Below are 250,783 nucleotides of genomic sequence, written 5' to 3' on the forward strand. Positions count from 1 at the left end.
TGGTGACTGCCAGCTCTGCCGGCACAGGTGCCTAAAGAATTAACAGGCCACGTACATAAAACCCAGCATTTAGAGCTATATACACTTTGAAGCAAAGTATCTGGATCTCAGTTCCTCCCGCACTCATCTGTTAAGAAGTGAGCGAAGGTAACAGTGTTTGCGACCACAGGACCATGTCTACACTAAACTTTCCTCTCGCTAAAGTTTTCCACCATTGTTACCAACTGAGCTCTAGTGTAGACAAGGTGCTGGGGGCAATTTAACCATTGTGTCATGTAAAGCTGCTCAGAGCAGGTCTAGACCAGCCGGGTGGTTAGAATACCAGTGGCTGCTAACACTAGGTCTACGTTAGTGCTCCCACTGCGACTGCTATTGGCACGAGACATTAGGGAAAGAAGGCTCGTGTAGACAAGCCCTAGATGACACACAGCAGTGTGAGGAATGCAGCTCCCTGTATAGATTTCGGAGATGCTATTAGCTGCTAAAGAACAAACATATCATGTGATGGGGGCCAGGAAATGAAGACCTGTATTACACCTTTGAGCATTCTTTTCCAGTAAATCCTTGCTTCTGAGAAGTGAAAGAGATGCCAGCTTCCATTAAACAAGAGTTATTCACCATTTCCCCCACACCGATTCCCTTTACTGGAGAAAAATCTCCCTTGACGTTTGATTAACAAGCAAATATGAAGGCCACTTACATGTTCTGTCATTCATTTTCTGCCAGTTATTATTACTCCGCAGCTTTTCTGTTTTGGGGTAAGTTGCATAACATTTTTTGTTAACTGTAGCAACATAACTTTAATATGGGACGTGACCCTGGACTCACCATTTGTGTTGAAGCCACAATGAATGTCCCTCTCTAATTCGGTTTCTTTCAGAGCACATCCTCAGAACAAAAAGGTCGCATATTGGATTCTGGAGTTATAGATGGTCACAGACCCAGAGTTTAATTTGTGTCAGGACTGAGCTCCAGCAGCTCTGGGCCTGGCAGTTCCTAGCCCCGGCACGTCTGGGCTTGGCAGTTCAGAGCCCCGGCACGTCTGGGCTTGGCAGTTCCTAGCTCCGGCACGTCTGGGCTTGGCAGTTCCTAGCTCCGGCACGTCTGGGCCTGGCAGTTCCTAGCCCATGCACGTCTGGGCTTGGCAGTTCAGAGCCCCGGCACGTCTGGGCCTGGCAGTTCCTAGCCCCGGCACGTCTGGGCCTGGCAGTTCCTAGCCCCGGCACGTCTGGGCTTGGCAGTTCCTAGCCCATGCACATCTGGGCTTGGCAGTTCAGAGCCCCGGCATGTCTGGGCTTGGCAGTTCCTAGCTCTGGGACATCTGGGCTTGGCAGTTCAGAGCCCCGGCATGTCTGGGCTTGGCAGGTCCTAGCCCTGGGACATCTGGGCTTGGCAGTTCAGAGCCCCGGCACGTCTGGGCTTGCCACGTCTGTTATGAAAGCATTGCATGGACCCAAGCCACAGAAGTTCAGATCGGGGTGCAAGTTTCCCCAGAGTTTGGATCTGAGGTTTTGGTTCGGGTTTGTCCCTTCTGAAAGATCAGGGATCAGGGAAAAGGAAAAAATTGAAAGGGTGGGATACTTTTCTGAATTTTGATGATAACCCACTGGTTTACTCACACGCAGTGCCAAAGCAAGTTGCAACTCACAATAAATTGTCCAGATCCTCATAATATGGGCACCCCTTTGCTTTTTGGTATGTTTTAATCAGCAGCAAAATAGTTGACTTATCATTCAGCTTCGCTTCAGAATCAACGTCCTACTCAGAGGAATACTATCAGTTCATGCCTTTCAGAGCTACTCTTTCAGGCTGTCTGCAGACTCAGGAAGCCATAACCGCTTTGTTTGGCACTCTTTGTAAGAGGTAGAGACTAGCTTTCTAAAATGCAAACAGATTCTGGAGCACAAGCTGAAGCATCAAGGGAATAGCACTGGTTTGCCGAGTCAGTGTGAGCTGGCCCAATTCAACCCACAGTTAACATAGCTGACATTACATGGCAGCAGTCATTCAAAGTATCACCCAAATCCTGCCAGCCCCTGCTGACTGTCCTACGTGCAACTTTCCCCCCACCTCAGCTCTAAGACTGGCACTACTGTAGCCTATCTCAGAGGCTGTATTTTTGCCACCTACGCCTTCCTCATCCTTCTCACCACTCCAGTCTCTTTTCTCCCTCACAACCTCAGCTCCAGATTCCCCTCCACCTGCTCTCACCTGCTGACTCTCCTTCCTGTTAGATAAAGGTAAGGCTGTTCAGCACCATTGGGCTTGATAGCATGTTCTTTTCATACTTTCCACACCAAGGGGTCCATTCTCCTGAAGTCATCCCCCCCATCGATGGAAGTGAAATCAATGGGGCTACACGGCAGTGGTGAAATAGCTCCTTCATTTTCCCTTTGCTGGTTTTTTTCTTACAGTGTGTTTTAGTTGTTTTGTGTGGATAAAAAAATAAGGAAAAGGATTATTACAAACAAAATGAATGAGTTGAATCTGGCCCAGTGACTTCAGTCCTTTTAACACCTCCGTGGCGTTTCTTTTAAAACACTAACCTCTGGTATGATTAACTTTTGCTTTGGAAGGAAGGTTTGGAAGTCACCGGAGAGGCGACGGATAGTCTTGATTTTATATCAGGCATTTCTTTCAAAAGAGAAAAGTTAACCTGACATTAATCCTTTCCTTAACCCATGTTATAGTGTGAGCTCCTGCCAAGAGAGGCAGACATCTGTTTCAAAACACATTTCAGAAATGTTAGGATAAACAACTTTTTGAAAGAACTTGGATTTTGGCCACTTTATCTTAAGGTTCTGTTTACACAAAGTTAATACATACGATTAATAGATGTTTTAGGCACGTTACAGACATGACAATATGTATTATAGATTGTTATAAGCATATCAGTAGAAGGTGTAGTAAATGGCTATATTGCATTGTAATAAGCAACCTATCGACCTGTTGGGCTCTATAACGATTAATCATTTATTAATACACCTATTCATCATTTATTAATTTAAAGTGAGAGCTGGATTTAATTTGGAAATATGTACTCTCACGTGTCTGCGGAGCTAAGTTATACCTTGGCATGCTCATATATAACACTCCCAGGGACAAATCCAAAGGCAAAGTCCATGTATAGACAGACATGCAGTGACCCATGCTTTATCTCAATAGCTTGGATGATGCCTCCATCATAAGTTCATTAAAAAGCTTTTTATTGTTTTATTTTTCACCAATCTGGATAAAGCGATTAAGTATCATTTACCAAAACTGAAACATACCTTCTTGCAAACCTGCTTACCTAGAGACTACACAGAAATAGATATGATGGTACATTCATACCCACATCAGGAGTCAGTATATGTGCAGAGGAGAAAGATCAAAGAAATATAAGAAAATCATCCTTGATGTTAATTGATTGCCTGTTGCACTCTGAAGTAGGACTGGGAAGATGTCCAGTGCATTAAAAAGGAAAGCAATGACTATGTCACTTTCTACATTATTTTGTAAAATACATGCAGAGCAAATGAAGGCATTAGAATATTCTTGATCGATATGCTGGGGCTGTTTAAGAAAAAAACCCCTCCCTTTATTAAACATATTTATTCCTCAAAAAAATCATTGTTAGTAACTATAATATTTGAGGCCACCTATCACCTTGGCTCTTACATTCTTTTGAGTGAGAGAGAGAATGAATCACACAGAAAGCAAGTACCAGGGGCTGGGGGGATTTGTGCCTGGAAATTCTTCCTTACATCCTGGAATAGCTCTGAAAAAAGAGGATAAATGTGCTTCAGAAAGAAAAATATAAATTACTCAATGTTTTATTAGTAGATTAAAAGGAAATGGTTGAGTGCTACTGAAAATAAAAAGTATGTTGAACTTTTCCTGTAACTTTAATTTGCAATCAGTGGGTAAGGCCAGGACTCCCAGACGTGAATATTTGAAAGATGTTGTTCATATAGAATATTTTGCTAACTGATCCCTTCTGCAGCTGTGATCGACAGAGAGAGTCAGCCAATCATCTCCTTCCCCACATTTGCTATACTCCCAACCTGCTCCAAATTCACTTTGTTCTGTTTACACAGAACAGCATTTACTCCATTATACCGATTGCATACAATGAATTTAGAAAAACAACAAGGAGTCTGGTGGCACCTTAAAGACAAACAGATTTATTTGGGCATAAGCTTTCGTAGGTAAAAACCTCACTTCTTCGGATGCATAGAGTGAAAGTTACAGGTGCAGGCATTATAGACTGACCCATGGAGAGCAGGGAGTTACTTCGCAAGTGGAGAACCAGTGTTGACAGGGTCAATTCAATCAGGGTGGATGTAGTCCACTCCCAATAATAGATGAGGAGGTGTCAATTCCAGGAGAGGAAAAGCTGCTTCTGTAATAATAATGCCTGCATCTGTAACTTTCACTCTATGCATCTGAAGAAGTGAGGTTTTTACCCACAAAAGCTTATGCCCAAATAAATCTGTTAGTCTTTAAGGTGCCACCGGACTCCTTGTTGTTTTTGTAGATGCAGACTAACACGGCTACCCCCTGATAAATGAATTTAGAAGTTGTTACTTTTGGTTCCTGGTGATACGTACGTATGTACATACATGTGAGTGAATTTGCCCACTGCACGCACATTTCCACATGGCTAGGGCCATGGTATATTGTTAATAGCTTGTATGAGACTCATGGCCACGCGGAAGGATTTGAAGTGTCTAAGAGCAGAGTATTTTTCAGAGAATCTTACTAAATAATAATAGAGACAGAATGGGTCAGGTAATATCTTTTATTGGACCAACTTTATTTAGTTGGGAATTGGTCCTGCTTTGAGCAGGGGGTTGGACTAGATGACCTCTTGAGGTCCCTTCCAACCCTGAGATTCTATGATTCTATGATTCTAACTTCTCTTGGGGGAAGGGACAAGCTTTTGAACTTCATAGAGCTTTTCTTCAGATCCGCAGAAGATATCCAGAGTGCTCTGTGCAGCTTGAAAGATTGTCTCCTTCACCAACAAAAGTTGGGCCAATGAAAGATATTACCTCACCCACCTTGCCTCTCTCCTATCCTGGGATCAACACGGCTACACCAGCACTGCAATTAAATAATAACAAACACGAAGGGCTAAAATTAGCATTCCGAGTGTCTGAAAGTCTGCCAAAGAACAGAAGCTTTATTTAATTAAATGAACTGGATTTCTTAAATTAGCTCGAGAAAACAATTTGCTGGAACAAAACTAAAAACACCGGTTCTTTTTAACTTAGACCCAGGGGATTCACTCCACTGGACCAGATGCTTTCCGGGCATCATGCCCTTGCATGTCTAACCACCAAAAGGACATTATTCAAAATGGAAACACTGCGAAGAGACAAACACACATTTGGAATAGAGGTAATTCTCTACTCTGTGTAGCATAAATATTGACCTAATGCCTTGGCATGAGGAGTTTAAGAGCCCCCGCATTAAGGATGATGTACTTTGTCATCAGGATTGAGGATTTCCAGAACATGCTGTTGCAAAGGAAGTTAAGCTAATAAACCCAGATCTGTTTACTATCAAGCACTTAGGTCTATAGTCCCACCTTGAGAAGGCGATTAATACACGTAACTCCCATCCATGCAAATAGGAGTCGTTCCCAGCCTTGGCAAGATTTCAAAAAGTAAATAGTGAGTTTGGATACCTCAGTATTGGAGGGCCCAACTTGAGACATTTGAAAGGGCCCTGAATACCCACCCTCTGAAAATCAGGCCCCTGTGGATGTCTCAAGATGATCCCCAAAACCCAGGGCTCTCACTAGTCACTAATGACTAGGGCCCTGCGAAATTCACAGTTCATTTTGGTCAATTTCACAGTCATCGGATTTTTTAAAATAATAAATTTCATGATTTTAGATATTTAAATCTGAAATGTCACGGTGTTGTAACTGTAGGGGTCCTGACCCAAAACGGGTTTGGGGGGGGTCTCAAGGTTATTGAGAGGGGGGACTCGGTATTGCCTCCTTTACTTCTGCACTGCTGCTGATGGTGGCACTGCCTTCGGAGCTGGGTGGCCAAAGAGCAGCGGCTGCTGGCTTGGAGCCCAGCTCTGAAGGCAGCACCACTGCCAGCAGCAGCGCAGAAACAAGGATGGCAGGGTGCCACTCTCCAGCTTCCCAGCTCTGAAGACATCACAGAAGCCAGGGTTGCAATACCATGACCCCCCTACAATAATATTGCAACCCCCCACAAACCCGTTTTGGGTCAGGACCCCAGTTTGAGAAACACTGGCCTCCCCTGTGAAATCTGTATAGTATAGGGTAAAAGTTCAAAAAAGACCAGATTTCATGGTCCATGACGTGTTTTTCACGGCTGTGAATTTGGTAGGGTCCTACTAATGACTTTTGAAAACCTTGACCATGATGCCCAGCACATCACGATAAAGATATGATCCTTAGTAATGAAGACAATTGATCTGGGAGAGGGAAAATGCGCGGGGGGGGGGGGAGGGGGAAGATCTTTGAAAATTTCCTTTTTTGAAGCACAACATAGTAAATAGTGCAGTGGCCATTGTTCAAAAGTCAGCCTTTGCCAAGTATTACAATACAGTGATAGAAGAGGAATTTTAGTGGAACCCCTCTATATGGAATCACAAGAAATATACATTTCAAGTATTTATACCTGACTGTTTCCGAAGGGTGTCGACACGCTCAGCATTCTGAACAGGGATAGAGCAAAACCCAAGGTGTAAGCGAGCGAGCCCTTTGGAACCATAAAACACAGGGTCTGATTCCCCAGTGTGTTGTGGCAACACAAAGCTGACCTGAAGCCGGCTTAGCAGGCCGCTGGGTTTCCCCCAGCACAGCGGGGTGCTCTGGGAGTTGGCTGTGGGAACGTGGGCATGGCCAGGGTGCCTCTGTGCCCCATGAGGGCTGTTGGAAGGGCCAGTTGGGGCTCTCGGCAGGAAATATAAATTGGAGCGGCTTCAGGCCATCCTAATTAGTGCCAGGGACTGGGCTGGCATCCAGGCAGCCTCAGGAATGCAGGAGTGTAAAAAGGTGATGTAAAGCTCCAGTTGCACCGAGTGCTCCTTGGCACGAGCTCAGGACCAGCGCCACGGTCTCAAAATAATGGGGCTTTTGGGTGGTAATTCCACTCGTGGCCTGCTCTGCAGTCCTTGCTCTGGCAAAACTCCCAGCTCTGGATCTTTCACAAACACAAAGAGATGATGCACAAATGCAGCTTGTCACCATAGCTCGGCCACACAGTTAAATAAACAGTGATGCAATCTCCTCTGGTAGCATCCCAATACTTTTCAGTGCATTAATGCTTATGGTCTAGAATGATGCTGCCTTCCTGCTACACTCAGACGACTCCCACTGAAGTTTGGTTGGGACGTGTAACCTTGTGAATGCAAGATTGATTGCATAGCCCAGGGGATAGGGCAGTAGACTGGGATTCAGGAGACCTGGATGCTAGTCCCTCTGACCTGCTGTGTGACCTTGGGGAAGTCAGTTCAGATCTCTGTGCCTTTTTAACTTCTCATTTCTTGTCTATTTCAATTGTAAGCCATTTGCAACATGGATTGTGTATGGGCCTTGATCTCAGATGAGGCCTCTAGACACCATTATAATACAAATAACAATAGCCTGGGCCTATCTTTGATGCTTTTAAAAATTAAATTTATTTAGATAAGTAACAGTGGCTCCAGTATCATTAATTCTAAAAGTTAAAAGACAAAATGAAGATCTTTTACTGACTGTACCACAGAGAAAGTTTAGGGAATAAACAAATAATTTTTAAAAAATTCATCATTAAACTATCAAATGTTGTTCTCTACTTCAAAAAAAAATTAGATTCTGAAATATTTAGTCACTTCTCACAATTTGCAAAGATGAATATTGCTTTTATTTCAGAGCAAACACTGATTATAAATCAGAACAGAGCCACCAAATTATCTAACTTAAGAACATTTAAAAAAAAGACATTGTTAAACAGGATCAAGACAGACTTTCCTTCACAAAAGCATTAGGTATTATTTTTTTCAGCTCATAGGGTAGCATCTTCTCACACAATCCCTACAAAAAGCTTACTGGTACACAGGTGCATTGTGGGTATCCTGTGAAGTATCAGGTATCAGATTTGATAGGCCAAATGCAGGATAACAAGCTGCCTGATTCCATGCCCGTCTGAGCTTGTCTGGCATCTGCTACCCTTCAGTGCTCTATTTGCTTTTCAAATGCAGATAATACAAATGTTTGCAAAACACGGAAAGCTCATCTTCACTGCTAGCAGATCAGGAATAGGATAAATGCTTTCCTTGGATAATATAGATTCACATGTTAGCACAGAGGGGCACCATTTAGTTCAAATGATGGCTATTAATGCCATGAAAAAAAATTTTGGGGTGGGAGGGAATCTATACTAGTACTAAAATAAAATCTTATTAGCATTAATCACTTCTTAAAGCAAAGAAGTAGGATTTTTCCTCATTTTATACTGTTTTATCAGATAATACTTGTGAATTAGTTTCTCCTTGTAGAGAGAATTCTGGAATACAATAATGAAATGAAATGCTTCTGTCCTAATAGAGTTCAGAAGGGAATTAACGAAATTTTAGCCAAATTCTGCTATAAGCAGCCACATTTAGATTCATGCCTAGTGCCCCTTTGTGCATTTGGAAATCTCTTCCCTAATACTTTTAACAGTGACGCCCTCTCCCAACGCTTGATCCTAGAAATTGCTGAGCAACATCAACTCCCAAGGGAGCTTCAGAAGTTCAGGATCTCTGAAGATTAGGCCACATATTTAGGTGCCAACTGTGGATTTAAAAGCCTGACTTTAGGCATCTAGGTTTGGAAATTTTTGCCATTAAAACTGACACGTCCAAGACTAAATTCTTCACAGCCCTGCCCCTTGAGCTGCCATTTATATCTGGGCAGAGGTATACTACTAACCAGTATATGCTACTAATGTCAGCATTTTGCACTGACTTTGCAGAGGTGCAAATGACTGCACAAAGGTGCAAGGCAGACGTGAAAGCCGAAAGAAAAGGAAAAACTACCCACACTATATAAATATAACTTTTGCTTTTTTTTTTTCAGTAATGTCCAGTTATTTGCTATAATGCCTTTGTGATACTACAGTGTACTGCACATACAGTCTCCTACATGCCGGTCTCCTACATGAAGATCAGCTTCAGAGAACTGACAAAACCTTGTTTCAACCGGATATTCCCTTTACCAGAGTCAGTCAAATAAAGGAAAACAATGTAAACCAAGAAGAGGTACAGTGTTTAGAGCAATGTATGTTTTCTTTCAGACATCAGCACTAACAATACTCAGAAATATGCATCAAGCTACAATGTACAGTTCTCTGAAAGAAATACAGCTTCACCAAAGTTCCTAACTCCACAGCTATCACGCTACATTTACTAGGAGTCTGATCATGTATACGCATGGGCATCTTCGGCTCTCCCTGCAGTCAAAGGGGAGTGGAGGGTACTCAGACCCCACAGGATCAGGTCCTTAGTAAGGAAACAAACAGAAGGAGGAAAATAAGCTACACAGCCTGCACAAGGGTTTAGTTGGTAGCTTATGATGGATATTTCCCTTGCTAATGCTGCTCTCTCTCTCCCGGTCCAGTGAATGACTTTCTTAAAACTAAAGTAACATTTAATGCTGTGCACACACATTTAAAAGACAGAAGTAAAACTATATTTTAGAACTCATGGATAATAAATAGATACTAGAAATCAAGTTCTTGCTAGAAGTATACTAGCAATGGGTGTGTGAATCTTCCAAAAAATAAAGCCCGATTTTATTTCTATATATCTGTATTCACTTAACTATGGACCTTGAGCTATGATTTAAAGGTGTAACACCATCTTGGTATACAAATGATTCTGTCGCTTGATGTGTCCCCAGATTCCATAATGATGTCACAACTTTGTGATATATTGGAAGATGACAGCCAGGTCATTTCTACTAGAACAATGAGCCATGAATGGTAAAACTCTCCCTAAAATAGGGGCAAGGTCTTCTATGACACATCTTCTTGTGACTTAAGGGCTTGATACACCTCCCATTTCAATCAGTAGGGGTCTTCCCATTGACTTGAATGGCAGCTGGATTGAACCCTAAGAGTTTAGACCAAGATTTTACAAAAGTGATTCTGAGAGCCTCAGTGTTTGGGTGCAAAACTTGAGACATTGTAAAGGGACCTGACTTTCAGACAATGCTGAAATCAGGTCCCTTTAAGGGGTCTCCAAAGTGGGGCAGCCAAAATCACTAGTTGGCCTTTGGGAAAAATTTGGACTTAACTTTTATAAATTGGTTTAAAAAGCTGTCTTTTGAGGATGCTGTAACCATGTTTGTTTGTCTGTTTGGTAAATCCAGGAATTACTTCTAGCAGTATCTACAGATCCAGTGTAAATTACTGTATATTGGAAAAATATCTATATTCATTATATACCGCCCAGATGGGAAAATCTAAGAATGGTTCACAAGAAAATAACCTTTGTATGGTAACTATGAAAGAAAACATAGGCACTTCTGCTTCAAGAGTTACCAGTCTTTGATAATAGCTCCCTTAATCCAAGCCATAAATCCATGATAGCACAGGTCATCCGTTGCGTAGGAAATATAGTTCTCAAATGCATGTGTGTACATGAATCTGGCTTCATAAAATTGCCCCAGTTGACAATGGAAAGCAGGTGACAACCACTACAGAGACCTTCCATAACCCAAGTTCATGCTTTCCAAACATTGTGACAGAAGAAAGCTGCATCTTCCAGGAAGATCTTCCATCAAGTGATGCTGCTTGCTTTTCAGAAGTAGATTATCCATCAACCAAACAGCAAAGTGTCAAGTGCAATTTTCCCCCAGGAAATATTTACTCTCTCACTCTTTCCACTTTTTAAATTATTATTTAATAGCAACTTACTTTCTTCACAATGTACTAAAGCTACTAACCTAGTGGGAATTTTATTTCTGGACCAGTTTAATGTGGTAGTTGTTGAGAAAAACCTGTGCTAAAAGGCACTGTAATTAACTGATTTCCTCACTCTTGTAGCATTCTTGTATATGCAGCAATATAGTGTCTCAATAATAGACTATAATTAACACACATTTGGAAAAGAGCTCAATTTTTCTCAGTAGCAGCTGCTTCGATAAGGATCAAAGCGAGTCGCCAGCAGGCCATCATCTTTCTGCTTGCCTATAGGGGTCTGGCTACTGAAATAAGCTCCTTTAGTTCAGTGCCCCCTTCGTGTACAACTGACTGAACAAACGGATGGGGTTAGAACATGGATGTCAGACTTGTTGATAGGAGTTAAGAGAGCCAAACTTTCTGGAAGCCTGAGTGAATGAAACAAAAGTGAAGTTTTCACAGTGGTCAAGTTTGACTTTTTTAGCCAGCTTTGGGACGACTCCCCTCAGGGAACGGAGACCCATCCTTTGTTCCTCGTACCACACATTTCCCATGCCGCTAATCTCCTTCCGTGCAGTCAGATAGAAAGGAGACTTTGCTTCCATCTGGGTTGGGGGCCGGTGGATGTACATGTACTTATAAAGGAGGCAGTAGGGACACAGCTTGTGTCCTTTGGAGTGCTCGTGGTATATCTGGCCATAACACACTTTGTTAGAGCTCACCCTGTGTTCTCGTTTCACGCTGTCCGTTCGGGCAAAAAAGGGCCTGTTTTGCGAATCTTTGAGTAATTCAATGTCTCCATACATTAAGTCTGCATGCTCCTGCAAAGTCCTCATGTTGAGGTACTGGCTGTTATATTTCACCACAGTGGATAGCAAGGCTACCGGACTCTCATCACCCAAGCATCCTGTTCTCCACATCTCTTCTTCGTCAGACAGGGAAAAATAGACGATGTTGCGAGAGCGGGCGCCAGACATCCCAGCCTTGCTGAGCACCCGGAGTTTCTCCTTCAGCTTTTTGGTGGAGGATGTGAAGGTGCTGCTGGTGATGGAAAATCCCACACCAGCATTCTTCAGAATCCGGTCCAGGCCTCGGCGGATAGCATGCAAAGACGTGGCTAGGAAGTCCGAACCATCCGTTTTCTTCACCGTAATGTAGAAGTCCTCAAGGAGTTCATTCAGCTTCGAGGCTGGAATCTGGAACAAGAGAAATGCAAATGTAAGTGTTACTACATGCATGGGATAAAATTCTTTACTAGTGACAAGCCTGCACTGACAAGTTTGGATCTAGATCCAAATTTTCCCAAACCCCAGTGATGTTCACATCTAGGGCTTAGGCCTGTCCCATGACAGACATTGACCAGCAGCAGAGCGGGTGCAAGGATGTTTTGCGCCTTAGGTGAAACTTCCACCTTGCGGCCCCCATCCCCGAGCTCTGTGGCAGCTCTCCGCCTCCCCCTCCACCCTAAGGCACCCCCCCGAGGCAGCTCCCCACCCCCCTCCGTCCTGAGGCTCCCTGTGCAGCAGCTCCCCCCTCCGGCCTGAGGCACCCCCCCCCGCGGCAGCTCTCCCCTCCGCCCTGAGGCGCCTCCCCTCCTCCCCCCGCGGCAGCTCCCCCCCGTCCCAGGGAGCCGTGCGGCAGCTCCCCATCCCAGTTCACCTCTGCTCCACCTCCTCCCCGAGCACACCGTCGCTGCTCCGCTTCTCCCGCGTCCCAGGCTTGCAGCGCCAATCAGCTGTTTGGCGCCATAAGCCTGGGAAGGAGAGAAGCAGAGCGGGGCGGCGTGCTCAGGGGAGGAGGCAGCACAGAGGTGAACTGGGGCGGGGAGTTCCCCGGTGTGCCGACCCCACCTTACTTGCTGCAGGCGGCCCTCCCTGCGACCCCCTGCCCCAGCTCCCTCCGCCTAAATGCCGCCGACGACTGGGGAGGCCGAAGATCCGGCCGCCGCGGTCGCTGCCGAAGGACCCGGAGAAATGGCGCCCCCCAAATGCTAGTGCCCTAGGTGACCGCCTAGGTCCTAATGGGCTGCACTGGCCCTGACCAGCAGTGAACTTCGGTTTCAAATTTCTCCAAAGTATAGCACTTTTCAGATCCACGGTGGTGGTTCAGGTCCATTTCTATTCTATAGCTGTCATAGGTCAGCCTGCTTGTGGATAGTGAAAATGCTACTAAGTGGGAAGACCCAAGTTCCAGATCTTTTCACGCTCTACACAGAGGAAAGGTGCAAGATGCAACATGCTCCCATCTTCCCAACAAGAATGTAGTAACCTTGCAGTTTTGGAAGAAGGGTGCATATTTGCGTAACTACAAGGCGAATGCAATGTTTATGGCTGCTGTACTGACAGGAATGGGGAATGTAGCTGTATGGAGAAGAAAAGGCAGCCCGGAATAAAAGAGTTGAGGTCCTTAGCACGCCCCTGCTAGGACACTGCTTTGCAGAGATGAGGACCCCACTGGTATTAGGGGACCAGAATTAATGTAAGGCGAGAGAGCTGACATGTTCTGATGCTTAGGGTGGGGCCCCTTCCTCTACAACACCAGAACCCCAACCCCCACCTTTTAAGAAACAGAGCGTGACATCCTAGCCCCACTGAAGTCAATGGGAATTTTACCATTGACTTCACTTGGATCAGGATTTCACCTAGTATGAATATAGTCTGATGCTTGGAGTACAGTGCATACCTTATATTCTGTACTTTTCCCTGTTAAACTCTAGCCAGGGAAACTTTCCATTCCTCCTTTTCACTGAGATATACTTACAGCCTCTATAAATCTCATAATTAAAGGAAAGCATTAAGCTGGTTATAATGAGATGCTTGCGATAGCAGGAGGGATGGATGACAATATCGCCTTTGATTCCTAGAGCCTGAGAATTAAGAAGCATTCAGGGACCCTTTGTCTGTAATCACAAGCACTTATCTGGGCCATTTATATGTCATACTTGTCCTGCAATCAGACTTTGTTAACCTGCCTGCATAGGTTTATTTCAGCACTCTCATTTCTGCTTCTGGATTACAAATACATCTGTAAATTAAGCAAACAGATGCAAGTTCAAGGGGCAACAGCCTTCTTAAAATGGACACCTTCGAAACTGAAAACAAAAATACTTCCTGACATTACAGGTTGTAGTGGGACACGCAGTCCTTGGCATTCTAATGTTGTATCACATCCTTGGAACTCGACTGACATTCCTCAGATGCCCCGCATGCACTGTCATTAATCTCAACAGCACGAGAAACCCTTCCCTTAACCAGCAGGCTGCTGATACACACAGCTTCTAGGATTTTCATTGCATCAGTTGTCAGGATGTCACAACTCTGCACCCTTGTGTGCTGAGTGCTGGTATCTAACGTCCCTGTTATGGCTTTGGTCAAAGAGTTGATTTTTATCACTGTTGCAGGGTTTTTTTTTTTTTTTCTGTATTACTTCAGACAAGAAATTCTTAGGCTCCACTCTAGCAGAGTACATACTTAACTTGAAACATCTCAGTAGAACTACAGACTTAAAGTTAAGCGCATGCTTAAGTGCTTGCTGGACTGGGGCCTTAGTGCCTGACCCCTAGAGAGAAATAAGGCCCCTTAGATAAAAAGCGTATTCTTTGGGCAAGGACATGAATATCCTGCCATCTCTGGGCTGCCAGCGCAGGGGGCGTGGCTGGGCAAAATGGGGTGTGGCCAGAACTCCCCTGTACCTAGCTTGTCCCTGGCTGCTGGGACAACCCCATGGGGAAAGAAGACTACAGACTTATTCTGGGGACTGGGCTGGTCCCTGGCTAACACTGGGATCATGGGAGCATAAAGAAGGTTTAAATCCTCACCTTTACCCATTCGTGGGTCAGCTTGACTTGACCAGAGGAGGGTCTCAATGATTTAACAGTGCTTACCTTAGTGATGTCCATGTAGTCTTTAAGTCCTTTTGTCATGCACCAGTATCTCCACACGTTCAGAGCGTACAGTGTAGCCTTTGTAGTGTTTGGGCTCACGGCGCTGATACACAGGTACTTCAGGTCATCGTCGAAATTAAAGACAGGAAATTTGTTGAGTTTAGTCGAGTATGCTAGAAAACAAACAAAGATAGGGATAAAAACAATGTAACCTTGCTGGACTCTTTAGTTACTCAGGTTTAGAGCAACTTGGAATTGTTTACATGGGCCCGAGTAGAAATATTGAGAAATGAAGTCACTGAAACGGTGAAGTCCCATGAAGCTATTAAAGCACTTTTATTGGAACTCTAGAATGTGGAATAGTATTTCCAGTACGGGATCAATACGGGGTCATCTTGAGGTTGCCCCAGAGTTAATTTTTTTTGTGCTAAATACAGTAAATGATACAGATGGAGCAATGCAGAACCTTTTACTGCGGGGGGAGGGGAGGACTGGTGCAATGAGGGGAAAAAACAGTGGGAAAAAACATCAAGGGTTTGCCTTAATGAACTATCTAAGCTGTTAAAAAGAAACGCTCCATTGCATATTGGTCCTGATTCTGCACTGCCCGGCGCCTTGGGCAGTCAGGCATACCTGTGCAAACTGGGTGTGAAACGCTACTCAGTCGGAATTCCCCACTCTCTCCCACCAAGGGGCTTTCTACCCGCTTTGCACTCAGTGCAGGATCGGGCCCAGAGACGTAGTGGAGCCAACAGAGGCAGCTGTCAGAGATGGCGTGAGCTGATGTGAGGCCAGGATTATAGTGCTCGTTTCTTAAACTCTCCTCAGCAGCACAGGCGGGAACTGAATGGAGTGGATTGATGAAGGACCCTATTGTGGATATTTAGGCCCTTACTCTCTCTTATGAAAGAGTAATACATTTTTATGATACCAGTATACTTTTATTACATCCACTATATTTAAGTGTACTTTTTATGGGCCTGAAGACAGTTTATGTGGCAGCCCAGGCCATGTAAGCCCCAACAGGCTGCTTAAGTCATCTGTGCACCCACTTGTCTTCTCTGCAGGATTGCCCGCCGGGGTGGCAGATGAAGGGGAGGGGAGCCATATCCCAGCAATGTGAGAACTCGTGGAAAGGGGCTCCCCTCAGAAGCAGCCCTATGTACCTCCCCAGGTCCCCTGCCCCCAACACTGCAGCCACAGAGGGTGCAGAAGTTACTGCAGCTTCTGGGTTATTTGTTAGTCTATTTGCCACAGGACTCTTTGTTGCTTTTTGCAGCTCTAGGGTTCTGGTAATCACTGCAGATCACCAGCAGGTAGGAGGAGAGAGGAAGAGGAGGTTCCCAGCCTCTTTAAATGACAATGAGATTGTCATATGGTGGGGAGGGGGTGTCACGAAGGAGCTTTCCCCTCCAGTTCTCATGGGGCAGCCTGAGGGTCCTTATCTCTGCTTCCACAATGCCCTATGCATTTTCTCCCCACCTATAAGTCAGCCAGGAAGGCTCCTGGCCCTAAAGCAGGGGTTTCTCAAACTGGGGGTCGGGACTCCTCAGGGGGTCGCGAGCTGTCAGCCTCCACCCAAACCCTGCTTTGAATCCAGGATTTATAATGGCGTTAAATATATTAAAAAGTGTTTTTAATTTATAAGGGGGGGGGTCGCACTCAGAGGCTTGCTGTGTGAAAGGGGTCACCAGTACAAAAGTTTGAAAACCACTGCCCTAAAGGGATGCTGGATGCTCAGTGCCTCCCCGCCATCATTTCCCAGTGCCTGATGACTGTAGAAGGCAACTGCGCTGTGACTCCGCTCCTGGGAATGGTGTGTAGTTGGGCTGGGGGCTTTATGCAGGGAGGTACAAGTGTCATCCCCTCTCCAAACCACAGGCTCCATCTAAGCATCTGGCTTGGATGCTGTTGGGACCAGGACTAGACTTTATAACACTCTTCATGCACTTCGAAAGCCCCTCCACTCCCGTTCAAGTCAATGGTAAGCCCCAGCCGTTAGGCAATGCAAAATATGCAGTGTCTGCAGCCACTTCGGGAATGTCTGCACTGCAATGAAAGACCCGTGCCAGCGAGTCTCAGTGCCTGGGTCAATTGACTCATACTTAGAGGGCTAAAAAGAGCTGTGTTGCTTGGGCTGCAGCCCGGGCTCTGAGACCCTCCTCACACCAGGCCTCCAGCCTGAGCCCGGATGTCTACACTGCTATTTTTAGCCCTGGCACCCACGTTAATTGACGAATATGGGCTCTGAGACTCTCCGCCACAGGTCTTGTATTGCCATGTAGACGTACCCTTACAAAGATCTTAAAAACTGACAAACCAGCCTCAAACCCTTTATACAATCAATGAGCGTTTGGAGGGTTTTTATGGGTAAGACTACAATGACTTTTACTCTTGCACAACATATGACGGAACCACCTGGGAACAAATAACTGTGTTTACGGACTACACACAGCACGCAAGGCCTACCTACATATACATGCTGTTTCTTGGCTTGGTTTCTAGCAGCTTCTAGAACACTGAGAGCCTGGTAAGTACCCCTAGAGAGCTTACAAACTATTTAAAGGGATACTACCCTCTTTCTATATACTACAACTATTAAATAAACATACAAAGGACTTCTAAAGACAGCTGACTATTCTCCTTTCAATCGGAAAGGCAATTGTCAGGCAGCGTAGGATTCACTAGCAGCAAAAATGTTCACGGCAAACAATTCAGAAGGCTTGACGTTCCCATGTTCCGCTGTTTGCAACCCCATTTTCACAAGGTTTGGCTGCCTAGTTACTGTCTCACTATTGCATGTGACCTTGCTGCAGAAGAACATTTGGCACCAGCCAGGAGCATTGGCCCCCCTGGGTTACGATATCACAAGCTGAGGTGGGCTGGTCCTGGTATGTAACTGGATAGGAGATAGCTAAAGAAAATCCAGGCTACTGCAGGAAATGTTATGGGTAGCTAGCACTCTTCTCTTTGAAAGTCTGCCTGCAGTACTGAACTAAACCATGGCCACTGCCCATTGAGGAGATATCTGCTCGCCTTGTAAATCTTCTGCATTCACACACCGAGGCCTTCCTAATGCTGCACAAGCATTGCCAGAACTGCTACAATTGGCTCATCTCAAAGCAAGGCTTGATACTGTCCACACTGGTTCATTTCTAACTGGGGCAGATCTGGGACTTGATGCCCTGGCATGTTGGCGCTGCTCTGCACTGCTCCCCATAGTCAGGAGATCCAGCTCCTAGAGCCTTCCCTCCCAGTGCAAGGCAATCCCTGAGTAGTGTCTAGAACCACAGTGGTAGCTCCTATGCCATCCCAGCTGCTGGTGTGAGACCATGCCTGGGGCATCTCTCACGCCCATTGCACTATCAATGCAAATTAGAACAGCTGTCAGAGCAGCCCCAGCCCCCTGTGTGGCCCCTCTCCTCAGCTGCATTGATCACGTCTCTGGTCAAGCGCGGAAGGGAACTGCAGGCATCACAGCTGCACTCTTCCAGTGGGTACTCTTGGAGGAGTCCCCCATTGTGTTAGCTCACCTTCCAGTGACTACAGTAGGCAAAGGTCCCTCGGTACTTTGTGCCCCCTGCTTCTGGTAACCCACAGGCAAGCCCTTTCCCTGTATTTGATGCCTTCTACTTGCCTGAAGCAATTGCTGAGCACACCTAATCAACAGTGTCCACTTCGTGCCAAATTTATGTACAAGCCACCTGCCCCACTCTGCTTTCCCAGAGTGCCTGTTGTGAAGACATCTTCCGGCTGGACTTGATGACCCTTCGAGGTGCCTGCCAGCCCTACATTGCTAGGATTCTGTCACACTGCCAGCTGGCCCAAGGGCTATCACTGGGAGCAGCAATCACTCAGTCCTTTTGAAAACCAGGCCACTTCTGGTTATGAGCCTCAATATGGAATTTAGGGGGAAGAGTTTCAAAAGCGCCCAAGGGGTTTAGGAGCACCGCTGTCAGTGGGACTTGTGCTCCTAATAGCCATAGATGCTTTTTAAAAAAATCCACATAGGAGCCTAATTTTAGACACACAGATTTGAAAATTGTGGACTACATTTTTGAGACACAGCATCACCAGTGCAGCTTCCTTGAGCCCCAGCAGAAGGCAGACGTCTCTGAGGTTCAGGATATAATCTGACAGGTGGTTAAGCACTGGTGGTGCCCAAACTTTTCCAAAGTTCCAGGGCGTTCAAGACATCGAGGTTTGGTTCAGGCTCGTCTCTAATATTTGATTACTATTTATTTGTTTTGCGGTAGCAACTAAGAGCCCCAGTCAGCCCCCACTGTGCTAGGCACTGAACAAGCTGTTTTGCGATACTTCGGATGAAACACTCAACACTTGTAAGATGTTGCTCATATCAAATAAAATCCTCATAACTCTTATTCTACACACAACTCCCCGCTCTCCCCCACCTTTTTCTTTCGATTGAAGAGACCATATAACTCAGCTTACGTTGTTACTAAAGCTTGAGAACCAAACTAGCTGATTCACAAATTGATAGTCACCATGATCACCAAGGGTAGCTCAGGTATACACGGAAGAAGAGATTATTTTTAACAAAACAAAGCTGAAGTAATAAGATGGTAACGAGGAAGGCAGGTTGCCATCTGGATCAGTGTGTCAGATAAGTACGGGAACAGGAGCCACCAAATATGCAATTATCTGGGCAACAGATCATTTTTGTTGTAAATATATTCTATATTTGCATTCTAATCTCCTGCGTTCCAGGAGAAAGCAGTTTAATCCACTAATTCTAGCAATCCGTACGATCTAACACAGCAAGGCAGCATTGGAAAGGACTAGCACCTTGATCCAACACCACACTCAAACACACACTTCATTTTAAGTATGTGAGCGTTCCCATCCCTGGTCATCATGAGCATATCCAAAGCCCATTAAAGTTAATGAAAAGATTTCCATTGATTTCCATGGCTTTGGATGAAGCCCCAAGACCACTTAAGCATGTTTTTAACTTTAAGTACATGCTTAAATCCCAACAAAGTCATTACAATTAAGCATGTGCTTAAGTGCTTTTTAGAACCGGGCCTAAATCAGAGATGCCCAAGGCTGCCAGGAGACAGTGTCATTTGCATTTTTCGTCTGTGTAGTGTGTGCCAAATCCTCCTCGCTTTTATCATCCCCAAATCCCATTAACTTCAGGGTATTTATGCACTTGCAAAAATATATCATGCCTAGTCATCAGTCTGCAGCAGAGTCAAGTTCTAACTGTTTAAAATTATGTATGGAGACATTGTAGCGCACATGAAGGATAGCTTCATGCATGGATAGGAGTCACTGACAATACCTAGATACGACTCATTGGGTGGATGTCAGCTCTAAGTTAGACTTTTCGGGTTACATTTTCAAGTTGCTTAGGTGCTTGCCTAAGTTCCCTTTTCAAAAGCCCTGTGGAGCCTGAGTAGCAATGGTACAGGCAAGTGACAGGCTCATTGGAAAATGTTCCCTTTTTGGTTTTGTTTGACTCTCTCTCTAGGGCGCTCCCGCAATGTCAATATTTTTAAAGCACGTTGCAAAATCATAGCGAAAATTTACCCAGTGCAAAATCTGCTCACTAGCCTTCTACAATTAAGATGATGATAAAAAAAAAACAACAACTAGTGATATTATTTCCTCCCTAGCAAAAATATGTACATGCTCCAAGTCATAGAATATCAGTGTTGGAAGGGACCTGAGGAGGACATCTAGTCCAACCCTCTGCTCAAAGCAGGACCAATCCCCAGATAGATTTTTGCCCCAGATCCCTAAATGGCCCCTGAAGGATTGAACTCAAAACCCTGGGTTTAGCAGGCCAATGCTCAAACCACTGAGCTATCCCTCCCCCCATGAGTCTGTCCAACAAGCGCTGTAGTGTGTTTACCGTATACCAGAACTTTAAGTTTCCCTATGGATCCGATAGCTCTATACGTTCTGCACTACCCTTGAGGCAGGGGTTATATCTTTTGTGTTTAAGGTGAGCAAGGACGTGGAAATTTGCAAGGCAGGTTAATGAGACACCATCAAGTTTGAGAGGCTGAAAATGTGATTTATTTTAATATCTCAGCATCATTCCTACTTCCAAAAGATGTCGTTTTCCTCCAAAAGGAGGCCTGCAAGATACTGTGAGCCACTCACTGATCAGCATGCACATTGCTCCCTGACATAAAAGGGAGCTCTGTGCACAGAGCAAGAGTGGTTGTTGATCCTGTAATCTGAAATTAGTGTCCAGGGCAACCCTATCAAAACAAACAAGGACACACTTTCCATTATTCTCTCTTGGAGAACAGACATATGCAGCTCCCCGAACACAACCCAGTATTGAGAGATGCTTCTAAAAGTGCTCTTAGACAAGAGCTCAATGCTTACTACATTCCAGAATCTCCTTCCAAATGCTAATGAGTAACACAGAATCTTCCTCAATACCATATGTCTTACGAATTGTTTTGTATGGAAAAGAAAGTGAGAAGTCTATGCCAAAACAAGTGTGCTTAATGAACAAGCACACGTAGGTGAGTTACAAAGCCTCATCTACAATTCTAACCTCGAGCTAACACCATTTCAGTCTTTGCTCTTCTCACGAAGGGACTTTGGGGTGGTTTCTCCATAGGTTTTGGAGGGATAGCGACGGTCAGTTTCTGCCTCACATTTCCACTCCGACCTGCAGATTTTCCATTAGGTGCCTACCAGAATTTGGATCTACAAATAGAGAGTGTTTACATAAAAAAGGAGGTAACTTCATAGCTCTCTCTCATTCTTTTTTCAAAGTATTCTCCCAAACTGCTGCAAGATGACCCTCACTGCCAAAACCTAGCGTTATAACACAGGATTTAAAGCTGGCTTATTCTAAAGAGATACCTCACATGTCTTTCCAGGGACCGCCGCCAAGTTCCACTTGTTTTTAGAATAAATTATAAACTAATTTCAAATCCTAGTTCACTAATGTGTGAGCGCTTGTCTCTTAAAACACATCTGAATAGGCATTGTGCCATAATATCCCTGAGCTACTTCTACATCAATTAACATGTCATTGGTAAACAATGTCTGGATTATGAAATTTCAATAAAAGCATGACAGGGTTATGGGTTAGTTGCACAGCTGAGAGATACAACAAAGCTTACAAGATCAGTTTGAGGAATAAATATTGGCAAGAAACATTTAAGGCTCAGTCCCGATCAGCATTTACACAGCTGCATGGCATGTCTAAGTCCCAGAAGGCCATGTACAATGGCTGCAGATCATGCTGACCTGTCCCAGGGATGGTCAGCCAAGTGCATAATGGGGGAGGAGGGAACCTGCACCCATTCCACCGTTTGCAGAAGCAGAGATGTTCTGAGTATGGAGATCTGATATAAATTGCCCCAGTCCCTCTTTCTGCCTACTGCTGGAGTCACTGCAGAGGCTTTAAAGCTAATCAGCATTAAAACTAACTAACTTCTAATCAGTTCTTCAATGCACCCCAAGATCACCAGACATTCAGAAGAGATTTCATGGGCTTGGACAAAGGAGCACCACAATGACCCCACAAATGGTTACTGCTCAGCAACATGGTTCCCCATTCTCCCCAGTCAAACCCGGAACATGCTGCCTTCGCTTATCATTGGTTGTTTTATATCTTTTTGTCATGCCCCTATTGTAAGCACTTGAGATTGTCTGATCATCTCTTCCTTCAACACTGTTGTCATCATACAAGCAGCTGCTTTGGGGGCTTCTCTTGCAGCTTTTTAATTTGGGATATTTTGCTTTATTGGCATCGTTAAAATAATAGAGTTTGTGGCTCAGATTTGTCTTACATTTTAAAACCGTATTGTAGGACAGTGAAAGTTCAGGCTTGGGAAGAGACCGTCATGCCAGATTTACAGCCTTGGGGCTGGTCTACACTTGAGGGGGGGGGAGATATCGATCCAAGATACGTAACTTCAGCTACGTGAATAGTGTAGCTGAAGTCGAAGTATCTTGGATCGAATTACCTGGGGTCTAGACGGCGCGGGATTGACGGCCGCGGCTCCCCCGTCGACTGCGCTACTGCCGCTTGCTCTGGTGGAGTTCCGGAGTCGAAGGTGAGCTCGTTCGGGTATCGATATATCGCGTCTTAACAAGACACGATATATCGATCCCGGATAAATCGATTGCTACCCGCTGATACAGCGGGTAGTGAAGACGTACCCTTGGATCTGAGTCTACATCTGTTGTAGGCAGAGGTGAAAGTAAGCCAGTCTGGTCCGGACTGGACCGGCTTCCACAGCGGTGATTTAAAGGGCCCGGTGCTCCAGTCGCTGCGGGGAGCCCTGGGCCCTTTAAAGCGCCACCCGAGCTCCGGCAGCCGGGCTCAGGCGGGGATTTAAAGGGCCCGGTGCTCCTGCCGCTGCGGGGATCCCTGGGCCCTTTAAAGTGCCGCCGGAGCTCCGGCAGCTGGGCTTCCATGGTGATTTAAAGGGCCCGGAGCTCGGCGGCAGCTGGAGCCCTGGGCCCTTTAATTCGCCCCTGAGCCCCGGAGCTGGTAGCTCCGGGGTGATTTAAAGGCCCTGGGGCTCCCAGCCACAGCCGGAGCCCCAGGGCCTTTAAATATTGAAAGGCCACGCCTCTTCCGGTTGAGGCCACGCCTCCGCTCAGGACTCCGGTGTACCGGTAAGTTCTTTAAGTTACTTTCACCCCTGGTTGTAGGTTTAATTTCTGTTGACTACCTAAAGAACTTTTAAAATTGCTCATACACATACACGCACATGCACAGATTAGCCATTAGGAAGGCATGTCACCACGCTGGCTAGTTGGACAAAACACAGACACCGCCTTGGCCTTGGCAAACCCCATTTCAATTGAAAACGTTGCTCTCTTGTGAGAGGAACAGTCCTGGTTATGGGATTTCTAAAAGCAAAATGGGACACTTAGAGCCAAAATATACCCCATCTTCACGGAATCTAACCTCAGGCCCAGATTCAGGAAAGCATCCTTATTCAGGAAGGGCACTTGAAGCGTGGGTTTCAATCCCACTGAAGTCACAGTGACTAAAGCACAAGTTTAAGCACTTTCCTGAATAAGGATGGGCTTAAGCATGTGCCTAATGCTTTCCTGAACCAGAGCCTCTGTGAAGTCAATGAAGTTATACCGGGCAGGGCAAGAACTAGTCTTTGGTGTGCTTGTTTGCATGCCACTTCTCAGAATGTTTTACAGGCTCACAAGAATTTCACAGCTGTGTTGATATCCATACCTGAAAGGCTTGTGAGTGCATTGGGTTCTTTTCCATAATGTGCTTCAAATTTTTAAGTACATTGTTTTCATGTGATTAAAGAAAGTAGCCACCTTTGCAGAAAACAGTTTATTACATAAATGAGAATTGGTCACCATACCCAAGTACAGACAAAATACTGTGAATAAAGCATGCACTTATCACAGACATCAATGACGTTATCGGTTGCTTAATTTTGAAATGATCTTCTTAGTTCTAGAAGTTTAAGGCTGTACCAAAACAAATATTTAAAAACAAAGTCACACTACAATAGTAGCAAACATTGTACATACTGTGAAATCAATCTGTTGTTCAGCAAAACTAGACTTTTAAAAGGTACTCATGGGGAGAAATAAACAATGAGCTGAAATGCTAAAACATCAGAATCATTTAGCAATCTGAAGATCAGTCAATGGCAAGACAAAAGTTAGTGATTCTAATTAATAAGCAACTTAACTCGTTCTTTTGAAATACTTAAAATGATCTGAGAGGTGAGAAAAGGCAGGAACACAGCCACCGTATTAAATTCTTGTTTTCACTTTCTTCTCCTCACTTATTCAGTGTTTCCCTGTTTCTTTTGCAAAGTGTGTAACAGCAGCACTTTTCCAGGAGAGCTCTGAAATGAATTACTGGGAAGCAGATGTATGCCATAAAGTGTTTATTCCATCCCAGTTCAAATCGGAGGGTCAGACGTATGAGAACAAAAGGTGACCTCTGTCTTTGTAGAGAGGTAAATAGACCTTATAGAAAAATGGACTATTTTAATCACACCTAATGTACATAAGGGCCAGACCCTCAGCTGGTGCAAACAGCAGTAACTTCATTGATTTCAGTGGCTGACACCAGCCAAAGATCTGACACGTCATGCAGTTCTACTGTGATAAGTTACTTTGTAAAAATGGCATTGTGGGGTTCCACACTTATTGCTCCTTGCTGACTCCAAATCAAATGTGCAAAGATAACAAGTGGCAATCTTAGCCTAGGATCTAAGTCCCAAGATGGGTTCTTTATGGCTCACCCACCACCAATAACAAAGATCAAGTGACCAAGATTATGTCCTCAGTTACCACTGTTCAGCCTCATTTTCCTCATGTTCCCCACTCTGTTACACTGGTGCAATCTTATTTCCTCCACTGAGGGCATAATTTGAAGGCAATGGGGCTGAATGGATGGCTCTGCAAATGGATCTTAGTTAACAGTTTTGTTGATGATGCACAAATCAGAAAAGAATCCAAATAGCTTTCCCAGAGATGAACTGGTTCTGAAGTATTAAAACACACCGAAATCTTACATTTTCCCCACTCAAACAAGCAAATGAGACTCAGAATACACAGATTTGCTGAGGAAGAGGATGCTATTTTTACACAGAACCACATTTTCATACTAAAAATAGATTACTTCTTCATACGGAGATCTATGTTTTAAAATAACTGGTTACGTTTAGGGCTGGGATTTTCACAGGAGCCTAAGAGAGTTAGGCACCCGGATGTCAGTGGAATTTGGATACATAACTCCCTTAGGCTCTTTTCAGAATCCCAGCCTAGAACATTAAAATATTTTCTAAAAATACCTGTTCCTGTAACGTGGCTAAACTGATATAAGGTTTCCCCGGACACATCAGTGATTGTAAAAGAGACGACCCCAAGGGTGCATAATTGACAACTGTGTAAGTGAGTAGTATTAGCACAACCAGATTAGTAGCTTTCACAGAGCTGGGGACTCCATAAGCGGTGGTAGGAGATGAACATGTACCAACAGAGCCTTTTACACTCGGAGGGCAGCAGTCCATTCCCGATTCCCAGGTTTATGCCGTAGAGTTATGATCACCTTTCCAGATTGCAGTGCACTAACTGAATAACATCAATCACTACGGTAATCTAGTTTGGCAAAAACATATCCAGCTTCCGCAATGAGTGACAGAGGCATGGAAGCCATGAAAAACCAGCTTTTGTACTGTAGGGACCCAGTGTAATTTTTGGCAAACTGGGCATTGGATAGAAAAATGTCGAATAACTGTTGTGCTGCTATTTACCTCCGAAGCAGTGACTCTGATTCGCGAGAGACTCAAGAGCAGGACACCGCAGTGACTAGCGTAGGAGCACAGGAAGCAGCACAGATGAAGGGCATGGTCCTCTGCTGCTTCACACTTCGGGTAGCCATTTAACACCTATACCAAGTGGGTGTAAATGCTCCCAAATTGGAATTTTGCACTCATGCCAGTGGTGGCATTTTACATGCGTTTTGTTCAGGTGTCAATGGCTACCAGACCATGGAGAATCAACTTGCAGTTGGTCAAAGCTGACTTTAAAAGTAGCAAATATTAAATGGAGTCATCTCAGCAACAAAGGACCCAAACTGAAGCCAATGGAGCTACGCCAATTTACAGCAATTGGTAATCAGGCCCCAAATCTCTGGAGATGATGAAAGGGTTATGGCATTAGCCTAGGACATGGGATACACAGATTCAATTCCCTGCTCCGCCACAGACTTCCTCTGTGATCTTGGGAAAGTCACTTAGCCTCTCTGAGCCTCAGTTCCCCATCTGTAAAATGGGGATAATAGCACCACCCTACCTCCCAGGGGTGTTATACGGAATAATTTATTAAAAAGCTTGGGAAGTGCTTTGCGGTCTATTGCTGAAAAGCACTATGTAGGAGGTTGGGACACACCAAAGAGTCATAACTAGACTTTATACATTTAAATGTGGATAAGTTTTTCAGAAGTGACTAGTGATTTTGCTTGCCTTGATTTTTGGGAGACATAGGGGCATGCTTTTCAGTAAGTGCTGAGCACCCACCTTCAGAAACTCAGGTCTTTTAAGAGGTCACAAGTTGGACACCCAAAAAGCGATGCACCAACTAGTCACTTTGGAAAATCTTGGCTTAACAGTCTTTTTGGAGGAAGGTTGCAATTCCAAGTGCTTTTAAGATTTTTTTAGGTCAAATTCATTCCTGGGGTATAGACTTGACTTTAATACAGTTAGGCAAGGGATGAATGTTAATCACAGATATTTTTCAAGTACTGTAATATTGCTTTTCTGGCAACTTGGTATTTTGGTTTGAAAAGTCTTCCCAAGTTTTTCAGTAGATCATCCCTCTCCACCCTAAACCCTTCCAGTAAACTCCTGTTATTTGGTTTTCCACTTAAAAAAGGAATCTACAGATTTCACCCTATTAAAACTCACATCAAAATCAAGATGAATTCATCTACTTTGTTTTTACGTTCATATTTTCAGCTTCTTCAGTGAGAGTACAAAAGTAACTTTTTGAAAATGAAATGTCAGAATTATGATACAAAGGCTCTGGCATGAAGATACCCGAAAAGAGTGAGGCCAAAAATATTGGGCTTGACTCTGATCTCACACTAGTTTTGCAGCAGCGTAATTCCATTGATTTCAGTAGAGCTGAAAAATGGAATGGCGCTCCATTGACTTAGGTGGAGTTTCTCTTCATTTACACAGGGTGCAAGGGAGATCAGAATCAGGACCACTAGGAAAGCTAACATAGAAAAGCATCATTACTGTATCACTTCAGTTTAAGGTCAATGAAGTTTTTAAGACTGTTCCATTACTAATTTAAAAGGTTTTCCTAATTATTTGATTTGATACTAAAATCACCATTTCAGATATCAAACTCTTCTCCTGTTATTCTGCAACACATGCAGACCAAACAAACAAACAAAAAAATGCCGTCCAGCAACATGTCCCTTCTTACCAATCACTCTGTGTTTTCACATGTATCTGATTTAGTAAATAGTACATTTTGATTAACTTTATCAAGGTTTTTTTTAAAGTAAAATTAATAAACAAGAAAAATCCATGACATTTTCCAGTCACTTTTAGATATATTTTTTTTAAAGATGGAGATGATTTTTTTTAACCTGGTGTGTAGTCACTTGTGTGGAACAGGATATTGTAAATTTGGCACCTCCTGTCAACCACAACATATTGTTTCCTTCTACAGAAGGCACTAAATACTGGCTCACAACATTAAACAAACAGCAGAGCACACAGTTTATCATGTCATACATAAAACTGTTAACTGGCACAGCCTCTTAGTACAGATTTTTCCGTTAACTACAATAAGTGGTTATAGCAGCAATACATAAGAATATAAGAACGGCCCTACTGGGTCAGATCAATGGTCCATCTAGCCCAGTATCCTGACTTCTGACAGTGGCCAATGCCAGGTGCCCCAGAGAGAATGAACAAAACAGGTAATCATCAAGTGATCCATCCCCTGTTGCCCATTCCCAGCTTCCAGCAAACAGAGGCTAGGGACACTTCAGAGCATGGTTTTGCATCCCGGCCCATCCTGGCTAATAGCCATTGATTGACATGGTTAACATTTCTACAAATATCACAAATGTACATATGTAAGAGCACCTACAAGACATGCAAAATCTCAACATCACTGAATCACACAATGCATAGAAATCATCATTTTTTTTGGCAAGACAGTAATTTTTTTAACAAACACTGTTTATAAAACAAAAGAAAAATAACAAAATCTACTTTTAAAAAAATGTTCTGTTAAAAAGTTGAGTTTTAACTATAATGAGGGCTCAGTTAGAAAAAGTCAGTAAGATAAAGTTGGTTTTAGAGTAAGATTTAATACTGAAAATGGATTGATCTCTCAGGAAAATTGTTAGGTGAAAATTTTGTTATAGTGAAACAACATATGTCCCTGAAACTCATGCTAAACCTGCTGTTTTGCAAAAAAGGAAGAAAACACAAATCATTAACAGATTAAAGGGATTAAACATAGTAGGTAAAATAAATTAAAAGATTTATTTTTGCGGCTGTTTTCCTAGCACTGCTCATCATGAGACCAACGGTTGCTATAGCAAAACACTTTTCAAAGGTCAAAGTTAAAGTGAGTAGATAATTAAAACAAATGGAAAATATTTTTTAATTCCCGTGTAAAACAAAACAGGACATTAAAAGGCTGGTCAAAGACCAAGAATATGTTTGCATTCTTTAGAAAGAAGACAAAGAGCTCTTTGTGTTTGCAAAACTCTCTCTCTCTCTTTCTCTGTGCCATTAGATTATCTTCATCAACCTTTTACTTACATTCTTCTTGGTAATCCAATCTCTTTCTCTTCTACCTTGCCATGACCTGGTAGATTGCGACAGCTCAAGAACGCTACATTGCACGGGTATTGTTCACCAAGACAAGAAATAATATAGATACAAAGATACTGATCCGGCAAAGCAGTTATGCAGGGACTTAGCTTTAAACATATGAGTCGTCTCAGTGAAGTCAGTATCTATTCACATGCTTAAAGTACGTGCTTAGCAGCCTTGCTGGATCAGGGCATAAGGCACGTGCTTAAGTCCCTCTGCTTATGATAAATTGTTGAATTGGGTCCTATCAAAAAGCCAAATTCTGCTCTAGTCTATAGTGGTGCAATGCCACTGAAGTTATCCCAGTAGGGTTGCATGACAGTAACCGAGAGCAGAATTTAGACCCAAAACAGAAACATTATTTTCTCACATACTAAAGATCTGAATCTCCGTAGGACATTCCAAATTCTGCGTTAGTCTCTGTTGCTGTTTTTATTATCAAATGTAGGGATTCTCAGATTTCAGCAGTGTAGATGGTGGAGACTGAATAAATGACCTGAAATATCAAGAAAAAATGCTGTATTTATGTAATTTTTAAACCTATAGTAAAGGACAATGTGGATTGTATTTCTAAAAGCTATAATGACCCTTTGTTCTATGTATGAGATTCACCCTCATTTCAATGTGAGTTCTGTGCAGCGTCCTAGGGGACAAAGAGAATAGGTCCTTATCTTTGGAAGCGTAGGGCCCAAATCACACACGTGTCCAAGGGAGGGCAGCCAGTTCCACACCTGAGCTCTCAAACTAGCATGTCAGAAACCCAAAGACTAAATTTGGGCATGTCAGTGCCCATTAAAAACCAGAAAGGAGAGCTGGTAGCCAGGCTTGACAATTGTGTACTTTATATTTCAGCGGAGTGTACAGAGCACCCAATGTGCATGAGTGGCAGTGGAAAGTAGCTATGGGACTGACAGTTAAGTAACAAACTGAAAGGAAAAGTTTATGCTGCGTGAGTTTGTCCCTGCCTGATATACAGTGTGTTTAACGTAGCTGGAAGAAAAGAAGAAACAGGCGGTGGAAAATAACATACTGAAGAGGATGGCAGGCAAGCAGAAAGTAGACAGGATGTACATGGAAGAGATTGGGGGAAGATGAACTTGGGGCTCTCAATAGGGTGACCAGATAGCAAGTGTGAAAAATTGGGACAGGAGTTGGGGGCATTAGGCGCCTATGTAAGAAAAAGCCCCAAATATCGGGACTGTCCCTATAAAATCGGGACATCTGATCACCCTAGCTCTCAATGACAGATAGGCTGGACACCGCATGTTTGAGGTGGACTGGAGAAGAATTGGAGAAGAACAACCAGCAAAGAAAGCATGGGAGGAAGAGGACAGCAAGACAGGATATGACAGAAAGACTCTGGTCAAGAGAAGTTTGAAGAGAAAAGGACTGGAACTCCAAGATGTATGAACACATGCCATCGACCAGGAGAAGTGCCGAAGAACTATGGACACCTCCATCCTGTGGCAGTCTTATGCTCCCTACCTAATGAAATCCCTCCTTTCTATTCTGCAGAGAATAGCTGGGGTTTGGCTAAAATTTACACATTTAGGACCAAGTTCTGCCCTCACTTAAACCGCATGCATCCCTCAGAGTTTAGTCAATCAAGCCTCTAAAACTCCTTCTCTACTACATGGAAGTTGTGAGTATGGATCAATGGGCAGGAAGCATATTTATTTAGAATGCATTTTCTTTCCTTCCTTCATCTCGTGTTACGAAACTGGCAAGAATCACTATGGTATGATTTTATAATCTATTAAGATCTCATTTTTCAGCTAAAACATTCCCTAAAACAAGCCTGATTCTTCCTGAGCAAAGGAGGAGGAATAAGGCCCAAAATATATATTATATAGGTCACAGGAAGAGCAGATATTCAGAAAACAATTCTGAAATAAAATTAATGAACAATGAGTAAGATTTTTTTTCTGTATATGCTCTAATACTTTCTGTATCTATATAAATGTACAGTATATATATTATGTATAGAGACGTAGTACGAGTCACACACACACACACACACACACACATATATGAGTTACATTTAGGATCCAATCTTGCAAGTACTTCATGCATAGAATTCCCATTTAAGTCGGGGCTTGTAAGATTTGGACTTATGACTGGCACACAGGAAAAAAATTAACTCATTAGAAAATTACTACCACAATCATAACTCATTGCCTGCTCTGCCTCTTCTTTGCTATGAGCATATTTGTCTTCCTGAATGAAGTTATTCAAAATCAGATAGAAGCCCAGTATATGTCCTTATTTCCTTTTCTTCTAAACTTTGCTTTTTTTCCTCAAGCCTTAAATCCTGGGAAATTATTTTTTAACTGGTCTGTTCTCAAGCCTGATGTTCCTTAGGTGAGAAGTAAAAACATTAAATACTTTTAACAACAGATGGGGAATCCAATCAGCAGCAATGCAGAGCAAACCGGGGATTACCCCAGAGTGAAAGTTGCATAGTCATTTCACAGTCTAATTTGACCAGTAAGATTCTAGAAGCCAGATACATTACAGTATCCTGTAACCAAACACTAAGATGAGGAAAACTAGTACAACCTGTTAACTTATTAAATAAAAAACATCTAAACCCCTTCTATCTCCTTTACAAAGCTTTCTGTTGTAACACAAGGCTGGACGGTTGCTGTGAGAGCAGGACACACAATAAAATCTGAAATCATTGCAAAATTGTTACTGGGTTGCAGTTTCTGTTTCGGGTTGTGCGATGCAAAGTTAGCCCCAATTTCAAACAAACTTAGGCTGATTTATGGTTTCCTGTTGAAACCGAGTGAAAGTTTTGATGTGAAATTGGGGAAAAAAATCAGTTGTTTTGATTTAGTTTCACTTTGGGTTTTCTCAAGACTGCTAGTCAAAGCATAACTCAAGAGGCAAAAAAGGATGTCAGTGGTTGTGGGTCAAAGTGCAATGCTGGTTAAGTGTAAGTGCTTATGTTGTCCTGTACATGTTGGCCTACAGAAGGTAAAGAACGTTTCTTCCACCAGCAGCTTCAGCTCAGGTGGTAATGACATATCATTTGGAATCAAACCTCTTGAGCTCTATTCCTGCTAACAAACATGAAAGGAGGTTGTGGAATCTCCATCACTGGAAGTTTTTAAGAACCGGTTAGTCAAACACTTGTCAGGAACGAGCTACTTATTCCACAGTCCTGCCTTGAATGCAGGGGACTGGACTAGATGACCTCTCGAGATCCCTCCCAGTCCTACACTTCTATGATTCTATGAAGTCTGCGGCAGTCACAGTGCAAGTTCCTCATACTGCCCTCTAAAATTCCTCGTCTCTGATCTGGAGGGACCACCTATAGAAAGAAGAGGATAGCTTAGTCTCCACAGCCCATTCAACACTTGGCCTTTACTGAGATTACCATCAAGTATTCTGGCTGCTATAAACAACCGTGATGTTTTTAGTGATATGGACACATTAATCAATCATCTCCATTAGGCATTACATCGAGACCACCAAGTCATCTCATAGATGGTAACTAGCCAAATAACTATGAGATGGAATGAACTCTAGTCACTGTCAACATGGACCTGATTTAAACCAGTGACCTACAAGGGAAAGGCTCCCTTTCTGATGACCCAGCACCCTTCAAATCTTCTAGTCTCCGGTGAAGAATTTCTATTAGTTAAAATAGCACTAAATATCACTTTTTTGAGCACTTACATCACAGAAGATATAAACTCACCTCTAGAATTCATTAGGGTTTTAGATGTTGTGGGGGTTTTTTTGCACTCTTTCTGATATAGCTGCATAAGCAGAGCACAAAACTTTAAAAAAAAAATCTAGGTCCTATAAAAGCCATGGTTATTGCCTGAGGTGTTTTAAATTTCTTGATGAAGGAGAGGTGGATTTCAATAAAAATACCCAAATCCAATAAATTCTCTGGGTTGGATTCTCCACAGGGTTAAGATGGCCTAAGTCCATGAAAGTCAATGGAGCTACACAGCAATTTACACAAGCTGAGACGACTGCCCTGAGGATGTGCAGGACATTTTCAACAAGATTATAGCTATTATAAAGCAGGTCAAATTCCAGGCTTGGGAAGTGTCAGACCGTCTTTTTATAACAAGTAGACTATTAAAAAATAGCAAGGATAATATCTCTGAAACTGAATTAAAAGGTCTATTTTCTTTCCGCATCAAATAATCAGAATTTCTGTGCCAAATAAAAACTTACGTTTTGTTAATTTTTCACCTCAGTTGGCAACTCAATTACTAAAATGAGATTTATAGACAGTAGAAAATAACAATGGGGAAAAAAAACACATAACCATTAATGCAATGGATATAAACTGGGATTTTCAAAGGGGTGTAACAGTTTTAGGCACCAAAATCCCATTGAATTTCTTCCGCTCTACTCTGCTTTGGTTAGGCCTCAGCTGGAATATTGTGTCCAGTTCTGGGCACCGCATTTCAAGAAAGATGTGGAGAAATTGGAAAGGGTCCAGAGAAGAGCAACAAGAATGATTAAAGGTCTTGAGAACATGACCTATGAAGGAAGGCTGAAAGAATTGGGTTTGTTTAGTTTGGAAAAGAGAAGACTGAGAGGGGACATGATAGCAGTTTTCAGGTATCTAAAAGGGTGTCATAAGGAGGAGGGAGAAAACTTGTTCACCTTAGCCTCTAAGGATAGAACAAGAAGCAATGGGCTTAAACTGAAGCAAGGGAGGTCTAGGTTGGACATTAGGAAAAAGTTCCTAACTGTCAGGGTGGTTAAACACTGGAATAAATTGCCTAGGGAGGTTGTGGAATCTCCATCTCTGGAGATATTTAAGAGTAGGTTAGATAAATGTCTATCAGGGATGGACTAGACAGTATTTGGTCCTGCCATGCGGGCAGGGGACTGGACTCGATGACCTCTCGAGGTCCCTTCCAGTCCTAGAATCTATGAATCTATGAACCTATAAACCTAACTCCCTTAGGCTACTGACAATCCCAACTATAATGGATGTAGTGTCCATTCATTACTGAAGATCCAAATTAAACTTCAAAACAGATGACTGTTAAAGATACTTCACCCTGCTCTGTAATGAACTAACCTGCTAATCCCTTTTCCAGTGTAGGTCCATTATCAATACAAAGAGAACTCATTTAGCACCACATACATCATTTGCACAATCAAACTAATAGAATTTTGTATCTCTTACCTCCTAATATTAATCGATCCAGTGAGAGTACAGAAGATGGGAAAAGAAATTCCTCACACCAATAGGGAAACTATATTGTATGAAAAATGTTACTTCCATGTTACAAGCCAATTTTGTACTAAACTGATGTTTCCTCACCAGGAGGAACTAGGACTCCACATATCACTGTCGGTTTGACCATTTCCCCAACATGACAGCTTATTATCAAGAATAACGAACTAGCTATCTCCTTCCTGAGACTGCAAGCCACGAATGCATAACTAGCTACCTGTATTTACCCTGGCAATTTTCTTTAAATCTCCCAGGATTACACCCCCACTGGTGCAGCTGTGCGGGTGCCTGGAATGGTCGGACCACTGGTGTAGTGCCTTTACCAATGCTTCACGTAACCCTGTTCTGATCCCATTGAGATGACAGGGTGATAAAAGTACTGGCATGGCAGTTTGTCTATGCTAGCACTCCTATCGTTTCTATCATGAGCGGCGCTGCGCTGGTGATACTGCACTGCTGAGAGATGTTACGAAAAATAGCATAGAGAAAGCTACAGTTCGCATCAGAATGACCGGCTGTGTTCTGACGATCAGGAGAAAAGCTACTACTTATACACAGACACATATGAAACACTAGAACTAAGGCTCTGTTGCGGAGTTTATAATGGCCGCCATATTGACCTCTGCAGTCACTTTACTATCACAGACTGATTTCCCACTAGCTTCCACTGGGGTAACTATCAGCCAGGGCCGGCTCTGGCTTTCTGACCGCCCCAAGCAAAAACAAAAAAACAAAAAAACAAACCTGCAGCGCGGCCGGAGCCAGGGTGCAGAGGGACTCCCTGCCCTGCAGATGTGCCCTGGCTAGCAGGGGGAGGGGAGGAGAGCGGAGGAAGAGAGAGAAGAGGGGCGGCCAGGGCTTCAGCGGGGCGCTGCCACGCAGCCCCTCCCGCCGTGCCCCCTGCCGGGAGGGCTCTGCACCACTCTGGTCGGCTGGGAGGGAAGGACGTGGGCTGCCCTGCTGGGCTTGCTGCAGGGCGCTCCTGTCCTCTGCGCCGCCGCCCCCTACAGGGCGGCCGGAGCGGAACAACAACAACAAAAAAGCGGCCGTGCTGCCCTAGGATTGGGCAGAATGCCGCCTCCTACAAGCTGCCGCCTCAAGCACCAGCTTGCTCGGCTGGTGCCTGGAGCCGGCCCTGCTATCAGCTACGGTGGAAGTACACCATCATAAAACTGCTGGAACAGTTTGGAACAGTTTGGAGAAGCCAGCGCCCAGTGTCCATGGTAACACATTGTTTCATAACGCTTGGGATTCCTAGAACAAGGAGGAGTTATATCGTAGCCTCGTGTGTCTATTTTGCAGCCTCCTGCCTGCATGGTAGCAGAACCACAGTGGTTTAATTGTTTTGGAGGGCTTCCCGGGCTCCTCCTGATGGGTGTATTTCAACTAAAGGTTTTTAATCAAAAGGGTTCAGAATCAGAACTTTAAAAAATAATTCTAAGGTACAGTTTGAGTTTACTGTCCATGAATAAATCCATGTTTTGGGATTTTTTTCTCTATGTACTATTCCCCCTTAATGGGAGAATAGATTCCAGTACATACCTGAAAGCACAAGAAGAAAATTCATTGTCCCTGGGTGGGTTAGGATACCAATCTAGCCTGAGTCAGAACAGAATGGCCTTTTTATGTGACAACAGAAGTAGCATCTCATGTCCAAAATGCATATCCACTGAGGCAAGGTGGGGATAGAGAGCTGGGGGTTCCCCTGGGAGGGGAGACCCAGACACTGGGTTACTGCTGGGGGCAGAACCCTGACCAAAGGAGCACCAGTGTCCGGGAGGGACAGGGGGCCCGAAGTGGGCAAGACACCAGCAGAAGGCGGCGTTCTGTATGCTGAAGAGCTAATTCCCAAGACGACCAGCAGGAGGCGCCGTGCCAGTGAGTCCTCGCGTTGCTACAGGTGGGGAAGAGAGAAAGAAAGAACCATACATAACAGATGTTAGTCATGTCATTTAATGCACGCTTGGAAGGTGCTCAGATACCATGGCAATGAGGGACATATAAGAATCTGAATAGAATAAGGATAGTACATGATGCTATGGGGATTTTAATTTACATTAGGGACATTTTGGTCCCTTGTCCAGCCCAGAATCCAGGCGGTATGAAAGCATGAAGCCACCTCCTACTAGGCAATGCTGTTTTGTGCTGCACATCAGCTATACCCACAGAGTAATAAAACATGGTTTTCCTTCTAATCAAACACTCGAGCAAAGTGTGTGTATTAATGTAACCTGTAAAACACCTCATATGCAGAAACAAAGCTGTAAGTACATTATAGATTAAATACCAATGGTCTGTAGCTTCAGAGAAATGCACATTAATATGAAATAGTTCCACAATGTTGGTATCCTTCAAGAAACAGACGCATGTGACAAGTACAGATGTTCTGCACTGTTATATTGTCCAACGTAACATTGCTTGTACACTTATTGTAGAATTATTACACAATAACTGAAAAGGGTTTTTTTATGCACATTGCAATGTAACTACAGTTAACCTGTAGGCTTTTTATGCTAACTGCATGTATTTAAAAGCATAGTTATGTGGAAGTTTGTGTAACCAGGTCAGATTCACATACTTGAACTAGTTGTGCACGCCTTTTCTGACACAAATAATTAACTGTAAGGTTCACAAAACTCCAGAGTTCACCCATCTCAAGTATGGAGTATCATATAGTGAAACAAGTGCGTTGTGCAAACACACAATAACACCAGAGATACACACCGGTGATTATTAAAACAAGGCATAAGCATTCAGTTCTAGTATCCAGAGGCGCACATATCTGAATGTCCAATCATTCAAATAGACTCATATGCATGTATTTGAAGGATCACTTTCAGATGAACTCACCTGTGTCTGTTTTAATGGGTGATCATAACACACTTCCAGGTTTGTTTATTGGCTTTTTAAACAGACTGTTTGCCTTACATTTACTATACTTGTTAGTGTCATGCTTTTTAATGTGTCATGCAAGCCTACTTTGCACAACAAAAACAGTGGGTCAGAAATCTCTCTCCTGCTCAGGGTTTGAGTAGCTGTATTAAGACTTAAAAAAAAATAGAGGGCCAAATTTTGTACTCAGTTATGCCCAAGTTACCCCACTCAAGCCAGTGGGTTTGTTAGGTGTAAATGAGGGCTGTCACATTGATGCAAACCATCCTAAACACTTTTAAACTGTGCTACATTTCTTAACTTGGTTTAAAATGCACAGAGCCCATGCCAGTGTTTATATTAGGATAGAAGTCAGTCAATAGCACAGACAAAGCCTCTCAATGCATTTTTACAAGTTACCCAACTCCTTCATCATTTCACATGGCTCAGGTAGTTGGCTATGAGTAATACCTTATTTCACGACTAGCCCCTTTGGTTTCAGTGGGACCGATCATGGAGGAAGGGTGACAGAATCTAGCCCTTGGTTTCTGTAGAAATAAAGGGTTAAAAGGCTTGTGGCAACCAGGGCCGGCGCCAGGCACCAGCCCACCTAGCTTGTGCTTGGGACGGCACCTGGATGGGGGCGGCGCGGTGCTCCGGCTCCAGCCGCCGGGGAGAGCAGAGCCGCAGTGGGCTCGCTGCCCTCTCCTGGCACTCTGGCCACCAGGGAGAGCGGAGCCACGGCCGGGCTCTCCACCCTCCTCCCGGTGCTCTGGCTGCCAGCGGAGCCCCGGCCGGCTCTCCGCCCTCCTCCCGGCGCTCTGGCCGCTGGGGAGAGCGGAGCCCCGGACGGCTCTCCACCCTCCTCCCAGCACTCTGGCTGCCGGGGAGAGCGGAGCCCCGGCCGGGCTCACCACCCTCCTCCCGGCGCTCCGGCCGGTCGGGGAGAGCGGCCCGTGGCTGGGCTCGGCCCCTCCCCTGCCAGAGCCGGCCCTGGTGGCAACTTACAGAACTATGTCCTGGCTGCACTGTCGTGGCTTTACTAACAGGAAAGCGTCACACTGCGGAGACAATAACATTCCCCCTTACAGCTATTTCAACAGGCAAATATGGCACGGGAAGAGTCATTACACTCATTTTCTCAAAGTTAAAAAAGAGATCAGTACTTGAACTCACTTCTCAAAGCTCCATTTTGACAGGTTACATTAAAACGTACAGCAGGCATATTCATAAAGAAGTATATAGCACCTCCTTTATGGGCCAGATTCTGATACCATTACTCAGACTGAATAGTACCTTCCTCCCACTGCCCTTTGACGTCAATGGATCTACTGTTGGAGGATGGTGCTACTCAGTAGGGTTGCCGCCTGGCCTGGCCAGTTTTTCTGCTGCCTTGCTGGTTCCTGGTCAGCGGATGTGGCACGCCAGGTTTTATTTGCTGCCAGCCATGTGCTTTGCAGCTGAGGGACAACACGCTGAAGTCCAGCCAATGCCCTGGTCTTGCTCTGTGTGTGTGTGTGACAAGCCAGGAGCTCCTGGGGTGGGATGGGTGTAGGGGCAAGCTGCTAGGGGGAGGACGGTCAGGCTGGCAGTGGGGGCACAGCCAGTGGCAACCCTCCTATACAGATATCAGATTCTGGCCCGATGTGTTCAAAGCTACCTCAACAAAGAGTCTATCTAGAGAGCTCTGTATTGTGCTGCCCATCCCTAGCAAAGCTCTCAGCGTTCTGCCACTGGCATGGCAAGTTCAGTATTGTAACCCTGAGTTACTCATTAGGGTTGTCATAACGTACAAAAGAAAAGGCTAAATACACAAACATGTATTTAAAAATAAAATAAATGCAATAACCACGCCCTCCCTCCCAATCTCCAAAATACACACTGATTCCTAAGCCTGGGAACTAGCAGAGTTGCCATCTTTCACGGTTATATCAAGATTAACACCCTGCCTATGACGCGATCCCAAACTCAAACCTGTAAATGCCGAACAGACAAACGCTGGGAACGGGAGCTGGCAGGAAGGGTATGGGAAATATGGATTGAGAAGCAAAAAGCAATGGAATTGCTCTTGCTCCCCAAGTGCATTCAGCAATCTTAGTGCCTTTTCTTCCTTAATGATCTACTCTGATTATACTAAAAGGCTCTGGTAAGGTTAAGTGGAGGACTACACTTCAGCTGGGAGGTAGAATTCCCAGCCTGGGTAGACAGACATGCGCTAGCTCTGCAGAAGTTAGCATGCTAAAAATAGCTGGTGGCTGCAGCAATATGAGCAGCGGCTCTGGCAACCCACCCGAGTACAATTTCACCTGACCCTTTGGGGACGTACTTGGTTGGGTAGAGCAAGCCGCTGCCCAGTCTGCTGCAGCTGCTGTGTAGACACATACCCTAAAACACAACACTCACATGCACAAAGCAACATTTCAAGCGTTTGGTGGAGAAATGTGTTTCTAGTTAGGCTGTATGGGGCCAATCAGGGATACAAAGGTTGATCAGAACATATGACAAGGCAGAAATCACACCACAAACCAATTCCCCTGAGCTAACAATTCCAGGTCCTACCTAAATGGGTTCCCAAGAGAGGGAGGCATTACTATCGCTCATGGTGGTGTTGCCACTAGGTTCAATAGGTCCCCCGTATCTCCTGCTCAGCCTCGGGAGGAACCGGATGCCCTAAAGACACCGCAGTTCCGTTCTGTGGGAGCAGAGAGGCCAAGCAGGGGGATTCTACAGCACCTTGTACATCACCACCACAAGTCTCTCCAAGAAAGCATGTTAGGACAGGGCATGTGGGGGAGTCACAGGAATGGCATTTGGATACCCAAACTGTGTGGGATATTGGCACATTTATTTGCAGGCACCATCTAGAAGCCCTGGAAGGCCCATCACCATCACTACTGTCCCTTATTTTTCCTCCTCCTTTACTAAGGTTATGTCTACACTGCAATTGGAGGTCTGACTGCAGCTCAGGTTGCGTACCCAAGCTAACTCAGCACAGGCTGTGCAAGCACATCAGTGGCTCTGGGTACATACTCACGTTGCTAGCCCGTGCCCCCGCACCTGCACTGCTATTTCTAGGTGTGCTAGCTAGGTTAAGCTAGCATGGGTACGCCAATCTGTTCTCCAATCACACCTCCAACTGCAGTGTAGACACACCCGAACGGGTCAAATATCCTGATCCACTGAACTCAGTGGCACACCTGACGCTAATATCCATGGGCGCAAGTTTTGGCCTCAAATGCAATGTTCCAAATCAAGACCAATGCCTGTTGTAGAGCCAGTAAGAACTTGCAGTATGAACTATCAGCTACCCTCACCTGACTCCAGCCAAACCAACGTCTACCCCAAAGTCCTAAACAGTGGGGAAGAAAGGGTACGGTATCTATTAGTAACTCAGGGGCCGGAAAGATGGGTAGAGTAGTAGCTCTTGGTGATTTTACCCTCTTGTGCAAAACTCTGGCTTAGCAAGCACACAAGAAATCAAAGCCCTGCAGTACCACAGGTGCACTGATATGTAAGTATCACTGGGAGTTCAAAAGCAGATTGTGCCACACGCAAGTTGCTTTACAGTTGATATGTGTTACAAGGTCAGGTGGGAGAGAGATTCGTTGGGGTGAAATTCATGCTTGTGCAGAGGGCCACCACAAGGCCGACGTGCTATTAACGTTCCACTGAAGACCTCAAAATAAGGCTGAAGTGATGCATAGAACCTTACGCTAATCCTCTGCATAGGAGAAAATTTCATCCTCGTATCAGTTAAAGTATATTCAAACACAGTGTTGGGTTGGTCAGTTTCTACTTCTTTTTGCTACCCTTATTCTCATCCTCCCTTTATTCTCCACTGGTTTAAATGTCACTCACTACAGAGTTGCAGATCTAAAGAACGTCAATAAAGAAACAGCTTGCTCACCTCTAGCCTGATCAAGCACCCATTGAAGTCAATGGATGGACTGCCATTAAATTCCATGGCCATCAAATCAAGACACTAGTAGTTTTGTCTAAAGTCTCATCTTTGCAGTGCTAGGGTACCTTAGCAAAGCATTTTCATATGTAATGCAGCGTAAACTCAGTTCAATTACCACCAAAATGATCATACTCAATTTTAAAGGTTAGGGATTATAATGTAATGGTTCCAACTGAAATGTTTAATTTGTTAGTGTCTTCCCTGTGCTTAATGAACAATTATACTGCAAAGTAAATCAGCTGGAAAGATAACAGTCATTATTTAGTCTTTAAGAGCCAAATTCTGCTTTCATATTCACTAGGCTGACCAGACAGCAAGTCTGAAAAATCGGGACAGAGGGTGGGGGGTAATAGGTGCCTATATACAACAAATCCCCAAAAATCAGGACTGTCCCAATAAAATCGGGACATATTGTCACCCTAATATTCACACATATTGTCTTTAATGGGAATTGTGTGTTAGCTGAATTTAGCTCATTGTGTTTTCTAGTATTTTAAGAATTTAGTTCCCCCCCACATATTAAATATAAAAATGATTTAAATTGTCCATTATGCCTCCTATGGATTTTGAATGACAATTGAAGACACAGTTGATTTATCCGTAGTCTATTTTTATGGCTTGGGAAAAGATTTCTGATTTTTCAGCACTGTTGCATTCCCTGGACAATTGAAAGAGTAGCTGAAATTCTAATTTAGTAGAAGCTCACGCTGCATTTCCATGGATGACATAAAACAAAATACTAATGACCAATGCTTAGTTTGAAACAGTAAAGATTATTTGTATAACAGTCTTTTTGCCATTACACCTTTGCATATTGTTCAAAACAATATTTCATAGTCTAAAGACCGGCGACATTTTTGATCACAGAAAATCAACAACAAAAAATAGTTAAAAATAGTCTTCAGTGGACTTTGTGTAGGAATATTATATATTTTTCCGGCTGGCATAAATGAGTCTCAGGGACCACAACGATAAGAAAACAAAAACTGCTCTAAATGATTTCACAAGCTTACACTGATACATCTCTTATTTCCTGGTCTGGCTGAACAAGAACAAGCTTTCAGGTAGCCCGTGATAAGTTTGTCTCCCTCTACCTTGGAGATCATGTTGTTAAAATAAGAAGCTTTACAAAACGATTTAAAACAGATTTGAGATGTAAGCCTCCATGGGGATTTACACTCATTGTTTGCATGCCTGTTAAAAACTGTATTTCCAGTCTCTCTTGTGTTGCCTGAGAACCATTTTGCCCTTGTAAAATCTGCAATTATATTATAACCCATAAGTAGCTTTCATTTTTGTATTAAACACTATAAATACTATGTTAGTAATACTAAACTATTTCTATCGACTTATTTGTAAAAAGAAAAATATATTATATATTTATATTTTTTATAAAGTGAATTAACACTGGGAAGGTGTGGGGAATAGTGTACAATCACAGTTGATGTGTATTATTGGGCATAAATTCAGAGCTTAACAAAAAACTGTTCAATTGAAATCCACCTTTCAGGCCGTGTCGGAGGAAGAGTCATAAGACGCCGACACTATGAAGTTGCCAGAACTGGAGTGGCTTGCCATAGACTGGGCAGCTTGTTGACTTAAATTGTTACAGATTAGCACCAGCTGGTTACTCTGTGCTTCGGACAGGGTGCTGCAGCTCTGGTAGACGCTGAAGTTGGTCTTTCTGCCAGGGATGTTGCCCTTCTCGCACATCGTCTTTACCATCTTTGCAAGCTTGTTTTTCCCCAGGGCTTGACAGTTGTACCAATGAAGTGCAGCCAGGTTGACAACCGGCTTGATGGACAGGTAGAAAGGAGCATCTTCGTATCGCATGGCAGGGGGCCGTCTTTGAGCGTACTCCTTGTAGTCTTGCACTGGGCAGGTCTGTGGAGCATGCTGGGTGGCATAGACTCTGGAATCAGTCCCTCCTCTCTTGGTTTTGGCATTCATATCCCCAGTCTCTTGCCCCATCCACTCCAAGTATTCCAAGCCTGTTTCTGTCACCCTGAGCCTGATATCCCCCCATTTGAGGGTGGACCCATGAAAACCTGTACAGTGTCCAAACGCCTTAGTATTATTTAGCCAGACAAGGTTCAGCAGCCCCTCGGGATTATATCGACTCAACAAGCCTCTTTTGCGTAGGATAAGCTCATCAGCAAAGGTCAGCTTCATGGATTTGTGTGGCTTGTTTCCTTTACCTTTACACCTCAGCTCTATCTGCTTTTGCTTCAAAGCTTCTTGAGATCTCTTGAACTCCTTATCCCTTGTAATACTGTATCCATACCTGTGTTCTTTGAGATAGCGCTCCAGCCCGCACTGATAGTTGGCCAAGCTGTTTGGCTCATATTCTGAGCCATCCTTCTGTCTGGCATCCACAAAGAAGGACGCTAGGTATGCATCGAGCTCTTTGCAAGGGATGACATAGATTTCCCGGGTTTCTGAGGGATATTTGGAGATGAGAAACTCTCTGAAGTTACGGAGAGCCGTCTGAGTGCTGCGAATGGTTTTCTCGTTCTGCTCCCTGCTGAGTTCCGCTGCTCTCTCATCCTGGTCTGACAGAGGAAAAAGAATAGACAAGGGAACAATGAGTTTGTGCGACGTGTTTTCCCCCAAAATAATTTCCTTAAGAAAGGAAAAAAAATCAATTTCACAAAGATCATTGGAAAACATTATTACATACCTGTCTCATGTTTGAAAAGCCAACTTCAGTTTCACAAATGATGTTACTAGAGTATGGCAAAAAAACAATCAAAATGAGCTCCTCCTGTCACTGGCGCACACTTGGGCGCATGGAGATTTGTGGAAAAGTCTGGGACTAGAGGCAAGTCTGCATTTTCGAACAAATGTGAGATAGAAAACTTGTAGATTGATTCCACTGCTGTGCGCAGGGGCCCAATTCGAGTAGCTAAACCCATTCTGAATTGCTTCATTTGTGAAACCAGAGGTTGTACTGGTTCCAATTAAAAAACAAAACAAAAACTAAAGCATCATATTTATTCCATTAAAAAGTATCTTTAATGAGATGCATTTTCAAGGACTAAATAAATATAGACAGAAATGTACAGAACAGTATTATAACACAACACACCCAAACACAAAGGGTTTGCAAATAATCATACTACAGTGCAATGCATAGTTTACAAGCAGGGCCGGCCCTAGATCAAATGGCACCCCAGGCGAGGACCATCTTTGGCACCTCCCCACCCCCCATTTGTTAAACTTTTGAATACCTTATTTTTTATTGCATTTGTAGCCCATTTCGCGACTTTGATGCACAATTTGCATGCATGATTTATCCCGGTCATATAAGACGATAAATTTGCACACTAGGATATGTAAATCTGTATTTATTCATGCACCGTACCCTGAGCCCAGCACCCCAGGCAGTCGCCTGGGTCACCTGCCCCTAAATCCGCCCCAGTTTACAAGTGTACAGATATGAAAGATATAAAATATTTCATCTTTAGGGGACAGAGAAGAAAAACATCAGTAGCTACCAAGACAGCACTCCACAAATTCACTTAGACTTAAGATCACCTACACAATCAGGTTTCTTCTTGAGAGTGGAACCATTTCTCCTTGAGGAACTGACCTTTCTTTCATGCTGGAAACCTTGGCAGAAGATCAAAATCTGGAAACAATTTTATGCTGGTCTACAAGGATATTTTTATAGGCCTTTGTGATCAGTGACAAATCAAACCACAGTTGTTAATCAGAGTTCAAGCCATCCCTAAAGATAACTTTTGTTGAGTTACTGATTTTCTTGCTGATCATGGCATTAAAAGCATAAAAAGGAAAATGGTCCTTACATTTAAATTACATGTGATATTGAAAGACTATTTTCTTTACATGTGCAAAACACCCATCTATACAAGATTGTAATTTAGAAGCACAAAAGGTGGAATGGTCTCTTCAGGTATATGACAATGCTTAATGGCATTAGAAAATGATCAACAACAAACACAAAGAGGCAATATTTCAGTGACAAGCACAAAGAATTAGCTATGCTCTGTTGTAGTTAAAGGAACTCAGTTCTGACGTTTTTCCAATTAACAAGCAGAAATGATTCAGGCCTTTTTTATATGTCATTAAAAAAAAACACTACATACAATTTCATTGTGTTTTGCCCTTTGCAGGTCACCTTTAAAAGTGTCCTTATTTATAACCACAGATAGGTCCCGGCATTTGCATTTCAGTGAGAACACAGTAACACCTAGCGACCAGCTGGATTTATCCAACTTACATATTACTTACAAATGTTGTACAAGGCAATGTGCACTACCCACTCTTCCTGTTTAAATCAGACCAAAATAACATCAGGCCAGTTAACTCACCCATGTTTGGTGGGTGATGCTCACAAATTCACTTTCGTCTGCTAGTCCTCAAACACTGGCATCATCCACATTTTAAAGCGTTTTGGAGGATAAGTCAGATTTTTCAGTTGGTCTGAAGCTACATATCGTCTGGACCTCAATTCTGGGCTCTAGGAGAAGCTGGAACTGGCCATTTCCCCAGATTAGATGAGTCCATTCTCTCATGAAAAACAATCCCAGCACCTCCAGTCCCCCCTCCTGTTAGGCCTGTGAATGGTTCTCACTCTCAGCCCTGCCTGCAGAAGGGAAAGAAGCCCAGGTGCCCTGACGGCACTGTGACATCCCATAACAATGATATTCAGGGTTGCTCTCCAGTCACCCCAGGTCCCCTGCTCATTGCAGTGAATTGCAGGAGGAAGAGGAAATCTGTGAAATTTAAAGAGGAGACAGGACCAAAGGCCAAACAATGTACTGGATGCCTGTCCTCTTTGATTGCTATTTATCACTTTCGTTTTCTTCCTGAAAAGTTGACAGGTATGTAATTTGGATGTCAGATGTTTAAGTCTGACAAGGTGTCATATTTACATTCTTTTGATCATTGTGACAAAGATGAAATGTTTCTAATATACACATAATTCACGAGAACTAGTGAGTCTCCAAGGACTCAACATTGATGCATCTTGAGATATCTATTCAACTCCAGTATTTCATCTATTGTTCAGATAAACATAGGAGTTATATTGTCCTATATTCACTTATCAAGACAAAGAAAAAAGCACAATACAGTCACCATACTGTTTATCGTCTGATGCATGTTTCCAAGAGTAATTAGGATCAAAACAGAAGTTCTGCAAAAATGCTGCTCCATATTTATTTTCCATTAATTACTTCCATATTGAAAATTGCTTAGTTTACAAGTAACTATGTTTTTTTTCCCTAATAGCCAGCAAAACCATGATGACTTTAGTATCTGAAAATCCAACTGTAGTCTATCTACTTTCAACCTCATCATCACCAACAATAAGGATCTGGAATCAGAAATCAGCTGGCACTTCTGCTGATGATGAATAAAAATGAACTGTTTTTCAACAGCTGCATTACTTCTGCACTACTGGCATCAGTAAAACTTTTTTTATGGAGGGGGGAAGAGGGAGGTCAGGGAACTAAACAGCCATGATTTGAAAGAGACACAAGTCTAAATCCTGCCCTTGCTGTCACCGTAAAGGATTCCGTTATCACATCCTTCCATTTCGGTGTATGTACAGTATGGCCTTATTGGGGTATTAAAGCCTTGATTCAACAAAGCACATGAGTATCCCACTGCTTTGCTGAATCAAGGTCTAAGAGCAGAATGATCCTTTCTCCCTGTGTAACTGAAATAGGTCATCTCTGCTGTCTAGGTGAGGATGGACAGCATGTATAGAGCCTCAGCATATGACAAAACCAGCTTTTGCCTATGTCTGAAGATCATCTCCCTTGAGGCTTCTGTGAGGCACTGAGTGTTCTCATTAACTCTGGGGGGAGCAGAGAGAGGTCAGCCCCACATAGGAGGTGCTCGGGATCTTGTAGGTTTAGTCCCTAATCCACTTGAGTGCTGCTGCTTAATTCTGTCCTGGAATGAGAGCCTCACTCCTGCCCTGGCCCCATACACTGGGCCAGTGCAGTGTAAAGGGGCCCTAAAAGCCCTGGTTCCAGCCAGGGGAAGATTCCCCCAGGATGGTTACTGGAGAACACAGGCATAAGGCTACTCTTCGAGGACCCCCATCAAAAGCTGCAGAGCAGGGGGTGTGCCAGGGTGCGTCTGGGAGCAGAAGGCTGTGTCAACGACAGATGGGGCTCCAGAGATTTCAGACAGGGCTGCCTAAATTATCCTGGGGGCCTCTCCAGCCCCCAGAGCAACCCAAGATTGGGAAGGTGCATTCCTCCAGAGTAGACAACTAGTATTGGCAGCCCCATTTTATGGATAGAGAAACTGAGACACGGAGAGATTAAGTGACTTGCCCAAAGTCACGCAGAAGTGCCAGGAACAGAACCCATATCAGATCTCCTGGTCCCAATCTTGCTTCTTAACCAGAAGGCCAGGCATTCAGTGGAACCTGCCTATGGGATGTTGATCCCCATGCAGGATAAGTGGAATTGTAAGGGTCTAGGACTGTAAACATCCCCTTTGAAGCACGTGCCAGCTGTCAAACGAACACTGCTGAATCGGGTTTCTGCAGTGAACATGCAAATAAAAAGTAACAGCTCTGTTTTGAAGACTAACCACAATATTGATGTTGATATAAAAGAACCCCCCGTATACCACAATGGAGACTAACCTGGATCAATGCCTGGGAGAAATCCTTTTATTCTGGTAGGGTACAGTGTTGAAATAAAGAGCTGATGCTGTTTAAAGCATGGGAACAAACATTTACTTCAGTACAGCAACCACCATTTATAAGTCATCAGTATTTTGACTGGCAGCCCACATTTCCACCCCCACCCTCAGACACACTTTTAAAATACTGCTTCTGTAAACATAGCACATACAACGGCTTCCTGTTAAATATGCCATAAATCATCACTTGTTAAAGGATGGCTTGTCACAACACAGGAGCAACACACAGTCACTCATCTTCTCTGAACTTGTGAAGATAAATTTCATATCTGCAAGTAAGCTGTTCTAAATCCTCTGTGCTTTAAAGATGCCTGGTAGTTACTATTAACTATTAACAAATCAGTGCCTTCACTATCTTCTGATGAATTATTTCAGTGGTCTGGTGTGTCACTTTGCATGGGAGGCAGGGACTTTTAAACATAATGGGGCAGATGCGCCACTGGTGTAAATCAGCAGAGATTCATGGTAGTCAGCAGATTTACATCAGCTGAGAGTCTGGCGAAATGGGCCTGATTTGCCACTGTATTACTCTGATTTTATGCCGATGTAACTGTGGTGAATCATGCCCATTACGTTAAAACGCCGCACCTCCATTGGCGTAAGCCAGGGGTAATGCCGTGCAGAATCACGTCGTAGAGCTATAATTCTGACACAACCAGTGTCGACCCAACAGAGATTTCAAACAGCAACCTGTATTCGACGAGAGTTGGAAGGCGGCAAATAATTCTGTTTCTATTCTCCCCGGCCTCATTAAAATCTTAACTCCCCCCATCTCACCTATAGGAAATGAGGAAGAAGGGAAGGTTTAAAAAAAAAAGTTAATGTAGCCACAAAAATGTGTACAGGCCTTATATAATAAGGATCTGACACTTAGGCGTGCTGGTAAGGAACTGGAGTTCATTTCCTGGTCTCAGCCATATGATCTGAGTCAGGGGGACAAAGGTCTACATCCCTGTCCAAGGAGAGCGGTCAATATCCACTGATCCCGGTGCCTAATGTTACTCTTAACTGAGTAACTACAGGTTCTTGTCATAGTCACCCTTGTCTCGCTTTTCCCCTTTTCCTGTCCATATCCCACCCTTGCTGTGTCATGCTGAATTTGCATCATGCACTCTGCTGAGCCGGGTTTTTCTGAAGTCCTAGCAAATTATTTTGCTGCTTGATAGAAAGAAAAAAAAATAAAAACATATATAGCATTGATATGATCTTGTGTATTCTCAGGCCAGAACCCTGCTTGTAACAACCTGAAACACTGCTGGGTTCCATTCAGTACAGCGCTCTGACCAGTTTTTTTCTGAGAACCTAGGCTACTCAAACTGTACTCGACCGAGATTGCTGGCAGCACTAGTTAATAAAATAGCTTTGAAACAAATAAAAAACTGTCCATACTGATCTATGCAGCCCCACTTTACTGTAGTATTGAAGCATCTTGCGTTGTTTAATGTATTTATGCTCACAACACCCCTCAAGGTGGGGAAATACTATTCTCCTTTTACAGAAGGGAAACTGAGGCACAAAGAGACTAAGGGACAGATCCTCAAAGATATTTAGGCATCTAACTACCATTGTGGATCTGGGCCTAAGTGACTTGCCCAAAGTCACACAGAAAGTCTCTGGTGGTGCAGGAACTGAACGCAGATCTTCTGATTCCCAGACAAGTAACTTAACAACCAGATCATCCTTCCTCACTAAACTACAGCTGTGTTTAACTCAGCTGTAACTACCATGGTTTGGATTTTTCTATTCTGATTGCAGTACGGATAAGGCCTAACACTAACAATCGAATTACAAATTGAGGACTGTTTTTATTTCAGCATGAAAAGTCATTGGGTAACACTGAATAACACAGCTGCATTTAAACTCTTCTGTAGTTATACACAAAGGAAACAAATATTTGCTTTAGTTAGACTCAGATGCTGGTTTCTTTAAGGTTCAAAAGCATTCGGTTTATAACATTACTGACAGTCACCAGATGGAGCTACTACAGGGAGTCTCAAATTCAGTTTAACTGAATCTATAGACAGTTAGATCTTGGCAGAAATATGATGCTAGTTGTGATGTGGTTTTCTTATAAGCTGCACGTGTCACCAGTCAAAGGGAATATCTATACTGCAAGGGAAGGTCTGATTGCAGTAGGGTGACCAGATATCCTGATTTTATAGGGACAACCCTGATCTTCAGGGCTGTGTCTTATATAGGTGCTTATTACCACCTGTTCCAAATTTTCACACTTGCTATCTGGTCACCCTAGATTGCAGCACAGGTAGGCATCCCTGTGATCGCTTTAATCTACAGTAGTGAAGATGTGGTGGGACGGGCTTCAGCACAGACTAGCAACCAAAGTACAAGCCCACTAGGGAGCTGGGGTACATTCTCAAGTTGTTAGCCTGTCCTGAAGCCCATGCCACTACGTCTACACTACTATTGTTACCTTGGCTAGCTAGGTTAACGCTAGCGTGGATATGCCTGTCCGCATTGCAATTACACATTTATTTGCAGCGTACACGTACCCAAAGTTTGTTCACTGCCCAATTCTCTCTCTGATTAGAACAGATTCTTAAGTGCAAACCTACTGCCTACAGAATATTTTAATACAAGCGAACAAAAACGTGCCCTTGTGTTAAAAACATGCCAGTGTGGTGCTAAGTGCTCACAACTCCGTGCTGAAAACACAACACACAGCACCTTGCAGGCTTCGTGCCTAGCACTACAGTACAGTTATCCTAGAGACTTGCTCACAGTAAATGCTAATGTTACATTGACAGGCAAGGCCATACCCAGAATACAAGCAACTTTTATGATCACGGAATTCAGAAGACAGCAATCTGGCTCTTCGTTCTGTCCTAGAAATAACATTGGAAAGTCACTCTCTCTTCTCAGTGTTGTAAAGATGGGAAACCACCTCTTCCCAAACTCAGAGGTCTCATTGATAAATCGTGCCTGAGACTACGCAGGACCACTCCAAGAGTAAGAGAGCCCATAACAGACAGCACAGCACTTGTAGAATGATATTTCTAGCATTCTTATTCCCTCGCTATCTGTTCAGAATTGACTTTGCTTGGCAGCTCCTCCTCCGCCCACAAACACACACACACGAAGTGCAGAAGGGTTTCAGTTGCAAAATATATATTTATCGGTTTTGACATATAACAACTTCTGAACTCTGCAGAATCAAAGGAATAACACAGTGGCTAAGGCCTGGTCTACACTACGGGTTTAGGTCGACTTTAGCAGCGTTAAACCGAATTAAGCCTGGACACGTCCACACAACGAGGCCCTTTCTTTCGACTTAAAGGGCCCTTTAAACCGGTTTCTTTACACCACCTCCGACGAGGGGATTAGCGATAAAACCGGCCTTTGCGGGTCGGAATTGGGGTAGTGTGGACGGAATTCGATGTTATTGGCCTCCGGGAGCTATCCCACAGTGCTTCATTGTGACCGCTCTGGACAGCGCTCTCAACTCAGATGCACTGACCAGGTAGACAGGAAAAGACCCGCGAAGGTTTGAATTTCATTTCCTGTTTGCCCAGCGTGGAGAGCACAGGTGACCACGCAGAGCTCATCAGCACAGGTAACCGTCATGGAGTCCTCCCAGGATCGCAAAAGAGCTCCAGCATGGACCGAACGGGAGGTACGAGATCTGCTCGCCATATGGGGAGATGAAGCAGTGATAGCTGAACTCCGTAGCAGTAAAAGAAATGGAAAAGTATTAGAAAAGATCTCCAAGGCCATGAAGGACCGAGGCCATAACAGGGACACACAGCAGTGCCGCGTGAAAATTAAGGAGCTACGGCAAGCCTACCACAAAGCCAGAGAAGCAAACGGAAGGTCCGGGGCAGAGCCGCAAACTTGCCGCTACTACGCGGAGCTGCATGCGATCCTAGGGGGTGCAGCCACCACTACCCCAACCGTGTGCTATGACTCTCTCACTGGAGAAACACACAGGGAAGACGGTTCGGGGAACGAGGAAGATGACGATGGAGGTACTGTAGGTAGCTCACAGCAGCAAGGAAGCGGAGAAACCGGTTTCCCCAACAGCCAGGATATGTTTGTGACCCTGGACCTGGAACCAGTAACCCCCGAACTCACCCAAGACCCTCAGGGCACACAGGAGACCTCTGGTGAGTGTAACTTTGTAACTATTTGTAAACATTACAAAAAAAAAGCAAGCGTGTTTAATGATTAATTTGCCCTGGCAATCGCGGCCAGTACATCTACTGGAAAAGTCTGTTAACGTGTATGGGGATGGAGCGGAAATCCTCCAGGGACATCTCCAGAAAGCTCTCCTGGTTGAAATGGGGTGATTTTATTAAGGGGGACATTCAGAGGCGCCCGTTCCTGCTATTCTGACCAGAAATGTTCCCCGCTGTTAACCACGCGGTGGGGGGGAGGGGTGAAGTGAAGGGGGTGGTTTACTTGTGTTTGTGCCGCATGTTAACCGGGAAACCGCAGCCCCCTCCTTTTACATTGAAACCCCATTTTAAATGGACAACCCAATTCATCCTTGATATGGGAAATGCGCTGCTGTTTGCAATCTTTCCCGCATGTTAAGAAGGTTAAAAAAGCCAAAACACTGTGGCCTACGATGGCTGCCTGCAAGCCGAAATATGCGACCTTGTAATGAAAGACTGTACCCATTGTTCCCTAAAATGTGTCTTTTTTAACCACCTCTCCCTTCTCCTCCACCAGCTGCAAATGTTTCTCCTTCGCAGAGGCTTGTGAACATTAGAAAGAGAAAACGTAAGACGAGGGACGAGATGTTCACGGAGCTGCAGATGTCCGCCCAGGCTGATAGAGCACAGCAGAATGCGTGGAGGCAGTCAATGTCGGAGATGAGAAAAGCCCAACATGAACGAGAGGAGAGGTGGCGGGCTGAAGACGATAGGTGGCGTCAGCTTGCAGACAGACGGCAAGAGGCAATGCTCCGTCTGCTGGAGCATCAAACTGATATGCTCGAGCGTATGGTTGAGTTGCAGGAAAGGCAGCAGGAGCAGAGACCGCCGCTACAGCCCCTGTGTAACCAACAGCCCTCCTCCCCAAGTTCCATAGCCTCCTCACCCAGACGCCCAAGAACACGGTGGGGGGGCCTCCGTCCACCCAGTCACTCCACCCCAGATGATCGCCCAAGCATCAGAAGGCTGGGCTTCAATAAGAGTTAAAGTTTTAAAATGCAGTGTGTCCTTTTCCATCCCTCCTCCCCCACCCATCCCAGCTACCTTGGCAATTATCCCCCTACCTCTGTAAGGAACTAATAAAGAATGCATGAATGTGAAAAAACAATGACTTTATTGCCTCTGCAAGGGGGAGGGGAGGGTGGGGTGGGGTGGTTGGTTGGTTTACAGGGAAGTAGAGTGAACCGGGTCGGGGGGGGGGGGGGTTGGAGGGTTCATCAAGGAGAAACAAACAGAAGTTTCACACAGTAGCCTGGCCAGTCACAAAACTCGTTTTCAAAGCTTCTCTGATGCGCACCGCGCCCTGCTGTGCTCCTCTAACCGCCCTGGTGTCTGGCTGCGCGTAATCAGCGGCCAGGCGAGTTGCCTCAACCTCCCACCCCGCCATAAAGGTCTCCCCCTTACTCTCACAGATATTGTGGAGCGCACAGCAAGCAGCAATAACAATAGGGATATTCTTTTCGCTGAGGTCTGAGCGAGTCAGTAAGCTGCGCCAGCGCGCTTTTAAACGTCCAAATGCACATTCCACCACCATTCGGCACTTGCTCAGCCTGTAGTTGAACAGGTCCTGACTCCTGTCCAGGCTGCCTGTGTACGGCTTCATGAGCCATGGCATTAAGGGGTAGGCTGGGTCCCCAAGGATCACGATAGGCATTTCAACATCCCCAATGGTCACTTTCTGGTCCGGGAAGAAAGTCCCTTCCTCCAGCTTTCGAAACAGAGCAGAGTTCCTGAAGACGCGAGCATCATGTACCTTTCCCGGCCATCCCACGTTGATGTTGGTGAAACGTCCCTTGTGATCCACCAGGGCTTGCAGCAGCATTGAAAAGTACCCCTTGCGGTTTACGTAGTCGGTGGCTTGGTGCTCCGGTGACAAGATAGGGATATGGGTTCCGTCTATGGCCCCGCCACAGTTTGGGAATCCCATTTCAGCAAAACCATCCACTATTGACTGCACGTTGCCCAGAGTCACTACCCTTGCTATCACCAGGTCTTTCATTGCCCTGGCAAATTGGATCACAGCAGCCCCCACCGTAGATTTGCCCACTCCAAATTGATTCCCGACTGACCGGTAGCTGTCTGGCGTTGCAAGCTTCCACAGGGCTATCGCCACTCGCTTCTCAACTGTGAGGGCTGCTCTCATCTTGGTATTCTGGCGCTTCAGGGCAGGGGAAAGCAAGTCACAAAGTTCCATGAAAGTGGCCTTACGCATGCGAAAGTTTCGCAGCCACTGGGAATCGTCCCATACCTGCAGCACGATGCGATCCCACCAGTCTGTGCTTGTTTCCCGGGCCCAGAATCGGCGTTCCACGGTATCAACCTGCCCCAGTGACACCATGATTTCCACATTGCTGGGGCCTGTGCCTTGTGAGAGGTCTATGGCCATGTCAATTTCCTCATCACTCTCGTCGCCGTGCTGCAATCGCCTCCTCGCCTGGTCCGGGTTTCGCCTTGGCATGTTCTGGCTCTGCATATACTCCAGGACAATGCGCGTGGTGTTCATAGTGCTCATAATTGCCGCGGTGATCTGAGCGGGCTCCATGATCCCAGTGCTAGCTATGGCGCCTGGTCAGAAAAAAGGCGCGAAAGTAGTATCTGATGGACCAGGAGAAGGAGGGCGGGAGGGAGGGAGGGAGGGAGGGAGGGCCAAGTGACGACATGGCGTACAGGTACAGGAACAGGGAGAAACACAAACAACTGTCACACAGAATGGTCCCCCCAAAGATTAAACTGGAAACCCTGGGCTTAGCAGGCCGTTGATTTCACGGAGGAAGGGGAAGCAAATGAACACAGAATAAATCTATTTTTTACATCTTAAGGTGGCAGCCGACGCTGCAGCATGAGTGACAGCCATACCAGTATGATGATGATGGGTACCAATCATAATATACCATCATCTGCCAAAAGGCAAGGGGCTGCTGCTGTGTAGCAATGCAGCCCCATGTCTGCCAGCCCCACGTCCGCCAGCACCCAGCATCGCCCTCGGCCTCTTCTGGGTGCTTAGCAGACAATATTGGGCAATTGGCAGAAAATAGTACATTATGACTGGTAACCGTCATCATCGAGACAGTAGCATGTCTGCCCAGGTGGCCATGATTGACAGCCACTCCAGTACGACGACGACGGGTACCAGTCATAATATACCATCGCCTGGAAGGGGCTGGTGCAATGCAGCCCTACGGCTGCCAGCCCCACGGCTATCACTCATGCTACACCGTCTACTGCCAAAAGGCAGTTAGCAGCTGCTGCTGTGTAGCAATGCAGTCCCACGTCTGCCGGCACCCAGAGGACATATGGTGACGGTGAGCTCAGCTGTGCTGAGCGGGCTCCATGTTGTCTGCACAGGTAACCCAGGTAACCCAGGTAAAAAGGCGCGAATCTATTGTCTGCCGTTGCTGTGACGGGGGAGGGAGGGGCCTGACGACATGTACCCAGAACCGCCCGCGACACTGTTTTGCATCATCCGGGCATTGGGATCTCAACCCAGAATTCAAAGAAAAGGCGTGAACCGCTTCGCGGCTCGAGCTGTGGCGCAAACGTAGTATCTGACGGCCTAGGGGAAGGAGGGAGGGGGGCCGAGTGACGACATGGCGTACAGGCACAGGGAATTAAAATAAAGAACGGTGGCTGTGCATCAGGGAGAGACACAAACAACTGTCACAGACTGGTCCCCCCCAAAGATTAAACTGAAAACCCTGGGTTTAGCAGGCCGTTGATTTGACGGAGGGAGGGGGAAGCAAATGAATACAGAGAAAATCTATTTTTTACATCTTAAGACGACGGTGCAGCGTGACTGATAGCCCTCGGCATCTTTCTGGGTGCTTGGCAGCAAATACGGGGCGGTGTATGACGATGGTCTTCAGGCCTATTGCACGAGCTGCTGCTCAGGGAAGACTCTGCTAATGTGCGATGACCCGACTTGTAATAGGCCGGCTAACAGTCATAATACACCATTTACTGCCAAAAGGCAAGCCCCACGGCTGCCAGCACCCAGATCGCCGATGAAGGCTACCAGTCTACTGCACCGTCTACCGCCAAAAGGCAGTTAGCAGCTGCTGCTGTGTAGCAATGCAGTCCCACGTCTGCCGGCACCAAGAGGATATATGGTGACGGTGAGCTCAGCTGTGCTGAGCGGGCTCCATGTTGTCTGCACAGGTAACCCAGGTAACTAACCCAGATAAAAGGGCGCGAATCTATTGTCTGCCGTTGCTGTGACGGGGGAGGGAGGGGCCTGACGACATGTACCCAGAACCGCCCGCGACACTGTTTTGCATCATCCGGGCATTGGGATCTCAACCCAGAATTCCAAGGGGCGGCGGAGACTGCGGGAACTGTGGGATAGCTGTGGGATAGCTACCCATAGTGCAATGCTCCGGAAGTCGACGCTAGCCTCGTACTGTGGACGCGGTCTGCCGACTAGAGCACCTAGAGCATTTTATTGTGTGGACATACACAATCGGCTGTATACAACCGATTTCAATAAAACCGGCTTCTATAAATTCGAACTAATTTCGTAGTGTAGACATACCCCAAGGATCACTTTTAGAAAACCCCCCCACCCCAGACATTTTGCTTGAATTTTTACCCTAGTCATTTATATTGCCATGCAATTCTGCCTATCAGTTAAACTTCCCTCCTCTAAACACCACAGTGCTTAGGCCAAACACTCTATATTTTAAGGTTTTCATCAAGTGCTTTCAATTGCATGTAAAATCTCTAAGATTGCTAATATTTCTTAATTCAAACCCATTTGCACATGCTCTTAAGGTTTTCTGGTCAACACAAATTACATTTATGATCAATTAACTTCCCCAAAATTACAAGTGAAATATTTCATGAGTCCAAAATTAAGACATTCAGATTTCCTTGAAGAAAAGTGAATGCAGATTCCAAGTAAATGAGCACAAGAATATTTGTAACCTGATATCTCAGTAAAGTAAGAGTTTCTAAAATAAACATTAGTTATCTGTCCACTTTTTACAGGATGTACATCCGAACAGATGTTAAGGCAGGCTCTAGTTTTAGTTTGGTTTTTCAGCATGTATTCTTTTCTCCCACTTTTACCATAATCAGGGCCGGCCCTAGACCAGATAACATGCCAGGTGAGGAGCATCTTCGGTACACCCCCGCCCCACCCAGTTTGTTAAACTTTTGAATACCTTTTTTTTAATTGCATTTGGAGCCCATTTCACAACTTTGATGCACAATTTGCATGCATGATTCATCCCTGTCATATAAGATGAATAATTTGCATGCTAGGATCTATAAATCTATATTTATTCATGCACAACACCCGGAGCCTGGCACTTCCCAAGACAGGCACCCCTGGCAGTTGCCTGGGTCACTTGCCCTAAATCCAGACCTGACCACCAGATCCTTTAAAGATATGGGGTAAAATCCTGGCCCCATTGAAATCAATGGCAAACCTGCCATTGACTTTAATGGGGCCAGGATTTCACCCATGAATGCTACAAAATTTGAAGCCCAACTCTACAAGGCTCTGAGTTCTTTGAACTCCCTCAGAACCTTACAGGATCAGGCCCAGAAACAGTAAGTGCAACTGATACATAGTTGGTCACATCCTCAGCTGGCGTAAATTGGCAGAGCTCCTTTGGCTTCCGTGGAGCTGAGGATCTGGCCCTGGCTGTTTCGTTATTTAGAAGAAAACAACCTACCTCAAATTAAAATTAAACAGACACTTTCCTCACCCCCCTTCCTGACCCGCCCTTCTTTTATTTATTTAGGAGATTGGTGCTTCTCCTTTTCAATATTTGCAACACTTTAGTAGTAACCTCGGAATGCAGGGCCTGAAACGTACTTTCAAAGTGTTTGGTTGTTTTTATTTTATTTTGTTTTAAGTGTAACTTTAACATTGACACTTCTGGCTGTCTGATTTGGAGGCTGTTTGTTTGTGTGTTTGGGTTTGTGTTTTTTAACTACAACGTTATTTTACATTGTTTCCCACTTAAGCTACTGAAATCTATTTACAGCCTTAGCTCTGTGTCATGAAGTTTTTGTCTGCGAATACCTAATTTTTCTTGAAACCTCAACTGCTGTGTGATGCATTGGTGTGCATCACTGGCCTGGGAAGATGGAATGCACTATTTCTTCATTGGTAAGGTATTCACATGGAGCAAACCACCACAGGAGCCCTTGTGAGGTTTATATGCTTTGTATGAGTGCCTACTGTTTCTCTGCATGTTAGTTATAACCCCTGCAGGATTCTTGGCGGTAGTTCATAGAAATACTTGGACCCCTTTATGATCTACGAGAATCTATTGACCATCTAAGATCTATGAACATGGATCTATGTTTCACAGCATACAAACAGAGAAGTCAGATACAACACATAAAATATTCTGGCTGGAAGGTTGCAATACAACACTACTTTTATTCTTAGAAACCAGGATGATAACATACAGTAGCCAAAATCAGAAAGAGACAAAGCAGGTTGCTCCCTAAGGCAGAGAGGCACAACTCACCCCCACCTTGTTGTAGGCTGGCTCTTTCTATACCGGGGTCCACAACCGGCGGCACACAGGCTGATTTTTAGTGGCACACTGCTGCCAGCCGGGGGTCCCGGCCGCTGGCCCTGCTCAACCCGCTGCTGGCCTGGATTATGGAACCCCAGACCAGCAGTGGGCTGAGGTTCCGGCTGCCGGCCCCTTGCCAGCTGGGGTCTGACCACTGGCCCCACTCAGCCCACTGCCAGTCTGGGGTTCCGTCTGCCGCCCGCACTGCCGGCCTGGCACATGAAACCTTTTACTGGCATGCGAAACCCTAAATTAATGAAGACTTGGCACACCACTTCTCAAAGGCTGCCGACCCCTGTTCTATACTGTCTTCTTTCTCTGACACCCAGATCCCACGCTTCATTACAGAGCCCCTTTAGCCTATGATCTGGACCAGGAATCTCCTCCCGCCCACCCGTACCTTCACACACACTTAAAGTAATAGTTTGCAATTCCTTCTCAGTACATCATAAGGATCCAATCCCGCAAAGACTATGAACATATTTAATTTCAAGCACATGAAGTTAAGTTCAAAGTAGGTGCATAGGTCTTTGCAGGATCAGGCCCTTAGTCACATATGCTTGGCCAGCTTCAAAAACAAGTTTCAAATGCCTGCAACCTATGACTGAGGAGATCTATAACCCCATATACTCTTCTGGCTCAGCTACAGATGTCCTAAATCTCTGCCAATACGATTTGCAGATTATCTGAATTCCACTGACTTCTCATTGGTTTGGATCACACATCTCTAAAACCCTCCCTCCTTAACCCAGAAAACTACACCCAAAAACATTTCTCCTCAGGGAGGACAATATAATAACCCACATCTGAACTTTCCTGGCCAAGCTGTTTTCGAGCTATATGGGAGCATCTAAAGAGATTAGAAAATGTCTCAAAAAAAAATATGAAAACTGATTATTCAAACCGTGGTCCCTGATCTTGACTAAGCCTTATTCGATCACCTCCAACTTTAGCAAAAAGTGCTCTTCTGTCAAAGGAGCACACATGAAAAAATTCAGGAAGATTAGATTAATTCTAGCCATGGTATGTGTCAAAATAGGTTTATATTGTAAAGCTACCATGTAAATATCAACTGTGGAGAGAGTGTAATCTTTCCATAATTTCTGACTAAAAATAGTCAAATGTAGAGCTCTTTCCTGAAACAGATGCTTTAAATTGAAAATGTAGATTTTAAAGTAAAGTATAGAGCAGGAGACAATTTTAGCAAACATAATTTTGTTGGCGTTAATATTAAGTATAGAAAACATACTCCCTTTTTGCCCACGACTTTGTATTAATGACTTGGTATAGGTGACCTTTCATGTCAATTACTGTATAATAACGTATTAGCTTTGTGGATTATTTGGCTGAGGAAAATCAGAACAACGTGTCAGTGACCATGTAATTTACCCTGGGAACTAGAGGTCGGATGATACATCCTAGAAACGATGGATTCCAAGAAGACTTGGCTACCTGGTACCAATCCAGGAAAGGCATTACATGCAACCCTCCCACAGAATTTCCAACTTTCTCCCCAGTGAGGCCCCAATTGAGCAAAGCATAGGACCCAATTCAGGAAACACTTAAGCACATGCTTAAAATGCATTGGAATCAATGGAACTTAAGTGTGTGCTTAATGTTTCACTTAACATGGGTGACTTGCTGAGTCAGGGCCACAGTCAATATCATCCATGTACGGTATTGAATGTATTCTGAGCTAGTAGAAGAGAGAAAAGCAGAAAACAGCTCAGAACGAAGGTGGACAAAGAAAAACATGACGTTCGGGGAGACAAAGAAAAACGTTATGACGCTCTTAGAAATGTCTCCTTTGTTGAATTACATATATTTTTAATTAATCTGGGAGCAGAAGGAAAAACACAAAATACAAAAGCTCCTGGGCTATAAATAAAACCCTGGCCCGTATTTTCCACAACGTCTCAGCCTCAACATTTGTGTCAGTGTATCTGCACACTCAGAAAGTGAGATTTGCAAACAGAATTTATGAATGCAAACTGCGGAGCTAGATGCCTATCTACCTGGATGACTCATGCAAAACTGCAAGCTCAAATGTATATGCCAGGTTTGAAAATGTGGCCCTCCATGGTTCATGCCAAAAACAATCTCAAGCCCGATGGTATTTGGGTCCACTAGAGATGCTACGCTACAGGCCAGGCTACCAATACTACTTTTTCTTAGACGGTGAGCGTTCAGGGGCAGGAACTCTCTTTGTGTTATTTCTTTGTACAGTGCCTAAAATACAAAAAGGAACCTTAATCCCAGTTTGTGCCCTCTAGGAATTACCACAATGATGATAATGATAATATAGTATGTTGTGATCATATTGATTAAGGTTAGAGTTACCGAAGATGCCTTTTTGGGTGCCTGTTTTGCTGTGGATCATATCAGATAAATAATACACAGTATTCATTCCCCTCAGAGGTGAGGAGGAAAGGGGCAGAGAACAGGAGAAACATGTACCCCCTAACCTTTTAGTCTCCTCTTTATAGAATCATCGAAATGTAGGGCGGGAAGGGACCTCACGAAGCCATCTAGTCCAGCCCCCTGCACTGAAGCAGGACCAAATAAACCTAGCCCACCCCTGACAGGTGTTTCTCTCATCTGTTCTTAAAAACCTCCAATAACAGGGATTCCAGAACCTCCCTTGGAAGCCTATTCCAATTCCTAACTATCCTTAAAGTTAAAAATGTTTCCCAACATCTAACCGAAATCTCTCTTGCTGCAGGTTAAGCTCATTACTTTTTGTCCTACCATCAGGGGACATGGCGAACAATTGATCACGGTCCTCTTTATAGCAGCCCTTTGAAGACTGTAATCGGTCCCCCCATAGTCATCTTTTCTCAAGACTAAACATGCCCAGTTTTTTTAATCTTTCCTCGTTAATCAGGTTCTCTAAACCTTTTATCATTATTCTTGCTCCAATGTGTCTATATCTTTCTTAAAGTGCATGCCCAGAACTGGATCCAGTTCTCCAGCTGAGGCCTCACCAGTGCTGAGTAAAGCAGGACAATGACCTCCCACGTCTTACATATGACACTCCTGTTAATACACTCCAGGAGGATATTAGCCCTTTTTGCAACTGCATCACATTGTTAGCTCATCTTCAATTTGTGATCCACTATAACCCTCAGATCCTTTTCTGCCATATTACTGCCTAGCCAGTAATTCCCCGTTTTATAACTGGGCATTTGATTTTTCCTTCCATAGTGAAATACCTTTGCGTTTGTCTTTATGAAATTCCATTCAGTTGATTTCAGACCAATTCTACAATTTGTCACTGTCATTTTGAATCCTAATCCTGCCCACCAAAGTGCTTGCAATCCTCCCAGCTTGGTGTCATCTGCAAATTTTATAAGCACGCTCTCCACTCCATTATCCAAGTCATTAATGAAAATATTGAATAACGGAACCTTGGCGGACCCTACTAGATACATCCTGCCAGTTTGACAGCAAACCCTTGATTACTGCTCTTTAAGTACGATCTTTCAACCAGTTGTGCACCCACCTTATAGTATCATCATCTAGACCACAATTTCCTAGTTTGCTAATAAGACTGTCATGTGGGACTGTATCAAAATCCTTATTAAAGTCTAGATATATCACATCTACAGCTTCCCCTACCCTCATCTACTAGGCTAGTAACCCTTTCAAAGAAGGAAAGTAGGTTGGTTTGGCAGGATTTATTCTCGACAAATCCATGTTAGCTATTACTTATCACCCTGTTATCCTTGATTGTTTAATAATTTGTTCCAGTAGCTTTCCAGGAATCGAAGTTAGGCTGACTGATCTCTAGTTCCCACTCAATACTGCTAGAGGATTAACACATTCCCATGCATGGCCCCCCAATTATTTTTTGTAATGTGGTTGCCCCACAGAAGAGTCACAGAGTTATACTAGGGCGCTTAGATGCCTTTATTTTAATGAGCACATTGGCGATACCAATGCACTTGATCTCAAAGGGGAGAGCCACGTTCACAGAGCACAATTTGCCTGCTCTTGATTTAAATGCACTCCAGCCAGCAGATAAGAAACAGAGTTAGAAAATGCAGCGAGAAAATGAACAAAAAGGATGTAAAAACAAGGGAAACAATGACGAGATGGATGAAAAACAGATGAGGATCCTTGTCATTTGAAATCTAATTGTATGTCACAGCTTTGGAATGAGACACTAACTAGGGCAGCAAACAGAGAAACAAAGAAAAGAAAAAGAAGTATGTAATAAATATTTTATTACATTAATCATAATAAGCTGCACTTTAGTCTTGGCCAAAGCATATTCTTAAATCAACTTTAGAATATGATTGCAATTTCAGGCTTAGGAGCATGAAGCCCACATGACTGTAATTAATGCAATAAATCATGCTGGGGAACTTTCTACAAAAACCTGACAGTGCTTAGTTGATATATTGCTTATTAGAGACTGCAGACATTTTCTCCCTCACATACACCCCGTTCTATTATACTGCCAATGGTAGTGAATCAAAGGTACCCTTTTCTGATCTGTCTGAACTATCTACTGCAGGTGTAATACATAACATGTGTAGTGAGCTATGGCCATCACCCTCGGAGAACACAAAACGTGGTGCCATGGTTCCCAGAGAAGCTCGTTTAAACACTCTTTCCCCCTTTGATTTAGCGTAGTAATAGACCTCACACCGCCTTATTAAAGAATCTGTGCTTTTATTTCTAAGATTCTAGCTGGGCAGAGTGACTGGCTTAAACAATTTACCTTTCCTTTCCTGACTGTACATTATCCCATATGAATGGAGCAAATTATGCAGAACAAGAACGCAATATCCAAAGGCTTCACAATTTACAATGCAGTAGGACTATTTTTAATGGACATTTACCAACTGAATTTCCTTTCTTTCTGTCAGGTTACATACCTACATACATGCCCTTTAATTATGGCTAGCATCCAGCTGTTTACAAGATTCTTTGTAGGGTAGAAAATCTTTACAAAAAGTAAAATATTACACTTAACACAGCAAATAATTTTCAAAGGTTAATTTTTTCTTTCCATCTTTAGATTCACATTTAAACTCACTTTATTTTAGCTGCATTGGTTTCACATTAAGCTGAAGTTTCCAGTTTGCCATAGAGTCTGTTTAAACATGTTCAGGATTTTCAAATCTTTTCCTCTCTAATAGTGGGTGCATATGCCCATGGAGTTCAGGATATTGTTATCTCTCTGCCATAATTATACAGTGGAGTTTTTGCTGTTAGTTTTGTTTTGTTATTTCCATAAAAATAATTTGTTATTCTCCAATAGCATATGAATAATCTGTACCACTGCTACTGAATGAATTCAGAGCAGACACTACATTGACTAATTCCTGCAAGGGCTAAGATGGGCTACAGTTTTATGTACATAATTATGGATGCATGGTTTATGTATATATTTACGGCTATCCTACTTTGTGCTAACGTAAGTTATTCAGATTTATTTAAGAACCACATTAGTGCGTGGTGTGTTGGGCACGTTATTTTTCCCTTCACTTGACAGCTAGCAGAAACCAAGAGACTGGAAGAGGGAGGCAGTAAAAAGCGATACAGAGAGAGAAAAAATTAGTGAAAAGCAAAACAGACAACAGCATATGGCTGAACAACTGGAATGCTAATAATAATTTTCCTGTCCCTTAATTTGTTTCCTGAGGTCTAGTCAGCCACACAGGGCAAGTCCCAAAGAATTGGCAGGATGAGTGCTAAGTGGACATTTGCATTTTGGAAGAATCAGTGAGAGGGGAAAAGACCCATAAGGCGGCACATACATGAATGAAGGCATGAGCACACTACACTCAGGGGAAGATTGCCAGATTAGTGGACAGGAGAGACAATTACACCCATTCACATAAGAAAATGTCCTAATTTATGTAGTCCCTCCATCTATCAGGCCTTACTGGCCACAATATGAGGGCAATAAATAGATAATTAGATTCGGTGAGGGCCAGAGTGGGATAAGAAAAAGAATAAAACATTCTAGGGCAAAGATAATTAGGACACAAGTATATCCAGATTTTTCAAAGGTTAGATCTATTGATACCGTCACACCCTGAGTGTAATGTTTGGCACAAAACCAAATTAAGATTTGCATTACAGATGGGTGATCTAGTTCAGAACAGATATGCATTGGACTTCTCCCATCTCCAAATGTTTCTGAATACAAACATATTTTTAGCCAAGTTTCTCCACCACCCCCAGCTCCAAACAAGGCAGCAGCCCCCTTTTTCCCTTTCTCTGAGCTTTCCGGTAAAATCCAACTGAAAATCTGACTATACATTGAATACATTTACTGTAGGCTTTAGATTAACAATAACATTTTTTTAGTTCAACTTTCATGATAGAGTACTTGTATTAGGCGAATTGAAAAATACTATTTCTTTTATTTTTTACAGTGCAGATATTTGTAATAAAAATAAATATAAAGTGAGCACTGTACACTTTGTATTCTGTGTTGTAATTAAAATCAATATATTTGAAAATGTAGAAAAAACATCCAAAATATTTAAATATTATTCTATTATTGTTTAATCGTGTGATTAATAACGATTAATTTTTTTAATCGCTTGACAGCCCTAATTAGAAAATACAGATGTGTTTCATTACATCAAATCCAAACAATGTTCACTTTGTAAAAAGCATAACCACCTAGACATAGCACACTGGGGGGCGTGGGGGGGGTTAGCAAAAGTTCTCAGCATTGGCATAACTCTGCAATCAACAGCAAAACTCCCACTGGAGAAGAGTTAGGCCATTACTAAGCACTTCTGAAAGTCCCATCCTAGCTTCCTTAGTGACTGTATAATTCCATAGTCTTGCTTTCTCCCTCCTCTTTTCTATCCCCGATTTTATGCGGTTATCTCCTCCTGTCAAGAGTCTTAATTTAGATTGCAGTCTGCCTTTATTCATTCTTTGAAGTGCCACGTGTGCCTATGGTGCTTTAGTAATCACAATATTATTATTAATTTGCATTACTTTAGCGCCTAAGAGCTTCAGTCATGGACCGGGATCCCACTGTGCGAAGTGCTGTACAAACACAGAACAAAATAATTACACACGTACATAGATATTTTAGCAAATTAATGGTTAAGTATTACCCCAATGGTTATATATTTAGCTTGAAGGGTTGTTTTCATCATGCATATGTAGTTACTGAAAAACAATAGCAGAATACAGTGTTATTGTTAATCTAAAGCCTATAATAAGTTTATTCAATGTATAGGCATATACACTTCTCTCATTGCATGTGCCCTACTGTTATTAATGTGAATGGGAGTCATAGTGCATGCTGAGAGTAACATGTAGCCAACACACTTACCAGCCTAAAGTTGATTCAACACAGAATCTTTTACCTGCAAGTCAGTGGTTCTAATCCAGCCCAGCTCATTAGTTATCAAAAGTCATTATCTTAGATCAGCTGTTTTGTGGTTCATGCAATAGGCCTAAAGCTCAAATGCATTTGAGCAGAGTCAAGAGCTCAAAGTCCGCCCTATTTGCAAACCTCAGTCCCCGCTCTCGAAAAATCTCGTGAGCATAGTTTTGAGCCCATTTGGGCAGCTGCCCCCTGCAAACTCCACTTCACTGCTCCCATTAGACCCAGAAGCCTCACCCCTGCAGAATGTTCCAAGTGGACTTTTGAGTTCAATTTCCACTGGCAATTATCTCTATTATATACCCTGTGTAAATAGCAGCATTTTGAAAGGTTTGCTGTATGTTTTCCTCAAAAATGAATAGAATGTTCTATTACAAGATAGTTCATTTTAAAATTCTAGAACTATTAAAATATTTCAATATGGTCATAGTGTAGTTGGTAGGGAAAATAATTTTTACTTCAACCATTTCTGTTAAATTGCAACAAATAGAAAAAAAGAGAGTACATATTCAACAGAACTGTCGGAATAAGAATACGTTACTCAAAATGGGCTTTGCATTTAGATTTAAACCATGCCACTTTGGATCCAACTTTTTATGCCACTGTAGCGTTTCAAGTGTAGACAAGCCCTTAGTCCCAGATTCAGGAAAGCACTTGAGCACATGTTCAACTTCAAGCACATACTTAAGATCCACTCCTTCCTAAACAGGGTGGATTTAAGCATGTATTTAAATGCTTTCCTGAACTAGGGCCTTGGTGACCTATGAGGGTTAAATATAAATAGCCAAATCTTGGTCTTACCAAAGTCAATGGCAAAACTTCCGCTGATTTCAATGGGACACGATTTTGACATAAAATGGGTATCATATTTATCAAAACATGAAGATACAATACTGCCACTCTAAGGCGACTAATTGCTGTATACCTTCTTATGGGAGATGTGCTGGGCCTCTCACTTACAGCCCAGGAGAGGAGGGGGGATAAGGCAGCTTTAAGCCACCTTTGCGTTCTCCCAATCCCTGGCTGTTTCAGGGGCTGGAGAGGCCTCCAGTATAACTTAGACAGCCCGGGGGGCTGGATCCCTGCTCTGACACACCTCTCCTGACACCAGTCTTGCTCCTGGGCTTGTGGGGGGGTGGTCCACAAAGGGTAGCCTTATGGTTGTCTTCTGCTGTGTCTGCACTGGAAGAATCCCTCCCCTGGCCAGAAATAGGGCTTTTATTGCCCCTTTTCTGCCGCTGTAGTCCTATTATCCAGCATAAAGAGGCCAGAGCAAGGATTTCACGCAGGGTCTATTTTATTTAATTTCATTACTTCCCCCTGTGGCTTTAAATTGACAGTGTCCTCTATTAAATATACATACTCTCCTCTGAGGCTTGAATGGCATTGTGAGGCAACTCCTACTAATCAAGGGCAGCTTCCAAACAAAGATATACGGTACAAAAATATAAAAATGAACACATGATATATTGCAAAGAAATGGAGACATACACGCTAATAAATTAGGCCCTACATGCAAAGCTTAACATTCATTACCATCTATCGAGAAAGTAATAACCCTAATGGGTACGGAGATGCTAATTTCTGTAAGTAGGCCAAAAGATATGATAGAATCGTATCTTGGAAAATTGCTACTAATTAATGTAAGGTACCGGAGTAATTTCACATATGGCATCTGAGACTCCAGTATCCACACAAAGGAAATAAGAAAACAGCATCTGTTCTTTTCAAGAATAGAAAGAATATTTGAACATCATGTTTTTGTGATATTCATTAGAGAAGACCGCAAATATTTCAAGATGAATGTTAAAAGCAAATGAGCTGTGTCATGTAAATCACAGTGATTGCATGTGCATAGCAGGTGCACAATTATGTGCTAAGTTGTGCATGTACAATTGCATACCTGACCTTTTAAAAGTCGGATCCCATGTGTCAGTCATCCAGGGGAGACTCCTTTCTCCACGAGGGGACAAACTGACTATGATCAATGTGTCCCCTGAGATCATTTTTTGAGTCAATTTTTATAAACACGTGGCAAATTTCATGCCCTGAAAGGGAGTAGTGCTAGCTGTCCATGTCATGTCAATTTAGGCACTATGCAGCCACTACTGTTGCAGAAATAACTAGATACATTCATGGAGGATAGGTCCATCAATGGCTATTAGCCAGGATGGGCAGGGATGGTGTCCCTAGCCTGTTTGCCAGAAGCTGGGAATGAGTGACAGGGGATGGATCACTTGATGATTACCTGTTCTGTTCATTCCCTCTGGGGAGCCTGGCACTGGCCACTGTCCGAAGACAGGATACTGGGCTAGATGGACCATTGGTCTGACCCAATATGGCCGTTCTTATGTTCCTAACCCCTACCCCTTGAAATAAAAAGGGAGCTGCCTCTGTAACTAACAGACTAATGGAGTTTCCATGAACCATCAGCCACAAAGGTTGCTTTCTGGTGAACACAACACTAATGTACTTAGGATTTTGGAAGAAATCGTGCTTGGTTGCCTAGCCTGAGTGGCTGCCTGTGGTGCTGTGGTTACATTGCTAGTTTTAATGTGATAGCTCAATGAAAGCTAGTGCATGTACATCTACCCAAGCTAGAAATTACACCGGCAGTGGCAGTGTGGGCACACACCCCAACGTGAAATCCTGGCTGCACTGAAGCCAATAGTAAATTTGCCACCGAATTCAATATGGTCAGGATTTTACACTTACTCTTAACATTTCAAGACATCATACTGTAAAACATGCGGATGTTCATGCTTATTTATGAGGCTCTCTCAGCTACCCATGTCTCTCAACTTACAGATGAACTGCAAAGCAACAACAAAAAGAAATTGATTTTGCCCTTTACTGACCCATTGTGATGTTAGTAACAATCTCCATACCTATTTTCTGCTTGGTTTTGTTCATTTGAATGGTCAGGTTCTAACTTCTTGCTCTTTTCTGAAGGGTCCCAGCAAGATCTTTTGGGGACCTGAACAGGGATGTCACAAGGCCATAACCTGAGCTGCAGCTCTCTCTCCTCACAAAGGAGAAAGGAGGTGGCATCTGACAGAACAAGCAGGAGAAAACAAAAGATTTGGTGAAGAGAGTTCACGAGTCTGACTTTATAATGGAGCAATTACGGAAACAAACACTTCAATTTGTTTCTGCCTTGCAGCTCACCTGTAATGCTCCAGACAACAGCTTATCTCTGTTCAGAAATACTCTTAAGCACGTGCTTAACATAAAGCGTGCTTTATTGAACAAGGATGGACTTACGCACATGCTTAAATGCTTTGCTGAATTGGGGCCTCAATAAACAATACACTGGATTGCACGAGAGGTGATAAAAAAAAATCTGCTACCAGGTTTCTTGGGGGTGTTGTGTGTTCCCAAACTAATTTTAAAAACGTATATTTTCTCTCTTCAGCAAATCTTTTTCTTGTTAGTACCTACATCTAGAAAACAATGTACTCTTGGCAATGGGTAGAATTCCATTTTATTTTATATGTGGATTTTGGCATCATTGCAAGGGCACAAACAGGGAGACGGGATAGAGCAAGCTTCCTAACAAGTGAAATAATGAATATAAAAGGGAAATGGAAGTACTGGCAGGTCACTGTGCCTTGGATTTGTAGAACAGCCCTTGTAAAAGTGGCAGTCTCTCGTCACTGAGAAAGGTGGAAGCACAGCCCCCTGGGACTCCGTTGCTGTTGAAAGTGTTAGGATTCAACAAAACCATACAACTCTCTGATACACACATATACCAAAGTATGGGCCTGCTCCAAAACCCACAGACATCAGTGTGAGTCCTTCCATTGATGTCAATGGGCTTTGGGTCAGGCCCTATTTGCAATTCCTATTTTAAGGTAGATGAGGCCAGCCTTAAACGGACAAGCAAAGCAAGTGCTCGCTAGGCATCCCAGCCAGGCTTGTTGCCTCACTTGTCTTGTCCACCCCATCTGCTCCACTGACAGCAAACCTCACAACCAGATCCCTCCCATCCTCTCTCTAGCTTTGGGCACCACAATTCGTAAGACCAGGGTAGCCCCAGTGTTAAGTGGAACAACAGCAAACACTGAGCGCTATCCAAAAGCATCACATTGAATAGAAAGTGACCTCTCACCCCACAAAACAAATAAATAAATGTCCAGCCCAGACATGCTGGCTCTTGCCAGTGTTTTCTCCTGTGTTTTCAATGGATCTGGAATTCATAGGAGTCTTGTTGTCTTCCTGCGTGTATCACTATCATTAAAGACTTGGCATGTTCCTAGCAATAACATTTGTGAGATAACCTTTTGCAGAGCTGGCAGAGAGAGAGCGAGAGCGCGCGCACAAATTGGTTTATACGGGTTCTGCAAAAACGGTTGCTTTCTACTACTCCTCTTCTCCACTTTTTATCCCCCCCCTTTTCTTTTTTCATTTGTGCTAGAGTGGGGGTATTTTTTGAGTTTACATTAGGTGTCATTGCTACAAAATTTGTTGAAACAGCCCATTTTCCTTTCAGACATTCTCACACTGTCTCATTTGACATTTTATGTGCTGTTGTTTTTTCATCTGAAAACCTCTGTTTAAAAATTCATTTAAAAGATCCGCAGCACTATGAATCTGTGTTTAAAACAATTCTCCTTAGAACCCAGAGAACATTCCCCAGGAGACGGTCACCATTTTGAAGTGGAACTGAAAATACGTTTTAAGAAAATAAATGCAAAAACTGTTGAAGACCACACACAATGCAGGGAATTCTAGGAGGGTGTAGGGGCATAGATTCAACTCCCTTCCCCCTTCTAGGCAGAGAACCCTCATAAGCTATTATAGTAGCTGCTGCTATTATAGCAGAATTCTTGGCCTCTGGATCTGTGTAATTGCAGATTCCATGGTCCCAGCACATCTCCAAGCTGCTGTTTCCCCTTGCTTACATGCCAGCGCACTTGAGGTCTGAGCAGGGTGTGAAAACACCACTGTATGTTTATATGTTGCAATATATTATACAGCCACTAGATGTCTCTGCTGTACAGAGTTCCAGACAGGGTGTGGTCTATGGTAAACCGAGGCCTGGTCTACACTATGAGTTTAGGTCGAATTTAGCAGCGTTAAATCGAATTAACCCTGCACCTGTCCACACAACGAAGCCATTTACTTCAACATAAAGAGCTCTTAAAATTGATTTCTGTACTCCTCTCCGACAAGGGGAGTTGCGCCAAAATCGACATTGCCAGTTCGAATTAGGGTTAGTGTGGATGAAATTCGACGGTATTGGCCTACGGGAGCTATCCCACAGTGCACCATCGTGACAGCTCTGGACAGCAATCTGAACTCGGATGCATTGGCCAGGTAGAAAGGAAAAGCCCCGGGAACTTTTGAATTTCATTTTCTGTTTGCCCAGTGTGGAGAGCACAGGTGATCACGCAGAGCTCAACAGCACAGGTAACCATGCAGTCCGAGAATCAAAAAAGAGCACCAGCATGGATCGTATGGGAGGTACTGGATCTTATTGCTATATAGGGAGAGGATTCTGTGCTAGCAGAACTACATTCCAAAAGACGAAATGCCAAAACATTTGAGAAAATCTCCAAAGGCATGATGGAGAGAGGCCACAACAGGGACTCATACCAGTGCAGCGTGAAAGTTAAGGAGCTCAGACAAGCATACCAGAAAACCAAAGAAGCAAACGGAAGGTTTGGGGCAGAGCCGCAGACATGCCGCTTCTACGCTGAGTTGCATGCAATTCTAGGGGGGGGGCCGCCACCACTACCCCACCCCTGACCGTGGATTCCGAGGAGGGGGTACTCTCAGCCATGCCTGAGGATTCTGCGGACGGGGAAGATGAGGAGGAGGACAAGCTTGCAGAGAGCACACAGCACTCCGTTCTCCCCAACAGCCAGGATCTTTTTCTCAGCCTGACTGAAGTATCCTCCCAAGGTGGTATCCCAGACCATGAAGCCATGGAAGGGGCCTCTGGTGAGGGTACCTTTGTAAATATAAAACATGGTTTAAAAGCAAGTGTGTTTAATGATTAATTTGCCCTGAGGACTTGGGATGCATTCGCGGCCAGTACAGCTACTGGAAAAGGCTGTTAACGTGTCTGGGGATAGAACGGAAATCCTCCAGGAAGCTTTCCCCAAGTTCCATAGCCTCCTCACCCAGACGCATAAGAATGCGGGGGGTGGGGGGAAGGCTCCGTGTACCCTGCCACTCCACCCCAGTGGACAGCCCAAGCAAAAGGCTGTCATTATTCTGAACTTTTGAAGTGGCCTTTTCCTTCCCTCCTCCCAAACCCCACCCGGGCTACCTCATCTGTTCTCTCCCTCTTTTTATAATCAATTAATAAATAATACATTTTTAAATGATAGTGACTTTATTACCTTTGAAAGCAAGCTGTGATCGAAGGGGGAGGGTGGGTTGCTTACAGGGAATGAGTCAATCAAAGGGGCGGTTTTCATCAAGGAGAAACAAACAGAACTTTCACACCGTAGCCTGGCCAGTCATGAAACTGGTTTTCAAAGGTTCTCTGATGCGCAGCGCTTCCTGGTGTGCTCTTCTAATCGCCCTGGTGTCTGGCTGCACGTAATCAGTGGCCAGGCAATTTGCCTCAACCTCCCATCCTGCCATAAAGGTCTCCCCCATACTCTCACAGAGATTTGGAGCACACAGCAAGCAGCAATAACAATGGGAATACTGGTTTGGCTGAGGTCCGAGTGAGTCAGTAAAGTGCGCCAGCGAACCTTTAAACGTCCAAATGCACATTCTACCACCATTCTGCACTTGCTCAGCCTGTAGTTGAACAGCTCCTGACTACTGTCCAGGCTGCCTGTGTATGGCTTCATGAGCCATGGCATTAAGGGGTAGGCTGGGTCCCCAAGGATAACTATAGGCATTTCAACATCCCCAACGGTTATTTTCTGGTCTGGGAAGTAAATCCCTTGCTGCAGCCTTTTAAACAGAGTAGTGTTCCTGAAGACGCGAGCGTCATGAACCTTTCCCGGCCATCCCACACTGATGTTAGTGAAACGTCCCTTGTGATCCACCAGGGCTTGCAGCACCATTGAAAAGTACCCCTGGCGGTTTATGTACTGGCTGCCCTGGTGCTCCGGTGCCAAGATAGGGCTATGGGTTCCATCTATCGCCCCACCACAGTTAGGGAATCCCATTGCAGCAAAGCCATCTACTATGACCTGCACATTTCCCAGAGTCACTACCTTTGGTAGAGGCAGCTCAGTGATTGCTTTGGCTACTTGCATCACAGCAGCCCCCACAGTAGATTTGCCCACTCCAAATTGATTCCTGACTGACCAGTAGCTGTCTGGCGTTGCAAGCTTCCACAAGGCTATCGCTACTCTCTTCTCAACAGTGAGGGCTGCTCTCATCTTGGTATTCTGGCACTTCAGGGCAGGGGAAAGCAAGTCACAAAGTTCCATGAAAGTGCCCTTACGCATGCGAAAGTTTCACAGCCACTGGGAATCGTCCCACACCTACAACACTATGCAGTCCCACCAGTCTGTGCTTGTTTCCCAGGCCCAGAATCGGCGTTCCACAGCTATAACCTGCCCCATTAACAGCATGATCTCCAAAGCGCCGGGGCCCGCGGTTTGAGAGAATTCTGTGTCCATGTCCTCATCACTGTCATCACCGCGCTGCCGTAGCCGCCTCCTCCTCGCCTGGTTTTTCAGGTCCTGGTTCAGCATAAACTGCACGATAATGCGCAAGGTGTTTACAATGTTCATGACTGCTGTCTTGAGCTGAGTGGGCTACATCCTTACCATGGTATGGCGTTTGCACAGTTCACCCAGGAAAAAAGGCGCAAAACGGTTGTCTGCTGTTGCTTTCATGGAGGGAGGGGTGAGGCTGTACCCAGAACCACCAGCGACAATGTTTTTTGCCCCACAAGACATTGGGATCTCAACCCAGAATTCCAATGGGCGGAGGAGACTGCGGGAACTATGGGATAGCTATGGGATAGCTACCCACAGTGCAACGCTCCGGAAGTCGACGCTAGCCTCGGTACATGGATGCACACCGCCTAATTAATGTGCTTAGTGTGGCCGCATGCACTCGACTTTATACAATCGGTTGCCAAAAATCGAATTCTGTAAATTCGGAGTAATCCCGTAGTGTAGACATACCCCAAGGAGACAAAGGCAGAACTCAAGCAGTGCAGAAACCTATTTTTTGCATCTGTAGTTTGCAGTTGCTTTCTTTAATAAATGCTTCCTGTTTAAGGTATGCTGTGATTCCATGTATCATTCATGACACCCTTTGCTGATTGTCAGCATTGCAGAGGGTTTTATATGAGCCTTCCATACCTGGGGTGAATTTTGACCAAAGAAAATACATATGGAACTTTAAAAATTGAAATAGATACATTTATAAAGTAAACTAAAAGATTTGATAATGCTTGCTGAGAGCTGAGTTCAGGATTCTCTTGCAAACGTTGATGACACCATCAATACCTATAGCAGGAAGCACATAATAATAATACATAATTTTGTATTATTGTATTATTATTATTAAACTTCCATTGCTATGTTGTAGATACTGAGGACATAAACAATATATTAATACAACTATTCAAGGGTGAAATACATTTTCTTTAATATGTTCCTGTTTTGTTTTCAAATTGGTCCCCCCTTCACAATATCTGACAAATTCAAATGTCAGCCTGAGAAGCAGAGCTTCCAGATTTAAGGTCCCAAAACATTAATTTATCATTTGACTGCTTTGGGACATAAACATAGGGGGTGCTTATAAAAATACACAGCCTGATATTCTGCTGAGCAATATTATATGTAATCTTCCAAGGTGTATTCTTGCTGTGGGTGGGACTCAAGCAGTGAAACCAGTGTTGGCAGATCAGGGGCCAATAGTAATGTAGGAGGAGGTTAATTTAACTTACTGGACAGGCCATTATCCTCTGATCCCACTGAGGATTACCTAAAGAAACTACACCATCTGCTAAAAAAACTCCCTGACAAAGCACAGGAACAAATCCGTACAGACACATGCCTAGAACCCCGACCAGGGGTATTCTATTTGCTACCCAAGATCCATAAACCTGATATCCTGGACGCCCCATCATCTCAGGCATTGGCACCCTAACATCAGGCTTGTCTGGTTATGTAGACTCTCTCCTCAGACCCTACGCTACCAGCACTCCCAGCTATCTTCGAGACACCACTGACTTCCTCAGGAAACTACAATCCATCGGTGATCTTCCAGAAAACACCATCCTGGCCACTATGGACGTAGAAGCCCTCTACACCAATATTCCACACAAAGATGGACTACAAGCTATCAGGAACAGTATCCCTGATAATGTCACAGCTAACCTGGTGGCTGAACTTTGTGATTTTGTCCTCACCCACAACTATTTCACATTTGGGGACAATATATACCTTCAAGTCAGCGGCACTGCTATGGGTACCCGCATGGCCCCACAATATGCCAACATTTTTATGGCTGACTTAGAACAACACTTCCTTAGCTCTCGTCCCCTAACGCCCCTACTCTACTTGCGCTACATTGATGACATCTTCATCATCTGGACCCATGGAAAAGAAGCCCTTGAGGAATTTCACCATGATTTCAATAATTTCCATCCCACCATCAACCTCAGCCTAGATCAATCCACACAAGCGGTCCATTTCCTGGACACTACTGTGCTAATAAGCGATGGTCACATAAATACCACCCTATACCGGAAACCTACTGACCGCTACACTTACCTACATGCCTCCAGCTTCCATCCAGGACACACCACACGATCCATTGTCTACAGCCAAGCTCTAAGATATAACCACATTTGCTCCAATCCCTCAGACAGAGACAAGCACCTACAAGATCTCTATCAAGCATTCTTAAAACTACAATACCCACCTGCTGAAGTGAAAAAACAGATTGACAGAGCCAGACGAGTACCCAGAAGTCACCTCCCACAAGACAGGCCCAACAAAGAAAATAACAGAACACCACTAGCTGTCACCTTCAGCCCCCAACTAAAACCTCTCCAGCGCATCATCAGAGATCTACAACCTATCTTGAAAGATGATCCTTTACTCTCACAGATCTTGGGAGACAGACCTGTCCTCGCTTACAGACAACCCCCCAACCTAAAGCAAATACTCACCAGCAACCACACATCACTGAACAAAACCACTAACCCAGGAACCTATCCTTGTAACAAACCCCGATGCCAACTCTGTCCACATATCTATTCAAGTGACATCATCACAGGACCTAATCACATCAGCCATACCATCAGGGGCTCGTTCACCTGCACATCTACCAATGTGATATATGCCATCATGTACCAGCAATGCCCCTCTGCCATGTACATTGGCCAAACCAGACAGTCTCTACGCAAAAGAATTAATGGACACAAATCTGACATCAGGAATCAAAATACTCAAAAACCAGTGGGAGAACACTTTAACCTGTCTGGTCATTCAGTGACAGACCTGCAGGTGGCTATATTACAACAGAAAAACTTCAAAAACAGACTCCAACGAGAGACTGCTGAGCTGGAATTGATATGCAAACTAGACACAATCAACTCCGGTTTGAATAAGGACTGGGAATGGCTGAGCCATTACAAACATTGAATCTATCTCCCCTTGTAAGTATGCTCACACTTCTTATCAAACTGTCTGTACTGGGCTATCTTGATTATCACTTCAAAAGTTTTTTTCTCTTAATTAATTGGCCTCTCAGAGTTGGTAAGACAACTCCCACCTGTTTATGCTCTCTGTATGTGTGTATATATATCTCCTCAATATATGTTCCATTCTATATGCATCCGAAGAAGTGGGCTGTAGTCCACGAAAGCTTATGCTCTAATAAATTTGTTAGTCTCTAAGGTGCCACAAGTACTCCTGTTCTTCTTTTTGCGGATACAGACTAACACGGCTGCTACTCTGAAACCTGGATTTTCTATTGATTCAAGGATAATTATTTCTTTTTATTTTTCCACGTAAGCAGGGTCTTTGCAGCTTTTACAAACATAGGGGTATATTTTTAAATGATTTATCTCTGCTCAAGTTATTTTTAGTTCAGCTATGGATCTAGAATCGAAATAAATTATGATGTTGAATGAGTTGCCAGTGGCCTCTGATCTCTTTACTCTAAGGCTAAGAGAAAAACTGTCTCACTCATCTACAACAGTGGTTTAATTGTTCATTTGACCACTTTCAGCAAAATATGACCCGAGAGGCAGCCTTCAGCAACTGATTTAGCCAAAAGCCATCAATTCTGCCATGTAAAATTATAATTACAGAGCTCTATTAGCAGGGTTTTTTTTTAGTGTTCGGGGAAGATTTTAAATCAGGTTTTGTAACTTTCACATGATTGATCACTCCATGCTATATTTACCCCTGGCATAATTCCACTAACTTCAGCTGAGTTACATCAGGGATGAATTTGACCCTCTGTCTCCCAAAGAGCTATCCATATGCACATAAACTTACCCATGCAAGGAGGAGCCTTCTTTGCTTATTAGGAGCATATTCTTAAAATAGCCTGATAAAAGGGTACTTACACTGTAAGGGGAACCTATGATTTAGTTTAGTGTTGGTCTGTGGCTAGACTCTGTCATATTGTTGCCAGCTCCTGTGATTTTATCATAAGTCTCATGATAATTTGGTGTTTCTCTGAAAGTCCCAGATCCTGGAGTCATGTGATTATGTGCTTTCATTTAATATAAAAAGGATGTTTCTAGTCCTTCTGGTTGCAGAGAAAAGCCTGAAAATGTGTCCCTGAAAAGCTAAAAAAAAACCAAACTCAGAAGGCAAATAAAAAGAACCAAAAATGTATTATATTTTTATAAATTTCATGATTTTTGTGGGGCCCTGACAGCATAAGCGGTCCACGGCAAGGGAAGGATATAAAGAGCATATACAGAATCCAGGAATCCCTGCTAGCACCCCCTGGAATGAGGAGAAGGCAGTACACCCACACGGGACAGCAAGATTAGCCAAATGCACAACAAGGAGCATGCTTCAGCCTTGTAAAGGATAGTGCAGCAGGCCAACGCCCCTTGCACACCTCAGAGCTGAGGCACAACGCCTCCCAAAACTCCCTAAGGGCCAGTGCAGATCCAGCGTAGGCCCTCGCACATTCTGGCCTCACGTTTGGTGTGTAGATAATTTCTGGTAACCACATGGGGAGGAAGGATGGTGGAGGCCGCTGCCAGAGGGAGGGATGGTGGCTGAAGGGGTCCCGTTCCTTGTCCTGACTCTACCTTCATGGAAAAGCAGCACCCAACTTTGTAACCACCATCATGCTGGCGAGGGATGGATAGGATTTGCCATGGAGCTGACAAATCTCATTATCACACTTACTGTTCAGAGGTTTTACTCTATTACATATGTTTCACATTTTGAAGATTGCAAGGCCAGGGGGACCTCTATGATCTGACATACTGCATAACACAGGCCAGAGAACCTCACCCAGTAATTCTTGGTGTCCTTTTCCCAGTTAGTATATTTGAATGTGAAACCCTCTCAATGGATCTTAATGGAACCCACTTCTGCTGTGTTCATGTTGCTGGGATAGCGTCTGACCAAAGAGATAAATTAAAACGTTGTATTGTTGACTCCTAGGACACACCCACCCTGAGCGTTCTGCAACACAGTACTGAAGACTAGTCATTCGTCTTAAGTACCTTAGCAATGCTACCTCCCTACATCTCCCTCTGAGCTACAGCTCCCTCCCTGCCCTCCAGCAAGTCAACAAGACCTTTTCCACATGTAGCTATACTCTCCCAGAGGGCATCCCACCCCGCCATGCCTTGCCCTCTGAAAGCCTGATGCTTCCTAGTCACATTACAGCTTCAGCAGTGCAACAGACCTTCCCCTTGCCGGTTCCTGGCCTGAAGGACACGTCAGGAATTGGCAACAGGAAAGGTGACAAAGAACTTTCAGGGAGGACAGGCTTCTCTGACATAGCTAGGGTTACCATACGTCCGTTTTTTCCCGGACATGTCCAGCTTTTCAGCAATCAAACCCCCGTCCGGGGGGAATTGCCAAAAAGCCGAACATGTCTGGGAAAATGCCGGCCGGGCACTTCCCCTCCCGCGGCTGCTCTGCTCCTCCCCTGACTCTTCGGCTCTGTTTAAGAGCCGAGCTGCCCGAGCGCTATGGGCTTCAGGCAGCCCCCTTGCCTCCAGACCCCAGCCGCCAGCCAGGCACTTCCCCTCCCGGGCTCCGGCGGCGCAGGGTCCGGAGGCACGGGGGCTGCCCGAAGCCGGTAGCGCTCGGGCCGCTCAGCTCTTAAACAGAGCCGAAGAGTCAGGGGAGGAGCAGAGCCTCCAGCCGTGGCGGCTCTGCTCCTCCCCTGACTCTTCGGCTCTGTTTAAGAGCCGAGCGCTACGGGCTTTGGGCAGCCCCCATGCCTCCGGACCCTGCGCCGCCGGAGCCCGGGAGGGGAAGTGGCAGGCTGGGGGCGCAGGGTCCGGAGGCATAGGGGCTGCCCGAAGCCAAGTGCTACCAGCTTCACAGTTTGCCAGGCAGCCTCCAGACCCTGCGCCCCCGGCTGGGCGCTTCCCCTCCCGGGCTCCGGCTGCGCTGGGGAAGCGCCGGCCGGGAGCGCAGGGTCTGGGGGCTGCCCGGCAAACCGTGAAGCCGGTAGCACTCGGGCAGCCCTTTTCGCGTGGCTTTGAGTGGGAGGGAGGAGGGGGCGGAGTTAGGGCGGGGTTTGGGGCGGGGAAGGGGCGGAGTCGGGGCGGGGCCAGGGCCCTGTGGAGGGTCCTCTTTTTTTCTTTGTTAAATATGGTAACCCTAGACATAGCTCCCCCAGTGACTCCACAAGAAAAGCCTAGATATTAGCCATTTCTTGCATGGCATAATATGGGGAATTGGCTAGAGTTAATGAGTATAGCAGGTTACAGTAATCAGTTTTTATTTTTAACTTGTAAACACATAGAGGAGTTCCTATGTGTTATACTCAAAAAATAAACTATAAAATTTAAGAAATTAATTCAACAGAAGTCACCATCCTCAGCATTTTTCGGGGACTAAATATCTTTGTAAATCTGGTCCTCTGTCTACATACAAAGTTATACCAGTTTAACTAAAATCACTTTAAAATTAGATTAAGTTAAACCTGTGCAAAACCCCAGCGTGGACACTCAAACTGATTTCAAGCGGGCTTATCTTGATGCAACTTAAGCCGATTCCTTAATGAATTAAGCTAAATTGATTTAAGCCATTTTAAAACTGATTTAAGAGTTTTCTACCCAGGAGATTGAGCTGATTTAACTAAATCTGTTCAAAAACACAACCTTCGTTAAAGCAGAGACAAGCTAGAGGGCTTTCAAGACCTAAGAGTTGAATCCCAGTTGCATCACTGCATCTACAAGACACAAGCCGTACCCTGATACCAATAAAATCAATGGGAGTTTTATCACTGAATTCAGTGGGAGCAGGAAAAGGTTTTGTATTCTGATTCCTGGCCAAGTTTGCATGTTTTACTGGCCCCCCTACCCTGTCTACCAAGTTTTTGATGAGCAAGCAGGAAAGTACAATGGACAAGAATCTTGTGCAAGTATAAAATTCTTCAGTCCTCTGCCTGTTCACAGGTCTGAGGCAGGCAGGCAGGTTGGATGGACGGTGTAGATAGGAAGAATTGTAAAAAACAGTATGACCCACGCATTTTAGAGCCTGATCCAAATCCAGTCCAATACCAAACGTACCATTATCAAACTTTTTACTTTGCAGAGCATGTACAATAATCTTCGGAAAAAATTGCTCAAGGGTGCCTCCCCTGTTACAGGAATATGTTAAACAATATGTCTTCACTGTGGTGGCTGCAGCTAGTAATCACAACTAACCAGTGTGGGCCCTGATCCTGCAAAAGCCCACCCACGTGTTTAGCTTTACACACTGAGTTAGTCCCACTGACGTCAGCAGTGCATAAAGTTAAGCATGTGCACCAATCTTAGCAGGATCAGGGCCTTAGACGTTACTTTGGAATTAAGGACGCATTTGTTGGGGAAAAGACAGAATTTAAACTCCATGCTTTTTTTCAGTAGTATTTTGTTAAGAAACTATCACTATAATTGAGTCTATAAACCAATGGCAAAGATTCCTGCTTTAAAATCCAATTCATTCTCCCTACTGAGTAAAAAGTTGTATTGCTCCTGGTTTATAATGAGCTCAGGATAGAAAAGTATCATGTAGGCTGGACAATCCTCCTCTCACGATTTAGTGGAATTCAAATTCCACGTGAAATCATTCACCACTTGTAGTGAATCGCTCTCTGTTAAGAAATCCAGCCAGGAGTCAGCCTAAAAAATTTACGACAGGTGCGGAATCTCTTCCACTTTTCAATTAACCCCACTCTGTTTTAAAATCATGTCTCACATTTTAGCAGCTCAATCATCTTTGCAGAATTATGTTTTTTTGGTACAAACACTTATTAATACAAATTTGTGGTTCAAACAAACATTTATTGGTCCAGTTATTCCTTTCCCACATGAGAAGTCCCCATTGAATTCAATACATTATTGGCATGACTAAGGGTTGCAGGATCAAGCCTTACCTACACAGCAATCCCTTTACCCTTTGCTGAAATGCAGTAACCTCTCGGGTGGAACATGGAAGCTGTTTAACAGCATATAGGAGTACTACATAAGAGTTAAGACAGGAAGTATACAATACTTTAGTTAGCTAAAACTACTAGGAAACTAAGATAACATCACTGCCTTTGCAAAAAGTGTTGTGAGATCTTTAATGAAAGCCTTGATTTTGCATCTTATCCTAAAGCAGTGGTACCCAAACTTGGTTCGCGGTAAGCCCCTGGTGAGCCGCGAGATGCTTTGTTTACCTGGAGCGTCCGCAGGTACGGCCGCTCAAAGTGTCTCGCGGCCTGCCAGGGGCTTACCCTGAACAAGCCGCGAACCAAGTTTGGGAACCGTTGTCCTAGAGAAGACCTCTGTCTCCCTAGGACACTAGTTCAGAACTGATTCACAAGGAAGAGGTCAACCTACAGAATCACCAGCACCACTTCAGGGGCAGCATCCAGATTTTCATTAGCGGCCTCCATTCCAAGTAATAACCAGGCCTTGAGGTTGCTTAGTTTCTAAGAGCTGATGAAAACATTGCCCATGGCAGGACAGCTGCAAGTCATTCCTCTGTTAACTGCTGGCTACAGCAGACTGAAATTATTTTTACTACCCTGTAGAAAACAAAGGAATCTCAGAGATAACACACATCAGAGTAAAATTCTGCCCTGGGTTATACCAATGCACCCACTGAAGTTTGTGACTCAGCAAGTTGAAATTCCATAGATATCACTGACTGCAGAACCTGGCTTGCTAACATATGTGAAGGTGATAGCTATGTGATGAACTGAAGAACTATGTGATAAACGAATTTACCATGAACCTTTGACTACCACATCTGACCTCTGCCCACCAATCCATCTCCCTAGGACTTAACCTACAGAACCAGATCTGAATTTAGCTGGGGTTTTATAGAAGGATCCCCATCAAATAATTTACACATGACAGGACTGCTGTGAGGAAGTGTCTAATGGACAGAAATGAGAGTCACTGGTTGCAAAATGAAAAACACTAACTTCTGCATTTTCTATCTTACGGTGCTTTGCTGGATTTTACTGAATAATATTGGAAATTTTACATACAGCTAACATTTTGTTTGACAACAACAGTAAAGATCACAGTGTAACAGGTAGTATCTAACTGTTCAATAACCTGGTGCCGAGAACCAGATTTCCCCATGCAAAGCATTTGATTTCTCTCCAGAATTGCTGGCATGAAAAGATTAATCAACAGAAATGTGTTGTTTTGAGAAATTCATGTTTTTATAATACTTATTTGGTTAGACTTATCATTTCATTGAGGGCAGAGGGAGGCACAAAGAAACACAAGGATACGTTGAAAAGAAAATGTTAACTAAAATGGGACAGGAGCTCTTTTGCTTCATTTAAAGTATACGCACTATTACTTTAAGGTTTAAAGGTCTGTGTCTCTCTCTCCATTCTCTCCAGGCTGCTGTGATTTACAAGTTAGTGAAAAAACGTAACAAAGATTTATGATAGGACAAACTTCCCTCTGGCCATTACTGTTACACCTCTCCCCTGCTTCTGCATTTCAAATGTCAGCTCTCTTGATAGGAATAAGGAAGGGAGAGGAAAGCTCTGGCCACTACAGTAGGCTGCTTTTACTAAGATTTTATCTTTCTAATGTAGCAAATGAATCAAACAGTCTGCTTTTCTGTCTCAAAACTCTTATATATAACTAGATAGCGGCATACTGTCCCATATAGATATTGCACTACAGAACTATGTGACTGTCAAATGTAACCTACTTTGAGATCTATCTGTTTTAGAGAAAAAGTCTGTTGGTTCCTTTATGAAGTATCCCTGGATTAACATTATCCTACATCAAGTGCTTATGGGCTCTATTAAATGAAAGCTTTCCAAACACCCTTCCAATGTAGGGTGCTTAGCTACTGATTTATCTAGTAATACCTTCCTGTAACCTATGGTAACCATGATCAATATTTCACTTTCTCAGCTGCAATTCTTGGCTTAGAAACGTGTCCTTTAGAATGACACTGAATTCCCTACATGACAGTATGAGCTTTCCATAGTTTCATACCTGGTATTGACTGTGCTGTTGCCTCCGCAGTGATGATAGGAGCAGTGTTAGGTTGTTGCTGACTAGAGCTGACTTCCGGCTCCGCGCTAATTGAAGGAGATAATGCTACTTCGCCAGCAGGAACCTGATTTGGCACGGGTTGGAGAAGGTCTTCTGAAGCAGCTTGCTCTTCTTGTCCAGGGAGCTGCAGGGCTGATAAAGGAATGCTAATCTGTTTGCTGGTATTGGAAGTACTGACTGGCATCTGGAGCGCTACCTGTTGGTTGGCTGTAGGGGTGCTAGCTGGTCCTCTGTTTGGAGAAGCCAGAGTTACTCTTGCAGGCTTCTGAACTGCAGGCCTCGATATGACGGGGGGAGAAGCAGACACATTTTGTAAGTCTAGCTCAGCACTGAGAGAAGGTGCTACAGGAGGGGTGGGCTTAGAAGGGCCAATATAGGAAGGTCCAGCATGAGTTTGAGGCTTGGGCTTTGACATCTGCGTCAGCGATAATGCAGGCCCATCAATGCCACCAGTAAGTTCTGCATTAGCCACAATATAATAATCTTCAGGGATTTCTTGCTTAATCTTTTTGACGATCACATTGTTACTACTTTCATCGATGACCTGAGACTGGGAGCCTGAAAGAGATGATGAGGATTGGCCCGCTCCAGGCCTTTTGCGGGAAATGGTTTGAGATCTTTGGGTATGAGGTTCAAAGTCACTATCCTCATCTGTCACCGAGGACTCGCAGACCATATCAAAGAGGGTAGCCTCATCTTCGTATTCTTCCATGGCTTCATCTAGCTCTGAAGGCTCACTGCAGTAAGAGAAATCACAGGAGTCCCTGGTTCTGTTACAATCCAACTTTGCTTTCACTGGTCTCCCAGGGTATCTCTCTACTGGGCTAGTTTGTGTCTCAGAGGGCACACCTATGATGCTGGGACTGTCTGAGTTGAAGCTTCTGTTGTCCTGGAAACATACTCTTTCCTGAGACCCAGCCCTGCAGGTAGCAGTCAGTGGCCAATGATATGCATGGCCTGCGCTACAGCCCCACATAGCTGTCAGGTTGCCATGGGAACCTTCAGAAAGCAAGTGCTTTAGATTTGGAATGAGGCTGCAGATGGTCCCATGGCTGTGGGCCCAACTGACCAGTTTGGAAAGGTTTTCAGAAGAGGTATGAAGGCAATCCTCCATGTTATAGGATCAACAACTCCTTTCCTAAAGAAAAGGAAATTAAAGGCAATTTTTAGGTTACATGTTTTCAACAGTTGTAACTGTGTACTGTTAAATAAGAACATAACACATATTCTTTTTCTACAAATAAAGGAGCTGAGACCTACTTCTATATATTCCTTATATAAAAATGTTTACAAAGGCAAATAGCCATATACAAGTTATAAGTAAATCATCTTTTTATCATATAATAGGCTCTAAAAGACACTTGTCAACATAGCATTAATTTTTAAGCTCCTTCTCTCTTCTCACTCTATCTATAAAATGCTGTCTTTAAAATAATAGGGCAAAAAAATCTCTCTATGCACCTCAAATCTACAGTGAGATAAAACAGCTTTTTAAACAGGCAAGTTCGCTACTATTGACAATCTAATTTGACATGTTGACACTCAAATCTAAAACAAGTGCATGTACAAATCTTTATATCTGATAGACTGAATAAAAAAAAAACAAAAAAACCTCTAACTATAACTTTTAGCCTGAATCTGAAACTAGCATTATAGGCACTGAGTCCAATCTTCCACACACGTTGATCAGATTTAATGTAATTCTTGAACTATTTCAAATGCATCTTCCTTTTTAAAGGAGATGCAAAAAAACCCACTTGAGGGCCTAAGATTGATAATCTTTCCTTGTATTAAAGACAAAGTAACTGTGTGATTGGTTCTTTGTTAGCTTCCGCCTGACTACTGGTAGCCGCTAAGTGTCCAATGGCGAATAGAAATTCCTGTTTTCTACTAGCTTCAAGCTAGCCTATAAGAGTGAATATTGAGAATATTGAGAATTAAAACTTCTGTTGCTTTATCAAACCTTCCAAATTCATAGAGCCAAAACTTGATTCCATTGGCATCAATAGGAAAACACAGCGTTTGTCCTCTTCTCAAAAATGTCTCTCTAGAAACCTAGAAACAAGAGGCATTGAAATCTGGGGCCAAGTTAATAAATACTGGGAAAATATCATTTCTGGCACTCCACACAGGGGACAAGAAATTGTTGAATTTTCAGTCTTTTACTTGCCCTAAACTGCATGTCCTGCTCATGTTCCATCTTTCAAATAAAGTTAGCCTACAGACAAAGTCTCATCCCACTAGTGAGAACCCGCAATTCCAATTGATTTCAGTGGAAATTGAGCTTTCAGGATCAAGCCCAAAGACTGCTGAGGCGTGAAGCAGAGTTTACATCTGGCCAAGAAAGCATTAAACTGTCTAATAGATTTTATAATGGTTTCTTGGCCCCTTGCATCACGTGCAGCCATAAAAGAGACAATCTGAGATGGGAGAAATGCTTCATTCACTTAAGCAAACAGAAAGATTCAATAAAGGAATGGGAAAATTCAGAGCCATACAATGGTGGCATAGATATGTTAAAGAAAAGCAAGGAAATGGAACATAACTGAGCTAGAAACATAGAAATTGTTCACAAGTAATTTCTCCATATAGTTTTTGGACTGTAGATATTTTTCTAAGCAGTTTGTTGCAAGTATTTTGATACTGATGCTCCGAGAGTTAGTTTTTCATTGTACAATTAGATATGGTATTGGTATATTTCTGTTCTCTGACTGGATTAATGTAATATTTAGAATTAAGATTTCAGTGTGAATGCTCATTTTTACTAATTCAAAATATGCATTTCCAGCTAGCATCCAATGTTTGCATAAAGTTTACTATTCTGGCAGATACCTTTGCATTTTTGCCAGTAAACTTGTTCACCAGAATGTTTACAATTAGCAAAAACAATGAAAGCAAATTTACTTAAAAATTCAAATGAAAATTCATTTGTTGTGATAGTTGCAATACTTGTGAACACTATTTTGGACTGTATAATCTATCTTGTTATCCAAACCTTTTCACTTTTAATTAAGCAACAAAAATCTTCTTTGGTAAGAGTTGGAAATGAGGTCCAGTTAGTCAAACGTTCAATACAATTCTAGATTAATGACAAAACAAAAAACAACCAACTCTCACTTCAAGATAGAATCTGTAGATGAACCTAGATAGAGTCAAATGATTTACTCTACCTACCATAATATCTGAGCACCTCATAATTGTTAATATATTTAGCCTCGTAATAGATCTATGAGGTGGGAAAGTACTATTATTCCCATCTCAGGTTCAGTGACACTGTGGGTGAAATCCTCATCTCCGTGAAAGTCATTGGCAAAATTCCCTTTGACCTAAATTATGGTCAGGATTTCACCTTATGTGACTTGCCTACATTCACACCAGAAATCTATAGCCAGGGCTGGCTCCAGCATTTCTGCTGCCCCAAGCAAAAGAAAAAAAAAAAAAGCCACGATTGCGATCGGCAGCGGCAATTGGAAAAAAAAAGTGTCGCGATCAGCGGCGGCAGTTCAGCGGCAGGTCCTTCGCTCCTAGAGGGAGTGAGGGACCTGCCGCCCCCGAATTGCTGCAGGTGCCGCCCCTCTCCCTTGGCCGCCCCAAGCACCTGCTTGTTAAGCTGGTGCCTGGAGCCAGCCCTGTCTATAGCAGAGCCAGGAATTGAACGCAGTACTCTGCTGCCCCAGTCTACTGTTTTAACCAGTTGGAAAATAATGAATACATCAGCTCTTTTAGCACTGCAGTTTTTTGACTCCGAACAGCAAGAGTTATAGGAACCAAGGAGCCTTTTTCCCATCGCCCTGCTTTCATTATTAGAGTGACATGATGGGTGAGGTGATATCTTTTATTGGACCAATCTCACCCACCTTCTCTCGCTAATATCCTGGAACTGACACGGCTACCACAACGCTGCTTTAATAATGGCAGTTCTATGGCAAATCTAGCCAAACTACAGGGATCCTTAGAACATTCTCTGAAGCAAAAACTCTGAAAAGAAGTACTGTATGTAAGTTTGAAAACACTTTCTAAAAAATTTAAATCCTTAAAAGCTAACTTGACAGTATCCGTTTTTCCAGTGCAGTTTTACTTTTAAACTAAAGGCTATTTCAATTGTAAGAAAGGTTTACCAAGAAGGAATGCACATAACTTGAAATTTCATCTTTATTTGGCACAAAATTGAATTTAAATGACCGGAGTTCTTCTTCTAAAATAACAGAGATTAAGTTTATGTTTATGTTCTCCGGAGTATATCACTGTATTCTCTAACTTGCCATCGGCTACCTCCCCACTGGTTACTTAATCAGAATATACCCATGAAATTATAACACTATAGAAGAAGAGATACATGAGTTCTGATTCGCTTCTCACTTACACCTGGTGTAACTCCACTGACTTCCTGAGCCAGTTACATAGAATCAGGACTCTCTAATGGGCTCACTCTTTACAGACTGGCAGGGAGGCATGCCCTAACTTTTTCCTTCTATTGGCCTGACTTCTGAGAGATGCTGAGCACCTGCAGCTCCTGCTGACTTTAGTTGAGGTCATGGGTGTTTTGCATGTTTGAAAAATCAGCCCTTATATAGTTTCCTAAAACCAATTTAACGTGGAGCTCACTCGCACCTTATGTCCCACACCTCTACCCATCCCTACGCAAATATTTTAGAGGCAAAAATAATAATATTGCTCAAAGATCAGTATCTTGTTACTAATCTTCTCTTGATAATGCATCAAACTGACATTTAACCTAGTAACACCCACAGGTGAATACTTGGCCACCCTGTGTGTGTCTCAAAGCTAAAAAATTATGTAAATGTCAAGTACATTTTATCATTAGGAAAAGGCTGGCTCCAATTTAGCAGCTCATACCATAGAGAACACCATTTTTATAATACAGCATCTTTTATTCCCAACAAGCTTTGCAAACTGTGGCCCTGATGCCACAATGAGCTTTGTGCATATAAAGAACGTAAGACAGAAGTTATTACAGGGACAATAAACATGGGACCCCATAATGCCACTCTTGCAGAGTAGAACCACACTAGAAAAGATTAAGTATGAATCTGGTGGAACCACTATGCTGCAGAGCCACTGGCCACACCCTCCTGTAAACCAAAGGTGCAGAAACAATAGGGATTATTATAATCCTGAGATTGCAGCAGTGTATATAGAGAAATCGCTTCCCCTAGTACCGTGGGCCAAACCTATCTCTTCTGTCTCAGCAAAGGGAAATGATTTGACCCTAGAAGCTTATTTTGGAAACTTCATAGAAGAGGGGGAAAATTATATTCAGTTGTCACAAAAAAAAGCTAAAAAGGAATTGGCTTCCCAAAGGGGCAGTTTTTCCATTCATTCAGACGGCTCTTTGCTGGCTGGCAGTCCAGTCTTACTTGCTAAATCACATTGTGAAGGTTGTTTAAGTCTTTCTATCTAACTGGCAGGATTCAATAAGATGACTCATGCTTTACAGCCTACTCACATGAGTACTCGGAAATCATACAGTAGCTGGCAAAACTGAGCTAAATCGCCAATGTTAATAATGCTGGTATTTTAACTGCATTAAAAACTGCAAAGCCTTACTATTCTAGAGGGATTTTCTGCTGGTTAGAGCCCAGCAATGTCTAATCCTGTGTGAATCATCTCTAGGTGCTGAAAATTCAATACAGTAATCTGGACCCTAAATTAAGAATCAGGCTTGATCTCAGCATGCCTTGACATATTTAGCTTTTTAACCTCATTTACTACCAGCTGCTATGGTGATCACTGCAAACTTTCATTTGAGTACAGACCATGAGTCTCTCTCTGCTAGCTTGTGTTAAGGTCGCAACCCCTCAAGGCAAAGGAGGACATTCAATAAGTCATCATGTGATTGTACAACCCCAGAAAGTGATTGGCTGGAACCAAGAACGTCTCTTTTCACAGTAGATATTTAATGACCAAACTATTTTAAATAACAGCAAAGGGATCTCTTACAATCCCTCTTTCCCATTATAACACAGGAGCATGTCAGGCTGCCTCCTGCAGGCAAAACTGTTGAGTTCTAACAGTCCAAAGGATGGCAGAAAGCAGCCCCAAAGTGCTCTCTCCTAGACACTACACCAGCGTAAGCATTGTCCACTAGCTAGCCCCAGTATCAGTAACCAGTCTGACTTGAGACCCTCCCTCACTAACCTACACCGTGGAATGCATTTGACAAAGGTGACAGCCATGTACCAAGGTGTCTCCCCTGGCCGCTTGCCTAGAGGGAAGAATGAATACCTCGGAAAGGGAGGGCTAAAGAGGGGGCGGGGAAGAAAGAGTGCCACCTACATTGCGTCATTTCCCCTTCCTCTCGGTTCTCTACAAGCTCTTCCAGTGGTGGTTTGACAAGCCAGAAGTGAGTAGAACAGAGGCTGGAGAGGACAGGGATGGGCAGGGATTTCCCTAGACTCCCCCTAGGAGGAGTGTACACCCCCCCGAATTTCTCCAACACCCCCCCAGTTACATGCAGTGTTGCCAATTTAGTTGTTGGTTGGAAATTTGAATTGCATTAATACACACTTTAGACGCATACACAGTATATGAGAAAATACTCATACCTGAGAAAGCATAATGGGTTTGAAAAGTATGAACATAGACTAGCTTCCTCATACAGCTGCTATTTATGACAATGTCAACATATTTGTTTTGGCAATGTTGGCCTATCTAATAATTTCAAATGATTATTGATAAGCAGAGTCTGAATGAGCTCTCCCCTGAAAGCTAGTGATGAGCCAGGGGTGGGGGGAAAGGCTTCAGGACCAGACTGTATTTACATGAACACACCTACTCTGCCTAGGTAGGCAGCAGACTGAGCTACGCTGCCCAAGTGATCAATTTTGGCTGGTGTTGGGTTACAAATCCCTTAAGTATTAAATGTGGGGGTCATGGAATGTCGTTATCCTTATTGTGTGAGTAAAGGGCAGCAGAACTGTACTTCGCCTGACTGAGTGAGGGGGTCTCCCTCAGTGCTTATTTTGTGCTAGGGCTTGCCAGGGCTGGGCACCACACCTCTAGACTCGGCAGTTCATAGCCCTGGGACCTCTGGGCTTGTCACATCAGTTATGAAAGTAACAAACTTGCTTGAGCCCCGGCACCTCTTTCATTACAAATTAAGCACTGGTCACCCGCAACTGAACTGTACTCGCTAAGCAGGAGGTTTGGATGCCAGACCTGCTGTGGGACAGTATTTCTGTGGAAGAGACAGCCCAGCCTGTACTAGCAGCGAGGTTTCCCCACTGAGAGCTGAAATCACTGAGACCTGATGGAACCTCAAGAGATCAACTCACAGAGGTCACAGTGGCAGGTGGCAGCAGAAGGTGACAGTGCAGGGCCATTGGGGATGGAGCGGTAGAGTGAACAGTGGCACGACAAACAACAGCGGCCAGAGCATTAGACTATGTTTTAGTGACTTCGCTCCAGAATGCTAGATTTGTGACTGGCAAACTTATAAATATAGGTTTCCTAGTAGGCCAAGATTTTTAAAATGCATTATTTGCCAAGGTCATTATCTCACAACATCGCTATCTCAAGAGGTCATTATCTTGGGGAGTTTCTGTACTAAGCTTTTTTATTATTATAATTATTTTTATGTAAGAACGGCCATATTGGGTCAGAACAATGGTCCATCTATCCCAGTATCCTGTCTTCTGACAGTGACTATTCCAGGTGCTTCAGAGGAAATGAACAGAACAGGGAATCATGGAGTGATCCATCCCGTTGTCCACTTCCAGCTTCCGGCGAACAGAGGCTAGGGACACTCAGAGCATGGTGTTGCCTCTCTGCCCATCCTGGCTAATAGCCATTGATGGACCTAACCTCCATGAACTTATCTAGCTCTTTTTTGAACCCGGTTATAATTTTCGTCTTCACAACATCCCTAGCAAAAAGTTCCACGGTGACTGTGCATTGTGTGAAGAAATACTTCCTTTTTGTTTGTTTTAAACCTGCTGCCTATTAATTTCATTGGGTGACCCCTGGTTCTTGTGTTAAGTGAAGGGGTAAATAGCACTTCCTTATTCATTTTCTCCACACCAGTCAAGATTTTATAAGCCTCTATCATCTCCTCTCTTAGTCGTCTCTTTTCCAAGTTGAAAAGTCCAAGTCTTTTTAATCTCTCCTCATATGGAATGTGTTCCACACCCCTAGTCATTTTTGTTGTCCTTCTCTGTACCTTTTCCAGCGCCAATATATCATTTTTGAGATGGGGTGACCAGAACAGCACGCAGTATTCAAGATGTGGGCATATCATGGATTTATATAGTAAAAGTGGAGGAGCTTGGTTTGCCAGACTGATCAGCTAAGCCAATACTGGCAACCTATATGAAAAGGCTGCAAAACACCATGCCTCTGGACTGCATCAACATGCAGAAAGCCTTATAAGCCAATCACTGTCAAAGCCAATTTTAGAAGAACTTAATGAGGCTGTTAAGAATGCTGGAGACACAACTCAGTTTATGTGAACCAACATGGCTGTTGCATCATACCACACACTTAACATTAGCCTCCAGTTTATAGTGCACTGTCACTTGTTAATCCTGAAGTTGGACACTGGTTTCGAACAAGACTGGCAAATGCTCGCTATCTTTCTGAAAAAACTCAGCTGACTCTCTAGAAGCATGTGGTGCAACTGTGAAAGACTCAGCAGCTGAAAAAGTGAAGAACCCTCTCTGCATATTCAAAATATGTGCATACATGGCTGATGAATGCAACAGTGCAAATAGGCATCAAGTATTAAGTCATTGCGTATGTTATCTTGATGTCCGTGGTAGGCCAACAGATGCATTTTAGATGTTCAGGTTATAGAAGACACATCAGCTCCATCTGTGACATCTTAGAAGAGTTAAATGCATGTAAATTGATCCCCAAACAGATGGCTGCTTGTGCATCTGATGGAGCTACAAACTTCTCTGGAAGACATAATGGAGTACAAGCTTTGCTCAGAGAGATGTGTAACCATAATCTCTCCTATACACACTACAGAGACCATCTACTCCAGCTAGCGCTTGTACAAGCTTCAGAATCTTCAAAAGACATTAAAAAGCCATAAATTTAATGGCTTTTTATACTCTTTTTTTCCCCAGCAAGAGTCCAAAAGGACTGAACGTCTTGGTAACAAATAGAAGATACACTGAGATTGAAGTTCAAATTAGTCCAACCTGGGAAAACCTGATGGCTTTCTCAGGAGCGATCCTTGGCTGTTGTCTTAAAATTACTGCAACCGTTATTAATGGCTTTGGAAAGTATCCACCAAGATAGGATGGATCTAAGTAGTGAGGCTGGTGGACTACTTTTGCTACTACATTCAGAGAAGACTATCGCCATTCTCTCTCTTTTAAGTCTACTGTTGAAACCACTTGGGTCATTATACAATGCCATCCAGGCATCTGCTACAACAGTAGTAGATCTTTGTCTAGCAATAGAAGCTACCCGTGTATCAATCAGAGATATCCATTGAAAGTGTATTGGAAGAAGCAAAGATTTCAGTTCAGAAGTTGACTAATGAAGGTACTTATATTGACTCCTTAAGTGAAGAGAACAAGAAGTGTTTGTTAAGCTAGCTGAAAAAGTACACAGACTTGATTCTTACAAATCTACAATAGCAATTTCTGGATTCAATCAACCTCCACCTGGTTTTTACTGATGCCTGTCTTATAAAACACTGACAGTTGAGTGGAGTGAGGCACTACCAGCAATGGGGCTGCCATGAGATCAGGACAGAATAGAGAATTTGAACACAGAGTAGAATATCATATGACAGACGAATGAAGATTTAACTTCAACTTCTTTATCATCACCAGTGGTTCGACCCAATTTTTGCGCTATGTTTCCTGGGATGAAAGAAGTAGGAATGCATCTCTTGCTATTCCCAATCACAACAGATACAGTTGAGTGTTCTTTTTCCTCATTGAATAGAATTTTGTGTCCTGAAAGAAATCACCTTCTGCCTGATTATGAGCACGTCACGAAGGACTGGAAGTAAAGGACACACAAGAAGACACCAAAGAGTGCAAGAAACCAAGACGGCTGTAGATGTTGTGCTTTCTAGTAGGCTTGAGTAGCCAACTTTAATTTTTGTGATGATTTTAAAACAGGAGTTAAATCTAATAAAATGGTCATGAAACATTTTTTAGTTTTTACTATGGTGCCATATAGCCCACCTTTCCCCTCACAGTCTCAACCCTCATCAGCCCTCACCCCCCGTGAATATTCCAACACTCACCCACCCCCATTTCAATTCCTGGGGAAAACACTGGGGATGGGGGAACAGCAACATCTACCCTTTTTTCTACCTCTAGTAATGCTGACTAGGTCATTGTTGGCTTAGGCAAGGTTTCCCTTCCTTGCTCTGAAATCACCCCATGAATGGGTTCTGCAGGCGGCAAGGCAACTGAGGGTCTTGTCTCCATTGGAGACATGCTGGCAAGGAACAGGAAGCAGTGAAGAGGCCCAGGGACTATACACAGAACTGGATAGATCTGTGAATATATGAGAGGAAGTGCAGCTATGTGATATTATGCCATACAGCACCACCTGTGCCCTCCATGCCATGCATATGCCTGAGGCATGGGGGAAATGGTTCCAAGGAGATAGGAGACTGCAGCAATATGCAACACTTTGCCCTCACAAAGCCACATAAGATAAGAATGGATTTCCTCTGATGGCTAACTCTGTCCAAATCAGCACTGACTCTTGCTGAGCAGCCTGTAAGTCACAACAGCATCCGTTAGCACTTCTGGCATATCTTTTTGGACTTCAGGGCCTTCTGCATGGATTTGCGCCAAAGATAACAGTATGGCCCATGGTTCTATCAACACTGTTCCCATCTCGCAGGAATTTCTCATGAGACTTACAATATTTAGTGTTTTTCTTGAAGCCCAAGTTACTGGAGCCATAATATTACTCAAAAACCAAGCTTTCATTAAAATAAACCAAGTAAGTTTCTAACCCCTCCTGGTTGCAGTGAAAAGCATGAAAACCTGACCACTAATGGCTCCAACACCAGAAGGCAAATGAGAAGACCCCCTCAAATTTCTTATTTTTCAAAAAAGTTCTTGATTTTTAAGCCAATCTCATGATATTTGGGGCCTGACTCATGATTTTTTAATGCGTGGGACTGGCGATTCTATATTAACCCCTACACCAGTGGGTCTCAAACCACTACTTGAACATTTGCTGATTGGTCACCTCATGCTAGCACTGCTCACTTCCAGCTGCTACATCACACTAAGAAGCAACTTGAAATACATCAATACTTCCTAAATATAACTCTTCCATGTGAGCAAACACTGTGGCTGCCACTGGGATGTTATTCCACCACCAAAGAGAAGGGAAGCGGAAGTTTCATTTGCAAGTTTCTTTATTTTTACACTTATAAAGAGAGAAATCTGAGCCCTTAACCCACAAGGCTCACAACCTTTACCCCAGCAGTTTTATTGGTGTTATATAAACTTCTAGCTGATTAAAAGTTTTGGCTATTGGACAATTATATATTATTTTACCAGACTGTTTATTTTCTTAAGTGAAATTTGTAATGCTTGTAGAACTACTGAAATTGACAAGCCTTTTTCTGTTTATCTGCAAATAGGGCAGCAGCTGTGCAAACTTCCCCACAGGGTCCTGCTGCAGTCTCAGCCCACATCCTGAAGCAAGCACCACTAGCAGTGAGAGTTCAGTCTCCAGGCCCCACCAATTTTTGACCTCTTTGCTGAAGTTGCCACAAAGATGTCACTTGTAATATGGACCCTGATCATTAGGACCTAGATTGACAACGATTCAGTCATTTCACACAGGCCACCAGATAGTAATAACTAGGGTTGGGTGAACTAATTTTCTCTAATTTCAAACCCACTCAGACATTAGGAGTTTGAAAGTTGAATTCAAACTCAAATATTATTGCATTTATATTCTACTTAAGAGAGAGACTATGAAGAGAGGCGCAAAAAGGAGAGAGAAAAACTTGTTAAAAATAGTTGCACTATAATAGACCATGTGTAAGACACCCAATTGTGCCATGCTACTGTTTGAGTAAACAGCAATTTCCCATCCCTAATAAATAGCAATGATTCTTTTTAATCAAAAAAAAACATTTTTAAGATAACTATTTCCTGGGGGAATAAAAGGTAAAAAGTACAGGGGAAAGGGTCACGGATTCAGGCTAGTTTTGCAAATCTCAAAAATAGTTTAACAAGTTTCTGAGCCTTGGAACTACAAGAGAGTCCCCCAACCCAAATAGTTAGTCATTATTCCCTATCAGCCTGGCGTGGATTCCAACCGGCAGCCTAGAAATAGAAAGTGGCATCTCTCCATAATCAATCCATATAGCAGCTACACATTTGGGGATCCTGTATTATTTGTTAATGTTTTTAAACAGCGCCACAACAAGTTATTTAGAAGCACACAATGATTAAAAAAGAAAAAACCCATTTCCAAGTGAGTCTGATTTTTTGTGTCTATCGAATCATTTTGGGTAGCAAGCATTTTCATTTTTACATACGTCTAAACATATAGGATAAAATCGTCACCCCACTGAAGTCAATGGGAGTTAACTCCAGTGGGATCAGAATTTCACACATAACAAATAACAATACTGTAACACCAGTAACAGATATAATAAACGGTGCTAAGAATTCTTCTTTTCCGGAATGGGATGTTAAAAAGTGGCACATCTTAATGGACAATATAGTTTTCCATTCATTAAAATATCATGGCACTCTGGCACACCCTTTCCATTGGCCTACAGCTATTCCTCAGTTGATGGCATGTCTTCAGGGAAGCTTCTTTCACTGCCAAGGATGGCATGGTTTCAACTACAACTGCCAGCACAACAAGTGCTTAACAGGCAGCAAACAGTTTTGCTGAGGAGATTCCTTTAGCCAGCTGAAGAAGATGATTTATTTTGACTTTGAAGAATATCATCAGGTCATTAGCCCAAAAGCATTTGGTATTTTTTGCAAAATTAAACCCTCTACAAACCACTAACAGAACTTCCAGGAGAATTCCCCTCCCCCCCCCATTAAAAACATTATGAAACAATGTTGCTGATTGTATTTATTTCTAAGTGGCTATCATCACTTCACTCCGTTCACACTGAAACAATGTCAGCTATGTAGGCCTTGAACCTGCCTGGTAAAGCTGCAAGATTACAGAAGTGTGCTGTGGTATAAATGCAAGGGAAAAAGAGAGGGTGAGCAGTTCAGGAAGTGAAGTGCAGAGGACTGAGAGCAGTACTGCGGAGATGATCATTTACTCCTACTAAGAGTGGAGTTGAGGCCAAGGGGGAGCATACGCTAAACACCTTGGCTGACGTTGTAGGCTGTCTTGCAGAGGCACAGCATAGAGAGACTCAGTGCAAGGTGAAGGGGGACTAATGTGGTTTCAGGTCAGGGTTTGCAAGGGGTCCTGACTAGCGCAGCGAACAGCTGTCCTTCACAATGCCTGCCCCAGGGGAATTCTTCCCCAGCTGGGCCCTAGTGGGTGAGAGAATCCCTCCCTTGTTTCAGAGGGGTAGCCGTGTTAGTCTGTATCAGCAAAAACAACGAGGAGTCCTTGTGGCGCCTTAGAGATTAACAAATTTATTTGGGCATCAGCTTTCGTGCTTATCTGATCGATGCATCTGATGAAGTGGGTTCTAGCCCACGAAAGCTGATGCCCAAATAAATTTGTTAGTCTCGAAGATGCCACAAGGACTCCTCCCTTATTTGTCTGTCAAGGTTCACACATAAGCCCATGACTCCTCACACATGCCCATTCTCCACCTTTGCCCTGCCCACCTTTGATTTTGTGTTCCCATCCCAAGCGTATAGGCCAGTTCCTGCCCTTGTGTTCCCAGCAGTATATATGGGATTCTGCCACCCTTCCTCATGCTGAGTATTACCTCTCTCCTCAAGTAGGGACATTGAAATGAGTAGGAATGCTCAGTAACTACTTACTGTAATGGTGGCAGAATCTGCCCCTAAGGGACCAGACATGAAAGGATCTTTGGACTTTCTACTGCTCAGTTTGGGGGACTGTAGTTATGGACGGATTTACAGAGCAGCTGAGCACCCAGCGCTCGTATTAACTTAAATTACTCTAGGTGCTCTAGAAATCAAACCCACAGTGCTTAGCTTTACTGTCACCCACATGTACCTTCCCTGCTGCCTCATGCTACGGCACAAACCTTTGTGCTCCTTGCTACGCACTACGCAAAGACTTGCAAGCTCCAGGCGATAATATAAAAGCTAATACTAATTTTTGAATGATAAGGAATGTTTAGAGTGAAACGGCAAGATTTTAAGATTAATTTTTTAAAACACTCAGCTCTCAAATCATTAACAAAACATAAGTGTAGACTGGAAAATGTAACCACATGAATTTTAAAGCAAACCCAAAATTGCTCATTATTTCATGTTATATTTATTGAATATCAAGCATCCTCTAGGTGTATTTACATAACATAATGGGCTTCCTCATGATAGACATTTCTCACTGCAATCTTCAGAACAGAGATGGACTTTGCACCAAGACCTGATGACTACCAGCTGCTTTCCAGAGCTAAGGGCCCTCTATTCAAAATGTTCTACCTAGGGGACTGTTACCAGATGTGCCCAGGTGACCCCATGTGTACCTCTGATGCACAGGCAAAGATGAAAGGAGGAAGAGGGACCTATTATGGAAATCATTTCTTCCTCCACTTACAATCCACTGTCTTCAGAGTTTTGTGTTTCCACTAAAAGAGTTGAGACTTGAACTTCTGCGTTTAACCATCAAAACGATGTAAGCGCCATAGTTCTGGAAGGAATATTAATTTGCCAGCTATTCACTTTAAATTACACAGACTGAAAGGGAGGTGATTAGGTAGTCAGTTACAAACAGCTGCTGTGACCTAGCCGAATTACCAGAAGTAAAGTTCACTGGCATAATCTCGTGAATATCAAGGTTCCTGGGCCCAGATGCCCAAAGGTAGTTAGGCTCCTACTTGTCATCTGGGCCCTGATCCAAAGCCCACTGAGGCCAACAGGAGTTTTCCCATTAACTTTACTGGTCTTTGGATCGGGCCCGAAATGGCTAACTCACAAATCTCAACCTGTGGACTGGCCCAGGCTTATTACTGCTGTCTGCTCCTGTCACTTGTCTGATTGAATGAACTTACTTCAGCCACGTTCTTTGGTAGACCAGAAAATATTCATGTAAATACCTGCCCTGGCATAGTTGTCATGGAAACACAATGGCTTGCTACGGGGTCAACCACAACAATAAATAAATCATGGTATTTCTGAAGGAATTCATCCATTCCATATAGGAAGCAGAACCCTTTTGCCCCAAAGTCTAGATAAGAATAGGAGAAATACACTCATGGTTTATTGAGGTCCATCTTCAATTACACTTTACTGAAGAATTTAACATGTGCATACAACACCGCTTTGGAAAATGGTGTCTGTTTGCTAGATAAGACGGTCACCTTTTCTTCACATTTCAAACCCTTTTCAGAGCTTTCTAAGCAGAATGTGAAAATGCAGTCTGGGCTCAAACCTAGCTTTAGGGTGTGCCGTGGTGCAAGAAAATGACCCTTCTGGACTGGAAAAAAACCCACTCTAAACTGGAAGACACTCGCTGGAAAGAAACCCCACTGCTTCAGGCTCTATTGCAGGGAGTTATCTAGGACCAACAGGGGGTTCAACAAGTTGGTTTGTTTGGCAGGAGACCCTCATAATGCTGCCAATTATGAGCAGCTCTTCCTTAGGAGCACAGACCAACCACTGAGCTCACAATAAGGATCCTAGCTCAGATAGTTGTGAGAAGTGATTATTCTATGCTTTGGATCATCTACATTTTTGGAGGGGGTGCCTTAAAACTGCTGCTGTTAAAGACTACAACAGAAGCATCTGACCTCAGAGATGAGATAGAGAGCCCGGTGGTGGGTGTTTTGGAATTTGGGATGTTTTGTTTGTTTGCTTGCTTGCTTTTTTCAAATTTTGTTCTGTAAGAGTCTAAAATAAATACAGAATCCCAGAAAGTGGGGTAGACTTTGTTAGAGCATCTGGTGTCTCATTTGCAAAGGGAAACCTGAGCTTTGCTATACAAAGGGAAAAACTGATCTGGGCCACTTTTAAAGATAGTGCAAAACTTATCCAAGATGTGTGTGGTGTAAAAAAGAGGACAGGGTGGTGGGGAAGAAAGTACTGTCAGCACTTGAGAAAGATCAAGGAAAGAAGCGACCAATTGAAAGAGAAGATAACTGATTTTTTAGACAAAAGAAATGCAGTAGATCTAATCTAGCTGGATCACAGTAAGGCATTTGATACAGTTCCACATGGGAAATTATTAGTTAAATTGGAGAAGATGAGGATTAATATGAGAATTGAAAGGTGGATAAGCAACTGGTCAAAGGGGAGACTACAACGGGTCAAACAGAAAGGTGAGCTGTCAGGCTTGAGAGAGATTACTGGTGGAGTTCCTCAGGGATCGGACCTCGGACCAATCTTATTTAACATTTTTATTAATGATCCATGCACAAAAAGTGTGCTAATAAAATCTGCAGATGACTCTAAGTTGGGAGGTATTGCCAGTATGGAGGAGGACCGGAATATCATACTAGAAGATCTGGATGACCTTGAAAACTGGAGTAATAGAAATGTGATGAAATTTAATAGTGCAAAGTGCAAGGTCATGCATTTAGGGACCAACAACAAGAATTTTTGCTATACACTGGGGACTTATCAGTTGGAAGTGACAGAGTAGGAGAAAGACCTGGGTGTATTGGTTGACTATGGACGCCACTGATGTGGCTGTGAAAAAAGCTAATGCAGTCCTAGGATGCATCAGGCGAGGTATTTCCAGTAGAGACATGGAAGTGTTAGTAACATTATACAAGGCACTGGTGAGACCTCATCTGGAATACTGTGTGCAATTCTGGTCTCCCATGTTTAAGAAAGATGAATTCAAACTAGAACAGGTGCAGAGAAGACTACTAGGATGATCCAAGGAATGGAAAACCTATCTTATGAGAGGAGACTCATAAGGCATGTTTAGCCTAACCAAAAGAAGGCTGAGTGTAGATATGATTGCTCTCTATAAATACATCAGAAGGATAAATACCAGGGAGGGAAAGGAATTATTTAAGTGTCAATGTGGACACAAAAACAAATGGATATAAATTGGCCATCAGCAAGTTCAGGCTTGAATTTAGACAAAGGTTTCTAACCAATCAGAGGAGTGAAGTTCTGGAACAGCCTTCCAAGGGGAGCAGCGAGCAAAACTACCTAACTGGCTTCAAGACTGAGCTTGATAAATTTATGGAGGGGATTATGTGAGAAGATTGCCTACCATGCCATGGTAGGCAATCTGTGACTGCTAGTAGCAAATATCTCCAATGGCCAGTGATGGGACACTAGCTGGGGAGGGCTCTGAGTTACTACAGAGAATTCTTTCCCAGGTGTCGGGCTGGTGGGGCTTGCCCTCATGCTCAGGGTCTAACTGATCACCATATTCAGGGTCGGAAAGGAATTTCCCCCTGTTTCAGATTGGCAGACACCCAGGGGTAGGAGGGTGTTTTGCCTTCCTCTGCAGCATGGGGCAAAGGTCACTTGCAGGTTTAAACTAGTGTAAAGGGTGGATTCTCTGTAATTTGAAGTCTTTAAGTCATGAGGTCTTCAGTAACTCAGCTAGAGGTCAGGGGTCTGTTACAGGAGTGGGTGGGTGAGGTTCTGTGGCCTGCAACGTGCAGGAGGTCACACTAGATGATCATGATGGTCCCTTCTGGCCTTCAAGTCTATGCATTTATGAGACGTTCAAGCATTACTAGAGCATGGGAACTGTCATGATACATGCCAAGAATGAAAAGCCAGGAAGTTTTGAAAGAGGCAGAAGGGAAAAACTGGTTGAGAAAAGGTTTCCCACCTAGACTGCAACTTGGTCAGCAAACATATGTTAAAGGCTACACTGCCTCATCTAAAGACGGGGTGCATCTACACAGCAGCAGGGAGGGGCAATTCCCAGCTCGGGTAGACATGTTTGAGCTAGCACCTAAAAATAGCAGCGTGACCGAGATAACTAGCAGCTCAGGCTAGTCACTTGAGTACATATCCAGAGGGTTGAGCAGGGTTGTACTCGGGCAGCCAGCCCACGCTGCCTCTTGTGCTGTGATGACTGCACGGCTGTTTTTAATGCACTAACTCAAGCGGAGCTAGTGTGTATCTACCTACCCATGCTCGGAAACACCCTCCCAGCTGCTATGTAGACATACCCTAACAGGACTCCGGATGCTAAAGATCTGGCAACTCCATCTGACATATCAAAGGCTGCTGAGTGAATGTTTGGATAAAACCTCTGTATAATAATCTTACAGGTTTCATTGATGGGACTCAGTCAGCAGGTTCAAGGCCAGCATCATCTCTGACAGATGCTTATCAACCCGGCATAAAATAGCTTGGGTTTTTGCAAATACAATGGAGAAACCAACATATAGTATAATGCAACTGACAGTCACAGACAATGGAGTGCCAGGACGGAAATAGCAATGGTGTTGTGTGTCAGAATGGAGGCATGTTGCCAAGGCGGGTAAAAAACTCTGTGGTTACCTCAAATCAGTCCTATTAATCTTTCATTTTCATTAGTACCAAGTTCACCCTAAGGGCATTTTAGATGAAGAGAATGTTATCTGTAAAATCATCACTAAACAGTATGTTGCAATAAATTTAATATCTTAAACATTTTAAAACAATGTAGCTAGCAAGAAGGGCTTTTGTGGACCAAACTTTTTTTTTTTTTATCTGCTCCTGAATGGTCTCTTTTTTTATACAATTTTTCAATGTGATATGAACATAAAGTCACACGTTATCTGTTTGCTGTATCAAAATTGTCAACGTTTGCCACAGCCTGTGCTTAATGGCCATCCCCAAATGATGAAAATGTGAGACCCACTTGAAAGATCTTAAAATTTGATAATTTTCTGAGTCCACAATCATGAGTGTATGTCATCTCTAGTTTCATGTGAATGCAATAAGAGGGATCAAATTCAGAGCCTGAAAGTGAGATGTTTCCCTTCTCTTTCTTTTTTCCAGAACATTTGCCTCTAAAGAGAAAATCCATACTTAGTTTGTGAAAATGTAAAAGAATGCTATTGTCGATATACACACAAAATACTATGGAACGCTGATGCTGTTGGTTCTTTTACGAGGCTATCTGAAGTATGCAAAGCCCATGCAGTCACTCATGCATAAGTGTGAGCACCATTTCTTCCAGAGAGATTTTACTTTTTCAGTGTTGGTTTGTCTTTTTGATTTGTAGGATTTCTCTGACTACAGTACAATTGTCTACAATAAGGAAGTTGGCACAAGGGTAACCAGTGTAAATTTTCTTAATATAGACAAATGCTCAGCTCAGGGGCGAAGGCACAGGTGGGCCTGGGTGGGCCGCGCCCACTCCCTTAGCATCCAGGCCCATTCCCCGATCCCCAGGTCTGCTCCAGCCCTAGCACTTGCCCTGCTCAGCCTGCCCCATGCTCCAGCCAGGGAGCGGGGTTGGGGCACAGGGCCTTGCCTACTCCCCAGCTGGAATGCTGGGCAGATGGAGTGGGGTAAACCCCCGCCCCCGACCCCTCGCCCCGTCTGGAGTGCTGGGCGGGCGGAGCAGGATGAGCCCCTGACCCCACTCCCTGGCTGCACGCCTGGGCCCAGAGGGGGTCTTGGCCACAGTGTCCATCACCTCCTGCAAGGCCAGCTGGACAGGGTGAGGGGAGGCAGCCCTGATCCCTCCTGCCCCATCCCTCTTGCCTTCCCCTCCCCCCCCCCACCGCAGCATTGACCACCCACCCAAAATCAGAGCCCACCCAAGTGTCCCATCCTGGCTACGCCACTGGCTCGGCTTAAATGTCATGAGTATGGTCACAGATTGCAATTTAGCAGCTATTACACTAAATATAGAGTTACGCTTTTACAGAAAATGAAAACTATTGCAGGAGCTCACAACTTTTCTGCACAAGGAGGAAACTGCTCTACACTAGAATTTAGATTTTTTAAATATGTATTGTTATATTTTTATTCACAGATGATTTTGAGCAGAGCAAGAGAATTTTTAAAGACTCAGTTCTCAATAAGAGTGAAATTCTAAGCTGTCTTTTAAACCCTGCAACCTTGCAGTTTATGAATAATGGTCAGAAATTTTAGAATACTAGCAGAACCATCTAGGTCATGCTCTGCAGTTTACATACAAGGCTCTCTCTTTTTCAAATGCCAAGCTGGAAAAGATTCTTTAAAAATTGCAGAAAAGAGTACAGACTTGCAAAAATACTGGAAATAGACAGAAGACTAATTTGCGAACAGGCTGGTATCCAACTGTGCATAAGAGATCATATGCAGTTAAGTCCCTAAAATAGTCCCTAGACAAGACTTTGAAGTTATATGAAAAAATAGCAACATGAAAGCTCTCCTAGAGATGAGCCAGGATATGAAAAGATTTGCATCCAAATTTAAAGCCAGTTAGAAATATTGGGTAACACACCGTAATCAAGGCCTAATGGATAAAAAATACTTTTAAATCACACCATGCCACTGTCTTTTATATTCCATTAAAAATTCTTTACTTATTTCCCTCATAAAGAAAGCACGAGCCTCATCAGCCTTGAAAGTCCTAAACTTTAAATTAAGGGATAAAATAGATTATGCCTAAAATTATTAAAATTCGTTCTGTGGAAGTGTGCAAAGGCCCCAGCCAAGACCGAGACCTCACTGTGACCCTTACTCCAAAGAGTTTACAATCTAATCTACAGCCAATCTCCCTCTGACAGAATTCACTAAGGGAGAAATCCAGAACCCTGTGCCAACATGAGCAGCACACAAGTAAGTACCCACAAGTTTTTGGGAGGGTGTAGAATGCTGTGGCCTATGTAGAAGGATAGGCAGGGACCAGGATGTGGCCTGATTTAGTAGCCACACATTTCAGTCCTCTCATGGACTGTTTTACATTGGACCAATTCTTGTAAGCCTTCAGTATGCAGACATCAATGGAACTGTGGGTGCTCTGAAAAAAAATCAGACCACTTCAATAAGGACCTGATCCAATGCCCATGAAAGTCAATGGAAAGGCTCCCATTGACTTTAATGGATGTTAGGTCAGGTACCAAAGGCCAGATTTTAAAAAGTATTTAGCTCTATATTCTCAAAGAGATGTAGGTGCCTAACTCCCATTGAAACCAACCTCCCCCCCCTTTGAGGATCTGGGGCTTAAACACCAAAAGATGCAATTAGGCACCTAGTGGGATTTTCAAAAGGGCCTCTTTAGGCCCCTAATTAAATCTGGTGCTAAATGACCAACTATAGACTTAAACTTTAGGCACCCAGTTTGAAAGATCTGGCCAAAGGACTGCATCTTTGAATTTTTATGCAAGCAAAACTGCCATTAGAGTCAACAGGACGTTTAGATGGGTCTTGAATGCAGGGTTGGGGCACATCTAAGATCAACAAACACAGAGCATCACCCTATGTCCATTTAGCATCTGTATTTAATGTTGGCTAGCAGTTTGTGATTGCCTGCAGAGTATGTCTACAATGAGACACTCAGGAATAAGAATGCTAGTAAATAATGCTCTCTAATGAAACTTAGAACCTTCATTTCTTTTGGTAGATTAGACAACTGGGATTCAGAATAACCTGCAGTTTGAGCTGCTGAATGACAAATGGCAAATTTAACAGCGCCAGTTAGGTAATTGTACATGACTGGCTAATGAGGTACATTTGCACATCTATTTACCCAATTTGCACACACAGCTGGAGTAATTCTTCATGTACATTAAATGGACAGTTGAACATGCTTTTTGTGCACCTAACTTGTCTGAATAAAATCTACCCTAGAATATCTAATTAGGAATGAAATTTGAATCTGAGTCCTCAATGTAGCAGTTGGAAAACAGTTGAGAAAAAAGGTCAGCACTGTTAAGAATGCCCATTGGTATTAGTGCATAAGTTGAACACAAAATAGGTCATGGTACTATTCTGCTACATTTTCTCAAACTTCTGCCTGTTTTTTTCAGAAGAAAGTATCCAATAAGCTTGGAGAATATCCCCCCTCAGATTCCAGAAAGAACCAGAGTAATCAGAGCTGGTTATTATTTACTTTTATATAGGGTTACCATATTTTGTGCCTCCCAAAGGAGGACACTCCACGGGACCCCGGCCCCACCCCCAGCCCCGCCCCAACTCCGCCCCCTCCCCAAAGTCTCCGCCCCCTCCTCTGCTTCCCGCGAACATTTGAGTCGCAGGAAGCCTGAAGCAGGTAAGGAGGAGTGTGGGGGGAGCAGGCGCGGCCCCGGGCCCGGCCCCCGGCCGACCACCCCCGGCCCGCCCAGCACTGCGGTCCCCGGCCCCCGGGCCCCCAGCCGAGCACCCCCGGCACCGCACCGCCAGTCCCCAGCCCGGCCCCCAGCACCGCCGGCCCGTCCCCCGAGCCGCCGGTGCCGGCCCGGCCCCCGAGTCCCCGGCCCCGCCGGCGCCCCTGAGCCCCCAGCCCCGCCGGCCCGGCCCCGGCAGAGCCCCCGAGCCCCCGGCCCGGCCCTGCCGCCCCGGCCCTGGAGCCCCCGGCCAGGCACCGCTCCGCCGGCCCGGCCCCGGAGCCCCCGGCCCGGCCCCGCTCCGCCGGCCCGGCCCCCAAGCCCCTGGCCCGGCCCCCAAGCCCCTGCACGGCCGGCCCGGCATGTCCCGATTTTCCCGGACATGTCCGGCTTTTTGGGCTTTCCCCCCGGACGGGGATTTGGAGCCCAAAAAGCCGGACATGTCCGGGAAAATCCGGACGTATGGTAACCCTATTTTATAGAGGGGCATCAGTTACTATAGATTTTTAAAAATCTTTAATGACACAGGGACACAATGTCCTTCAATACAGTATTTTCTAGACTTCTAGAAAGTCACAGCAGCAGATCATGTTTGTGCACATTTGCAAAATAAGGTCCGTTTTCTTACAACTGCCGTTTTTCTGGATTGGAAGCCACTAGAAAAGAGCAGGTGGCAAAATTTCAATACAGGTCCTTAAATGGTGTTTGGAAAATGGGTATGTGTAGAGATAAACAGGTAATTGCTAACAGGCAGTGCACGTGGGCAGGCCGGAACTCGTGTTGTGTCAACAACTATGCATTTTGCAATTACAACTATGCATTGTGAGCCTGACCCTGCACATTGCAAGTATAGAGGCTTGTGACTATAGGGGCAGGGTAAAAACTGACAAGGAAGATACAGAGTAGAGATCATGTTTCTGAATTAGTGAGCGCTGGTGTGTGGCCACCAAGCTATTCCTGGCTAGTTTCACAAATAAAAGGGGATTACACACCTGAGCACCTCATTCAAATGCCGTGAAGCCCAAATCACTCAAGGACATTCCTTTTTTGCTCCTGCCCAATTCCCTTTTTACCCCGTACCCTTGCAAGCAAAAGAGTGGGTGTTCAGGAGGCTTGAGAATTACTACCACTGTACATTCATTTTCCAGGCACAACTTAGCTGCTTAATTTTGAAAATGTAGCTCTAAACACTCATTGTGCCTGCCAAATTATTACTGGGCAGAACCATGTTGCTCAAAAAGCAATGGAGATATAGCCACTAAAATATACAAAGCCCTTTCTGTGGACATATAGATCTTAATAGTTTGGCAGCTACCATGCTGAGACTACTGCCCAGAATTCTGACCGGTATCGTCTCTGACCAGTAAGCTCTCCCGTCTTCACTGAAGTCCTGCAGCTGCATCACTGCAACATTTTAAGTGCAGACCTGCCCTTAGATTGTAACCTCATTGGGGGCAGCGTCTGTCTTCTTGTCCTATTTGTACAGCACCTAGCACAGTAGGGCCCTCATCCGTGACTGGGGCTCCCAAGTGCTGCAGCAGTATAAACAAATAAATAATACAACCGTTGTGTAATATTTTATTTTAGAATGCAGTCAGCGCCTTTGAAAAGTTCTTTAGCAACGTGAACCCAATGCACAAAACTAAGAAATACCAAGTCTGATTCCGCACTGCCATGCGCCTGGTACAGTCACGGACACCAGTGCAAAGGTGGCACAAAAGGCTACAAAATCAGAATGGCATCATTTTACATCTACCTTCCACAGGTGTAAACAGCACAAGGTGCAATGCAGGGGAGAAACAGACCCATTTTATTTGACAGACAGTCTCCCCTCCAACCCCACAGTCAAATTGCGATGGAAGTATAAATGTTGGTAACCAAAAGAAAGCGGATTATTATGATTCGTACCATACGACAACAGCCGATATCCATGCTTTGTTTCATCTCATAGTACCACCCATTTTGTTGATATGTTCTAACATTCTGATAGTATGTGTCTTTTCAGTGGTATGTCAGAGGATTGGGGAGCCAACGAGCTGCTTCTTCAGTGGTAATCCTGTTCTGGGTAGACAGTGAATGGCAGGATATGGTGCATTGTGTGAAGACATTAGGCTGACCAGACAGCAAGTGTGAAAAATCAGGACGGGGGTGGGAAGTAATAGGAGCCTAGATGAGAAAAAGACCCAAAAATCGGGACTGTCCCTATAAAATCGGGACATCTGGTCACCCTAGAAGACATCATACTTCTGCTAAGAGTCTTCCCTCACAGTGGAGTGCAGAATTTAAGGACTGATATCAGTTCACATCTAGATGAAGGAGCAATATGCCCTCTCCATAGAGGTTATATTAGAATTACCGACAATCTTTTCCATTGCATAAACTATGCTACAGCTGTAGAAATAGAGTTGCTACAAAACACAGCTAGATGAACACGGTTTGTTTTCCAGCCTTCCAAGGGCAAAATTTATTTTAAGCTGGTATGATTGGCAATTTCAACAACAAAAAGTCAAAATCTGTGAAATCACCCTTTCAAATTAAGCTACTTTACTACACTACAAACATGAGCTCTGAAACGTTACTTGTGATGAAGTGTGAATGCTATCCCTATTGTAATTACATCTGTTTGTAACTAGACTGCTGATAATTGTCAATGAAAACAACCAAGTTGAAACAATGCTCTGAAATGCTTTTTAAAATGCAACCCGTGTTTGGAAGTTCAAGCATCCTGAATCATGTTTGCAAACAAGAGGCCAGACTCAATAAAGCTGGCACAGGGACATTCATGGCACATTTCCATGTGCCAGTCTGGCCTATTGCACTCCAGGGAGCGTTCTACTAAAGAAGGACTTAGTACCCCACTTGCCTCTCTCAGGGCTTACAAAGAGGTTGGGGAGGGAGAGAACAAATTGAAGTCCTGTGGGGGGTTCCTATGGAGCCATGCCAATGCAGGCCGAAGTGGGAATGAGCGGCTTTGTCCCTTTCCCGACCGATGCTGCTCAGTTTTTGTCCAGTGTTAACCCCAATATGTTTTGGGTATGGAGGAGTAATCACCCCCATGCTGGATTTGCTATCTCTGGGGCCGTCTGCTGGCACAGACCCTCAAGTGACTTTGTCCTACAAAGATGGTCATTCAAACAAAGACCCACTCTAACTTCCTGTTTGCTATCTATGCACAATCACAGCACATATCAAGAGGAAGAGAAAGAACTGATCAAGTTGTGAAATGAACACAACACTATTTTAAATCTGGATTCATGGGACAACAGTGAATTACCATTCATTTTGCATTCAAACTGTTTTTTCCTCAGACAGTTTTGGGTCCTGGTTTTTGGTCCCAAAGTGGAATCTGATCTCTGAGAGCTGTTTCTGTGGCTTATTCTTACACTGTTGAAAAACCCATTCTCAGTCACTCTTGCTAAGATGACACAAATTTAGGGAGAGGTTTTTACCATCCACCAGATAGATCCATTTAAAACTCAGAGCTTTCGGCAAACCATGATGAGCTAACTCAGCCATGCAGTGTGGTGCATTCCCACATGAAGAAAGTGGAGCTCTCTTCAGTATCTCCCCCATTCATTTTCCTGCAGTAAAACTCCACTGATTTCCATGAAGCTTCTCCTTATTTCCATGTCTGTAAGGGAGATTGGAATCAGGCCTCTAGTCTCATTGCCCATGTGACCCTTTCTACGTATTCCAGGGTCAAACAATTCTCGGAATATCTTGCAATTGATCATTCATACTCTGTTGGAGGGTACTTTCACTTCATACACCCCAACAAGTAATTAGATCATACTGGCCCCAGCATAGTTTTTTAGGCTCTGGTTACACTATGAGGCTTGCCGAGCTTAAATTCTGTGGTGGTCCAGGTTATGACCCACTTTAGTTTGGCCTAAGTAGATGAAGCAAACCGTGTTAAAAATCAGATTTAGAGCCACACCATGGCCATGACATACTAGGCTGGAGCCTAATCCTGAAGTCTGCAAAGCAAGCATCCCTCCCACTGAAGTCAACGGAAATTTAGCCTGCTTAATACGTGCCAGATTGGAACACACTGTCTGAGAAATACGGTAGTTCTAAAATGGACACATACAAAAATAAAGCCATGTAGAGCATTTTAAAAGGCTTGTGTTTAGAATAACTGTTGAGCTGAAGATTAATTCTGCCAAAACCAAAAAGCCAACACATTAAAAACCTCTTGTCTGCTGACTTTTAAAAGATGCTAGATAGCAATAATGACAATTCGAAAGACCCTCTCTCTGCAACACAGCTGTGCAAGTTAAACACTTTGCCACTAAGAACAGCATGCTCAACAAACAAAAACACAGGAAAGGCGTCTAGAGGTTGGCTTTCAGTGTCTTCAATATGCAAAATAAATAAACGGGGTGAGGTAAAAGGAGTGTTTGGGGCAAACATTTTCTGGCAAACAGCATTATTTTGGACATCATCCCAAAGGTGAGGATGCGATCGAATCACACAGTCTCAAAGGGTGCAGCATAGACCACTCTGGTCTGCCTTCAGCTGGAACTCCTGGACTCCACTGAAGTTAATGGAGCAGCACCCATTTACACCAGCAGACAATTTGGCCCATTGTCCCTGAGTCCAGCACAGTCGCAGCTACTGCTGGGCAGAGTGTGGAGTTGTAATTTAACAGAGTCTGGACCCAAAAGCACAAGATAAGGTTAGAGCAGGAAAAGCAAGTTTTGCTGTTCCCTAATTCAATCCCACCACGTTTGGGGGGGGGGGGGGTTGTTTTTTAGGTCAACCTGGTGGAATGAGATGCTATCAAGTCATACGCCTCCCCCTCCCCTGTTTCACATCACAGAGCTGAGTGTCATGTTGACAAACTTCTACCCGGTTCCAATCACATGGTGACTTTTAAAATGGACTTCCTTATCTGATGTGTGCAGTGTTGTTGAAGCTGTGTCGGTCCCAGGAAATTAGAGAGACAAGGTGGGTGAGGTAATATCTTTTATGGGACCAACGTAGAAGGACCCACCTTGTCTTCCTTACCCAAGTAATTCAGAACAAATACAGACCCTGCCTGCCTGCCAAAGGAAAGCTGTGCAACCACAAATCACAGTCACATCTCAGATGAGCAGCTTTAGGTGCTGGGCGAAAGGAGTGTGTCAATTTTTTTTTTATTACTGTGCAATTTACATGCTTAAATACCAATCCGACTGTTTCCTCTGGCCAAGGAATTTAATACAGGTTGAACCTCTCTAATCCAGCACTCCCTGTAGTCCGGAATAGGCGTTGACTCCGTGGGTGCTCCGGGGCTGGAGCACACACAGGGAACACAGGGAGAAATTAGCGGGTGTGGAGCATCCACCAGTGCCAAGCTCCCACCCCTGTCCCCTTCCCCCGCACCTCTCGCACACCAGTGGCCCCGCGCTTACCAACTCCTCCTCCTCCCTCCCAGCGCTTCCGGAGTGCCGTGATCTGGGGCCGACAGCTGGGACCCTGGGGAAGGGGCCAGCGGCTGGGACCTGGGGCTGGCATCGGAGACCCCGGGTGGGGTCCACACTGGGCATAAAGCCTGGGGGTGCTGCAGCACCCCCTGCACCCCTACTTCCCGCTGACACTCTGCATTGACCACCTGTGATTCGGCAAATTCTCTGGTTCGGCACCGGTCAGGTCCCGAGGGTGCCAGACTAGGGAGATTCAACCTATAGAAACTGAAGTCACAAATTAAGGTTGTACCACAACCTGAAAAAAAGTCAGGAAAATCAAAATTAAGGAAGGAATGTTAGCAAAAAGCCCCCAAACTGAATTTACTAAATTACATCAATCAAGAAAACAATGATGATGCCATGCGCTAGGCGCCTTTCAATGACAGAGGACAGGATCATTGGTCTTAGTTGTAAGATTTTTCTTTGTATAGTTTATATCTGACTAAATACATATATGAAGCATCTGGAAAAGTTAGAGAAAAATGTTAACAATTAGCACACTGAAAAAAAACAGAATCCTGTCTAACTTGAAATTCATTAATCAGCTTTCAGTGATGCTCATGCCCACTGAGAATGTCTAAGTACCTCTATGGCCCCCTTCACCACAGTATCTGAGTGCTTCAAAGCATTATTGATTTTATCATTCCTACTCATGGGTGGGGAATGGAGGCATGGAGAGATTAAGTGACTTGCCCAAGATGACACAAAAGCTCTGTGGCAGAGGCAGGAATGAAACCAGATCACCTTTGTCCCAGTCCAATGCTTTAATCACAAGGTCATCCATCCTTTTTGTAAAACAATCGTAGAGTCCTTTACTCTAACCTGGGGGTGGTTAAAGGTGCAAGAAGGGAGAAATTGTCCATCTCAGACCATAGTGGGACTGGATCCACTGTGCTGAGGCTGCTCTGGTCCTAACAATCCCCTAGGGGTGAGGAGAGGAGGGAGGTTAGTGGAAACTTTGGCCCCTCCTCCAGTTCTCCCAGCGTAAGGTCACTCAGAAAGTCCTGCAGGTGGCGTCTCATGACACACAGGTGGTGCACAACTCGAGCCCCACACAGTCACAGCAGAACCACATTGGTTCCACTGCCAAAGGTTCCTCCACACTCCTGGAGACAGAAGAGACAGGATTTCTCCTTACGAGAGTAACTGGTGGTCCACAGAGATCTGCAGCTCAGTCGCTTAGTTCCATGCCATGCCTGGCATAAGTGAGCCTCACATCAGTGAAAGCTCCCTTGTGAGCATACAGATGTAACATTTTTGAGTGGTGTACAACAGATTTGCTTATTTAGTCACACTTGCTTCACTGGCAACGAGAGCCCTTGCAACACCTCATACACACTGGGCCAAATTTTGTGTTAATTTATAGCCCATCATAACCAATTGTGCACATCACATCATTTGAATGATGGCACAGGCTGTAAGTCAGGATAGAATTTGGCTCAAGACACGAACTGGACTTGTCAGTACTATTCACTTCATACAGTAGAATGTGAGCTGTGTGCGCATAGACATATCTAGGACTACCTTTGTAATGCTTGCAGAATTGATAAAAGATGCCTTATCACACAAAACAAAGATTATCTAATTTCTAGCTGAATTTCTCCATTAACTATGGGTAAGGGTAAGATTTTTGTCATGGTTATTTTTAGTGAAAGTCACGGACAGGTCATGGACAATAAACAAAAATTCACGGAAGCTGTGACCTGTCTATGACTTTTGCTGCTGTGGCTCCATGGTATCACCCACCACCATGGTGACTGGGAGCTGTGGGGTTCCCCCTCTGCCCGCAGCAGCGGGGAGCTACAGGGTGACCATATTTCCCAAAGAGAAAATGGGACACCCCAGCTGCTCGCCCGAGGCATCCACCTGCCCCCGCCCCGCACGAGGCTGTTGCCCATCGCTGGAACCCTGAGGAGGGCCCCCTCGGGAGTCTGTCACCAGTCACTGGAACTTTGCAGGGGGCCTCCTGGCACTTGTCGCTGCTGTTGCCTGTCGCTGGAACCCTGCCAGGGCCCCGCTGGCTGTCAGCTCCAGAGTCCTGCAGCCCCTGGCGCTGAAGCAGAGAATATCACGGATTCAGTGACTTCCATGACCTCCATGACATAAACGTAGCCTTAACTATGGGGAATAATCTGGCACCACGACAGGGTCTGGATTTTCACTCCTCACAGCCAGTCCCACAGCCTTCCACAATCTGTCCACCCACAACTGCCTGCAACATTCTCTCAGCCCACTTCATCCCCTGCTTGTTCAGTGGACTCCCTGATGGACATGCTAGGCAAGTAAGGGTAAAATAGGGTGTGTACTCTAATTTAACCATTTCCCCTCCTTCACAGATGCAGGGTTACTGTATGGTCCGCCTCAACGTAATAAACAAGTGTGTCCCAAGCATTTAAAATGAATCCCTTTCTCTTCCTTCTCTCCAGCTTGATGCGTCATGTTTTCCTCTGGTTTTGCCCCAAAACCACTACACATATCCCTTTGTCTTAAAGGTGTAGCTTCCTAGAGACCTCTTCTCCAAAGAGACAACTGTGCACAGCCCCCAGGAGTCTGTGAATGTTGCTCCATGCTTCCACCAGAAAGAGTCGCTAAGGAGGTATTCGAGGTTACTCTCTTTGTCCTCTCTGCTGCGTGTTCTGCTTCCACAACCCTCCTAGCTTTCCTAAGCACCAGGGAAGGAGTGTGGATTCACATGTGACAAGTTGCCACTAGACAGCCAGGGCACCGCCGTTTAGTTGTTCACATAAAATGTTTCTGTTACATTTTTGTACCACTTGGTTCTTGTAGTTGGTTTAAGGTTTCCTCACCTTTTTTTTGTCGTCACTGGAGCCTCCCTCATGATGGACTGACAGACTTGACCTGAAAATCAGCCCGAACTGTTTGTAGAAAGTTTTTTCCAAACTTTTTTGCTTCATCGGGAGATGCACACGTTTTACCAGGGCTACAGTACGTCATGCATTTTGAATTTGAGCCTGGCTAACTGCAATAGATCACACGGGACAAGTCACATATATTTTTCCTGTGTCCGTCATTGTCTGAGCCTATCCCACGTGATTGGGAGCGTCAGCCTAGCTCTGCAGAAGGCATTTTCTGGTAATTACAGAGATCAGATGCAATTTAGTTGTGCTCTCTGATCCAGGTGGAAGAGCTAGAGGAAATTCATTTCCTCTCGCCTTCATGTCTGTCTGAGTGGCCTATAACACTGCCCCTACTGCAATTCCCCATTTATAGGGAACTGTCTCATTTTTCATTTATATTTTTGGTTCATGTAATAATTCTAGCCCAGTTTTACAAGGGGAAATCTCTTTTCCTTGAATGAGAGTTCTGTTCCATCAGTGAATCAGAAAACTAGCATGTCAAACCCGGGCTTTGCCTTTGCATTCAACAGTGAGACGCAGCCACAGGAAAAACATTTATTAAAATGCAAACATTTTCACATTTCAGAATGTGTGAACTTGGAAGGGATTGCACAGGTCTAGAAAAACACATCACAGAACCTCCTAGATACCTTCTGTTATCCTATAGTACCTATTATCTGACAGGTAGAAAGGAAGGGCAGTCTCATGGTTACAGCGCTTGCCTTGCAGTTGCGAGACCAGGATACAATTCCCCACTCTGACATGTTTGACTTTGGGCAAGTCACTTTGTCTCTCTGTGCCTCTGGTCCCCATCTATAAAATAGGGGAAATATTTCTGTGCCACCAAAAGTACTGCTACATGCCACAAGGAGCCACAACAGTACTTCCCTTACCCCACCCAACAAGACAGTATTGTTAATCTTTCCAGCTATACTCTTAGCCCGGCAGAAGAGTCTGTCCTATCTTGGGGCCTCTCCTTTTGTTCCTCCAGGCCCACGAACATGATACAGTTCTGCGGTGACCTAGAAGCCTACTTTCGACGTCTCCGACTCAAAGAATATTTCCAACACACCTCTGGACAACATACTAACTCACAGAATCCTTCCTACCAGCACTACAAAAAGAAGGGTTCTGTGTGGACTCCTCCTGAAGGTCCAAACAACAGACTGGACTTCTACATAGATTGCTTCCGTCGACGTGCTCGGGCTGAAATTGTGGAAAAGCAACATCACTTGCCCCATAACCTCAGTTGTGCTGAACACAATACCATCTACAGCCTCAGGAACAACCCTGACATCATAATCAAAAAGGCTGACAAAGGAGGTGCTGTCGTCATCATGAATAAGTTGAAATATGAACAAGAGGCTACTAGGCAGTTCTCTAACTCCACCTTCTATAGGCCATTATCCTCTGATCCCACTGGGAATTACCAAAAGAAACTGCACCATCTGCTCAAGAAACTCCCTGAAAAAAATCACAGGAACAAATCTGCACAGACACACCCCTAGAACTCCGACCATGGGTATTCTATTTGCTACCCAAGTTCCATAAACCTGGAAATCCTGGACACCCCATCATCCCAGGCATTGGCACCCTGACAGCAACATTGTCTCACTATGTGGACTCTCCTCAGGCCCTACACTACCAGCACTCCCAGCTATCTTTGAGACACCACTGACTTCCTGAGGAAACTACAATCCATTGGTGATCTTCCAGAAAACACCATCTTGGCCACTATGGACGTAGAAGCCCCCTACACCAATATTCCACACAAAGATGGATTACAAGCTATCAGGAATAGTATCCCCGATAATGTCACAGCTAACCTGGTGGCTGAACTTTGTGACTGTCCTCACCCAAACTATTTCATATTTGGGGACAATACATACCTTCAAGTCAGCGGCACTGCTATGGGTACCCGCATGGCCCCACAATATGCCAACATTTTTATGGCTGACTTACAACAACGCTTCCTCAGCTCTCGTCCCCTAGTGCACCTACTCTACTTGCGCTACATTGATGACATCTTCATCATCTGGACCCATGGTAAAGAAGCCTTTGAGGAATTCCACCATGATTTCAACAATTTCCATCCCACCATCAACCTCAGCGTAGACCAATCCACACAAGCGGTCCATTTCCTGGACACTACTGTGCTAATAAGTGATGGTCACATAAACACCACCCAATACTGGAAACCTACTGACCACTATACTTACCTACATGCCTCCAGCTTCCATCCAGGACACACCACACGATTCATTGTCTACAGCCAAGCTTTAAGATACCACCACATTTGCTCCAATCCCTCAGACAGAGACAAACACCTACAAGAGCTCTATCAAGCATTCTTAAAACTACAATACGCACCTGCTGAAGTGAAAAAACAGATTGACAGAACCAGAAGAGTATCCAGAAGTCACCTACTACAAGACAGGCCCAACAAAGAAAATAACAGAACACCACTACCCGTCACCTTCAGTCCCCAACTAAAACTTCTCCAGCGCATCATCAAAGATCTACAACCTATCCTGAAAGATGATCCCTCACTCTCACAGATCTTGGGAGACAGACATGTCCTCGCTTACAGACAGCCCCCAACCTGAAGCAAATACTCACCAGCAACCACACACCACACAATAAAAACACTAACCTAGGAACCTATCCTTGCAACAAAGCCCGATGCCAACTCTGTCCACATATCTATTCAAGTGACACCATCATAGGACCTAATCACATCAGCCATGCCATCAGGGGCTTAGTCACCTGCACATCTTCCAATGTGATATATGCCATCATGTGCCAGCAATGCCCCTCTGCCACGTACATTGGCCATACCGGACAGTCTCTACGCAAAAAAATAAATGGACACAAATCTGATATCAGGAATCACAACATTCAAAAACCAGTAGGAGAACACTTCAACCTCTCTGGTCACTCGGTAACAGACGTAAAGGTGGCAATTTTGCAACAGAAAAGCTTCAAAAACAGACTCCAATGAGAAACTGCTGAACTTGAATTAATATGCAAACTAGATACCATTAACTTAGGCTTGAATAGAGACTTGGAATGGCTGAGTCATTACACAGATTGAATCTATTTCCCCATGTTAAGTATCCTCACACCTCGTCAACTGTCTGAAATGGGCCATCTTGATTACCACTACAAAAAATTTTTTTCTCCTGCTGATAATAGCTCATCTTAATTAATTAGCCTCAAGAGTTGATATGGCTACTTCCACCTTTTCATGTTCTGTATATATATGAATCTCCTTACTCTATGTTCCATTCTATGCATCTGATGAAGTGGGCTGTAGCCCACGAAAGCTTATGCTCAAATAAATTTGTTAGTCTCTAAGGTGCGACAAGCACTCCTGTTCTTTTTGTGAGGATAAACACAATAATATATGTGATGCATGCCTATACTACAATAATGGAAGACATGTAAGAACCTAGCTAGATAATTATTGATTAAATAATTTAGCAGGAAATGCTAGTATTTTGATTATGAAAATCTGCTTCAATACTTTTTATTTTATTTTATTTTTTTTGCGCACAAGAGAGATTTAAGTCCAGGTACAGTAGCTATTTCTTCAAATGCCCGCTTCTGTTTGTGCTTTTGAGATATGCTCTCTGGAATTTTAGGCTCACACCTCCATTAGATAAAGCCAGAAAGCATGTGCCTTTAAGGATGTCTTTACTAAGTCACAACGTCTAACATTAATTTATTGTCTCCTGAAGAGTTTGAGAACTTCCCTTCTGTTTCATGAGTTATGATTTCTGTCTTCTCTCATCATCCCTCTAAGGATATTATTGACATTTATCGATTCATAGGATACAGTCAAAGCATATATCATAACTGTTAAAATCTCTCCCCCTTTCCCAGTTTATCATAACTTCAAAATAGCTTGAAATAGAAAGGTCTTCTTGCAGATATTTCCCCCTTTTTTCGTACATGAATTCTGGTTTGTTATTGTAGGGTTAATCGTAATTGCTGATTTTTTTAATACCATCAGCCCCTGAAGGACAGCACTGTGTTTACTAAGGACTAACTTTTTAACTCCAAGTAGAAACACTGATTTTAAATTATAGCATTTCTCAGAGAAACAATAACTAATCCAAACATGCACTAATGCAACAGTAGAAGTTTTTAAGTCAATTTAATTTTGTCTGCATCAGCTATTGCAGGAAGTTAAAATAGCCCCCATTCCTCCCTGCCATATAGACAGGGAGTATCTGATATCATGCAGATGGTGGCAGTATCAGGTATCTGCTGTACGCTTATATCAGATACAATAAATAATACACGACTAATGCAAAATATCAATTTCATTCTGTTCCTAGTTACTTGAGACCGCACCACATGCATTACCTTATCTCTAACTCAGTGCAACACATCTGCCCAAACCCATCACTGCATACTGAATTAAATTTCCTTGGCAGTAATATTATTATACATGCAGCACGTTTACCTAGTGCTGTCTTTTCTATTTTCTATCTTAAGTGTCTTGAAAAAGTAAAAACAATTTCATTCGCCGCCAACTCAAATACTTTCCACTAAACAACCAAATGGGTCAAACCATGTGAAAAATGGTAACGTCGTTTTCTTTTGTCAATCTTCAGAAACCTACCAAAACAAGACATTGTTGTTCAAATAAGATGTCATATCAGCAGAAATCTTACGCTGACATCCTACTAAACTCCTTACCATATAATTGTAAACACAGAGAAAGTGATATACACATATTAGCTTTCAGAATATGTGGTATATTATTCCACTGACTGAGAGGATAATTAAGGACAGAATTGTGCAACACTTGAACAAATATAACCTGATAAGGTCAAACCTGTGTGGCTTGTGAAAGGGAAAGTTGTTAGTCTTTAATGAGATCTCAGAAACAATTAATAAACTTAACTAATAGGGAACAGTTAATAAACTTAACTGATAGGGTGATAGGGAACAGCCAGCATGGATTTGTGAAGAACAAATCATGTCAAACCAATCTGATAGCTTTCTTTGATAGGATAACGAGCCTTGTGGATAAGGGTGAAGCGGTGGATGTGGTATACCTAGACTTTAGTAAGGCATTTGATACGGTCTCGCATGATATTCTTATCGATAAACTAGGCAAATACAAATTAGATGGGGCTACTATAAGGTGGGTGCATAACTGGCTGGATAACCGTACTCAGAGAGTTGTTATTAATGGTTCCCAATCCTGCTGGAAAGGCGTAACGAGTGGGGTTCCGCAGGGGTCTGTTTTGGGACCGGCTCTGTTCAATATCTTCATCAACGACTTAGATATTGGCATAGAAAGTACGCTTATTAAGTTTGCGGATGATACCAAACTGGGAGGGATTGCAACTACTTTGGAGGACAGGGTCATAATTCAAAATGATCTGGACAAATTGGAGAAATGGGCTGAGGTAAACAGGATGAAGTTTAACAAAGACAAATGCAAAGTGCTCCACTTAGGAAGGAAAAATCAATTTCACACATACAGAATGGGAAAAGACTGTCTAGGAAGGAGTACGGCAGAAAGGGATCTAGGGGTTATAGTGGACCACAAGCTAAATATGAATCAACAGTGTGATGCTGTTGCAAAAAAAGCAAACATGATTCTGGGATGCATTAACAGGTGTGTTGTGAGCAAGACACGAGAAGTCATTCTTCCGCTCTACTCTGCTCTGGTTAGGCCTCAGCTGGAGTATTGTGTCCAGTTCTGGGCGCCGCATTTTAAAAAAGATGTGGAGAAATTGGAAAGGGTCCAAAGAAGAGCAACAAGAATGATTAAAGGTCTTGAGAACATGACCTATGAAGGAAGGCTGAAAGAATTGGGTTTGTTTAGTTTGGAAAAGAGAAGACTGAGAGGGGACATGATAGCAGTTTTCAGGTATCTAAAAGGGTGTCATAAGGAGGAGGGAGAGAACTTGTTCACCTTAGCCTCTAAGGATAGAACCAGAAACAATGGGTTTAAACTGCAGCAAGGGAGGTCTAGGTTGGACATTAGGAAAAAGTTCCTAACTGTCAGGGTGGTTAAACACTGGAACAAATTGCCTAGGGAGGTTGTGGAATCTCCGTCTCTGGAGATATTTAAGAGTAGGTTAGATAAATGTCTATCAGGGATGGTCTAGACAGTATTTGGTCCTGCCATGCGGGCAGGGACTGGACTCGATGACCTCTCGAGGTCCCTTCCAGTCCTAGAATCTATGAATCTATGAAACTTAGCTAAAGGTGGATAAAATGGATGAAGGTGAGCCACTTGGACTTTTAGCTTTTAATAAGATATCTTATAAAGAGATTATGAAGGAAAATACAGAAAAGGTTCAACTTTATGCATTAAAATTGTTTAAGTGATGGGAACAGAGGACCTGTCCACACTATAAGGACCATGCTAGCATGTGATGCTCTCCACTAGTTAGGAGTGAGTGAGTTCTAACTCTTTTCCTATGTCCAGTCTGCATAGAGAAAACATCTCTAGAAGTGCATTACGGACCTGGGCTTACCCTAGGCTAAAATGCAGTTCCACAATCATGTTTTCCCATCCATAACAGTAGTAGATAAAGAGCCACGTAAGAATGTGGAACCCCCTAGTGCAGGGGTGAGCAAACTACAGCAGACGTGCTGGATCCGACCCCTCAGGGCTTTGGATCTGGCCCGCAGGATTGCCACCCCATGGCGCTGCGGGCCTCGTGCCACTCCCGGAAGCGACCAGCACCATGTCCCTGTGGCACCTGGGGGAGGGGCAAAGGGCTCCATGCATTGCCCTCGCCTGCAGGCACCACCCCCTGAAGCTCCCATTGGACAGGAACAGGGAACCGTGGCCAATAGGAGCTTCGGAGGAGGTACCCACGGCGAGGGCAGCGCACAGAGTCAGCCACTTCCGGGAGCGGTGCGGGGCCAGGGCAGGCCCCCAGTGTGCACCGCTGCCACCCTAGAGCTACACCAAGTAAGCGGCGCCAGGCCAGAGCCTACACCCCGAACCCCTCTTGCACCCTGCACCCCAACTCCCTGCCCTGAGCCCCCTGCTACACCCTGCCTACACCCTGACCCCCGCCGAACCCCACACCCCTCCTGCACCCCAACCCCCTGCCCCAGCCCTATATTCATGGCCCTGCATGCAATTTCCCCACCCAGATATGGCCCTTGGGCCAAAAAGTTTGCCCACCCCTGCCCTAGTACATGGTTTTATGCCATGGTTATCACAGACAGACCAAGGATAAAGGTGAATAACTCCTCCTCAGCATGGGGAGGCCTGTGCACGTTAATCGTGAAAGTCCTGGGATGGTATTGGGATTGTATTGGATATTTAGGCCCCAAGTGCTCATCTCACAAGGTCTCTCTCAAAAGATTTCTCCCCAACCATTGTATAATGGGGCAGAGTTTCCTCCTCCCCCACCCCCACCGCCATAGGGCTGGCCCCTAATTTCCACAAATCCTGGCGGAACAGCAGGAAGCCATTTTCATCCACATGGAAGCCCTGTGCTCTCTATACTGCCAGGGCTTCCCCACACATCTCGAGGCTGCCCCAGGCACTCTCTTCAGAGGTCATTCCCTCACTGGGAGTGGGGAAGGGCACAGAAAGTTAATACAGGCTAGGACTGTATTCACTGGGTGGGGGAATTCTCTATAACATTGGAGTTAGGATGATGCATGTGCCACAAGCCCCCTCCCTCTTCAGTAGGCCCATGGACAAAGAGGAACTCTGCTGCAGAGAGAGCGGACACCCCTTTCCGCACAGGAGACATATCATGCACTAGTAGATGGCCCCCTTCATGCTCATATCATATGATTGGCTCCATATTGATTAATGACTTGGAGGAGGAATGCGAGTTGGTCATCTCAACATGCAGGATCTTCTACAGAAAAAGTCTGGAGGGCCAACTTAGATAGGCTCAGTGAAGCCGTCCGCCCAGTGCACATGACCAGTTAAGAAAGGGCACTAAAAGAAAGAGGTAGGAAATCTAATAATAATAAATTGAACCAAGGTGCATCTCACGTCATGCGAATGGAAAGTTTTACTTAAAAAAAAAACAACCCACAATATTTGCTTAATGAGAGACTGCGGAAACTAAAAAGACCCAAAGGGCAGGAAGAAAGATGGCTAGAGGAATGGCAAAACCCTCTGGCTATTAAACTAGAAAGGAGAAGATTTAGAGCGAACTTGACTAAAGTAGTCAAAGTGTTAAATAGGACAGTGAAAAAACATCAGCCCTGCAGCTCACGCTGCCCCATAACACCAGAACAAGAGATTAGCACATTCAGAACAAAGAAAAGAAAACCCTGCTGTAAGCAGTGCACAGTACTGTCAACCTGCGGAATTTATAAATTTTACAGGCTACTCAAAGACATGGTGCAGCTAGATTTTTCTTGCATAAATGTTGTATTCACCTTTGCAACTTTTTAATGCCCATAAAGGCACGGCAATAACAATAATTAATACTGATGTCATAAAATCCATAGCCAAACCTCCACAAATCTAAATAAGAAGTGTGTTCGCCCTGTACATCTACCCAGTACCCAGTTCAGATACGTGGGCAGGGAACTAGCGTCGGGCTTTGGCCATAAGCAAATTACTGGAGTGAGGAGAGAAGCTTCCACTGAAGCATTGAGTGTTGGCTTCTGCTTCAGGCAGGGAGCCCGAGTAGATGAATAAATTGGCTGATCCAGTAGGACAAGTTCTGTGTCCGTATAAAACATTTTACGTTTTTTAAATAAATAGAAAGCAAAGAATTCTGGTAGAATTTATAACGATCAATCAGCAAACAATCAGCAATCATACCTGTTTTTTATTTCTCTCATTTTAATCCTCATTGTACTACCCTATTTAAATACTTTTTCAAGAGTTAAATGGCCTGTAAAAACCAAGAGCTAATCCAACAAAGCAGCACAATTTAATTAGTAGCTAAGAGGACAGTATACATGAGAAAAATAGTTTTCAGTGTCTGATTGAAAACCAGGTCACTTAGCTTTATGGGGTTAACTAGCCAACAGGAAAGTATTGGTTGTTAACACAGAAACAAAACAAATTTCCAATGTTTAATAATGCATAGCTATACGGCTCTAAGCTGCTATTTCTCCTTGGTTCCCAGCTCACTGCAACAATTTTTATCCATCTTTATGAGATGGTACATATGCATACAGTGAGAGAAGTCTATTAAAGCAGATGCAGTGTATTTAAAAGTGCTCAATTAAAGTGTGGAATGTTTCTTGTAAATTAATGCCCTATTGAATAACCATCTTCCACACAAAATTGTCTGTTTCTATCTCTATGCTCTACTATCAGCTTCAAAATATAACTTAAATGCAGGGCTCAATGTAATGAATATTCCCTCATTTCAAAAGAACTGTAAAGTCTATTTTTTACGTGCCAGATAGCTTTTTGCGGCTGCACCACTACCAAGGCCTGCCTTACTCCCCCAGAGCGTGATCAGAGTGCTTTGCATTTCAGAACAGATTAATTAGACACAGGAACAAATAGAAGAATGAAAAAAAAAGTGTATATATTCACAGATAATTTGGCAATTGACGGGAAAAATAATTCCCTGGTGACGTTGTTCACTAATATTGCTTGACCAGTTCTACCACATACACACTACTGACTTCAGTAAGACTACTCACACACTTAAAGTTAAGCATGTCCTTAAGTGCTTTGCTGGACTGGAACCAGCGTGCTCAGCACATTCTAGGATTGAACCCATACTACATTTACAGATAGCCAAGTCAGTGAAACTGATTTATGGGGTAGAGATGGGAGGGAAAACAGAAGAATATAGAGAATAAATCTAAGTAGTACTTTTACACTGGAAATTAAGAATGTCAATATTCATACAGCTAAGTTATCCAGCCAATTCCCCACAGGCATATAATCTTTAGTCTGTCATTATCATCCCAATAGATTTACACAACCCATTCAACAAAACTTTAACCACCCTGTTTGGTTGTTAAATCAATATATGGTGTTGGATATATTTTGGGGATATGTATGTTGTTTATTAAATGTATAGTATAAATTTCAAAGGTAGTAAAATCTGAAAATGTACCATTAATAAAATTCTTAGGAATATTACTCCATCAAGGGAAGTTGTGTGGATGGGAATGGGGGGTGTCTGGTAGAATAAAAAATTACTAATATTTTTATACCAGTTTTTCCCAAACTTGGGACGCCGCTTGTTTAGGGAAAGCCCCTGGCGGGCCAGGCTGGGCCGGTTTGTTTACCTGCCGCGTCCGCAGGTTCGGCCAATCACAGCTCCCACTGGCCGCGGTTCTCCGCTCCAGGCCAATGGGAGCTGCTGGAAGCGGTGGCCAGTACGTCCCTCGGCCCGTGCCGCTTCCAGTAGCTCCCATTGGCCTGGAGCAGCAGACTTTCAAGGATGCCCTGCCAAGAAATCAGTATGCAAGAACTGCAACAAAAAAAGACATTTTGCTAAGGTCGGTAAGTCTGCCAGCAGTGTTGCATCTGGAGTCTTCACACATGAGGATGATGGTGAACTGAATCCTGATGGTGTTTGGAATGTTAGAGGAGATCACCACACCACCAAGTGCGAGTCAATAGCCCTGAGAGGAGGACATTAGTGGATTCTGCTTACACTAGAATTCCCAGCCACCTTTAAACTGTGCTATTTTCCAGCTCCTAACTGAGTTGCATCCTCCAGACAAATACCCCAGAGGGTCTGGTGCATCTCCCAACCCCACCAATGGTCTTTTTTGCAGCTGCTCTCAAGTACAAAGGCCATAATACCTGAGGGGAAATCTACGTAGTCCAAAAGGCAATTTCTAGTTTAGGAAAGAATCATCAAGGGATCTTCAGATGATATTAGATCCGAATAGTACAGAACCTGTCCTGCAAACTGAGGATAGGTTACAGCCAGGAATTGTCTCTGACTTTCCAGAAGTTTTCACTGATACCACAGGTGTAGCAAAAAAGTTCAAAGCACAAGATCCAACTAAAAAACAAAGTGGTGCCTGTATAGCATAAAGTGCGAAACAAACCAATTGCATTGAGACAACCACTCAATGAGGAGATTCTGAAACTATGCAAAGCAGAGATCATTGAACCAGTTGATTCATCAGAATGAGTTTCTCCTGTCATTGTTGCCAGAAAGGCTAATAGTGCTATCTGCATGTGTGTGGACTTGAGAGCGCTAAACTTCAACATGTGGATTGCCATCCTCTACCCAACATCAACAAAATGCTGCTCACCTTGAAGGAGGCAAGAGTCTTTACAACCCTTGATTTATCCACCGCTTACCTCCAGCTCCCCTTAATGGAAGAATCCTGCAAGTACACAGCTTTCATCACTCCAGAAGGTTTGTTCCAATTCAAGCGGATGCCATTTGGGTTAGTCTCTGCAGCACCCGTATTCCAGAGAATGATGCATGGGATCTTTGGAGAGACAAGGGGCATTACTTACTTTCAAGATGACATTCTAGTTTATATGCAGTGTTGTTGTAGCTCTGTTGGTCCCAGGATATTAGAGAGACAAGGGGGGTGAGGTAATATCTTTTATTGGACCAACTTCTGTTGGTGCAAGAGACAAGCTTTCGAGCTACACAGAGCTCTTCTTCAGACCAATAAAAGAAAAGCTGGATATTACCTCACCCACCTTATCATTCTAGTGTATGGCAAAGATGTATCCAAACATGATGTCATCCTAAAATAGGTTCTAGAAAAACTTTGGCCACATGGACTTACCAACAGCAACAAGAAATGGCAATTCTGTACAATCTGACATATCTAGTACACACGTTCTCTCAGAATGGCATACAACCAAAAGAAGACCTGGTGAAAGCCATTCATGATTCACCAGAGCCTGACAACAAGGACTAATTTCAATCCTTCTTGGGATTGTGTGACTACTACTCTGTTTTTACAGCAATTTACTATAAAAGTAATTCCTTTGAGTCATCACCTAAAAAAGGATGTGAGGATTGAATGAGATGAAGTGTGCAAGGACAGCTTTAATGAGATAAAACATGCAATTTCCACCAGCCCGGCTCTTAGCCCTTTTGATTCTGAGAAGCAAACAATTGTCACAACAGATGCTTGAGAGTATGGTGCTGTCTTGACTCAGCTAAAAAAATGGACAAGAAGTCATTATTGCATTTGCCTCCAGAGCCCTGACTGATCCAGAAAATTCCTATTCTGTCATTGAGAAAGAAGCTCTGGCATGTTTCTGGTCAGTAAGAACGTTCAGAACATACCCGTGGGATAGGAGATTTATCTTAAGATCGGATCACAATCCTCTTTCAGTTTTCTTCACCATGTGAGGCTCTGGATGAGCAGCACCAAGAATTGTCAAATGGGCCACCAAACTAATGGACTTTGATTTCCAGACAGCGTGTCTTGCAGGTACCAAAAACACCACTAAAGACTGTCTGCCTGGCCTTCTCATATCTTATCATGAGAGTTCAGTTGTGAACAGCGATGAATAGATTGTCTTTGCACAAATCTCTGCTGCAATTCAAGGAGTGATCACAGAATCAGAGTGAGCAACAGCCATGAGAGAAGACAAGGTACTTCAGGACCTAAAGACTTATACAGTCAATGGGTGGCCTTATAAGATGAGGATGCCAGAACACTTGCAACCATATAGACACAGATCACAAGAACTGTCCTTGTAAATGAATGCATTTTGAGAATTGGCCATCTTGTTGTGCCTACATATCAGAGAATGATTGATCCACCTGGCACATGAAGGACATCTCAGGAGGAGTCTAACCACAAGACAACTGTGAGAAGACTTCTAATGGCCAGGGATGGACAAGCAGGTTGAGGAAATAATCAAGACTTGCCTGGCTTGTGCAAGTAATTATAAGTCACAGAAAACCTTCAGCATCCCCCTCACACCAGTTAACTATCCCAACTGTCCATGAAAGAAAATGGTTCTCGATATAATGGGATCATTTGAAGAAGATCTGTCTGTTACACAAAGGTTTGTCATAGTAATGGTAGACTATCATTCAAAGTGGTAGGAAGTTACATTCACTGGAAAGGTTACCACTGAATTAATGATACAGTTCCTATCATTCGTCTTCACTCACAAATGATTTCCCAAGGAACAGGTATCTGACAATGGAATGCAATTGACCTCTGCTGAAAAGCAACACTACTTCAATAGCAATGATATTGAGCACAAACCGTTTTGTTATACCATTGAGAGCCAGTGAGAATGAACAAGCCATAGAAAGCTTTACGCAAAACACTGTTTGCTTACAGGACCACTCCACACTCAACAACAAGAGTATCATCCTTTAAACTGTTAAGAGGACGCAAGGCCAATACACAACTTACTACCTGTCAAGGGCTTACACGTTCTTTTTTTCAACCAAACCTTCCAATGAAACTATTCATGAATGTGTTAAGAACAAACAAGAGAAATACAAACTGGATGCAGATCGTAAGCCAGAGGCTAAACCTCAAAAGTTTCAAATGGGAGATTTTGTTCATGTAAAGCTGCCATATAGAGTCAAAAGAAGACGTTCAAGACATTCATGCCCTATGCAGATAAGAGAAATCTGAGGAGATTCTGCTGTATTTAGGGTGACCATATTTCCCTATGCTGAATACAAGTCACCTGGTAAAATTACTCGTATTCAAGCAAATTCAATGGCAATCAATCAGAACTGTGCAGAGAAATGTTTTCTCCCCCATTCTGCTTCTTGCCCTCCACCACCAAATCTAGAATTCCACTGCCCCCCAAAAGATACAGGTGAGAGGTATAGAATGGGCAATAGTCAATCCTGGATCAAAAAGCACACTGCGTGTAACAACTATGAAAAGTTCCTGATTAGAGGTGTGTCAGCTAATTTTCACTAACATATTTGGGACAAACTTGCATGCAGGTTTCTTGGAAGAAAACAAAGTGTACCAATTACATTTTCCACGTTCTTTGCTCCAGAGTGCCATTTCTCTGCCACTTCTGTTTCCACGTCTCTCTCCCATGTCTTCCCCAATCTTCATGTGTTGGCAAAACTTAATTTTTATATTGCATTTTGGAAACGTTAACTGATTCATCAACACAAAATCCCTGTTGGGTGGGTATAATAAGTGTGCATTATAATCATCATTATCTCCATTTTACAGATAAGGAAATTGAGTCACAAAACATAAGTGATCTGACCAATGCCACAAAGGAAGTAAGGGTACGTCTATACTGCCCGCCAGATTGGCAGGTAGTGTTCAATGTATCGGGGATCGATGCCTGTACTCCATCTCAGCAGGAGGAGTAAGCGGAGTTGACAGGGGAGCTGCGGCGGTCAACTCGCCGCCATGAAGACGGCCAGGTAAGTCGAACTAAGATACTTCGACTTCAGCTACGCAAATAGTGTAGCTGAAGTTGCATATCTTAGTTCGAACCCCCCCGCTAGCCAGGGCCGGCTCTAGGATTTTTGCCGCCCAAAGCAAAAACAATTTTGGCCGCCCCCCCCCCCTTATTTAATTACCCCACCCCCAGCCCCGCCTCAACTCTGCCCCTTCCCCAAATCCCCAGCCCTGTCTCCTCCCCCCAGGCTCTCAAGCCTAGGAGGGAGGGGGAGAAGCGGCGACCGCGCTGCGGACACTCAGAGTCTCCCCCCCCGCAGGTTTGAGAGCCTGGGAGGGAGGGCGAGTAGCAGCGCGTGAATCAGCTGTTTGGCGCGCCGTGGCAGCAGCAGCAGAGGTGAGCTAGGGCGGCCGGGGCACATTTTTAGGGGCGGCTTTCTGGCGCCGGCCATGCCGCCCCTAAAAATGTGCCGCCCCAAGCACCAGCTTGTTTTGCTGGTGCCTAGAGCCGGCCCTGCCGCTAGCATAGCCCAGGCCTAAGTGTCAGAGCTGGAATTAAAACAGAAGAGTCCCTTGTGGTCAGTCCACTAGGCACTGCTGCGTCTCATGCTATTGAGCTGTCTCTCCTTGTGGCAAAAGATTACATTAGATGCCAATGAATGGAGCCAGCTCCATTTCAGGCAGCCAAGTGTGCAGAGCTGGAAGATTTAAATTCCAGATGGAGGAGACTCACCCACGCTAGCTCTGATCAAGCGAGTGCTCTAAAATAGAAGTGTCACCATGACAGCACAAGCAGCAGGAGGGGATCATAGTTGGGACAGCTAGCCATACTCAGACGGGAGCATACTCAGGGCAGCTAACCCCTGCCTCTGTGGCTACATTTCTATTTTTAGTGCACTAGGTCAATCAGACCTAGTGCGGATATGTCTCCTCAAACTGGAATTTACACCTTCCCACTCTAGTCTAGGCAGACCCAGGATCTCCGCACGCCTCAAAGTTTGGCTCTATGGGGAAAAGCTGGGTCACCTTCCATTTTACCCTATAATAAGTCCAATTCAAATTCCGACCCAATTACAGTGACATTACTTAACTAGAGTGTTGCCTTTAACTTGGGTCCTGTCCTATGCAAAAGGTCTTAACTCAAGTGCATTGGTGCTTTTAATTCAAGTTGGCTGGCCTATCAAAGGATATACCGAGGCAGTCAATAGATGAACTGCAGTCAAATTCAGACCACCAGATGCTTTTGACCGGACCATGACATTTTTTACTTATTATTATTATTGTATTAATTTTCTCTGGAGTCCGGACTTTGACTATACTTTGACCAAGAAATGTGGACCTTGACAAAAAACAATCGATTACCCTGATCTAGGTTAAAACTGGAGTTAGCACATCTCATAAGCTGTTAGCAACTCTGCAATGTGGACACAGACTAGTTCCACTCAAGAGCTGATAGTCCTCTAATGCTTTCCCACAATTCCCTCCATGTGCCCAGAAAGGGAAAGAATTCATAGAGCAGCTCAGCTTACTGCAATGCAACCCCAAAAGTCTTAGGGTACACCTACACTTTGAGCTGGAGATGTAACTTCCCGCTCAAGGAGACATACCTGTGCTACATTTGATTAAGCTAGTGCGATAAAAATAGAGGTGTAGCCACTGTGGCAGGAAGAGGAGCTAACTGCCCCGAGGAAGATTCCCTCTGAGACCCTAGGTACGTACTTGGGCAGCTAGCCCCGCCGCCATGTGCACCACCACGGCTACTCATCTATTTTTAGCGTGCTAGCTTGGTCTGAGCTCACCCGAGTATGTCTCCTCCAGCTGGCAATCACACCTGAGCTCAAAGTGTAGATGTACCCTTAGTACTACACATGGATGCATACAGTGCAAGCGTAGCCACAGCAACTTGAGTGTTATTTTGCAGTGTACCCACTCTCACATGAGCTAGGCTAACTTGAGAGGAGCAACTTGAGTGTGGATAACTAGAGTTTACTCTGCACTGAGGACATACACTAAGTGTCTTGGAAGTCACAAGTCGGTGGCAAAATCACTTAAACAACTCAGACTCTTGAGTCACAGTTAGCTACTCTACACACGAAATCACACTCCTCTGGAAATACAATTCCTGAGATCATTCCTGAAAACTAGGGGAATTTTAAATAACTATTTAATTTTCACTATTTATGCTGTTTGAATACTTTGTTTATTTGACTCCGTTTGGAAAAAATAGAGTGATCAGTTTGGCTTTTTCACACTGTATCTAGTCAGTTTCAATGGCCATTTCTCATGTACTAGCAAGAGACTAAATTATAGGTATTTGGGTTTCAGACACTGCACGAGGATGTTTAAATCCATAAAAGTACATCATTAAGGTTAAGATTTTGTCTCCATTATTTATAGTAAAAGTCATGGACAGGTTGCGGGCAATAAACAAAAATTCACGGAAGCCTGTGACTTGTCTGTGACTTTTACTAAAAATAACTAAGGGCAGGGAGCAGGAAGGAGAGAATGACAGCGCTAAGGCCCCCTGTGGCAGCTTGGAGCTCCAGGGCCACCACCACCTGTGGCAGTTCGGAGCTCCGGCCCCACCGCCCCCGGCTCAGGGCTGAAGATGTAGAAAATGTCATGGAGGTCTCTGAAAGTCACGGAATCCATGACTTCTGTGACCTCAGTGACAAAATCTTATCCTTATGTATCATAAATCAAAGCTTTTAATAATGGTTATGGACATTTTAAAAATCCATTTCCTGACAATATTTGTTATTATTTACAGTAGTTCCTGGAGGCATCAACCAGGATGGGCCATATATATACACACTATATACCTATATATAATAAATGACAAATGCTACCCAAAAGAGCTTACAATCGAAGTCCCTGATCTTGCAAAGATTAACCTCCATGCTTAATTTTACACATGTGAATAGCCATATTAAAACTATTGTATTACTCATGTTCATAAAGTTAAGCATGTGCATAGTTCTTAGCAGAATCAGGGCCTAAAAAACAAGACATAAAAGGTGGAAGAGAAAAGTTGGAAGATTGTATTGAAATATCGTATTAGATTTGTTGCACTAACTAGCAGTATATACAATTCTTAGCCAAGTGGTGGGAGCTGTCAGTTGTGGTAGCCTAGGGTTACCATACGTCCGGATTTTCCCGGACATGTCCGGCTTTTTGGGCTCCAAATCCCCGTCCGGGGGGAAATCCCAAAAAGCCGGACATGTCCGGGAAAATCGGACATGCGGTCGGCGGCTCGGGTGCCGGGCCGGGGGCTCGGGGGCTCAGCCGGCGGTGCTCGGGGGGGCCCGGTGCCGGGCCGGTGGCTCGGGGGGCCTGGCCGGCAGTGCCGGGCCAGGGGCTCGGCCGGCGGTGCTCGGGGGGGCCCGGGGCCGGGCCGGGGGGCTCGGCCTGGAGGCTCGGGTGCCGGGTCGGGTGCCGGCGGTGCTCGGGGTGGCCGGGTGCCGGGCCGGGTGCTGGGCCGGGGGCTCGGCCGGCGGTGCTCGGGGGGGCCCGGTGCCGGGCCCGGCCGGGGACTCGGGTGCCGGGTCGGGGGCTCGGCCGGCGGTGCCGGGCCGGGGGCTCGGGGGACGGGCTGGGGACCTGCGGTGCCGGGGGTGGGCCGCGCCTCCTCCCCCCCCACACATACCCCCCCTTACCTGCTTCAGGCTTCCCGTGACTCAAATGTTCGCGGGAAGCAGGGGAGGGGGCGGAGACTTTGGGGAGGGGACGGGGTTGGGGCGGGCGCGGGGGCGGGGCTGGGGGCGGGGCTGGGGCCCCTTTAAAGTGTCCTCCTTTCGGAGGCACTAAATATGGTAACCCTATGGTAGCCTATGAATTTTTGCATTTGCAGACCTTTTAAAAAATAACATCCTAAATCTATGGTCAAATGTACAGTACCTGACATTATCTTTTTAAAAATTACTGCTGTTTGTTTACATGCCAACATGCCCTAAACCATGTGGGATTGGTGCTTTAAAATGATTCCAAGTTTAAGATGAAGGTGTAAGTCATTATGAAGCTACAGATTGAAACAGTTTTTTTATTACTTTTTCATTTTTAGTTGTGATGCCATCTTAGATTTGTAATTTGTTACATGATCAAAGAAGTTGCTTTTTCTTTTTAATTGCCCTACCATTTTAATCCAACACTGAAAATATTCAGTTAATCACATCAGCTCTAATTCAAAACTGCTCCTGGAACAGGTGCTGCACAGCAGCAGAGAAAGCATTTCCGTTTAATTGACTAATAAATATTTTCTAATTGACTCTACTTCTCCTTGGCATTACAATATAAGAACATATCCAAGTAAAATAAAAAGCAACAAAAATTGCTGCAGAATTCCATTGATTTTGAATCAGACCATCACAAAAGTCAGTTTTTTGATAGATTTCTGTTGCCCCAGCCTTTTGCTAAGAAGTTACTGGTTAAAGTTGGACCTGGAAAGTGGGAGAGTAGAAAATAATTAAGGCTTTTGATATATGGTATTGATCATCGAAGAGGACATCAACAACTTGAAATCTAGTCAATTTTAAAAGCTGAGTTGTAAAATGGTTTCATGGAACTACACTTGCCCATTTTTGTGGATTTACAGTCAATTGTTCCTATTTTTAAAAATATTTTTCTCTCACCTGTTGCTGTATGAAAGACTCTCACAAACAACAGGGGAAACTCACTGATTTACTAATTCAACGGGGTTAAAAATGGAACTGAGCACATAAAAAGAGCTGTCAAATGCAGGACATAAATAAACTGGGGGGGAAGGGGTAGCAGAGAGAGAGACTGTTTTTCCCCCCTCTAATTTCTTTCAATTTAGGTGTTATTTATAAGTTATATTTATAGGTTTAAAAAAATCAGATGGATTTTTAAGACAATAACTCTTCAGTTCATATCATAGGAAAGAAAAAGCAATGAGTGAATATTTCCTATTGGGAAAGATCACAGAATTAAACCTAAAATATTGTTGGGCCCAATCCTGCAAATTCCTACTCACATGAGAACCTTTGCTCATGCAAAGGTTTCCACTGGAAGGGCGCCAGACAACAGACTGAGGGAAAAGTAACAGAAAAGGGGACTGGATAAAGGAAGGAACTGTTCAGCAATGCAAACAGCATGGAATTTTGATAACTGGTGGACTGGGAAATGAGGGACCATTTACTATAGCTAATGAGAACAGCACAGTCAAGATACTAAATAACTTATTGCCTTGCAAATGTAATGTCAGACTTGAGAGAGGTACACAAGCTTGAGTAAAATGCAGTACAGTTTTTAGATTTATTCTTTTCACCAAAGACTTTTCAAATAGGACCAGTGTATAACTGTGTAACATTCATTTATATTGAAACTTTCCTTTATATATATTACTTTAGATAGAATGCAATAAATTCCCACAACGTAGAAGGCTTCCATTTTTCATTTCCATTTTCCTTTTGATAGTTTGTGTTTGGAACAGTCATATAAACAAGACTTTATTTATTTATTTCAGGACTCAGATTTACTAAACAAGAAAATGTACACAATAACTAGCCAACCAAGGGCCTCATTATGGAATCTGTGCACTATATTTGTTACCTAGGAAACAAACTAGAGCACTGGTACACTGTAATTTCTGTCTTGCGACAGAATTCTCCAGTCCTGCGGGTAAATAAAGTTCATAAATCAACAAATCAGCACCAAGGTCAAATAATTTAAGATGAAGCAGTCATTCTCCATGGGTCTTTTAAAAAGACAGAACTCTTTCAAGTTGCTTTGGGCTATTATGCAGATACATTAAGAAAACATTTAACTTAAGTTTTTGTTTTATTTAAAATATTTTTCATTACAAACGTGAACTGTGTAAAACTGTTTAGAATTCATACTCATTTACCTTTTCTTCCATATTCACGTCTCTCTACTTTGTTTCGCAAAAAACATCTATAAGGGTGATAGCATTTGAAAGCAAAGCCTTGCACTCAGCTTGAACGATCACTTGAATTATCAGATGCGTAATAATCCTAGAGAGGATTAATTTCCATATATGTTTCTTTGAAGTACATTACAAACACTAGTTAATCTTCACAGCACCCTTGTGAATTGGGTAAGTATTATTATCCCCATTTCACAGATGCAGGAAACTGAGTGACTCGCCCAGAGGGTAAAAGAGAATTGGTGCCAAACCTGAATTGGAATCTTTCTAGTTCCCCTTGGTGTGTTCAAAGCATCAGACCACAGACAACCATCTAGAGCAAAGCTAACAAGCATGCTGCAAGGTTAAGAGGCATATTGGACACACCAAACAACCATATTACTGTAACTCTCTGGTTTTCCACTCAGTTAAAATTAGTCACAACACTGCTCATTTAAAACAGTCAACTAATCGAACATCAAGATGAGATTTAAGGCACACTTTAATGAAGGTATATTTGATAACTGTCAAATGTGAAAGGCTAACAAAGTCAACTGAATGTTAGCGCTCTGCAAACGCAGCCACAGTGAGCCATTATTTTGGAACTGTACAAAAAAATATACAGCATATCCTCCTAAGAACTCAAATACAGGGAACTTCCTAGTGTATGCACATTGGAAGCTACAATACTACATGTAGCATGCATTAATTGTAAGAGCATACAGGAGACGATTAAAAGAGAGAAAGTTAACTATATATCTGCTCAATAAAAATCAGCCTATCAATAGTAACCAAATAAAAAAAATGTTAAAGATGCTAGAAAGGTGTTACTGTTTTTCAGCAAAATGTCGTTTACCTTGCAGAAATTCAGCTATTCTAAACAGAAAACAAAGAAGTCTGTGTAATGCTGTTTAACTGAGAACTGGTTTTCTGTCACTGTTACAAAGAATAACTACACTACATATCTCAGAAGAGCCTTAAACTGCCCATAACTTAACCCAATCCATTATCCCCCTGAACACTTTCTGTTAATATTTAGTTTATACAATATCTCTTTGTTAAGGCTTATCTCTACTGCTGGCAGGGTGTAAAGTATGTAAACAATCGATTCAATTTGTTAGTTTACTTTTTATAATACTTCAAAGGGCTGATAAACTTTAGCACAATATTGAAAAATACATTTTGCTTAAAGTCAAAAATAAAGGAGGAGGCAGCCCTGGGTTTTAATCCAAGTTGAGTGGCAGATTCATTGTAGGGGCCTGAGGAAGTTATAAAACTAGTTGTACTTTTGGTTTAAGAGTAACTGTAAAGTTAGGAGAAAGAAGAATTTAGTTAATTAAATAAAACAAAACAAACAGATCTGACACCCCAGTCAATTTTTTCAGGATATTTTTGTTTTAAATCTCAAAAATAAATACATTAAATAAATAAATAAGACCTAAGCACAATGAAAGTCAAAGGGATGCAATTATTTTTGCACATTCTTGTATATATTAGCAAGTACACTAAGGGCTTGCTCCTGCTCCCGCTCCCATAAAAAAAAATCAATAGAAAAACTCCAATTATGCTTAATGATGCAGGATCAAACCCTGACTATCTACAATTCTAACTATACAGCACAACTAATGTTGATAATATAAGGGGGGGAGGGGGCAAGCAACCTATAATAAAAATTCTACTATTGAAATCAAACCTATATTGCAGTTTTTATTTTTACCCATTGAATTGCCTATTGTCACTAACAACTCAGCTTGATTTTTGTTAGGAAATAATATTAATTTTAATTTAGGATTATTTAATGTCCAGCTGAGTACAAGTGATATTTATAACCATTAACCCCACAGAGGAAGGTGAGTTTTGACATATCATACTAGTTCTTTCTGATGGAAAGAGATTCTGCTTTTAACTGCTGAAATTAAACCATAGAAGGCTCAAGATCTCTTTCCACTACAACATGTTTATTTTCCTTTGCTTGAGTGTCTTTCTGTGCTTGTTTTACAACACTCTGGTTTCCTCTCTCACTCCTGATTTGTCTTGCTGACAAGCCAGGTTCAAGATGGGTTATGGTTTTAAATGCTTCTGCTGCTTATTCATTACCAACAACTGGCCCTTTTGCATTTCCTGCAATAACGTCATTGCAATCATTCACGAGAGACGCTTCCAACGTTTGATATACAAGACTTACTATAAAAATAGCATTTATTATAAAAGATCCTGCTTCTCAATACATGGGGGGTGGGTGGAGAATCAAGCTATTTAAAGGTTGCGTCCACACAACCATACTTGCAGCCGCAAAGCTATACTAAAAGGGGATGGAGGATTGATCAGAGTCTGAAGAACAACAGCTAAACCCAGTTCATCCTCTAATCGTTTCTGCCTATGTTCAAGGTACCACACTCAGCATCAAGCTGTTTACCTAAACGCACTCCATCTCTAGAGAGAAACTCCGTTTGCCCTATAAAATCACGTCCAGACTTTTCCCTACTACACAGATACCTCAGCCTCTGTCTCTAAAGATGTACCGATAACACTTCACTACACTTTTGCTTAAAGAAGCCACTTATGTAAAGATGTCAGGTAGGGGGAGGTTGGGGGGGGGGGTATTGTACATCCCAAATCGTAAAAGCAATGGCAAAACAATGCAGAACTTGTGTTTCCAGGCGTGTGTTAAAAACAAAGAAATAAAATAGATCCAAGCCATCCAAAAGCAAAGACACCCGCTGCCCCTCGGGAATCTGAACTCTGAAATAACCCACACCGCTCAATTCCTGCAGCCTCGCCCCAGTTCTGCCAGCCCAGCCCAGCCCACCCCACCCCTGGGTGGGTGTCTTCCTTGATGTCTTTGATACCAAACCCCAGTCCCTGTGCGCAGCCTCACAGACAGAGACACCTCCTCCTCCTCCTCCTCCCCCGTTAGAAACACTAAACAACACACCGAGCGGGTAGCGCGCCGCAAAGCAAGCGGCCCCCTGCCCCAGCGCCGGCCTGCCCCCGGCGCTGCCCCGCATCACACCCCGCTCGGGGAGGTGGGAAACTCTCCCCCTCCGGCTCGCTCAGCCTCGGCTCTCTGGGCCCGGGAGTCCCACAGAGCGGGGCTCGTTTTTGTAGGAAGAAGTCGAAGTGAAAAGGGAAATCAACCCATTCTCCCCCTCTGTATGAACTGATCTCTCACACAGAGAGTGTCTGTCCCCCCACTACACACATCCCTCTCCACACAACCATTCCTCTCCAACACACACACACACACACCTCTCTCCACACAACCATTCCTCCCCAACACACACATCCCTCTCCACACAACCATTCCTCCCCAACACACACACCCCTCTCCACACAGCCATTCCCCCCAACACACACACACACACACCTCTCCACACAGCCATTTCTCCCCAACACACACACACCCCTCTCCACACAGCCATTCCTCCCCAACACACACACACACACATCCCTCTCCACACAACCATTCCTCCCCAACACACACACACGCACACCTTCCTCCCCAACACACACCCCTCTCCACACAGCCATTCCTCCCCAACACACACACCCCTCTCCACACAGCCATTCCTCCCCAACACACACACCCCTCTCCACACAGCCATTCCTCCCCAACACACACACCTTCCTCACCAACACACACCCCTCTCCACATAACCATTCCTCCCCAACACACACACACACACACCCCTCTCCACACAGCCATTCCTCCCCAACACACACCCCTCTCCACACAACCATTCCTCCCCAACACACACACACCCCTCTCCACACAACCATTCCTCCCCAACACACACCCCTCTCCACACAGCCATTCCTCCCCAACACACACCCCTCTCCACACAGCCATTCCTCCCCAACACACACCCCTCTCCACATAACCATTCCTCCCCAACACACACCCCCTCTCCACACAACCATTCCTCCCCAACACACACCCACACCTTCCTCCCCAACACACACCCCTCTCCACATAACCATTCCTCCCCAACACACACACACCTCTCCACACAGCCATTCCTCCCCAACACACACCCCCTCTCCACACAGCCATTCCTCCCCAACACACACCCACACCTTCCTCCCCAACACACACCCCTCTCCACATAACCATTCCTCCCCAACACACACACCCCTCTCCACGCAACCATTCCTCCCCAACACACACACACACACCTCTATACACAGACAACCCCCTCCCAATACACACCTCACAGCCCAAAAGCTCCCCCCACATAACACATCACCATCCAGACAGGGGCACAAGAACTAGGGGATAAGGGAAAAGGTGGGTTCAGCTGATTCATTCATGCCCTAAAAACTTTGTTAAAAAAAACCAAACTGATCTATACTAAGTTATATGGGGTTGACTTATTTGAATCATTTGGTTGATGCTCTCCTGACCCTCTTCCACTTACCCCCAACACACACACACACACAGTACGTAACTTCTCTCACCTATACCTCCCTCCGCCATTCAATAACCATCCTATCTCCCCCCTCATCCTCCAACACAAAAGAGTCTCTGTGTGCATATGCACACACACAGATCTCCATCATCCCCCCCCACACACACACACACACTTCCTAACTGCCCCTACACAAAGAGAGGGACACTGAGTCTAGAGCCACACAGGTTTCATAAGCACCCTCCTTCCCCTACACACAAAGAGAGACACTGTACGTACCCCCCTCACACACACACTGCTGTCCCCCTCCCCCCCAGCAGTCACCTACCTGCAGGTGTCTGTCCATAGGAATGCGGGGCGGGGAGGCTGTGGTCTATTCCCTGTATTGGCTAGGGCTGGTAGGGTGATATGGTGAGGGGGTGGCTGTGGGGAGGGGAAAGTGTCTCCCATGCCCCGGTCACTGGCTTCTCCCTCTGTCCTCCTCCACCCCCCCACTGTGTGTGTGTGTGTGTGTGTGTGTGCGCGCGCGTGTGTGTGTGTGTGTGTGCCAGGCGCCCCTCCGCCTCCGCCCGCGGATATTCAATGCTCAGGGAGAGAGAGAGACACAGACACAGAGAGAGCTCGTATCAGCTACCGGAAATCGAAGCCCTGGTCATAAATATACCACAGGAAGTGTGCAATAACACACACATACACACACACACACAGAGCCCTGCTCTCGGCCCCCCCCCTCAACATCGCCCCCCCGCTGCTGCCAGCCCGGACTCTGCTTGCAAATGGGGGTGGGGTGGATAAAAGGAAAACCTCAGCAGTATAATATTCTGTGTATCTCCAGCTCCTGGGGGCCGATCACCCAGAGAGGTGCTAGCTAGAAATCCGCATTAGATACAGATATGGCATACAGACAGTATACCTATGTACGCTATAGATTATAGTGCATGCCCTGTTTTATATATTGCTGTGTAGACGTAATATAGACACGCTGTACGTGGGAATACACGCATATATCTTAATAATGTGTTTATAGACACACATATGCATCCTAAATATAACACACCTGGTGCATAGAATAGCAGCATGTATAGACCCACACACTAAACGCACATATAGTATGTGTGTATAGATACACATATCCAGGATCTATACACACAATGTGTTATATACTACCTACACACACACACACACACACACACACACACACATATATATAGTGTATACATGCATATAGGTAGTGTCTGTTTGTACGTGTATATCTACACATATACAGGATTTTATATTACACACATGCACACCCGGTTTGTATAGGACAATTGGACTGAAGGAGGTTTTAAGACCCGCTCTCCGAAATTGTGAATTTCATTAAAATGCAAACATCCCCCATCCCTCAGTCGGAGCCAGACAGGTATGACCCCCCCCCCAAATGAGCTACCATTTAATGCTATTTTATAGTTATATTGTAAATATTGAATCATGCGATATGTGTCCCTAATTTGAGCACTTAAAGTGCTACTTAAAATAGGCTCCTAACAGCTGATTCCACCCCCCCCCCCCCGGAAAACAAACCCCCCTCGAATATATTATTTTTAGACGGGGAGGGGGGACAAAGTTACAGCGATGAAAGCAGCTTGCATTTGGCGCTGGCTGTGCCTGCTTTGTGCAGAAACTCCCCCGCCCCTCTGCCAGCCAGAGGGCTGTGGTGGTTAATAACTCATCCAGGAGGGAGAAAGATGGAGGAGCTGGAGGGAGAGGGAGGGAGCTTGTTATTCAATGGCGAGGCAATAAACAGCACTTTAAACACAATGTCAAGCAAATACCCGCCTTAGGACAGCTGTGAAACCTCTTCCCTTCCTCTGGGTCCAAGGAGAAGCAGCAGGGAACGCACCGCGGGAGACACATCTGTGCCTCACTCTTATTAAATAAAAACCGCAAAGAATATGGCCAGAGCTGCTTTAATTTGGGAGATGGGGGGGGGGGTAAACAGGGATTAATTAAAGTGCTGGGCTACTTCTCTCGCCCCAGTTGTGTTTCATGAGGCGGTGCTGCTGCTTGGTGGAGCTGCTAGAAATTGCACAGGAATCCTTTCCTTTCCTGGCTTTGGCCGCGGGAGAGTAAACGCTGTTGTTAAACTAAAGGAAAGAGTCTGAAGGGAAAAAATGGAGAGGGAAGAGAGGCGTGTGTGTAATCCTTTAAAAAAAAAACGACAGTAGTCTGGACACGTGTTAGCTCCCAAGCACTAACCTTAACATTTACCTTGACCAAATAGCAGGTGGTAAAACTAAAGTTGCCTTGGCTACTTTAACCTGTTAAAAATACATCTTTTCCCTAAAAAAAGAACAGGAGTACTTGTGGCACCTTAGAGACTAACAAATTTATTAGAGCATAAGCTTTCGTGGGCTACAGCCCACTTCTTCCGATGCATATAGAGTGGGTTGTAGCCCACGAAAGCTTATGCTCTAATCAATTTGTTAGTCTCTAAGGTGCCACAAGTACTCCTGTTCTTTTTGAGGATACAGACTAACACGGCTGCTACCCTGAAATCTTTTCCCTAGTGAAGACCAGGCCTGTGCGTGTGTGTGTGTGAGAGAGAGAGAGAGAGAGAAGCAGCATTTACTATAGCAGGCAAAGATGTAAACATGTATTTAACCAAAATTTCTCAGACTTCTTTGAATACCTCTGCTAGATTACTGTACTCTGACCCCAGACATAGCAACACAGGCCTGGTCCTAAATTGTGTGTGCACATGCGTAACTTCAAGCCAGTGAGTAGAGCCACTGAAGTCATTTGGACTACTCATGTGCTTAAAGTTAAGCATGTGCTTAAGTGCTATGCTGAATCAGAATCAGGATGAGGGAGGAAACTGTAAGTGGATACTGTAAGTGAATTCTAAACCTTGCTCTGGAAAACCAACACAGGTAGCATATGGCCCTGTCCAGTTCTGTATTTGAAAATCATGTACAGCTACATGGAGTATCATTCAAACACAGGGGGCTTTAATCCAACCACATAAGTACAGTTTTTTTAAAAAAAGAAAATAAAACTAGAAATAAAATAAAAAGACAATAAAAAACAACTAAAAACAACAAGGAATGAAATAAAAAAGCAAGATTATTGCTGAAATTTTGAATGTATGAAAGTCAAGAATGCCAAAGTTAAGGAGCCAGATTCTCAGCTGGTGTAAATTGCAATCATTCCAATGGAGTCATGTTGATTTACACCAGTTCAGGTTTCGGCCCATAGCTCCCACAGCAGCTGCTACTTGGCCATTGTATATGTATATAAATATATATTATTATTTAACATTTGTATATAGTACCATGAGTGCAAAGTTGTGTGTGAGTGCATGACGTGTATGCACATATATATGAATACATATACATAACACTATATATAGTAACAAAAATACTCCGTATATGCAAGAAGCCAAATTATGTTTGCTGTGGAAACCAAAGAATTGAATTTCCTGGCTTGTGTGCATCACAGTTTCAGGGTAATTGCATCTGTGTTTCCCCTGCCATGGTCCCTCGAGGACACCCACTTAAAGGTTTCTGGCTTCCAGCCATCACCTTGTTTTGGTGGAGACCTGTGTCTCACTCCCTCCTGACCAGGGTGATATTTCTAGCAAGTCCATCTGCCTAAAAGTCCACCACCTGCACTTCGCTTTCTCTCCGAGGGCTATGACCAGAGTATTTCCAGCAGTTACAAGTTACGACCACACAGCTTCTTCTAAGCAAGCACATTTATTCTTAAATTAGATGCTTTACAGAGAAAAACATAAAAATAATAAAAGCACCTACACGCATACTTACCAGTGGTTACCCCCGACTCCAACATAGGGCTTTGGTAGGCATCAGTCTTTCAAATCCCACAACTGGGTTTTCCCCATGGTTACAAGTTCATAACTCTCTCAGATTCAGAACCAGAACAATCATGAATAGCCCAGTCTTTCTTTTATATAGCATGGGCCCTTGATCTTAGACTCATGTAACAGGTAATCAGCAGACAGTGGCTTACTCCTCAGGGCATAGCTTCCAGTGTTTAATTTGTAATGAGAGAGATGCCGGGGCTCACGCTGGGTGGCCAGAGAGTGGCAGCTGTTGGTGGGCACCCAGCTCTGAAAGCAACACTGCCACTGCAGCAATGCAGAAGTGGGGGTGGCATGGTATGGGTATTGCCACCCTTACTTCTGTGCTGCTGCTGGCAGTGATGCTGTCTTCAGAGCTGGTTGGTCAGAAAGTGGTAGCCGCTGGCTGGGAGCCCAGAGGTGCCCAGACTGTGAACTGCCAAGGCTAGAGGTGCCGGGGCTCAGCCCTGCCGAGCTCCGGCACAAATTAAGCATTGATAGCTTCAAAAAGCTGGATTTTTGCATAACCGGAGATAGAGAATTTGCATTCACCTCCCCCGAGATATTCCCCAGCAAAACCACTTAACATGTTTTGTTCCAAGAGTTTAAATTAATGGAGATATCCCATCTCCTAGAACTGGAAGGGACCCTGAAAGGTCATTGAGTCCAGCCCCCTGCCTTCACTAGCAGGACCAAGTACTGATATTGCCTAAGATTCCTAAGTGGCCCCCTCAAGGATTGAACTCACAACCCTGGGTTTAGCAGGCCAATGCTCAAACCACTGAGCTATCCCTCTTGTCTGGCACATTGTTCAGTATGGCCCTTTGAATGCCCAGGTCTCACATCTGCCACAACAAGTTCATATCAATGTTTAGATCAGGAACAAGAATGAAGGTCCCAAGACAGTTTAAGCTTGAGTTATTTATCCAAAAGTCCCTTCTTTGTCTGCTGGTCTCTGGAGAACAGACTTTGAAAAAGAATATGCAAGCCTCCCCAGGAGGTGTGGTATCTCTCTGGAGATCTTATAACCTGTGTGATTAGCCTTAATCATCCCAAACTGTTTTCATTACCTGCAGAGCTGTGGTAACCCTCCCCACATGCAGTGCATACAATCCAAGGCCCACAATGATACATAAACCATTTATATACACCGCTACCCCGATATAACACTGTCCTCGGGAGCCAAAAAAATCTTACCGTGTTATAGGTGAAACCGCGTTATATCGAACTTGCTTTGATCCACTGGAGCGCGCAGCCCTGCCCCCCCCCGGAGCACTGCTTTACCGTGTTATAGCCGAATTCATGTTATATCGGGTCGCATTATATCGGGGTAGAGGTGTACGTAATACAATATGGTCTCCCAAAGATATTGCAAGAAGTTGCTTTATCTGTCGCAGTGCATAATGAAAAATCTCACATGTAACATTACACTGATAGGTTTTTTGCATTTAATTATAAATAACTGAACATGCACTTTGCATTATTATCTGTGTGTGTTTGGTTGATCCTGCAATGAACAGGACTCTTGCCAAACTGAATTCTCTTTACTGTTCCACTCTTGAGTTGGGATTTCCTCCCTTCTCCATTGTGTCACTCCAGAGGGAGAAAGGGACAGGTGCTGCTGGAAAAAGAACTGGCTGCCCTGTACCCAGTGGTTTCTTCTTCTTGTTTTCCTTGTGCCAACTTTCAGGACATTTGAATGGGCTAACATGTTACTAGCTTCAGTGGCAATATTGCTTAAACAACAGTGTAATCGATGCAATCTGGTAGCATATTAATGCCAAAACAATGCTCTTTCCAGGCTTGCCTTTGATGTAGTAGTGCTAATTTGATCATAAAGTTAATCTGTTATTATTTACAGTAAGAAGTTACCATCCTGTTACTACAATTCTACACAATTCTTTAAATCTTTAAAAGTCAAAGTCACAATCCTGCAACCCTTACACATGGAAGTAGTCCTTATTGAAGGGAATAAGCCTTGAGTAATAATGAGCAATCATGTAAGGGCTGCAGGATTGGGTCCCAAAGAATCTCTCTTCTTTCATAATCTCTTATTTTTAATGCCTTGACCTGCCACTTCCCCTCAATATCAGAATTATCCAGGACTTGCAATCTGGAGTAAATGTGTTTGTGATGTGTGGGGTGGAATCCAAGCCCCACTGAAGTCAATGGAAGTGCTGCCATTTACTTTAAAGGGGCCAGGATTTCACCTGTGGAACAGAACTTTTTAAAATACACACCACATATATCTAGTTACACACTCAGCAGTGAAATGAAAGAAAAATTCCCACGGCCATTAACAGTAACCTGATAGCAGCCCCCCATCCCTTTCTCCTCCTCCTGACATGCGGACCTGTGAGACATCTAAATATTATCTGCTGGAGCAATACAATTTAGGATGTAATATATGCCAATAAAATCAAAGTGACTAACATTTAGCACTATCCTATTTCTATTGCCTTTTCTTTCCCATTTCTATTGCCTGCTTTTTCTCCCTCTTCCTTTTTCTTTTTTCCTTTCCCTGTTGTTTATCTCTTTCTCCTCTTTTTCATTACTCAATTTTATTTGGTCATAGGCCAAAACAGCACCCATCCCCCACCTGGTTTTTCTTTCAGCCCCTTCTTGGTAATTGGTGGTGGCCACAAGCAAAAACTGTGTGCATACTTATTAATTAAAGAGAGTTTTGAAAATGCTTCTCAAAACTCTGACGTAGTTGCTTCCACCCTATTATCAGCATATTGTACATAGGCCTGTAATTGTATCAGAGGCTTCTGGTTCACATCATACACACTACAGAAGAGCCCAACTAGCTTAATAATGTCACCATCAGGTCAGCACTGAATTACAATTTCAGATGAAGAGTATTCGTGAGCTGCTTATATTAATAAATACTCTTGAAGCATGATTGCACAGTGTGCTTTTCTTTCCACTCCAGTAGAACCCTGCCCTCAATGAAGGATAATTGCATACTGCTGCTACCAGGTAATGGAGTTACTTCTTTAGCTCAAGTGGTAGAGGTCAGTGCTTGGTGTTGAAGGTCCTATGTTTAACCTTACTGATGAGCTGTGCTATGAGTTATGTTCTTTCTAGTAATTTTTCCCCTCACATTCTTTATTTCAGTTTGTTTAAGATGCATCCAGCCAGCGCTCTGGGTGCACATAAAAACAGCGAGCCCAATTGTGTCAGATGCTAAGCACCTCTTAGTGGGTAGTAAGTGCCCTGGAGGGAGGAGGCATGATCTTATAATTAAGGCAGTAGACCGGGAAGGAAGAGAGCTGAGTTCTATTCCAACCTCTACCACATACTTTCTTGTGTAACCTCAGACAAGACATTTAACCTCTCAGTTTCTCTATCTGTAATAATCATACTTCCCAGTCTCACATGAGAAGGGTGTTGTGAGGATGGATGTGTCATTAGAAGTGAGGCACTGAAGATCCTGTGGAGAAGAGCACCACAGAACACCTAGTAATAGGTCTCCCTTTAGTCAGTTGGAGTGCCATACTGTGACATACCAGAGTGAAAGCCAGACCAGTAGGAGGCAGTATCATCCCTGCTCTGTAACCTAGGGTGCCTTGCAATGTCTTGCTGCTGTAGGCTCCAACCTGGACTGTTCACAAACAGACACCAGCATGCAGGCTATTCCCATATGTTTGTGTAAATACAGTCAGCTAGTCACACCCTGGCTTTCACCAGCCTTGGTTATACTGCAGGATGACCCCAACACATCCCCAGTCCTGGCTTCCCACCCCAGAAATGTGTGTCCTGCACTGCACAGTCTAGCCCTCTCCTGGACAGTGCAAACATATTAAGTCCATTATTCCTCTGAGGGAATAATATACACACAACTTGCCACCCTAAATGGAGTTATCCAAGCACTTGAACACACTGGATTACATAAAAAGTTTATTAACTACAAAGAGAGATTTTAAGGGAGTACATGTAATGAGGCATTAAAGTCAGAAATGATGACAAGAAAAAAAAAGATAAAATGCTTTGTAGTGCCTAACTTAACAAAGTATATTAGATTCAAAGCAAAGTTTCTCACCTCATGCTTCCAGCAGTATTACTGACCAAACTCTTTAGGTCAGGATCCCTTCCCTCAAACTCCAACAGCTGTTTTCCTTTGTCTTCTTAGATGCAATGCCAAAGAGAGAGGGGAGGGAGTGTCTTGAGGCATTTGTCCCTCCTTTCATAGTTTTTTTTATTCCCTCTTTGAAAAACATTTCTAGTGGAGAACCAGAAGACAGTCTGCTGGAGGTCAGAGACTCCATGCTGTTTCTTTGCTAAGATCTCTTTGTCCCTGCCCCTCTTCCTTGCCAAAGAATGGCCACTTGGAAGGTAACAGGCCCGGCCCATCAGCTTCATTAGCACCTGACTGGGGTGTCAGCTTGCATATTGTTTTTGAGAAACTGGTATAACCACTCCCCAGATGTATCTGGGAAACACACCTCAGTCATGATTTCAGCTTATGTTCATAACTTTACATATAATGTTGCTATGTGCACTTTACTATGATATTACTGATCCGCAAGTTACGAGTTTTCAAATGATGCCTCGCAAGGCATACGTCAGAGAAAGGTTACAACAGTGTGGAGGGTGTGAACACACGGGGGTGTTCCATCCCACATACCGCTGCAGGATCAGACTCTATATCAATAAAAACAAAACAACATAAAACAATGTACAAATTCAAAGCCCTCCAACATCCCACAGAAAAAGCTGGGAGAACAGATAGGCCAGGAGGGTCAACAAATGTGAGTTATTGTGGACTAATGGGGAAAGCCAAGAAACATTCTTGCCTTCTGCGTAAAACTGGGGGACTGTGTGCTGAACTGACCTCAACTGCTGTGGTATGACATGAAGAGAGTGGGACCCAGAAACCCCAGACCAGTCAAATGTATTATAAACACTTTCCATTGGTCCTAGCAACAGGCTGGAAGCTGGCACAGAGTGCTGGCTTGATGAACTCCTTGCACAGAATAGCACCCAACAAGCCAGCAGCCTCATCTGCATCACCTGAACTTTCTGAGCAGTCTACAGGTCTAGCTTCATGGGACAAAGGCATGAATCACCCTGGAAAACTTTGCGCGCACAAGGACCTAGTCTCCTGGGCAAACGTAGGTGACGGACAGTAACCTTGGCAGCTGCTGACACCCACACACAGAGGAGCAGCTGAGGATCCAGTAAAAGCCTGCCCCCCTCCCCCCCCCCCCGCAAACCCGAGTCACAAAGTGGGGGCAGGTTTTCGCAGCTGAAGGAGCTGATAGTGCCATGTCTTCTGATGAAGAGCAGAGGCTGCCAGTTCCAGCCAGAATCCTGAAGGGAGAGGTCTTGGATTCTGGAGGGAGATCTGGTTTGCTTCCTCCCTCTGATCCTGTCACCTCCCCCTTGATTCCTGCTGCCAGTGTGGAGGAGCTGCTGGATCATGGTCTAATCTCCTGCCCTAGTTCCTGAGGAGCAGCACTTCCTACTCCACTTGGCACGAACAGCCAGCGCAGGAAGCAGAGGAGAGACGTGGTTCTGTCTGTTGAGACACGCACACCCTTGGCCCAGCCATGCTCTTCAAGGAGCCTGTGAATGCTGAGGAATGGTGGGAGAGACCCTGGTGTATATTGCACCTCAAGACTACCAGCCGTGTCAGTGAGGTGGCAGGCAGCAGCCTCCCTGTTCTTGTGTCTCTTACTCTTTATCTCTGCCATGCCCTTCCTTCTTCCTCTTCTCTCCCCAGATTCCCACTTCCATTCCACCCATCCACCCACACCTCTCTTCTCTCCTACCCCATCCCCCATCTGTGGCCTTTTCTCACCCAGGTCCCGGCTGCTCCTCAGCCCCCTGTACTTTTCACAGAGCAGGGCTTTAAAGTGAATACACGAAGGCTTGGCGCCAGTGGCACAGCAGATGTAACAGCCAGGCTCTGCTCTGCACCCCGGGGGGCTTTGAGGCAAAAAAGTGAAAAGTAAGTGTAATTTGGAAGTCCCCCAGCTCCGTCTGCAGGAGAGGAGCAGCAGGAAAGCTGCTGACCTGGCTGAATGGGAGAGAAGGAGAGACCTGGGAAGAATAACACAAACGGTGTGGTCCCTGCTTCTGACAAGAGGTGGACGTATGTTAAGGAGCAGTTGGGATGAGACCAAAAAGAACTGAGAGGGAAAGAATTAGTCTCCTAACCATAATTAGATTTTAATCAGGATGGCTGCCTCTTGCTATTTTTAGAGCGAGCAGGACCTAATTTAGCCACACTGTGCTAGAGCATTTGGAATGCAGCTCTACTGAAATCAATGGAGCTGACACACAGCTTCACAGAGATGCTTCAGTGGCTTAATTGGAGCTAATCTCCAAGTGCAGTAAAGCATCAATGCCAGAGAAGTCATCATGAAATCAATGGAGCCAGCACCGACTCCGGATCTGATTCTGATCTTACTTACACAAGGATAACACCAGCATACCTCCTCCAGCTTCAGGGGATGGACTCCTGTCTGACACCAGGAAAACGTATCACAGTCAGGGCTCCAGATTTTGATATAAATATCCCACCTTCTTCAATGGAGCATTCCTCAGGTTCTTGATTCTTTTTAAATACTGATCTAATCACCCCTCACCTACTCCCCTAACCTCACCACCCCACCCAAAGCCACTCAGGCTACGTCCTCACTACGGGGGGCGGGCGGGGGTCGATTTAAGATACGCAAATTCAGCTACACGAATAGCGTAGCTGAATTCGACGTATCCGAGCCGACTTACCCCGCTGTGAGGACAGCGGTAAATTGACCGCCGCGGCTCCCCTGTCGATGGCGCTTACTCCTACCTGCGCTGGTGGAGTACAAGTGTCAATTCGGGGATTGATTGTCGCGTCCCGATGAGACGCGATAATTCGATCCCGGAGAGATCGATTTCTACTCGCCGATTCAGGTGGGTAGTGTAGACGTAGCCTCAGATACACACACAAAACTGGCTCCCAAGTTCCTAAGTGCAAAGCGTTGAGCTGGGATGTAATTTTATTTGGAAATAGTCTTTGCACAAGCTAAAAGAACAGGAGGACTTGTGGCACCTTAGAGACTAACAAATTTATTTCAGCATAAGCTTTCATGGGCTACAGCCCACTCCTTCGGATGCATAGTCTCTTGCAGGATGCAGACCCTGTGAAAGTGAATTGAACCAAAAGCAGTCACAAGAATTATCCTCTTCTATGTCTCATTTTCTGTGTCGGGCTCAGGTGTGGTTACATCACAATCAGCTGGTTTTTGTCTGGCAGGAGGATCATTATGGCATCAAAGTTATCAAACAAGTGTTAGTCAGCCCTGGGCAGATGGACTTGCTTCAGTTTTCCTCTGGAACCTCACAGAATGCTGTACTCGTCTTACGCATCATGATGGGTACCATTCCGATCTCAGGCACCCAAATGCACCTCCATCAGACTTCTATCACAGGAAGGGCTGGAGTTCAGCTGTACCTGTGCCAGACTTAACTCACCTTCCCAAATAGATGACTGGGAGCAGGTCTGTGGGTCAGCCTACACACCTGAACAAACGGGGACTGCAGGGAGAGGAACCAAGAGTAGACTTGGAAGTCAGTGCTCGCTAAAGCGTGGGAGGGCAGCCAGGAGGGATGGGCGCATACGAAGGGGCCTTGAGAAGAAAATAGGGCAGCTTTCAGCTATGAGGAAAGAGCAGATATTCTGGTTGGTTAGGGTTCTCAGAGTTGGGAACTCATAGTAGAGGGTGGGTGTAGGTTCCCCCTATGCTGCCACCTTTTCTTGGGGTGCAGCAACCCCTGCTAACAACTGGAGGGTGAATAGTATGACTAGAGCCCAGGAGAAGGACAGTGTTTCACTTGGACTCTGGTTCACAAGGATGGGATGGACTTTTTGGATTTAGCTGGAGGGCTAGGTCATTGCAGAAACTGACATTGCTGGAAGCCAGTGAATGACTGACACTAATGGGAAACTGAGGCAGAGGCAAGGCCCAACACTGGGTGCAGAGGGGATCTTGGTAAAGGAGCATCTTCAGTAGCATTTCTCTGGATTTACACTGGTGTAGCTGAGATCAGAATCTGAGCCAAGGTTTCTAGACCCAGTCTAATTGCATTAACCTCACCGTGCAGGTCAGGAAAAAGTCTGACCAGTAAATGGGAACACATGCAGCCAAAATAAGCACCCTGATTTTAGTGAATGAGTAGAGGACTCTTTACAGATCAGGAGTTGTATTTAGATATTTTCCATGGAACTGTCCAATGTAAGGAGTAGAACAAAACAGCAGCAATTCACATAACAAAATATAGAAAATGAGGGTTTTGATAACATTACAACAAACAAAACAAAACTTGGAAACTCCAAATTTGAGCCTCTGTATCTAGTCCCAATAAAGCAACATTCATAACATGATCCATATTCACTGAGTATGATGGTCCTGACAGGTGAAAAATCAAACAAATAAAAAAAGTTTGTATCATTATGTAAAGAAAGTTATTTAAGAACTAAAATCACTTGAGGGTCAGGTCCTGGTCCACTGAATTTAGTAGCAGGAACAGAATACGTATTGTTCAAAATTACCAAAATAATACATTTTTGTCAATTATTTTGTCCTTCACTTACCTGGCATGTGCTGGGGCATGTTTCCTCTGAGGCCACCGAGGGCAACGCAGAAAACCCAAAGGATTGTGGGAGATGTAGCTGACATTTATCACCACTTAGAGAAAAGCCAAGAGCTTGGGACTTAGCCCTTGGCAAGATCAGTGACAACTTCGCCTTCAGTGGCAAATGTTCATTCTGTTGTCTTAGGTACTTGTATGCAGGGCCGGCACTTCCATTTAGGTGACCTAGGCGGTCCAATTTGGAGGGGCAGCATTTTGGCGGCGGGGGGTCCTTCTGCGCTCCGGGTCTTCGGCGGCAATTCTGCGATGGGTCCTTCACTCACTCCAGGACCCGCCGCCGAAGTGCCCCAAAGACCGGGAGCACGGAAGGACCCCCCCGCCGCAAAACTGACAACGATGACTGGGAGCGTGGAAGAATCCCCGCCTAGAGCACCAAAAATCCTGGCACCGCTCCTGCTTGTATGGCCTCCATTACCATAGGATCTGAACACCTTGTAACCTGCAATGTATTTAAACTCACAACACCTCTGTGAGGTAGAGAAGAATGATCACCCCTGCTTTACAGATGGGGAACTGAGGCACAGAAAGACCAAGTGACATGTCCACAGTCACACAGGAACTCTATAACACAGCAAGGACTGGCCTATTGCTCTAACCACAGGACCATCCTTCCTCTCTGTTTTAACATGCTGCTGATAGGCTCTGAACAAGTACTAGGTGATCCCTGGCCTGAGAAGATTGCAGCCAGAGTGGAGAGACGGCATTGGGAAGCTCAGCGGAGAAATAACTTTTTTATTTTAAGCTAATGACTCATTTCTTGTGAGCAACACAAAAGAAGCGAAAGCTAGATCAACATGCCCTTGGAATGTATGCACCAATGGGTCACTGACTGAGGCTCTTCCCTCTGCAGGTGGAATGAGGGAACCAGTCACCTTCATAGCATCATCTCTCCCGTGAAGGGCTCTGTACGGGTTTAGAAGTGAGAGGTGGGTGCATCATTCCCCTCTGCAGCCAGTGCAAAGATGGAGGAGCCCTCTCTGCATTGGGGAGCACCCTTAAAGGGGGACACCAGGGGCAGGCACTGCCTGGGAAGTCCTTAGCACCATAAGAGGGGACATCAGATGGGGGCCCAGAGCCAATGCAGAAGCACAGGATGCCAGTCACTTGTTTTTCTCCATGGGGGATTGGGATGGATACAAACCCCATCAGCTATGAGAAGAAGCAGAGGAAATCCCGAAGGAAACCTCACATAGCTTCCTGTTCCTTACTATACAGAAATCTGATCCAGCTCTGTAAGAGGGACTTGAAAGATTTATTGGCATGATTTCAATTAACAAATATATTTTCTTTGTTAGTAACTTAGGAAGAAACTTCAGGCCACCAAGGTCCAGATCCTTAAAAGGTATTTAGGCTCCTAATTTCCATTGATTTCAATAGAAGTTAAGCACCTATGTGCTTTTGAACATCCCCACTATGTATCTATCACCATCTTTAGGTGCCTAAAGACCTCTAAAAATCAGGCTCTTGGCCCTTAAAAATCATGACTGCACAGCCGTTCTATGTGCCTAGCTCCGGCTGACTTCAGTTGAAGATTGGGGCCTGGTGCAGCTACTGGACTGAACATTCCAAAGATAACGGTTAGGCGAAGTCCGACACTGTTCTCAAGGTTTACAATGTCATCCAAGGGCCTCAAATAAAATGCAGCATTTGATTCACTTCTGCAGCCATCTGTTATCCAGTGTGGTTTGGGGCTATTGGACAGGTGTCCTGTTCAGCTCTGCTTATGGCTTTTAAGGCCTCAAGAAAGCCGCTGGAAACGTACCCATGAACATATAAATGGAATTCACATTGTAATCTCTGAATAAACCATGTAATATGGATTAAAGGGACTTCTGATACCTTTGAACATTAGCTTCTAAGACAAAGCACTTATGAACTCTCCCCCCTGCAAAAAACCCGTATTAAGAATAAATCTCTTTCAGCATTAGTGATTCATTCTATTTTAAATTAAAATTCCTTATGCTGGGGAAATACTGCACGAGAGCTGGAAAAAAGTGTGGAAGTCAATCCAAAAAGACTCAGGAACAGGGGATAAAGAAGTGTCACAAAATGCATAGAGTCCTCATCATTAAAAAGTCACCATTTGCCAAACCACCTCATAATTGGGGTTAAACTGAGGGGGAGAAAGCAGGAGTACAGCTCTCATTCCTTTGTTAAAAGCAGAGGAAGACCTTCCCTGGCTCTCTCTAGCTTAATATGAGCTCCCTATTTTAACTACTACTGCACATATTGGTACCTTTCCCCTTATCCTTATAGAGTAGGAAATAATTGTGCTAACTGTGCGGACGTATCAACAGTTGCATAACACAGAAATGTCCAGGTAGAGCGGAGTGATTTAAACTAGGGCTGTTGATTAATCGCAGTTAACTCACACAATTAACTCAAAAAAATTAATCACGAGTAATAACAGTTTTAATTGCACTGTTAAACAATAGAATACCAATAGAAATTTATTAAATATTTTGGATGTTTTTCTACATTTTCATATATGTTGTAGTCTGTGTTGTAACTGAAATCAAAGTGTGTATTATTTTTATTATAAATATTTATATTTATAAATGTAAAAATGATCAAAGAAAGAGTATTTTTCAATTCACCTCATACAAGTACTGTAGTGCAATCTCTTTGTCCTGAAAGTGCAATTTACACATGTAGATTTTTTTTTCTTACATAACTGCACTCAAAAACAAAACAATGCAAAACTTCAGAGCCTCCAAGTCCACTCAGTCCTACTTCTTGTTCAGCCAATCGCTAAGACAAACAAGTTTGTTTACATTTATGGGAGATAATGCTGCCCACTTCTTATTTACAATGTCACCAGAAAGTGAAAACAGGCATTTGCGTGGCACTTTCGTAGCTGTCATTACAAGGTATTTACGTGCCAGATATGCTAAACATTTGTAGGCCCCTTCATGCTTCGGCCATCATTCCAGAGGACATGCATCCATGCTGATGACACTCGTTAAAAAAATAATGCATTAATTAAATTTGTGACTGAACTCCTTGGGGGAGAATTGTATGTCCTCTGTTCTATTTTACCCGTATTCTGCCATATATTTCATGTTATAGAAGTCTTGAATGATGACCCAGCACATGTTGTTCATTTTAAAAACACTTTCACTGCAGATGACAAAACACAAGGTCCTAATGTAAGATTTCTAAAGATAGCTACAGCACTCGACCCAAGGTTTAAGAATCTGAAGTGCCTTCCAAAATCTGAGAGGGACGAGGTGTGGAGCATGCTTTCAGGAGCCTTGAGAGCAACACTCTGATGCAGAAACTACAGAACCTGAACCACCAAAAAAGAAAATCAACCTTCTGCTGGTGGCACCTGACTCAGAAAATGAAAATAAACATGCGTCGGTTGGTGCTTTGGATTGTTATCGAGCAGAACCCATCATCAGCATGGATGCATGTCCCCTGGAATGGTGGTTGAAGCATGAAGGGACATATGAATCTTTAGCGCATCTGGCACATAAATATCTTGCAACGCCGGCTAGAACAGTGCCGTGAGAATGCCTGTTCTCACTTTGAGGTGACACTGTAAACAAGAAGTGGGCAGCATTATCTTTTGCAAATGTAAACAAACTTGTTTGAGCGATTGGCTGAACAAGAAGTAGGACTGAGTGGACTTGCAGGCTCTAAAATTTTCCATTGTATTATTTTTGAATGCAGGGTGTTTTTTTTAAATAATTCTACATTTCTAAGTTCAACTTTCATGATAAAGAGATTGCACTACAGTACTTGTATGAGGTGAATTGAAAAATACTATTTCTTTTGTTGTTTACAGTGCAAATATAAAGTGCGCACTGTACACTTCGTATTCTGTGTTGTAATTGAAATCAATATACACCTCTACCCCGATATAACGCGACCCGATATAACACGAATTCGGATATAACCCGGTAAAGCAGCACCCCAGGGGGGCGGGGCTGCGCATTCCAGCGGATCAAAGCAAGTTCGATATAACGCGGTTTCACCTATAACGCGATAAGATTTTTTAGCTCCCGAGGACAGCGTTATATTGGGGTAGAGGTGCATTTGAAAATGTAGAAAACATCCAAAATATTTAAATAAATGGTATTCTATTATTGTTTAACAGTGCGATTAATCGTGCAATTAATTTTTTTAATCGCTTGACAGCCCTAATTTAAACTAAAGCCGGAATAACTGGTATGGCAAGCACATGTAATAATCATTGAATATGAAACCCATTTGAAACAAAAGTAGGTCACCTGGCAGTACAAATGCGTGGTAATTATAGGATAGATGTTTGGCTGAAGTCTTGACAATGTACAGTAAGTTTTTTTTTTAATTGGCTAAGGATAATGGACTATATGTTTTCAATATTTAAGAAACGATGACACTTTGTGGCCTTTAGCCATTGCCCTGGCACTATTTTCTAATGTACTTTACAGCACACAGTACAGCTTTAAATGCAATCATGTCACTCTTTGATTTTAACCCCTAATATTATTAATAATTCTCTCTTAAATTCAGCCAAATGTGCTCAACTCTGTACAAGACAAGTATCAAGGCAGTCCCAGCCCCATGGAATTGACATTCCAAAGCCCTGATTCAGCAAACTGACCCATAAAGGCAAAATTTATGCCCTCCACGGATCAGGTTGCATGAGTAGGGTTTATAAGAAAGGAAGACCTTAGTAAGGAATAGGCAAGAAAAAGAATAGTCTATGGTGAAAGCACTGGACTGATGTTCAGGAGACACATTTTCAAGTCCCAACTCTGCCATGGACTCCCTGCATGACCCGGGCCAAGTTGCTTAATCTCTCTGTGCCTCAGTTCCGCATCTGTAAAATGGGTCTAATGATGCATCTTTTATCTGATGTGGCCATTTAGACAAGTGTGTCATGGCAGGACCTGTCTCTTACTACGTGCATGTACGGCACCAAGTGCAGTAGGGTCATGACCTTGTTTGGGGCCTCTCAGTGTTACTGTAATAGAAATAACAATAATCTACAAGAAAAACATGAAGACGGGTGCCAATGTGCCTGATATGGATCACAGCTGAGAGGGCCAATCTCAGGTCACAGTGTCAAAAATCTGGGCGGACACTCCCACAGTGGTGATATATTCTATAATTAAATTTAACCAAACCAGCAACAAATGTGTGCTCCTGGATCACTATACTAGCTTAACAGGGAGCCACACACAGTCCCATTAGACACTCAGGCCTATATTACCAACTAGACAAACTAGACTTCTGTGATGAGATCTCAAACTAGACTCCACTTAGGAAGGAACAATCAGTTGCACACATACAAAATGGGAAATGACTGCTTAGGAAGGAGTACTGTGGAAAGGGATCTGGGGGGTCATAGTGGATCACAAGCTAAATATAAGTCACCAGGTAACACTGTTGCAAAAAAAGCAAACATCATTCTGGGATGTATTAGCAGGAGTATTGTAAGCAAGACACGAGAAGTAATTATTCCGCTCTACTCCACGCTGATTATGCCTCAACTGGAGTATTGTGAATTCAGGAAAGATGTGGACAAACTGGAGAAAGTCCAGAGAAGAGCAACAAAAATTATTAAAGGTCTAGAAAATATGACCTATGAGGGAAGACTGAAAAAATTGGGTTTGTTTAGTCTGGAGAAGAGAAGACTGAGAGGGGACATGATAACAGTTTTCAAGTACATAAAAGGTTGTTACAAGGAGGAGGGAGAAAAATTGTTCTTCTGAACCTCTGAGGATAGGACAAGAAGCAATGAGCTTAAATTGCAGCCAAGGCAGTTTAGGTTGGACATTAGGAAAAACTTCCTAACTATCAGAGTGATTAAGCACTGGAATAAATTGCCTAGGGAGGTTGTGGAATCTCCATCATAGGGGATTTTTAAGAGCAGGTTGGACAAACACCTGTCAAGATGGTCTAGATAATACTTAGTCCTGCCTTGAGTGCAGGGGACTGGAGCAGATGACCTCTCAAGGTCCCTTCCAGTTCTATGACAGGTTACTAAAACCAAAATCATCATACACTAGGACTTCCAGCCCCAGGGGGACAGTCACTTACCCAGATCAATGAATGCTCAGAACCTTACACCAAAGACAATGTTGTAGCCAATCCTTTACTAAACTAACTAAAGATTTATTAACTAATAAATGAGAGTTATTAAAAGATTAAAGCAAATAAAATACACTACAGTTGGATCAAAGTATGTATTCCAAAATGATAGCAGTGATGTTAAAACTCTTAGTTTTTGGGGACTTCGGTCCTTTTGTTCAAAATTTCCCATCAGAATTCACCAGTCCAGGGATGGGGTAGAGTGAAGATGGCCAGGGGTCTTTTTTCCTCTCTTTTTATATCTTGATACTTTTTGCTGGAAAAATCCTGGCTGTGCTATGCGTCAGGCAGTTCCATGGCATGTGTGCTTTGCCATCAGTCCTTCATATGAATTGCAAATTTTTGCTTGCACCTTCTGCGTACCTGCCATTTGAGGTGTTTTCAGAAATGACATGCAGAGGCACTTGTTTACAATTCCTTTGTTATTCCCGAAGAGCTAATCTGTGGGTGTTTCTCAAGCTCAAATGTTTGAGTTACAAACGTATGGCAAAATTTCACAACTCCACACACAATGTCGATACACACATTGTAACAAGATAATACTCAGCAGATTATGTGGGTTACACTGCTCTACAGCCAAAATGCTTTTGAAATAAATGTAGTCAAACTTTACTAATTCTGGGTCACTGAGAACGAAAATGATGCTTAAAATTGTTGATTGGCTCTAGTTTTCAAGATATGCTATTGGGTCAGTATATACGACCCTTGACTTGGGAATGGCGGAGGATAAGTGAGTTATAAAGGGAAGTGATCTCAATTTAAACCAGAAATGACTAAAATACATCTTTGACTGGATCTATGAATAAGTCTATGACTGGGTTTGGACAGTACTTGCTTTTTAGGCAAAACAATGAATGATGCAATCTGAAGCTGGTATTGCATCATACATGATATGAATTGCATCATGTTATTCCTAGAAGTCATGGATGATGCAATCATAACAAAGCTTACATCACTCTGCTGAACAAATTGCCCTATATCAGCTCTAGAAATCATACAGTGTCGTGCTCTCTTATTTGTCAGTGTTTGATTTTGCAAAGGGACACATTTCTGTTTAGCCAAAGTGAGCAGAGATGCCTCGTACTTGTGTGAACAGTGCAGATAACTTCTGCTATGTTTGTGGTGAAGTGACTTTTGCATCATAAAAGCGCAGTATAACCACTATGGTTAAGAAAGCCTATCACCTTTATTTTGGCTGCAAAATTGGAGATCAGGACACGAGGTGGGCCCCACACATATGCTGCAACACTTGTGCAACAAATCTTCACCAGTGGTTGAACAGGAAAAGGAAATCTATGCCTTTTGCAGTGCCAATGATTTGGAGAGAGCCAACAGATCATACCAGCAATTGTTACTTCTGCATGGTGCCTCCAGTTGGGAAAGATGTGTCAAAGAAGAAAAAGTGGACTGTGCATTATCCAAACATTCCATCAGCTATACGCCCAGTACCCCACGGAGGAGGACTGCCGGGTCCTGATGCACCAGAATCATTCTCACTTGAGTCAGACGAGGAAGAGGATGAAACTTCTGGTCCTGAACCATCAATGTCACAGGACCCACATTTTCTCCCATCCTCCTCCTCTGAACCACTCCTCATAATACAAGGTGAACTGAATGACCTTGTCAGGGATTTGGAACTACCCAAGAGTAAGGCAGAGCTGTTGGGCTCCAGACTACAGCAGTGGAATCTCCTGGCAGGTGATGGTAGGGTTTCCATGTTCCGTGACCGTCAAAAGGATCTTGTCCCATTCTTCTTCATGGAAGGTGATCTTGTAGCCTGCAACAACATTGATGGTGTGATGGCAGCCCTCAATATCGTTCACGATCCAGATGAGTGGAGACTGTTCATTGATTCATCGAAGATGAGTCTTAAAGCTGTTTTACTGCACAATGGCAATGTTTTGCCATCAATTCCAGTTGGTCATGCAGTCCATATGAAGGAAACCTATGGCAACATGAAACAACTTTTGAGGTGCATAAACTATGACCAACATCAGTGGCAGCTTTGTGGCGATTTGAAGGTTGTTGCTCTCTTGCTTGCTCTGCAGACTGGATACACAAAGTACTGCTGTTTTCTCTGCGAATGGGATAGTCGTGCAAGAGATTCCCACTACATCAAGAAAGATTGGCCACTCCGACAGTCATTGGAGCCTGGGAGGAAAAGTGTTCAGCATCCACCACTTGTTGAATCAAGGAAGATTTTGTTACCACCCTTACACATCAAGCTGGGTCTGATGAAGAACTTTGTCAAGGCCATTGACAAAACACAAGCAGCTTTCAAGTACCTCCGTGGAAAATTTCCAAGGTTAAGTGAAGCTAAGATAAAGGAAGGTGTCTTTGTTGGTCCTCAGATTCGTGAACTTCTTCGAGATGATGCATTTGACCATGCACTGCGTGGCAAGGAAAAGACGGCATGGAAAGCCTTCCAGTTAGTGGCAATAAATTTTCTCGGAAACAACAAGGCAGACAATTACAGGTTGTTGGTGGAAAACTTCCTCAAGGCATACAAAAGCCTTGATTGCAACATGTCACTAAAGATAAATTTTTTGCACTCTCATCTAGATTTTTTTCCACCGAACTGCGGAGCAGTGAGCGACGAGCACGGCGAGCGATTTCACCAGGACATTGCAACAATGGAGAAACACTATCAGGGCAAATGGAGCCCATCAATGCTTGCAGACTATTGCTGGACAGTGACAAGAGATGCTCCATTTAATGAATACAAGAGACAAGCCAAGAAGCTCCGAGTAGACACTGAATAGGACTAAACTATGTACATAATAGTTTTTTGCCTTTTGTTTCATAATAAATTTTATTTATATAACCCTTTTGCTGATTTTTAAAGTATTACATAAACAGGACAGGTGTTATCATGTAAAGCAACTATAAACACATGAAAAGACCTAGGTTTACAATTTATGATTAAAACTCTACTATCTGCACAATATACATAGACATAAAATGTAAAAACGTCAATATCTTAGAAACAGTAGCCAATCAGTTGTTTTAATTGTCATATTTGAATTCAGCACATGAAAATACATAATAAATAGCACATTTTATCTCTGAAGCAGATGACTTCTCAAAAATTGTAGACCAGTGTTACCTAGTGATACCAGTCAGCTCTGTGTTCTTGGGGAGCCAGGGTGCAGTATCCAGCCTGTCTGACTCATGAAAGACACCCCTCCCCCCAGTCTCTGCTTGAACCATATCCAATCAGAGAAAAGGCTTGCAGAGAGCAGTGAAGGGCATTCGGAGACACACTGTAGTGAGGCCAAATGGCCTCCCTCCGAGAGGGAGAGCGAGGGACCATTCCACTCCCCTTGGAGGGCGGAGCCTAGATCACCCCGCCCCCCTCTCCGGAAGTACTAGGGCATGGCCGGAAGTATAAAAGGCTGGCCCTGCCGCTCAGTTGGAGGGGAGCCTGTGAAGGAGAAGGATGCTCTGCTGGTTCTGCTGCGTCCCCGGGGGGAATCTATGCCTGGTTGTTCCCGATACCGACGCTGATGAGGACTGGCCCGGAGTGCCTGCTGCCGTGTACCCCGAGGAACCAGAAGAGGTCTGGAGACCACAGGTACTGAATCCCGGGGAGGCAGGAAGTAGCCCGGGGCAGCCATGGAGCAGCCAGCTGCAGAGCCCGGTGCGGCTGTCGCCGTGTTGTGGCTGGATCGCCGCCGACGCAGGGGCAGCCAATCCTGCCCCTGCCAGGGTCCTGGGCTGGGACGCGATGGAGTAGGGTGGGCCCGCGTCCCCCTGCCACTCCACCCCGGGGTGGCTGATCCCCCTCCACTGTGCCAGGAGGCTCTAGCTCTGAAGAGGAGCTTCCCTTACCAGTAGCCCTGAAAGACTGGTGTGCTTGCTGGCCCACTGAGCCTACTCAAGCCCAGGCCCAGCTCACCTGTAGACTGTTTTGTTTGCTGGCTGCCGGAGGCTCTTCAAACCCAGGCCCCAACACTGATAGACTGTTTTGTTTGCGGATAGGCTCTGTTTAAGGGTTGACTGCTTGAGCTACCCAAACCCAGGCTAAAGCCTGACAGGGACTATTCATTGCCCAGCCCTATTGTGGGCTCTTGGCGGTCTCGCAGGCTCTGGTCCTGGCCAGACAGGACCAGCCTGAGTGGCCTCCCTCCAAGCGGGAGAGTGAGGGACCATTACACACACCTAGACCCCTCCTGACAAGGGTGACAAGATTAAGATACATTAGCATACAGAATGGAGAACAGAGACAACTCCTCTAGCCTCATCTGCTTGAAAGATGGGACAGGGATACATCTCCATTAGCATTCAGAATGGAGAACCGAGAACCACATGAACTCTGGGACCAGAAAAGTAGGGAAGCACTGCATCATGGGGGATCTCTGCTCCAAATGTTAATGAGCCTACTCCTGCACACCCCCAGCTCAGCAGTTATCAGACCAATTCTAGTAATGAATCCTTGATTGATATCCAAAATAGTGAAGCAGCCTAATTGCATTGTGAGCTCCCTGGAAGAAAAGACCCCCCATAGCCAAGAGTGATCAGCTCCTATTGTCTAGCCCAGTGGCTCTCAAACTTTTTTACTGGTGACCCCTTTCACACAGCAAGCTTCTGAGTGCCACCCCCTCTTACAAATTAAATCTATTAAAAAGTGCTTAACACCATTATAATGCGGAGGGCAAAGCAGGGTTTGGGGTGGAGGTTGACAGCTCATGACCCCCCATGTAATAACCTTGCAACCCCCTGAGGGGTCCCGACCCCCAATTTGAGAACCCCTGGTTTAGCATAAAGAAAATCCTTGAGTCATCAGTTTACCCATAAACAAATCTAGTGATCTCCCTTGAACTATTGTATTTTCTCTACAAAAAACCCCTACCTATGCCCAAGTAAGTTTTCTGATGCATGGACCCAAACTCTGCATCAGTTCCACTAGGTTTGCTCTGTACCCAGATTAACCAGACTGGGCTCTGGCAGACCAGTGTGGGAATAAAATTCCTAGAGTCCAGGGGCTTTCATGGGGAAGGAATGTCACAGGAGTTACTGTGGAGTTACTGAGTGCATCACAGGAGTTACTGTGGCTTGTGGCAGGGCAAGAGGAATCCATAACATTTAGAACAAGGGGTCATTTGTTAGGACATGGATAATTTATTAGTAATAGTCCTAGTTGTTTCTGGGGCAGGGGCAATGTGGGGGAAAGAGCCCTTCTCAATCCCCTTAGGAGTCTGGACTAAGCCCCCATGACCTCCCACAAACATACATACAGCTACCTACGGCCGGAGGCCCCACCACCTCCTGAGCAGCAGATCCAGAATGGCCTGAGAGGCCAGAGACAGTGTAAAATGCCAGATTGGCCCACAGGGAGTGGCCCCTTTAAATTAAAACATAGCTGCACCGGAGAACTGCTGTTTGAAAAGACTGACTGGCACTTGCACTGGGGAAGGTTCAGTGTATTACTGAGCTGAGCTGTGGGCCAACTCTACATAAACTTTTCTAGTGAGAGGCTCTCTGCTTTTGTTCACTTTCCTACTCTGTACTCCTGTTTCTACTTTTGATCTACTTGGGGAGGGTAGAGGAGTAACTACTGCATTTACTTTGCACAGCTCCTGTCCAGGGCTGGCCTTACCACGAGGCGAACTGAGGCGGCCGCCTCAGGTGCCAGATTGTGTGGGGGGCGGCACTGGGACCCAGCGTGTAGAAAATTGTGTCTGCTGCTGGTGCATATGTATTCTCTCTGCTCTAGATGCACAGAGATGGTGGAGTGCTGTGCTGGAGGAAGTAGGGCACGAGAGACATAACAGGCAGGCAGGAGAAAAGGTGAGAGGGAATAACAGATAGCAGCAGGAGTTACAGGGAGAGAGATGAGGAGGAGCCTCTTATGTACCTCTCTAGCATCCCCAGGAGCCTGGACTGGTTAACACCAGCTTCTCAGGGAGCTTCCTGTTTCCTGCTGCTTCCCTGAACCCACTTGAGGAGAACAGGCAGTCAACTGGAGTAGTAGGAGCCAGTTAGGCCCTTAAGACGCTGATATCTTCCCTCACTCAGACTCTGCTACCAGTCTGCTTATTTTAGGGTTACCATATTTAGTGCCTCCGAAAGGAGGACACTCCATGGGGCCCCAGCCCCGCCCCCAGCCCCGCCCACGCCCCCTCCCCAACTCCGCCCCCTCCCCAAAGTCTCCGCCCCCTCCCCTGCTTCCCGCGAACATTTGATTCGCGGGAAGCCTGAAGCAGGTAAGGGGGGTGTGGGGGGAGGAGGCGCGGCCCAGGCTGGCCCCCCCGGCGTTTCCAGGCACAAGAAACAGCTGCTGCTGAGTTTAGTTCCTTAAGTCTAGATGATCCAGGACCATGAACTCACTTGAGCAGTAGCCTGAGGGACTTCCTTGTACTGCATGAGCCACAGCAAGTGAAAAACTTCATGTTCCCCAAAGACAATGAAAATAGAAGTTTCCATCCAACACATTACTGGCATGAAATCCCCAATGGTGACAAAGTGGACAGGCCATGGCTTATGTACTCAAAAACTCAGAATGCTGCATACTGTTTTTGTTGCAAACTCTTCCAGTCTAATGTTCCAGCCACATAGGGTTCTACAGGAGAATGCTTACTACCCAAAACCTAGCACTGCGTGGCACTTCAGATCAGCTGTATGTGCCAAACAATGGAAACTTCCTTAAAATTGTGGAGCTGATGGCTGAGTTTGATGCTGTACTCCAGGAGCATCTAAGAAGAGTCACCACCCGAGTACACACACCACTACCTTGGAAAAACAATTCAAAATTAGATCATACAGTTACTGGCAACAAAAGTCAAACAGAAGATTGTGGCAGATCTGAAGTCAGCAAGATATTACTCTGTTATTCTGGACTGCACACCTGACATCAACCATATGGAACAAATGACTTTAATGTGAGTTTTGTAACAACAACAGAACCTAGTGAAAATGTCCCTGCAATGGTGACTGTTAGAGAGCATTTTCTAGAATTTATTGACATTGATGATACTACAGGAGCTGGTATGACAAATGTGCTTCTTAAAAAGCTGGAAGATACGGGAATTGCAATAGCTGACATGAGAGGTCAGGGCTACGATAATGGTGCCAACATGAAAGGAAAGAACAGAGGAGTGCAGACACGGATCCAAGAGTTAAACTCTCAAGCTCTTTTTGTCCCATGCAGTTCTCATTCATTGAACTTGGTGGTCAGTGATGCAGCATCAGCTTCTAGTGAGGCTGCTGAATTTTTTAATGTAATTCAAAACATCTATGTATTTTTCTCGGCATCAACTCCTTGATGGCAAATTTTGAAGCAACAGCTGGGAACATCCCCTCTGACACTGAAACTACTGATTGTCACACGATGGGAAAGTCGAGTGGAGGTGATAAAGCCTATCAAACACCAAATTGGGAAGATAGATGATGCTATAGTTACCATTATGGAGGATAATGCTATGACAGGAACTGTTTGTGGGAGAACAGTGGCAGAGGGAAATGGAATCACCAGAAACATACATAACTTCACATTTCTGTGTCGCTTAGTCTGGTTTGACATACTATTTGAAATAAATGTTGTAAGCAAGAGACTCCAAGGTATTGACCTTGTTATATCTGGAGCAATGGAACAACTGGACAAAGCAAAGTCATACCTACAGGCTTACCGGTCAGATGAAGGATTTCAAAACGTTCCGAAGAGTGCACAGAAGTTGGCAGAGGAACTTCACACTGAAGTGATTTTCCCACCCATTCAAGAATACAAGAGTCACCGAAGAAGACATTTTGATTACGAGGTATGGGATAATCCCATAAGAGACCCCAAACAACAATTCAAAGTTGTTTTTTTAACCAGGTGCTAGATTGTGCAATATAGTCAATTGAAGAACGTTTCATGCAGCTCAAGGAACACAGAAGTATATTTGGGATGTTGTATGATATTTCAAAACTCCTCACTATACCTGAAGAAGACCTACACCAGCAATGCAGGGCACTAGAGACAGTGTTAACACATGATGACATGCGTGATATTGATGTGAGTGATTTAGGTGATGAACTGAAAGCCCTTTCAAGATACATTTCAGCAGGATCAACTCCAAAGGCTGTTCTGGAATATATGTGCACAAATAAGATGACCACCCTCTTTCCAAATGCTTTTGTTGCTCTGCGCATACTTCTAACACTTCCTGTAACAGTTGCCAGTGGAGAACGCAGCTTCTCCAAGCTGAAGTTAATAAAAACACATCTACACTCCACAATGACACAGGAGAGGCTGGTCGGCCTTGCAACCATCTCAATAGAGCATGAGCTGGCCCAGACTGTGGACTTTCAGTTGAAATCTTTGCAACCAAGAAGGCACGGAAAGCACCACTTTGATTATTCAAACAGATAAAAATGCCAGTGTTTACTATGCAGACAAGAAAAGTTACATTTGCTGTTCAGGCGTCTGAAAGTTATGTGTTACTTAAAATTTTTTAACAAGGCATTTTAAGTTGTTAGTTCTCCTTCATTGGGGTAGGTAGCAGAGCAGTACCATGAGAGGAATAGAACAGGAAGAAGGCAGAATTGAAACCTTTCAAAGTTTTGGCCCAAGCGAGGGGGCGGGGGGGCGTCATCTGAGCTCCCCGCCTCAGGTGCCAAAATGTTGTGGGCTGGTTCTGCCTGTGTCATAGCTATAAAGGGAAGGGTGTAACAGCTGTCCTGTGTACAGTACTATAAAATCCCTCCTGGCCAGAGACTCCAAAATCCTTTTCCACGTAAAGGGTTAAGAAGCTCAGGTAACCTGGCTGGCATCTGACCCAAAGGATCAATAAGGGGACAAGATACTTTCAAATCTTGGGGGGGGGGCTTTTGTTTGTGCTCTTTGTTTGGGAGTTCATTCACTCTCGGGACTGAGAGGGACCAGACATCAATCCAGGTTCTCCACATCTTTCTAAACAAGTCTCTCCTATTTCAAACTTGTAAGTAAATAGCCAGGCAAGGCATCTTAGTTTTACTTTGTTTTCTCAACTTGTAAATGTACCTTTTACTAGAGTGTTTATTTTTGTTTGCTATACTTTGAACCTGAGGCTAGAGGGAGGTCCTCTGAGCTCTTTAAGTTTAATTACCCTGTAAAGTTATTTTCCATACTGATTTTACAGAGATGATTTTTACCTTTTTCTTTAATTAAAAACCTTTTTTTAAGAACCTGATTGATTTTTCCTTGTTTTAGATCCAAGGGGGTTGGATCTGTAGTCACCAGGAGTTGCTGGGAGGAAGGAGGGGGGATGGTTAATTTCTCCTTGTTTTAAGGGGGGGAGGGAATAGCTGGGGGGAGGGAATAGCTCAGTGGTTTGAGCACTGGCCTGCTAAACCCAGGATTGTGAGTTCAATCCTTGAGGGGGCCACTTGGGGATCTGGGGCAAAAATCAGTACTTGGTCCTGCTAGTGAAGGCAGAGGGCTGGACTCAATGACCTTTCAAGGTCCCTTCCAGTTCTAGGAGATGGGATATCTCCATTAATAATTAATTATTATAAAAGATTCAAGGGGTTTGGATCTGTATTCACCAGGGAATTGGTGAAAGGTTTCTCAAGGCTACCCAGGGAAGGGAATTAGCTTTTGAGAATGGTGGCAGCAGACCAGATCTAAGCTGGTAGTTAAGCTTAGAAGTTTTCATGCAGGCCCCCACATTTGTACCCTAAAGTTCAAAGTGGGGAAGCAGCCTTGACAGCCTGTAACAAGTGTAACAATAATGCTACACATTTCTAACACTGGCAATCCCCATCTACCAAGTGGTGTGTGTAAATTCATTCTAGCCAGTGAAGTTGTCCAGTCACCCTGGCTGCATGTTAACCTTGTCAATCAGTAACTTTAAAAGCAGAGAAGGTTTGGTAAAGAGTGCATTCTCTTCATACCTTGTAATCAAGATATAAAATGCACCCTAGCAGAGCCAAAAAAACAGAGGATAAATAAGCCACCCATGTACAATAGTAGTAATTAGCTAGCAGTGACACCTGCTGCTAACGAGCAGCAAACGCAAGCCACCTCAAGATCAAAGCGCTTCAAGAATTCTTATATGCATGTTTTTACAATAAACAGCACCATACTGGGAGCACCATATAGAAATATAGATCAGGATGACATTAATGGTATTATTTCCCCCCCCCTCCATTCCAGATTCTTATTTAGTTAAATCACTTATTTTAGGTATGCTTGCCAAGCGAGAAAGTCATGCTGAAGAGGTGAGAGGTATCTGAGTGGAAAATAGCAGAGGGCATAGTCAAGGTGGTTGAAAATTTAGTAGATTTTTTTAAAATGTATTAATCAAAGATAGAAATGTTGTTGAAAATACTGACTAACTCTTATTTGGGAGCAGTCCCCAGGTCCCATGGAAGAGAACCTTCTGTACATATGAACTTCCATTGTTCCTGGGGAGCAGAGTTTCTTGGTCAATATACCATACAATGATGATAGTCTGAGGATTAGTGACTTTTGAACAAGCGCACTTTGCCATGTGCTCTTTCATTTTACAACCTGTTAATCAGGCTTTTATCCTGCAGGAAAAGAAAAATCCTGCTGAAAAGGTAAAACAAACAAAAACAAGATGTATTTAATCCTGCACTAAGGATATCATGACATTTGCTGGACTAACTGAAATGCACACCATCACACTGGGAGTTTGTACATGTACGTCTATCCAGTTCTGGTACATCTCAAAAGGTCAAAGCTATTCTGTCTGAAACAAACATAAAAGGTCAGAACACACAAACACCACATGCATAAGAAAGTTACAAAAAGCTTTCATGAAAATCTATCACTGCTCACAGCAGAGATAATCTCTCTGAAGAGGTTTATTTCACAGCTTATTTGAAAATAAATGTATTCACTTTTTTTAAAAAAGGCTTAAAGAGGTCTGCTGTAAATGTATTAAAAATGTGAAACCATAGGAAAGTAGTACATCTAAGGGCTCTCTCCAAGCATTGAACAAAGAACGAATAGGTCTGGAGTTTTTTATTATCATACAAAAAAGGGGGGGAAATGATTTTGTTTGTGCTTAGTTAATTTTATAAAATATCAACATTTTATTCTATGCAGAGCTGGTAGCACCACCTTTAGTTTACATTGCCCAACATTTTCCATTATAAAATCCTGTTCTCCGGTGCTTCTAAACTTTGACAAACTTTACCCATTTGGGCTGAAGTTTTCCATGCCAGGTGTCTGCCTTAGGCTGAATTATTTTCAAAAGCTTCAGCACAAATGGTTCCGTCATTTCTGAGAATGAGAAGAGGGCAAAACATATTTTGTCCATATTTAAAAAAATCCTTACAACCATCTCATTGAGAAGCTCTAGTACCTTCATGCTTCGGAGCAGGGACTTGAACTTTGTGACAGGGATGTGCCTTTGGCTGCTCCCATGAAAAAGCACCCAAATCTTGCCAACTCAGTCATCTAAAAAAAATAAATCATGGTTTACAAATGCTCAATGAAGACTTGTTAGGGTTTGGCAGTTAGCTTCTCCAAAGATTCCTTTTGTACGGAGCTTGCTCCAATTCCCTGGAAAATCCTGCTCCTGGGGACCATTGGGGTGCCAGGCAGTGGAACTGAGAACAGGGAGGCTGTGTCTCCTTGCTTCCCCTGCTGGGCCCAGGCACTGTGGAGGAGAAAATAGTCGGTGGCAATTGCAGAGGACACAACGGCCAACATGGGGGGCAAGGCAGAGGGAGCAAACTGGGACAAGGAGCCTGGCAAGAGACTGAGAATGAATGAGGAGGCAGGGGATGTACGATAGGACAGGCGCAGAAGGGTTTGAAACACTAGAGCACACTCCCTTCAAGGCTAGGATAGAACCTGTGATTTCTGAATATCAATATTCCTTTGCTGTCAGCAAACAACTGAAACCTACTAGCAAAGAGTGTGCCTCATTCCCCTTCTGCCTCTAGTGGCTGGTCCAAATGCAGGACAACCTACTACTGCTTTTGGGTGCTCTGCTAACTCAAGTGGCAGAGCTCTGGGCTGAGGATATGAAGACTCCAGCCCGGCTGATGACCCATATGGGTGTCAATATGATCCCATACGATGCAATTACTGTTTTTTCAGTTTACTTTTTTAAAAAAACCTAGAAAATCACACACACACACACAACATTAAAAGAGCATTAATGATGCAAAAAAAAAAAAATCAAGATTAGATGCCAGAATTATGATCACCTGTTCAACCTTAATTCACTGCCTGTGCATCATGACAGTCTTTATATAATTGGATAAATTTTTTGTGCACAGGACCCCTGCCTCATTTAGTGCAGAGGATGATCAGTGCTCACTTGAGCAGCAATTTAATATGTTTTCTCTTCATTGTTCAATGGGTGGCCCTAAGCCCTATGCACTGAACACTATTCAAACCCTACTCTTTATTAGTTATTCATTTCCTCACGGACATTTTTCTGGTGCTTGAAACTAGAGTATCGAAGTGCTTTACACACATTGTTTTCACAATACCCTGTGAAGTGAGGTAGTATCATCCCAATTTTACGGATGGGAATTGAGCCACAAAGAATAAAACACACACTAATTTTGGGGGTACAATTTGCAATGCCTTGGATGTGATTTTTCAGAGCACTTAGCATTATAGAGAACTTCTTATGTTCAAAGCACAGCTCCCATTGATTGCAGCTGCAGCTGCACAAGCATTGAACACTCACAAATAAGACCCCAGGGTCTCACATTGGGCATCCAAAAATGAGGGACACACAAGCAGTGGCCACCTGTTAAAAGTCTGGTTTAAAGTGACTTGCCTAACACCACACAGGAACTCTGTGGCAGAGGCAGAATCCAATTTCTCCAGGGTTTCCTTCAACTTTCTTAACCACATGAGCATCCCTTTTCCTCCTGCAAACATTCGCTACACAACTTCCAGCATCTGCAACAAATGAGGTGGGGGTCCTACCGACAACCGCCCCCTTCACTACACAGCCCTGATTCATCCCCAAAACACTGTCCATCCTATGCACTGAATGAGGCAGGGGTCCTGTATAAAAAATAGTTTGTGATCATGTAATTTTACTAGATCATAATAATGCATACACACAAGAGGACCCAGATGAGGTTGCATCAGCAACTAATGGTGGCATGTCCTGAGTGCTTGACTCTGCATCCATAATATTCTTTTAACAGAACTTGTGTAATGCAGAATAATAGAAATGTAGGGCAGAAAGGGACCTTGAGATGTTATCTAGTCCAGCCCCCTACCTAAATCATCTCCAACAGCCGTTTCCCTAACCTGTTCTTAAAAACCTCAAATAGCAGGGATTCCATCAACTCCCTTGGAAGCCTGTTCTAGTACTTAACTATTCTTAGTTAGAAAGTTTTTCTTAATATTTAACCTAAATCTCTCTTACTGCAGATTAAGTCCATTACTTCTCATCCTTCCTTCAATGGACATGGAGAAAAATTGATCAGCATCTTTTTTATAACAGCCCTTAGTTTTCTTTTCTCAAGACTAAACATGCCCAATTTTTTTAACCTTTCCTCATAGGTCAGGTTTTCTAGACCTTTTATCATTTTTGTTGCTCTTCTCTGGACTCTCCCCAATTTGTCCTTATCTTTCCTAAAGTGTGGCACCCAGAACTGGACACACTACTAGAGCTGAGACCTCACCAGTGCAAAGTAGAATGGGATAGTTACCTCTTGTAGTTACATACTGCACCCCTCTTTATGAATCCCAGAATCATATTAACCTTTTTTGCTGCAGCTGCATCACATTGTTGACTTATTCAATTTATGATACACTATAACCCCCACATCCTTTTCAGCAGTACTACCATCTACCATTTTGTAGTTGTGCATTTGATTTTTCCTTCCTAAGTGAAGTAATTTGCACTTGTCTTTATTGCAGTGGTTCTCAACCCACGGCCCGCATGCGGCCAAATTAGTGCACAGCTGCGGCCCAGCTAAGCTGTGTGCTAAAGGGCAGTCCGCAGGCCAGGAACCTACCAGCTTTCTCGCTGCCCGACGGAGAGGGGTCCGGGCTGCCCTGTCGCGCAGCACGGCGGGGCATGGCTGCCGGCTCTCCCCAAATGATGGGAGTCTGGGGTCAGAGGCTCCTGTCCAGCCCTGCCTGGCGGAGTCTGGGGCTGCCAGCCATCCCCACGAGCTCCGGGGCAGCCGCATGGCAGGGGGCCAGCGCAGCCAGCCCACCCCACATGGCAGGGTCCGGGGCTGCTGCTGCCCAGCCACGCAAGCTGCGGGTCAGCCGGCTCACCCTGCAAACTCTGGGATCCGGGGCAGCTGCATGGCTGCCCGCCCCATGTGGTGGGGTATGGGATTGGAGCAGCTGGCCCACCCCCTGGGGTCTGAGGCTGCCAGCCAGCCCCGTAGAGTCCAGGGCAGGCAGCCAGCCCTGCAAGGTCTGGGGCAGCTGCACGACGGGGGTCCGGGCTAGGCAGCTGGACGCGCCACAATGTGTAATAAGTTGAGAACCACCCTTTATTGAATGTTCTCCTGCTGAATTCAGACCAATTCTCCAGGTTTGTGATAGTCATTTTTAATTCTAATCCCATCTTCCAAAGTGCTTGCACCCCCCCCCACTTTGATGTCATCTGCAAATTTTATAAGCATATTCTCCACTTCATTATCCGTCATTTTTGAAAATATTGAATAATACTAGACCCAGGACTGGGACCAGTATTAGCTACACCCTCCTATTTTGACAGCAAACCATTGATAATTCCTCTTGAGTACAGTCTGTCAAGCAGTTGTGTGCCTGCCTTATAGTAATTTCATCTAGATCCCATTTCCCTAGTTTGCTTATGGTACCACAGAATCATAGGACTGGAAGGACCCTGAGAGGTCATCTAGTTCAGTCTACTGTACACTTGGCAGGACTAAGTATTATCTAGACCATCCCTTACAGGTGTTTGTCTAACCTGCTCTTAAAAATCTTCATGACAGAGATTCTACAACCTCCGTAGGCAATTTATTACAGTGCTTAACCACCCAACAGTTAGGACGTTTTTCTAATGTCCAGCCTAAACCCCCTTTGCTGCAAATTAAGGTCCGTTGCTTCTTGTCCTATCCTCAGAGGTTAAGGAGAAAAATTTTCCTCTCCTCTCCTGGTAACCACCTTCTATATACTTGAAAATTGTTATCATGTCCCCTCTCAGACTTCTCTTCTCCAAACTAAACAAACCCAATTTTTTTCAATCTTCCCTCATAGGTCATGTTTTCTAGACCTTTAATCATTTCTGTTGTTCTTCTCTGGATTATCTCCAATTTGTCCACATCTTTCCTAAATGTGGCTCCCAGAACTGGACACAATATGCCAGTTGAGGCCTAATCAGCGAAGAACGACTTTTCATGTCTTGCTTACAACACTCCTGCTAAAACATCCCAGAATGAGGTTTGCTTTCTTTGCAACACTGTTACACCATTGACTCATATTTAGCTTGTGATCCACTATGACCCCCAGATCTCTTTCGGCAGTCATTCCCCATTTTATAAGTGTGCAACTGATTGTTCCTTCCTAAGTAGAGTACTTTGCATTTGTCCTCATTGAATTTCATCCCATTTACTTCAGACCATTTCTCCAGTTTGTCCAGATCATTTTGAATTTTAATCCTACCCTCCAAAGCACTTGCAACCCCTCTCAGCTTGGTATCATCCACAAACTTTATAAGTGTACTCTCTATGCCGCTATCTAAATCACTGATGAAGATACTGAACAGAACCGGACCCAGAACTGATCCCTGCAGGACCCCACTCGATATGCTCTTCCAGCTTGACTGTGATCATTGATAACTAGTCTCTGGGAATGGTTTTGCAGTTATGCACCCATCTTACAGTAGCTCCATTTAGGTTGTATTTCCCTCATTCATGAGATCATGCAAGACTGTATCAAAAGCTTTACTAAATCAAGATATATCACATCTACCACTTCCCCCCCATCCACAAGACTTATTACCCTGTCAAAGAAAGCTATTATGTTAGTTTGACACAATTTGTTCTTGACAAATCCATGCTCACCATTATCACCTTATTATCATCTAGGAGTCTGCAAATTGACTGTTTAATCATTTGCTTTATCATCTTTCTAGGTACTGAAATTAAGCTGACAGATCTGTCATTCCCCAGGTTGTTCATATTTCCCTTTTGATAGATGGGCACTATATTTGCCCTTTTCCAGTCCTCTGGAATATCCTCCGTCTTCCCTGACTTTTCGAAGATAATCTCTAATGGCTGATATCTCTTCAGTCAGTTCCGTAAGTATTCTAAGGTGTATTTCCATCAGATCCTGGTGACTTGAAGACCTCTATCTTGTCTAAGTAATTTTTAACTTGGTCTTACCCTATTTTAGGCTCTGATCCTACCTCATTTTCACTAGCATTCACTGTGTTAAGACGTCCAATCACTACTAATCTTTTTGGTGAAAACCGAAACAAAAGTAGTCTCTCTGGGACCAACATGATTACAGCAATAGTGCATCCCACAATACATGGCAGTTATCCCACAACAGACAGCAAACATTTCTCATAAAGCAGTGAGCCTGCAGGCAGTGTGGAGGGCACTGGGATATCTACCTCTACTGTACAACGTTTTTAGTAATTCAGCTGCACTTTGTCCACAAATCTTATACTGCTGCAGTTTGTTTTCAGACTCACCCTTAGACACAAGGGCCTATGAACTTTATTTTTCTTTGTTATTTATAGATTATGCGCCTACATGGCAGATATCAAACAAGGCCGTACGCATGCATCACCAATGTGATCATGATATTTCAAAGGAGGAGCCTTTGCACAATGTTATATAGACACCATAGCCCACATCACCATTTGCCCTTTATTAGCCACTAGCTGTTTTTGTCCAAGAGCTGATTTATTGAATACACAAGCAAGCAACATACCAACTATTAGCATAAAGCTTATTTATAAACTGGAGACCCAGCTAAGAAAGATTTTCTCTTTCACTATCTTTGGGTAATGTGCCTGTGTTTAGGAAGGCATAGGACCTCCAGTTCAACACTCCTACAGAAATCTTGAAAAATAGAGCTTCTGCATGTAGGGTTATGGCCTGGTAAGGTAGAAATGTTAAGGACACGGGGTTGATGATGGAGAAGAAATACAAGTAAGTAATCTTGCTCCCAAAGCTTGGACTCATTGCTCTGTTCAACTTTCTGCAAGGTTGTATGAAAGGGGTTAGAAACATGGTCCATGAACATGTGTTCATTTGAGATTTGTGAAATATTTTCTGCTATCAGGAAATTTCAGAATGCACTTAATATTTTTATTGTAACAAAGTATTCGTTAATAAAGTTCTTTCACAAAGGCAATTTTTCCTTGAAGATCAGAATTCTCTCAATACCTTTATTTCTTTTAATTATAATAGCAAGATATTCAAAATAAACAAAATTGTTCCTTATTTGGCACTTCTAGACACATTTGCTCATGCACTCTGATAGAAAATACTGTTTATTTCAATTAATTTGAGTACAACTTGGCAGGAATAGTTTCCAGCAACAAATCAATTATGTTGAAAATATTCTCTGTAAAAAACATTGCTATTTGATTGAATTATTTAGGCACCTAGCCACAAAGGCTTATAGTTTATTTGTTATTAGTATACTTTTACTAAGAGTTCCTGAGTTTGGCTTAGAAGTGTTAGAACGCTTTAGCAGAAATCAGTTTCCACAGTAAAAGGTTTAGTATAGAAAACTTCTTTAAAATATAAAAAGGTACACCCTCAGAACATCAATTCAGATTTTTATATTGAGAGCACAAGAAAAAAAAAGTAAATAATTTTAAATTGTTAGATTACTAATCATATAGCCCTGCAAGGCTTCTCTCAACAGCTCTGAAGCTCTTCCAGCACAGTTTATAGCCCTTGAAGAAAGAAAACACCTGCGGTCACCTTCACTTTATTTTACTGCTCCTCAGTGCAACTGAGTAGCTTGATGAAAATCCAATATAAGCCTCCTTCATTAGGAAAATGATGATTGGGACATGGAAGTCTCAAAGTCAAGGAGGAGCCTAAAGAAGAAATGGAAATACCCTCCAGCCCCACACAGAGTGCAAGACCCCAGTGGAGAGGCGGAAGAGACCTGAACGTGATGCCATATGATGGATCTGTTGTCCTAATTAGAATAATGTCAAGTTATTCTTCCTCTAGCAATTCCACATTTCATCAGGTCAATTCCATATTTTTCATAATACATCCAAAAAAGGCCAGGATTAGTGTTTTAAACAACAAACAGTGTTACATTTTTATTAAAGGACAATGTTCCACACAATAAGCCTTCCCATCACAGTTTGGAGCTGAACTGAGTCATCATTTTTTCCAACTTCATTGCTAAGGCCATGTTACCTTTAATTTTCAGTTTTCCTGACATGAAGGCCATGGTTGGCTTTAGTTTGCCTAAAAAGAGGGAATAAAATGTTATCAGGAAAGCAAAAAGTAGTATAGATGTGACTGGGGACAACACATCACTAAAAGACTCTACTTTTAGGAGGATCCGGGGAACTACAGGCCAGTCAGCCTCACCTCAGTCCCTGGAAAAATCATGGAGCAGGTCCTCAAGGAATCAATTATGAAACATTTAGAGGAGAGGAAAGTGATCAGGAACAGTCAGCATGGATTCACGAAGGGGAAGTCGTGCCTGACTAACCTAATTGCCTTCTATGATGAGATAACTGGCTCTGTGGATGAGGGGAAAGCAGTGGATGTGTTATTTCTTGACTTTAGCAAAGCTTTTGATACTGTCTCCCACAGTATTCTTGCCACCAAGTTAAAGAAGTATGGGCTGGATGAATGGACTGTAAGGTGGATAGAAAGCTGGCTAGATCGTCGGGCTCAACGGGTAGTGATCAATGGCTCCATGTCTAGTTGGCAGCCGGTTTCAAGTGGAGTGCCCCAAGGGTCGGTCCTGGGGCCGGTTTTGTTTAATATCTTTATTAATGATCTGGAGGATGGTGTGGACTGCACTCTCAGCAAGTTTGCAGATGACACTAAACTAGGAGGCCTGGTAGATACACTAGAGGGTAGGGATCGGATACAGAGGGACCTAGACAAATTAGAGGATTGGGCAGAAAAAAACCTGATGAGGTTCAACAAGGACAAGTGCAGAGTCCTGCACTTAGGACGGAAGAATCCCATGCACTGCTACAGACTAGGGACCGAATGGCTAGGTAGCAGTTCTGCTGAAAAGGACCTAGGGGTCACAGTGGACGAGAAGCTGGATATGAGTCAACAGTGTGCTCTTGTTGCCAAGAAGGCTAACGGCATTTTGGGCTGTATAAGTAGGGGCATTGCCAGCAGATCGAGGAACGTGATCGTTCCCCTTTATTCGACATTGGTGAGGCCTCATCTGGAATACTGTGTCCAGTTTTGGTCCCCACACTACAAGAAGGATGTGGAAAAATTGGAAAGAGTCCAGCGGAGGGCAACAAAAATGATTAGGGGTCTGGAGCACATGACTTATGAGGAGAGGCTGAGAGAACTGGGATTGTTTAGTCTCCAGAAGAGAAGAATGAGGGGGGATTTGATAGCAGCCTTCAACTACCTGAAGGGGGGTTCCAAAGAGGATGGAGCTCGGCTGTTCTCAGTGGTGGCAGATGACAGAACAAGGAGCAATGGTCTCAAGTTGCAGTGGGGGAGGTCCAGGTTGGATATCAGGAAAAACTATTTCACTAGGAGGGTGGTGAAACACTGGAATGCGTTACCTAGGGAGGTGGTGGAGTCTCCTTCCTTGGAGGTTTTTAAGGCCCGGCTTGACAAAGCCCTGGCTGGGATGATTTAGCTGGGAATTGGTCCTGCTTTGAGCAGGGGGTTGGACTAGATGACCTCTTGAGGTCCCTTCCAACTCTATTATTCTATGATTCTATGATTCTATGATTCTAATGCTCAGATGCTATAAAAACTTCTCAATATATTTTTTTTATGCTTTTTGATTAGTGTTAAGAATGCCAAATTGCACTTCTCTTTGATTAAATATTTTTTCCCTAAGGCTCCAGTTTGGCAAAGCCCTTCAGCACACACCTGAAGTTAAGTACGTGCTGAAGTGTTTCGCTGAATAGGAATGGACTGATGAATCAGGGCTTAAGAGATACTCCCTTTTTTGAGCCAACAATTCTATGGTGATTGTTTGTGGACTTTATCATAGTGACTGATATACAGTTTTGTATGTGATGAATTTATGATTTTGGCTCTGTCTCTTTTGAATATCTATGAGTGTTAATAGTTATTCCAAGGAGTAATAAAACTGGAAAAAGTGTCATATAATACAGCATCCAAATACCATTTTAAAAACCTGTGGAGAAATTTTTCCTTTCCAAAAGTATTTCCTGTTAGCCCTATTCTGGGCCTGCTAACAATGCCAGAGTGCAACAGAATACTGTGGCTTTGTTATATGACCAAACAAGGACTAGATTAAGAATAGCAGTCTTACTTGAGCTGAGTATTTTGAACTCAAGTCTCCAGGGGTCAGAGAGACAAATGCACTAACTTATTTTGCTACCAAGATCTGTAGTTAAAATTGATCTCAATTATTCAGCGTTAGCTAAAGTTTAGTTTTAGACTACAAACACTTAATAGAAACTACTTTTTAATCACTGAATACCACTTATAAACAAGCGCTGGAGTGTGCATTTGATATCAGTGCACTGGAACAAAACTAATTTTGTGCACTCTGTCAATGCATTATACCCACACACTGTAAGCGTGTAAAATTTTAGAGAAGTGATTTGGGCCTGGAGGGGACCCTGTAGAAAGATCAATGGACCTATTGAATCCTTTCTCAAACAACTTAAAAGTTGGGAAGGAAAGTCAGAGTGTCTGAACTAGCTGTTAAGATTTCAGTGACATGAAGATAGCATCACGCTTTATATTCTCAGACGACAACAAGTGAAGAGATGGAGAGAGATCAAGAGAATAATATTTTTTCACTAGCGCTACCAAAAGCCTAAGATTCATCTGGTTATGAGAACACATAACAAGAGAAATATCTAATTATCAATTAGTCATTTGAATAATTCTAAACACTAATAAAACAGGCTCAACTTTGGTAAAATCTTTTGTTACTCACCTGAAAACATTTTCACAAAGTCACCACTAGACATGCTCATAACCACATCTACTTTCACAGGTGGTTCTCCAATTCCTGCACTCCCAGCTTTGTTCTTAAGATCAATGTACCAAGTCCCTCCTTCGTCACCTACAAACAAGAACAATGGAAATAGTTTACAGCACATCAAATACAAGGTTTGTGCCTAACTCCTGACCATCTATGAGGTAACTTTTCTTGATGTCAATTGTGTAATAAGATATTAATTATGATAATAGTGTTATGGTAATTTAAATGGTTTAGTGTTTCACGACTGGAAGGTAAGAGGTCATGTGTCCACATTCTTCAAGGTGTCAAACAAAAAAACCTCTTCACTCCCTGTATCTTTGGACGAACTAAGAATGAAGTATTTCTCTGTGCAAATGCTGAATGTATTTCACTGTAAATTCGTAGGTGAAGATTTAATAGAAGAAAGTCTTCCTTACCAGATAGTTCAAACAGATAAACACCTTGGGTAGACCTTACAACATCTTCACTGATTACTCCCTTAATAATTTTAAATGTTTCTGCAACAGGTCCCAAAGGCTCAACCGCAGCAGACTCAGTTCCATCGGGGCCTTCATGCTTGACTCCATCGGGGCCTTCATGCTTGACTGATTCTATTTTCTTCCCCTCTTTGAACACTGGAGAAGCACCTAGAAGAAGGGTTTTTTCCACTGAATGAAGTAGATACTTTTTTAAACCATCGCGCTAGAAAAATCTGTTTAAAAGTACCTACTGCATTTTAAAACATCAACAGCGTTCTAGATCTTAAGACTGAGGAAATATATTTTATCAACTGCCAAACAAAAGAAAGAATTTGCTAATTTAGAATTAAGGCTGAAAAGTGCATTTTTAGTCAACATGGATATTAAGAAGAAAGGGGATGGAGAACTGAAGCTTATACTGTGATGACCCACACTCCATTGAGGGACGGCAAAGCTATACTGGTCCAGCCTCAAAATAGGGGATGGATGACGATGGGATGGACTACATCAGGGTTTCTCAACTCATGGGTTGGGACCTAAAATTGAGCTGCCAGAATGTTTCAAAGGGTCGCGTGGCGGCTCCTGTCCCACAGGACTGGCTGGGCTCACCTCCCTGCTCTAGGGACTGCAATCTCTGGGGCAGCATTTCTCAAATGCGGCCACCAGGGGCTTTTCTTGTGGGTTGTCTGTGCAGTAACAGCTCCTCTCTCTCCCTGTTGCTCCAGGATGCACCACCTTGGTGTCAGTTGCTGGGGCTGTCAGCAGGGGTTGGACCCTGCCCCCCCCGGAGACATCTGGGGCACAATGCTGGAGGAGCAGGCAGCCGGTGAGTTCCCCACCTTCCCAAGGGCTGTGGGGCTCAGGCTTTGAGCTTCAGTCCTGGGGTGGTGGGCTGGCATGCTTTGGCAGCAGGACTTTGGGCTCCAGTCCCAGGCTCCAGCTGCACAGTGGCAGGCTGTAGGCTCCAGTGGCGGGGCTTCAGGCTCTAGCCCCACCTGCCTCCCCTAATCCCTCATCCAGGGCTTAATTTGTCCCCAGGCTTGGCAGGGCTGAGTAAGTCTGCTGTGAAAAGTGATATTTGTATGTTAATATCACTTTTCACAACAGACTTACTAGCTAGCAATCAATAAATTACAATGATTTGGACATGTATACATGCATATTTATTTGTTTTTCTTAAAGCTAATTAAGTATTTTAGGAAAAAGTGTCTGAGGCCACCAAAAAGTTTGTCCTGAGAAACCCTGCTCTGGGGTCCCAGCGCCACTCAGGTTTTGCCCAGCCATCATAACGACGGAAGTCTGGGTAGGCCAACTTTGAGAGAGTGGCACTGCAACCCTATGAGCCAGGTCACAACTCCACTCACACAAATTTGGTCCAATCCAAGGACTGGGACAAACCTGAGCGGCACTGCAACATTGGAGGCTGCAACGCCTGGAGCACAGAGCCAAGCCCAGCCAGCCCCACAGCACAGGAGCTGCAGGAGCTGCTACTGTAGGGCAAATGCCAGGCAGGACCCAACCCTCCCCCTGGTGGAGGAGGAGGGCAGGACCCAAATGAAACCATCCCAGGGTCTCCACCCCCAGACTATTTACTGGGTTGCAACGGACCATAAACATTTACAAATGAGCCCAAAAAGGTTGAGAATCACTGGCCTAGATGACCTCTCAAGGACTCTGTCAGCCCTACATTTCTATGATTCTATGGTTCATATTTCGCCTCCCATACATGCACACAGAAACCACACCCCCAGTAACAAATTGAATTAAATATTAATTCTGATCTTTACACAATTTATTTACAACAAACTCTACGTAAAGAGTGTAACATTATACAGTACTAAAATTATTCTCTATGCTTTCTTTTAAATGGTTATGTATCATAGAACCATAGAATATAAGGGTTGGAAGGGACCTCAGGAGGTCATCTAGTCCAACCCCCTGCTCAAAGCAGGACCAATCCCCCACTAAATCATCCCAGCCACGGCTTTGTCAAGCCTGACCTTAAAAACCTCTAAGGAAGGAAATTCCACCATCTCCCTAGGTAACCCATTCCAGTGCTTCACCACCCTCCTAGTGAAAAAGTTTTTCCTTATATCCAACCTAAACCTCCTCCACTTCAACTTGAGACCATTACTCCTTGTTCTATCATCTGGTACCACTGAGGAGAGTCTAAGATCCATCCTCTTTGGAACCCCCTTTCAGGTAGCTGAAAGCAGCTATCAAATCCCCCCTCATTCTTCTCTTCTGCAGACTAAATAATCCCAGTTCCCTCAGCCTCTCCTCATAAATCATGTGCTCCAGCCCCCTAATCATTTTTGTTGCCCTCCGCTGGACTCTTTCCAACTTTTCCACATCCTTTTTGTAATGTGGGGCCCAAAACTGGACACAGGACTCCAGATGAGGCCTCACCAATGCCGAATAGAGGGGAATGATCACGTCCCTCAATCTGCTGGCAATGCTCCTACTTATACAGCCCAAAATGCTGTTAGCCTTCTTGGAAACAAGGGCACACTGTTGACTCATATGCAACTTCTTGTCCACTGTAACCCCTAGGTCCTTTTCTGCAGAACTGATGCATAGCCACTCAGTCCCTACTCTGTGGCAGTGCATGGGATTCTTCCATCCTAAGTGCAAGACTCTGCACTTGTCCTTGTTGAACCTCATCAGATTTCTTTTGGCCCAATCCTCTAATTTGTCAAGGTCCCTCTGTATACTATCCCTACCCTCCGGCGTATCTACCACTCCTCCCAGTTTAGTGTCATCTGCAAACTTGCTTTATATATCGAATAAGGTCAATTATTGCAACACAGGCAAAACAATAACATATTTTGCATAAAGTATGTGTATGCACAGTCTGTTTTAGCTGTTAATTATCTAAAAGGCTTGTAAGATGTAAATTGATCCATCCTCCTACCATACTGATGGTCAGAGTTTTGATTAGTAGATATGTATACATTAAGCACAATAGAAGTGTTTAACTAGGTGGATTTTATTTGTAATTTACACTATTAGGTTGCATAGTGTTTTTTTTAAATATTTTAGAAAATTAATTCTATATTAAGTTAGCTGAGTGATAAAATAGTTCTGAATATTCTATGAAGTGATTTGTTCTTGCTCATTGTTTTCTTATGTAAAGTTTGCTTTTTTAAAAAGCACATATACAACATTTTAATCATTTTCAGATTACTCAAGTTACAAAAACCAACTAAAGACTAACAAATAATATTGCCTCTGAAAACTGTGGCTAAATGACGATCATCATCTAAGATGTCTGTGGCAGAGCTGGGGGAAAGGAAAACAAAAAAACAAACCACACAGTTATCCTGGATCCCACTCCAGTGCCTTAACCGTAAGACCATCCTGCAGAACAGCATGTAATCATACTTTTATAGACTCTAGTAGTCATCTGCATGTTTTGCGTTGCTTTACAGAGGTAGGTACATAGGAGAAACCCCATTTTACAGACAGTATAAACAAGCACATATATTTAGCCTAATGTTTCTGAGAGGCAATATGACTTAAGTGGATGAGACTTGGTTCTGCTAGAATAGAGAGCTCGGTTCTATTCCCAGATCTGCCAGAGGTGATCTTTTAAGCAACTTCTCAGCTACTCAGTCATCTCACCTGTAAAATGAGGAGCAGGGAAATGATACTTCAGGTCTTGCTCAATAAAAAGGGCTGTGAAACCCATAGAATTATGACACTTAGGAGAGAGGTCAGACTTGAACGCATCATCTCCGGAGCGCCTAGTCCAGGGCACCTTCCCCAAACCCAAATGGTATTTCTGAGGGAAAGGAAGGTCATCTCTCTCACCTTTTCTTCCTTCTGCACTGTGCCCTTGCCCCTTTCTTGACATTGCTGCAGAAACTGTAGGTCCATTTTGGTGATTTTATTTTGGTTAACTAGGAAAATGTCAGTTTTTGAAGAGAGTACAAGATTTCCCAAAAAGAGGGTTGCAGTTCCAACAAGGGTGACGTTTTCATCTGTGTGAACGTGGAAGTTAGCTATAATTATTATATTGAAGGGTATACAATTAGGTGAGGCAGATCACAAAAGATTTCTGAGAAGTATGTTTGTGACTGTTTATTTCTTTTTCCAGGAAGCATTGATGTCCCTGATTCACCCCAAAAACTCAGACCTATGAAGAGTGCTTCCCGCTTTTAATTTTTAAAGTAAGGCAAAATTCTCTGAATCAGAAACAGAGAAGGTCCTGTCAAGGATGGATGGACGGACGGACGCGCGCGCGCGCACGCACACAGAGAAATCATTTTTCCTCCCAAGTATCTTACATGAGACCAAGTTTTTGGAAGGAAATATATTTAACAATCTTTATGTTTCAGCTTCATCACTGGAAATTAGATTTAGTGAATGAATTTGATGTAAGTACTTAATTTCTTACCATGTGCTTCCATTTTCATAGCTAGAGTATCAGGATCTACATCTAGAAAGAAGTCTGGTAGCAATGGATGACCTAAAATAAAATAAATAAAAATTGTGAGTAAAGTGAAGATAAACAGCAAAAATAATAATCTATTTTTGTATCAGTATTAAACAAAGTCTAGGCTTCTAAATAGGTATTGTACAGCTTCTGGAAAGCAAAAGTCAGTGGCAAGGGAAAGCCAGGTACCTAATATTTTGTTTTAGAGACAGATTTTACTTAGATTTTGGTCTGTTCTCCAATGGGTGTAAAACAGAACTAGAAGTCTTGTGGAGTGGTAATAGAAAATATTTCATTGAAGAGAAAAAGCAGAAGGGGCTTGAGGAATTGGGGGGGAGCGGGGAGGGAGAGAGAGAAATCACAGGCTGAGGAATAACAGCTAGCATAAGTCAGTGACATGGAAGCATTTTTCTTTCATTAACTGATATTAAGTTAGTGGAAGTTTCACGGGTGGAGGCTCTGGAAGATTGGGCCAACTGTTTCTAGGAATGCAAAAGGGTACCATGGGACTGAACATCCACAGGTCGTTAGCAGAAGAACAGATTATAAACTTACTTAACATTATGTGCTTTCTTACCTGGTGCAACTGCATATACATCAAAATTCTTAATTCCTTCTTCTCTCAGCAGACTTTCATCAATAACGAAGTTTCCTGTGAAACTTTTTGGTTTTGTTAAAATGCAATATGCAGCATCTGCAAGGATATCAGTTTTTCTGCATTGCTGTTCCACACCAGATCCTCCCAGCATATCCATAGCAGATGTATGTATAGCTAAAAAGTTCAGGGAGCAAAAAAGAAAATTTGGTGGTCAGCACTGATGTTTTAAAGTTCTTCTCCTTTGTCCTACTGCACACACACACTTAAAGTACATCATTTTATTTTCATGCAAAGAGCAGAACTGTAGCATACTGAAAAAACTCACTAAGTTATTACTAAAAGAATGAGATGGAAAAGAGACCTTCAAGTCCCTCTCTTTACCAATATAAGATTGTTCTAGCATAGTATTTTTTTCTAGTGTTTTTGTCCAGCCTAGTTTTAAATGTCCTAAACAATGAGACTTCTATCTCTTCCCTAGGAACACTGTAACATATTCTCACACAGCTCACTATTTATTGATAGTCTTTTCTACAATAATCACTACTACAGTATTTGAGCACCTCACAAACATTACTAAATTTAGCTTCACAACAACTTCTGTGATATTGATATTTTAAAGATGGAGAACTGAGTCAGAGAGTTGACTCAATTGCTTGCCCAAGGCCTCACAGAAAGGCTGTGGTAGAACCAGGAATAAAATGCAGATCTACCGAGTTTTTGGTTAGGTTATTGATCTTTTCTAGCGGGTCTGTTCCTGCTAGTCTTCTGCTTTTTATTCAAGTATTCAAGGGAAGAATATTGTAAGTTGGAATGCTTCACAGAGGTTTGCACTTTGCTCTTCTTACTACTCTTCCTAGTTACCATATATTTATTTCAGACTTCTTGCTCCTCCAGAACTGCCCCATTACAATTTTAACTTATATTTCCCAGTTCCTTCTTTTGTTCCTCTTGTGATTTTGCTTTGTGACTCCTTACAATGACTCCATCTGCTGCTCAAGGCCCTGTATCTTTTCCTCCAGAAGCTTTGGGAGTGAATCTCAATGGGAGTGAAATTTGTTATCTTTGTTTTTCATGTATTTTGAAGATAAACATTTTGAGACTCCTTTTGTACATTCAAAAGATTTTAAGCTATTACTCCTCTTTCTTAATTTAGGATACTGTGATCATGGAGGCAGATGTTGAATTACAGATACTTTAAAAGCCTTGCTGTATATTTCTAATGCTATTAAAGTGAATTAGGGAAGACAGATATTCATTACTATAAAGCTTAGTGTGTGGAAAGTTACTACTTTTAATTATATTTCAATATATATCACCGTATTTTTTTTTTAAAGCACTGGTATCTTACGAACTAAGTTTTTAAAAATATCATTGGACATACTAGAAACGCTCTCCATTTTGAGTGCGGCTCATCACAGGAGCCTTCAAAACCCACAGGGGGGAGGGATAGCTCAGTGGTTCGAGCATTGGCCTGCTAAACCCAGGGTTGTGAGCTCAATCCTTGAGGGGGCCACTTAGGGATCTGGGGCAAAATCAGTACTTGGTCCTGCTAGTGAAGGCAGGGGGCTGGACTCGATGACCTTTCAAGGTCCCTTCCAGTTCTAGGAGATAGGATATCTCCATTAATTAAAATTAGTCTGCATATAAAATATCTGATTTTACAGGAAGTTTTTAATTACCTTATAAATTACTGTGCAGACTCTCACAGAGGGCACTTATTCTAATGAATTTCTTTTATTTATAATGTTGTTGTTGCTTGAAGACTGGCTCTTCAGTGCATCAGGTTTTGAAGGCTCCTGTGATGAGCCGCACTCAAAATGGAGAGAGTTTCTAGTATGTCCAATGGTATTTTTAAATACTTAGTTTGTAAGATACAAGCGCTTTAAAAAAAAAAAAAATATGATGATATATATTCAAATATAATTAAAAGTAGTAACTTTCCACACACAAAATATCAAGTTTGAACATGTTTACTTAACCCAATCTAAGAAGTCCTTTAATAATAATAGCCAGAACTGGGAGCTCCTGTTATATGTGATTGCACAGGTGCTGTTAGTTGTACCACCCTTTTGGAATTACACAGGTTTAGAGGCCAATTTCATCGGAATTGGAGTATGGTTTTAATGTGGGGAGACAAAAGAACAATTTCCTCTCCCACCGCACCTCTTAGATTGCTGACTCCATGGTGAGAGATGGTGGACAGCTTCCATAAGGATAAACTGAAGTTAGCCCATGAAGGCCGATGTGGGGCTTGAAACCCCAATGGTGAGGGCTTGTACTGAAGTACTGAAAGTAGAACCAAGGAACGCCTTGTATGAGGTATAGGGAAACAAGGGCCTCAAAAACAGAGAGTCTCAGGCTTGATTCCAGATAGCAGCAAGGCAGACAGTGGAAACCCTTGGCACAATCCTCAGTGATGAAGTATTTGGAAATGGGCTTCTCCTCAATTTAAATGAAGGTTAGAGTCTAGGACAGGCGAGAGTGGAGAGTCTCTGTCTTGAATCTCCTACAGAGCCAAGAGGGGCTGAGGCCAGAATAAGGGAGGAAGTTGATCCTTCATTCAGCAGCAGGGAAGGCAACGCAGGCCCTAGAATGGTGGATGAAGACTTCTCCCTCATTACTCCAAGAATTAAAAGTTCCTCTTTTGGAACTGGACAATTTCCCTGCTGAATGCACCACACTTAGATCTCTTACAACAGAACTGGAACTCAGAGGGAGTGAAGGTTCCATCCAGAGTGGATTTAAAAAAAAACAAAGTGATGAATGGTCAAAAAACTGGTTTGATATAAATACATTTTTCTTTTTAAAAATAAAAATATTTAAAATTAAATTTGAAATTCTGGCAACCTATGTTAAGCCCTAAACTTACTATATTACTTATTATATAAAAATAATTTAAATTGAAAAATATTCAAGCAGTACACATTTGCTGAAAAAGTTTTTTTTTAACAAAAATCAAACTACTGAGCTGGTAGAAGTTACTGACTAAGCATCTGGACCCAGAGTTTGTTGAAGTGCAGAGAGAATATCTTCATTTCAGTTTACTCAACTAGTTTAGTTCACTGACTAGTTCGTTTAAATGTAAGACTCCAACTTGGAGTTGAAAAAGCAGGCAAGCCTTTTTTCCTCTTCCAATGTATGAATAAAAACTGGTGTGAGTAGATGAGATCCACTAGTTCTAACATCCTGATGGCTATGGTAATTATAGAATCAGTTTACTTTGCTAACTACAAATAATCATAGAAATGTAGAGCTGGAAGTGACCTCATGAGGTAAACTAGTGCATCCCTCCACCCACCTTTATAATACTTTTTAAAAAAAATCACTTTAAAATGCAAGACATAATTGATTGAAACTACTTTTTTCTCTTATGTATCGAGCAGATTTAAGGTAGTTTTATTTATTCTAATAAAAAAAACCCCTTACATGATGCATTTTTAATTGAATTTCACTTTCCATCCAAGTAGAGCTTCACACAAAACCATGAGTAAAAAGATTAATCCTCTAGTAAATAAGAAATGTGTCAATCACCATTTTCTAACATAATAAAAATGGAAAAGTTAGGAATCTGAATAAATAGATGTTAAACTATATAATTGCTTAAATAAAAATGTATAAATACAATGTATGCTCCTGGTTGGCAAGAAGTAACACCAAATTTTGTGTAAATGGTACATTTAGTTGCAAATCAACACGTTTTAATCATTACCAACCAATGAGCATCAACCTTTCTTTAGGAAAAGAACTAAAAAGTACAAATGCAAAACAAGATTAAAATCAATGATGTAAACCAAGGTTTACTACTTGTTGATTTAAATCAATCCATTTTGGTACCCTCTCTTTTGTTTCTTCTCCTTGTTACTTGATAATGAGAGACAACTTTGGTGACAAATCCCATGCTGTTTTTGGCCTCCAAGGCCCTCTCAGAATAGATCATCTCTCAGACATGAACGTGGACAGCCACAGGGATTAGGGTTTTGAAGGAGCAGAGACTGTGAACCTGAAGAGCTACAGGAGCCTCTTCCATCTGCAAGCACTGAAGCCAATACTCAAGATCCTTATGGGCCAGAGTAGTAAACATCTGTTGGGCAAAAGCCCTTCTACCCAGGCCACAAGAACATCAGGTATACGGGAGTCTCTCACAGACATTTTGCCTTTGCAAGGAACACAGTCTTTAAGCTTAGCCTCTCCTACAGGGTCCAGTGTCAGGGCAGGAAAAAAAGAAGACATGAGAATAACTCAGTTGGATTAGGAGAGGCAGTTGCTATGGAATCAGACCAATTTAAATCCTAAAAAACTTAGATTCTTTTAGGGAAGAAACACAGCAGAAACGCCTAACAAAAGGAGAAAAAGCAAGAAACTGGCTGACAAGAGCTAAAGTCAGGGGACCTGAGGTAGAAATTCCAGCTTGCTGCTTCAGGGTAAGTCTACACAATTCACGGCAGCGTAGCCGCCAAAGCTGGGTTGACAGACATAGGTTTGTGCTACCATGCTAAAATAGCTGCAATAGCCAGTGCTTTGAAGTTGCAGCTCATGCTGGAGCCTAGGCTCTAACGCCCACCCCCAACCCTAAGCTTCAGTACCTGAGCTCCAGCAGAAGTTGCAACATCTACACCGACTATTTTTAGAGCATTATCGTGAGCCCAAGCCTGTCGACCCCAGCTGGGAGGCTTGCTGTCACAGGTTGTGTTGCTGTATCCTCAGTCTCTTTATACAATCTCACCTCAAATGTTTTACACCTTGAGACACAATCTGAACCAAACCCAAGAATCAGAGCTTTCCGGAGAGTTCCTGGATTGGTACAGGGCGCAGATGCATCTCAATGGGGAAGTGGGGGTGGAGAAGCTGCACAGCCTCAAAAGAAGAACTCCAGATCCTATAGTTTGAGGCTATTCATTGTTTCCACATGTGTGGTGTACACCCCAGACACACACAGGAAAATCCACAGCACTGCAACGATAGTGTGAGCAGGGAGATCAAGAACTGAGCGCCAAACCCTGTCTACATTAGGAAATTGTATCCTGGTTGAACAGGATTCTTAACAAGTCAGCCGACATGATGTGGACTACAATTCATGTTCTTGTCGAAACTGATCACAGATGTGGTCAGTATCATGTCTGATCCCAGAGGGTTTTAATTACAAGTGGCTCACCCTAACTTGCCCTTTTCTATACTCGTCAGAAAGTTGTGATTAGCACCATGTCAGCTAACTTAGCTATTATGAACTGTGTATAACCAGGAAAGTCTCCTAGTACAGACAAATGCTAGAGGTGATCTCCCCAGGTCAGAGCTGAAGCATATTTGCAGGGCTGCATGCAGAACCTTCATTTTTGCCATCTGTTCTACCTGTTCTTTTGTTCAAATAAAGGACTTCAGTCTTGGAGAGTTTCAATTCACCACCTTTGTAAGTTCTAAATTCACATACAGAATTTAATTCGGTTTTTTAACTTTGTTTGATAGTTTAACTTATGTTAATAGCAGTAGATCAAAATGCCCATAAAGCTTTTGGAGCAAAGGAGGGAGGGAAAGGAAGGGAGAGAATTCCAGCTACTTCTCAGACACAGATTCACAAAGATGTAATTGATAGAAACATCTGATTTCTTTTTTTGGATATTTTGATCAACAGCAACAAGTGTCTTTTTTATTGGAGTGCCACTAGAGTTTGAAATTTTCTAGTTCCACAGTTGTTTTGTGGGAACTATTTCACACTTTCTTTTGAAGCACATAAGTTGAATCATTTAACAGTACAATTAAAATACAATTTTGAAATGTATTAGTGGTGCAAAGGTGCAAACCTTATTACTCAGTTTATGTGCCCAATATGGTAGAATTCTAAGCATCCATGTACTCTTCATACTCAAATGAGTATAAATAAGCAGCATATGAGAGCTGTCTCTATGATCCTGTATAGCACTCTTCCTTTTTTCAAATCACATCTGTAAGTGGCTATACCTTATGTAGTGGGGTGGTCACCCGCTCCTGCCCTGAAGGGCTTAAAACAGCCCTTGGTGAGGGCTAGGGTAGGGGAAACCTGGGCTGATTGAGGAAGTAGCCACAGCTGGGACACTCCCCAATCCAGCCGCAGCTGGCCCTTATAAGAGGGCAGTGGACCGGGAGCAGTCAGTCTCTCTCTGCCTTCGAAGAGAGAAGGGCCTGGCTGCTGGGAAGCTCAGGGTGCCTAGAGTGAGGCAGGGCTGGGGAAAGGCCGTGGGGGAGAGCTCCAGGCTGGCAACTCCCCAGGCTGCAGGGCCTTGTCCAAGGCCCCATAGAGGCACTGGGTTGCAAAGAGAGGCAGCAGGTCCAGACCCAATCTTGCCTAAGATGAGTGGCTGACACTGCAGTCTGCCCCAGGTCATGGGGGCGAGTTGGTGACTGGCAGTAGCCTATGACTGAGGTGAGGTGGGGATAGGGGGTGGGGGTTCCCTGGGGAGGGGAGACCCTGAGAGAAAGGGGTTACTGCCAGGGGGCAGCACCCCAGATAATGGGGCACCTGAGTCCTGGGAGAGATTGGGGGGGGGGCCGAGCGGCAGCGGGACACCGGCCTACAGAGGGCACTTTGGAGGCTGGAGAGCTAATTCCCTGAGATGACCAGCAGGAGGTGCCATGGCCATGAGTCTCGCACCGTCACACTTATAATACATCCTAAAATTAAAAAGACATTTAAGCCATATTGGCCTACCTGACCCAGTGCTCTGTGCTGCGTGTGGTGTAGCTGGCTCCAGCTGGGCGGCGCAGCTGTAGCGCTGCCAACTACCAGTGCAGCGCGGTCAGGGAGCAGGGGGGGTTGGATAGAGGGCAGGGGAGTTTGGGGTGGTGGTAAGGGCGTGGGGGGTGTGGATAGGGGTTGGGGCGCTCAGAGGGTGGGGAACAGGGGGGTTGAATGGGGGCAGGGGTCCTGGGAGGGCAATCAGGAAGAGGGGGGGGTTGGATGGAGCAGCAGGGGGCAGTCAGGGAGAAGGGGTGCTTGCATGGGGCAGGGATCCTGGGGGGCAGTTAGGAATGAGAGGAGGGGTTGGATGGGGTGGCGGGGGGCAGTCGGGGTGGGGGTTCTGGGGTCTGTCAGGGGACAGGGGGGTTGGATGGGGCAGGAGTCCCAGGGGAGCCATCGGGGGGTGAGAAGCAGGAGGGGTTGGATGGGGCTGGGCCACGCCTGGCTGTTTGGGGATGCACAGCCTCCGCTAATGGGCCCTCCATACAATTTTGGAAACCCAATGCAGCCCTCAGGCCAAAAAGTTTGCCTGCCCCTGATCTAGACCATCCCTGACAGGTGTTTTTCTAACCTGTTCTTAAAAGCTTCCAGTGATGGGGATTCCACAAACCCTGTGTTCCAGTGCTTAACTAACCTTACTTTTCCTAACATCCAACCTAAATCTCCCTTGCTGCAAAATAAGCCGATCACTTCTTGTCCCAACTTCAGTGGACATGGAGACCAATTGATCGTAGTCCTCTTTATAACGACTTTTTATGAGCACTTTGGAGGGCAGGATTAGAATTCAAAATAACCTTGACAAATTGGAGAATTGGTCTGAAACCAACAAGATGAAATTCAACACAGCACTTCACTTAGAACGGGAAAAAAAAAAAAAAAAAAATCAAATGCACACCTACAAAATGGGGAATAACTGACTAGGTGACAGTACCACTGAAAAGGATCTGGGGGTTATAGTGGATCACAAATTGAATACGAGTGAACAACGTGATGCAGCTGCAAAAAAGGCTAATATTCTGGGATGTAGTAACAGGAGTGTTGCATGTAGGACATGGGAGATAATTGTCCCACTCTACTCGGCACCGGTGGGGCCTGAGTGGTAGTACTGTGTCCAGTTTTGGACACCATACTATAATAAGAAAGATGTGAACAAACTAGAGAGAGTCCAGAGGAAAGCAACAAAAATAAGAGGTTTAGAAAACATAAAACCTAAAAGGAAAAATTGAAATAACTGGGCACATTTATTCTAGAGAAGAGAAGGCTGAGAGGGATCTGATAAGTATTTAAATATCATAGAATTATAAAAATGTAGGACTGGAAGGGATCTCAAGAAGTCATCAAGCCCAGCCCTCTGCACTGAGGCAGGACAAAGTAGTCAGGCATTCCAAACACTATCAGAACTTGCTTCTTGTCAAATATCTCCTCAGAGGCACAGCATATATTAAAAAGATAATATAACAAATGATAATCCTTTTGTGATGCTGTTTACATTAGAGTCCTGTGCACATTAAAAAGGGAACAGAGTAAATGAACTTAAGAAAACCAATGGGCAAATAAAACCTTTTAAAAAAAATTTTTTTTTTAAATGGGTCAGTGAACCAGCCACTCCACAGGTTGCTTCAGTCAAACGTAAGGCATAAATAAGCTGCTAGCAAGCAGCCACTCACTACACCTCTACCCCAATATAACGCGACCCGATATAACATGAATTTGGATAGAACATGATAAAGCAGCGCTCCGGGGGGGCGGGGCTGCACACTCCGGCGGATCAAAGCAAGTTCGATATAACACAGTTTTCACCTATAACGCAGTAAGATTTTTTTTGGCTCCCAAGGACAGCGTTATATCAGGGTAGAGGTGTATTTGCAGTGCATGTGGCCAGCCATTTGATTAAGTCACAGTGGCCTAACAACTGAGAACTATGGAAGAGTGGTTCATCTACCAGACACCAGTATTTTGTAGGAAAAACACTGAATATGAGCAATGAAAAACAAAAAACCCCTCAGGACAGTGAGGTCATTTTCAAATACCTGCTCTTAACAATCTTAAGAAAGCCTATTCAAAGTGACATACATGAAGTCTGCAAGATGGAAGGTTGAGCAGAGAAGAAATGCAACTAACAACATCAAAGAGAACATTATAGTATCTTAAAACAAGTCACCTGTTTGAGGCCATAAAGCATTGACTGCAACTTCTCCTCTAAATTCTTCTGCCATCCCCAGCACACACATGGACATGCCATATTTAGAAATGGTATAAGCTAAGACAAAGTAAGAATTTTATTTAGTAAGGTAAAAATATAATGTCTGTGATGAAATTTTAAGATTCACTGATTTAATTCTTTACTCCTTGATGTAGTGTAATTATTTATTAAAAATAAGTTCCTTAGAGTGGAACAATCTACATAAAGAAAGAACTGGGAGGAGAATGGGTCTGCATTGAAATTTTTATTAACTAAATGTTTTGAACATAGAATCATAGAAGATTAGGGTTGGAAGAGACCTCAGGAGGTCATCTAGTCCAACTCCCTGCTCAAAGCAGGACCAACCCCAACTAAATCATCCCAGCCAGGGCTTTGTCAAGCTGGGCTTTAAAAACCTCTAAGGATGGAGATTCCGCCACCTCCCTAGGTAACTCATTCCAGTGCTTCACCACCCTCTAGTGAAATAGTGTTTCCTAATATCCAACCTAGACCTCCCCCACTGCAACCTGAGACCATTGCTCCTTGTTCTGTCAAGATTAACTTCTTTAGATTGCCATTTATTATTGTTTCAACTGCACTAAAATGGCAACTACAAAAACTTTTAAACAGACAAAGAAGGTGATCTAGTTTCACTGTAGGTTTGAAAAATTAAGTTTTTACCATCCTTTGGCACAAAATGCTTTGAAGAGCACAGAGACAGCAGAATTGTCATCAAGCTGTTCCGTACACATAGGGTCTGACCTGCTTCTGGCCCACCTGACTAGAAAATTGCATTTCATTATTCTTATAAAAGAACGACAAATTGGGGGTAGTTTTGTCTGATTTTTCAGGTAAGGAAATGATGAAGACAACTATTGCAGTCTACCATGGTGTTTCATGGAATTATGTCAATAATATTCCTTATATGGGAAAAGGACTGACAGGGCCATGGAGACTGAATTACCCTCTCACCCCTGAAACAGTCACGAGGCATGTCTAGTCTTCCCCGGCAACAATAGGTACAGTATAGGCTGTGGTAAAGTAAGGGCTTCAGTATCCAGGCCTGTCACTCTTGTGCCTTTCATAATTACTCATTCATTTTAAAAACATTTTAAAAATAAGTAAATATAACACCACCTACCACAATGATTTTTGAACCATATGGGATTCAGGTTAATTGGTGGGCTAATGTTAAGGATATGAGCAATGTTACTCTTTCTTAAGTAAGGAAGGCATATTTTAGACCTGAAAACAAAACAAAAATTAAACATGTTAGTAGTTGTCAGGTGCATCTCTTTTAAACAAAAATTTTATAATTTTGGCAAAGCCACTATGTTTTAAAGATGCCAGTGGACATACAGCATCTTTTAAAATAAAAGATCTCAAAGTAATCTCCTCCAATCTCATTACTTTGCACCTGCCCTCATATTAATATTCTGCTTCTTCTAAACAGAGAACCAATATAATAATGTCATCTTATCTGAATGAAAAGTCCTTCCTAATATTTATGCATTCACACTGGGCCAGATTTTCCACCACAACTTAAAACCCACAAATGGAGACAGATTTTCAGAAGAGCTCAGCAGCTCTAATTGTGACACTTTTAGCTAGACTTTTTCAGACTGTTAAACCATTTCTCCAATGTATTAAGCAGAGAGGGTTTTTCTTCCACATTAGCCATGCATGTCATCCTTTAAGTATTTTCCCTTTCACAAAAACATACTATAGAGAAAATCCCATTTTATTCAGTTCAGAAGTCCAAAGACTTTACAGTGTACACTGCACCTGTCACAATAAGACGCAAACTGTATTTTATAAAAGCTGGTCAATACAATTGCCATTTCTAAACCTAGTGCTGCAAATGGATATCTGCTGGAAAGTGACGTAATTTACGATAGTTAGTAGCGAGAAACTGACGTAAGCTTTTAGACCCCAATCCCACAACTGACTACATGCAGTTATGTGCAGTCAATTGCAGGGGTGCGGCTTCCGACTGTCATTTACTGTAAGTCTGAACAGTGCACAGCACAATGGGGCCTGAACCTGGTTAAGATCTCTAAGTTATGCCACAATAAAGTATTAAAATAGTAAGTAGGATTAAACAAATTTCCAGTCTACTTTAATTGTTTCATAGTCAACGAGAACTCAAATATTTAAACAAAATGTTTAATTTTTATCAGACATTAAATTACTTCTCATCTGAAGAAAAACAACGTTTGCCTTGAATTCCACAGGCTACAGCCATGACTATGAAATCTGCTTCTTCTTTTGGTCCAACAAGCTCAAGTCTATTCACCTTCTGGGCACTTTGTAAGGCACAGCTATGCACTCCATTATATTTCTCAGTGGGAGGGTTGGCAAGGATGGTTTTGGTTGAGATGGAGCGTACCTTTCAATGCAATTTTTTTGACACTGTATATATAACTCAAATTAATGTATGTTTAATTTTCTGCAAGTGTATGAACCAAGAACTTGTTGATAAGAATATGTATAAAACAGAAAATTTAAATACCACACACAACCATGCTACTAATCTTAATAAATGCAATATCCTGCATGTGGAATTTACCACAAATCATTAAAGAACTGACTTTTCACAGATTTATTAATAGAACCTGGCTACATAAGCAGCAAGGGAAGAAGAAAAAAGGGGATGAAGTGCGTGGATAGGTTATACCTTAGGTCTCCGGAACTGATAGTTACAGGGTATTAACAAAGACCATTCCCTGGTGTAGGAGACAGAGAGAGCCTGAAGCAGTGGGCCTGGTGTAAGATCTGAGGCCTGAACCATAGTCATCAAAGTTAGGTCATGTCATGAACCAAAGTCAGGCCATATATTAAAGCTGATGCTTACAAGTTTATTGTCTGATACATGACCTCGGCAAAGGTATTGCTAGTGCTGTTAGGACACAGGCACTCCTAAGAAGCAACAGATACTGGGTATGTGTGTGAACACCCTCCAAAAGATTAGCCCAGGTACATCCTGACCTAACAGCAGAAATGCCTGGGGCAAGATACTAGGGGAGGTAACAAGCAAATGTCATGAAACATGTAAGGTGGTATGCAAGTTGTTCGTCTCAGTCTAAAAATGTCGGGCTACATCACCTTAACCATTTGTGAGGCTGAGGGGACAGCAGCAATTCCTCCTGCTGATTGAGCTGTTCCTTGCCACTGGGCACTTGTGTGTTAGTGTACCTGTAACAACAGAGCCAGGGCACCAGTTCTTTGCCTTGAGGGCAATAAACCTGGCTGAGTGCCTTTGTCACTGAACCATGCCTGTGATCTTTCTTTCTGGGTAGTACTATCGAGGTCTGCTGAACCAACTATCTGTGCATGGCTGGGGCAGCATTACGGAGACAGCATACACGCACACCAACTGACAACACCTGGTATATTTTTTTTCCTTTGGGTGTCATTTATCTTTCATATTTTTCAATGTGTAACAACACAAAACTAAAGCTATTTTCCCCTTTTAATGCACTGTAGCAATCAAAGGAGAGATAGCTATCCCTGTAAAAAATAATAGCAATATCAGCACTCCTTACAGATATTAATCAGAGTTAATGTCACCACCGAGGGAATGTGGTTGTCATTATTGAGAAAGATAATACTGTAATATTGAAAATGAGAAGAGAGTACTTATTCAGAAATGTGGCAACAGACATCCATAGGGTGCTTTTCAATATTTTCTTGAAATGTTTTCCTGCCTGTTATTCTAAAAGATGATTTTCCCTAATGAACTGTGGCACTTTACCCATAGTTAAGTAAAACGTTCCATGACTATGTTAGGAAAAAACAAAAACAAAAACCACCTCCTTTAAGTACAGCTTCTTTAATACAACATATAGTATAAGAAACAGAAAAGTGTTTTTGTTGTTTATCATTTTTAAACTACTTTTATAGCAACCCCCTTCTCCATTCCCACCCCCACAGTTTTTATACTATTTTTAAAAGATCAGAATAATTTCAAATAAATATGCAATTCCTTTTCACTATGTTAGGTTCATTACTCAGACAATATGATTTTAAAAACAAATTAATCTTTATAATGTAGCACTACAGATGTCGCTCTAAGAATAGAATTAAAAAGATCAAAGAGCTCCTTGATCACAAGCATTAATTGAATGAAAGCCTCAAAATTAAGATTTCCATTTTAACTCTGAATGATTTAAAAAAAAAAACGATACACTAAGTGTCTAGAAAATATAAGATTTCATTTTAGTGTATTACCAATTTGGAAAGATGAACAAAATATAAAAAGAGCCATACAATTGTGGAGTCAACTCTCAGTGATCTTTGATGAAGTAATTATACCAATATTGTTATGATGGAATTGTAGACTACATTTTCTTTCACTGAAAACGGACTTCCTTCGTAATGATTCTGATTTGTTTACTGTAAATCACCTGACAGGCATTTTTTTCCTTCATAAGGCTGAAAAGGAACACTTGTAAGAAGGCAATTTACAATTAAGATATACCCACCACAAAAACAAACAAAGTGAGTTAACATTTATAATTTCATTTACAACAAGAGAGCAGGAAAGTTTTAGCAAAACCTGGGTCTTACGATCTGAAGTTCATTTGCCAGAACTGCATTAATTTAGCTGTTTGTTTCCTGTATGGAAAGCCTGAATACTTTTGTGTCACAAAGTCACCGGACACCAGCATTCAAGATCAGACATTAAGGATCAGATCCACAAAGGTATTTATGATCCTTACTTCCATTGCTTTCAAAATACGTTAGGGGCCTAAATATCTTTGTAGACCTGGGCCCTAGATCTTGCTGCAAACCTAGGGGAAAACCTTTCCAATGACACATGGCACATCCTTTAGTCTTTCAACCCATAACAGAGTTGCAAGAGTTAATCTTCAGCCATTCATTCAGAATCTCCCAATTATTCATTCATGTATGTACGTGTGTGTACATGCACACACACCTTGTACCTTAAACTTTCACCTCAAATTAAAAAGTTAGTGTAATAAGAGAACTACAAAAGTTATTGCGTGAAGTGATATTGTTAAGGAGGTTGACAATGTAATTAAATCTGCTGATGGATTTAAACAATTTAGTTTCCCCCATACAATACTTACGCAAGGTAGGTTCCTCTTGTGTTAGCACTCATCATAAGATCCACTTTCTTTGTAGGAGTTTCCAAGGTGCCAGTCAAGGAGATAGCACTCGCATTGTTCACCAAAATGTCTATTCCTGATTTAAAAATAATTAATTTTGCATTAATATTTTAAACTCCACCATTTAAAACAAAAAGCAGGGAAAAAACAAAGTGTACTATTCAAGTTTATTCAATTTTTTTACGCTAACCTTTTGACTATTTCGACTGAAAATGTAGAAGGCTTTTCATTAACACACACACAGAACACCCTCCATGATCACTCATTTTACCTCCAAATTTCTGTACAGCTTTCTCCACTGCATCAGCAATTTGCTGTTCTTCCCTCACATTAACGATGCATGGTAAAGCCTTTCCTCCAGCAGCTTCAACTGTACAGTGGGGAAAAAAAAATTTTTTTTTTTTCATTTTGAACTTGCTCTTACACGGAGCACCCAACATGGGATAAAATATTCTCTGAGAGTTGGTAATGATTATCAAACAGACTTCAAAAACATACAATGCAATCTTTACAGGTACTGAGCACCATCAACTTTCACTGGCTTCAAGGGGAGTCAAAGCTGTTCAGCACTCACAGGAATGAGAGTTAATAACTGTGGCAAACCAGAAAATTTAAGAGCTGCAAAGGATCAAAAGCCCACACAGTGGCATTAGAGGTCAGTACACACAGACACATTCATTCTTAAGAGAACACTAACTTTCCTATATAGCAACATCTTCTACTGTTTGACGACAAAAGGTAAAGGGGAATCTGCAACCATGCATTCCTCAGTGAGACTTCCTTAGAGAAAGGGGGAATACTTCAAGTTATTGGGAAAAAGCTAAAAGTTAAAGTATGGCCTGTTCTTCAATCACTATAAATTTACAGTGCTCCAAATGTACCTTTAAAAAAATAAAATATTTGTTTTAAAATAACCAACGTCATACTGCTTAAACTGATTGGAAAGGGGCCAGTCACAAGTCCAGGAGTAAATATTGCTCATCCTGAGCTTCATGCCAGGATAATTTGTGGTAATAGAGGGAGGAATTCTACACCTCGGGAAAAATGAGAGGGAAGTGTTTCTCTAGCAAGCTGATTTATTTATTTAAAGAACAGAGTAAGCCGTAGGGAGCGGAGGTCTCTGCTCCCAGCCTTGTGCACCCTAGGCCAAAGGGTATTTTGAGGGGGCGGGGGGACTGGATGGAGAATCTATTTTGTCTGTGTCCTGTCCAGATGTGTTTTGTGAGAGGCATGATGGGGCACCGCATGTGCAAAGTTAGGGGGTGGGGGAGGAGGAAGATTGGTAACAAGTCAAGAGCAGGAAGTGGTGAATAAAACCAATGAGAGGTGGGTGGCTCATAAGCCTACCAAACCTGCATGGAATTGCATGGCTCCTGACCTCAGAACTATTCCCCTGACAAATTTTGAAGACCTGCTGCAAACCACTGAAGTACTAGAGCACTTAAAAATGGTCTGAAGAATTTTTTTATAATGAAAAATGCTAGGCAACCTAAATAAGGATTGCTGCTGATGCTCTATCCCCCAAATAAATTATGGAGACTACAGCATACCACTATTAAAAAAACATACAGGAGTAATTTAACTCATGCTCTTCCTTTTGTGAAAATGCTTGCAAGAAATAAGCAAATTAAATACTGTTTTAGGGCTAGATCCTACAAATGTATGTGCATAGGCATAGGGGTGCACCTAGGTTGACTGTTCTAATGCTGTACATTTACACGTGTTCTTTTGACAACAAATAGTAGCTTGGCTTAAAGTAAGGAAACTTTTTCTTTAAAATAAAATACTTTTAACGTGTTTGTTAGGTGAGGCACATGTTAAATTAATGGTTCAATGGATATTTTAAATTGTAAAAAATTTAGAATTAAAGAAACAAGTCATATCTAACCAACTATTGTTTCATTACAACAATAATCAAATTCTAGGAAGTTTTTTTATCACACTTTATTCTTTGAATACCATTTAATAAACACTGAAAAGAAACTAAATGAATAGTATGTGCCAACACTGTAAGCTCTCTATCAACATATCTATCATGTATACACATGCGCACACACTTTACACAAATACAGTCTCCATCACCATAGTCTCTTTACTCCTAACACACATTAATACATTTACTTTGACAACACCTCTGTGAGACAGAGCAAGTATTATTCCTAGTTTACATATGGGCAACAGGGTCTGAGAGAGACTAAGTGATTTGCCCAAGGTCACACAGTCTGTGGCAGAGCCAGGAAATGAACTTGGGTCTCCAGAGTCCCAGTCAAAAACCTTAACAAGACTGTCCTCTCTCTTTAAAACTTACTCTCTTCTGCAGCAGTGTAGATCGTTCCTGGGAGAGTGCGATGAGGCTCGCCTGTCTTAGCAGCTATCACAATATTTGCACCGTCCTTTGCAGCCTTCAAAGCAATTGCTTTGCCAATGCCCCGGCTTGCACCCGTGATGAAGAGAGTACACCCTGCTAATTTCCTAGAAACCAGGGGGGGGTACAAGGGTTCATTTATTCCAGTGTGATAACAATAAATTAAGTGACTTCTAAGTTATCTTTAAGGCCAAAAATAATTACAATTAGTGCTAAAACTTGTGACTATTTCTTATATATAAGTATTAATGTAGGTATACCAGAAACTTATTAAGCTGCAGTACAACATTATATGACAAAGTCAGTGCAGGTGGATAACTTAATATGTTTATAAAGAGTAGGGCCAAACAGACTAGTTGGGACACACAAATGGATCCTCTCTATTTTGCAAGAATACTCAATACACCATTTCAAACAATAACTTTTATAAGTGCTGCAGTCTGATAACAGAATAAGAGTGCAGTGTCTGAAGTGTAATCTCAACAATATCTCGAACTTCCTCTGCATAGCATAATCCATTTACACAGCTTGCTAAGTGCGTTATAAATTACAGAATTCTAAACACAAAAATAGCAGGGTTCTAATTTAAACATGATCTGATGTTTCAGTTCATAATCACAACACTAACATACTATGCCAGGGGCTGCAGGGAGGTGTAGAAGCCAAAAATAAGTGTTCTAATTTTCAGAGTTGGTGAGCTCCTATTGATGTCAAGTTTAAAAATTATGGCCTTTATACTCTCCCTGTACCTTGGTTTAAACTAATTTTAAAATGAGTGCAATAAAACTAGCTTATCTTTGTAAACATATTACAGCCTGAGGTCAAACTTTGGTATATAAGCACAAAGTATTACTGAATTTTAAAAAAGTATTTGACAATACTTTCTCTTAAGTGATAGGTTTTCTAAATAATGGGAAGTGTATTTTGTTGTTCTGCATAAAATCTGGAACTGTCAATTATTTTGTGAAAAACCAAAGATCTAAATTTTCAAATGTGCACAAATCCACGCAAGAGCAACCCCAATTTCCACACACACACACACACACACACTGCTGTGCACACATGCACTTCAGCATACATACTGTTGAAAATCTGGGCCAGTCTTTATTCATAACTTTTCTCTGGGTCTCAGCTAGCTCTCTGAAAACTCTGCGCATGCTCCTATTCCCAATGCGCTCAAAAGAGAAAATTCTCTGGCCTTGAAAGGGCGAGATTGGGACCCAGTCACCTGTTCCAGCAACTGGATCCACTAGCACAAATATGTATACCCCTGCAGAGTTCCACTGAAGTCAACAGAGCCCTGGTCTAGCAAATTCCACTGCAGGATTGAGGTTAATTTCTGAACTTATAGCTATAAGATCAAGAGAACCCAAACAAAGCTCAAAAGTTACTTGACTAGATTCCTGTGAGGGGGTTGGTGTAACTAACTGAAATTTACTAACCAACACTGTTGATAATAAAGAGGAACAAAAAGACTCAAAATTCACTTCCTCTTAGGTCCGCAGAGCCAGCACAGCAAATGAAAGGAAAAAGCAGTAGTTGTCCCTAAATTCAACTTCATGTGTTTGTATCTTCTGATCCACGTTTTAGAGTAGAGCTACACTAAGTAATTTGGATTAATCATTTTCTTTGCAAAATCTTCTAGTCTTAAATAAATTGCTCAGCAAGTCATACAAAACTCTCCTTAGCTCTCTCATTGCCCATATCTCTGCATTCAATTCCTCCCCGCAACGCCCTCCCGCCCTTTGCCCTGCTGAAACTTCTCTCCTGGCAGCTACCCTTGATCCCATCTGCAGTTACAAGTTTCAGAGTAACAGCCGTGTTAGTCTGTATCCGCAAAAAGAAGAACAGGAGTACTTGTGGCACCTTAGAGACTAACAAATTTATTAGAGCATAAGCTTTCGTGGACTACAGCCCACTTCTTCGGATGCATATAGAATGGAACATATAATGAGGAGATATATATACACACATACAGAGAGCATAAACAGGTGGGAGTTGTCTTACCAACTCTGAGAGGCCAATTAATTAAGAGGAAAAAAAAAAAAAAAAAAAAAAAAACTTTTGAAGTGATAATCAAGCTAGCCGAGTACAGACAGTGTGATAAGAAGTGTGAGAGTACTTACAAGGGGAGATAGTCAACGTTTGTAATGGCTCAGCCATTCCCAGTCCTTATTCAAACCGGAGTTGATTGTGTCTAGTTTGCATATCAATTCTAGCTCTGTAGTCTCTCTTTGGAGTCTGTTTTTGAAGTTTTTCTGTTGTAATATAGCCACCCGCAGGTCTGTCACTGAATGACCAGACAGGTTAAAGTGTTCTCCCACTGGTTTTTGAGTATTTTGATTCCTGATGTCAGATTTGTGTCCATTAATTCTTTTGCGTAGAGACTGTCCGGTTTGGCCAATGTACATGGCAGAGGGGCATTGCTGGCACATGATGGCATAGATCACATTGGTAGATGTGCAGGTGAACGAGCCCCTGATGGTATGGCTGATGTGATTAGGTCCTATGATGATGTCACTTGAATAGATATGTGGACAGAGTTGGCATCGGGGTTTGTTACAAGGATAGGTTCCTGGGTTAGTGGTTTTGTTCAGTGATGTGTGGTTGCTGGTGAGTATTTGCTTTAGGTTGGGGGGTTGTCTGTAAGCGAGGACAGGTCTGTCTCCCAAGATCTGTGAGAGTAAAGGATCATCTTTCAGGATAGGTTGTAGATCTCTGATGATGCGCTGGAGAGGTTTTAGTTGGGGGCTGAAGGTGACAGCTAGTGGTGTTCTGTTATTTTCTTTGTTGGGCCTGTCTTGTAGGAGGTGACTTCTGGGTACTCGTCTGGCTCTGTCAATCTGTTTTTTCACTTCAGCAGGTGGGTATTGTAGTTTTAAGAATGCTTGATAGAGATCTTGTAGGTGCTTGTCTCTATCCGAGGGATTGGAGCAAATGCGGTTATATCTTAGAGCTTGGCTGTAGACAATGGATCGTGTGGTGTGTCCTGGATGGAAGCTGGAGGCATGTAGGTAAGTGTAGCGGTCAGTAGGTTTCCGGTATAGGGTGGTATTGATGTGACCATCGCTTATTAGCACAGTAGTGTCCAGGAAATGGACCGCTTGTGTGGATTGATCTAGGCTGAGGTTGATGGTGGGATGGAAATTATTGAAATCATGGTGAAATTCCTCAAGGGCTTCTTTTCCATGGGTCCAGATGATGAAGATGTCATCAATGTAGCGCAAGTAGAGTAGGGGCGTTAGGGGACGAGAGCTAAGGAAGCGTTGTTCTAAGTCAGCCATAAAAATGTTGGCATATTGTGGGGCCATGCGGGTACCCATAGCAGTGCCGCTGACTTGAAGGTATATATTGTCCCCAAATGTGAAATAGTTGTGGGTGAGGACAAAATCACAAAGTTCAGCCACCAGGTTAGCTGTGACATTATCAGGGATACTGTTCCTGATAGCTTGTAGTCCATCTTTGTGTGGAATATTGGTGTAGAGGGCTTCTACGTCCATAGTGGCCAGGATGGTGTTTTCTGGAAGATCACCGATGGATTGTAGTTTCCTCAGGAAGTCAGTGGTGTCTCGAAGATAGCTGGGAGTGCTGGTAGCGTAGGGTCTTAGGACAGAGTCTACATAACCAGACAAGCCTGATGTTAGGGTGCCAATGCCTGAGATGATGGGGCGTCCAGGATATCCAGGTTTATGGATCTTGGGTAGCAAATAGAATACCCCTGGTCGGGGTTCTAGGCATGTGTCTGTACGGATTTGTTCCTGTGCTTTGTCAGGGAGTTTTTTTAGCAGATGGTGTAGTTTCTTTAGGTAATCCTCAGTGGGATCAGAGGATAATGGCCTGTAGAATGTGGTGTTAGAGAGCTGTCTAGCAGCCTCCTGGTCATATTCCAATTTATTCATGATGACGACAGCACCTCCTTTGTCAGCCTTTTTGATTATGATGTCAGGGTTGTTTCTGAGGCTGTAGATGGCGTTGTGTTCAGCATGGCTGAGGTTATGTGGCAAGTGATGTTGCTTTTCCACAATTTCAGCCTTTGCACGTCGACGGAAGCAATCTATGTAGAAATCCAGTCTGTTGTTTCGACCGTCCGGAGGAGTCCATGCAGAATCCTTTTTTTTGTAGTGCTGGTAGGGAGGATTCTGTGGGTTAGTATGCTGTTCAGAGGTATGTTGGAAATATTCTTTGAGTCGGAGACGTCGAAAGTAGGATTCTAGGTCACCGCAGAACTGTATCATATTCATGGGTCTGGAGGGACAAAAGGAGAGGCCCCGAGATAGGACAGACTCTTCTGCTGGGCTAAGAGTATAGCTGGAAAGATTAACAATATTGCTGGGTGGGTTAAGGGAACTACTGTTGTGGCTGCTTGTGGCATGTAGCAGTTTAGATAGTTTAGTGTCCTTTTTCCTTTGTAGAGAGGCAAAGTTTGTCTTGTAAATGGCTTGTCTAGTTTTTGTAAAGTCTATCCATGAGGAAGTTTGTGTGGAAGGTTGGTTTCTTATGAGAGTATCCAGTTCTGAGAGCTCATTCTTAATCTTTCCCTGTTTGCTGTATAGGATGCTGATCAGGTGGTTTCGCAGTTTCTTTGAGAGTGTGTGACACAGTCTCTCAGCATAGTCTGTGTGATATGTAGATTGTAATGGATTTTTTACCTTTAGTCCTTTTGGTATGATGTCCATCTGCTTGCATTTGGAAAGGAAGATGATGTCTGTCTGTATCTGTACGAGTTTTTTCATGAGGTTGATGGATTTCCATTCCATACGGCTAAATGCAGTGCCTTGCATAATGACAAGTTTCAGAGTAAAAAAACTGAGAAACTGCGAAACCACCTGATCAGCATCCTATACAGCAAACAGGGAAAGATTAAGAATGAGCTCTCAGAACTGGATACTCTCATAAGAAACCAACCTTCCACACAAACTTCCTCATGGATAGACTTTACAAAAACTAGACAAGCCATTTACAAGACAAACTTTGCCTCTCTACAAAGGAAAAAGGACACTAAACTATCTAAACTGCTACATGCCACAAGCAGCCACAACAGTAGTTCCCTTAACCCACCCAGCAATATTGTTAATCTTTCCAGCTATACTCTTAGCCCAGCAGAAGAGTCTGTCCTATCTCGGGGCCTCTCCTTTTGTCCCTCCAGACCCATGAATATGATACAGTTCTGCGGTGACCTAGAATCCTACTTTCGACGTCTCCGACTCAAAGAATATTTCCAACATACCTCTGAACAGCATACTAACCCACAGAATCCTCCCTACCAGCACTACAAAAAAAAGGATTCTGCATGGACTCCTCCGGACGGTCGAAACAACAGACTGGATTTCTACATAGATTGCTTCCGTCGACGTGCAAAGGCTGAAATTGTGGAAAAGCAACATCACTTGCCACATAACCTCAGCCATGCTGAACACAACGCCATCTACAGCCTCAGAAACAACCCTGACATCATAATCAAAAAGGCTGACAAAGGAGGTGCTGTCGTCATCATGAATAAATTGGAATATGACCAGGAGGCTGCTAGACAGCTCTCTAACACCACATTCTACAGGCCATTATCCTCTGATCCCACTGAGGATTACCTAAAGAAACTACACCATCTGCTAAAAAAACTCCCTGACAAAGCACAGGAACAAATCCGTACAGACACATGCCTAGAACCCCGACCAGGGGTATTCTATTTGCTACCCAAGATCCATAAACCTGGATATCCTGGACGCCCCATCATCTCAGGCATTGGCACCCTAACATCAGGCTTGTCTGGTTATGTAGACTCTGTCCTAAGACCCTACGCTACCAGCACTCCCAGCTATCTTCGAGACACCACTGACTTCCTGAGGAAACTACAATCCATCGGTGATCTTCCAGAAAACACCATCCTGGCCACTATGGACGTAGAAGCCCTCTACACCAATATTCCACACAAAGATGGACTACAAGCTATCAGGAACAGTATCCCTGATAATGTCACAGCTAACCTGGTGGCTGAACTTTGTGATTTTGTCCTCACCCACAACTATTTCACATTTGGGGACAATATATACCTTCAAGTCAGCGGCACTGCTATGGGTACCCGCATGGCCCCACAATATGCCAACATTTTTATGGCTGACTTAGAACAACGCTTCCTTAGCTCTCGTCCCCTAACGCCCCTACTCTACTTGCGCTACATTGATGACATCTTCATCATCTGGACCCATGGAAAAGAAGCCCTTGAGGAATTTCACCATGATTTCAATAATTTCCATCCCACCATCAACCTCAGCCTAGATCAATCCACACAAGCGGTCCATTTCCTGGACACTACTGTGCTAATAAGCGATGGTCACATCAATACCACCCTATACCGGAAACCTACTGACCGCTACACTTACCTACATGCCTCCAGCTTCCATCCAGGACACACCACACGATCCATTGTCTACAGCCAAGCTCTAAGATATAACCGCATTTGCTCCAATCCCTCGGATAGAGACAAGCACCTACAAGATCTCTATCAAGCATTCTTAAAACTACAATACCCACCTGCTGAAGTGAAAAAACAGATTGACAGAGCCAGACGAGTACCCAGAAGTCACCTCCTACAAGACAGGCCCAACAAAGAAAATAACAGAACACCACTAGCTGTCACCTTCAGCCCCCAACTAAAACCTCTCCAGCGCATCATCAGAGATCTACAACCTATCCTGAAAGATGATCCTTTACTCTCACAGATCTTGGGAGACAGACCTGTCCTCGCTTACAGACAACCCCCCAACCTAAAGCAAATACTCACCAGCAACCACACATCACTGAACAAAACCACTAACCCAGGAACCTATCCTTGTAACAAACCCCGATGCCAACTCTGTCCACATATCTATTCAAGTGACATCATCATAGGACCTAATCACATCAGCCATACCATCAGGGGCTCGTTCACCTGCACATCTACCAATGTGATCTATGCCATCATGTGCCAGCAATGCCCCTCTGCCATGTACATTGGCCAAACCGGACAGTCTCTACGCAAAAGAATTAATGGACACAAATCTGACATCAGGAATCAAAATACTCAAAAACCAGTGGGAGAACACTTTAACCTGTCTGGTCATTCAGTGACAGACCTGCGGGTGGCTATATTACAACAGAAAAACTTCAAAAACAGACTCCAAAGAGAGACTACAGAGCTAGAATTGATATGCAAACTAGACACAATCAACTCCGGTTTGAATAAGGACTGGGAATGGCTGAGCCATTACAAACGTTGACTATCTCCCCTTGTAAGTACTCTCACACTTCTTATCACACTGTCTGTACTCGGCTAGCTTGATTATCACTTCAAAAGTTTTTTTTTTTTTTTTTTTTTTTTTTTTTTTTTTTTTCCTCTTAATTAATTGGCCTCTCAGAGTTGGTAAGACAACTCCCACCTGTTTATGCTCTCTGTATGTGTGTATATATATCTCCTCATTATATGTTCCATTCTATATGCATCCGAAGAAGTGGGCTGTAGTCCACGAAAGCTTATGCTCTAATAAATTTGTTAGTCTCTAAGGTGCCACAAGTACTCCTGTTCTTCTTTCTGCAGTTACAAAATCAGGATCCCAGTTACAACATGGATGTTATAACATAGTTTTGTACTTTGGTTTTTTCTACACAAAGAAAACCAACCTATTAAGGGGAAAATGGCTATTATGGAAAAGGGAAAAATGACCCTTTTAGATCTATAATATAGAAAACATAGGATACATTTTTATTGTATAAAGGTTATATGTGGGGTTGTTAGCACTGCCCATTATTAAGGATACCTGACACATCCCATTATAACATCTTGTTTTCAGTTGCTTACATCTTTGCCAAACTGTAACTGTTTGGGCAAAAAATGTCCATGCTAGGTTTCTACCTCAGGCTGCTTTTTGGAAAATTTCAGACAAAATGGTTTAGCAGTTTCTGAAAACAAGACTATGGAAAAGTGCAATGTTTTGCTCATATTAAAACAATTCTGGCAACCTTTTCTTTGAAGAGCTCTAACTCTCCCGGACTTTGGAGCATGGCCTTGAAAACTCGTGGGGGCATGGGGAGCATCACTATCAGAGAACACTCACATACTTCTCTTCTTTTTCAATAAGCCTTTTTGGGGTTAACCAGTCACTAAAACACTTACTTGTATGTTATACCCCTTTCTCCTTCCCTCCATCTTTCACATCTATTTAGATTGTAAAGTCTTCAAGGCAGGGACTGTCAACTACTTTATATTTGTACAGTGCCTGGCATAACAGGATCCCATTTGTGGTTGGTCCTTGGGCAATACAGTAATAAATATGATTAATAATGAATCAATTAAACCCAACTAGCCCACTCTGCAATGCTATTCTGTCCAATTGTGCATGAGGGAGCCTACATATTGCAAGTCCTTTGGGGCAGTTACTTAGTACACTCACACCGCTACGTGAATAATAATCAGGTAAACTACTGTGAGAAATAAGGAACTCAGTTACATTAACGCTACTAAAAAAAAAAATGCAAAACCCTCAAGAATATTTTACGTAACTGGTTGCTTTGCCCAGAACGCACGAATATAGCACCCACAAAGCTGAGTCCAGAAAGTACAAAATACACCATAAGGGAGATGATTGCACCATACACAATGGACATGCGCACCCTGGCTCACACCTTGAGACACGAGTGCGGGGGGGCATAAGTTGGCATGGGGAGGGGTCCCCAATGCTTAAAGTGGAGGGGGGAGGAATCAAAAAGGGTCAGAAACTTAGCAAAAAAAAAAATTTGAAAGTGGACAAGGTCACCGAGCTTTACTCTCCCATCTTACCAAAGCCGCTGCTGCTTCCATATTATGATGGACACCCCCCCCCCCACACACACACAACCACTTTTTTCAGACCACTTTAAGCACCCCGGGGGGGGGGGAGCATATGACAGGTGCAGACAGACTGACGGGGGGGGGGGCAGATAGACAAGCACAAGGCGGCGTGGATGGACGTAGGACAGAGGTGGGAAGGGGCACAGACACCGGGGGGGGGGGGCATGGGGATGGGCACATGGCAGATGGGGAAGCAGGTGGGAAGGGGGCATGCAGACAGGCGGGGCTCGGGGGGTGCAGGCAGACTTGGGGGAGGGGTGCACGGGCGGACACACGCAGGGACAGACGGTCCCGCTTACCCGGTGTTGGGCAGCATGGCCGACAGCCGCGTGCGCCGGGAGGAGGCCGAGCCCCGCGGACGGAGAGAGGGACAGCGGCGGGGGGGGGGCGGTGGAAGGGGAGCCCCAAGGCCGGCGCGCGGCGCGTGTCTCGCAGGCTCGGGCCTGGCGCGCCGGATTCCAACGGCCGAGCGGCACTGGGGGAAAGGGCATAACAATGGGGGCGACACGTCACCGCTAGTCCCGCGTCGCACTCGCCCCGCCCACCGACCGCCTCCTGGTTACCTAGCCCCACCCCCCTGGCAACCAGTGACCGCGGCACTGTTCTCGCAGCGACCTATCCTCGCCGGACTCCGGCCACGTGTGGGCGGGGCCGACAGCGGGGGGGGGGCGAAACCTCCAGGGCTCATAGGAAACTAGGCTAGAGGTGGGGCCGGGCGGAAGATTGGGCGGGACGGGTGGAGTGTGGACAGCAGTGGGCAGTAACTGAGGGGCAGAAGCGGGGAGAGCAGTGGGGGGTGTCTGGGAGGGGTAGTGGGGGGTGTCTGGATGGAGGGGGGTATCTGGGAGGAGCAGGGGAAGTGTGGGGGCAGTGGGGGGTATCTGGGAGGAGCAGGGGAAGTGGGGGGGGTAGTGGGGGGTATCTGGGAGGAGCAGGGGAAGTGTGGGGGCAGTGGGGGGTATCTGGGAGGAGCAGGGGAAGTGTGGGGGCAGTGGGGGGTATCTGGGAGGAGCAGGGGAAGTGGGGGGGCAGTGGGGGGTATCTGGGAGGAGCAGGGGAAGTGGGGGGGCAGTGGGGGGTATCTGGGAGGAGCAGGGGAAGTGGGGGGGTAGTGGGGGGTATCTGGGAGGAGCAGGGGAAGTGGGGGGGTAGTGGGGGGTATCTGGGAGGAGCAGGGGAAGTGTGGGGGCAGTGGGGGGTATCTGGGAGGAGCAGGGGAAGTGTGGGGGCAGTGGGGGGTATCTGGGAGGAGCAGGGGAAGTGGGGGGGCAGTGGGGGGTATCTGGGAGGAGCAGGGGAAGTGGGGGGGTAGTGGGGGGTATCTGGGAGGAGCAGGGGAAGTGGGGGGGGTAGTGGGGGGTATCTGGGAGGAGCAGGGGAAGTGTGGGGGTAGTGGGGGGTATCTGGGAGGAGCAGGGGAAGTGTGGGGGCAGTGGGGGGTATCTGGGAGGAGCAGGGGAAGTGTGGGGGTAGTGGGGGGTATCTGGGAGGAGCAGGGGAAGTGTGGGGGCAGTGGGGGGTATCTGGGAGGAGCAGGGGTAGTGGGGGGTATCTGGGAGGAGCCGGGGAAGTGGGGGAGCAGTGGCGGGTATCTGGGAGGAGCAGGGGAAGTATGGGGGCAGTGGCGGGTATCTGGGAGGAGCAGGGGAAGTGTGGGGGCAGTGGGGGGTATCTGGGAGGAGCAGGGGCAGTGGGGGGTATCTGGGAGGAGCCGGGGAAGTGGGGGAGCAGTGGCGGGTATTTGGGAGGAGCCGGGGAAGTGTGGGGGCAGTGGTAGGGCTACCATATGTCTGGATTTCCCTGGACATGTCCGGCTTTTCGGTCTATAAATAGCCATCCGGGGGGGGGGATTTTTAAAAATCTAAAAATGTCTGAGATTTCCCCCCCCCGGTTGGCTATTTATAGACAGAAAAGAGGCAGTCAAAGCCCCTTCCCGGTTCCCCCCATCCCCTGCAGCCTTACCACTCTGTCTAGCCCCGCAGCTGTCTTCCCCCTTCCCCCTCCTCCCCACCCCTGAACGCTCCTGGGAAGTCTGAAAAGAAGCAGGGCCAGGTGGGAAGCAGCAGCAGGTAAGCTGGGGCGGCGGGGGCGGGGCGCAAGGAGGAGAGCTCTGGGGAGGCGCGGCCCAGTCCGGCCGTGGCCGAGCGGCTCACTCCAGCCCGGGCCGAGTGGCGCCCGGCGGCCGCAGCGGCTCCGGCCCGGCTCGGACCCCAGGGCGGCGGCCCCGGTTCCGGCCGAGCACCCCTGGCTTGGGCCCCAGCAGCTCCGGCTCCGGCCTGGCTCGGGCCCCAGCAGCACCGGCCCCGGTTCTGGCTGAGCGCGCCAGCCCAACCCTGGCTGAGCATCTCCGGCCTGGCCCCAAGCCCTGCAACCCCTTTCGGAGCTCCGGATGGAGCTCCTGGGCTCTTTAAAGCCGGCCCTGGTCAGGGGACAGGGAGCGGGGTGGAGTTTGCCGGGGGGCTGTCAGGGGGGCAGGGGTGTGGAGAAGGATTGGGACAGACAGGGAGCAGGGGGGGTAGATGGCTCTGGGGTTCTGGGGGGGGCTGTCAGGGGGGCAGGGGTGTGGAGAGGGGTCGAGGCAGGCAGGGAGCAGAGGGGGTTGGATGGGTCAGGAGTTCTGGGGGTCCTGTCAGGGGGCGGGGAGCAGTTGGATAGGGCATGGGAGTCCCGGGGGTCTGTCTGGGGGCGGGGGTGTGAATATGGGGTGGGGGTGTGGATAAGGTCGGGGCAGTCAGGGGACTGGTAGGGTCGTAGGGGGACAGTGAGGGTGGGGGGGTTCTCAGGAGGGGGCAGTTGGGACAAGAAGCAGGGCGGCTTAGATAGGGGGTAGGGTCCTAGGGGGCAGTTAGTGGCAGGGGTCCCAGGAGGGAGCAGTCAGGGGACAAGGAGCGGGGGGGGGGGGTTTCAGGGTTCTGAGGGGGGCAATCAGGGGGTGGGGAGTGGATGGGGGTGGGGCAGGGCGGGGCTAGAGTGGGGCTCCTCCCCCCCCAGTCATCTCTTTTTTTGCTTGTGGAAATATGGTAACCCTAGGCAGTGGGGGGTATCTGGGAGAAGCAGGGGAAGTATGGGGGCAGTGGGGGTATCTAGGAGGAGCAGGGGAAGTGTGGGGGCAGTGGGAGGTATTTGGGAGGAGCAGGGGAAGTGGGGGGCAGTGGGGGAGTATCTGGGAGGAGCAGGGGAAGTGGGGGGTATCTGGGAGCAGGGGGGGAATGATTGGTGATGTGAGTATTAGTTGTGTGGTGTAACTAAAGAGTCAAGGGCCTGTGTAGATAAACAGAGAAGCAGGCTGGGGAGTCTTTGCTTTTTGGTGCTTTGGGAAATAGTCACTTCTTGCTTCTAGAGCAGAGGTGGGCAAATTTTTTGGCCCGAGGGCCACATCGAGGTTGCAAAACTGTATGGAGGGCCGGGTAGGCTGTGCCTCTCCCAAACAGCCTGGCCCCTGCCCCCTATCCACCCCCTCCCACTTCCCGCCCCCTGACTGCCCCCCTCAGAACCCCTGACCCACCCAACCCCCCCTGCTCCCTGTCCCCTGACTGCTCCAACCCCTATCCACATCCCCGCTCTCTGACAGGCCCTGTGGGATTCCCACGCCTATCCAACCCCCCTGCTCCTTGTCCCCGACTGACCCCCCGGGACCCCTAGCCCCTAACCATCCCCCGGGACCCCAGCCAACCCTCCTGTCTCCTGACAGCCCCCTCCAGGCCCCCCTGCCCCTAACAGCTCCCCTCAGGACCCCAGCCCCTATCCACCCCCCTTGCTCCCTGTTCCCTGACTGCCCCAACCCCTCTCCACACCCCTGCCCCCTGACAGGCCCTCCGGGACTTCCGCACCTATCCAACCCTCCCTGATCCCTGTCCCCGACAGGCCCCCAGGACTCCCACATTTATCCAACCCCCCCCCCCCGTTTCTCATCCCCTAACTGCCCCTCCCCCAGAACCTCCGCCCCTAGCCCCTAACCATCCCCCGGGACCCCAGCCAACCCCCCTGCTCCCTGTCCCCTGACTGCTCCCCAGGACCCTCTGCCCCATATCCAACCCCCGGCCCCAGCCCCCTTACCATGCCGCTCAGAGAAGCATGTCTGGCTGCCCAGAGCCTGCCACGCTGCCCTGCAGGAGCACGCAGCCCTGCCACCCAGAGTGCTGCCTGCGTGGCTGCGGGGGATGGGGGTAGTGGGGTCTAGTCTGCCCGGCAGGTAGCTCAGCCTGCAGGCCGTAGTTTGCCCACCTCTGCACTAAAGGCATAGGGCACAGGGCTGACAGGAGTTTGTCATCTTCCATGACAGTTGTGTTTACCAGCCTTTTCACACTTGTGCTTAGGGCCCTACCAAATTCAAGGCTGTGAAAAATGTGTCATGGACTGTGAAATCTGGTCTTTTTTGTATTTTTAGCCTATACTATACAGATTTCATGGGGGAGACCAGACCAGTGTTTCTGAAACTGGGGGTCCTGACCCAAAAGGGGTTGGGGAGAGGGGTGTTACAAGGCGTAGGGGGTCAGGGTATGCCACCCTTACTTCTGCACTGCCTTCAGAGCTGGGTGGCTAGAGAGCGGTGGCTGCTGCCCAGGAACCCAGCTCTGAAGGCAGAGCCCTGCCAACAGCAGCGCAGAAGTAAGGGTGACAATACCATACCATGCCACCCTTACTTCTGAGCTGCTGCCTTCAGAGCTGGGCAGCTGGAGAATGGCGGCGGCTAGCAGAGGGTCAAGCTCTGAAGGCAGCAGTGCAGAAGTAAGGGTAGCAACAACATACCATGCCATCCTTACTTCTGCACCGCTGGTGGTGGTGGTGCTGTTTAGAGCTGGGCTCCTTGCCAGCAGCCGCTGCTCTCTGGCCGCCCAGCTCTGAAAGCAGCGTTGCCACCAACAGCAGTACTAAGGAAGGGTAGCAATACCAAGATCCCCCCCCTTATAATAACCTTGTGACTAGCCCACAACCCCTTCTGGGTCAGGACCCCTACAGTTATAACATTGTGAAATTTCAGATTTAAATATCTAAAATAATTAAATTTACAAATCCCATGACCATGAAATTGACCAAAATGGTAGGGCTCTATCTATGCTATATAGCCTTTCAGGATCATTATGTATTCAGCCAGGTTTCAGGTATACTCCTGGAGCTTCCCATGCTGACCATCAGGGGAACCTCTGTGTTGCAGAGACATTGCGGGCAAATTATGTACTTTATTCTTCTGCCTTCTCTGTTTCCCCTGGTGAATCTGTCACTCTTCTACTATGTCAGTAGCATGCTCTGCCAGCAAAGAAAGTGACTGGGCAGGGAAAATTGTGGGGGAACAGAGGCAGAAAGGACACAGAAAACAATGGGAGATGGAAAGGAGACAGAATCAGCCTGCTTCCATTTTGTAAATATCTTAGCTTTTGCTTGCAAGCTTCCCTTGTTCTGTTGTACTGAAATGATGACAGGGAATCTCTGCTGAAGACAAGTGCTACACTCCAGCATAACTATTTGTCTACTTGGAGCCCTTGTGGATGTACGCACCTTGTCCCAAACTTGCTACACTTTGTTCGGTGCCCAGTGCTGCCTCCTCCCTGACTGCACGGTGCTTCAGTGATGACCACTACGAGATACCATTTTACTGTCACTTTTCAGAGCAGAACAAAGCCTTATGCTAATATAACTGAATTTTAGATAGCTGAAAATCTAGCTTGGCATAGTCGCTCTCGTACTAAAATGCTGTATCTTGCCACAAATTCAGGTTTTGCCCCAAGAAATACCTCATGTTCCAGAAGACCTTTGCAAAAAAGTCTCAGGTGAATTTTTTTTTTACAGTAAACATTATAGGTGGGGCTGACAGCAATATTACTTAAGGTTGCCTGATACATCCCATTATAAGACTTTTTTTAAAGTAGATTATAAGTTTGCCAGACTTTAACTGTTTGGATTGATATTTTCCATGCCAGCTGTTTGCTTCAGACTGACTTTTTTTGAAAATTTCAGCCAAAACAATTCTTATTTCTGAGACTGAGACTTGGGGAAAGAATAAATTATTCTATCAATGTGAAAAATTTCTTGTGATATTTTCTTCAACAGTCTCTAGTGCCACTCTTTCTTTAAAAGAGACTTGAAATTCGGCAGGGGCCCTTTTTATCAAGGATGTGCCTTTTGTCATCCCTGTGAAAAACTGTTGAAATTTAGCCAAGTTATTAGCCTTTGAAAATTTGCAGTTTGCACATGCTCAATAGAAACTTCTTAGGTTTTAGCAATTAAATTCCAAATATTATTTCCACACTAGGCATGCTCCAAGCTGGGGCTGAGCAGGACTTTCAATGCAGTTGCAGCTATGGGCTGCTGCAGGCTGGGACCCAGCCGGGCACTAGAACGGAGAGTAGGCAGCTGCCTTTTCCTGTAGTTTACCAATGTGATATATGCCATCATGTGCCAGCAATGCCCCTCTGCCATGTACATTGGCCAAACCAGACAGTCACTATGTAAAAGAATAAATGGACACAAATCTGACATCAGGAATCATAACATTCAAAAAACGGTAGGAGAACACTTCAACCTCTCGGGTCACTCAGTAACAGACTTAAAGGTGGCAATTTTGCAACAGAAAAGCTTCAGAAACAGACTCCAATGAGAAACTGCTGAGCTTGAATTAATATGCAAACTAGATACCATTAACTTGGGTTTGAATAGAGACTGGGAGTGGCTGGGTTATTACACATATTGAATCTATTCCCCCATGTTAAGTATCCTCACACCTTCTTGTCAGCTGTCTAAAATGGGCCATCTTGATTATCACTACAAGTTTTTTTTCTCCTGCTGATAATAGCTCATCTTAATTAATTAGCCTCTTACAGTTGGTATGGCTACTTCCACTTTTTCATGTTCTCTTTATGTATATATCTTCTTCTATATGTTCCATTCTATGCATCCGATGAAGTGGGCTGTAGCCCACGAAAGCTTATGCTCAAATAAATTTGTTAGTCTCTAAGGTGCCACAAGTACTCCTGTTCTTTTTGCGGATACAGACTAACACGGCTGCTACTCTGAAACCTGTAGTTTCAATGACCATCATGCAAGGAAGAGGAGAGTGCCTGATCCAAATGCAGAGAGGATAAGAGCCAGACTGAATCAAAATCTGAGGATGGTGGGGCAGTTTTTTGATAGGCCCATTAGCCATATTCTGGGGGTGGGAGAGTGGATTGGAGGAGTAAAACATGTAATTGATATAGTAACTACCTTCCTAAAACAAGTTAGAAAATAAATGCAGATAAATTATTTTTTTCTTTTTAAAATCTCATCTCTGCATAACAGCAAGGACACCTGGAAGCATCTTGTGTTGTGCAACTCATGCCTACTCCCCCTTTTAATATTGCCTCTAAACATAGTGTCTTATGAAATTGTTTTCATCCTAGCTATAGTACAATGGTTTCCAGCACTCTCCCATCCTGAGATAGGACATGAGACATTTCATTTCTTAAACAGAACTTTGATTACATTTCATCTCAATTACTGCAGCCTCCATGCATTACACTTTTTGCTTCTACAGTTAATCCAAAATGTTTGTGGTAGGATCATCTTTCTTCTGCTACTCCTACCATATCTGCCCCCTCATTGATCCTCTTTGTAATGGAATACTAAACTGTATTATACTGTTTGGCCACTAGGTGGCGATGTGTATAAAATACCTTATTTAAAGGAACCTCACTCATAACTGACAGGGCACTGAAAGATCTTATGGTGTATATAAGCAAGTCCATATCTGGTACAGGAACATGACATTGTGGAAAGAGTAAACTAAGAATAGAAACTGAAGGAACAAAGCAACAAAGGTTGCAGGATCTCATCAATATGCCACCCTCCATTCCCCCCAGAGGCCTTCAACTTGGACAAACCTTCAGAATGAACTAACTGGAAACAATATTTGCAAGATCTTGCATTGCTACCAAGCGCCACAAGGAAACTGATGATATACAGGTATCTTCTTTAATTTATGCTACGGGGAAGCCAGCAGAACATATCTTTAAATCCTTTTACTTTACTGAAGACAGTCACAAAGATGACTTTGAAAGTTCTGACTATGTGATGCATGCTTTATACCTCAGAGGAATGTGATTTATGAAAGCGCATATTTTCACCAGAGAATTCAAGAACCAGGGGAAAATGTTTAATCAATGTTTTATAACAGCTCTGCATACATTGGCTGGAAAGGTTTCAGAGTAGCAGCCGTGTTAGTCTGTATCCGCAAAAAGAACAGGAGTACTTGTGGCACCTTAGAAACTAACAAATTTATTAGAGCATAAGCTTTCGTGGACTACAGCCCACTTCTTCGGATGCATATTGGCTGGAAACTGATTTTTAAGAATGCAAAACATGAAAATATCAGAGAGGTTGGTTACTGGGTTAACACACACAAACTTTTCACAGTAGCTACAATTGAAAAGAAATTTAACTCTAGCTACAGCTAGACAGAGCAAAGCATTCTGAGCTGGTGAAATAGCAAAACCTAGAGCAACCCGACAAACTTGAAAGACTTGAAACTAGCTGAGAACTTTTAACACAAGTGTCTGTTTACAGTTTATCATAAAACCCTTCAGGCAAGGGGAGAGAGAGAGAGAACTCCCAGGATAAGAGGGACAAATTCCAGCCTACGTGCACAAGATGTGGAAAAAGTCAGATCCCAAGAGATGATGCATGTCAGCCAGAAGCACGTGGTGGTAATAACTGCATGAAATATGATCATTTTGTAGCTGTTAGCCATATCAAAGCAGTCAGGGAGTTGACTCATATTACAAACAATCAAGAGCCATTGTTTCTGGGATCTATCACTTGTGATAACATGGAGACTGCCTGGAGAGTGAAACTGAATATTGATGGCAAGACTATTGACTTTAAAATTGACTTATGAGCTTATGGCACAGTCCTCTCAGAAGGGAGTTACAATCACCTTCAACCCCTCCCAGAGCTGAAGTTACCTCTGGCAGTTCTGAATTGTATGGGCCAGTTCACCACAGAAGCAACCTACATTCTGAATGCCTACCTTTTGTCTTTGTATGTGATCAAAGATAAACAGCTTTCTCAGCCACAGTGTGACAGCCACGATTGGCATAGTGGGAAGGATGAAAGAATTTGTGGAGGATTTTGGATTCTTGAAAAAACATCTAGTATAAATCTACAGTGTACAAACGCTCTTAACCAGAGAGACCTTGGAAGACAGAAACTAACCACAGATTTACGTGATTCAGAAGACATCATTACCTGGTCGTAGTGGGCTATTTTTCCAGGTATATAGAAATAATGTACATGAAAGACATCATATTGCAGCAGGGCTTTGGCGTGGAGCCCGGAGCTGGAGCGCGGAGCAGCTCCGGAGCAGTGGAGCTGCAGGTTTTTGCCTGGAGCTGGAGTGGAGCCGGAGCACAGCTCCAAAGCCCTGCATTGCAGGGTTATTGAGAAACTGAAGTGCACTTTTGTTCATTTTGATATTCCAGAACAACTAGCAATGGACAATGAACTACAATTCACTGCAGCAGAATTTAATTCTAAATGAAATATGATTGTGATCATATTATTACAGTCCACGTTATTCACAAGTGACTGGAGAGGCTGAGAAAGCTATATAGACAGCCAAGAAAGTCTTGCATCAGGAAGATTCATTCCTTGCTCTTCTGAGTTACAGATCAACATCAGTAGCAGCTACTGGATATAAACCAGCACAACTCCTGATTGGAACATAATCTGAGTGGTTTTCCCAAGTTGGAACAGAAGCTCTATCTCCAAAGTGGCTAGACACGAAGAGAGTAGCCAAATTTTGTTAAAAAGGCTAAAAGAGCTTATTAACACTTTTACAACAGATGTCACTCAGTTAAAGAAATGCTGGGTCTATAACCTGGTGACCATGTTCACGTCAAATTGGCTGGAGGAAAAAAAGATGGACAACTCCAGTTGTGGTAAAGAAAAAGAATTCAGCACTGTGACCATATGTGATCAGCACTGACAGTGGAGGGTTCAGCAAAAAAACAATTGACAGCTACAGTTCCTCAGAAAGAACAATAAACTGAGAAACTTTACAGATAGCAGATGCAGAACAAGAAGACGACAACTCCAAATTGATCACATTCAATCTTTGCAACTAATAGATAACCAGATGTCCAAGCTGTTACACATTCAGGTTATGTAATTGGAAAACCAGTACTATTCAGAGACACTTAACAGACTTATATGTACAGAACTTCAAAGATAGCATGAGTGTAAATGGCAAGAATGTAGAACTTAAAGGGGGAGATGTAATGGAATGCTAAACTGTATTGTACTGTTCAGCCACTAGGTGATGCTGTGTGTAAAACACCTTATTTAAACGAATCAAAGCCATACCTGACAGAGCAGTAAAGGATCCTCTGATGAACACGTGGTCTGTATAAGCAAGCTCTGTAGCCAGTCCATGTTCCTTTACCAGATATGCCACTCCTCTATTATTTTACATTTAAATTCAAGTTGAATCCTTGCCTGCAAGATTCTGCACCATTCTCTTCTTTTCATTTCTTCCTCCTTCTCCATTGCTTTTTATGTCTGTCTCAGTCCTTTCTCCTAATTGTACCTTTGGTTTCCTCCCACTCTTGATTTTATGGTTACTTTCCACCAACCTGCTATGCTTAGAGAAGCTTCTGCCTTCATTAATGCCAGGGACCTCCTCTTGCATTCCTATAAATCATGCCTTAAAACCAAGACCCTATCTAGTTTGCACAAAATGGGCTTAAATACTGCAGCATGGCCCTTCTGAAGAGCTAGTTAGGTGATGGCTGTTGATATAAGGGAAGTTCAAGTCATCCAACCAGCTTTAAGGCTGTGAGGTGTAATGATGCAGGGTCCAGGTGTAGAATCTTGCCTGGATTCTGGCAGACTAAAGCAGGAGGGTGATTTGCAGATAGGCTGACAGTTCCATTGGGTTGGAGAATCAAAACTGTCTGGTCCATAGTGAGTTTATCATGATCACAAGACAGACGCCCTGCTTCAGTTTTCTGAGAACACTGGGATCACTGGGAAGGCATAGAACAGTCCTGGTACCAGTAAAAGGAGAACAGTGTCTGTCAGTGAACCCACGCTTGCACATCCACTGGAGCAAAACATCCTGTATTTGTTGTTTTTGAGGCATATAGCAAATAGAATCGCTGATAGCAACCCTCCATCTCAGGAAGATGTTATGGACTGTCATTAGATACCATTCATGATACTTGAAAAAATCCCTGCTGAGTTGAGCTGCTAGGGTGTTTTGTAGATTGAACAGGTGGGTGGCATATGTGTAACACCGACAGATTCCGGTCGTCAGCAGGTGGGATCGAACCTGGGACCTCTGGAGCTTAGTGCACGAGCTTCTACTACTGCATGAGCTAAAAGCCATCTGGCTGTTAGCTAAGGCTGTAGAGCAGACTCATTAATCTCTTTCTGAGTGATCTCAGTGCCACTAGATGGAACAGAACACCACACCAAGAAGGTGTGTGGGTTACATATGCACCAGTTCCAAAGATGTGGTGCTCTTGACAGAGTGGGCAAGATTTGCTTTCCTCCCTCTTTGCGCCATTCCCCGCTCCCTCCGTTGCTTGCTCTCCCGCACCCTCACTCCCTTTCACCAGTCTGGGGCAGGGGGTTGGGGTGCAGGAGGGGTTGCAGGCTCTGGGCTGGGACCGAGGGGTTCAGAGTGTGGGAGGGGGCTGTGGGCTGAGCCTGGGGCAGGGGGTTGGGATGCAGGAGTGAGGGGTGCAAGCTCTGGGAGGGAGTTTGGGTGCAGGAGTCATATGGTCACACTGCACCTAATCTCATAGAATCCATTGGACGTTTCATGAATTTTACTTTTTATTAGTATTTGTGGTTTATAGATCCAAAATCCTTCAGGGATTGTCACAAATCAGTGTAACATTCTCAACTGTGGGGTGTGCATTGGCTGAGCCGGGGGCGGGAGTTGGGGTGCAGAAGTGAGGTGTACAAGCTCTGGGAGGGAGTTTGGGTGCAGGAGGGGGCTCCGGGCTGGGGCAGGGGGTTGGGGTGCAGGAGGGGGTGTGAGGTGCAGGCTCTGGCCGGGAGGTGCTTACCACAGGGGGCTCAGGCAGGCTGCCTGCCTGCCTGCCAAGGCCCCAGGCCGCTCCCGGAAGCAGCTGGCTGCTGGCATGTCTCTGCGGTACCTGGGGTAGGGGGGCAGCAGGTCTCTGTGCACTGCCCGCAAGCGCCACCCCCGCAGCTCCCATTGGCCGGTTCCCAGGCAGGCAGCCTGCCTGAGCCCCATCATACTGCCCGACTTTTAGCGGCCTGGAGATTGTGATAGACTGGCAGAGGCTCCAGGATCGACCAGATGATCGCGATTGACGGGTTGGTGACCACTGTTTTAGAAGGAAGTAATGGTAATAGAAGCCTCTTCTGAACTCCAAAGACACATCTTCAACCTCCCCTGGAGTGATGCTCTTTTCTCCCTCTTTGATGTTACTGAAGTGATAGAAGAGTGCAGTCTGTGAGAGGAGGCAGCTTGAGAGCTAGAAGTTGAGCCACATCTAGTTGGTGCTGAAGCAGGATGAGATTGACCTGCTCCAGGTTTCTCTGAAGTAGTAGAGGTGGGATGCTGCATGGACTTCTCCAGCAGAAACAATTTCTCACCTTCCTATTGAGAGTTATTTTCAAGAATGAGCAACATGCAGAGCAATGCTGTGTTATGCACCCCTCTCTTAGGCAAATAAGACAACAGGAATGCCCATCATTTATGCGAATGTTGGAGTTATAATGGGCAGTTCTTGAAGCCTGCTGACTTGTATTCCATGAGGTTTATAGCCCTTTGCTCTGGCATCTCCCAGGTCTGTCTAAACAAAGGTTACAGTCTCTTAGAACCAGGATTATTGAAGACAACAGCTTGCCCCACTGACTTTCAAGTGTCTACCTTAATGTTTTTGTCTGTATTACTTCCCTATGTGTTCTTCCTACAGCCCTCTCTTCCTAGATCAATGCATTCTCTCTCACACACAAGTTTTATAATACAGCACATAGGGCTAGCCTACTTGTTTATATATCTCTTCTTATGGGTTTATCTGTTTTGTTATAATAGATCTATAGATTTGTACTAGAGTATTTTTGGCCATAACACAAGGAACCTACAGGGCACATCCTGTGTGTTGAACTAAAGCATAAAGTTAGCATACATATGTTCGGAACCTTTAGCCTAGATAAGTGAGGATGAGTTAAAGCAAGTTAGACCTTGGGCACTGATGGCTACCCAAGTTCATGCCCTCTTTAAACTTAATAGGTATACCACAAAGAACATGGAAATAACAGGTTAAGCCAGAAATAACAGATCTGAGAATGAGCTAACGGTCGTTAATACATATGAATATGCAAGCCTATAGAAGAAGTGTAAGCAGGGTCTGAATGAGCTCTCCCCTGACACCTAGTGATGAGCTGGGGAAGAGGACTTTAGCAGCTCACCTTGTTTGCATGGGGACACACCCTCTGCCTAGGTGCTCAGCATGATAGGACTGCTTTGCCCAAATTATCACTTTTGGCTGGTGCTGGATCACAAGTCTCTTTATTACTGGGGCAGGGGTAATAAAGGGTTGTTATCCTTGTAGTGTGAAGCAAGGGCAGCAGAACTGTGCTTGGCATACCCGGATTGAGGGATTTATCCTCAACTAAACTGTACTTGCGAGGCCAAAACCCAGTGAGTTTAGAGAGGGTAGGGACAGGGATTTGTGCCTGGTGGTGTGGGCCCTCCCTAAGTGTCCTAGATACCATTTGACCTTTCCTTTCTTCACTGTGTAATAACAGAGCTGATTAAGAGTCAACTGAGGGTCTTGTTACACACCACAAAGATGAAATCACTGATAATCAGGTCTAAGCATTAGGCCTGCTTTGGGACAGGGTCTCTGATGCAAAAGATTGCCCAGTGTGCATTAGCAATGAGGCTCCCCCACTAACAGCTGAAATCACTGGGAGCTGAAATCACTGAAAGCTGTGTTAAGTGGTGGGACCTGAAGACATCTTGGTGAAGAGGAGTGGGGTGAGTGGCCAGCAGAGAGGAGTGGCAAGCAAGCACCTGGACAGCAGAGCGAGCAAGGTGCTTTCTTCTCCCATCCTGCCCTGCCTCCCCTCCCCCAGCTAGGGTGGGAGGTGAACTCTGCAGATGCACCTCTGAACTTTGGGTCTGCACTGACCAAGAACAACAACTGTGAGTGGGGTGTGGAGAAGGGAGGGGCACATTAAAGGAACTTTTGGTGCTGGCCTTAAGAACCTTTGGCAAAAGGATACTGCCCAACATACTTTGGGGTGGGTCTTTTGCTCATGGTTTTATGTTTATTAATCCTACTTGCAGAGTTTTCCCAAATTAATGTTGGGTTACTTCCCTCCTTTTATTAAAAGTTTATTTTTTACACTCAGACTCTGTGCTTGTGAAAAGGGAAGTACAGGGGTGGTACGTAATTGTCCCAGTTACTGGGTGGGGGCTCAAGTCGGTTTTGTATTGTTGAAAAGGAACCCCTAGATATTGAACCCGTCCCTTGTTGCTGCAAACTTCAACTGGCAGAAGGGTTACATAAGTGTACCCTGATATTCTGTGGCTGAGGAAATTAAGTTTGGACATGGAAGGTAGGCACATAGTTGTCAGGCTCTATAAGAGGGGCAACCCACCATGTTAGTAGTTGGTAAGTTTCTAGTCAAGCTTTAAGTAAGTCTCTTTCTTTTTGGTCTTTCTGTAGCTTTCTAGCTCTCTAGCGTCTCTTAAGTTCTTAATCTTCCACTCAAGAATTGAGGAACCTGGACTATCAGACTCTTTTGGCATGCCAGATGTGACGCTGATCCTTTGTATCTTACCACCAGGTTCTCAGGGAAGGGTGTGAGTCTGTTAATCTAGAAAGTTTTATAATATATAATACCACATGTACTTCTAGAACAATATTGTTTCGTTTGTCATTCTGATTGATTTATTTCCCATTTGATTATTCCATTTATTTCAATAAAAGTCTATAGGGCTGTATTTTGTTCTCAGTTTGAGTGTCCTTATCATACATCCCGAGGGTCCTTGCAAAACTCTGTGTAGCCTGATTCTGGGACAAGAACCTTATTATCTTGTGATCAGATTAACTGGCGAGCCTATAACCTTTATTATATAAACAATATATAAAAAGTTCAACATGCAGTTCACCAAATGAACGAAGGAAAAGCCCCAGGTAAAGACGGACTGACAATAGAAATGATAAGAGCTGGAGGCCAAGACCTCTGGGAAACCCTTGCTCATAGGTTTAGCCGTTACTTGGAAATGCAGAAGATACCATCTAGCTGGAAGGAGTCCAACACCATTCTGCTGTACAAGAAGGGCGATCGTGAAGATCTAAAGAACTATCATCCAATATGACTGCTCTCACATGTCTACAAGCTGGTCACCAAAATAATAACAAACCGACTCTCACAGAGTCTGGACAAGCAGCAGCAAAGAGAGCAGGCAGGCTTTCAAAGGCATTTCAGCACAATAGACCCTATTTTCACTACAAACCAGCTATATTGGAACGCTCAAGGGAATACAAATTCCCTTTATGTATTGCCTTCCTCAACTATGAAAAAGCGTTCGACAGCATAGAGATCAATGCAGTGTTGAAAGCTCTTGCAGAGCAGGGCATCGACACAAACTATATCTAACTATTAGAGGAAGCAAATTCTGACTGCACTACAGCTATAACTTTATTTGATACCCCCCCCTTCGCATCCCAGTTAAGAAAGGTGTGAAACGAGGAGACACGGTTTCACTGAAATTCTTCGCCGCCTGCCTCGAAATGGTAATGAGGCAGAAGAATTGGAAGGATGGAATCAGCGTCAACGGAGAGCAGTTAAAGTATCTCAGATTCGTGGCCGATATTGTGTTGATCACCGAAAATATTATCAAACTATAGAAAATACTGTGAGAATTCAAATACAAAAAGCAGCCAAGTCAGACTGAAAATTAACCACTCCAAAACAAAATTTATGCAGTCTGATACTTTCCAAAAGCCCAAATAACAATCAAGGGAAAACAAATAGAACAAGTTGAGCAATATGTCTATTTGGACCAAGAAATTAACTTGCACCATGATCAGGCACTCTCGCCAAGAAAGCAAGCAGGTTGGTGCGCATTCAATATTATCAAGGATGTCCTCCAAGGAAAAATCAACAAGGCAACACGCGCCAGCAACAACTCTCTGTCACGGAGCGGGCGATGGAAAGAAGAATTCTGGGAATTTCAATCCATGACTGAGTCCCCAATGAAGTGCTCAGACAGCAGAGTGGAGTGCAGGACATTGTTGTTGAGAGCAGGCATAGTAAAATGTGATGGGCCAGGCATATAGCGAGGTTCACTGACAATCAATGGACTGCAGCTGTCGCAGAGTGGTACTCAGGGGAACTGAAACGACCACTTGGCCGACCTCCAAAGAGATGGGAAGATTTTATCGTGAAAAGACATGGCCGCACATGGAGAAGGAAGGCCAGGATATGAGATGAACGGAAGACGTGTTGTGATTGGCGCACTCTATACAAGGGCTGAAGGACTGATCAATCAAGGTTACATAAACATTAATATTAATCCTCTAAAATCAAACAACAATATCCCCTATATACAGCAACTCCCCCTTCCTGCCCAGGTCACATACAGGGTTTGTCAAATTTGTTACATCTCAGTATTCGTAACATTATTATAGAGTATTACATGGCAGCTCTACTTCTGTCACAGATTAGACAAGTTCCCCTTTCAAGGGCTATCTGGTTACATTAATCACTGCTGTAGTCCTGTAAGCCTGCAGTTAGAGAATTATATCAAAGCTCAAATGAGTAGAGGCAGCTACCTTTGTCAGCTGCAAGGATGTTTTGATAGGTGCACCGTAACTATGTATTCTGTTCCTAATACTTTTATGAAGCATTACCAAGGGAGGATCCCACTTCAGTCCCTCTATTCTACGATGGAATCAATTTCTGAAGCAAGGAACTCCAGCTCTCCCCCCACTTAAAACTTGTGTCTTCAGGATGTCCCTTACCTTAATTGGCCAACTTTGGTGTTTCATCTACAAAACACATCTTAGAGGTGGCTGGTGCATCACACCTCAACAAAACAGTCAGAAATCTCTCCTGTTGGGAATTGGAGGTGGTTTTGTCATTTTTGGTAACAATGTACCCTCAATTCTATTTAGGAAATCCCTTGAGCTATTTGTTCTCCAGAAGTGAACATCCTGCATAGTTGATATCTTTAGAGAAGATAAAACATCTTCTCTGAAGATAGATTCAGGCAGGAATCTCACTCAACTACTTCTCCCTCAGGTTAAAGGTTACATTCTTGAACTGTATTGCTCACCTATCTTTATTGCATTACTCAGGGTATTTAGAAAGAAATAGGAAAGGTGGTAGAAAAGTGCTTGTTCATCTGGTCTCCTAGTCTCTTGTGGTTGGGGAGCTTGTTTCCCACTCTTGAGAGGGACTGATTGGAGTGTTCCAAAGCCCCTGATGTACTTGTGTTGTAGAATGCTGAGTATGCAGAGACCTCCAGCAGGCCTACAATTAACTTGGATCTTCAGAGTTAAGGGGGTTTCCCACATGACTTGCATTGAAGGAAGGAGACTCAAACACGAATCCTGTCATCTTTTTAAAAAACAGAATTACAAAGTAACTTTCTCTTGGATTGCATGCTCCATCCCCACTTTGTGGTGTTCAGGGCAGGCATGTGCCGTATAGTTTATTGCTTCCTCCAGTCAATTTTTAAATGTCCCAAGTAATAGGTCTCCTACCTGTTCTGTGGTGGAGATGATTCTACATCTGATAATGGACTCCTCACAGCTAGGGTATTTTTATTCTGCTCTTTTTTGCTTTGTTACTGAGTTTTTCTTTCTCTTCCCGCCTCCCCTCCAACTTCCTCCAAATAATTCCTCACTCCTTTGCTGCTCATTCTTCTAGATATTTAAGATTATAATAAAAGGGTAGTTGATTATGTGATACCTGTCTCTGGAACCTCCATTCAAGAATCGAAGGCCTCATTCCTGCAATGAGCTCCACATGAGTGAATCCTGGCACCTGTGTGAAGTGCCACTGACCTCAAGAATGGAAGGCCTTGATCCTGCAATGAGATGGCATTTGAAGATGGGATTTTTAGATGCTAACAAGTTAAGCCTTCCACCCAGAAGCAGGTGGACTTTTTAATGTTCAGTGTGGGAAACTGAGGCACAGACCTTAAGCTATTGGGAATGAGGGCTTCTTCTAGGTGAGGAGGGCCACTTTTCCTCATAGGGGACAGGGCCCATAGCTTGCTTTTATTTATTTATTTGCAGGTGCTTGTATGACACTTCATGTTGATAAAAGGCAGTCCTTTCATTTGGAGGTGGAAAAGGTCTAAGAATGAATTATGTGCATGTGGTGATTGTAAAGACCCAGTAAACAATTTATGCTGATCCCTGTACCTTGCGCTCTACCAATCACTTTCCTGGCAAAATGGCAGCATAGAACAGAGACACTGAAATAACTACATCATGTGAATGCCAGCTGCTTTCGCTAGCTATGGGTTTTTATCACAACTTCTCACAAAAAATCAAAACCCTCTCTCTTTTTAAAGTTATTTCTCTTTGCAGTTGTCAAACTGTTTTGCAGATGAGATCTCTGATGTATAGAAAAGATGGGATGCCACTATTTACACAAAATGCTTCCAGAGAAAATTTTCTTTCAGTTGTGATTAAACTTCCTATCCCAAAGGTGCTTGTGTTTGTAGAGAGGAGGGAATCTCACTGAAATCTGCCTTCATTTCTTTTTCATTGAAGAAAAAATGCTTTCTCACACCCAAGGACAGAAGCAACGCTGCTTAGCAAATGGCACTAAGTACCATATATTTAACTGGAAATAATTTACTCTGATTCTGAGAACTATACTGAATATATTGTGTGTATTGTACAGGGTTCAGATTGTGTACTGTCTACTGAGGAGGGAATGTGGGTAAAGTCCTTCCCCCACCATTTTAAAAAAAGTAATCGGATGCAATCTGCTCCATTCGGAAGACAACAAATGTGCTCTTTAGACACTTATGAGTCCCCAAAATAGGTCAGTGCCAGCAGGAGTGATTCAGCAGTGTACACCGGGTGAGGAGTGGAGGTGCATGACTGCCTCGGAGGCAGGAACTCTCCAACAGCTCTATCATTAGCTTGATGGTGGGATTTTTAATGCGCTGAGCTAAAGCACTGCAGATTTTTAGAACTGGCATTGGGGGATACGTTTCCTCCCACTCCCTGAGTGTTTTAAGCAAATGGATGTGAAGTTGCCTTGAATGCTTCCTGTGCCTGCTATTATTTTATTTTGTAGCGTGAGTTCATCATTACCAACTTATAGTCTGTTTAGTATTAAAGCATATAGGAGATCTTCAAATTGTCTTGTATCAACTGTCAGCTCATCATAGGTGAAATATTATCAAAGATTGATCTTTCTAATGATTCCTGTGGTGTTCATTGTCATTTAAAGCGAAACACTGGAAGATTAGCTTTCTTTTTCCCGGGTAAATTGTACTTATATTATAAGCTTTTGGGGGCAGACACTGTATTTTTGTTCTGTCTGTGTACAGCACAATGGAGTCCTGGTCCATCACTCAGGCTCCTATGTGTTACTATAATACAAATAATAAATAATAGGTTGCCTAGCAAGAAAATGTTTGTTACCCAAAGGCGGATCAGTTCGATCTGTCTTTCAAGATTTTTTGCGGGCAAAGATACATGGGTGGCAAGCATGAGATTTGAGACCATTGTGAGAGATGCGGCCAACACAGGAGTATCTTTGAGATTACCGTATGAACCTTACAAATGTTATCTGTGTTTTTGGAAACCTTTAATGTAGAGAGTGTTTACCGAGTGTTCTCCCAGGAATTACAGTCAATGAAAAGTGATTGCTGCAAATCCTGGGACAGGAAAACAATTCCGAAGAGATGGCCCCCCTCTGTGGATTTTTGCAGATCCATTGTTTCCAAACTGGTTTCCAGAGGGGACAAGAAAGGGTTTTCGTGTAAAGGATGAGCTAAAACTGACTAAGAGGGGTTCTTGATCTGAAAATTTAATAATCTTTAACCAAGAGGGCAAAGCCCTGCTGTAAGATGTTGAAGGACTTTGGCACATGCCAGACCCCCATATGAAACATGTGACCTCTGATAAGCTTAATATATGGTTAGACCTTCCATTGTTTTATTAATTTTCTCTGTAATGCTTTTGTCCATATGCTTTGCTTTGTGAAGGCTGGTAAATGTCTGAGCCCCTGAAAGAGAATGAAACTAAGGTCAGACATGCTGGAATAATTACAGTGACTTACAGGCGGACTGCAAGACTAAACTCTTGGTCTGGAGGGAAAGTTATTGCGCCGCGTGGCAGGGCCGGGAAACAGCAGCAGCAGCGTGGCCTCTCCTGCCCCATGGCAGGCTACGCTCCCGCCTGCCCCTGCTGCCGCGGAGGCTGCTGCTGCCCTGGGCTTGGGCCGCCTGGCTCCCCCTGAGCGGCGCCCAGTTCCTGCTGCTCTGGCCGGCAGGTGCGCAGCCCCAGCCGAGCCTGGCCCCTTGCGTCTCCTCCGTGGCGGCACCCCCCGCCTGCGTCCTCTTGGGCGGCCGCGGTGGCAGCGGCCGGGGAGCCTGAGAGGAGGAGTGGCCCCCGGGCAAGCGGGAGAGACTCCAAGGTGAAGAGGCTGCTGGCCCTGGCACGGCCCGAGCACTGGAGACTGACAGGTACCTGCCCCTTCCCCATCCCGGCACCGCCTGCTCCCCAGCCCATTCAAGGGCAGCTTTAGGCACTGCGGTGGGGCCCGATTCGAAAGAGCTGCCGCCGAAGACAGCAGCGGGACTTCGGTGGCAGCTCAACTGGCTGCTGGTGCCTTTGGCGGCACGGCGGCAGAGGGTCCTTCTGTGCAGCGATCAAAGACAGCGGCGGGATTTCAGCGGGAGCTCTACTGGGGGGCTGCTGACGTATTACTGTGGCTCTTTGACAATATACTTTGGTAAATTCTGGCTCCTTCTCAGGCTCAGGTTGGCCACTCCTGCTCTAACGAGTTTATAATCTAAGAGAATATCAGATGCAGAAATCCCTAGACAGGTAACAGGCCGTGTTAACAGTAAGTGCAACTAGAAGAGCATAGTTCTGAGCGAATGCTACACAAAAATTAACCTACAGCTGACGTTCTCCCTCCCCTGTTAAAAGAAAACAATTTAAAATGTATATTGCAACTTATAAAAACTGAGCAAATGAAAACTGCTCAGGAACCAGAGAATTATATGAAAATACTTGTTGCAACTAATCTAATCACTGAAAGATGTTTGGAACAGCTTGACAAATAGGTAAGGTCAAGGAACTTTAAAATTGTGGAAGCGCTTGTATTGCTAGATCCTACTGAGCTGGAGTGCATTGTTCAAATTACAAGACAAAAATTAACTGTTATGTTGGGGCCAGGCTACAAAGTCCTCTCAAGGAATCTAACAGAGTGAATGTAATTCTGGTGCACTAATGTCTTCAACTGGCCTTCAAGATAAGAAAAGAATCTGAAAGGAAGCTAGCAACAACAGAGAATTATTTCTTGAATATGGGAAAAAATTAATTCTCCCTGACCTGAGCCTTCACAATTAGGTCAAGAGACATGAGATAAATGTTAAAACAATTCCAAGAAGAGAGCAACAAAGCTTCTTTCCCTGTTCCCAGCAAATATGCATGTGCATTACAAAGAGAAACCTTCCATTATTTCTGGACTTCCTCTTTTTTTCTTTTTCTTTTAAACTTAACCAGGAGGAGTGTTACATTTAAAAGAATCTGAATAAAACTCTGATAAGTGACCCAGGACTGAGTATGTGAGCCACGGGCTTTTTATCTTGTATATAAACAATTTAGCAATTATTCAGAGTGACTCATGAGACAGGAGGAAATTTAATTAAGCAAAGAATCTTGGTGGGCTCTTGGACTTTATTTTCATCTTTTTAAAATTTGTTTTAATACACTAAGTGTAAAACCACTAGTAGGAGGAAAATTATAGAAGGACTATTTCAGATTAGAAGAGTTATAAATACATATTCTCTGATTTGGCACTATGGATGGAGAAAGGAAGGTATCATACCCCACTTTAACAGTTTTAAAAGTTCTAAAACTGTTTTAAGACCTCAATCCTGCAAACAGTTAAGCACAGCTTACCTTTCAATGCTTCAGATAGTCCCACTGAAGTCAATGGGACTATTCACATGCTTAAAATTAAATTTTGCAGAATTGGAGCATAACTCTTTAAAATGTTTCCCTATTGACATCAGTAATGATAAGAAAATATGGGAGAGTCCCTTGGAATTTTATAAGGATGAAACCAATAGGATTCTACAGAAATTATTCTTTCAACCTATACAACATGACAATTACCGGTATATCCCCTATATGAATTCATATAAAATTCTCTATCAAAGAGTCTCTGCTCTATTAAGTTTACAAAATGCATACAAGATTACCATTTTCTATTCTGTTCTATAGGGCTTTTTCGTAAGGGTACAGAAGATTAATTTTAAAATAAGGTAATTTTGCTTTTTTATCTCTTCCTAAACAGAAGTCAGACAAAAATTATAATGTTGAGAAACAAGTATTTATTTATCTCTTTTAAGTACATGAAACAAAGATCTTTATTAAAACTGAAAATATCTGAATATTTAGCACTGGTTAGATACTTAATTCTGTTTGTCATTTTAGCTGTAAATCAAAATTGATAAAGAATTTTGAAGTGTGACATGTGGCTGCATTTATCACAGAAGTTTAATATACCTGCAATAGTATTTGTAAAAATAATGGTTTCAGGTAGCTAAGGAGTAATTCTGTGTTCTTGCTTCTTGCTGTAGGTCTGAGATGTCCGTCTTTTCCTCAGCAGAAGGTTGGAATGTACATAAAGTCCTGATCCTGCAAACATTTAAACATGCTTAACTTCATGGATTGTCCCACTGAAATCAATGGGACTGCTTGTGATAGTGAAGTTAAGCATGCATATAAGTGTTTGAAGGATTGGGGCTTTACCAATCCCAACAGAGTATTCTCAGTGTACATACTGCTACTGAACATTGCAGGGAAATGATTTTAAAAAGAAGCGCCATTGCAAACATTTTGTTGAGGTAGAACTTGCTATCACTACATCAGAAATGAAATTTCCATGTGCCCATAATTGCCTGTGTGAGGGTTGCCGTAACTTGCACCCTCTCCTATGGGCCACTGCATTAGCAAGAATAGTCAGAGTGTAGGCTACATTGATCACACCCCCTCCTGCTCTGGAATGCCACCTATGCAGGCAAAGGGGCATAAAGCTAACACTATGCCTCATGTACAGAGTTTCTTGTGTCAGGGGTATACCCTGGAGGGGATGTGCACCAGCAAATTCCCCTGATGCTTGGATGCAGGGTTTCAATTTCCTCCTTTAACAGTTATGCCCCTGGACCTACATATGAAAGCAAAGTTCTCAGATGAGTTACTGACAAAGGAATCAATGTAAATACTCAAGGCTTGTCTTCACTACTAAAAAAGCGGCAACTTTTACGTCCGGGTACCTAACACACATGAGCTATCCTGAGGTTAAAAAAAAAAAAAAAAACAGTGAAGACAAGGCACTTTAGTTTTACTGCAAAGTTAACTCACCAAGGTAATCTCAGGTGGGGATATAGAGATGACCTCAGCAAGTTTACCTTCTGATAAACCTGAAGTGCCTTGTCCTCACTGTGTATTTACTTTGGGATAGCTCAAGCTCAGTAATTACCAAGGTGAAAAATGTACTTGTTTTTAGCATGGAAGACAAACAAGCTGAGGGAATGTGAGAGATGAAGTGATGTGATTATATGAGTGATGAAGACTCAGATCACTATAGATATAAAATGCTGCTTTTGTTCAAAACATTGCAAAAGCTCATTAAAATATTTTTAAAAAAATCCACAAACTTTTTCTTTTTTGGATGTATAGTCTTGCTATTAACTTGCAGTGTAACACAACCAGGGCCACTCTATCTCCAAGGAGGAGGACACACAGAGCCTTCCCCCTACCTCCCACTCCACACAGGGGTTAGAGATAGTCCTGTGCTTGGGAGAGGAATCAGAGGAACCATGTTCCTTCAAATCCTAATCACTGATTTCAAATAAGTACTTAACTGGCAATCAACAAATAGTGTGCTTTTCTCATTCCTTAATAAATCTCAACATGAAAATTAGAAAGATGAAAGAAAAGTTTGGATCCTAAATTAGGCCTTGTCTACATTACCAAATTTTGTCACCAAAAACTGCTTTTTGTCAACCAAATACATCCACCCTGATGAGAGACTTATGTCTTTTTCCTCTCCTTTTTTTTCGACAAAGTGCCAGTGTAGACACCACGCTTGATTTCATCATTGTAATTGGCCTCCAGGAGGTGTCCCACAATGCCTATCCTGACCGCTCTGGTCAGCAGTTTGAACTCCACTGTCCTGCAGCCAGGTAAACAATCATCCACCCCTGCCCCGTAAAAGCCCCAGGAATTTTTGAAATTCCATTCCTGCTGGCTTGGCGTGGAGAGGTCTCCTCGCATCTTCCCAGGTGACCATAGCAGCTTATTGCACCAAACGCTCTCCTGCTTAGACCACTGCGGAGCTGTTGGATCTGATCAGTATATGGGGAGAGGAGGCTGTGCAGTCCCAGCTGCGCTTGAGCTGTAGGAATTGGGATATCTATGGGCACATTTCTCGAGGCTTGTGCGAAAAGGGCTATGATTGGGACACGCTGCAGTGCAGAGCGAAGATAAAGGAGCTGAGGCAGACTAACCATAAGGCGAGGGAGGCAAACCATCACTCTGGTGCTTCACCTAAGACCTAAGTCTATAAGGAGCTGGACACTATCCTCGGTGGCGACCCCCACCTCCACTGCCAAGAACCCCATGGATACTTTTTCATGCCCTCCCCTGCAGCACATTCAGAACACTTTTCCATGCCCCCTCCGCCCACCCAGTCCTTTTCACTTTCTGGGAGTTAGAATCATAGAAGATTAGGTTTGGAAGAGACCTCAGGTGGTCATCTAGTTCAACCCCCAAGTTCTCAGTTTCCCCTTCACCCTACCCCCTCGGACAACTTTCACAATGATAGCTGGACCTACACACAGTTGTGAAAGTCTGTCCTTCCCTGGTTCCTCCTTTCCCATCAGGTGTTTGTGTGTGCTGTTTCTTTTTAAATAAAAACAAGGAGTTCTTTAATGGTGAATCACCTTTATTTTTTTTCTGCAACTTGAGATTGCAGGCACTACCAACACATGCACAGGCATTGCTATCATTGTCTTACAGGAATATAAGGCCAAAAATGACACCATTGCAGCCTAGGAAAACTAGCACCTGTGACAGAGATATACATTATTGCCGCTCATTGTCAAAGTGCTGCCTCAAAGCCTCCCTGATTCGAACTGCCTCCCTCTGGGCTCCTCTGACAGCCCTGATATCTGGCTGTTCAAAATCAGCGGCCAAACGGTCTGCTTCAGCACTCTACCTAAGTAAACCTTTCACCCTTAGCTTCACAGAGATTATGCAATGTACAGTACGCAGCTATGGCCATGGGAATATTATCCTCATTAAGGTCTAGCCTGCCATAAAGGCATCGCCAACCTGTCTTTAATCTGCCAAAAGCACATTCAACTGTCTTATGGCACCTACTCAGCCTGTTGTTGAACCACTCCTTACTGCTGTCCAGGTGTCCTGTGTAAGGTTTCATGAGCCATGGCTGTAAGGAGTACGCCGGGTCTCTCAGGATCACTATGGGCATTTCAACACCCACCACTGTAATCATCTGGTTTGGAAAGAAAGTCCTCACTTGTAGCTTTCTGTACAGGCCAGTGTTTCTGAAGATGTGCGTGTCACGCACCTTCCCAGATTGATGTCAGTAAAACGCCGTTGGTGATTCACAAGCGCCTGCAATACCATGGAGAAGTACCCCTTCCTATTGATGTACTCTGTCGCAAGGTGATCTGATTCCAAATTGGAATATGTGTGCCATCTATTGTCCCTCCACAGTTAGGGAACCCCATTTCTGCAAAGCCGTCCACTATTTCATGCACATTTCCCAGAATCACAGTCCTTCGTAGTAGGATGCGATTAATTGCTCTACACATTTGCATTAATGCAGCCCCAACAGTTGACTTCCCCATTCCAAGTTGATTCGCCACTGACTGATAACAGTCTGGAGTCGCCAGCTTCCACACAGCGATTGCCACATGCTTCTCTACCGAGAGGGCAGTCTCATTCTGGTGTCCTGGCGCTGCAGGTCTGAGGCAAGCTCTGCACACAGTTCCAGAAAGATGGCTTTCTGCATCCGAAAGTTCTGTAGCCACTGCTTTTCATCCCAAACCTGCATGACAATGTGATCCCACCATTCAGTGCTTGTTTCCCGAGCCCAAAAGCAACAGTCTACCCTATGCAACTGCTCTGTGAATGCCAAAAGCAATCCAAAGTTGCTCCTATCCACATCAAGCAGAATATTGGGCACCTGTAAGTCTTCTTCAGTTAGGAACTTGACAATTAACTGAACTGCCATCCACTATGTCCACTATGTCTTCATGACAGTTAACAGAGCATAAGAGAGCATCGCTTCCCACAAAGATGCCGGGGTGCACAGAAGAAAATAGCTCTTGCAAAAATGACACAAAAGAAAGCCCATGGACTGCTGGACATAAAGCAATCCATCACAGGACATTTAGCCAGGTCCCAAGATGCACCGCAATCCGCTCTGCTTTCCCACAAGACCTAGCGACAGAAGGTGTTGACCTGGACTGTGGGATAGGTACCCACAGTGCAATGCTCACACTGTCGATGATAGTTCCCCCACTCTGGATGCGATCTGCTGACAGTAGGGGCAAGTGTGAACATGAGATTCCGATTTTTATTATGTCGACTTTTGGGTGTCGCCATCACTTTTGTCGACAAAAATTGGTAGTGTAGACATGGCCTTAGTAACCATTAAGGCCAATACATTTGTAAGACCTGAGGAAAAATTAAGTATTACCCTTGAAGGGTGTTAATATTTTCAATATGAGCAGATTATAATCCAGTTACCTAGAAAAACAAGAACACTAAAAACATTGAGGAAAACTCTATAGACTGTTAGTGCTAGGATATAAGAGGGAAATGTAATATTTTACCCACCAGTACATTGCTAGCAGGGTGTCTTTGTCAGCAGTAACACTAAGGTAAGTTACAAGCTGTCAGTCACGGATATTAGAAGGGGAATCCAGTCAATGTTATGTTTCCAATGACTTAAAAAAAAAAATCCCTCAATCTTTAATTTGCTTAGTTGAAAACCTTAACATTGTTTTGGACTATGTACCAAACAATTAGTAACTGAAAAAATGTAGTGCAACTTCAAGAAGGTTGCAGTAGCTTTTCCACTATACAGGGACTTTTGATAATTTCTTTGACAGAGTATATTTAATCTAGGGGAAACTATTTTATAAACACTATGCATTTAGGGTCTGATCCTTCAATCCTTACTCATAAACTCAGCACCATTAACTTAAATGGGACTACCCACATGAATTAGCTTATGTCATCACTGCAGAGTTAACTCAGGCTCTCATTCAGGTGTTGCCCCAATCCCCCTCCCATCCACACACAACCCCTCTCTCCTATGTTTAGGGGTGCTTTTGACCCTGGCTGGCTGGCTCATCTGGGACTGTAGGCTAAAGCTTGAAAGAGGCTTTCACTCAGATAGGTAACCCACCCACTTCACAGTGAAGATGCAGACTAAATCACTTGAGTGCTGATAGTCCTCCTCCATTGCCTTTCCACAATTGCCCTCCCCTCCTTGTCCAGAAGGTCAGACAAGTTCTCCCACAATTCACTGGAAAGCATCATTGAGTAGCTCAGTTTACTGAATCACAAAGAACCTAGTGACATACGTAGGTGAATGCAGCACCAGTGAGGACACAGTAACTCGTGTATGGCTTTGCAGTGTTGCTGCTCACTCCTGAGACCCGGGTGCCAATCAGCAGAGTTAACTCTGCAGTGAAGACATACCCAGAGGGCTAAACAGTGCCCATGGGCAGCAATGGGCTGAAAGTTTTTAATATGCTACTTAAACCCTTGAGTAGTCGAATAAAGACTAAGGTCAAGTCTGCACGAAAAAGTTAGGTCCACCCAACTATGTCACTCAGCAATATGAAAAATCCACTCTCTGAGCAACATGCTTAAGCTGACCTAGCCCCCAGTGCAGAGAAAGCTAGGTTGACAGAAGTATTCTTCCATTGACTTAGCTACCGCCTGCGATCACTGTAGTGAATGTATACACTGAAACGCTACAGTGGCGCCACTGCTGCCTTTCTAGGGAAGACACAGCCTAACCCTTATAGTTTAGTTTTGGATTATACAGAGACTGAGTCAACGTTTGAGGCACGTTTTCATGAACAGGTTCAAAACAATTCTAGTTAAATACTCCATGAACAAGAAACATTGTTGTTAGATGCCTAGTACCTACAACACAATCTTTGTTATTACAAATATCTTGACCTTTCTAATGTCTCTGAAGACACCCAGTCCTTTCCCTACTGTGCCCTTCCCATACTTTCTAAGCTTTACATTGACAGAATGTTAGACATACTGTATCTACCCTAAAACAGGTACTTTTCCCTTTCTTCCAGGAATGCAGAATGCTATTTCAAAGGCATTGTGGGTCTGCACATCTTTGATTTTTTTTTAAGCCTTGTCACTTGAGCATGTAGCAGCAGGAGTCAGGTAACCAGCTTATATTAGTGAAGTTCCATCATCATTTTTACGGCTTGGAAGATGACCTTATAGTGTAAACTATGTTGGTAATTGCCATGGACTGCAGCACAACAAATACACTATCTGCCTGACACTGAAAGGTGCTGAGCACCCAGCAATTCCGTATGGAAGTCAGTGTTCAACATCTTGCAGGATCAGGTCCTTCCCACTCTGGCTAGACCGCCAGAACAGTGTCTCAAACTGAGTTAGGAAAAAGTCAGCTTTGGTTTAATGCAATTCAAGCTATATGGGCTAATCTGCTCTTTCATTTAAAAAAATTGAATAATGGCTTTAGTCTTCTCGATCATGCAGAATGAGTCCAAATAAAGATACTTAAGACAATTTTCTTGATTTCTCTTTTGTTATCTCAAGAACATGTATGCCCTTACAAGCTAGATTCTCATCACATCTGGAACATATGTAAGATGTACTAGAAAAGCATCAGAATTTCAAAGTCCAGGAAAAAGGATTTTTACAACAGCTTGCTTGACTTCTGTCAGAATGTTATACCGAACAACAAATCAGCATGCAGAAGTTTGTTACATCACCTGATTCCAGTATTCTGGCTATCATTGGGGTTAATAATATAACATGTACTGAATTACTAGATTATCTAGCGAGACCAGGTGGGTGAGGTAATATCTTTTTTTGGACCAACTTCTGCTGAGGAAAGAGACAAGCTTTTGAGCTCTTCTTCAGGTTGTCTTTCACCTATACAAGTTATTCCAATGAAAGATATTACCTCACCCACCTGATCTCTAATATCTTGGGATCAGCACAGCTACAACAACACTGCAAACAGCAATAGATTATCTAGCAGCATATAACTAATATAATAATTTAAATCATGATACTCTAAAGTAATGTAGATTGCAGTAACGATAAAGAGTGTAAAATTCCATACAAATTCTTCTTATTGACACCCCAGTCTTAACTATGATAGACAATAAATTAAACCAATTCTAACAACTTTTTAAACATTTGGGACCAAATTCCATGGTGATAGAACATCTCAAGCAATCCCATTACTGTGTAAATCAATCAGTAACTACATCCTACAGGTTGTAAGTCGGCATAGATTTATCCCAATATTTGTTACAGTAATTACTCTATACACAGAAGCAGGGTGGATAAAATTCACTGTTTAAAAAAAATAAAAATAAAACACAGATTTAATTTAAAAAATAAACCTATTTAAAATTAAATTTGAAATTGACTGCTTATGTTAAAGCCTAAACTTATTACAATCTGTTAAAATAATTTAAAATAAATACAATAAGTGTTTCCTGCAGAGTTTTAAAGAAAGTCAAACTACTGTAGAATTAGCAGAAGTTACTGGCTCAGGATCTAGATTTAGAGTTTGTTAAATTCTAAACCAGGTGTTGACAGAAGTAGCCTCTTCTGCAGCTGCAGAGAGAATATTTTCTTCATTTCAGTTTATTCAACTAATTCATTCAAAGTTAAGACAACAACTGAGAATTGAAAAAGCAGAAAAGCTTGTTTTCCTCTTCCAATCTATGAATAAAAACTACATTTGAGAGGATGAGATCTACTAGATCTAAAATCGTGAAGCACATGGTGGCCAGAAACAATCAGTTAAAGTCACTAACTGCAGATAATACTTCCTTTGTTTAATATATCAGTTAGTTTCAAATGCAACACATGTTTAGATAAACTTTTTTCCTTTGTATCCAACACTTTTAAGGTAGTTTAATTTAAAAAATAAAATAAAATGATTTTGTGCATTTTATTTAAATTTGAATTTCTATCCAAATAGAGCTTGACATAAATAACAAATAAAACATTAATCATCATCTAGTAAATAAGAAAGGTATCATTCATCATTTTCTAACATAATAAAAATGGAAAATTAAAAATCTGAATAAATTTATATTAAGATATACAATTGCTTAAATGTGTATAGATATAGTATATCTGCCTGGTTATCAAGAATATTCAGATATTCATGCATCAGAGGGGTAGCCATGTTAGTCTGTATCTGTTGCATCTGAAGAAGTGGTTTTTTTTACACACAAAAGCTTATGCCCAAATAAATCTGTTAGTCTTTAAGGTGCCACTGGACTCCTTGTTATATTCATGCATATACATAAGGAGATACCTGTGTCTACTTAAATCATAGGCACATTATGAACTTTTGATATTTGAATATCTTGCTTAAATCAGCAAAAATAAATAACACTGCAGTTACTACATAAGTTTCATAGAATATCAGGGGTGGAAAGGACCTGAGGAAGTCATCTAATTCAACCCCCTGCTCAAAGCAGGACCAATCCCCAGACAGATTTTTGCCCCAGATCCCTAAATGGCCTCCTTAAAGATTGAACTTATAACCCTGGGTTTAGCAGGCCAATGCTCAAACCACTAAGCTATCGCTCGCAGTTTGCCAGATTTCTATTAAGTGTACAGCATTATTTTTACTTACCTCAGCAGAATTAACTCTAGGTGAATTGAAACCTGGTGAAATAATGAGATTGTAAGGAGGTTTCCAGTCGTATTGTGGGAGATTTGAATGCACACATAAAACGATAGCAACAACAAAAACAGTGTGGCAACAACAGCTGCTACAAAAAAGGAAGAATAGAAATATATTCCTCAAAAATGTCATCTTTTTATCTTTAATCATAAAATAGGGGAGGAAAAAAATCTTCCAAAAAATTTGGAATACTTGAATGATGCAGATGTGGTGCCACTGTTTGGGTTGCTATGGGTAAGGGTTTGTTAGCATTTCTTTTATAAACGTCTGTTTTCTTACTTAACCATACAAAATTACTCTAGGAATGAGAACTGAGCTGTACGATTTCCACCTACTAGCGAATTGGGGCAGAGGAGGAAGGGCCTTGAAACTGCAAAACAATTAATTGGTTGGGTATTTTGTTGTAAATTTATAACAGTCCACAAAAAAGCACATGTGGTTGCCCCATCTCAAAAAAGATATATTGGAATTGGAAAAGGTTCAGAAAAAGGCAACAAAAATGATTAGGGGTCTGGAACAGCTGCCATATGAGGAGAGATTAATAAAACTGGGATTTTTCAGCTTGGAAAAGAGACAAATGAGGGATATGATAAGGTCTATAAAATCATGACTGGTGTGGAGAAAGTAAATAAGGAAGTGTTATTTACTCCTTCTCATAACACAAGAACTAGGGGTTACCAAATGAAATTAATAGGCAGCAGGTTTAAAACAAACAAAAGGAAGTATTTTTTCACACAATGCACAGTCAACCTGTGGAACGCTTTGCCGGAGGATGTTATGAAGGCCTAGACTATAACAGGGTTCAAAAAGAACTAGATACGTTCATGGAGGATAGGTCCATCAATGGCTATTAGCCAGGATGGGCAGGGATGGTGTCCCTAGCCTCTGTTTGCCAGAAGCTGGGAATGGGCGACAGGGAATGGATCACTTGATGATTACCTGTTCTGTTCGTTCCCTCTGGGGCACCTGTCGAAGACAGGACACTGGGCTAGATGGACCTTTGATCTGATCCAGTATGGCCGTTCTTATGTAAGAAGAAGCACCACCTTTAGTGTAAAGTGTATTTAGTTGCAAATCAACATGCTTAATGGTTACCAACCCATAAGAATCAACCTTTCTTTAGGAAAATAATCTAAAAGCACAAATGCAAAACACAATTCAATTAATTAAATCAAAGTTTCCTGCTCGCTGATTTAAATCAATTCACCCTGCCCAAAAAGAAATTTGGAGCAAATGAACCCACCCAAATATCAGTTAAGAAGGGAACATGGCAGAGAAGTGGAGGCAGTGATTGCAGTGTTTCCAAGTTTTCCTGGAAGCAAGGAGTAAGGACAAATTGAAGAGGGTAAAATCCTCCACACTGTGACAATTAATGTTATATAACAGACCTACATTTCTAAGTCAATGGAAACTGAATAGCTAAAAACTATTTGCAATATAATTGATAACTAGGTAAAACCAAGTTTTAGAGTGGTAGCTGTGTTAGTCTGTATCAGCAAAAACAATGAGGAGTCCTTGTTGTACCTTAGAGACTAACACATTTATTTAGGCATAAACTTTCATGGGCTAAAACCCACTTCATCAGATGCATCAAAGGACTTGCCATTGAAACAGCGGGTATTTGCAGGGCTATTAAAAATTATGCTTCCCAAATGAAAGTCTAAGCAAAGCAGTAAAAGAACTGAAGTGCACTAATTAGAAATTCAGAAAAATAGAATACAAGGGAAAACAAGGGGCAGAGACTAGATTTGTTTGCAATAAATGTAAGGGCAATCATAAAACAATGAAAGGATTTCTAACATAAGAGGGACAGAATCACACATGCAACAAAAGCAATTATTCTGCAAAAGTGTATTGCACTCACCAAAAGTGGCAAAGAAATTCAAATGCAAAAGACATCATGAATATCCAGCTAGATGGCAAAGCTCTGATAATACAGAAACAGTTGTTTGAGTCAGTCAATATATTTTACAAAGAAAAGTTTTACAACACTGGTTTGTGTGACATTGGAAATAAGTACGGTTGCCAACCCTCCAGGATTGGCCTGGAGTCTCCAAGAATTAAAGATTAATCTTTAATTAAAGATTATGTCATGTACAGGGGTGAAAGTAATTTAAGGGACTTACTGGTACACAGGGCCAGGGCCCTGAGCCCCATGGTAGCAGTAGCTGCGGTGGCCGGGAGCCCTGGGGTTCTGGCAGTGATTTAAAGGGCCAAGGGCTTTGTCCGCTGCCGGAGCCCCGGGGCTCCTGGCCACCACTGCTACCCCAGGGCTCCAGCAGTGGGGCTCTGCTGGTGATTTAAAGGGCCAGAGGCTCTGGCTGCTGCCGGGAGCCCAGGGCCCTTTTAAATTGCCTGCCTGGGGAAGCTGCCCCCTGCCGGTACGGTCGGCTGTGTACCGGCTTTTGCTTACTTTCACCTCTGGTCATGTAATTAAATCTCCAGGAATACATCCGACCAAAATTGGCAACCCCAGAAATAAGTGAATTTCAAAATTGACATTGGTGTGGAATGCAGAATAATCACAACAAAACTAAGTTGAAACATTTAGCAGGTAAATCACTCAGATTTGGAAGGAGTGGAACGAAAGCCACTCCAAACCCCTCATCCCCGGCCCCACCTGAGTCTCCACCCCCAGCCCAGACCCCCTCCCACACCTAGGGTGACCAGATCACACAGGTGAAATATCGGGGTGCAGGGGGAAGGTGGGGACGGAGAAGAAAAAAAAGGCCGGCGGCGAAGCAAAAAAAGGAAAAAAAATGGCCGCCAGAGCTCCGTCCCCTGCACCCCCGCACCAGCATGCCTCCGCTCCGTCTCCACTTCCCCCTCCTTCCACCGGAAAAAAAATGGCTGCCGGAGCTCCACACCCCACCCCCCGCACTTGCATGCCTCCGCTCCGTCTCCATCTCCCCCCTGCCTCCAGCGCTTGCGCCGCCACACAGCTGATCAGCGCAAGCCTGGGAGGGAGGGGGGAGGAGGAGGAATGCGGCATGCTTGGGAAAGAGGCAGGGCCAGGGCGAGGATTTGGGAAGGGATTCAAAGGGGAAGTGAGGGGGCGGGGCTGGGAGGCGGGGCCAGGGCAGGGATTTGGGGAGGGATCCAATGGGGGAAGGAGGGGGCAGAGTCGGGGCGGGGGGGGCACGAGCCCCCTCCGGGCTCCTCTCCGCCTGTGAGCAGAGGCAAAATATAGGGACAATTCGCGTCCCGACTGAAGCTAGGTCAGGACGCGGGACAAATAAGCAAATATCGGGACAGTCCCGATAAAATCAGGATGTCTGGTCACCCTACCCGCACCCAACCCCTCTACCCCTGCCCAGAGCCCCCTCCCACATCCCAAACCCCTCATCCCCAGCTCCGTTGGGTCATGGGCATCAACAATTTGTTGAGAAGAGCAACAAGAATGATTAAAGGTCTTGAGAACATGACCTATGAAGGAAGGCTGAAAGAATTGAGTTTGTTTAGTTTGGAAAAGAGAAGACTGAGAGGGGACATGATAGCAGTTTTCAGGTATCTAAAAGGGTGTCATAAGGAGGAAGGAGAAAACTTGTTCACCTTAGCCTCTAAGGATAGAACAGAAGCAATGGGCTTAAACTGCAGCAAGGGAGGTTTAGGTTGGACATTAGGAAAAAGTTCCTAACTGTCAGGGTGGTTAAACACTGGAATAAACTGCCCAGGGAGGTTGTGGAATTTCCATCTCTGGAGATATTTAAGAGTAGGTTAGATAAATGTCTATCCGGGATGGTCTAGACAGTATTTGGTCCTGCCATGAGGGCAGGGGACTGGACTCGATGACCTCTCAAGGTCCCTACCAGTCTATGAATCTATGAATTTTCTTCAACTGGGTCCCCAGAAAAAAAGTTTGAAAACCACTGGCACAAGCGACTTCAGGCTATGCAATGTCTTTAATGGAGCAGCTGCACACAGGGGCAAGAGCCTGCCAGGCAGATCTGATTGCTTGTTTACATTCAGATTCTTCTTCCATTGGAAGTCAGTAATGAAGGAGGCGGCCTTACTTGCAGATATCAAACAATCAAACATGGAACCGGAACCTGCATTCCCAACTGCATTTTGTTAATTCATTTTGACAATGACAGTTTAATTTTAACGGATAGTACCTCACCGTGCACTATGAAATGTTTTGGCGCTTGTCTTGTAAAAGTAATGGTGTCTTAGTAGTCGGAGGGTGGTATCATTCCAATGCTGTTCCTGCTATTACATTAAATCTGTGCTGAGGGGAGAGATCATGCAGTGTGCAGATTAGCAAATTTACATTGTAAATAAAAAGAATAAGCAAAAAAAGGACAAAGAAATATCTAACATATAATCTTCATAGTATCAGAGGCTATATAAGTAGAGATGAGTAAGAGTAGTGTCCTCTTATGGCATACAAAAACTGAATGGCTAGGCAAACTGTACAGGGCAATCTGTCACTTCTGTTTGATGCCTCACTTTCAGAAGTTTTCAGTTTTTATTTTAAAAACCTCCCTCTTGGTAGCCATTATCTTATTCTTCAAGGTTAGTTTCTTAATAACAGGGCAATAAATCATCAGTCAATACAACCACCATAAAAGCTAAGCTAACAGGAAAAGCACAACTTCAGTAAATCACACATTAACCAAGGTGGCAGCCCCCCTCTCCTTCCCACACATGAACAAAGAACCAGATCACCAATGTAAACATGTAGACTAATTAAAAAGACTCCTGCTGCTGCATTCTTTACTCATTTGATGTGATAAAGCTAACTACAGATAAGAGACCATTCCTCCCAAGATAACAGACTTCACTTTAAACCCAAATTTGCTCTTCACAACATTGGGCTCCTCACATTCTTCTTATTACAAATTATTTAAATCAGAAATGTGAAATCTGGAAAATGAAATTACAGGTGGCTTTATTTATGTCAAGTAAATTAAACATACATTGTTTAAAACATCTTGTACTTCTCCCTTGTTTTCGGTCTTCATACCACTCTATCCTTCAGAAGGCGGACAGACAAGGGGGTATATATAATGCACATTTTGCAGTTGGAATGATTTACCAGTGAGATACATAGAATCAGATTTTAAAATTTCATATACCTGCTGTACTATTAAACATGGTGCATATTTGTTATATACTGGGTGAGGAATTAGACATAGAAGGCATTTTCAAAAAGAGCGAAAAATTGCATAGGCAACACTGACAGTGTCTGTTAAGTCTCCCAGTTCTGAGTAGAAGATGGGCAAAGACATCACACACATTACAATTTTGATTAATAACATGTCAAAGGGACACACAACCTTGTAAACACTTCAGCATGTTTGTAACTTTACTTACATTCAATGGGACTTCCTCATGTGGGTAAAGTTAAGGAGGCAGTGTAGTCTAGTGGAAGGGCATTAGACTGGAACTCAGAAGGCTCACTGGCTGACCTGCTTTGTGACTGTGGGCAACTCACTTTACCTCTATGCTTGTTTCCCCTCCGTCTTTTTGTCTGCCTTGCTTACTAAGGGTACGCCTAGACTACCCGCCGGATTGGTGGGTAGCGATCTATCTATCGGGGATTGATTTATTGCGTGTAGCGTAGACGCGATAAATCAATTGCTCTCCCATTGACTGCTGAACTCCAGCAGTGCGAGAGATGGAAGCAAAGTCGACGGGGGAGCCGCGGCCATCAGTCCCGCGCTGCTAGGACATGAAGTAAGTAATTCTAAGTCGATCTAAGATACATCGACTTCAGCTACGCTATTCTCATAGCTGAAGTTGCGTATCTCAGATCGATCCCCCCCCAGTGTAGGGTTACCATTCGTCCGGATTTACCCGGACATGTCCTCCTTTTTGTGCTAAAAATAGCGTCCGGGGGGAATTTGTAAAGCACTCACAATGTCCGGGATTTCCCCCCCGGCAGAGCAGAGCGAGCGGCTGGGAGGGCTGCAGGGAAGTCCCGGGCTGGACTCAGGAGCAGCTGTAGAGGAGCCGGATCCGCCCTGCATTCTGAGCCGGCAGCTCCCTTGCAGCCCAGTCCGGCAGCACTGTGCAGGGCCAGGGACCGGGTTTTGTTGTGCTGGGGAGCTCAGCCACGTGTCCGGCTCGGCTGCACAGAGCCCAACACTCTGTTCTGAGCAGCAGGGTAAGGAGGTCAGGGGGCAGGAAGGTTCTGGAGGTGGCAGTCACGAAACGGGGGGGGGGCTTTTTGGGGGGAGTGGAGAAAGTTTTGGGCAGTCAGGGTACAGGTAGGGGGTAGGGTCCTGGGGGGCAGTTGGGGGGGGGTCTTAGGAGGGGGCAGTTAGGGGACAAGGAACAGGGAGTCTTAGGTAGGGGGTGGGGTTCTGGAGGGCAGTTAGGAGCAGGGGTCCCAGGAGGGGGCAGTCAGGGGACAAGGAGCGGGGGGAGTGTTTGGGAGTTCTGGGGGGGGGGCTGTCAGGTGGCAGGGGTGGGGAGATGGATCGGAGCAGTCAGGGGACAGGGAGCAGAGGGGTTTAGATGGGTCGGGAGTTCTGGGGGGGGGCTGTCAGGGGGTGGGGAGTGGTTGGATGGGGCGTGGGAGTCCCAGGGGTCTGTCTGGGGGTGGGGGTGTGGATAAGGGTTGGGGCAGTCAGGGGACAAGAGGCAGGGAGGCTTAGATAGGGAGTGGAGTCCTGGGGGGCAGTTAGGGGCAGGGGTCCCAGGAGGGGGCAGTCAGGGGACAAGGAACGGGGGAGGGTTGGGGGTTCTGGGGGGGCGGGAAGTGGGAGGGGCAGGGGCGGGGCTAGGGCGGGGCTCCTCCCGTCCTCTTTTTTTCTTGCTGAAATATGGTAACCCTACCCCAGTGTCAACCAGGCTTTAGAGTGTAAACTCTTCAGGACAGAGACTTTCTCTGAATGTGTTCCTAAACAGTGACTAGCGCAATGGGGCTCCGATCTTGGTTGGGTCCTATTGTGTTACAATAATAAAAATAATAATACACACCTGGTTAGGCGTTTACAGGATCAGTTTGGAGAATAGAACGGATATTCAGTGTACTAGATAAAGGACAGTTTGATGCTGTTTTGTGTAACAGGAAATTTAAGAAAACTAGCAATCAAGGTAGAATGTAATAACACTTTTACGCGCTTTAAAAGAAGGTGTGTAACTTCAAAGTAAAATGAATCATTTAGAAAAATACTTAATAAACGCCAGCAGGGCTGCCATTACTTTCTCATCCCTGCTGCTACATACAATTGATTACAGCAGTAAGCCCCAGCAGGATATGCATTAGATGGCTACTGGTGCACACCTCAAGTGCATTGTTAGGAAGTAGGCTGGAGACTGAATAGGTCTTCAACCCTCTGAGAAGTGCTCCAGCAGTCTAACAATACATCCCCTGCTGGGACGTACTGCTACCAGACAAAGGCACCTTCTTTCATTCTCAATAACCTTTTTATCATTCACAGATTTATTAAGGGGGAAAAGGGAGTGTTTATAACATACCCTTCCACCATAAAGTATAGTGCCTGATATTAAGTATATGCCCCTTTCTCCACTATGAAGAAGAACTTTTATTGTTAAATAATATCAAACACTTTTTTTTTAGATTGTCTGATCCATTCAGAGCCTTCCTCCTTCCATAAGCTCCTCTGCACTTTCAGCAACAGCTTTTATTCCAATATCTACTTTTAATTCTTCTTTTGTACTTCAAAAAAAAATCAGTTAGGAACCCAGTTTAGGTCTTGATCCTGCAAAGGGATCCATCCATCCATCTAGGCAGGCCCTTACACCCACACTGTGTATAATCTATTTGTAGTAAAAGTGACTCCATGCAGGTGTTTGCAGGACTGAGGTCATCATTTGTATGTTAGAATTTAGAAAAAGAAGAACAGGAGTACTTGTGGCACCTTAGAGACTAACAAATTTATTAGAGCATAAGCTTTCGTGGACTACAGCCCACTTCTTCGGATGCATATATATATGTGCATCCGCAGAAGTGGGCTGTAGTCCACGAAAGCTTATGCTCTAATAAATTTGTTAGTCTCTAAGGTGCCACAAGTACTCCTGTTCTTCTTTTTGCGGATACAGACTAACACGGCTGTTACTCTGAAACCAGAATTTAGAAAGTGAGTGGGACAGCCATCAGGCTATATGCTCCTGCCTGAGGAGCAGCTGGGTTCATGGGGGGTGGAGGTCTCCCCCACTCCACCCTTTTCAATTTTCCATTCCCTTGTCCCATAGTAAATTCTGGCTGCAGAGCTAAATTGGTAGGCTTGGTGTTCTGCCTGGCACCATACAGTAGTATGCAATCCAGTGTTAAATATAGAACACATGGAAGCACGTTTTAGTTCTAGTGGCCCAATTCACACCCTTCAAGTAACTGCTGACATGAGCAACATGCTGTTATAGCTTTAGGGTTGCTCATGGAAACAACTGAACTCTGTGGGTTCTATCCTTGTTTTTCTGTGTTGGCATAACTCCCATTAACTTTACTATAGTTAGGCTTAGCAGAATTCAATTTTTATTTTTTTTATAATTTGGATGGATAATGTTGAGATTTTTAAGCATTTTTTATTTTTTTCCTATTTAAATCACGGGGGGAGTCACACAATTATTTAATGACAGTAGATGCTGCGATTGAAAAAGTTACATCTTTATAATGGTTAAAACACAAATTGCCAGCATCACATGTCAAATATCCAAAGCAAATATCCTTAACTGAAACGAGTTCTCAAGCAGCATTTTACTTACTTTGCCTATCTGTCCATTTAGATTACTATGGATGGAAATATTTTTTCATTGGTTTAGTAAAATCAGCATTTAGGGATCAGATGATTATCAATAATTGTAATAGGTGTCTATGTAAAGGGACAACCAAAGGCCAAATCCTACTCACCTAACTTCTATGAGTGGTCCCAGTGTGAGTAATAAAAAGCATGGTTCGGTCCCAAGAAGATACTGTGAACACCACAACAAACTCTGAAATATATATTCTGTATGGGAAAGACATGCAGTTGAGGCCTGAGGGATAGCAGGAAATAAGTGACTCAGGCTATGGCTACAGTAGAGAGTTTACAGAGGTGAACCTGCACCAATACAGCTGCGCTGCTGTAAGCTCTCTAATGTAGCCGTTCTAAGCCAACGGGAGAGAGCAGGGTTTCTTTTAAAAACATACATTTATAGTTAATATTCTACTTCAAAACCGGTATTTCCATTTAAGACAGGCTGTTATAGTTCCACCCAACTAGTTCTGACAGGAAATCTTCAAAAGTCTTCTCTTCACATTATCCTTTTGAAAACTGGCATTTTTATGTCAATTTCAAATGATTAAAACAAATACAAATTAGCCTTCATCATAGCAGATGGATCTAATCAAATACTATAATCCTGTGTAGCACTATCAGAGTGAGAATGGTATAAGATTTGTTTCCCGTGCAATCCAAAAGGCATATTAGCAGGACCTATTCTGCTGAAACTGGTACAGTCAGTAAGGCAGAGAAAAACACTTTTTTTTGGTAAGGTCTAGGGCTTTCTTTCCTCTTTGTTCAGATTTTACAGCATTAGCTATGTATCAGATAAATCACAGAAGTACTGTTCATATTGACAGTAAAAGATCAGATACCTGGAAAACCAGCTGAAATAATATCAAATGTCTGCCATATGTTCCCTCTCCTGCACACTAAAATTAAGGTAGCCCATCAGCCATATCCATCTCCCCTACATGAATACAATCACAGGGCTCTTTTGTTTATAGATGTTTTCAAAACATGCCAAACATTTCCTGGGCACATTTACAATAATCAAATACACGGCAATTCCCTTACAGTGAAGTTGGTTATAATGAAAATCCACTTAAGTGTTGTCTACACTAGAGACAAAAAAATGTTGCAAAAAATGTTCACTGTTGCAATGTTGGAAGTCCTAATGTAGGATGGTCACACACAGTGTCATTTAGACCTGCTCTGAGAAGAGCTCCTAGATGACATAGTCCCCAATCCTGCAATGTAGGTAGACTCCAGCACTGAAGGACTGAAATCAATGGGGCTCCACACAGAGCTCACATGGCCGGGGCTCTGGTGCATAAAACTCCAGTGGCTGGAACACTAGGGCTCACACAAGGTTGCTAACACTGGTGGAACTGAGCTGGTCTCTTAGCAACTGCGGGAAACCTCTGCAAATTTTCCCTTGTGCTGAGAAGGTTTAAATGGATCCCACTATGCTAATCCCTTTGGAATGCAGCAATTATCACTTTTCAGAGGGGTTAAGTGCTGCATTCCGAGGCAATTATCTCCCCCTCCTATTCTCTGGCTTTGCAAAGGAGGTGGGAGTAAAGAAAATAGAAGATTCTATTGCCACAAAATTAAGGAAAAATCCTTGGCTCCCCGTCTGGCAATAATAGCTCCAGGCTTGGAGAGAATATATGGCTCTCCAGATTCATTCCCCTCCCCATTCTCACTGTCCCAAGAACAAACAAAAAAGACTCCTGCTGCAGTTAGCAGGGGAT

The 250,783-nt window shown here is 43.8% G+C and overlaps 2 protein-coding genes and 1 long non-coding RNA gene across 5 annotated transcripts; 1 reads left to right on the plus strand and 2 right to left on the minus strand.

Annotated features, from left to right (window-relative positions):
- Positions 1-7,743: 7,743 nt before the first annotated feature.
- On the minus strand, positions 7,744-139,361 carry KIAA1958 (KIAA1958 ortholog). Of its 3 annotated transcripts, none has more exons than XM_054033023.1 (4): positions 139,100-139,361; positions 83,540-84,737; positions 14,782-14,954; positions 7,744-12,094 (listed from the first exon to the last, which is right to left on the minus strand). In XM_054033023.1, exons 2-4 carry the CDS (start codon positions 84,711-84,713, stop codon positions 11,282-11,284), a joined length of 2,160 nt encoding a protein of 719 aa, XP_053888998.1. In that variant the 5' UTR covers positions 84,714-84,737; positions 139,100-139,361; the 3' UTR covers positions 7,744-11,281. The 3 variants fall into 3 exon arrangements, with proteins under 3 accessions (XP_053888998.1, XP_053888997.1, XP_053888996.1); XM_054033022.1 differs by lacking the exons at positions 7,744-12,094; positions 14,782-14,954 and adding exons at positions 42,623-43,728; positions 125,471-125,604; XM_054033021.1 differs by lacking the exons at positions 7,744-12,094; positions 14,782-14,954 and adding an exon at positions 42,623-43,728.
- A 35,261-nt stretch (positions 139,362-174,622) lies between these two features.
- On the minus strand, positions 174,623-209,634 carry HSDL2 (hydroxysteroid dehydrogenase like 2). The gene is made up of 11 exons (XM_054031882.1): positions 209,439-209,634; positions 200,223-200,386; positions 198,186-198,284; positions 197,876-197,990; positions 193,924-194,027; positions 192,762-192,860; positions 183,871-184,065; positions 183,255-183,326; positions 178,814-179,023; positions 178,350-178,478; positions 174,623-175,684 (listed from the first exon to the last, which is right to left on the minus strand). The coding sequence occupies exons 1-11, from the start codon at positions 209,453-209,455 to the stop codon at positions 175,572-175,574; spliced, it is 1,317 nt and encodes a 438-aa protein (XP_053887857.1). The 5' UTR covers positions 209,456-209,634; the 3' UTR covers positions 174,623-175,571.
- Positions 209,635-211,022: 1,388 nt separating this feature from the next.
- Positions 211,023-220,678, plus strand: LOC128838787 (uncharacterized). Its single transcript, XR_008445275.1, has 3 exons — positions 211,023-211,208; positions 214,853-214,907; positions 217,678-220,678. It is a non-coding gene; the product is annotated as an uncharacterized LOC128838787 (long non-coding RNA).
- The last annotated feature ends 30,105 nt before the right edge of the window (positions 220,679-250,783 follow it).

Source organism: Malaclemys terrapin, chromosome 6 (genome assembly GCF_027887155.1).
Source record: "Malaclemys terrapin pileata isolate rMalTer1 chromosome 6, rMalTer1.hap1, whole genome shotgun sequence".
Classification (NCBI taxonomy): domain Eukaryota; kingdom Metazoa; phylum Chordata; order Testudines; family Emydidae; genus Malaclemys; species Malaclemys terrapin.

What these genes read in the sequence shown, in the direction of transcription:
- KIAA1958 (XM_054033021.1), bottom strand. Translation starts at nt 84,713, where the DNA reads ATGGAGGATTGCCTTCATACCTCTTCTGAAAACCTTTCCAAACTGGTC. An exon ending in AACAGCACAGTCAATACCAG is followed by an intron (nt 43,729 to 83,539) that starts GTATGAAACTAT and finishes TTCCTCTGTCAG; the next exon opens with ACCAGGATGAGAGAGCAGCG.
- HSDL2 (XM_054031882.1), bottom strand. An exon ending in CTACACTGCTGCAGAAGAGA is followed by an intron (nt 198,285 to 200,222) that starts GTAAGTTTTAAA and finishes CCCACTGTACAG; the next exon opens with TTGAAGCTGCTGGAGGAAAG. An exon ending in ACAAGAGGAACCTACCTTGC is followed by an intron (nt 194,028 to 197,875) that starts GTAAGTATTGTA and finishes TTTTGTTTTCAG; the next exon opens with GTCTAAAATATGCCTTCCTT.